This window comes from Cetorhinus maximus, chromosome 5 (genome assembly GCF_964194155.1).
Source record: "Cetorhinus maximus chromosome 5, sCetMax3.hap1.1, whole genome shotgun sequence".
Lineage (NCBI taxonomy): Eukaryota > Metazoa > Chordata > Chondrichthyes > Lamniformes > Cetorhinidae > Cetorhinus > Cetorhinus maximus.
The window spans coordinates 139,727,860-140,016,217 of NC_135883.1; the positions used below are offsets into that span (position 1 = coordinate 139,727,860).

The 288,358-nt window shown below is 42.6% G+C and overlaps 2 protein-coding genes across 4 annotated transcripts; one reads left to right on the top strand and one right to left on the bottom strand.

Annotated features, from left to right (window-relative positions):
• Positions 1-8,566: 8,566 nt before the first annotated feature.
• snx3 (sorting nexin 3) lies at positions 8,567-52,191 on the bottom strand. Its single transcript, XM_078542533.1, has 4 exons — positions 51,982-52,191; positions 19,015-19,110; positions 12,275-12,399; positions 8,567-9,480 (listed from the first exon to the last, which is right to left on the bottom strand). Exons 1-4 carry the CDS (start codon positions 52,141-52,143, stop codon positions 9,366-9,368), a joined length of 498 nt encoding a protein of 165 aa, XP_078398659.1. The 5' UTR covers positions 52,144-52,191; the 3' UTR covers positions 8,567-9,365.
• A 21,554-nt stretch (positions 52,192-73,745) lies between these two features.
• LOC144680956 (AFG1-like ATPase) lies at positions 73,746-241,781 on the top strand. Of its 3 annotated transcripts, XM_078542534.1 has the most exons (13): positions 73,746-73,896; positions 104,546-104,772; positions 114,671-114,722; positions 119,654-119,755; positions 136,595-136,725; positions 165,277-165,376; positions 168,994-169,052; positions 190,769-190,851; positions 216,794-216,864; positions 217,121-217,221; positions 234,398-234,538; positions 237,821-237,934; positions 241,155-241,781. In XM_078542534.1, exons 1-13 carry the CDS (start codon positions 73,782-73,784, stop codon positions 241,281-241,283), a joined length of 1,425 nt encoding a protein of 474 aa, XP_078398660.1. In that variant the 5' UTR covers positions 73,746-73,781; the 3' UTR covers positions 241,284-241,781. The 3 variants fall into 3 exon arrangements, with proteins under 3 accessions (XP_078398660.1, XP_078398661.1, XP_078398663.1); XM_078542535.1 differs by lacking the exon at positions 234,398-234,538; XM_078542537.1 differs by lacking the exons at positions 104,546-104,772; positions 114,671-114,722 and having other exon boundaries at positions 73,765-73,896.
• Positions 241,782-288,358: the final 46,577 nt, after the last annotated feature.

Consider the following 288,358-nt stretch of genomic DNA (forward strand, 5'->3'; position numbering starts at 1 on the left):
GTGACAACAAATAAACACAAAGGCAAATGTTAAAAAGTACCTTATGATGCAGATTAATATGTATAAATGTGGAGTTATGTGATATGATTGGATTAATTTCAAGTCAAATAGAGTAGTTAGGCTGTCTGGATTAGTGCCCAAGGATGATGGTGTTGATGGTGGTAATAACATCAAGGAAGATGTCAGACTGTGTGAAACAGTTTTTCAAATAAAAGTGGATCCAATAATGTGCCTCAACCCTAACACCACAGCGGAGCACCTCCTACTTCACTAGTTTCCCCCATTTCCTACAATAATCATCCTGTGGCTACTTTAGTACCAAAATATGGGGTAGCTCCAAGTTGAAGCTGCAGATTTGTCAAGTTTATTTGCAACAACAAACATTTCTACTACATCTTTAACAGCACAAAACGGCCCAACAAACTTCACGGACGCCAGTGTCAGAGCTAAGATGGGGAAGGTTTAGACTCATCCCTAACTAACAGTTGACATTGAATAAGTAAGGAGACGATACTGTGATGAATGTAGCAATGGATAAGTCAACTAGGTGTCATCAGCATGCAAGCTGTAGGTGATCCAGTGCCTCACAATGCCATTAGGCATAAGTGGATATAGAATAGGATGTGAAGATGGGACCTTGGGAAACTCCAGAAGTGGCTGTGTTGGGGCAGGAGAGCAAGCTGTTGCAGGACATTTGGGTAAGTACACTGCATCTACTAGTGTAAGCAATCCTAGGTAATTGAGAGACATGCTGTTTGGACAAGTTGAACTTTTGCATGAAAATAGTGCTCTTTGGTTAAATTTAAACAATGTTGTAATTACATTTTAAATCTAAAAAAGGGAAATATAAGAGATATTTGGAATTATCTGCATTCAGCTGAAACTAAACCTTCAGATTCTTCCTTCTTGCTCAGCAATCGTTTGCCCCTCCTCCTTTGGAGGCACCTATTCCCTGAAATATTTCTTCCATTCCTCTAGTTTGCAGAGGCATTTTTCCCTTGGTCATCCCTCGACCTGTCCAGCCGCTGCTCTTAACATTGTTAAAGGATCAGGTGCTGTGTTAGAGCCAGGAATTGTGATTTATCAGCTAGGTCACTGCCAGTATGATACGACAGTATCAGGTAAAAGCTGCAGCCCTATTAATTGCGAGAAATCAGTGAGAAAAGTAGCAGTGATCTCGAAACCACAACTCTTCCAGCTGCCATTTGCCACCACAGGACATAAAAAGTCCACAGATTTTCCCACAGTACTGAACTAAATCTTGCCTTCCCGAATAAAGTAAAAGTAATGTGTTTTTTTTTTCTTAAATGTGGGAGATACTTTATGTTGACTTACAGCAATAGTGAAATGTGATAAAAACAACGGATTTGTGTCCACGTTGGGCTTATAACATGTATGTCCCTTTTCTCAAAACAGGATGTGAGGAGTTCAATAAAATAGGGCTAAAAGAACCAGAAAACAACCAGGAGAGTGCATTATAACACAGAGGCAAAAGCTGCAAGACTGAGTGGTTTAAAGTCATATGTCAGCCTGATAGCAATCTCAGTCTAGCCTGACTTTGTTTATGTAAAAACAGTTAGCGGTCATAGTTGTTGAAAAAATTAGCTGTGTCTTTTATTTTACCTAAACAAATGTAAATATGTCCTGCTGGGCACTGTCTATTTCTTGGGTAAATAAACCCAAACCACAGGCAAAGTCTGTTACAACTCATTTGAAAGTTTACCTGGGTCACTGATTCTACAGAGTGGAAAATTCATATGGGGGCATAACGGATTTACACTACAATCACTGGAATCATACTATCGTCCATCTAGACATTGGATAGAAAAAGATGTACTTAAAATTGTATGGGACACAAGGGCTGCTTTCAAGAGTGATGTTGAACTTGAGAAAATAGCTAGCTATAAAAACTCAAATACTATGCCAGCAGCAATAGCATTCAGGGAGGGATAAAGCGGTTGCAGTCCATTGAAATTAAGAGGAACAGAAATGGTGTTAACCACGTGGATGTTACTAATGGGCTGAACGTTCTGGCAGGCGTCAGAAGCCTGACACCTTATTCCACATCAAAATGAAACATTCAGACCAATAATTATGATAATTCATTTAGTTCAAATTGGGATAACTTACATTTTTCAGAAGATACAAAATAAAGACTCCTGCAACACAGGCTGGCCATGTTACTTAAACAGAAAATCCCTCCCTGCAGTCTCCTTGCCTTTTCAACTTTCCTGCAGCACCTGGTTGCTTTCTTCCAAAATTTAGGCCCATTACATTGGTGTTTGATTTTAAAGACCTGGCTCAAGAGTAAGATGTTAGTCAAAATTGAATAATCCATCCTGCCCTTTTTTTTTTCCCTCTCCTTTCATGGGGTGTATGTGTCAGAAGAGTCATACGGACTCGAAACGTTAACTGTGTTCCTCTCCGCAGATGCTGTCAGACCTGCTGAGTTTTTCCAGCTATTTTTGTTATTGTTAACATTTATTTAAGTTGCATTTACATTCGCTCATATCGGCACTGAGCGCTTGATTCAGTGATCCTCAACGTGGTGTACTCAAGTAAAAAAAAACACGAAGGTTTACAGCGCACATCCCGAATCTCGCCGTTACGTAAGTAAATAATAATCGGGGCCAATGAAATTTGCAAAGGTAGAAAAAAAAGACAATAAATTATTCAGAACTACACCAACTAACGACAATTCAATCCAAATTAACTCCCAATGGGTGAGTAATTAGACTTTAAATACTTGGCCACCCTCCTGTCACCATTTAAACAATAATGTTTTATTCCGAAACGCTGTTTTTAAATGTACAACTTTGTGGTAAGGCAGCACCTTGTCACTCAGCCAATAATATACCAGCTCTGAAAACCATATCTTGTGAAGACCAAGCACGGAATATCAATTACTAACCCAGCACCTTGCTAGTTACAAAAACTTTAATGCCAAACAGAGCATCCACGAATTTCATTTCCACATGTAGCAGGAAGTCTGTAAATGTATCTCGACTACGCCAGGCCGTGTGGACCCCGGCTGTACATTAAACTAGATCTTACTTCTGCATAAAATTGCCCCAAACCAACATCGACAGCTTAACATTTTAGCCACAACAGAAGCAAAAAAATGCTGGAAAAACGCAGCAAGTCTGACAGCATCTGAAAATTTTGTTTTATTCCCAGCATCTGCAGTATTTTGCCTTTATCTTAATATTTAGTCAGTAGCCCTGGACTATTTCTAGCACTATTGCAACAGGGATTTGACTGCATACACAGACTTCCAATACCATAAGTGTATGATTTCGAAAGCATTAGTCAAAAGTAGTGTATTTGCTTCAGTTATCACTGAAAAATTAATAGGTGCAATTAATCACCTGAGTGCAAGAATGCAACTACATCCAGTGTGAAATGAGCTCGTGTGTTGCAAAGCCAGACCACTGACAGACACCAAGTTATACTGGATATGCTATGTTGAATTTGCATGCAATATAGTTCAGTTTTAACGACGTGTATCATTTCCTAACCTAATATTTAGGGTTTATTATTTGAGAGCTTGGATTGCGATCGATTATTCTTTGCTGGCTCATTCTCATCCAGCCATCGAGGGCGTGTTGAGTCAGAGGGGAAATAGTGGCAGGGTGTCAGCAAGCACTGTCTTGAAAAGCTGAGGCAAAGCTCAAGCTTTCCCAGCAAAGGATGACAGAAGGAGAAAAATTAGAGTGAGTAAACTAGCAAGAATTATAAAGCCAGACTAAGAGCTTCTACAAGTATGTAAAAAAGGGAGAGTAGCTAAAGAAAGATATGGTCCCTTAGAGGACAAGATTGGGAATTAACAGAAAACAGCAGAGATTTTGAACAAGTATTTTGTATCAAGCCACATGGTACAAGTCACTAAAAGCATCCCAATAATAGTGGAATATCAAGGGGGAAAATGAAGGGAGGAACTTAAAACTATTACCAGGAAAGCTAGTGAAACTAAAAGCAGACAAGTCCTTATGAGCTAAATCTTATGAGCTACATCCTTGGGTCTTAAGTGGTAGAAATGCTGGATGCAATCTTCCAAAATTCCCTAGATTCAGGAAGGTCCTAATCAAAAGGAAAACCACAAAAGTAATACCTCTATTCAAGGAGGGAGAAAGAAAGCAGGAAGCTACAGGTCAGTTAGTCTAATATCTGTTCTTGGGAAAGTGTGGAATCTGTTAAAAAAGTAATAGGACATTTGAATATCAAAACCATGTTTACTCTGCTTATATGAAAAGGGAAAGTGTGTTTGACAAATCAAGGATGTAACAAGTAGGGCAGAATAAAGGGAAACCATTAAATGTAGAATATTTGGATTTCCGAAAGGATTTGATAAGGTGCCACATAAAAAGTTACTACACAAGATACAAGCTTGTGTTATTGGGAGTAATAACTAACATGGATAAAGGATTGAGTAACTAACAGGACAGAGGCAGGAAACATGGGTGATTTCCAAGTTGGCAAACTAACTAGTGGGAGTGCCACAGGGATCAGTGTTAATCTATACTTATAAAAAAAACTTAGATGAAAGGACAGTATTGTGGACAAATTTGCTAACAATACAAAGATATGAAAATAAGTTGAGGGGACAGAGAATCAGTAAAGGAATATAGATAGGTTAAGTGAGTGGGCTAAAATTTGGCATTTTGGAGTATAATGAGATGAAATTATCCACGTTAGCAGCAATAGAAATGCAAAATATTAAAAAGAAAAATTAACATTGCAGTAGAGGGCTCTGGGTGTCCTCATACATGAATCACAAAAATCAGCATGCAGGGACAGCAAGTAATTAGGAAGGCAAATGAAACATTGGCCTTTATTGCAAGGGGCATGGAATATAAAAGTAGGGAAATCTTGCTACAACTGTGCAGGATGTTGGTCAGACAGTTTTGGTCTCTAAGATTGAATTGCCTCCAATGCAAGTATGAGAGGGCTCACTTTGTCGATTCTTGGGACGAAGGAGGTAAGGAAATGTTGAACAGGTTGTGTCAAGACTCATTGGAGTTAAGAGTGAAAGGTAAAGAGGCGACCTTAAATGAAAAATAAGTTTGGAGGGGGCTTGGCAGTATAAATCAGTGCTTCAGGCTTTTTCCTGTTTTAATGCCCGAGACTGAACCTAGAGTAATAATTTGGGAGATGAGTTTGTGTGGTGGGAGCAGGGAGGCTCTAATTGGAGTTTGGGTGGTGGTGGGGGAGGAGAAGAAAGAGGGAGAGAAGAGAAAGGTGGAGAAGGGATAGGGAGGAGAGAAAAAAAAAACAATGCACCTACTTGTTAACAGGTTAAAAAAAACAGCAGCTATCAGGCCACACCCACCAGTACAAAGAAATGCACAGAATTAAAAACAGGGCCTCAGAAGTCAGAGTTCCACAGTAGCCATTCCTACCTCGAGCTTGCAACCCCTGGTTTGGGAAGCCCAGGGGTGGATGCTGAGAATACTGGTGAGCATGACGATTCTTCTGGGGAATGTAGCCAGATCCAAGTTCATGATACCATGCATGGGTGGCTCAGCTATGCAGGATAGGGCAGGGCAAGAGGAAGATTGGGAAAGCTATAGCTGGGGGACAGGCATTGTTGTGGCTGCAGACACTGCCCCAGGAAGGTACATTGCTGTCCTAGTACCAAGATCAGCAATGTCACTGAGTAGCTGCACAGCATTGGAGGTGGGTGAACAGCCAGAGGTCATGATACCAATGGTCTTGCAGGTGGATTTTAGGGAGCTGAGAATGGAAACTAACAAATCCTCAAGGGAAGTGGGTCAAGTGTCAGCAGGGGAACAATTAGAGAATAGCGATCATAGCAAAAATTTAGGGTTGCTATCAAAAGGGACATGGAGCAATCCAGAGAAGGTGGAGGGGGGCAATTTCAGTGGCATGAGAACAGATTTGTCCCAGGTAAACTGGAAACATAGGCAAAACTGTAATGGAACAATGGGTTGCCTTTAAGAGATGGTTCAGGTACAGGCAGGACCAAAGCCAAAGCTCCAAATGATAAGAGCATGCAAGATGTAGCAGAAAAAAAAGATGCCAAATGTCAGGTTGATAAGGCATTCAGCCTGGTTAAAACTTGCAAGTAGAGAAGTGAAAAAAGGAACTGAGGCATGGAGAGTCATAATAGAACAGAAGACTGGCAATCAACCCATTAGATTGCTCCAGAAAGCAAGCATGGACACAGTCCCATTCCCCTGCTCTATCCCAATAGCCCAGCAAGTTTAACAAGTACCCAATTTTTTGAAATAAACTGTCTGATTCCACCACCCTCATTGGCAGCAAGGTCCACATAACCCTTGCATCTTGCCAAAAACTTAATCTGTGTCCCCTAGTACCATCAGCTAAAAGGGAACATCTTTTTTTTTCTCCTTATTAAAGCCTGTAATAATCTTGTACACCTCTCCATTTCCTGTTTCAAGGAGACCACCCTGGCTTCTTGAACCTATCTATATAGCTAAAATTCCTGGTTCCAGGAACCATTCTGGTAAATCTCCTCTGCACCCTCAAAAAGGCTGTAATATGATACCTTCTACAGTACTAACACTCCTTATTTATGCACCTCTTTACTTCTATGCTGGTACTCATCCCCCTACCAAAAGAGTATCAGCTAATAAAGAAAATCAAAAAGTTTATAAGGCACAAGTAGTGAAAAGGGTTGGGCCAATTGGGAACAGAAAGGGATCTACACATTGAGGGTGGAGGGCATGGCTGAGGGACTGAGTACTCTGCATCTGTCTTTACCATGGAAAATGCTGCCGAGGTCATAGTAAGAGGTAGTTGAGACGCTGGATGAGCTAAAAATTAATCGAGGTGGTATTAGAAAGGATGGCTGTACACGAGTTAAATAACCAGGACCAGATAGGATACATCCAGAGGCACTGGCCAGAATCTTCCAATTTTCTATAGCTGTGGGATGGTGCCAGAGGAAGAGAATTATTATTAAAAATAGGAAAGATAAACACAGCAACTAAACTAGTTTGTAATCAGTGGTGGGAAAAATTTGAAACAATTAATCCACATTTATTTGAATACTTGCTAATTTTGCCAAAGATTAAGACAGTTTAACTTGATTGTTACCCCCAAAAAACTGAGGATTGAAGAAAGTAGTGTGGTTGATGTGGTATACATGGATTTCCAAAAGGAGTTTGATTATTCTGCATGAGCTGCCAGCAAAAGTGAAACTCATGCAATAAAAAAAGTGGTAGCATGGATATGGACTGCTTTTCTTGGATGCATATTGAGGAAAACCATACTAAGTGGACAAAATATGCATCAGGACTTTAAAAGTTTAGCTTTTTGCATCCAAAAACGAACTCTTGAAGCCAATCACCATAATTCCTGGAATGACCAAACAAAGCATCTTTACTGTGTTTCAGCTGGATCAAATGGCATTAACAGGGTTTTCCCTCCATATTATCTCAATTGTTCCTTAAAATTATGCATTACTACTTGATCCAAAATAGGATATTCCTTTCCAAGCTCATTGTTTAAGCCACATGGGCATAAGCCATGTATAAAATAGTGTGGTATGGGATGATACAGATTTGGATACATTTTAAATTGATATAATTGATATATGATGTCAAATACCAGATTGGAAATGAAAGTTATTTCAAAGGTTTAATTGTTATGGGCACAAGTTTAAGAATAAAGATATTACCATAATGCAAGACAAATTGGCAGGTCAACTTTATATGCAAATTATTCAATCATTGAACTAAAGTGCTGTACTGCAAGTTGCAGTGCTGCATTACAAGAAACTAGTATGCCAATGATTCCAATCACTAATTTTAAGGCCCAAGCCACAAAATGTTCCTTCTGGGCTCAGACTACATCAAACCATAGCTTCTTCCCATACTGTTTGCTGATAAACTTGTTGGAATACAGCACTGAACTCTAATAGCTGTTATCTATTGAGAATATAGTGGTTTTCTATGTACCAGGTTTTAAAAAGTCCAAAATCATCTGCTATTTTAATGCTACTGCGCTCCAGGAGCAGTTGCATAGTTAACTAGTTCATTTCCAAACATGACATGCAAGTAACATTCAAACAGAAGCCAGTTATAAATACAAAAGATTGCATTGACCTCAAAGTGTTGATACTTCACAAACAAAAACAGCAGCTTAATTTACAAAGCAAAACCACACTAAACTGATGTAGCTCGTACATTCACAGTTGTGTGCCGCTGCTCGAGACTAAGGCACATGGACAGCTCCCTTGCTGTTCTTTCAATAATGGTGATCTTATGTCATCTGAAGTGGAGAAGTCCAATGCTGAAATTTCTACAGAAGATATTTCAGACAAATGCAGTCAACTCAGTACTACACTGAAGTGCAAGTTTAAATTATTTTTTGAAAGTGAAATTAGTTCATTTTCATTTTAATTGTTTGGCCCCTCATGTAATTGCCAATTTTTTCTCCTTGCAATCAAAAAGGGTCCTTGTTGAATTGTTATAAAGGGACAGACTGAAAGCTAATGCTATGATCAAAATAAACTAAATCTGGATTTCTTTAAACTGAAAATATTACAAAGCATTAGTAACAGTTTGCATAAAACAATTGGTGATTTGTCAACATTTTCTCATATGGACTTTATTTGAAAACATTTCAACTTCACACAGGAGGATCAGTCTTAGTGTTTGACAAACTGAAGTGTATTGAGACTCAGCTATCATGACTTCAATACAAAATTGGGAACAAACTTAGTAATTACTACAACAGCCATAGGTACAGATGCAGTATATAAATGTGAATGTGGGCTTTACTAGTTTGGAAGGAGAAAAGGGAGACTATATAGCATGTCTCAGATGAACTTGACATCAGTCTGAAGGACTATTCCAGGAACTCAAAGGAAAATGTCAAAGTGGCCTCAAATGAGGTGTTGAGTCTTACCATCTATATACCATGCACTTCTCCAAAAACAGACATCTTGCCAAATATGTTTAACCTTCAGCTAGATTTTCTTAATTTACAAAGCACATGCATTATAAAAATACTCTCAACTGATGAAGCATCAGATAAAATTGTTAGAAATGCTATACTCATGCCACAGGTTCATCTGACAGCAATTTCTGCCAAGTGTAACATCTGGGCACAAAGAACAAAGATTACATCAGCATATTTCTTTACTGAAAATGTAAGGCTTCAGAATGAATGTTAAGCAAAAAAGTGTTATATAAAGCCAAATTACAGTGGCCAGCTCTAATCCTGAATGCAGATCTTTCTTGCTTGTGATCTGCACCTGAGATGAAGTTCTGCTTTCAGAAATATCAATAAGTAGAAAGATGTATTGAGGATTAGCCAAACCAGCAATTTCAATTGGTATGGAAGGATTGTTTGGACAGATCAGTGTTTTAGTCCATTCACACTGTTTGTGCATGTTTCACTTTTGCTGGTGTGTAGTTTTTGTCTATGATTTCCTCTTGCAGGAACATATGAAGACACCGTTCATTTTGTGCCAAAGGATGTCCAGCAACTCTGAAATGTAAAAAGGATCAATTAATGATTTGAGCTAACACTGACTTCCAGTGAACAATTCAAACTTTTATTGCTGGAAATATTTGGTTTTAAAAAGGCTCTGAGAATATCAACCTTAAACAAATATAGCTGGCAATTAGGTTACTCAGGTGCATGGTTCAGTTCAAAGCAGCACACATGGAAGCTCCAGATTGAACCCTAAAACTTGGGTTCCAAAAAAACTGTGGGAAGATAAGCCATGCTAGTCTTTTATTAGTTCCTTCCAACAGTTGTCATATATCAATTGTGGGATTAAATCACAATTAGATAACAATGAGCTTTAATAGAAACAATGAGAACTGTAGCAGGACAGATACAGCAACCTTTTCTCCCTCCCATACAACCCCCCAAAGAAGTCAGAGGGAACTTATACCCAATTTCACACCAATACACCTCAACCATAAAGGACAGCATAAGAGTTAACACCTTTTCAGGTCCTTGAGGTTGCAAAAAAATGCTGAATTCTGCTACATTCAATGTCAAGGAATTAACCCCCTCACCACACATCCACACTAAAGAACACTGGGGTTTACCACCCAGCTTATGCCCAAGGTGGGTGAAAGTTTCAGGCCAAACTTGGACATCAATGGATTGAACACCTCATTCTCAATGTGGATGCTTGCAAGCTACTGAATGAATTAATTATCCCATGCCAAATCAAAAAGTCAGACATCAAATCATGCTCTAAATGTACTTCAAAGCCAATATTTAAATAGTACAAATCATCTAGCAATTTGAAGTTATAGTTCAATTCTGTTCAGCAACTGGGATTGTTGATTTTCAAATTACAATCAAGATATACCACCAACTGGCAAGATTAAATTAGACTGGAAAGCTACTTATCATCCTGAGAGAGTGGTTAGCAATGCCCAGGATTTATCACCTATCTATATAGTCAAGCAGTTGAGTTGATCATTTGTTTTTCTCCTTACATGGCAGTCTGATTTCAGGACAATGATGATCCTCTTGGTAAAAGTTATCCAATCCTCTGCTTCTTCAAAGCCTAATGCCCAGATGTTATTGAATTAGTCTTAAAATCTGACCTTGACTGAAAATTGGTATTTAAGTGACATCACTGCCTGGAACTGATTGTACAGTTGTACCAATGACTTGTATATCTTTTGTAAATATGCTTTGGCACTTGTTAAATGGACCTAGCCGCATGTTAGATAAAGATTACAACAGAAGTCAGAATGCCTAATGAGACCTGCCCAGAGGTTTTCTAAACACTCTCAAAGCTGAAGGAAATGGGGCATCTCATGTCAACCACCCATTTAAGTGCTCATTATGTTCATGAAGCATGGATATTTCAGCATGCAGAAGTATACTTCACATCTCCCAACTTCAACCCTTCAAAAAGTCAGGTCCAGGTAAGACTTGGCATTGAAATCACACCAGTTACTTCAGGGCATGCACCCTTACAGACTGCTCCATCAATTAGGATGATTTGGGGTAAATGTATAGTTTTCAATCTGATTTCCAACTCCTGATTTCATTGGTGACCTTTATTAAAAAAAGGACACCTGTAGACAATTTAACAAAGTACAAGACATTTCCCTACAGGTCTGCCTGACCCCTGGAACGTGGAAGGGCTTTTTTTTTTTTTCCAGTCTGTTGCTTCAAAAGCCCCCAGTGCTGATCTTCATTTCTCCCTCTTGCTCAGGATACTTTTGCATACTGTCCTCCAAAATTGCTTAGATCGCCCTCAAAATTAAGTTTTTAATTTTTTCCATGTTAGAATGGGACAAGGATTTTTAGTTTTTTTAATTCTAGTGTTTTAATGCTATTGAAGAAAATGCAAGTAAGAGCAAGCACCAAAGACACAAAAAAAAATCAATTACAGCTTGAGACCCAAGAACACTTCACATATACAAGTAACAGTAGACAACCAATCTCTTCAGCCTGCACTGTTCAGGCACCAGTACACAGGCAATAAAACTGACCCTCTCAAATAGCAACAATGCACATCATAGATTTTCCCTACATGAAGGCTTTTGCCCAAGACATGAACTGAGGTAACTGAATTAATGCTGAAGTAATCAGGAGTAGATAAGCTTCCAGGAAGCCTTCAATAAGAAACAAAATGCCAATGTTTTGACATTTCACCCAATGAGACTTAATCTGCACGTTGAAAGAGTGAGACCATGTAACAAACATACCCATTTTCAACTACCTTTTCCATTTCCCCAATCCTTGATCATTTGGTAAAGGTTTTAAATACATCTGTTATATGCTCAAAATGAGAATTAACACACTTCTTGTCAAGCTTCACTATTCAGAACTATAGCCATGCCACACATTTACACATGAAACAGATGGCAACTGCAATCACAAATAATTGCAGGCATAAACTTTTTATTGTTCACTTTAAACGAAGACCACCTTAGACCAAAGATAAGTACGTGAGTGGGAAAAAAAAGCACAAGACTTTAAAAAAGCAACAGAATGTTAATGGAAATTTACATAAATTATGCATGGAAAACAATAAAATTAAAAACTCAACTAGACCCCTTGTGCCCTCAGCCTCATACTGGAATCATTCTGAAAGTAAAAAAATTATCCTGCATATCAGTGTTATCTTTCATTCTTGTAGAACATGTTTCTGGACTGCTGCTTGCCATCATTTTAGTAGCAATTAAGACAAAACCCAGAGTCCTCAATTTGAAACAGCAAATGAACTTCAACATTTCCTTTGGGTATATTTACTACTATACACAAAATGCAGAAACCATAGAAAGAGGGAAGCTTTGCTCACTTGTTAATGAACTGTTCAAGTCCTTGTCTTCTTTCTTCTATAAAACTATCGTCGAAGATTCCATCATCACCTCTAAAAGGAAGCTGACGAAACAGTGCTTTGCCAGGTAATGGTGGCACCACAACCTAAGGTGAAAAAAAGCTTTGAAATCATAAAAGCATAACAAGTGTATGGCACAAACCATTTCCAGCTAGGGAAATTAATGGATCAAGCATCCAAAGCTGTGTCATGGAACAGAGTGAGGCATTGCTTGCCTAAAAAAATGATTTCTGCTTCAGCAATGCAAGATGGCACACCATTTGTGTTCACTTGTCTCAACATTCAGAAGTTCAGTCAGATCAACTACGTGGCATGGATACTCAAAGTATAACAATTGTACTGCACAAGTCCAAATGATACTGCAGAGCAAGCTAAAGCAGCTCCCCTTGATGTCAACCAGGATGAAACCAAACACTAAGTGATAGTTACACTAACTGCTAGAAAATATTGAACTGGCTTTTGATTAGTGTTGTGATATTTCATGATGTTATTCTCCAAAATTGTGGCAGAAATGGTTTAGAATACATCTACTTCCATTTCTACTCTCCTAAGCTGGATCAAAGAGTGGTTGAAGTACTGATTCCAGACAGCAGTGCTATGATGTGTATGGTATCACAGATGGGAACTACATTTTATGCATGCTAACTTGTACTTTCCCAAATGTTACACCTTGCAACAGCTGTTCAACCATTGCTCAAGTTAATCAAGGAATTAAATGAAGCCAAAATCATGTTCCACAATGCCAGGAACAAATGGATTTAGTCAGATAAGCAGAGGCCGAGTTTACAATAAGATTTAATCCTATGAAACAATTTTGGTTCTTTGCTGAAAATCTTATTCAGTTCAAAAGGCAGTGAAGGGAAATGAAACAAGTTGAAAAAACATTTAATTTCACTTGGTTCATTCAAATTTCAACATTAATGGTTTGTATTTAGTGGGAGAGGTTGAATAGAAATGCTAACCAAAATGAGGAAGTTTATAAAAAAACATGAGATCACACCACACAACTTACAGGTCACCTTGCTAAATAAAACACATTTCATCCTTCTACATTACTGCTTGCTCAATTATATGACTGTGCCCTCAACCTAAAGAGGGTATTCATAATACATGTAGACAAGTGCTTAAACAATTACTTGTCCAGTTGTAAGGATTCAATTTAGTTTGATTCTTAGCTGAATTTGAAAGGGACTGGTTAAGAATGCCCAGGAGGAAGTGGTCTCACCACTTGGTTAAGGCATGGATTTTAAATAAAAAAGTGCTAAGGCTCCATTTGATCTCCTGGAACTTCACACACATGGACAAAAGAATTGAACTAGAGGTGAGGAGTGTGAGACAGCCCTTGGCATCAAGGCAGCATTTGACCGAGTATGGCATCAAGGAGCCCTAGCAAAACTGGAGTCAATGAGGATTGGGGGGGAAAACTCTCCACTGGCTGGAGTCATAGCACAAAGGAAGGTGTTTGGAGGTCAATCATGTCAGTTCCAGGACATCATTGCAGAGTTCCTCAGGGTAGTGCCCTCAGCCCAAACATCAGCTGCATCACCACTAACCTTCCATCAATCATTGTGGGGGATGTTCAATGATTGGTGCTGCACATTGCACTTTTGTAACTCCTCAGTTACTGAAGCAGTCCACACTCATAGGTAGTGAGGCCTGGCCAACATTCAGGCTTGGGCTGATTAGCAAGTATCATTCATGCCACATAAGTGCTGGGCATTGAGCAAAGAGAGAAGAGGGAGACAAAGCAGGAAACTACAGGCCAGTTAGCTTAACGTCTGTCATAGGGAAAATGTATGCTATTATTAAAGCAGCTATAGCAGGGCTCTTGGATAAGTTCAAGGTAATCATGCAGAGTCAGAGTTTTGTTAAAGGGAAATCATGTTTAACCAACTTACTGGAGTTCTTTGAAGTAGTAATGTCTATGGATAAAGGGGGACTGGTGGATGTACTGTATCAAATGCCTTCTGGAAAACCAAAGTGCCTCAAAAGGTTATTGTGGAAAATAAAAGCACATGTATAGGGGGTAACATATTGGCATGTATAGAAGATTGTTTCCTGTTAGCCAGCCAGAGAGTAGGCATAAATGGGTCTCAGGTTGGCAAGATGTAATGAGTGGTGTGCCACAGGGATCAGTGCTGGGACCTCAACTGTTTACAATTTATATAAGTGACTTGGATGAAGTGATAGATGCCCAATTTGCTGATGACAAAGATAGGTAGGAAAGTAAACTCGAGGACAAAGGAGGCTACAAAAAGATAGATAGGTTAAGTGAGTGGGCGAAGATCTGGCAAATGGATTATGAGGAAAATGTGAAATTGTCCATTTTGGCATGAAGAATAAAAGCATATTATTGAAATGGAGAGAGATTGCAGAGCTCAGATGCAGAGGGATCTGGGTGTCTTAATGCATGAACCGCAAAAGGCTAGTATGCAAGTAATCAGGAAAGCTAGTATAATGTTATCATTTATTGCAAAGGAAATTAATACAAAAGTAGGGAGGTTATGCTTCAGCTATACAGAGCACTAGAGACACATCTGGAGTACTGTATAGTATTGGTCACCATACCAGGCTAAATGCCTGGAATGGGCAGGTTGTCCTGAGCAACAGATGGACAGGTGAGGCTTGTATCCACTGGAGTTTAGAAAAGTAAGAGGCAAGTTGATTGAAACACAAGATGCTGAGGGGACTTGACTGGGTGGATGTGGAGAGGATGTTTCCTCTATGAGAATCTAGAAGTAGGGGTCACTTTTTAAAATGGGCGACCCCTTACTTTAACAGACTAGGTGAAATTTTTTCTGAGGATCATGAGCTCTTCCTGAAGAGGAAGAAGCAGGATCTTTGAATATTTTTAAAGGCAGAGGTGGATAGATTCTTGGTAAGCAAGGGGTGACAGGTTCTGGGATAGCAGGATGCAGATTTGAGGCTATCAGCCATGATCTTATTAAATGGAGGAGCAGGCTTGAGGGGCTGAATGGCCTACTCATGTTCCTTGTTCATATGTTCATCTCCCCTTGACTTGCAATGACATTATCACTGAAGCTCCCAGTAACATCCTAGGGGTAACCATTGACCAGAAACCAAACCAGTCATTTAAATACTGTGGCTACAAGAGCAAATCAGAGGCTGAGAATTCTGCAGGCAGAAATTCACCTGACTCAAAACCCATCCATTGCCTACAAGGCATAAGTCAGGAGTGTGGTGCAATACTCTGCAATTGCCTGCATGAGTGCAGCTCCAACACCACAAAAGCTGACATCTAGGACAAAACAGCCCGCTTGATTGGCACCCCATCCACACTCACCACCACTGAGTGGCAGAAGTGTACAGCATCTACAAGATACACTGCAGGAACACCAAGCCTCCTTAGACAGCACCTTCCAAACCCATGACCAACACCATCTAGAAGGACAAGGGCAGCAGACATGGGAACACCACCTGGAAGTTCACCTCCAAGCCACTTGCCATCCCAAGTTGGAAACACATCACTGTTCCTTCATTGTTGCTGGGTCAAAATCCTGGAACTCCCTAACAGCACTGTAGGTGTACCTACACCATGTACTGCAGCAGTTCAAGGCAGCTTACCACCACCTTCAAGGTCAGTTAGGGAGTGTCAATAAATGCTGGCCTAGCCAGTGACACCACATCCCATGAACAAATTTAAAAAAGACACTCCTACCCACTTTAATTCTTTCATGGGATGATAGCACTGGCAAAAATGATTACCTATCCCTAATGACCTCAAGGTGGTGAGCTGCCTTGATGTAGGTACACCCAAAGTGCTGTGACCAAAGGAAGTTGACTAGTGATACTTACAAGTCAGGATGGTTTGTGACTTGGTGTTGCCACAGCACAATATTTATGTGGCTGGGCCAGGTCAGTTTCTGGTCAATGGTCACCCCCAGGATGTTGATGGGGAGGGATTCAGCAATGGTAATGATATTGAATGTCAAGGGAAGATTGTTACATTTAGATTCTCTTGGAGATGATCTTTGCCTGGCACTTGTGGCAAGGATGTTACTTGCCACTTGTCAGCCCAATCAACAAACATTTCCACTTGACCTTAAGGGAAGGTCATTGAAGCAGCTAAAAAATGGTCAGGTCTAGTACATTGCAGGAGTTACTTAAGACAGTTTTCCCTGGGGCAGAAATGACAAGCCTCCAAAAACCTGTTTGTGCTAGGTATGACTCCAACCAATTAGCACTGACTTCAACTTTACAAGGGCTCCTCAATGCCACACTGTCAAATGCTGTCTTGATGTCAAGGACAGTCATTCTCACCTCAAGTTCAGCTCTTTTGCCCATGTTTGGACCAAGGCTGTAATGAGGTCAGGAGCCAAGTGTCCCTGGAGGAACCCAAATGAGCATCTGTAAGCAGGTTATTGCTAAGTACCACCTGACTGCACTTGGTGACACCTTCCATCACTTTGCTGATGAGTAGACTGATGGGGCAACAATTGGCCAGATTGGCGTTGTCCTTTTTTGTAGACAGGATATACCTGGACAATTTTCCACATTATGGGTAAATGTCAGTGTTGTAGTTGTACTGAACAGCTTGACTGGGCCTCTGGCTAGCTCTGGAGCACAAGTACTAATGCTGAAATGTTGTAAGGGCCCCATCAACATTGCTATATCCAGTGCCTTCTACCATTTCCTGGTATCACGGAGTGAATCAAATTAGCTGACGACCAGCATGTGATGTTGGCACTCTCATGAGGCAGAGATAGATCATCCATTCTGTACTGCCACCTGAGGATGGCTGCAAATGCTTTAGCTTTTTCTTTTGCACTGATGTGGAACACCCTCACCCCAGGGACATTTGTGGAGTTGCCACCTCTGATTAGTTGTTTAGCTGTCCAATCATGACTGATTATGGCAAGACTGTAGAGCTTTGATCTGACTCATTGGTCATGGATCATTTAGCTCATCTATGGCAGGCAGCTTCCACTGTCAAGTATGCACATAGCTGAAATGAAGTGCCAATCTGGAAGCTACATCACAGGGCTATGTCTGATGCCTCTTCTGCTGTGCTCCCTGAACTCATGGAACCAGGGCTGATCCTGGCTTGTTGGTATCAGTAGAGGAAGGATATGCCAGGCCATTAGGTTACAGGTTGAATACAATTGTGCTGGGCATCAGGTCATCAGCAGTTAAGCTGCTCCATCCAAAGAGCTGTGCATGCATTCATTCCTGCTGAACCTAGAGAATCCCAACTGTAGCCAGGCAGTGTAAAAATACATCAATGTCTGCAGTATAACTGCACCTTCAGTTAATACTCATGAACTGAAAAAAATCACTAAAGAACACTTCAGGTTCTCTCACTACCCAAGAGTCTGGTTTAATTTGTGCACTTCTTCAAAATAGCATTTGTATAAGCACAGCAAACCTTGACTCAGATGCTTTAAATTTCACAAGTTACTGGATTACGTGGCTAGTAGCAATTCAAATCACTGTTCCATGTAAAGGAAGACTTTAAGCCTAAATATTAACATTAAAATGAATTACACCACCAGACAACCCCTATGACACTGGTCAAGACTCCCAAATTTCTGCTGTGATCTGGTTAGGGACTAGTAACTGTTAAAAGTAGACAAATTTGAAATCCAGTTACTTACAGATTCCAAGGTTTTAAATAAAAAGGAATTTTACTATTCAGTCAGAGCAAACAGTCCATACTATCTTATACTCTAACATCCAGAAATAAACAGACATGAATTAACAGTTGGTTGAATACATCACAAACTACACTAAATGACAAACACAAATTCTCAGCAACCCACCCAGATGTCTAATCACTGTGGGTCACAAAAACTCTAAAACCTTCTTCCTCAAGGGATTTTAAGCTCCTATCTGAGTATACAGCCTCTGATTTCCCTCAAAAGCAACTCCAACTCAGGCCACCCCAGTGACTGCTTGCCTCCCAATCTCAGATGGCTGCATTCCAGCATCTAATCATCAGCTCTCTAGTAGAGAACTGCTGCTTACAAGGCTCTTTGCCTCAAATGTCAGCTTCACAGAGCTATCAATTAATCACTGACACAACCCCAGCACTCTAGCTGCTCTGAAAACACCACTGTCCTGGGCCTTGGAGTCCCAACTCTCCCCAGCACAGAGCTGCTAACATCTCCCAGGGTTTTTGAGCCCCAGCCCCCTCAAAGCACAACAGCAACACTTCAGCTGCATGGAGCCAATCTCAGCTTAATCTGCTCCTGATTAACTGACCATCGAAAATGATGTCTTGTTAATATTTTGTAATAGTGACCCGTCCATCAATCTTTGGAACATTGTTATAATCTCCAATCAACTAAGGGTCATGACCCACAGGTACAAGATTACCATGCTCCACACCCAAAAACAGAAAAATCCAAAAATAGATTACAAAATGATAATTCAGCTGACTGGCAATTCAGTTCTCTGTTCAGAAGTTTCAAATGACATTTTGATAGTATTACAGCTTTAAAAACTGAGTTAGATAGGTGGTGTATCTTACATGGCAGTATGACAAAATGGGACATCCAAATAAAACAAATACTGGGGCCTCAAGTTCAGTCATTTGGGCATAAATGTATATTCCTCCTTTGGGGTGGAGACAGTGGTGGCAAGACCAAGAAGTCTGCTAGAGAACCAAATTCAGTCAAAAGCTGCTAATTTGAATATTCATCTAAACATCAAAATAGTAGAGAAAAACCAAACAGTTTTACCTTACTTTCCCTTTCAAGCTCATTTCTCAGCCACTCAAAGTCACTGTATCTTCTTCTGACAGAAGATTCCTTCAGCTTGAATATTGGGAGATTAGTCTGAAAAATAAAGATCCAAAATGTGCAATCAGGAACTTAAAATGGTGCGGTCAGTGAAAAGAAACTGAATGATATTTCCAAGGGCAGTTAAAGTACAATGAAAATAGTTGGCGGTTGGTATTTTGGAAGATACACAGCCTTTAAAAAACACTGGCATTATTTTAAAAAGTCAGGAGTGGTCACTCTTGTATCAAGACATTTAAGATTTCCCCTTCTCCCCATTCAAGATGTAGGTAGGAGAGAAATGGCATTAAAATATTAAGGGATAATCATGTGGGATTAGATAGACAAGAGGTTAAAATGAGTCAGAGCCAAGTCTTGATATCCCTTTTACACATTTTTCTGCACCTTTCAACTCAAATGCACTTCAACTTTTTGGAAGTGCAAGCAGATAACAGCAATGAGGGAAAGAGAAAAGGAGTCATTGGAGGAGAGTGAAAGTAAAATAAAATGGAGAAACAAATTCTAAATTGCAAGCCCTGCAATGGAAATAAATTTCTTGCCCTAGGATTAATCCAAATTAATGTTCAATTCAAATGGATACAAATAGGAATTTCCCCTCAAACAATATGCCCGTCACTTATGTCAGCTCCATCAAATGAGTTCCTGCAAGTACAGTAGATTCTTTAGGATAAGCAGCCATGCTATGTTGCACCTTTTCCACAGCCCTAACCCTACAGAACTGCAACCTAACCAAGGTCTTATTCAAATTTCACCACTTCCCAGAATCTTTAGGAGGCGCGTATTGGAGATTCCTGACCACTGATATTTATCCAATACCCAAGATATCTTAAAACATTTACATTCAATGAATTGCTTTTGGTGTGCATATTGTAGGCACAGTACCCAATGGTACAGAGTAAGATAGAGTAAAAAGCAGACCAGTTGATCTATTTTTAATAGGATATGGGGGAAACTTGTCCCAGACAACAGGAAAATCATTTTGTAAACAGGAGAATGGGATCTTAGGCCCACACACAAGCAGATAGGCACTGGTTTTATTATCCAACAATGGGTATCCTCCCTTGTATTTCTGATCTACATGCTGCCTTTGCAATTTAAAAATGTACATGGATTCCCCTACTTCATCACCACCTCAACTCCTATACTGTTGCAAAATTAAGATTGCTGATCTGATACAGTACTGAGCAAGAAGTTGCTTTCAAATATTGGGAAAAGTGAAGCCATTGTACTGTCCTCTCCAAACCCAATTCCCTAGTTACTGGCCCCATCCCTTTGGCTGACAGATTAAACCAACATGCTCATAACCTTGGTGCCATTTTGACCAAAGTGCTTCCAGCCACACCATCACCAAGACCATCTATTTCCACCTCCATTGCATTGCCCAATTTTATTCATGTCTCAGCTCATGGCTGCTGAAACCATCATTCATGCCTTTGTTATCTTGACTTGATTATTCCAACTCACTCCTGGTTGGACTCATTCTACCCTCAAAACTTGTTCATCCAAAACTCCACTCCCATGTTTTAACTTATATCAAGTCCCATTCCCCTACCACCTGTGCTCACTGACCTTAATGTCTATTTTTAATCCTAGTTTTCAAATCCTGCTCTGGCTTCACCCCTCCCCCACCCAATTTCATCCAGCCCACAGCCCTTCAAACTCTTTCGAGTTATCAACAGTCACAGATTGCAACTCTTTCGAGTACAATCACAGTTCTTGGTTTCCGGGAGTGGGACATGAACCCACAACCCTCTGGTTCAAAGGCGAGGGTGCTATGAACTGAGCCACAGCTGACACCTCCCCACAGCCCTTCAAGATGCACCCACCTAATCCTGGCTGCAAGCATCCTTGATTTTAATTGCTCCACCAGTGCTTTCAGTTGCCTAGGCCCTTAGCCAGGGTCTGCAACCGACATCTCATTTGCAGCTCCCAACCTTTTCCAGTTGGCTCACATTAACATGAAAACTGGCCAAAATTTAAATATGGCTTTCTTGTGGGGAGAAAAGCCTAATTATTATGGCTTCAAATGATTACGTAAAATAAATTTGAGGTGGCATAGCTATACCTCAGTTATGGTTAGAGCCTGATTTGAGGAACAGATTTCAAGAATCCATAATCGAAGAAATTCTTAATTCTACATATCTTAAATTGATGGCTTTACTCAAATTAGTAAAAATTTGAAAAACATTAGGTCCACCTTGATTTTCTCATTGATACTTATACACTAATGTATATGGTAGAGTTTTATGGGTCCAAGTTTTAGGCAAAAAGTAGGGGGTTGGCCTGTTCAATATTGAGGATAGAATAGACTTATTCCTTATGAAGTTGGTGTCAATAGACAAAAGGGGAAACAAAAAGAGAAAGGAAGGGATTAAAATGTAAAGCAGTGGGGTTTTTAAAATGAGTTAGTGGAAGGCGGAGTGCCTATCACCCTTTGAGAAAAGGAGTGGGGAGCCAGGGAGGTGGTAAGACTGCCTACTCAGACAGGCTAGAGGGGAGGGGGTGTGGACAAGTAGAGGCAACGAGCTGGGGAGGCAGATGGAGTTTGAGGCTACCTATGACATGGCAGTGGAACATGGAGAGTCAGCACCCTGCCCACTCTGCTGGCAGATTCACCTGCCCTCCAGGGTCATTAAAGGAGCCCAAAAGACTCCACCATAAAAAAATAGGGGCTACTCAGGATCTCACTGGAAGGCAGGGTGGACAGAACTCAAGAACTGTGGCAACAAGTGTTGTAGATTTCCATTAACATTTTACTGAAAATACCCTAGTTCCTTCTGCATTCAAGGATTTTGTATTTACTTCATTTGAATTCCCAAATCAGCAGTTAGTCATATTGCTATGTAATAATTAACTTCAATTCCAGTTTGTTTCCATTGAGCCCCAGTTATAATTTGTGGTCTCAACTCTCACCCTGACCACCAATTCTACTTTGATGTCATCTGACCCAATCTCTTTTGTAGCGGTCATATATTGGTTTATTACTCCTGTGAAGCTCCTTGGGATGCTTTATTTATATAGTGCAAGTTGATGATTCCCAGCATTTTGTGAACTTGAAGCCAGTGCATTAACTTTGAATGCTAAATTTGGGAAGTTAGCACAGTATCTAGGTAAACAAAAACCATACTTCAAGACAAAAATCAGTTAAAGAGTGACTTAAGACTTTAAGTCAAGGTCTGATTGAAGAAAATTGAAGCCATGATAAAACAGCCAGACAGGTTTACATTTGAGACTATAGGAAACAAGCTATAATTTAAATACAACCAATAATTGGTTATTATTGAACTTTGTTTTAATAGTTTGTATAATTATCAATTTGAGAGTTTAATCTAATTGCTTTGACAAGACTCCTAGCTTGACTCCTCCCCACAACACTCACTGGCCCACCCTGTCCTGGCTCCAAATGCTAAGTGAGTTAACAAATTAAACAAAATTTAACACATTTAACCAAATTACTCAATTGTCTGAATGTCAGTTCTGACTAGAAGGGTCCTGCTACATTCATGGATTTGTGTTGAAAACTGTCTACATAAAGTCATACATGCTCTCTTTTAAAGACAGCAAGCAGTTCATTTGCACCAATTGGACTCTGGATTAAAGTTATCTAATTTCACCCATTAGGTTTTTTATTAAAACCTAAACTTGCCCTTCCTCACCTTGACAAACCATTGGGTCTTTGAGAGAGTCTTAAACACATTGAACAAAACCTTTACAATACCGATGTAAAAATGGGACCTTGCATTTTAAATACCTTCTCTCAAATTACAAAGAGATTAGCTTCTATTTTACTTGGTGTAAAGATCAACCTAGCTAAAAAGCCTCCCCTGAGAGTTTTTACCTGTGGGCACGGAAGTCTATAATAAAAGTTAATCCCTGGAACAGATTATGGTTACAGGTACAATGTTTGACTGGAGAGGATAATCCATATTAATTTGCCTTGAAAATTTCCTTTTTGAACTTCTGACACCTCTCACTCATTCTTTATTCACCCATCGACAGGAAAAAAAAAGGCAGAAGACATCTAGTCTATTGTCAAAGTGCAATAACTTCACTTGTGCTCTAGCTTCATGGCACTAATCTTTAGCTGACCTTGCTTTAAAAAAATGCCATTTAGAAATCGAACATTCAGGGCCTGATGTTGGATAGTTGTTTAACTAAGCAACAAAGCAGACAAGAATGTCTCTGGTTCCATCCTCATGTGTTGAGCTGAACTAAAAATGATCACAGCCAGCAATTATTGTTGCTACAAGTGGCCTCAAATGCCCCTTTGGTTAGAAAGCAGACAAATCCATTCTCACTTTGCTTAGAAAATTGTGCTAGGAAAGTGTATAGGAGTCTCAATGCAGGACTGAAGCTGATGTAGTCTAGCTGGATAGTAACTTTAATAACAATGAGGGAGGTGGACATCCATGGAAATATCAAGCATGGAGTGCTAAGAATTGCAAAAAAATACAATCCAAATATAATGGCTGTCATCCCCATCGCACACAATTTTGAAGCATCTATTTTATCAGTATACTTTTGATGAAAATTGTACAGGGCTTGATGTTCCTTCCTTTTCCATTTGCTGAATTTCACATTCAGCACTTCCCAAAACTTCATAACTATTTTTGACAAAGTGGAAAAGTGGAAGGTCACCAACATTTCCAGGAACCACATTAATACATTTTTTAAAAAGTTATCAATTCTAGTTCCTAGACAGGTTATTAGAACAGAGTTAAAGGTATGATGGATTTTCAAGAGTAGAAAAGCTCTGATGCAAGTTCCAGCTCTCTCAATTAGCAGTTTACCACAATATTCAAGACTGGATATGAACAGTTCACCACCTCCTGCTCATTGGAGAAGTGATTGGCTCCCCCAAAATTTTCCATAAATCACTTAAATGAACAACTTTCCAAAGTGCTTTTTGCTCAAGATGAAATCTTCCATGAACTGTGCAACCGGGCAGAGTTTCAGCAACTTTAAAAGAGGAAATTAATGCAAATTTGATCTGGGGCTAGTTTGAGGGCTGGCTTCCAGTGCAATTATTTTTAAATTAGTGCAAAAAAATTCCTTAATCGTGTTGATTTGGCAGAGCACTGGAAATACCTGGTCATTCGAGGTAATGAAGCAATTTAGACAAAAGCAAAAACAAGCTAGCAGTACAAGAAACTAGTAGCACAACATTCAAATTTCTACATAAATTAAGTACTTAACATAGATTTTTGAAGTCTGAGGTGTGTTACACAAGTTGGTATTGCAGGGTCTTTGCTCATCTCAAATGGAGGCAGTCAATTCAGGGAAGTAGAGTTAAAAATGAGGAACTTAAAGTCCAAAGAGACCACTAAGCCTGAAGAGCTCATCTCAACCAGGACAATAAACTTCTACCATTCAGATTAACAGAAATTACTTCAGATACATTGGTTGTTTTGATCAAGTGATAGGTGCCTACAAATTTGCATCATTTCAAAAACATGGACTGGTCAAATAAAATTTGACTAGAATAGTTCCAGGCCATACTGTTAGCACAATAGCTGGCTGCCTCAGCACAAAAACAACCAGCCATCTCTACACAGCAGTATCTTATTTCCTGCCTGAGGAAGGGTTAACCATCTCAACTAGCATTAACATTGGAAAGTTTGATGCTTGTTTCAAGTCATTAAACATATTTAGCCAAATTTAGCCCTCCCCACCTCAATGACAAAGTGCCAGGCCACAACTAAGTTCTAAACTATAAAAATGGTTTAGAATTAAAATCTCAATTCCCAAATAGTAGAATCTAAACCAGAAGGGGTTATATCAACAGGCTATTCACTGTCTGCAGAAGAGTCAGCTCTGTTTGGTAGTGGGGAAGTGGAAAGCCAAACAAAAAAAGACAATGCAATAAAAGCATTGAAAGAAGCATCCTACAGTACAATTTCTGGCAAGTATTGTGTATTGTACCCCAGTGGCCAAGAAAAATGACAGCATTGCCTTAAATCACTGAACATAGCTTTCAAATGAGTCAGGTTCCAAAGGTGCAGGGTGAAAGAGTTCTTGCTCAGTTTTCTTTGGTTCAAGGTTTAGTGGAAGGTGAAGAGCTTGGTAAAGCTTCTCATGCAGTTCAAAAGGTGCAATTTACTAAAGCTTCAGAACACCTTTCAAGGACAACACTGAACAGCTACAGCTTACTTGTATTAGTGAAATGCATTTGGAGAGTGCATTGTGAGATCTAGCCTCTACACAAGTATTTCTACTGAAGAATAGTAAACGGTTGCAACTCAATCTCACGCCTTGCAGCAAAGGGGCTGTTCCAACAGGAAAAACTTGATAAAAGCAAAAAACTGCAGATGCTGGAAATTCAAAACAAAAATAAAAATACCTGGAAAAACTCAGGTCTGGCAGCATCTGCGGAGAGGAACACAGTTAACGTTTCAAGTCCGTATGACTCTTCAACAGAAGAGTTCTGCTGAGTTTTTCCAGGTATTTTTATTTTTGTTTAGGGAAAAACTTGATGTCCTCTTTAATGCCTAAACTAAGACAAATGTTTAATCACTTTAAATATTCAAGTGTAACGCAAGTTCAAAGATTTAAGAAATAGAGAAAGGCACCTGGCCAACATTCCCATGCCACCTGCCCCTCAAATATTAAAAGCGGTTTAAGCTTCAAATAAGCAAGCATCTAAAATGGTACTCAAGTGAAAGTATTCATAAAACTTGGAACAAAATTTATGCATTGTCCAGTCAATAGAATACTATTGTGTACTTCATAAGACAATTGGTTGACATCAACCTCTGCTATGGTGACATACTAGGTGAACAAATGCACAAGTGCTTCTTGCCTTATTTCCCAACTGAGCAAAAGTTTTATTTTTCCATTTTGTACAACAGCAAGGTTTGACCTGCTTTAATATTCCATTTTGGCAATGCACTTTTTTTTCCAAAGCTTCAGCTTTTTCAATAGGCACTCAAGTGCTATTTTCAATCTACAGTGTTGTCTTGGACTAAGTGGTAACCTTACAAAACATGAATCAAGTGGAATGCTTGCAGCAATATTGAAAATTCAATGCACAGGTGAACAGCTTGATTTTACTGAGATTGTTCATTACTTAGGTACAGAAAATCTCTAGAAAAGTTTTTCCATTTGACAGCCAAAAGAGCCTTTTGTTATAAAAAGCTACTGGAGAGGCTTGTGTCCATGATCAGTATCTGCATATTCTATTGAATTGCCAAAAATCAAAATTCATAATAAACCTGGCCTTTATAATTCCATTTTAGAAATGAAAATTAAAATGTCAAACACACCGTTGAGTAGAATCAAATTAATAACTAGGTGCTCTCTGCTGGGGGTGCATTTCTGTAGAAAATGCCAGTTTAACAATTAAATGTTAATATCAGGATAAGTGATTAAAACTCACCTTCCAGGAAAAGTGCTTTACAACCCAGAGTTTTTGAACCCAAATGTTTAAAACTGCAACCAATTTGGGCATGCCACATTGCTCATGGGACTTTGCTTAGTAGGTAATGTTTGAGATATTAGTTGAATTACCATTAGCAAGGAGAACTTCTCAGCTCCTTAAATTAGGAGCATGGAATCTTATTTCCATCTGAGGTGACATACAGAACCTCCATTTAACATCATATCAGAAGCACAGTTCAGCTGCGCACAACATTTGTGCTGCCTAATAGGTAATGTTTAGTTTATGTTGCTTTTGGTTTTTACAGTAGAAGTCTTAAAACTTGAAGTCTAGTCATGCTACTCCTTTAGGTTGATCACCGGGAATTCAAATATCTCAAGTTATTGGTCTCTATGGGGGTCATAATATTAGCTAGGATTTGACAGCTCAACATAGCAGGATTAATAGTTCAATACAAGAACATACACAAGGGGAAATGGCCAGTCATTGTAAAAATGTTTCAAAAGATTAAAGGCTTTAAAGACTTGCAATTGTATTTTGGCTTTTCATAATCAAACATATCAAGTGTTTTATGGCCTTTGAAATATGGGGACAAAGCAGTGGTAACCTTACTGGACTGGGGGCCCAGGCTAATGTTCTGGGGGTAAGGGTAAGAAATTCAAATTCAATCAATAAATCTGGAATTAAAAGCTAGTTCCAATAATGGCAACGGTCATAAAAATTCACCTGGTTCACAATATCCTTTGGGGAAGGAAAAATCAGTTGTCTTTATGTTGTGGGTCAGGAGGCCAGGTATCGACTGAACTGCCCTTGGAAACGGCCTAGCAAACTGACAAAGTCTGAGGAATGAAACAATGGTCCAGTGGCATCCACCTAAGCACTAGAAATGACAAAAGGTACACTGTATCCAGTCAACCCTGCAAAGTCCTCCTTACTAACAGCTGGGGACTTGTCAAAATTGGGAGGGCTTGTCCTTCAGACTGGTCAAGCAACAGCCTGACAGTCGCTCTCATTGGCTGTAGGGCAATATTCAATGTCCCAGATGCCTCAATTACCAATCCTGGTTATGTCCTGTCCCAACAGCAGGACAGACCTAGACAGAGTGGTATACAGTTGGAGGGAGTTGCCGAGTGCTCAATACTGATGCTAGACCCCATAAAGTCTCATGTCATCTTAAACCTCCTGATTACCACCCATCATTGTCCCTCAACTGATGAATCTGTACTTCAAACTGAACACCACTGAGAAGCACTGGGTAGCCAGAAAATTCTGGGTGGGACTTCAAGGCCCAAAGTGGCTTGGTAATACCATTACCTGAGCTGGCAGAGCCCTGGAGGGCACAAACTAGGCCTGTGACAGGTGGCAAAAGAACCAAGAGGGAAACCTACTTTACCTCTTCCTCAATCTGTTGCAGATGCATCAGTCCATGACAGTATAGGAGCAACTGCCACACAGCCCATGGAGAAGAGAAGTCCTATCTTCATAGGGATACGCTCCAGTGAGAAGTGACACTGCCACTGTGCTAAATGGGATGGGTGCAGAATAGATCCAGCAGCTCAAAACTGGGCATCCATGAGGCACTGGGGGCCCATCAGCCAAATGGTATTCAACCACAATCTCACCTCAGCCTGTCATATTCCCCACCTCTGCTATTATCAACCCTGGTTTAGAGAAGAGTCCAGGGGGTCATTGTCAGGAGCAGCACCAGGCATACCAAAAAAAGTGTCAAACTGGTGAAGCTACAACAGGACTATATGCATGCTAAACAGCAGACACAGCATACAATAGATAGAGCCAAAGTAACCCCACAATCAGATTAGATCAAAGCTCTGCAGTCCTGTCACATCCAGCTGTGAATGGTGATTAAACAGGAAGTGGTTCCAAAAATATCCTCATCCTCAAATGGGGAGTGGTGTCTGCCAGAAGCAGAGTGCATAACCATTGTCAACCTCCTGATGAAGTCCCCATCAGTTGCCTGGTTTCAGACAATTTGATCAAGCCACAAGAAACAGCTGAAGGCCATGGACTGTGACAACAATACTCAAGACCTGTGCTCTAGAAAAGTCTGTGGCCCTAGCAACAAAACTAGCATCTGACTGAAAAATTTCCCAGGTTATGTCCTGTCCACCTAAAAGCAGGACAACTCCAATCTGGCCAATTACAGCCCCATCAGCCTCCTGTGTTGAAGGAGTCATCCATACTATGAAGTGGCACTTCATAGCAATAACCTGGTCACCAATGCTCAGTTGATTGCACTGGGGCCACTCAGATCTTGCCCTCATTACAGCCATGGTCCAAACATGGACCAAAAAAGCTGAATGCAAGAGGTGAGGTGAGGGTGATTACCCTTGACATCAAGGCAGCATGGCATCAAGGAGCCCTAGCAAAAAACTGGAGTTAATGGGAATAAGGGGCAATGGTGGGGGGGGACCTCCCCACTTGGATTCATACCTAGCATAAAAGGAATGGTTGTGATTAGAGACACTAACCTCAGCCCCAATACATTGGCTGCAAGATTTCCTCAGGGTACTGTCCCAAGCCCAACCATCTCCAGATGCTTTAATGATCTTCCCTGCATCAGGTCAAAAGTGGGGATGTTCACCGATGACTGTACAATGTCCAGCACCATTTGACTTGTACTAAAATAGTCTGCATCTACATGCAGCAAGATGTGCAGCATTGGGCTAAGCAGCAAGCAATATTTGCACCACACAAGTGCCAGGCAATGAACCTCCAAGTAGTCCTCCCCATCCCCCTTATAATGACATTACCAACAAATTGCCCCACCATCAGCATCCGTTGACCAGAAACAGAACTAGACCAGCCATACAAACACTGACTATAAGGGCAGGTCAAAGGCTAGGAACCCTGTGACGAGTAACTCACCAAATGCCCCAAAGCCTATCCACCATCTACAAGGCACAAGTCATGAGTGTGATGGAATACTCCCCACTTACCTGGATGAGTGCAGTTCTAACACCACCATCTAGGTCAAAGTGGCCCACTTGACTGGCATCCCATCCACCTTAATCATCCACTGCCTCCACTATGGATGCAGTGGCAGTGCATACGTACAGCAACTCACCAAGCTCCATCAACACCACCTTCCAAACCTGTGATCTCTACCACCTAAGAGGACAAGGCTAGAATACGCATGGGAATACCACTTGCACTTCTCCTCCAAGCCACACACCATCTTGACTTGGAATCGTTCCTGGGTCAAAATCCTGGAACTCCCTACAAGTGCTCTAGGTGTACCCAAACAAGATGGATGGCAGTGGTTAGAGGTAGCTTATCACCACAAGTTGCAACCACGAATGAACAAGATAAAAGCAAAATATTGCAGATGCTGGAAATCTGAAACAAAAATAAAAATAGCTGGAAAAACTCAGTAGATCTGACAACATCTGCTGAGAGGAACACAGTTAATGTTTCGAGTCAGTGCTGGCCTAACTAGCAATGCGCTCATCCCATGGAAGAATAAAGTATTCACTGCTGTAATGAAGGATTGGCAGCAGCCAGGTTTACACAGAAACTCCCATTAAAGGGCAATGTGATAGCCAGATAATCTGATTTTGATGAAGATACAAGTATCAGCCAGACAATGGGGATAACTCCCCTGTTGGTCAAAATAAGTGTTTTTACATCTAGGAGTAGACATATGAGGCTTCTGTTTAACATCTTATCCAAAAGTCAGCCCCTTCAACAATGCTGCACTCCCATCAGTCCTTGACTGGAGTGTCAGCTTTGCACTTTGTGCTCAAAGTTCTAGGTTTGCCCCAGTCAAGGTTCTGGGTCGAATGCTGCCAACTGAGCCACAGCTGATGACTGGACAACCACCAAAAATCCAAGTAGGTTACCTGTGGACATTCAGTCATTGTGCAATTTGTTAAGTACATATACTGCCAGTGATGTTATCTAGAAACTGGAAAAGATCAATTGCTTAGAGCAAAAATAAAAGCTTATGTTGACAATATATTTTTAAACTTTGCTTTTCAGTGAAGGCCAAAGCACAAAGTGACTATTTTAAATAGATGTCATTTCAACAAGTCCTTCACATGCATAGATTTACCACCAATGCAAATCCACGTTTGTAATTCAGCTTAAAATTTAAGCAACAGCACAATATAGCTTCTGCCCAGCAATTAACATTGAATTTTTACTTCAAAAAAATTTCTGAAAAGGATTAGTTGGGGCACTGAAGTTGACCTGAGCATGGAAGAAATTGACAGTTTAAATTGGACATTCTCAGTCAAGACGTTTTGCCACAGAGTTCCTGCTGACTTTGCATTGTTAGATTCAATTACTAGTTCATGTTTGTCCAGAGAGCAGTTCCATTAGTTCCTGCAAGTTCCTAATGTCCAAGCAGAATGGATCCTCCGTGAACTGCAAGTTCAAATTACCACTATTCAATCTCCAAATATTTTCAGCAAATTATGGCTAACTACCATAATAGGGAGGGAAATCATGCTCCAAGTGACTGGTCAGCATTTGTGAGCAATTGAACCAGCATTGCATTCTTTCAGCAGATCAGCTGCTATCTGAATGCAAGGGTCCAATTAGAGGCCAGCAACTATACACGTCAGATCTTTCAACATTGATTAATTATTACAGATGCACCTAAGATCTGCCTAAGATCAACTCAGAACTTGGATGGCCAGTTTTGCAGTCAATGTCAGAACATGTTCCTTCAAATGCCAAATAGCAGATTTCAAACCATTTCCAGAATGTTAACTGAGTAGTGCCAGGAACGTTACAGGATTCATCTAATGCATTCTTGCAGCATCTGTCCAACAACTCAACTGCAGCTCATTTTCTGCAGATGTTTCAGTTCTCTAGCAAAATGTTTCACTGTCACCACAAACTTCCACTGCCTCACCATAAAATGGTTCCTTGTTGCAGTTTTGTTAGTGGCTGATGTTAAAGTTCCAAAAATGAGAAATTGTTTCAAGACTTTCCTGCTGATTAAGAGACAACTGCAGTTGAGACTTGGTGCACACTCATGCTAACCGGTTAGAAATTGTCAAATTCTAAAGCACAGATTTTAAATTTTCTAGTTTCCCAAGAATTCTTTGGGCAGAATTTGGTCTAATTTCCCACAGGGGCAAAATATTTCATAAACATGGAGTGTTTTACACCCACACAATGTTTTCAAATATAAATTCAGAGGGAAGGAAATGTTCAGGTATCATGATGTTAGCTTTGTTTTCAGTTTTACAAATGAAAAGAACCACCAATTGACTTTGTAGGGTGGCTTCAATTTAGTTAATTTTGCATATTAATACATTGAAGCAGTTAAATATTTCAAAACATTTCGTAATGGCAGTTGAGACTGACTTCTAACGGAGTTTGTCAGCTCAAAAGGATGCACAAATATCTGTTTCCTGCTTTGGCATACATTTCCAAATTTCACATTTTTCCAGATGTGCCAGATCCAGACACTCAGATGGTGCTCGCCCTTACTATTACATTTCCTGTTAGAACGACTGTTTGCTGTAGTTGCTTTCTACTGGCTCAAGCAGTTAATCTAACTTGGGTAAGCTAACCGACAGATGCTAAATACAATGTTGGTGTTGTTTCCACTATCAACTAGCGTTGCGAACTACTAGCAAATAACCAGTAACCAAGCAAGCCATTTCATTATCAAAAAGCATTCTTAACCTTGCTTGTCAACAACCAGAGTGTAGTAAGTTATATGAATGAGATCACTGTAGTGCCTATTCACCAAGGAACTGAATTTTTCACATCTGGATTTACAAGGCTAGTAGCTAATATACTGGACTAAATTGCCAGCAGGTGCAGGTACTTACCAAAAGAGAAGAGTTCACAAGTGTTCAGACCAATACTGTTCCAACTGATACTTCAACATGGCTAACTGGGGATCTAAATTGTACGCTACTGAATTTAAGTGAAAAAATAGCGTCAAAAAATGGATTCCTCAGCTGCATGCTAGCTGGCAATAAATCTGATGACCACATGTCTGTCTCAAATGCCATTACTAAATGTTTTGAAATATTTTCAACTGCTTCAATGTATTGTTAATACAAAAACTAAATTAAAACCACCCTACAAAGTAAATTGGTTAATCTTGCTTTAAGTTTTACAAAGCTGTTACCTGAGCATTTCCTTCCCTCCAAATTTATATTTGAAAACAGTTGTGGGTGTAAAAACTAGTTCTGATGAAATGTCAACCTGAAACTTTAATTCTTTACAAAGGATGCCAGATTTGCCAATACTGAGCATTTTCTTAGACCAAAAGCTAACCAACATCTTAGAATTTCCAAGTGAAACTGTCCAAGAACTTAACACAAGGTTGTTTATAATTCAGCATCGACAGTTACATCACCAGCCCTCCATTTTGCCATGATCATCAAAACAGCATATTCACCAACTGCAATCACTGCTGTTTAGCTAGCATTTGGCATCACTCGGCCCCAGGCTTCAAATTAAACATTATAAAGTTAAACACAAATCATGGCTTTAGTTTGTAGTAGTCATTAAAAATAACTAGCACAGCATCATGCAGCTTAAGCTCCTGTGTAGGATCAATGGGCTGAATGGCCTACTTGCACCATAAATGATTACATCATGTTAAACTGTACAATGACCACCCAGAATAATCCATTATTAATATTTGGAAATATTGTCAAGGTTGTCATCCACCCCTTCCTGCACCTAATATCCAGACCAAGGACAAATTAAAAGTATTCTACATTAATCCATGTGTCACATTTTATGCAGGCAATGACCATCTCCAACATGAGAGTCAACAATCCCACTGAATCTTCCCCACTGTCAACATCCTGGTGTTACCATTGACCAAAAACTGGACTAGCCATATAAATATGGTGGACACAAGAGCAGGTCAGAGGCTAGGAATCCTGTGACAGGTAATTCACCTCCCAACTCCCCAAAGCTTGTCCACCATCTACAAGGCAAAAAAGTCAGGAGTGAGATGGAAAACTCTCCAATTGCCTGAATGAGTGCAGCTCCAACACCACAAGAAGCTTGACACCATCCAGGACAAAGTAGCCCTCTTGATTGGCACCCCATCCACAAACATTCACTCCCTCCACCACTGACACCGTAGCAGCAGTGTACACCAACTACAAGATGCACTGCAGGAATCCACCAAGGCTCCTTAAACAACACGTTCCTAACCCATGACCACTACCATCTAGGACAAGGGCAGCAGTCGGATGGGACACCACCACCATCTGGGAGTTCTCTTCCAAGTCACTCACCATCCTGAATTGGATATATATCACATTCCTTCACTGCCATGGTCAAAATCCTGGAACTTCCTAACAGCACCTACACCACATGGACTGCAGTGGTTCAAGGCAGCAACTCACCAAGGGCAATTGGGGATGGGCAAAAAATGCTGGCCTAGCCAGCAAAGCCCACATCCCATGATTGAAAAGAAATGCTTCAAATACAGGTTTCAGCTGAAGACCTCAAACATGGGGCTTGACTTGACATTGTCTTTAGGAGCTGTGACTGAGTAGTGTCTAGGTAATGCATGATCATAAACGGTTATATTTTAGTCAACTGTACTGATCCAATATTTCCTTAATTTTCTGCATAAAGGCCTTAATTTTGAACAATTGTTAAGTCAGCATGTGACAAAACTGTTACATCTATTGATAAAGTAAACTTGTGCCAAGGCCCCATAAATGTCCTGTCTTATAAAGTTAAGAGATGTAGCAATACAGAAGGCAACATCTTGACTCCACCTTGGGTAAAGGTGAGGAAGCAGGCAATAAATAGCACAATGCCCTTAGGTGACATCAAAAAGCACTTCAGAGCTCACACATACACTGATGACATCAACACAACCTCACCACCTCCAAACTCCTCCACTGCTTATCAGACATCCAGTACTGGATAAGCACAAGTTTCCTCCAATTGTTTTCCCACTCCAAATTCCATTCTCTAACTACCGTCTCAATTCCTCTCCCTGGCAATGGTTTGAGATTAAGCCAGTCTGCTCACAACCTTGGTGCATCACATTTGATCCCATGATGAACTAATCTGATTTGTGCCATCACTGGAGCATCTATTGCCACCTCCATATCATCTCCTGACTTTGCCTGTCTCAGCTCATCTGCTCCAAAACCCTCATGCGTGTTATCTCTAGACTTGACTACCCCAATGCACTCATGGCTAGTCTCTCACATACAACCCTCTTAGTAATCCAGAACTCTGCTGCCCATGTCTTAACATCCATCCCCCATCACCCATGATCACAGATCTGCAGTGGCTCCAGGTCAAGCAACATTAAAATCTCATCCTGGTTTTTCAGATCACTCATGGCATTGCCCCACCCCATCCCCAATCTCCTCAAACCCCACAACCCTCAACTGCACTAACTCTAGCCTCTTGTGGCTCAATTAATTGCCTAGGCTCCAAGCTTTGGAATCTCCTCCCTACAACTTGCTTTCCTCCAAATTCACTACTGAAACCTGTTTGCCCACTGTCATTTGGCCCAATCACCATGGCTTGGTGTCAGTTTGTTTAGAGGGTTGTTTCCTTACATTAGATGTGCTGTACGAACTTATGAACAATTTGATAAAGGGAGCCTAATGGGTAGCAGGAATGCAAAGGGCCATTTATCTGAATGTGCTAACATTGGCTGAAAAGTCACCATGAGAAAAGATATTATAGCTCATGACTAGCTAGCATCAATACATGTGCACATTTGACTAATGATGCAAATCCAGAAAAAGTGCAGAATTAAGGACACGGTTACAAAATGAAGTATTTTGAGCTAGCAACAAGTTTATTTTACACTAATCAGATCTATATAAGCACTACACCAGTCTCCTTAACCCAAAAATCAAGACCAGTTACTAGAATGCCCTGCTTTCTATCTTCTAAGTTGATGGTGTTAGCAAATCCCAGATTTACTATTGAATGTACTTTGGGGTATAGGCAATTCAGGAATCAATGGAAAAACAGGTTGTTGACAATGATAGAGAAGCTAGTTTTCAGAAGGTACATTTAATATAATTCTACATACAAGGTTTGTAAAATTGGCAAGCTGAAAAGTAGCTTAAAATAGAAAGCAGGTGGTGATAATCAAAATGACAGCAGCTGCAATTGGAGTGAATTTTGGCACTCCATTGCAAATCAGAGCAGCATAGTTCCAAAAATGTAGTGTTTGATGCAGATGTGGTCAAGCTAAGAGATCAGGTGCTACAGAGAAACTGAATTTTAAAGAGGTAGACAATTGATGTATTTGAAATATCCATTAATGAATCTGACAAGTGCATTATGCTGCTTAGCATAGGTACAAACTTCAATTATGAGAAGACTAGAAAACAAGTCACAAATTTGGTGTTAGACATGTGCAATGTTGATGTAATTTTATACATACTTTCAAAAAAAAAGACAGCCATAGGATAATTGTCTGATATCATAGACAAAAAGCAAGAGATTTCAAAATTCCAGCATCTGTAGTCGCAGAAAATGCTGGAAATACTCAGATCAGGCAGCACGCGACTCTCTCCGCAGATGCTGCCTGATCGAGTATTTCCAATTTAAGATATCCTAGGATCTGGAATGCAGAGTTTAAGACAAAGCAGCAAAGAGAACAAGAGGACAATGGAGATCTTCTAAATGCTTATACTATGCACCCAATTCATATAAAAGCAAAATACTGCAGATGCTGGAAATCTGAAACAAAAACTGCTAGAAAAACTCAGGTCTGATAGCTTCTGTAGAGAGGGAGACAAAGTTAACGTTCCCCCCCTTTTTTTTCCAATAATTTATATCGATTTTTCTTTTCCCACCTATTTCCATTATTTTTGAATGCATTTCCATCCATTGTTTTATCTCTACCTTTTAGCCTTTTTTGATTCCTTCACCCCACCCCACCAGGGCTATCTGTACCTTGCTTGTCTTGCTTTCTACCCTTAATTAGCACATTCCTTAGATAATATCACCACCTTCAACACCTGTCCTTTTGTCTGACATCTTTTGGTTATCTCCACCTATCACTGGCCCTCTATCCAGCTCTACTTGTCCCACCGCAACCCCCCCCTCCGCTTTAAACCAGCTTATATTTCACCTCTCTTCTATTTTTACTTAGTTCTGTTGAAGGGTCATTCGGACTCGAAACTTTAACTGTGCTCCTCTCCGCAGATGCTGCCAGACCTGCTGAGTTTTTCCAGGTATTTTTGTTTTTGTTTTGCTGTCAGACCTGCTGAGTTTTTCCAGCAATGTGTGTTTTTGCACCCAATTCATAGTTCATTAAATGCCCATGCTGACCAAATGCTTTACAACATTCCCCAGAATAAAATGTTAGCTGAAAACAGTGCAAGATATTGGAGTGATTTGATTAGTTAAAAATAAAGTGAATTTTATTGCTTTCTGCTGGCTAATTCTTCATTGGGATTTTGCTACTTCCAATTTGTGCATATAGATATAGAAGTCAACTTAAGGCATTTTTTTTTGTTCTTTTGTATGTGTTGGCTGTAAACAAGAGGCTATAGTATGTTAATTTCATGGATTTCACTATTGCTCAGGATCTGTTGCAAGATCAACATCTGGATTTCTTAAAAATTTAAGACATCAACCCACATGTCAAATGGACTTCAGCTACTTGCTCATTCTTGCCAGTAAAGCAGTAATTAGTTTGCAAGTGGTTAAATGATTTTACTCAAGACTAATTGTGTCTTACCTGTGTACCATATTAGTAAAGTTGCAACTCCTTAATGTAAGAAATGGAGGAGGCCATTTGGCCCCAAGCCTGCTTTGCCATTCAATGTCATTGTTGATCAGATTGTGGCCTTAACTCTACTTAACTGCCTGCCCCATTCATTCAAACCCTCATAAGCTTGGTAGATCAAAATCTGTAACAGCCTTGAATATATTCAATAACCTAGCCTCCCCTGCATTCTGGGGAAAAGAATTACAAAGAAATTCCTCATCTGCTTTAAATTGGAGACCCCTTGTTCAGAAACTGTCCCCAGTTCTAGACTCCCCATAAGGCTAAACATGCTCATTGATCCTTTTTTTTTGGGATGTGGGTGTTGTCAGGAAGGCCACCATTTGTTGCCCACCCTTAATTGCCTTGAAGTGCAGTCCATCTAGTTCAGGCACTTCCACAGTGCCATAAGTTCCAGGATTTTGACTCTGACAGTGGAAGGGCAGTAATATAGTTCAAAGTTGGGATGGTGTATGGATTGGAGGGAAACTTGCAGGCAGAGGCATACAAGAGCATCTGCTGCCCTTATCCTTCTAGGTGGCAGAGGTTACTAGTTTGGAAGGTGCTGTTGAAGGAGCCTTGATGAGTTACAGTGCATCTTGTAGATAGTATACTGTTGGTGGTAGGAGTGAATGCTGAAAGGGGTGGATGGGATGCCAATCAAGTGGGCTGCTTTTTCCCTGGATAATGTCAAGCTTCTTGAACATTCTGAAGAGTCATACATACTCGAAACTGTTTCTCTCTCCACAGATGCTGTTAGACCTGAGTTTTTCCAGCATTGTGTTTTTGTTAGATTTCCAGCATCCGCAGTATTTTGTTTTTATCTTCTTGAAGATGGTTGGCTGCACTCATCCAGGCAAAGGAAAGTGTTCCAACACAGTCCTGCCTTGTAGATGGACAACAGGGTGTCAGGTGGTGAGTTATTCAGCAGAATTCCCAGCCTCGGACTTCTCTTGTAGAGACATTATTTATATGGCTGGTATAATTCAGTTTCTGGTCAATGGTAATTTCCCAGGATGTTTATAGTGGGGGTTTCAACAATGGGAATGCCAATGGATGTTAAGGAGATGGGTAGATGGCTAGAATGGATTCTCTGGGAGCTTCATACCAGACAATGACCATTATATGCCATTTTCAGACCAAGCCGGAATGTTGTCCAGGTCTTACTGGTTCAGTTTCCAAGTCATTGTGCAGCAAAAAAGTGGACATCCCCACTTCTAAAATAAAAAAATGTTGGAAAAACCCAGGTCTGGCAGCATCTGTAGAGAAGCAATTAATGTTTTGAGTCCAATTCCAAACTTATGATGGACGGACATTGATGAAGCAGTAGCGGATTCGTTGGGGCTAGGACACAACCCTAAGGAACTTGTACTGATGTCCTGGGACTGAGACAATTGACCAACAACCACACCCTTCCTTTGTGCTAGGCAAGATTCCAAACAACCATTCCAGCCATGTTTGGATCAAGGCTATAATGATGTCAGGAGCAGAGTAGCCCTGGCAGAATCCAAATAGGTCATTGAGCAGGTTATTGCTAAACGCAGCTGGATAGCACCGTCAATAACACCTTCCTTTGATGGTGGAGAGTAGACAGATTGAGGTGGTAACTAGCTGGACTGGATTTGCCCTTTGTGGGCAGGACATACCTGGGCAATTTTTGCCCATTGCTGGGTGGATACCAGTGTTGTAGCTGTACTGGAATAGCTTGGCTAAGGGTGCAACTAGTAATGAAGACTTGTGCTTCATAGCTATTGCTGAATTGTCATAGCCCTTGCAGTATCCAGTACCTTCAGCCTTTTGACATCATGAAAGGAATTGAATTGGTTCACAACTGACGTTGGGGACCTCCAGAGTCAGAGATGGATCATCCACTCAGCTCTTCGGGCTGAAGATAGTTACAAGTGCTTCAGCTTTGTCTTTTGCACTGATGTGCCAGGCTTCCCCCATCATTGATGAGGCCCTCTAGCCCCCTCAGAATTTTGTCACATCTCATTCTCCTAAACACCATTGGGTATAGGCCCAAGCTGCTCAACAAGACAACCCCTTCATTACCAGAATCAGCATAGCAAACCCTCTGAACCGATTCCAATTCAAGTATATCCCTCCTTAAGGAGACCAAAACTGTACAGAGGTGAAGTCTGTGTGCTGCAAAGCTGTAGCAAGAGTCCACTTTTTTAATAGTCCATTCCCCTTTGCAATAAAGGCCAATATTCCATTTGCCTTCCTAGTTACTTGCCATACCTGCATGCTAAGAGAATATGTACAAGGACACCTAGATCCCCATGTACTGCACCATTCTGCAGTCAATCCTTTTAATACTATTTGTTTGCATTCTTCCTGCCAAAGTAGACTACCACAATATCCTCCTTCTGCCACTCAACCCACGTATATCCCTTCATGGGCTATCCTGCTCAACTTGCATTCCTACCTCTATCAGCAGCAAATCTGGCTGCAAGACTATAGTCAGTCCCTTCAGCCACGACATTAATATAGGTCAAATAGTTGAGGCCCCAGCACAAATCCCTGTTGCATTCCACACTAGTTTTCCAACTTGAAAATAGCAATATACTATAGGGAGAAATGAGCTAAGACAATGTTTCCTGTGCAATACTTCAAGTTGTTCATACTTGTAGAACCAGTGACAGCTGTTTATGTTGGAGTTCAAAGTTGCCTCTGGATTCAAGTCAATCTAGTGTAGCAAGTACTTGATTTAAAAACAGTTCAGTCCATAGTACAAGTTTCATGCAATCAAAACAAGTATTTTTGCAATGTCAAAAGTGTTAGAGAATTTCAGTAACAGAGGTTTACTTTTTCCTCTAACACAAGAGAAACAATTCACTTATGATTAATCCTAACTGCTTCTGCAATCTGTCAACCTTTGTGGCTTCATATCCTATGAATCAAATGCTGAAGATTTAACTCTTGCCCTCAAAAGGCAAAAATTAAGCAGCTGAAAGTTCAGAAACACTGATGGAAGCAGACTAAAGGTAATAGCTGCAGCTTAAAGTGCAGAGTTTGCTTTGAACTGGGGAAATTCAGGAATAGATAAAAAGGTAGAGTTAAATATTTTACCATGGTTCAGATTAATAGGTCAGCTATTAAAATAATTTAGGCCTGTGCAAATTTAGCACAAATAGTTTTAAAATGGAAATACCTGTAGTTTGAAGTCTAACTAAAATCAAGATTGATGTAATACCAACTGAAAGAAACTTTTATTCATTCACAGGATGTGGGCTTCACTGGCCAAGCCAGCATTTACTGCCCATCCCCAATTGCCCTCGAGAAGGTGGTGATGAGCTGCCTTCTAGAACCACTGCAGTCCACGTGGTGTAGGGACACCCGCAGTGCTGTTAGGAAGAGTTCTAGGATTTTGACCCAGTGACAGTGAAGGACGTGATATATTTCCAATTCAGAATGGCAAGTGACTTGGAGGGGATCTTCCAGGTGGTGGTGCTCCCATCTACCTCCTGCCCTTGTCCTTCTAGATGTTGGTGGTCATGGGTTCAGAAGGTGTTAAGCAGCCCAATAGTAACAAACTCAAAAGTAGATTCTAAATAGCAGTAGCCACAAGAATGAACACTGAAAAAAAATTAGTTTACTTGCCGCACATCAGTATCATAAGTTAAACAGCTGAATGTTCAAGCTTATGACCAGAGATGCTTCAACAGCTAAGCTCACCTGACAAAGACAAGGTCCCAACACTATCCCATTTGTAGTGGTGAAAAGGTACTCCATAACACCTACAATCACTAGCCAAGCTTCTCTAGTATATTTACAGCATTGGCAAACATTTAGATTGACCTGGTACATGACTACTTCAAGGGCAATTAGGGATGGGCAATAAATGCTGGCCAAGCCAGCTATTCCCACATCCTGTAAATGAATGAAACAAACAGCCTGTCAAAGCAAGGCAAATCCAACCAGCTAATTAAAACCATTTCCAAATTATGAAAGGGATAGGCAGCAGTACCAAGTAGATTTATTCACCAATGCTTAGCTCTATTTCCACCTAGCTTCAAGCCTCATTTACAGCCTTTATCCAAACATGGACATATGCCAATTCTGAGTGCGACATTTAAGAGCCTTCGTCAAATTGAAGTAAATGGAGTTTAGGAAGGAATCTACTGACAGAGGAAGACAGCTATGTTGTTGGACAACATAGCCCCAGGAGGAGTTCATAAAAATGCAGCTCCAAGTACAATTCCCCAGACACTGAATTAGTCCATGCCATCAGAGAGAAGTAGAAAAAATGTCCAGTCTTAGACTCAGAAGTGGCTGATAACATTCATGCCAGTGCCAGGCAATGACCATCTGGGAAAATCCAACCAACTCCACTTGACATTCAACAGCATTCCTATCATCTGTGGGCCATTGACAAAAACTTCACTGGACCAGCCACATGGTAGCTACACAAGCAGGCCAGAGGCAGTTTATTCTGCAGCAAGTGACCCAACTCCTGACTCCCCAAACCCTGTCCACCATCTACAAGGCAGAGCTGGAAATATTAATTACAACTGGGTCAAATTTCTGGAATTCCATCCTTAATAGCACTAACACCACCACATGGACTGCAGCAGTTCAACCACCAACACCTTGAAGGGTGATAAATGCTGGCTTTGCAGCAATCCCATATTCCATTCACAATTATGGTAGGAGTGTGCTCAGGGGAAGTCAACCCACCTGATGTTACATTGCTCTGAGGTTTTGACTCCTAGAGGGATTATATATTTGGCATGAACAAATCTCAGTTTAGCACAGATGATGATCAGTGCAGCTGTCAATGCAATTTTTTCTATAATACTCCAATACCTACTTTGACAGCTAGATGACCCAGAAGCCCAAAACATGGAGAACCAAACCCATTGCAAGAACCAGTTCAAGTCTGAATCATTCATAGAATCTATTGTGATCAACCCAAAAGCAATACAATTTATCTAAATTTGAGAAAGTTCAATTCAAAGATCAGAAATTTATTTCTAAAAACCGATTCCTTAATTTTGTGTTCCATTGTTACCTTCACATTTTCAGGATAATCCCAAAAATACTTGACACGTAAAGTTTTCTGAAGTGTAGCCAAGGTCAAATTAAAGGTCCCACAAACAAGGTGGGAATCTATTTCAGCACATTGAGAATAGAAAGAAACTTAACTGTTCACTTTCAACACTTATTTCACTCAAACGTTGGGATGCATGATCACAACTGAGAAATAAATCCATAGCAGTTATGCAGAGACTTTATAATTCCTCAGAACAGGCTACATTTCAGTACAATGTGTAACTTTGATCATATCCTTCCAATTGGACAGGTCAAAGGGAACAAGAATCATCCCAAGTGTAAAGCAAAATGAACTGCAAAGATCAAGTTCCACAACTTGAAGCAAAAAGATTAAGAGACAATAGATAGCCTCTGGTCTTGTCTTGAGCTCAGACTTGCCCTATCAGTTCAAAACTGAAAAGTAAAGGTCTGCTTAAAGTAGTAAGTGACAAAGACAAAGTCATTCAAAATGTTGGTAAATGTTTAATTGGGCAAGTTGTAGTGGTGCAGGACATGATAGGCACTTATCTTGGATTGTGCTTTTAAATGCAGTTTGTAGTGGATACATATTCAGAACAGGAACAAGACCATTCCTCTAACTGGTAAAGATAGAATACAAAACTTCAGAGTTGAAAGTTGTACACGTCTAGATAGTGAAAATGAAAGATGCATATTAGTTTGCTTAAAGCCTTGAATATTTCAACAAATATTCAATTTTTCCCCCACTCTGGCCAGAACTACAAAGTGAAATTCAATTATTGCACTTAATCTTAATTTGTTCACTCTACATTTAAATACCACTGGCAAAAGGCTAGAGCATGCAGTTTTTAAACCATGTCCCGAGCAAACCTCTGAAAATAGCATTGCACCAAGACCCCTGCCAGTATCAAGCATAGAAAAATAAAAACCATGCTATCATTGATTTATTAGTTTACAGGAGGTTAGGGTAACACTGAAAATCTGACGACTTTTTCCAAATTGGTCCTCAATCTGAAGAATGTGAATATTACTAACAGCACAAAGTTTTAGCGATTACCTACAACATTTTTGATTTGTTAGCTTATCAGCTTGACAGGGCTCTCTTCAATCACTGCCATGTGAGCATAATAAGTCTTCCATGTAGTTGATTGTTGCACTGTCAGAGGTAGGTTTTTGTATGCAACATTACATGAACAATTAGACTTGGGCTTAAACTTGTAGCATCCTAGTCAATCATTCCCTCAGTTAACATCAAGCAAAAAGATCAACTTTTCATCTTATGATGAAAGAGATAGCTGTGCACCGTTAGCTGATGAAGGATGCAAGCAAATATTTTATTTGAAGCACTGGGGATATGAGGCACCAGATAAATTTGTATTTCTCAAATGAGGGAAACAAGGAATCTACTCCCCTCCAATGACCAGTTTACTTTCTGGAACACAAACATGTCAAGTGACAGAGCACTTGGGTCAATTATCTTATATGCACATTCCACCTGGCTTGGTCTATATTTGTTCTGTAGACTCAGTCCAAACTATGTTGCCATTTATGCTCCACACAAGCCTACTTTTTATTCATTCATGGGATATGTGCATCACTGGCTAGGCCAGCATTGGTTCCTGATCCCTAATTGCCCTTTAGGTGGTGAGCTGCCTTATTGAACTACTGCAGTCCATGTGGAGTAACTACACCCAGTGCTGTTAAGGAGGGAATTCCAGGATTTTGACAGTGACAGTGAAGGAATGGGGATATATTTCCAAATCAGGATGGTGAGTGACTTGGAGGGTAACTTCTAGGTGGTGGTGCTCCCATCTATCTGCTGCCCTTGACCTTCTAAATGGTAGAGGTTGTGGGTTTGGAAGGTGCTGTCAAAGGAGCCTTGGTGAATTCCTGCAGTGCATCTTGTATATGTTACACACTGCTGCTACTGTGCGCTGGTGGTGGAGGGAGTGAATGTTTGTGGATGGGGTGCCAATCAAGTGGGTTGCTTTGTCCTGGATGGTGTCAAGCTTCCCGAGTATTGTTGGAGCTGCACTCATCCAGGCCAGCAGGGAGTATTCCATCACTCCTGACTTGTGCCTGGTATTAGATGGTGGGCAGTCTTTGTGGAGTCAGGAGGCAAGTTACTCACCACAGGATTTCCAGCCTCTGACCAGCTCTTGTAGCCACAGTATGTATTTATCTAGTCCAGTTAAATTTCTGGTCAATGGTAACCCTCAGATGTTGATATGGGGGAATTCAGCAATGGTAATGCCACTGAATGTCAAGGGGCAATGATTAGATTCTTGCTTGTTGGAGATGGTCAATGCCTAGCACTTGTCACAAATGTTATTTGCCACTTATCAGCCTAAGCCTGGGTATTGTCCAGGTCTTGCTGCATTTGGACATGGACTGCTTCCATATCTGATGAGTTGCTAATGGCACTGTACAGCCAACATCCCCACTTCTGACCTTATGATGGAAGGAAGGTCATTGATGAAACAGCTGAAGATGGTTGGGCCAAGGACACTACCCTAAGGAACACCTGCAGTGATGTCCTGAAACTGAGATGATTGACCAACAACTACAACCATCTTGTGCTAAGGAGGACTCCAAACAGTGGAGAGTTCTCCGATTCCTATCGGCTTCAGTTTTGCTAGGGCTCCTTGATACCACACTGTCAAATGCTGCCTTGATGTCAAGAGCAGTCACTCTCACTTCACCTCGAGTTCAGCTCCTTTGTCCATGTTTGAACCAAGGCTGCAATGAAGTCAGAAGCTGAGTGATCCTGGCAGAACCCAGTCAACAAGCAGTTATTTATAAGTAAGCACCGCTTGATAGCACTGATCAGTCCATAGCACCCTCGCCTTTGAATCAGAAGGTTGTGGGTTCATGTCCCACTCCCGGAAACCAGGAACTGTGATTGTACTCAAAAGAGTTGCAATCTGTGACTGTTGATAACTCGAAAGAATTTTTTTTTTGATAGCACTGATGACCCCTTCCATTACTTTACTGATGATTGATGATAGACTGATAGGGTGGTAATTGACAAAATTGGATTTGTCCTACTTTGTGTGCACTAAATATCTGGGTAATTTTTCATGCAGCCAGGTAGATGTCAGTGTTGTAGCTGTACTGAACAGCTTGGCTAGGGGCATGGCAAGTTTTGGGGCACCTCTTCAGTACTATTGCCAGAATATTGTCAGGGCCCATAGCCTCCACAATATCTAGTGTCTTCAGCTATTACTTTATATCATGTGGAGTGAATGGAATTTGGCTGAAGACTGGCATCTGGGATATTGGGAACCTTGAGGTGGCTAAGATGGATTACCAATTGACACTTCTGGCTGAAAATTTTTGCAAATGTTTCAGCCTTATCTTTTGCACTGACATGCTGGGCTCCCCCATCATTGATGATGGGGATGTTTGTGGAGCCTCCTCCTCCAGTGAGTTGTTTAATTGTCCACCACCATTCATGACTGGATGTGGCAAGACTGCAGAGCTTAGACCTGGCCTGTTGGTTTTGGGATTGCTGAGCTTTGTCTGTTACTTGCACTGTTGGCACACAAGTAGCCATATGTTGTAGCTTCACTAGGTGGATAGCTCTAGGTATGCCTGGTGCTTCTCCTGGCATGCCCTCCAGCACTTCTCATTGAACCAGGGTTGATCCCCTGGCTTGGTGGTAATAGTAGAGTTTGGGGGGGATGTGCCAAGCCACAATATTGTGTTCGAGTACAATTCTGCTGCTGATAGCCCACAGTGCCTTGGATGCCCAGTCTCAAGTTGCTAGATCTGTCAATGTTGTCAAAATCTATCACATATAGCATGGTGGTAGTGCCACACACAACAATGGAGGGTATCCTCAATGTGAAGGGACTTCATCTCCACAAGGACTGTGGTCACCCCTACCAATGCTGTCATGGATAGATGCATCTGCAGCAAGCAGGTTGGCAAGGATGAAGTCAAGTAAGTTTTTCCCTCAATTCAGTTCCCTCACCACCTGCCACTGACCCAGTCTAGCAGCTATGTCCTTTAGGACTACCAGTTTGGTCTGTGGTGCTTCCAAGCCAATCTTGGTGATGGACATCAAAGTCCCCCAGAATACATTCTGCCACCCTCGGTGTTTCCTCCAAGTGGTGTGCAACATGGAGTACTGATTCGTCAGCTGGGAGGGGGAGGCAATACATGGCAATCAGCAGGAGGTTTCCTTGCTCATGTTTGACCTGATACCATGAGACTTCATGGGGTCCAGAGTCAATGTTGACGACTCCCAGGGCAACTCCCTCCTAACTGTACCATGACCTGTGCTGGCTGGTGATGGTGTCTGTGACATGATCTGTAAGGTATGATTCCATGAGTATGACCATGCCAGGCTGTTGCTTGTGTAGTCAAAGACAGATCTTCCAATTTTGGCATTAGCCCTCAGATGTTAAGGGAGACTTTAGTCGCTATGACTGACTTAGGCACCAGAAATGACAATGGCAAAGTCAATGTCAAGTGGTCCGTCTGGTTTCATTCCTTATAGACTTCATAGCGGTTTGACACAACCAAGTGTCTTGCTAGGCCATAAGTCTCAACCACATTGTGATGGTCTGGAGTCACATGTAGGCCAGACCAGGGAAGGGCAGTAGACTTCCTTCCTGAAAGGACAATAGTGAGCCAGGTGGGTTGTTAACAAATATTATGGTCATTAGGCTCAATTTTTTTATTGAATTCAAATTCCATCATCTGCCATGGTGGGATTCAAACTCTGTCTCTGGATTACTAGTCCAGTGACAATACCATTATGCCACCACATCCCCCTATGTACTTATTACTTTCTCCCTCACGTGATTAGCAAGGTTCCCCTTAAATAGTTTTATATTCTTTGCCTCGTCTATTCCTTGTGATAGTGTTCGCCACACTCCTTGGGTAAAGTTACTCTTGGAAATTTCTATTGGATTTATGAGCAGCCTATTAATGGCCCCTAGTTTTGAACTACCCAAGTTAAAATATTCCCTACCCTTTCATTATCTTAAATGCACCCATCAAGTCATTTCTCAATCTTTTCCAGGAAAAGGGCCCCAACCGTTGAGCCTTTCCTGGTTATATTCCCATTTCTGGTACTGAATATTTTTCACCTGTTCCAATTTCTTATATTATGGACGTAAAACCACATACAGTACTCTTAAGCATAGCCTACCAAGGTTAAATACAAAGAAAAAAAGCAAAAAACTGCAGATGCTGGAAATCCAAAACAAAAACAAAAATACCTGGAAAAAATCAGCAGGTCTGGCAGCATTTGCTGATAGGAGCACAGTTAATGTTTCGAGTCCGAATGACCCTTCAACAGAACTAAGTAAAAATAGAAGAGATGTGAAATATAATCTGGTTTAAGGGGGGGGCGGGGGTGAGACAAGAAGAGCTGGATAGAGGGCCAGTGATAGGTGGAGATAACCAAAAGATGTCACAGACAAAAGGACAGAGGTGTTGAAGGTAGTGATATTATCTGAGGAATGTGCTAATTAAGGGTAGAAAGCAGGACGAGCAAGGTACAGATAGCCCTAGTGGGGGTGGGGTGGGGGGAAGGGATCGAAATAAGCTAAAAAGGTAGAGATAAAACAATGGATGGAAATACACTTAAAAATAATGGAAGTAGGTGGGAAAAGAAAAATCCATATAAATTATTGGAAAAAAACAAAAAGGAGGGGGAAAATCGGAAAGGGGGTTGGGATGGAGGAGAGAGTTCATGATCTAAAATTGTTGAATTCAATATTCAGTCCGGAAGGCTGTAAAGTGCCTAGTCGGAAGATGAGGTGCTGATCCTCCAGTTTGCATTGAGCTTCACTGGAACAATGCAGCAAGCTTAGGATGGACATGTGGGCATGAGAGCAGGGTGGAGTGTTGAAATGGCAAGCGACAGGGAGGTCTGGGTAATACTTGCAAATAGGCCGAAGGTGTTCTGCAAAGCGGTCACCCAGTCTGCGTTTGGTCTCTCCAGTGTAGAGGAAACCGCATTGGGAGCAACGAATGCAGTAGACTAAATTGAGGGAAGTGCAAGTGAAATGCTGCTTCACTTGAAAGGAGTGTTTGGGCCCTTGGACGGTGAGGAGAGGGGAAGTAAAGGGGCAGGTGTTGCACCTTCTGCGGTTGCATGGGAAGGTGCCATGGGAGGGGGTTGAGGTGTAGGGGATGATGGAGGAGTGGACCAGGGTGTCACGGAGGGAACGATCCCTGCGGAATGCCGCCAGGGGGTGAAGGGAAGATGTGTTTGGTGGTGGCATCATGCTGGAGTTGGTGGAAATGGCAGAGGATGATCCTTTGAATGCGGAGGCTGGTGGGGTGATAAGTGAGGACAAGGGGGACCCTATCATGTTTCTGGGAGGGAGGAGAAGGTGAGGGCGGATGTGTGGGAGATGGGCCGGACACAGTTGAGGGCCCTGTCAACCACCGTGGGTGGAAAACCTTGGTTAAGGAAGAAGGAGGACATGTCAGAGGAACTGTTCTTGAAAGTGGCATCATCAGAACAGATGCGACGGAGGCGAAGGAATTGAGAGAATGGATGGAGTCCTTACAGGAAGCGGGGTGTGAGGAGCTGTAGTCAAGGTAGCTGTGGTAGTCGGTAGGCTTGTAATAGATATTGATGGACAGTCTATCACCAGAAATTGAGACAGAGATCAAGGAAGGGAAGTGTCAGAGATGGACCATGTGAAAATGATGGAGGGGTGGAAATTGGAAGCAAAATTAATAAATTTTTCCGGGTCCAGACGACAGCATGAAGCCGCACCGAAGTAATCATCGATGTACCGGAGAAGGAGTTGTGGGAGGGGGCCGGAGTAGGACTGGAACAAGGAATGTTCCACATACCCCATAAAGAGACAGGCATAGCTGGGGCCCATGCGGGTACCCATAGCCACACTTTTTATTTGGAGGAAGTGAGAGGAGTTTAAGGAGAAATTGTTCAGTGTGAGAACAAGTTCAGCCAGACAGAGAGTAGCGGTGGATGGGGATTTTTCAGGCCTCTGTTCGAGGAAGAAGCGGAGAGCCATCAGACCATCCTGGTGGGGGATGGAGGTGTAGAGGGATTAGACGTGCCTTTCCTCACCGTCCAAGGGCCCAAACACTCCTTTCAAGTGAAGCAGCATTTCACTTGCACTTCCCTCAATTTAGTCTACTGCATTTGTTGCTCCCAATGCAGTTTCCTCTACATTGGAGACACCAAATGCAGACTGGGTGACTGCTTTGCAGAACACCTTCGGTCTGTTCGCAAGTATTACCCAGACCTCCCTGTTGCTTGCCACTTCAACACTCCACCCTGCTCTCATGCCCACATGTCCGTCCTTGGCTTGCTGCATTGTTCCAGTGAAGCTCAATGCAAACTGGAGGAACAGCACCTCATCTTCCGACTAGGCACTTTACAGCCTTCCGGACTGAATATTGAGTTCAACAATTTTAGACTCTATCCTCCATCCCCATCCCCTTTCCGATTTTCCCCCTTTTGTTTTTTCCAATAATTTATATAGATTTTTCTTTTCCCACCTATTTCCATTATTTTTAAATGTATTTCCATCCATTGTTTTATCTCTACCTTTTAGCCTATTTCGATCCCTTCCCCCCCACCGGGGCTATCTGTATCTTGCTCGTCCTGCTTTCTAACCTTAATTAGCACATTCCTTTAGATATTATCACCACCTTCAACACCTCTTTGTCCTTTTGTCTGTGACATCTTTTGGTTATCTCCAACTATCACTGGCCCTCTATCCAGATCTTCTTGTCCCACCACCACCCCTTAAACCAGATTATATTTCACCTCTTTTCTATTTTTACTTAGTTCTGTTGAAGGGTCATTCGGACTCGAAACGTTAACTGTGCTCCTATCCGCAAATGCTGCCAGACCTGCTGATTTTTTTTCCAGGTATTTTTGTTTTTGTTAAGGTTAAATACAAGTTCGACAAACTTCTGCCTTTCAATTCTATCCTTCTAGAAATAACCCCGGTACACATTTTGCTTGGCGGCCTAAATTACATTAGTTACTTTCAGTAATCTTTGCCAAATCTTTACTCCCTCACCCCATTTCAGTATGTGACCTCATTCTTTCTACCTAAAGAAATCACCTCAGTTACCTACATTGAAATTAACTTGCCAATTATTGCCTGTTGCACAAGTTTTAGCACCTCCCTGCATTATAATTATATCTTTTAAGCATGACATCATAAGCATTCAATTTGACAATTAATTAACTCATTTACAACAGTAACCAAACACTATTCATAACAGTTAGCAGGAGCTAGGATAGGAGTTGAGGATAGAAACCTATTAAATATCTGAAAGACTACTGCAAAGTACAGAAATGCTGAGGGATGTTCTTCCAAATGGTAATCTGTCTTCCAACATTAAGTATGAGAAAAGACACATACCTGAAACTTTAGGTCTGTCTGTTCTACATAGAACCAATACCTAACCTGAGTTTCATCATCAGACTTGATCTGCAGTACTTGCTTTTTGAACAATTCAACTATGACCAACCACACCCAACTGCTAATACTTATTTTCAGATGATCTATCTTCAGCAAATGCCAGAGTTCTCATTTTCTCATTAACTTAACCATACATGTAACCAGAAACCATACAGCTCCTCATTTGAAACCACAATTGCTGATATCTATGCAAACAGCAAGATTCCATGACAGCAAAGCAAATGGTCCAGCAATGTCCTCAAGTAAAGGATTCCATTCTTTAAAAGTGAAATGGAGCCTTGAGCTGTAAGAACAGGGCAAATATTAGGTTAAAGGCATCAACAAAAAGGCAGCACTTATGTAGTACACAACCCATCTGCATTCAACTTCTGGAGAGCATGCCAACCATGATCACACCTTGCTGCATGCAATGATGTAGATTCACCAGCATGGTTCACTAAACTCATTTCACACTTCCAACAATCTTGTTCCTACCTTTTAGACATTATCACATTTACAATTTGTTTGACATGTCAGGACATTCCATAATTGAGGTTTCATAGAACCAGCCCAATGTGCAATGAATGGATTGAAATGAAACCACAATTTAGTTCAAATCCTGGATATCAGGAATTCCTGTTTAAAGGCAGTAAGTCAATTACAATTTCCTATACTACGATAATTTACACGTGACATTTTACGCATCATCCTACTGTGGCCTGCTTTCAGCAAAAGTACCTTGGCGTGCCCTAGTCAGAGAGCAAAAGGAGCAAAACCACTTTTTGACCAAATGCCAAGATAACCCAGAGAGATAATGAACCCAATGTTGGGGTTCTGATTAGTCAGGTCTATTAATTGCTCAGTGCAGAAATAAATACAAGTTCGATCAGAATTATTTGCAACTCTGAACGTTTTACTTAAAAAAAAACACAACGTGCACCCTATTCCGAAATTTATCATTTCAGCAGATTGTTACTTCCTCTTTTTGGGAGAAAGCTTGTGCACAGACAGCATTGGGCAACAAGTCTAATCACTCACCGCACACATTCCGAACACTTGCACAGATTTAGCTGAACGTGAGTAATGGTTGCAGCGAGTTAGCCCCTGCAGACTGTGTAGCTTCAATCGGACACGCCGTACTCAGAGATCGGGAGTCGCCTCCCTCTAAAGCTCAGACAGCTCCCCCCCCCACCACCAGTCCCTCAACGGGGGAGCAGCGAGGCCCCTAAGTGCCAACGATACCCGCGATCCGGCACCTACAGGCTGTGGGAGGGAGAAAAAGCGCTGACATTTCTCTCCCCCCTCCACCGCCAACGCCTCACCCTCCCTCCAGCCGGCCTGTCTGTCTGTCTGTCTCTGTCTGTCTGTCGAGCCCTTCCCTCCCGCCTCCTCACCTTGATCCGGACCTCATAAGTGGTGTAGCGCTGCCTGCCCACCCCCATCGTCTGCGGGGTACCCACGTCGATCTCCAGGAAGTTGCTGGGCGGCCCGTAAGCGTCGTTAAGATTCTGGGGCTTGGCCAGGAGCCGGCGGGTGTCGGGCACAGCCTCCGCCATCTTACTTCCCTCTGCCTCCTGTCGACGCCACTGACGTTTCTTGTTATCGCCGACCAGCTGACAGCGAGGCGGCTCCGCCCCACCGCGCGGGGCATCTTGGGCGTTGTCGTTCCGGCCGGCGGGAGATCGCCAACCGCGCGGCGGGGGGGCGGGTGGGGTGGGGAATGAGCGGACTACAGTTCCCAGGATGCTGCGCGGTCAGCCCGACGTCTGCCCTTCCCAAGCCAGGTGATAGACATTAAAGCCCAATTCAAGTGAATGTGGGAGGCAACGAGGACAGTTACTAAGTGTTTTATGTTTGTGTATGGAGTTTGTGTTTAAGGCTTAGCTGTTCTAAAATTTGTATTAGCATAATCAATTCAAATTAAATTCTACACCTTCAATCAGTAGCTTTGAAGAACATATAATAAACGCGATAAATACCATTTATTGTGAAATTGCTTTGAAATTTGTATAAGCCTGGCTGATCGTAAATTGCACTCCTAACCGTTTCCCATGTTGACAACTCTCCAATAAATATGATAATCGCAAAACATAACATAAAAGCAAAACACTGCATATGCTGGAAATCTGAAATAAAAACAGAAAATGCTGGAAATACTCAGCAGATCGGGCAACATCTCTGGAGAGAAACAGTCAGTGCCAGTAGAAGACTATTAGATGCCCGAAGCGCACCTTCAGCCTTGCGCACCTCCCGCCCCTGACCCGCTCAATTAAATTTCGATAATGAATATTGTGCATTAGTATGAATAAAAATTCTGCATTTATAATTACAGATTAATTTTACATGTAAAAGGAGAGTGGTATGATACTGATTGTACATTATCATTGTTCCACACTTTTCACAGGATATGTACTAGAAGGAATGCACATTAAAATGTGTAATATGGTCCAAATGATGTAATAATGTGTTACTGCAACAGTTATTAGATGATTTTATGAACAAGTTACACAATCAGTAATCATTGTGGTAGAGTGGGCTAGATTAAATAATGTTCTTTGATATTATTTACTGGTTTGCTGTTTTGGAATAATCATATAGCTGTACAAATTTGTAAACTGTTGCATAAACAGAATGAGGAATACAATGAGAAATTTTGGGAAAGATTGCGATGTAGATACATGGAAATCCATATGAATGTCTGTATATATGGATGTACGTAGATCTAGACCTTTCATTCTCACTGCTGAAGCCTATTTGTTTACTTGTGTTCTTTCATGAACAGCTCATTCAGTTTTTTGCCACTGTCCAAATTTTGCCACTCAATGTGACCCCTTAGTTTGTCTAGTGGTTGCACCAGTCCTGGACAAAGTTTAACATTTCAAGTAGATGATCCTTCATCAGAATTTATATCTCATTTGACACCAAACACATATACATTTGATAGCCTGACCCAGAAACTTGTGCCTACAGGAGAAGGAAATCTATAACAGAAAAACCTTGCTTTATATTGCTAACTGTTTGGTCCAAATAGTAAAACAGCCATACTTCATAGTTGTTAAAGTCATGGGCATTGCAGAGCCAGAAGAAGGACAGCTGGCCCATTGGTAGCTCTTCTATTATGACTATACAGTGAAGATAAAGGCAATCAAATCAAACAAGACAAAACCACTGTAATAGTACAGAGCTTGTTAACAAACTTACAGCCATAAGTATCAAGAGTATCTGGGATCAGGAAAAAGTTCCTCAAGGATGCCAACATTGTCTGTTTCTGGAAGCAGATAGGATCCAAAATGTGTGCATCAATGACCAAGAAATAAGTCTTCTCTCAAGTGCAGGAAAGATCCTTACAAAGATCCTATTCAACCATTTACTAGACTGCCTCATAGATGATGTCCTCCCGGAATCAAAATGTGGTCTTAGGGCTAACCATATGACAGCTGATATAATGTTTGCAACAAGACAATTACAAGAAAAAAGCAGAGACCAACATCAGGATCTATATATGCTGTTCATAAATCTAACTAAAGTTTTTGACAGTGTGAATCGCCCTGGCCTACAACATTTTCTCTCCAAGTTAGGATGTCCAAATAAGTTTGCCAAATTCCTGTGCCAACTGCATGAGGGCATGGCTGGATATATTTGTATCTGTGGTGAGATGTCTGATGCCTTTGTGGCAGCATGAAGCAAGGGTGTATCATAGCTCGCCAACTCCCCAAGAGACTGGTCTGCAGGCTACAATATTAGGTTCCATTCAGGAAAGCTCTTCAATCTGTCCAGACTGTCTGCCTCCACCAAAGTCACAATGGCAGTAATCAGAGAGCTTCTGCACGCAAATGACTTTGCTCTAGCTGCCCATGACATCTGGAAGATATCCAGACCAAGGCAAACAAATTCTCAAGTGTTGCCAAAAACTTTGGTCTCTGAATCAGTGTCTCCAACACAAAGTTATGTTTCAACTGGCACCAGGCATACAACATGAAACACCAGACGTAACCATTGATGACACCAGTTTCAAGGTTTTAGAAAAATTTTCATATCTTGGTAGTCCTCCAGAGGGGTGCCACTGTTGATGAAGATATCAGCGCATGCATCCAGAAAGCAAGTTCTGCCTATGGCTGACTCCATGATCGTGTCTGGAACTAGCATGACATTAGGCTGAAGACTAAAATCAAACTCTATCAGTCCACTGGCCTTGCCACATTACTGTATGGTGCTGAATCCTGGGTCTGATATAAATGCCACATCAAAGTTCTGGAATGTTTTCATCAAAGAGACCTGATGTTCATCATGAGAATTCAATCACAGGACAAAATCACAACCAATGAGGTCCTCCATTGTGCTGGGCTCAACAGCATGAAGACCACCTGGAGAAAAAGCAACTTAGATCGGCAGACCATGTCTCCTGAATGGGTGACTACAAAATCCCCAAGCAGATCTTCTATGGGGAACTGTCTTAGGGCAAACGACATCAAAGTGGTTAGGACAACTGATATAAGAACATCCTAAAAAAGAGCCTTACAAACTTCTGCATTGCAGAGTACCTCTCTTGGGAAAACAGTGCAGCTCCATGTGGAGGCAAGCGCAGAAATTCGGATTAGCATTAGCTTCGAGGACCGTCTACGCCAAACATGCACCATCCAATGCCCCCAGAGGAAGGCCAAAGGTGGCGCAGCTGCAGAAGTTCCCCCAAGAACCAACAGCGACAACATGTACTGCCAAATCCGTGCATGTCTATTCTGATCTCCCATCAGACTCTTCAGTCATGAGAGGATCCACAGAATATGAGGAAATCTTTTACAGCTTGGACATACTCGAATAATGGGGAGTGTACCATCACAGTGACTAGGCACTTGAATCCCATTTTCTTGTCCTTGTTTGATAAGTTTGATATTCTTTCTTCTCAAATACATATAAAATTCATCAATAGACACTCTATAAAATTATATTTTTGTTGTTCTTCGGATCTGACGACAATGCCAAGATCTCTTTTATTGACCATGCCTGAGTTGGTCTGAGAAGTTGTGATGGGCCTTCTTTCAGTTGAATAATTTTACACATGAATGGCTTCTTAGGCCACTTCAGAGACATAAGGACAAAGCATACAGTGTGGGATGGGAGACACACAAACAATACTGAATAGAAGTAGTTGTCTTCCCATAGGTTTATTTTTCTTCGACAATCTACCAGTTTTCATGGTCATTTTTACCAGCTTTTTAAAAAATTAGTTATGCAGCTTGCTATGTTTTGAACTCACAACCTAATTCAAAATCATAACCTGTACACTACCATACCCAATAGGGCAAAACATTCTGTATTTTAATCACCCAGTGTGTGGGAAAAAAACTTCTCCCTTCTAGTGATAATCATCCTATGCCTCCTCAACTAAGGAAAATCATTTTTCATCACTTATCCCCTGAAAATCTTTCAACATTTTGAGAACTTTTCTATTTGATTATCCCTATTAATTTTTCGGCTCCAATGAAAGAAAGACTGATTTTTAAAAAAAGATTTTTTTCATCCCTTCCCTGATGTCATTCCATTGAATTTTTGCTGTACCCTTTTCATGGCTCTACTATCCATTTCATAATGGTGCCCAAATGACATGTAATTTTTCAACTATGCCCGATCTAATGTTTTGTATGAATTTAGCATACCATTTTGCTTTTGTATTCATGCACCAGCGAGTAAAATCTAGAATTTTGCTTCCCTCTTTCTTTTTTAACATTTTCTACCCAAATTAGCATCTTTAAAAATCCATATACCTGCACCCCAAGACCTCAATAGTAACTATCACCAGACTTCACTGGGAGCACTGGTCACAAAATTGTGGACATGCAGTAACTGATTTTCTATACATTTAAATTGGATGGGATATCAGGTACAGTGTAACCATGATTTCCTGAGCAGCATTCTCTCGTAATCAATCTCCCTATTCCATCGTTCCAAGGGTTTTACTATTTAGGATACAATACTTATCACTATTCTTTTTCCTAACTTTACTGTTTCACATTTCTGTACACTAAACTGCATCTACCATTTATCTGCACACTCTGCCAGCCTGTTTGCATCTTGCACTGATCACCTGCATTCTTCCTCATTATTTGCCTGGCTTCTCATATGATATTATCATCAAAGATTTATATTATTACTCTTGTCCCTATGGCAAAATTATTTGCATAAATGAAAAATTGAAAAGTTCCCAAGAGAAATCCCTGGAGTACATCACTACCCACATCCTGCCACTCATAAAGCATCAACTTATCCTGGAACTTTGCATTCTGTCTCTTTCCATTCATGCAGTTACATCTCCATAGAACCATAGAACACTACAGCACAGAAAACAGGCCATTCGGCCCTTCTAGTCTGTGCCAAAATATTATTCCGCTAGTCCCGTTGACCTGCACCTAGTCCATAACCCTCCAGTCCTCTCCCATCCATGTATCTATCTAATTTATTCTGAAAACTTCAGAGTGAGCCCGCATTTACCACGTCAGATTGTAGCTTGTTTCACACTCTCACCACTCTCTGAGTGAAGAAGTTCCCCCTAATGTTCCCCCTAAACCTTTCCCCTTTCAACCTAAAGCCATGTCCTCTCGTGTTTATTTCTCCTAATCTAAGTGGAAAGAGCCTACTCGCATTTACTCTGTCTATACCCCTCACAATTTTGTAAACTTCTATCAAATCTCCCCTCATTCTTCTACGCTCCAAGGAATAAAGTCCTAACCTATTTAATCTTTCCCTGTAACTCAACTCCTTAAGACCCGGCAACATCCTAGTAAACCTTCTCTGCACTCTCTCAATCTTACTGATATCCTTCCTGTAGTTAGGCGACCAGAACTGCACACAATACTCCAAAGTTGGCCTCACCAATGCCTTATACAACCTCACCATAACAGCCCAACTCCTAGACTCAATACTTTGATTTATGAAGGCCAGTATGCCAAAAGCTTTCTTTACAACCTTGTCTACCTGTGACGCCACTTTCAGGGAATTATGTATCTATCTCATTTGATATTAAGTGCCTTAATTTTTGTAGCTCTGCCCATTATCTACAAGAATAAATCACCCCAGCAGTCCCATATTTGACTCGGAAACTGATTTATTGAGTTCTCTTTTCCTCAAATCTACCAAATTATTTTTAAACTCTTATTTTTAAATAAGGCTGTTGAACATAAAAACATAAAAAATAAGATCATGAAAAGACCATTTGGCCTCTCAAACCTGCTGCGCCAGTCAATAAGTTCATGGCTGATCTGATGTGGTCTCAACTTCACTTTCCTGCCTGACCTCCATAACCCTTTACTCCCTTTTTTATATTCTTTCAAGGGATGTGGGCTTTGCTGGCTAGGCCAGAATTTATTGCCCATCCCTAATTGCCCTTGAGAAGGTGGTGGTGAGCTGTCTTCTTGACAGATTGTGTCAAGCATCTTGAGTATTATTGGAGCTGCATTCATCCAGGCAAGTGGGGGGTATTCCATCACACTCCTGACTTGTAACTTGTGGATGGTGGACAGACTTTGGAGAGACAGGAAATGAGTTATTCGTCACAAGATTCCTGACCTCTGACTTGCTCTTATAGCCACAGTATTTATGTGGCTTGTCCAGTTCAGTTTCTAGTCAATGTAACACCCAGGATGTTGATAGTCGGGAATTCAGTGATGGTAATGCTATTGAGGTCAAGGGACGATGGTTAGATTCTCTCTTGTTGGAGGTGGTCATTGCCTGGTACTTGTGTGGCGCAAATGTTACTTGCCACATGTCAGCCCAAGCCTGGATATTGTTCAGGTCTTGCTGCATTTGGACATGGATTGCTTCAGTATCTGAGGGGTAGAGAAAGGTGCTGAACATTGTGCAGTCATCCCCAAGCATCCCCACTTCTGACCTTATGATGGAGGAAAGATCATTGATGAAGCAGCTGAAGATGGTTGGGCCTAGGACACTACCCTGAGGAATTCCTGCAGTGACGCCCTGGAACTGAGATGATTGACCTCCAACAACCACAACCATCTTCCTTTGTGATAGGTATGACTCCAACCAGTGGAGAGTTTTCCCCCTGATTCCCATTGACTCCAGTTTTGCTAGGGATCCTTGATGCCACACTTGGTCAAATGCTGTCTTGTTGTCAAGGGCAGTCACTCTCACCTCACCTCTTTTGTCCATGTTTGAACCAAGGATGTAATGAGGTCAGCAGCTGAGTGGCCCTGGCGGAACCCAAATTGAGAGTCAGTGAGCAGGTTATTGCTAAGCAAGTGCTGCTTGATAGCACTGTTCATGACCCCTTCCATCACTTTACTGATGATCGAGAGGAGACTGCAGGGACGGTAATTGGCTGGGTTGAATTTGACCTACTTTTTGTGGATGTGAAATACCTGGGCAATTTTCCATATTGCCTGGTAGATGCCAGTGTTGTAGCAGTACTGGAAAAGCTTGGCTAGGGGCGTGGCATGTCCTGGAACAGAAGTCTTCAGTACTACTGCCGGAATATTGTAAGGCCCCATAGCCTTTGCAGTATCTTGTGCCTTCAGCCATTTCTTGATATCACATGGAGTGAATTGAATTGGCTGAAGACTGGCATCTGTGATGCTGGGGATCTCTGGAGGAGGCCGAGGTGGATCATCCACCCGGCGCTTTTGACTGAAGATTGTTGCAAATGCGTCAGCCTTAACTTTTGCACTGATGTGCTGGGCTTCCCCCTCATTGAGGATGGAGACATTTGTGGATTCTCCTCCTACAGTGAGTTGTTTAATTGTCCACCACCATTCATGACTGGTTGTGGCAAGACTGCATAGCTTGGATCTGATCCGTAGGTTGTAGAATCGCTTAACTCTGCCTATCATTTGCTGCTTATGTTGTTTGGCATGCAAGTAGTCCTTTGTCATAGCTTCACCAGGCTGACACCTCATTTTTAGGTATGCCTGTTGCCCTCCTGCGCTCTTCATTGAACCAGGGTTTATCCCCTGGCTTGGTGGTAATGGTAGAGTGGGGGATATGCCTGGCCATGAGGTTACAGATTGTGGTTGAGTACAGTTCTTCAGCCCACAGCAACTCATGGTTGCTCAGCCTTGAGCTGCTAGGTCTGTTTGAAATCTATCCCATTTAGCATGGTGGTGGTGCCACACAACACACAACATGCTGAAGATGGGACTTCATCTCCATAAGGACTGTGCAGTGGTCACTCCTACCTGTCATGGACAGATGCATCTGCAGCAGACAGGTTGGACAGGATGTATGTTTTTCCCTCTTATTGGTTCCTTCGCCACCTGCCACAGACCCAGTTTAGTAGCTATGTCCTCTAGGACTTGGCCAGCTCAGTCTGTACTGGTGCTACTCTAGCTGATGGACATGGAAGTCCCTCACCCAGAGTACATTCTGCACCCTTGCCATCTCAGTGCTTCTTCCAAATAGTGTTCAACATGGAGAAGTATTGATCCAACAGCTGAGAGGGGGGCAGTGTGTGGTAATCAGCAGGAGGTTTCCTTGCCCATGTTTGATCTGATGCCATGAGACTTCATGGGTCCCGAGTCAATGTTGAGGACTCCCAAGGCAACTCCTTCCTGACTGCATGCCACTGTGCTGCCACTGCTGCTGGGTATGTCCTGCCTTGGGACAGGACACAGCCAGCGATGGTGATGGTCGTGTCTGGAACATTGTCTGTAAAGTATGATTTTGTGAGTATGACTATGTCAGACTGTTTGTGAGACAGCTCTCCCAATTTTGGTCCAGTTGTTAGTAAGGAGGACTTTGGAGGCTCAACATGGCTGAGTTTGCAATTGCTGTTTCTGGTGCCTAGGTTGATGCCCGGTGGTCCAACCGGTTTCATTCCTTTTCATTGGCTTTTTAGCGGCTTGATACAACTGAGTGGCTTGCTAAGCCATTTCATTGGACATTTAAGAGTCAACCACATTGCTGTGGGTCTGGAGTCACATGTAGGTCAGATCAGCTCAGACCAGGTAAAGACAGCAGATTTCCTTCCCTAAAGGGCATTGGCGAATCAGATGGTTTTTGTGACAATCGACAATGGCTTCATGGTCATCATTAAACTTTTTAATTCCAGATATTTTATTGAATTCAAATTTCACCCTCTGCCATGGTGGGATTCAAACCTGGGTATCTAGACGGCAACTTTCTAGGAGTACTGAGCATTACCCTGGGTCACTAGTCCAGTGAAAATGCCACTACACCACTTCCTCCACGTGGGTCATTCCCCCATATGTGAAGTACATACAGTCATTTTGTGACTTTAAAGACATGGTATAAGTGTAAATTTTTGTTATTGTTATCATCCTTAGTAGAATATTTGACCAGCATTTACTGTCAAGGTTCACACCAAATGATGGGCATTTGGGCTACATACCAACTTACATGCATAGAATCATGTCCCAGCGAGAAGTCCAACATCTTCAAGAGAATGTGGGAAATTGACAGGATGGTGGTGATAGTGGTGGGTGGGGTGGCAGGGAGGCGGAGAGGATCAGGAGAGAAAATTGTAAAAAATATTGAAAAAACACCAGAGGAAAAGGATATTATTCAATGTAAAAATTGTGATATAAAATGACTGGGAAGTGTAGTACTTTGGACTCTTTCTCCTAGACTGATCAAGAAAGTCTCATTTACCTATTGTCTATAAGAATCCTACATGAATGGAGCCTCATAAACAACAATAACATATAAAATCATCCTAAATCTCTTCATGGAGGTATGAGAAAATATGAATCTAGAGCTCAAGAATAACTGAGGAACAATGACTAAAAGCTTGGGCAGAGGTGGGTTTAAAGGAGGATCTTAAAGTAAATGAGGGAGGTGGAATGGCTTATGAAGGAATTCCAGAGAGTGGAGCCTGGATAACTGAAAACATGGCACCTAAGAGTGGGATAAAGCTAAGAGGTTCACAAAGATCCTGAAGTCAAATATACAGAAAGTTTTGGGAACTTTCTAGGACTACAGGAGGTTGCTGAAATAGGGAAGAGTAAGGCCATTTGAAAAAAGATGAGAATTTTAAAATTGAGGTGTTGGGGATCAGGTACAAATGCAGGTGAGTGAAGAAGGGAGTGATGAGGAGTCTAGAAGTTATGATAAAAGGTGTGAGGATTTCAACAGCAGAGGTGGAGGCAAACTGAGACTTCCTGAGCAGTTGGCAGGAGTCACTGGTGGGATGCAGTTTGTGGCGGGAATTGAAGACACTGCCATAACTCTTTCCACTGTTTAGCATGAGGAACTTACAGGTCATCCAAAACTGGATGTTGGTCCAGCAATTTGAGAGCACAAAATGCTGGTAAGATAAGTGGTGGAGAGCGAAAGCTTTGCATGGTTTTATTTTCCAACTCCCCTACTGTCCTAAATGGATACAAGGCTACATTTCTACAGGGGTCAACAATTCCCTGATACAAGTGGCCATTTTTCATGTGTAAACTTTGATGGTGAATACCAGTAGCTAATTACCATTGAGGAGGCATTATAGGTGCCCAATTCTGTTCCAATATCCATGTAATTTCCAGCATTGGTCACTGTGCAGTGGTCATGAGAAGCAGGAACTTGACCTAAATTTTCATATCCTTTGACCAAGATTTTGTGGTCAGTTGTCGAATCCCCTCCTCAGCCCAACCTGAGATAATTTAAATAGATGGAAGGACTGAACAAAGGGTTTTCCTAGTCTGTGTGGATCAGTACTATAATTTGGTGATGCATTTACAAATTGAGTTACTGGTGGAGGCTTTGCATGTTATATTTTACATGCATAGAGTATAGAGCACATCAACCACCACTTAGCTAATCATTTAATAAACTGACAATTAATAATTAAATTAATTAATAATAATTTAATTCTAACTGAGCAAGTGAGTCAGCAAGTGCTATGGTCAATGATGTTTGCAGATGATATTGAGCTATGTGATGAGAACATGACTGAGTATCTGGAGAACTGGAGGAAAGCTCTGGAAGACAGGGGTATGAAGATCAGTAGGCTAAAGATCCAGGAGATGAATTGTCAGTTTGAGCCTAGTAAGAGGGTCAGCGTGAAGGTGCAAAAATTGTGGTTGAAGACCTGGAGAAAGTAAGTAGCTTCAAGTACCTGGGGTCAGTGATAATTGGGAGAAGCTGAAAGAAGAAGAATAAGAAAAGGAAGAATACGAATAAGAAGCATGTAGAGCATAGAAATAGGCTATTTGGCCCAAATAGTTCACGCCGGTGCTTATGCTCTAGCCTCCTCAAGGCTTCTCCCTATCTTCTTTACCTAACTATCAACATAACCCTCTGTTGGTTTTTCCACATATACACTTATCCAGCCTCCCCTTAAATTCTATACCATTATATATGCTATACTGCACTATTCACCTCAACCATTCCCTGAGGTAATGAGTTCCACGTTCTCACTGGCCTCTGAGTAAAGAAATTTCCTTGGAATAGTGTCGCCCTTCCTCACAATTGTAATCACCCTCTCTGTGTCTACTCTATCAAAACTTCCCATAATGTTAAAGACCTTTATTAGATCACCACCCCAACCCCCAACTTTCTCTCTTCAAGAGGAAAGAGACCCAGTCTGTTCACCCTTTTCTGATAGGCATAACCTCACAGTTCTGAGATCATCCTTGTAATTCTTTTTTACAACCTCTTCGGAGTCCTTTTTATAATATGGCAACCAGAACTCTATACAGTATTCCAAGTTTTTGATCAGAATTCACAGTGTCTGATTTATACTTAGGCTCCATTAGGCACCCATATCACACACTGACTGGGAAGGTAGTAAGCAGGTATCCATGGCTCCTGTTATGACACTTCTTATGTGTTGACAGTGTGGTCACCAGGATCAGACAGATGAGCTATTTCTCCTATTACAGTTGTCTACAGTTGTAATTGCTATTGATTTAATACCCAAGGCATAATAAAGATGATTAATTTTTCTTTAATCTTTCTCAGGATTTGGCATTTAGGGCATGTTTTAGAGAAGGAAGTACCTGCATTCATAGTGCCTCATATGTCTCTCAGAAATATCTCTAAACTCTTGACATGAATTTCTTGAGTCACTGTTGTTATGCAGACATCAAGATCCTACAAATTGCAATGAAATAAATGATCATTCAATCTGTTTCTTAACTGTAGAAGAAATATTGACTAGAACCCCCTATTCTTTTTCAAATAGTGTCATGGAAACTTTAAAGCACACACATTGGGGTTTTATTTAATATCTTATTCAATTGACTTCAATTTTAACAGTCCAGCATATGCCAACCTATGCTGAAACTTCTAATTATAGGTAACACTGCAAATAAGTAGACCAAGCAAGTGCACAACTGCTTTATCTAATTGTCCAATTTCCATTTGGCAGAACCTCCCAATGTCTCATCCAAGAGTCAGCATTTCCAGGAGTGCAGTGTTTCCTCAGTACAGCACTCACTATTATCAATCCAGATTATGTGTTGAAACTCTTTCGAGTTATCAACAGTCACAGATTGCAACTCTTTCGAGTACAATCACAGTTCTTGGTTTCCGGGAGTGGTACATGAGCCCACAACCCTCTGATTCAAAGGCGAGGGTGCTATGAACTGAGCCACAGCTGACACCTCTAGATTATGCGTTGAAGTGGGGCTTCAATCCATAACCTTCTAATTGAGGGGTGAGAGAGTGATGAACTGAGTGAAAATGACACCCAACACCAGTCAGAGGATGCAATTTGAGTCTTACATTCAATTAGTCTACCATAACGATGATTGATATTTTCCAGGAAGGAAGCTAACTCTGATCCTGTTGAATAAATTGGAACTGTGTAATGTATAAGAAATACTGTGACTAATTGCTTTAATGTTTAAATAGAGAAAAGCTGTTTTCCCATAGATATGACTATATGTATCACAACTGCACAGTCAGGTTTTATTGGCCTGGTACAAAAACAACTGCATGCATATCACTGGGCACATCTTACATTACTGAAATGTATGGTTTATACATTGACCATCAGAAACTAAATGTTGCTTCAGATAAGTACCAGCACAATCCTAGCAGCTTCATTCTGCTTCTCCTTTCAACTTGTTTCATGGATCTATCTTTGACTGTTGTGATCTTTGGTCTTATGTCCATGCAGCACTCTTTAAACTGAACATGAGTATCAAGTCTGCACAGGAGGGAACTTATGTGCAGGGAATTTAAAAAATAACAAAGCATTGACCTAGTCAGGAATACTGGCAAATCTATGAATAAAACAAGTAAAATGAGTATTGGAGATTCAGGTATTTGACCAATAATGTTGTATGGACCTTTGATATAAAATATTTTTCCAGCTGCCAGAGGGTATTGATCATGCTGGGATGTGGTTCCATGGCCACGGAAGCCCTCCAGCTCCCAAGTGGCCATGTGCTAGTATTCATACTGAGTAACAATAGTGTATATGACCGAGGGGCTATTAAAACTCAGCTGGATTCTGTCCTGACCAGCAACAATACGTACGTACTTAATAGCAAAGGTCACCAGATAGTAAGATTGGGAACCCTGTTTAATTTTTCCCCAGCCCTGCCTGGGTTATGCTGAGGCCAGCGATAATCCTCAATGCTACTGCAGTTGAGATTCCATCTCTGTAAGATCTCAGCGATTTTGGCTTGGAGTGGATAGACTTGGAGACTTTGAAGCAGGGGGTAAAGGAAAGCTCTGTAATCCAACACATAATAAAAACATTACATTTGTGGAAACAAGCCAGGCAGTGTGTGGTGCCTATTGAAATCAAGAGGCTCATGGATTACTCAGGCTATAGAAGACAGCTTTTGAAAGTACAGAATTAATAATGAATACTCTATAGAAGCGAATGTCAGGAGCCCATAAACTGTTGCTAATGCTTGTTTTAACATTGAACTTTGAAAATTAAAACCAAACTCACTACCTAACTGAATGAAGAAAGCAATATATTTTGGAGCAATTGACATTCTTCAAACTTGCTTGAAACTGATGTAGGATGCCAGTAGTAATCTTACATTCCACGCTGAAAATATGAAAAAAAACTGCTGCTGAACATGAACAAGAAAGATGCATTATGTTTAACGAGAGGCAGCACTCCTCAGTGAGTAATCCTCCTTTATTCTGAGCAATGACCACATACTGACCCTTTCTGTGTGAAATAACCTTCAGCTATACTTTGAATAATCTGACTGCACTGATTCTGAAAATTGTAAACTTAGCAAAGGATTTTTCTTTTTTTTTTGGTTTCACTGTATATGGACATAGAAAATGTAAATCTGTCCTTCATTCCAACATAATGAAGAAAATTCCTTAATCAGATCCCAGTTTTCCTTTCCTTTGCATAAGCATGAAAAGCGCTGCAAAATTGAAAAAGGGCAAAAAGCAATCTGTCTATCCAGGGAAAAAAATTACATTAAAGAAAAATACAGAAATGAAATGTAGAAGCATTTAGTGGTTTGTAGATTTGTTGAATTTACACAATAGAAAGCAACTGTTCTGTCTATCATGTCAGTGTCAGTGCTAGTTCTTAGCTAGAGCTGTCTACTCTGCTCTCATTTCCTTGCACTTTGCTCATTGCCTTTTATATTATTCCTTTTCAAATCCCCTTTCTAACTATGTTAGAGCTTCTTCCTTAACAACCATTTACGGTAAATAACTTCATGATCTAATAACCAAACTCCCTCTATATTTTTCCAGTGAATCTATGCCCCCTTGTTACATATTTGGCAACCAGTTGAAACGATATTTCACTATTTATGCAGTGAAAAATGTTATTCTTTTGAAAATCTTTATTAGATCTCTCTTAACCTTTTTTGTTCTAATTAAAAAGGCCACCATTTTCTAGCCTATCTTTATAACTATAACTTCTCATTCCTGGTATCAGTCTGGTGAATAATTTCCATGATTGTAATACATTGCCTATAATGAAGTTCCAGCAATGCATGCAATGCTCTAACCAATGTCTTACACAAGTTTAGTATATGGTAGCAAAGGTCACTTTATCTGAGAAGCTGATTTCATGGATTCAAGTTCACAACTTGTCAGGCATGAATCTGGACTCTCGATTTCATGGTTGGTAGTTGAATACTATAACCACTAGACCAGTATCCCTTTATAATGACTCATCAGATTTATGTTAGTTTTCAAATTTAAAAAAATGTTCTTATCTTGAGTTTGAAAATTGTATGCCCTCCTTAGAAGAACCCTTGCCCTCCTTGTCCTTGCAAACTATCATGCCATATATAACCTGATTCGCTTATCAAAGTCCTTCCAGATCTGAGCTCATTTTTCCTGCTGCAATCTGCAATCTAGCCTATGTGCTCAGATTTCATCTGCTTGTGGATTTTCACCATTTCTTATGAAGAAAGGTCTTTAAAGGGGGAGTAATATGACATGTCACACTTGGAATTTGCCATTATTATCTTTTGTTATTTGTTTATTTGGCTGGTTGCATTGTTTTATTCACACATATCTGAGAGAACACAACACCAAGAGCAGGAAAAGAATTAAATTAAAAGTGGGAATATCTGATTCCAAATCATAAAAACTCCGTATAAAAAAGTTTTTCCTCATGTCGCTGTTGCTTCTTTTGCCAATCACCTTATAGCAGTGTCCTCTGGTTCTTGATCCTTCCACTAATGAAAACAAGGACTACCCGCAGAGGCTGTGGCTGATGACACCCATGTGGCAGCCTCAGACTGCAGCAGAGCGGCGGTATAATGAGGCTTATGCTGCAACTCGCAACTTGGTGGAGCAGACCATTGGGATGCTGAAGATGAGGTTCTAATTCCTGGACTAGTCTGGTGGAGCCCTGCAATACAGTCCACAGAGGGTGTCACGTGTCGACATTGCAACCTGGTGCTACAACGGGGCGACAAGCTGGCTGAGGAGGAGCTGGAGGAGCTGGAGGTCTCTTCTGATGAGGAGGGCATCAATGGGGCTGAGGGTGAGGAGGTCCTCAAAGGTGACGATGACAGGGATGAGGCCCTGGCACTGGTTAGGCGAGGCTGGCACACTTGGGAAGCCCTCATAGCTACTAGATTTGTGGAGGATGATGACGACATGCAGTGACCCCATAGATCCTCACATTGCCTCCAGATTCCTCTTCAAAGGTCTCTTCGGGGCTTGCTTGGAGGCTGTGGGTCATGGACTCCATCGGCTGTTTCCCAGATGTGCCTGCGGAAGCAAGGAGAGATAATTAATGCATGGCAGTGGCCTGTGAAAGAGGACACATTACTCACAGCATGGTTGTCTGATGGATGTTGTACTGCTGGACCTTCACTTGGTAGAGCACTGCCGACCTCACCGTCAGCACAGAACCGGGCCAGATCGTCACCAGCGAGCTGGTTGGCTCTATTTTCAAAGTCCGCGAGGACCTTGATTTCAGGTGTTCCTCCACTGGTCTACGGCCTCTCCCTGTTATTGTCTGCCAGCTTTTCCCGCATGAATAGAGATGGCTTCACGTAGATGGTGGTCATGATCTTTTCATACACACCATAGATCTGGATATCAACAGCTGTGCCAACTGCTCCTTTGCATCCCTGGTCTGTCTTTTCAACTTTTTGCTGGAACACATCCTGGCTTACTTTAAGGCCAAAAGGCAAAGGAAGGAATTTGTACGATCCAAAGGATGTTTTGGATACCTCATAACACCTCACGTTTCAGTAGCCATTTTTGGCATCAAGCTTAATGAAAACTTTTCCCCCTGCCAGCACTGGTACGGTCTCTTCCCTTGTTGGAATAGGGTAGTGATTCCTCTTTATTGCTTGATTAAGATATTTGGGATCCAGGCTGTTCTTAGTGATCCATTTGGCTTCTCTCTCACAATGATGGAACTTACCCAATCTGTAGGCTCTGCGACTCTGGCAATCATTTTCTTTTCTCCCATCTCTTGAAACTTTCTTTCAAGCTTTCCTTTTAGTTCTATTAGTAGTTTAGATGGGGGATGAACCATTGTTTTTTTCTCTGGATCAATAGTGATGTGATACTCAAAATCTTCAAAGCATCCAAATATCTCATCCAAAAACTGTGAATACATTTGGACCAGATCTTCCTTGCTTCTGATTGGGGGGTACTTTTCAATGGGTGTACTACCTTGAGCCCTCAGTGGTGCATCCCTCACCTCATGGTTTTATGTTCCCAGACAAGACCAATATTTCTTTTAAAGCAAAACAGAATCCCAGATATTTACTGAAAGAATGAACCCACAAGATCCCATGATTTAAAATACAAGAAATTTTACTCTTTTAGAATCAAGCAAAGCAAACACTGAATATTATCTTAGGTAATCTCACATACTTTAAAACCCAGAATGAACATAAGTTAAATATGAATTAACAGGCAATTATGGTCAAATATAAACTATAAATTACACATTAAATGGGAGGTACAATTAAGGCAGATCTTATGAATTGGCTCAGCACATAGGTCATCAAATCAGTCACAAAGTCCTTCAAAACTTTTGTCTTACTTACGAAGAATTCCAGCACCTCTTCTTCTAGGCTTTAGCCTGATCCCCAGGTGACAGCAGCGCACAACCAACCTGAGTTCCATGGGTATGGTCTTCACCAAAAATGGCACACGTCTACAGATTCCTCAAGTTGGTCTGAATGGTATAGATCCACCAATGTTATCTTCAACTAACAGAAACAGCTGCAGCAACTGAGTAGTTGTTTGTCCCCAGCTTCTGGTTCTTCAGCCTGCCTGTACTACACCACTGGAGTCATCATTCTCTACTACTGAGCTCTGATGGCTCTGTCTCCTTTTGTACAATTTCAGCCAGACGTTTTGGTTTCCAATCTCAGCTTCAGTCTCAGTTTCCTTAGCAATTTGGAGAGTAAGTTTCTATTTTTAGTTTTCCTTTATAGTTTCTCTTTCCCCTCCAACTCGTCATCTTCCAGGGAAAATGTTTTTGGTTTCTTTTCCATCTTAAGTGCCCTGTTTCTCTGTCTTTGGTAACTCCCATACCATCTTTATTTTTGTTCTGACATGTTTTCCCAGTAACTGAGCCTTCCACAAGCTCTGCAGTTTGATCCATATGCAGAACATTTCCTTCTGTCTGTGAACTCATGGTTGTCTGCTCCTGCACATCTTTTTCTCTGTCTGTTATGTATTCTTTTGTTGCTGTTCCACTGCACCAACCCTGCTACCTTTCTCTTGGCACAACTGAAGGCTAGTCATTTGGATAGTTAATGTCTACTCGTTGCTCACGTGCTGTGGCAGTGTCAACAGCCTTCAATGTTGCGAGCTTGTCTTTTCAATTGGATCTTTTTTCTTCAGGGGGTGTGCAGGGCCCCAAATGAGCAGATGTACCAGCCTTTCATCTGTTTCTTTGAATTTACACTTGCTGGCTACATTTCTCAGTCTCATTAAGAAATTGTCACAAGGCTGAGCTGGTTCCTGCCTCAAGCTCTGAAATTCACATTGGTGGATTGATGATTTGACTTTGGCTGGAGATAAGTGCTGAATTTCTCAAAAATCTTCTCTGGGTTTTTCTCAGCCACTAAACAGATTTAATCCTTTCCCCCCTGCCCACAAAGGACGTAGCACACCCTATCCTCTTTGCTAATGCCTCTTAGGAAGCTACTAAATGTTAATCTGCACTTTTGCCTAAACATCTCAAATACCTCCATGACATCGGTTTCCCAATTCACCATGATCTCAAGCTGCTCTTTCACTGCTGCAGCAGCAGCCATCTTATTTTTGCATGATTCATTCCATTTTTTTTTCTCTATGTCTGGCATAATTTGGGTTGATTTTTCTCAATTGAATATAGCATTAAATCTATTCAAAATGTTTCGGTTACACACACAAACATCTTTTTTTAAATTCATTCATGGGATGTGGGCTTCACTGGCTGGGCCAGCATTTATTGCCCATCCCTAGTTGCCCTTGAGAAGGTGGTGGTGAGCTACCTTCTTGAACCGCTGCAGTCCATGTGGTGTAGGTACAGCCACAGTGCTGTTCAGAAGGGAGTTCCAGGATTTTGACCCAGCGCCAGTGAAGGACTGACGATATATTTCCAAGTCAGGATGGTGAGTAGCTTGGAGGCGAACTCCCAGGTGGTGGTGTCCCATCCATCTGCTGCCCTTGTCCGAGATGGTAGTGGTCATGGGTTAGGAACGTGCTGTCTAAGGAGCCTTGGTGGATTCCTGCAGTGCATCTTGTAGTTGGTACACACTGCTGCTACTGTGTGTCAGTGGCGGAGGGAGTGAGTGTTTGTGGATGTGGTGCCAATCAAGCGGGCTGCTTTGTCCTGGATGGTGTCAAGCTTCTTGAGTGTTGTGCGAGCTGCACTCATCCAGGCAAGTGGGGAGTATTCCATCACTCTCCTGACCTGTGCTTGAAGATGGTGGACAGGCTTTGGGGAGGCAGGAGGTGGGTTACTCGTCATATGATTCCTAGCCTCTGACCTGCTCATGTAGCCACAGTATCTATATGGCTGGTCCAGCTCAGTTTCTGGTCAATGGTAACCCCCAGGACGTTAATAGTGGGGGATTCAGTGATGGTAATGCCATTGAACATCAAAGGGTGATGGTTAGACTCTCTCTTGTTGGAGATGGTCATTGCCTGGCACTTGTGTGATGCGAATGTTACTTGCCACTTGTCAGCCCAAACCTGGATATTGTCTAGGTCTTGCTGCATTTGGACATGGACTGCTTCAGTATCTGAGGAGTCGCGAATGGTGCTGAACATTGTGCAATCATCAGAGAACATCCCCACTTCTGACCTTATGATAGAAGGAAGGTCATTGATGAAGCAGCTGAAGATGGTTGGGCCGAGGACGCTACCCTGAAGAACTCCTGCAGTGATGTCCTGGAGTTGAGATTATTGACCTCCAACAACCACAACCATCTTCCTTTATGCTAGGTATGACTCCAACCAATGGAGAGTTTCCCCAGATTCCCATTGACTCCAGTTTTGCTAGGGCTCCTTGATGTCACACTTTGTCAAATGCTACCTTGATGTCAAGGACAGTCACTCTCACCTCACCTTGGGAGTTCAGCTCCTTTGTCCATGTTTGAACCAAGGCTGTAATGAGGCCAGGAGCCGAGTGGCCCTGGCGGAACCCAAACTGGGCAGTAATCAGGTTATTGCGAGCAAGTGCCGCTTGATAACACTGTTGATGACCTTTTCCATTACTTTACTGATGATCGAGAGTAGACTGATGGTGCGGTAATTGGCCGGGTTGGATTTGTCCTGTTTTTTGTGTACAGCACATACCTGGGCAATTTTCAACGTAGCCTGCAACTATGTTGTGCCTTATGGTTCCCAGAAGTTTGAAATAATTGCATTATTTAACACAGATACCAGAGCTGACATTGAATGTATTTTTCCAATCTCACCACGTGCTGCAAACTGACAGACAGTGATGAGGAGGAGTTTCTTCTCTCAGAGGGTAGTGAATCTGTGCAATCCTTTACCGCAGAGGTCTGTAGAGGCTGGGCTGTTAATTATATTCAAGGCTGAGTTAGACAGGTTTTTAATCAGTAAGGGTTATGGGGAAAAGGTACGAAAGTGGAGTTGAGGATTATTGGATCAGCCACGATCTCATTGAATGGTGCTCCTACATCTTATTACTGATACATTGTCAGTTAGGTAGGTTAATGCAGTAGTGAGTGGTGTGGCATTCTGGATATAAGTATACATGTGCATAACACAGTTCCTAACTTTTTTGAATCATCTTGCAATATAATGGTCTTCTTCCCATTTTGACTGTATTTTAAGAACCTGCTAGAACCTCTTTTAAAGGTTTTTTTTCTTTATTCTTTTATGGAATGTGGGTGTTACTGGAAAAGCCTCCAAGTCACTCACCACCCTGACTTGGAAATATATCGCTGGTTCTTCACTGTCGCTGGGTCAAAATCCTGGAAGTCCCTCCCAAACAGCACTGTGGGTATACCTACACCACAGGGACTGCAGCAGTTCAAGAAGGCAGCTCACCACCTCCTTCTCAAGGGCAATTAGGGATAGGCAATAAATGCTGGCCTAGCCAGCAACACCCACACCCCATAAAAAAGAATCTAAAAAAAACTGTTGCCCATCCTTTCTCTTGAATTGAGTGGCTTGCTAGGTCATTGCAGAAGGTCGTTAGAGTAAACCACATTGCTGTGGATCTGGAGTCACATGTAGGCCAGACCAGTTAAGTGTGGCAGATTTTCTTCCCTAAAGGACATTAGTAAATCAGATTGGTTTTTACAACAATAGATGATAATTTCATAACAAAAACAAAAATACCCGGAAAAACTCAGCAGGCCTGACAGCATCTGCGGAGAGGAATACAGTTAACGTTTCGAGTCCGAATGACTCTTCATCAGAACTAAGGAAAAATAGAAAAGAGGTGAAAATTTTATTTATTTATTTTTCTATTTTTCCTTAGTTCTGATGAAGAGTCATTCGGACTCGAAACGTTAACTGTGTTCCTCTCCGCAGATGCTGTCAGGCCTGCTGAGTTTTTCCAGGTATTTTTGTTTTGGATTTCCAGCATCCGCAGATTTTTGCTTTTAGCTTTGATGATAATTTCATGGTCACCATTTTAATGTATGGGACCCACAACAGCTTTATGGGCTAAATCAGTGATCTCAAATCTTGCTCACTTGTAAGGGGATATGCACCATATACATCAACCATAGATGGTTGGAAATCTGAAACAAAATCAGAAAATTGTGTTAACATGCAGGCAGCACCTGCAGTGAGGAGTGACAAATTTTTGTTTTGGCTGCAGGCCCTTCTTGGACCATACTTATTGATTGCAATCAAAGTCAATGGGAAAGCAAGTCGGACTAATCGTTTAAAAAATTAAAATTGTAAATTCGCCCCCCATTTTTCTTTCAACCCTCAGCTGCAAGACTTTGTGACCGAGAGTCTGGCGCTGAGATTTTTCCAATGAAGGCAATAGACAAGCAGCCTACAGCACCATCACCTTCGCATTCTCACCACGCCCACCCAGCAGCAGCACCTTCGCATTCTCACCACGCCCACCCAGCAGCAGCACCTTCGCATTCTCACCACGCCCACCCAGCAGCAGCACCTTCGCATTCTCACCACGCCCACCCAGCAGCAGCACCTTCGCATTCTCACCACGCCCACCCAGCAGCAGCACCTTCGCATTCTCACCACGCCCACCCAGCAGCAGCACCTTCGCATTCTCACCACGCCCACCCAGCAGCAGCACCTTCGCATTCTCACCACGCCCACACACACACACACACACACAAACAGCTAATAAAGTTGATGCTTGTTGAAAGGCTGGAAGATGGCGGCCTCCAGGACGCCCTTGGCTTCGTTAGGCCGTTTATCGAGCCTTTTAAATGCTGAGACCCGTTGGTTAAAGCACAAGCTGTGGCTGACAAGCCGGGGCTCCTTCAAAGGTGAGGAAGGCGGTTAAAGTTTATTAGGCGGGGTCTGATCAGGCTGGGTGACCCTGCTCCCCCTCCCCTCTCCAATCGGTTGGTGCCGGTGCCGGGTGGACAAAGCGGACGGGAAAGGCCGTGAGGCGGCGGCTTTAACTCGGGCGGGCGGGCGGGCGGGCGGGGAGAGACGGATAGACAGACAGAGGCTGCAGTGCTCATGTTGTAAACTTTTGTTTAATGTCACCAGGCTGTGAGATGGGGGAGGAGGTGTAACTTTGTTCGCACTGATTCATTCACCTTGCTTTAAGGATAATTTTCAATGGATTACGTCCTCCTTGATTCAGTAACTTTGTGTTTAAATGGGTTTGCAATAAGTGTCACAGTTAGGCCACTTGATTTTTGGGCTAGCTGCTGTCCTGTGATTTTGGTATCCGAATAGCGGAGTTCCAGATTTTTAAAAACGGTATCAACTGAGCTGGGAAACTTAATTACTGTTAAAAAGGAAGCTGTTTGGAAAGGAGATTGATGACTCAAGTTAAATCCTTGTATTTAAATCCCTCCATTCTCTGTAACTTCCTCCAGCCCTACAACACTACCATAACTCTGCACTCCTCCAATTCCAGCCTCTTGTATAGATCCGATTTTCCTTCACTCCACCGTTGGTTTTCTAAGCCCCTTCCCCACCTCTTTCTCCTCCTTTAAGATGCTTCTTAAAATTTACCTCTGACTATTACAACAATAGCTACATTTTAAAATTAAACAAAAACAGAATTACCTGGAAAAACTCAGCAAGTCTGGCAGCATCGGCGGAGAAGAAATCAGTTAACATTTCGAGCCTTCATGGCCCTTCGGCAGAACTGCAGCATAGTTTCAACAAGGGAGAAATATAAATTGGTTTAAGGTGGGGGTGTGGGGGGGGGGGGGGCGGGGGGAAGAGACACATTGAGGGTGTGGTGTGAGCAGATAATCAAAAGATGTCACAGACAAAAGGGTCAAAGAGGTGTTGAAGGTGGTGGTCTTTGTCTGAGAAAAGTGCTAATTAAGAATGGAAAACAGGATATTCAAAGTACAGCTCTAGTGGGGGTGGGGTGGAAAGACTAAAGGTTTTAGTTTTAGATTTAAAAATAATGGAAATAGGTGGGGAAAGAAGAATCTATATAAATTATTGAAAAAAAAGGCGGGTGGGGGGGGAAAAGAAACGTGGTGGGGATGGGGGGAGGGGGAGTTTAAGATCTAAAGTTGTTGAATTCAATATTCAGCCCAGAGGGCTGTAAAGTGCCTAGTCGGAAGATGAGGTGCTGTTCCTCCAGTTTGCGTTGGGCTTCACTGGAACAATGCAGCAAGCCAAGGACAGACATGTTGGCAAGAGAACAGGGTGGAGTGTTAAAATGGCAAGCGACAGGGAGGTTTGGGTCTTTCTTGCGGACAGACCGCAGGTGTTCCGCAAAACGGTCGCCCAGTTTGCGTTTGGTCTCTCCAATGTAGAGGAGACCGCATTGGGAGCAACGAATGCAGTAGACTAAGTTAGGGGAAATGCAAGTGAAATGCTTGCACTTGAAAGGAGTGTTTGGGCCCTTGGACGGTGAGGAGAGAGGAAGTGAAGGGGCAGGTGTTGCATCTTCTGCGTGGGCATGGGGAGGTGCCATAAGTGGGGGTTGAGGAGTAGGGGGTGATGGAGGAGTGGACCAGGGTGTCCCGGAGGGAACGATCCCTACGGAATGCCGTCAAGGGGGGTGAAGGGAAGATGTGTTTGGTGGTGGCATCATGCTGGAGTTGGCGGAAATGGCGGAGGATGATCCTTTGAATGCGGAGGCTGGTGGGGTGATAAGTGAGGACAAGGGGGACCCTATCATGTTTCTGGGAAGGAGGAGAAGGCGTGAGGGAGGATGCGCGGGATATGGGCCGGACACGGTTGAGGGCCCTGTCAACGACCGTGGATGGAAAACCTCGGTTAAGGAAGAAGGAGGACATGTCAGAGGAGCTGTTTTTGAAGGTAGCGTCATCAGAACAGATGCGACGGAGGCAAAGGAACTGAGAGAATGGGATGGAGTCTTTACAGGAAGCGGGGTGTGAGGAGCTGTAGTCGAGGTAGCTGTGGGAGTCGGTAGGCTTGTAATGGATATTGGTGGACAGTCTATCATCAGAAATTGAGACAGAGAGGTCAAGGAAGGGAAGAGAAGTGTCAGAGATGGACCATGTGAAGATGATGGAGGGGTGGAGATTGGAAGCAAAATTAATAAATTTTTCCAGGTCCCGACGAGAGCATGAAGCAGCACCGAAGTAATCATCGATGTACCGGAGAAAGAGTTGTGGGAGGGGGCCGGAGTAGGACTGGAACAAGGAATGTTCCACATACCCCATAAAGAGACAGGCATAGCTGGGGCCCATGCGGGTACCCATAGCCACACCTTTTATTTGGAGGAAGTGAGAGGAGTTAAAGGAGAAATTGTTCAGTGTGAGAACAAGTTCAGCCAGACGGAGGAGAGTAGTGGTGGATGGGGATTGTTGGGGCCTCTGTTCAAGGAAGAAGCTAAGGGCCCTCAGACCATCCTGGTGGGGGATGGAGGTGTAGAGGGATTGGACATCCATGGTGAAGAGGAAGCGGTTGGGGCCAGGGAACTGGAAATTGTTGATGTGACGTAAGGTGTCAGAGGAATCACGGATGTAGGTGGGAAGGGACTGGACAAGGGGAGAGAGAAGGGAGTCAAGATAACGAGAAATGAGTTCCGTGGGGCAGGAACAGGCTGACACGATCGGTCTGCCAGGACAGTTCTGTTTGTGGATTTTGGGTAGGAGGTAGAAGCGGGCCGTCCGAGGTTGGGCGACTATCAAGTTGGAAGCTGTGGGAGGAAGATCTCCAGAGGAGATGAGGTCAGTGACAGTCCTGGAAACAATGGCTTGATGTTCTGTGGTGGGGTCATGGTCCAGGGAGAGGTAGGAGGAAACGTCTGCGAGTTGACGCTCAGCCTCCGCGAGGTAGAGGTCAATGCGCCAGACAACAACAGTACCACCCTTGTCAGCGGGTTTGATGACAATGTTGGGGTTGGACCTGAGAGAACGGAGTGCAGTGAGTTCAGAGAGAGACAGATTAGAATGGGTGAGAGGAGCAGAGAAATTGAGACGGCTAATGTCACGCCGACAGTTCTCAATGAAAAGATCAAGAGAAGGTAAGAATCCAGAGGGAGGGGTCCAAGTGGAGGGAGAATATTGGAGGTGGGTAAAAGGATCCGTTGAACGGGGAGAGGACTCCTGCCCAAAGAAGTGAGCACGGAGACGAAGACGGCGGAAGAAGAGTTCAGCATCATGCCGAGCCCGAAATTCATTGAGATGAGGGCGTAAGGGTATGAAACTAAGTCCTTTGCTGAGCACTGAACGTTCAGCATCGGAGAGGGGGAGGTCAGGGGGTATAGTGAATGCGCGGCTGGGGCTGGGATTGGAAGATGGGGTGAGGACGGAGGGACAAGCAGGGGTGGAGGGTCCCAGATGGGTGTTGGAGTCGATGAGTTGTTGGAGCTTGCGTTCCTTAGCACTTGAGAGAAAGAGAAAAAGTTTCTTGTTGAGGCGACGGATGAGGCGAAGAATAAAATGAAACTGGGGGCACGCGCAGCTTTGAAAAAGGGTGCGGCGGTGCTGCTGGAGGGAGAGGTCGAGTGTGTTCATATGGCGGCGCATGGCACTGAGTGTGGATCTCAGAATGCGACGGGAACAGCAGTCCGAGAAACGTTTTATGTCCCGGAGATACCTGTAATCCTGGGTGGGTTCGAAACAAGAGGGATGGAATTTCAGTTGAAATCCACGTGGGGTGAGTCGGAGACGGAGACAGTCACTGAGAAAGGAGATATGGCTGTGAAAGCGGGTTTTAGTAAACACCTTGTCAAACACCAGGAGAGAAATGGAAAGCAATGAAGGTGAGCAGGGCAGAAGAGACAGTCGGAAATCCTGTCGGAGGACAGAACCATACTTCTTCCAAGAGGGCATTTTTTTGAAGAGAGGTGGCAGTCAATCAAACACAAAGATAAAAAGAAAAAGCTAAAAGCTACTGCAGATGCTGGAAATCCAAAACAAAACAAAAACAGAATTACCTGGAAAAACTCAGCAAGTCTGGCAGCATCGGCGGAGAAGAAATCAGTTAACGTTTCGAGCCTTCATGGCCCTTCGGCAGAACTGCAGCATAGTTTCAACAAGGGAGAAATATAAATTGGTTTAAGGTGGGTGGGGGGGGGGCGGGAAGAGACACATTGAGGGTGTGGTGTGAGCAGATAATCAAAAGATGTCACAGACAAAAGGGTCAAAGAGGTGTTGAAGGTGGTGGTCTTTGTCTGAGAAAAGTGCTAATTAAGAATGGAAAACAGGATATTCAAAGTACAGCTCTAGTGGGGGTGGGGTGGAAAGACTAAAGGTTTTAGTTTTAGATTTAAAAATAATGGAAATAGGTGGGGAAAGAAGAATCTATATAAATTATTGAAAAAAAAGGCGGGTGGGGGGGGAAAAGAAACGGGGTGGGGATGGGGGGAGGGGGAGTTTAAGATCTAAAGTTGTTGAATTCAATATTCAGCCCAGAGGGCTGTAAAGTGCCTAGTCGGAAGATGAGGTGCTGTTCCTCCAGTTTGCGTTGGGCTTCACTGGAACAATGCAGCAAGCCAAGGACAGACATGTTGGCAAGAGAACAGGGTGGAGTGTTAAAATGGCAAGCGACAGGGAGGTTTGGGTCTTTCTTGCGGACAGACCGCAGGTGTTCCGCAAAACGGTCGCCCAGTTTGCGTTTGGTCTCTCCAATGTAGAGGAGACCGCATTGGGAGCAACGAATGCAGTAGACTAAGTTAGGGGAAATGAAAGACCCAAACCTCCCTGTCGCTTGCCATTTTAACACTCCACCCTGTTCTCTTGCCAACATGTCTGTCCTTGGCTTGCTGCATTGTTCCAGTGAAGCCCAACGCAAACTGGAGGAACAGCACCTCATCTTCCGACTAGGCACTTTACAGCCTTCTGGGCTGAATATTGAATTCAACAACTTTAGATCTTAAACTCCCCCTCCCCCCATCCCCACCACGTTTCTTTTCCCCCCCCCCCACCCGCTTTTTTTTCAATAATTTATATAGATTCTTCTTTCCCCACCTATTTCCATTATTTTTAAATCTAAAACTAAAACCTTTAGTCTTTCCACCCCACCCCCACTAGAGCTGTACTTTGAATATCCTGTTTTCCATTCTTAATTAGCACTTTTCTCAGACAAAGACCACCACCTTCAACACCTCTTTGACCCTTTTGTCTGTGACATCTTTTGATTATCTGCTCACACCACACCCTCAATGTGTCTCTTCCCGCCCCCCCCCCACCCACCTTAAACCAATTTATATTTCTCCCTTGTTGAAACTATGCTGCAGTTCTGCCGAAGGGCCATGAAGGCTCGAAACGTTAACTGATTTCTTCTCCGCCGATGCTGCCAGACTTGCTGAGTTTTTCCAGGTAATTCTGTTTTTGTTTTGTTTTGGATTTCCAGCATCCGCAGTAGCTTTTAGCTTTTTGTTTTTAACATTTTAAAATTAGTTCATTGGCTGTAAAACACTTATGGATCTCTGGAGGTTGTGAGAGGTACTATAATAAATGCAAGATCTTTTCTTGTGTTAAATATAGTTTCTACAGATAGTTAAGTTATCAACGGCTGTCCCTCAATTCTAGTATGACGCCTACTCAGGGTGGCCAGGTTCTGCCGTGGGTCTTCATGTGACTGAACAGGCCAGTTCTCAACCAGCAGATCTTTGAGCATGTGGGGCAGAACGTCCCACAAGGTAGTGGGATTCGAAATACCGGATCTATTTCTTTCTTTGCTGCCGCTCTGCCTCATCGTTAAGGCGACTGGACCAAGGCATGATGCAGCTTGACAGACAAGCAAGCAGCTCCCAGTTGTTAATGTTAATGCTGCTGCACTTCAAGGAGAGCTTCAGAGTGTAAAGCAAAAAACTGCGGATGCTGGAAATCCAAAACAAAAATACCTGGAAAAACTCAGCAGGTTTGACAGCATCTGTGGAGAGGAACACAGTTAACGTTTCGAGTCCGTATGAGAGTCATACGGACTTGAAATGTTAATTGTGTTCCTCTCCACAGATGCTATCAGACCTGCTGAGTTTTTCCAGGTGTTTTTGTTTTTGTTTTAGAGCTTCAGAATGTCTTTGAAGCATTTTCTTTGTCTTTCCTTGGAGTACGGGCTATTTGAACATTGACAACACAAGAACTGGTGAGGGAGATGCTTTTTGGCCATCTGGACATAGTGTCCAGTCCAGCATAGTTGATTTTGCAGGAGTTTCGCTTGAATGCTTGTGGGAGCTGACTTCAAGACGAACACGACTAATGTTTGTTTGGCGGTCCGTCCATCTTCGCTAGTTAAGTACATGAGCAAGAAATGAATGGGAGAGCATGCTGATAGGGCTAGGTGAAGTACGGTGGGAGGAGGCTCATGAGGAATATAAACATTGGCATAAATTAGTATGACAAATGGCTTGTTTTTGTGCTGTAAATTTGAGGTATTTCTATATATTTTTTAAAAAAAAAAGAATTTTGGTTTGGTGGCAGCCCTCTGTCTTGTCAGACGATGGTTTGTGCTGCGGTGTTCAACTCTGTGTTAAGTATCGCCTGGTGTGGCTCAGGAGTCTCACTCTGGCATGGCCATCTCTTTGTTCGTGAAAAAGACAGTGGGCTGAGAAGGTGCATGATTTACCGGCATCTGTTTTCTCTGGGTCCTCTTCTTAGCCAGTGGAGCTTTTTGTTTTCTCTCATCTCTTCCAATGCCCCTCCAGACAGCCAGCCTTCAGAGGTCACAGCCATCAGTGACTGACTCCCAGTTGTCAGTGTCAATGTCTGCCATTTTCATATCGCGCTTGCGCAAGTGTCCTTGCAGCGGAGGTATGGACTCCCAGGGGATCGTGATCCAGTGGACAGTTCATCGTTCCAAAGGCCTTTGGGTATACAGCCGTCACCCATCCAATGAATGTGGCTGAGCTAGAGCAGATGTTAGCTTAGCAATGAGTGCATGCTGATAAAATTAGCATGCTCCAGGACCTCTGAGTTGATGACCTTGTCCTGCCAAGAGATGCCAAGGATGCGTCTGAGACAGCGAATGTGGAAACTGTTCATATTTTTCTCCGGGCAAGCATATGTTGTCCAGGTCTCACAACTGTAGAGGAGTGTGCTGAGGACGTAGGTTTGGTAGACTGGCAGCTTCATGTTCTCAGTCTTTGTTCCACATTCTTACTCAGCTTGGACATATAGCAGTTGCAGCTTTTGCGATGTGTGTGATGAGTTCAGCATTAAGTGATGGATTGCTGGTTATTGTGGCTCCTAGATATGTGAAACTATCAAGACCCTCCAGCATCACGTTATCAATGCTGAGAGATGGAGGTATGGCAATATCCTGAACCATGACATTTGTCTCCCTGATGCTGATGGTAAAACCAAACTCTTTACAGTTGTGAGAGAGTCTGTCCATTTGCTGCTGACAGTGTTCCTCAGTATGGAATACTAGTGCGACATCGTCAGCGCAGAGCAAATCTTCAACGAGGTCTTGGCACACCTTTGTCTTGGATCTTGGACGAACAAGGCTGAACAACTTTCCCTCAGTTCTGAATATTAAGTAGACAGCCTCTGTAGATGGCCTGAAGGCATATGACAGCAGCAAAGAGAAGAATATAGCAAAGAGAAGAATATGCCAAAGAGTGTCGGTGCCAGAGCACAACCCTGTTTAACCCCACTGCAGACCTCAAAGGGTTCCCATGTTGCACTGTCATAGATGACCTAATCCATCATGTTTTTATGGAAAGTGGAGACCACATTGAGCAACTTGGTTGGCAGCCAATTTTTCTCAAGCAGCTCAAATGGACTGCCTCTGCGACGTGATCGAATGCCATGGTAAGATTGATGAAGGGAATATACAGTGTTCCTCTTTGTTCACAGCACTTCCTTTGCAGCTGCAGGACTGAAAATATCATCAGTTGTAGACCCTCTGGTTCTGAAACCACACTGGGATCTGGGGTAAATGCGTTCAGCCAGGATCTGCAGTCTGACAGGGATGACATGGGCAAATATATCTCTGATGATGCTCAGCAGGGTGATGCCTCGATAGTTGTTGCAGTCACTGTGGTGCCCTTGTCCTTGTACAAGGTTGCAATCTTTGAATCACGCATCTCCTGGGGCATTGATTTTCCCCCTCGAGCAGAGACGGAGAAGTTTGTGCAGATGCTGCAGGAGTGCCTGCTTCCTGTGATTGATGAGTTCAGGTGGTATAGCATCAGCACCTGGAGCTTTGTGTAGGAGTCAATAGCTCTGTTAAGCTTTCCACTGTGGGTTTGATATCCAGCTCTGCTATGACAGGAAGGCTTTTTGTGCTGTCTAGAGCTTACTTGGTAACAATGTTCTTCCTAGTGTACAACTTAAGGTAGTGTTCTGCCCTTCTCTTCAACTGTTTATTGCGGTTGGTGAGGACCTCCCCTACCTATGTTTTCAGTGAAGCCCTTTTCTTTGCTGATGGACCTTTCTGATTCCTTCATGCATGAAGGACATTTCCATGCCAAAGGGCATCTGGATATTCTGGCAGAGTTGTAACCAGTAGTTTTTGGTGCACTGTTGAGCAGTCTGTTCGACTTTGGACTTTGCATTAAGAGCCACTCAAAATCTTCATGTAATTAATGAGAGTGGACCGCTTGGCTTCAATGACCGGTTCTATCACAGTGACGTTTGCCTTGAACCAGTCAGCTTTTTTCCAAAAGCAAAATATTGCAGTTGCTGAAAATCTGAAATAAGAACAAAAAATGTTGGAAAACTCAGCAGGTCAGGCAGCATCTGTGGAGAAAAACAGAGTTAGTGTTTCAGATTGATGAACTTTCATCAGAACCATTTACACTCTTGCCTGCCATATACTGAGAGTGCGGTATTGTAGATGGTGTCTAGATGTATGTTCCATTTCGTGTCTGCACTCTGTGTGGGAATGCCAGAGAGTGCATGGCAAAATAGAGTTGTGGAACTGTTGGTTTTTATCTGGCTAGGCAGTATTGCTGATGTTGATACGAGGATGGCATTTCTGCTTTCTATGAAAAAGCTCCAAGGGTTGCGTCCTCATCTAGTGCACACCAGGGAGTGATCTTTATCACAGTCAGTGCTGTGGTAGCTGTGTGTGTTAAGAATGCTGCTCAGAGAGCCACACCTGGTGATGATCGGTTCCAACTGGTAGCATTGCCCTGAGCTTGGATGTCTCCAGGGCCTCCTTGTGGCATGGTTAGTTACAAAAAGTTTGTGGTAGCATCAAAGCTCAAATAGTCTCTGTTACCATTTATCTTTCCCAGATCATGATGTCCGAGGCAGGAGGACCATGCCTCAAGGTCTGTACTCACTCTTGTATTGAAATCCTTCAGTAGTTAAAGATGTACTGACTTAAGGATTCTGCTGATAGCAGTGTCAAGCTCCTCATAGAACTGGTCTTTTGCCTCTGTATTGAAGCACAGCACTTGCAATTATATAGCTCCTTTTAGGACCCCAGGATGTCCCAAAGCACTTTATAGCCAGTTAAGTGCAATTTAAGTGGAGTCACTTATTTAAGGTAGGAAATGAAGCAGCCAGTTTATGCATAGCAGGCGCCCATGAACAGCAACATGATAATGATCAGATAATCTGTTTTTGTAATCTTTTGATTGCGGGATAAGTATTGGGCAGGATACCAGCAATAACTCGGTATTTTGGGATCTTTTACATCTACCTGAGAGAGCAGGCAGGGCCTCGGTTTATTGTTTCATCCAAAAGGCAGCACCTCTGACAATCCAGCGCTCCCTCAGTACTCCACTGGAGTGTCAGCCTTGATTTTTGTACTCAGTTCCTAAAGAGGAACTTGAACCCACAACTTGCTGACTCAAGGCGAAGGAGTTACTAGGCGGTGTGTACCACTGGTGTCTGCTCATGTGCAGGTCCTTTGCGATTAGTGAATACAAGATTACTATGTTCAATTTACCCATGTCATCTAGCCAATTTTGAGTTTGTCACCAAAGTCAACGTGACCAGTTGTTTCCAGAGACTTCACTGCATGATAGCGTCAAAAGGTTTTTCCTTGGAGACTGTGCATGAGTCTTTCTAAAGCTTTGAACATTATTCAAACCTGCTAAATGATGAAAATCATGTGATTGGTGCTTTGCTTTGTCCTGAAGCTACATTGTCCTGCTGGGAAGAGTGAGTCACTTTTTAGTGAAGACTTTCCCAGTATTGGCAACAGCCATTGGAACTTTTAGATCTTGTGAAATGCTGCCATTTCCATAGGTGATTTTGGAGTCTTCGTAGCTTGTCAGTTAGAGCCTTGTAACTACACTTGTGAATCACTTCAATGATCCCATCTAGTTTGGAGCTTTACCATTCTGGTTGGCCGGAGTGTAACACGATTACCCACTTTGATGTAATGATAGATGCCTAAGTCAGTAGTTCATCAAAATGTTTGTGCCATCTCTGTGATTTCAGCCTTGTCACTGACTATTTCAATTCTCTGAAGGCACAGTTAGTGCTGTACACTTTACTCAGTACATTGTAGAGATTTTATGTCTGGTCTGGATATGATTTGAATTTCCTTAACTTTCCTTGCCACGCTAATGATCTTTCATTTGCTATAGCTTGGCTTGAAAAAAGATTCTAATATTTGTGTGGCATGCTTCCTTTGTGTCAAGGTTAAGATATGACGCTGTTTTCTGCCCTCTATTTCTTTCCAAGCAATGTTATGATTCATTGGGTATGAATTATCACTTGGTGTTGGGGCTTGACAGTGCTGACATGTGCCAGCAGCAGCTTTACACCCAATCACAGACTATCTTTCACGAGATTTTGTTAAGATCCTTGTAGACACTGAACTTTTCAAAAGATGTTGAATCTCCAGTGACCAACTGAAAAGATCTCACCACAAGATTTCAAGATTTAAAATTTTTACTGTAACAAACCCTGTTTTCCACCCCCCCACATTCTATCTGGTAGCCCACAGAAAGGACAAACTCCTCTCTGCTGACCACACACTAACTGAAGTCTTTTGTCTCTCTGTGAGAGCGACTCCGCCCCCCCCCCCCCCCCCCCCTTTTTCTGACCGAAATCTCGGAGCTACAAAACCTACCCAGCTGCTCTTGCCTTTGCTTCAGATGTGAGAACTTTGCACCTTGCTCAGCAAATCCCAACCTGCCCCTATGGTAACCAAGCTACCTGGTCTGTTGTTGGGCAAAGTTATGCAACCTCTTTCCAACCAACTTTCCAGGGTATTCTGTTTTACCTTAAATTACAAAGACAGTTTAAAACATAACAATCTTACAACTTTTGCATTTGTCACACTCTCTGCATCATTATAGAGGATATACTGGAGTCAAGGTCTACAGCACAATTCCAGGTTGATGTTTTCGTTCATCACTGCCTTCTTAAGGTTGTTAGTGTTGTCAGAGAGGCTGTCTTTCAGTTAAAATAGTAAACCAAACCACACTCTGTCTGCTGAGGTAGATGTAAAGGATCTGGTGTCACTGTGTGAGGGAAAGTTATTTCTTTGTGTACCAATTTTCCTCCCTCAATCAACGCTAACCAAAACAGAAAGATCTGATTTATTCATTTACAATTTTGCTGTGTGCAAATTGGCTGCATTTCAAAAGTAATTCACAGCTTGTAAAGCACTGTGAAACGTCCTGAGAATGCAATAAGGCCCTATATAAATCCAAGTTCTTTCTTTTTGTACTTGTTCATTGTATTTTGTAGTAACTTATGTCTCCAGACATAGTCAATTAAAAATCTTCCCACAGCAATTGGTACAGACCTTTCAAATATATCCTTTCAATACAATTGAAGCTTTGCAGCAACAGATCTCTTTCTAAAGAGCTCTATCATCTTGAGAGAACCTGCAATCTATTTGAGGAGTGCTTTAGGATTGTGATAGTTCAGTCATTGACCTGGTTGGAATTTTGCAAAGAGTGTCATTTTCCTTTACTTAAAAACTGCATGTTTGTGCAAATGTGCTTTTACAATCAAGTACTGGAGTGTACTGTGCTTGAAACAAGTAGTGTGATGCGCTGTGGTAAAAGCTACTTTTTTTGGAATGCTCTGTTTGCTTATTAACAGTTTAGAGCTATTCTTCAGAGCAGTTGAAAATGTATTTGAAGTTGTATTCCCCACAGCCAAGGACGTTTTGTCATATTTATAATGTGGTTTCTAAATCCTCCTCTCTTTTTGGGGTATACTCAATCATGCACCCTACCTTGAACTCCATGACCCTCTTCCCAGGTTCTGGAAGTGCTTCTCTTTGGCTGATCATTAGGCAGTGTGTGAGAGAGCAGTCTGAGGTGACTCCATTTCTGATTTTTAAAAAATTTATTTTCCCTTCCATCCCTTTGGGGAAGTACATCTTTGTTTTGTTTTACTCTTGTAATTTAACTTGTGCAAACAGGCATTATTTTGTTTGATCAACCTCTGTGGCGCTTTTTAAAATTGCTAAGTTGTAATTGGACACGATTAAAGTGTGACGTTCAATTTGTTTGTTTGGTATTTTTAGTTAACCACAATTTTATTGACTGGACGGTTCAGAAGATTATCTTTTAGACAGTCACTGTCTCGAACTTGGCTCTTTTTATGCAGAATTTGAAATGCAGAGTTTGACCATTGTTTTGGAATTAGATGTGCTGACATAATTTTTTTCATACCCCACTGTTGTGATTGCCCATTGGCATTGAGTACAATTGTTATAAGATTTTCACTGTTCCTGGCAAGAGGTAGGGCATCTAGTGATCAAGTCTTGAATTTTCAAAAATCCAGAAAGCAGCCATTGAAAGCAGTGCAAATAAAGCATCTATGTTCAACTTTGTGGCCTTCTGCCACAGCCAGCATATTTGCAAGAAAAAATGTTTTGGTGGCCGGTGTACAGAAAAGGGATACCTGGGTCACTAGTTTGACTAGGAATGGTGCAGAAAAGGGTGCACTTCAGATTAAAGGGGTCATGCATTTCCCTTGTGGGTGTGACCTTGACGTGAAAGGATGTCTAGTGCCAAAACCCAAAAATTGTGACAGGTCCAGGAAAGGCATTGATAAATTGAGCAAATCGATTCGGTGTGTTTCTAGTCGTGAGATGCTCAGACCTACTTCTACATAATGAGCACTTGATCTGCAAATTAATATCGCAGAATCACAGAATTGTTACAGCACAGAAGGAGGCCATTTGGCCCATCGTGTCCACACCAGCTCTCCAAATGAGCAACTCACCTAGTATCATACCCAGCTTTCTCTCCTTTGCACATTCTTCCTTTTCAGATAACAGTCTAATTCTCTCTTGAAAGTTCAATTGAACCTGCCTCCACCACACTATCAGGAAGTGCATTCCAAACCCTAACCACGTGCTGTGTTTAAAAAAAAAAAGTTTCTCCTCATATCACATTTTTGCTTCTTTTACTAATTACTTTAAATCTGTGCTCTCTCGTTCCTGATCCTTTCACGAGTGGGAACAGTTCCCTATCTACTCTGACCAGATACCTTATGATTTTGATGCCTCTTTCAAATCTCCTCTCAGCCTTCTCCAAATTCTCCAACCTATGTTCATAACTGAAGTTACTCATCCCTGGAACAATTCTCCTGAATCTTTTCAACACTCTTTCAGTGCCTTCACATCTTTTCTAAGTAGCACCCAGAACTGGACGCAATACTGTAGGTCAGAGGCTAGGAATCCTGTGGTGAGTAACTCGCCTCCTGACTCCACAAAGACTGTCCACCAAGTACAAGACACAGGTCAGGAGTGTAATGGAATACTCTCCATTTTCCTGGATGAATATAGCTCCGACAACACTCAAGAAGCTTGACATTATCCAGGAAAAAGCAGCCCGCTTGTTTGGCACCCCATCCGCAAACATTCACTCCCTCCACCACTGACGCACGGTGGCAGCAGTGTGTACCATCTACAAGATGCATTGCAGGAATTCACCAAGGCTCCTTAGCACACGACTGCTACCATCTAGAAGGACAAGGGCAGCAGACACATGGAAGTTCCCTTCCAAGCCACTCACTATCTGACTTGGAAATATACCGCCTTTCCTTCACTGTTGCTGGGTCAAAATCCTGAAACTCCCTCCCTAACAATACAGGGTTCAAGAAGGCAGCTCACCACCACCTTCTCAAGGGCAATTAGGGATGGGCAATAAATACTGGCCTAGCCAGCTATGCCCATATCCTATGAATGAATAAAATAAAAGCTGAGGCCAAACTAGTGATTTATACAAATTCAACATAACTTTCTTGCTCTATGCCCTGATTAATAAAGCCTAGGATGCTGTTTGCTTTATTAACTGCTCTCAACCTGAGCTGCCACCTTTTAATGATTTACACACACATACACCTAGATACCTCTGCTCCTGCACCCCCTTTAGAGTTATACCATTTAGTTTATATTGTCTCTCCATGTTCTTGCCACCAAAATGAATTACCTCACACTTCTCTGCATTGAATTTCATCAGCTAGCTATCTGCCCATTCCACCAACTTGTCTGTGTCCCTTAATTTTGTCCTGATTTACTGTTTCTAGAAGTTTTCCCACCACTGAGGTTAGACTGACTAGCCTGTAGTTGCTGTGCTTATTGTTTCATCCTTTTTTGAACAAGCGTGTAACATTTGCAATTTCCCTGTCCTCTGGGACCACCCCTGAGCCTAAGAAGACTGAAAAATTGTGACCAGCACCTTTGCAATTTCCACTCTGACTTCCCTCAGAATCCTTGGATGCCTTTCCTCTGGTCCTGGTGCCTTATCAACTTTCAATATAGATAACCTATACAATATCTTCTCCTTTTCAGTTTTAAATCTGTCTAGTATCTGAATTACCTCATCTTTTACTATGGCCTGGGCAGCATGATTTTCCTTTGTAAAGATAGATTCAAAGTATTCATTCAGTGCCTCACCTATGCCCACTGCCTCCATGTGTAAATTCCCTTTTTGGCCCCTAATCGGCCCTACTCTTCCTTTTACTAGTAATGTGCCTTTAGAAGATTTTGGGATTCCCTTTTATGCTGGCTGCCAGTCTCTTTTCATACTCCCCCTTTGTTTCTCTTATTTGTTTCTTCACCTTTCCTCTGAACCTTCTGTATTCAGCTTGGTTTTCATTTGTGTTTTCTACCTGACACCTATCATAAGCACACTTTTCTTCTTTATCTTGATTTCTATTTCCTTTGTCATCCAGGGAGCTCTGGATTATTTTTGCCCTAACTTTCCCTTTCGAGAGAATCTACCTTGTGCCTATGTCACCTCTTGTTTGAAAGAAGCCCATTGATCAGCTATCGCTTTTCCTTTCAACCTTTTGAGTGGTTTATTTGGCCCAGATCGTTCTTACTCCATTGAAATTGGCTTTCCCCGGTTAATTTTTCTTACTGGGGCTGTTCCTTTTCCATAGTCAGCCTAAAACGTACGATACAATGATTGCTGTCCCTTAAATGTTCCCCTACTGGCACTTGATGATCTTGGTTCACCTCATTTCCAAGAACCAGGCCTAATAGTGCCTCCTTTCTTGTTGGACTGGAAACATACTGCTCGAGAAAATTTTCCTGAACACACTCTAGGATCTCATGCCCCTCTTTGCTGTCTACACTATTAGAATCCCAGTCTATATTTGGATAAAGACCCCCATTATAAGGTCACTGTTATAGGCCCAACATCATATTCCCATATGGAAATCTCCGCCTGTAACTCACCAGCCTTATTTATCACACTCTGTGCATTCACATATTTAGTAATCTTGATTTAGAGTCTTACTGTCTTTTTTATTCTGACCCCACCTATTAACTTATTATTCCCTACTCCAGTGCTATCTATTTCTCCAAATACTCTGTGCCCCTCGGTTTTCCTCTCTAATATTCCTGGTTCCACACCACTGCTGAATTAATTTAAACTCTCCCCAACAGCATTAGCAAAATGCCGCACAAAGAACTCTGTCCCGCTCTGTCCCTGTCTGGCTTGTACAGGTCCCGTCGCCCCCAGAGCCGATGTTCCAAGAATCTAAAGCCCTCCCTCCTGCACCATCTTTCCAGCCACACGTTCATCTGTCTTACCCTCTTATTTCTCTACTCACTGGTGTGTGGCACTGGGGGTAATCTGGAGATTATTACTTTTGAGGTCCTGCTTGTTTATTTTCTACCTAGTTCCTTAATTCAAACTTTAGGACCATGCCCTTCTTTCTACCTATATCATTGGTACCAATGTGGACCATGACTTCTGGCTGTTCACCCTTCTCCCTCAGGGTGCTCTGCAGCGATCAGTGACGTTCTTGACCCTGGCACTAGGGAGGCAACACACCGTCCTGGATTCGCATCCGTGGCCACAGAAATGCCCATCTATTCCCCCTAACTATCAAATCACCTATCACTATTACTCTTCCAGACTTCCTTGTGCCCCCCTATACAGCTGAGCCACCTGTGGTGCCATGGACTTGGCTCTGGCTGCACTCCCCAGATGAACCATCACCCTCGTCAGTATTCAGAACTGAATACTGATTAGAAAGTGGGATGCGCTCAGGACTCCTGCTCTACCTGCCTGTTCCTTTTTTGACAGTCTAGTGGTCACCCCTTCCTTCTCTCCCTGACCACATCTATAAATGTGCTAGCCACGTAACCGTCAACCTCATAGATGCTCCATAGTGATGCCGGCTGCTACTCAAGCTCCACAACCCAGAGCTCAAGCTGCTGTCACTGATGGCACTTCTTTCAAAAATGGTTACCCAGGACATGGGAAGTATCCTGGAGTCTCCATATAGCACAGGATAGGCACTCTCGAGGGTGGAGCACCCTGCCATTTCTTCATTTATTAATGGATAACCTTGTGATTGTGATTAAACCTTACCACTGGTAATGAATCTTATCAGTATTAATAAAGCTTTACTACTACTAATTAAACGTATTAATAAACCTTGGCAATATTGGTAAACCCTACCAATACGTAGTACACCTTAAGAATAAAATATATGATTTATCAGCTACTCACTTGTCACTAATAGTTAATATTATTAACATTTTTAAAATTCCCAGTGGTTTAGAATCAGTCCCTAAGCAGCAATACCCACCTTACCATTTTTTTCTGTGATGTCACTGTGATGTTCACTTTTTTTTTCCAAACTCAGGGCACACGTGGACCTCTCTTCCTCTCTCTCAAACTAAGTGATGTAGGCCTTGCTCGTCAGGTTGTATTTATCCTCTCCAAGCTGTGTACTGATAACCTTGTGACTGTGATTAAACCTTACTACTGGTAATAAACCTTAGCAGGATTAATAAAGCTTCACCAAGAGGTGGGAGGCAGTGGCATAGTGGTATTGTCACTGGACTGGTAATCTAGAGACCCAGGGTAATGCTCTGGTGATGCGTCAGTTCAGAAACTGCAGAGGTGGCAGCACAGTGGTATACAGTCGGGAGCGAGTTGCCCTGGGAGCCCTCAACAACGACTTCAGCCCCATGAAGTCTCATGGCATCAGGCCAAACATGGACAGGGGGAGGCGATGGTGTACTGGTATTGTCGCTGGACTAGTAATCCAGAGACCCAGGGGAATGCTCTGGGGGCCCGGGTTCGAATTCAATAAAAATTTGGAATTATAAGTCTAATCAAGACCACGAAACCATTGTCGATTGTTGTAAAAACCCATCTGGTTCACTAGTGTCCTTCAGGGAAGGAAATCCTTACCTGGTCTGACCTACATGTGACTCCACAGCAATGTGGTTAACTCTAAAATGCCCTCTGAAATGGCCTAGGAAGCCACTCAGTTTTAACAAACTGCTATAAAGTCACAAGAAAGGAATGAAACCAGGTGGACTGCCTGGCATCGACCTAGGCACCAGAAACGACAACGGCCATTGCAGCCCTGTTGATCCTGCAAAATCCTCCTTACTAACATCTGGGGGCTAGTGCCAACATTGGGAGAGCTGTCTCACAGACCAGTCAAGCAACAGCCTGTCATAGCCATCCTCACAGAATCATACCTTACAGATAATGTCCCAGACTCCTCCATCACCATCCCTGGGTATGTCCTGTCCCACCTGCAGGACAGATCCAGCAGAGGTGGTGGCACAGTGGTTTAGAATCAGGAAGGAGTTGCCCTGGGAGTCCTCAACATCGACTCCGGACTCCACAAAGTCTCATGGCATCAGGTCAAACATGGGCAAGGAAAGCTCCTGCTGATTACCACGTGCCGCCCTCTCTCAGCTGATGAATCAGTGCTCCTCCATGTTGAACACCACTTGGAGGAAGCACTGAGGGTGGCAAAGGCACAGAATGTACTCTGGGTGGGGTCTTCAATGCCCATCACCGAGAGTGGCTTGGTAGCACTACTACTGACTGAGCTGGCCAAGTCCTAAATGACGTAGCTGCTAGACTGGGTCTGCGGCAGGTGGTGAGGGAACCAACAAGAGGGAAAAACATACTTGACCTCATCCTCACCAACCTGCCTGCCGCAGATGCATCTGTCAATGACAGTATCAGTAGGAGTGACCACTGCACAGTCATTGTGGAGATGAAGTCCCGCCTTCACATTGAGGATACCCTCCATCGTCTTGTATGGCACAACCACTGTGCTAAATGGGATAGATTTCGAACAGATTTAGCAACTCAAGACTGGGCATCCATGGGGCACTGTGGGCTATCAGCAGCAGCAAAATTGTTCTCTAACACAGTCTGTAGCCTCATGGCCCTGGCATATCCCTCACTTTACAATTACCATCAAGCCAGGGGATCAACCCTGGTTCAATGAAGAGTGCAGGAGGGTATGCCAGGAGGAGCACCAGGAATACCTAAAAATGAGGTGTCAACCTGGTGAAGCTGTAACACAGGACTACTTGTGTGCCAAACAGCATAGGCAGCAAGTGATAGAGCTAAGCGATCCCACAACCAATGGATCAGATCTAAGCTCTGCAGTCCTGCCACATCCAGTTGTGAATGGTGGTGGACAATTAAGCAACTCACTGGAAGAGGAAGCTCCACAAATATCCTCATTCTCAATGATGGAGGAGCCCTGCACAGCAGTGCAAAAGATAAGGCTGAAGCATTCGCAACAATCTTCAGCCAAAAGTGCCGAGTGGATGATCCATCTCAGCCTCCTCTGGAGATCCCCAGCATCATAGATGCCAGTTTTCAGCCAATTCAGTTCACTCCACGTGATATCAAGAAACAGCTGACGGCACCGTATAGTGCAAAGGCCATGGGCTCTGACAATATCCTGGCAATAGTACTGAAGACTTGTGCTCCAGAACTTGCCGCATCCCATCCAAGCTGTTCCAGTACAGCTGCAACACTGGCATCTACCCAGCTATGTGGGAAATTGCCCAGGTATGTCCTGTACACAAAAAGCAGGACAAATCCAACCCGGTCAATTACCCCATCAGTCTACCCTCCATCGTCAAAGTAATGGGAGGGGTCATCAACAGTGCTATCAAGTGGCACTTGCTCAGCAATAACCTGCTCACTGACGCCCGGTTTGGGTTCCGCCAGGGCCATTCAGCTCCTGACCTCATTACAGCTAAGGTTCAAACATGGACAAAAGAGCTGAACTCCCAAGTGAGAGTGACTACCCTTGACATCAAGGCAGCATTTGACCGAGTGTGGCATCAAGGAGCCCTAGCAAAACTGGAGTCAATGGGAATCGGGGAAAACACACCGCTGGTTGGAGTCATACCTAGCACAAAGGACGATGGTTGTTGGAGGTCAGTCATCTCAGCTCCAGGACATCACTGCAGGAGTTCCTCAGGATAGTGTCCTAGGCCCAACCATCTTCAGCTGCTTCATCGATGACCTTCCTTCCATTATAAGGTCAGAAGTGGGGCTGTTCGCTGATGATTGCACAATGTTCAGCATCATTCACAACTCCTCAGTTACTTAAGCGGAGCATGCCCAAAAGCAGCAAGACCTGGAAAATAACCAGGCTTGGGTTGACCAGTAGCAAGTAACATTCGTGCCACACAAGTGTCAGGCAATTACCATCTCCACCAAGGGAGAATTTAACTATCACCCCTCGACATTCAATGGCATTACCATCGCTGAATACCCCACTGTTAGCATCCAGGGTATTACGATTGACCAGAAACTGAACTGGACTAGCCATATAAATACCTTGACTACAAGAGCAGGTCAGAGGCTCGGAACCCTGTGACGAGTAACTCGCTTCCTGACTCCCCAAAGCCTGTCCACCATCTACAAGGCACAAGTCAGGAGTCTGATGGAATACTCTCCGCTTGCCTGGATGAGTGCAGCTCCCACAACACTCAAGAAGCTTGACACCATCCAGGACAAAGCCCGTTTGATTGGCACCCCTTCCACAAACATTTACTCCCTGCACCGTTGACTAACAGTAACAGCAATGTGTACCATCTAAAAGATGCACTGCAGAAGCTCACCAAGACTCCTTATGCAGCACCTTCCAAACCCGCGACTACTACCATCTAGAAGGACAAGAGCAGCAGGTAGATGGGAACACCACCATCAGGAAGCTCCGCTCCAAGCCACTTACCATCCTGACTTGGAAATATATCTCTGTTCCTTCACTGTCGCTGGGTCAAAAGCCTGGAACTCCCTCCCTAACAGCACTGTGGGTGAACCTACACCGCATGGTCTGCAGCGGTTCAAGAAGGCAGCTCACCACCACCGCCCTGTAAAAGGGCAATTAGGGGTGGGCAATAAATGCTGGCCTAGCCAGTGATGCCCACATCCCATCAATGAATAATTAAAAAAATCCTCTGCAGGTCAGGTCCCCGCTCTGCCTCTCTCTGAAGGTAAGTGTTGTAGGCTTTGCTCCTTGGGCTGTATTTATCTACTCCTGGCTGTGTATCCCCCGCACATCTGCTCCTCTCTCTGCACCTCTTGCCTTTGGAGAGAGGCATGGACAAGTGGTACAAGTGGTATTCAGACAAGGAGAATGCATTCCTTTGGATATTTCTCTTAGAGCTACAGTATTCAAAGGCTCTTGGCCTTTCACCATGAAGATTTGAAGCTTGTTTGAGAGACTGAAGGGACATATGTGGATAATCCAATATCAAATAATGGTGCGGTGCATGGATGATTTTCACGGTGGCTTCTCTCATTATCTCCTGAAGGCAATATACAATTCCAGAGGTATTTTATCAAGCAGCCGTTCTCTATAAGCTTGATCTTGTCCTTGTTTGTTACGCATACCTGCTTGATAATAACCAGTGATTACAGGGTTGACATTTAGAGACAAAATCCCCCTCCCTGCCACCTCTCCCCTGCCCCACCCAATTCAGTGTTACCTAAAACAATCACAGCAGCCCCACAATCATCCAGGCTGAAATCCACATACCCTGGAATCAAATTGGAGACCTCGTATTCTGCAAATGCTACACCACACATTTATCTGCCATGGGGAAACTTTAAAGTGGCATTCTAACAACATTTAGTATCTGGGTGCTTTAATTCATCCAGTGACAAAATATAATCCCTTTAAAGTTTACAGTCCCTTTTAACTGCAAAGGAATGTAGTTGATGCTTTTCTTCATCACTTTCATTCTTGAGCAGGATCAAATAGATTAAGGTAATAGTGGCTCTTAAACATAATTACCTCTTGAAGAAAGAACTCTTGAAATGCCAGCAGTGTATTTTTACAGAACCAAATGGATGTTAATTTTTTTCCATTTATAAATGTCTATAGTTGCAAGCTCTTACCTCCTCCAAAGAGATACCGCTTAATGAATCCTGAATTTGCTAGTTTTACCACTATGCCTTTTGAAATGAATGGGCAACCTAACGGTTCTGTCGCTACTTCTTTCCATCCAGGGTTTCAGGTCTTTGATTAGTTGTTTTAAAAGGCCAAGTGATGAATGAGTATGTTCAGCAAAGTTTCTGTTCTTCATCTTCCAGCTATTATCTAAAGATTACCTAAATCAATTCATATATATCTGCACCTCCTGCAGGTAGTTCATACATGAAAACTTGTGGCTAGTTCAACAAGTTACAGTGGGAAAAAAAATAATTACATGTCCTTTATAACCTCTTCTCAATTTAATTTTGATCCAAAGTTACAATTTTATTCAAAGTAGCAGGAGAAAAGCTCTTAATGTGCTCCGGGTGGTGGTGGGGGAAGGGTGCTGGGCACTGTGTTTCTTTACCGAGTATTGGGAGTCCAGCTAGTTCTGACATTTTGTTTTGTAGGCCCATCCAGATAAGGCAGTCCTTCACACCACTCCTTGTTACTTCCAAAGGGGCCCTCTTGGGGAAATAAAGGTAATTTGAATGTTTTCTTGAAGGAATTGGCAGTGGAGGGCATATTAAATTAGGGGAAATCTAAAAATGAATGAGTAGAAACAAGTTTTAAAAAAAATGCAGAAAGTTAATATGAAGCTCAGCAGATGTACTATAAGGGAACAAAATAAAGAAAGAAATGTTTCAAAATAGGTGAGAAGGGATTAAAGGATTAACTCAAAAGGTCAAGGCTATTCAGATGCTAATCTATTCATGGGGCAATGGGCTCCAAATAATTTTTTTGACTTGATTAATGGAACTGCTGCAGCTACTTGAAAATTGATTAGTAGTTGATGGATTTTGATTAACAATTTTTTTCAAGACTCGTAGTTTCAGACAATTTGAGGAGTATATATTCTAAGTGGCTCAGACTACAAATTGCATCAGAGTTCAACAATTGGTGCAACAAATTGCAATGCTAACAGATCAAAAAATGACATTCAGCCCGTTGTAGCTTATCCTTCCAGTACTCCAACTTGTCCAGCCTAGTGTCTAACTACATTTTCAATTTCTCCCTCTCAACCACCCACCAAAGTATCTAACGCCAGCAGTTTACCTACTGGATTATTCCAAGTGCTTATACTCCTAAGAGCACAGTCATTTTTGATGCTTAAAAAAAATCAGATTATCCAGTGATCTGAATTCAGCAAAATGTGCAAAGTTTGTCTGAAAAATTCAAATGATCTGATAATTTAAATTGAAAGTGTGTTTGAATTCAGGTTAGGTTTTTTTTACATTTACTTTTGGTGAAGTTTAATTCTATATCTCCTGGCCACACTGACATGACTGGGCTTGAAGTAGTATTCTAGGTTAGATGATGTCTGGACTCAAATTTGTAATCCAGCCCAGTGAGAGCTTTGTGTGAAATTAGTTTGGATTCTTTGAATCCAGATTCTTATGGGTATAGCACCAAACTTTCTCCAATTTACCATAAATTCGCAATCTTACTGGAAAAGTAATGTGCTGATGCATTACAAGGTGATTTTGGGGTGTTTTGCAGGGGATGGTGTTGAGATGCATTTTTGAGTGAGAAGGTTGTGGATTCAAGATTGATCCCAGACAGCTGAACACAAAATCTAGGCTGACATGCCAGTGCAGTACTGAAGAAGTGTTGCGCTGTTGGAGGTGCTGTGATTTGGTTGATATATAAACCAAGGTACCTTTGTTTTTGTGGGTGACATGAGTGATTCCATGGATCTCGGGCGTGTTCTCACAGTGTTCTGGCCACTATTTATCATTGAATCAACTGAAATCATTCATAGATTATCTGGCCGTAGCCATTATTGTACTCTTGTTGTGGGCGTTTGCAAGTAGACTGCAGTGTTTCCTGTAGTGCAATTGTGATAACATTTCAAAAGTACTTCATTGGTTGTAAAGCACTTTAGGATTTCCTGAGGTTGTGAAAGGTGCCTTATAAATGCAAGCTTTTCTTCCTTTCGCTGTATCTAGTGGTGCTGTACATTTCCTTTCTCAGTGACTGTCTCCGTCTCCGACAATTTCCTTTCTCAGTGACTGTCTCCGTCTCCGACAATTTCCTTTCTCAGTGACTGTCTCCGTCTCCGACAATTTCCTTTCTCAGTGACTGTCTCCGTCTCCGACAATTTCCTTTCTCAGTGACTGTTTCCGTCTCTGACATTAAACCAACTTATATTTCACCCCTCTCCTAACTACACTTCAGTTCTGTTGAAGGGTCATGTGGACCCGAAACGTCAACTCTTTTCTTCTCCACCAATGCTGCCAGACCTGCTGAGTTTTTCCAGGTAATTCTGTTTTTGTGCTGTACCTTTGTTGGTTGAGGGACCCCCTTTTTAAATGGATTAGGAATCAGGGGCCCCTATCTATCATTGTGATATATTATACTCACAGTATATGGGGAAGCTTGTATTTGGTATCCTATGAGGTTAAATGGTAGCATGTAATACTTAGATATTAGACAAACTCCCCTCTCTCGAACAAGGCTAAATTCACCTGGCACCACCAACAGCCTTGGTAGCTGAGGGTCTATCTCGTCATTTTCATGTTACTCTCAGTGCTTCTCCTTGTGTGCTCCCTGGGACCATTCTCGTAAACCTCTTCTGCACTCTCTCCAATTCGTTCACATCCTTCCTATAGTGTGGCACCCAGAACTGTACACAATATTCCAGCTGAGGTCTAACCAGTGTCTTATATGAATTCATCATAACCTCTGTGCTCTTGTACACTATGCCCCTATTAATGAAGACCAGAATACTGTATGCTTTAGAAATAGTTCTCTCTACCTGTCCTGCCACCTTTAATGACTATGTACATATACATCCAGGTCTCTATGCTCCTGCACACCCTTCAGAATAGTATCCTTTTATTTTATACTGTCTCTCCATGTTCTTTGTACTAAAGTGTATCACCTCACACTTCTCTGCATTGAACTTCATCTGCCACCTATCTGCCCACTCCACCAATGCGTCAATGTCCTTTTAAAGTTCTACACTGTTCTCCTCGCAGTTTACAATTCTCCCAAGTTTTGTGTCATCCGCAAACTTTGAAATTTTCCCCTGCACACCAAGATCCGGATCATTTATATATATCAGGACAGGCAAGGATCCCAATACCGACCCCTGGGGAACTCCACTACAAACCTCCTTCCAGCTCGAAAAATACCCATTAACCATTACTCTGTTTCCTATCCCTCAGCCAATTTTGTATCCATGCTGCTACTGCCCCTTTTATTCCATGACCTATAACTTGCCTCACAAGTCTGTTGTGTGGCACTGTATCGAACTCCTTTTGGAAGTCCATATACACCACATCAGTGGCCTTGCCCTCATCAGCCATCTCTGTTTCCTCTTAAGAAAACTCCAGCAGGTTAGTTAGAATCAATTTTCCTTTAACAAATCCATGCTGACTCTTCCGAATCAATCCACATTTTTCCACGTAACTATTAATTCTATCCTGAATAATTGTTTCGAGAAGCTTCCCCACCACTGAAGTTAAACTGACTGGCCTGTAATTGCAGGGCAGATCTGTACAACCTTTTTTGAACAAGGTCTTAATGTTTGCAATTCTCCAGTCCTCCGGCACCTCCCCCGAATCCCGGGAACATTGAAAGATTATTGCCAGCGCCTCTGCAATTTCCACTCTCACTTCCTTCAACATTCTTGGATGCATCTCATTCAGTCCCGGTACCTTATCAACTTTAAGTACCGATAGCCCCTCCTTATCAATTTTATACCCTTCTAATGACTGAGTTTCCTCCTCTATCACCATGGCCTGGGCAGCATCTGCCTTGTAGATAAAGACAGATGCAAAGTATTCATTTAACACCTCAGCCATGCCTCTTGCCTCCTGTGTGTAAATCCCCTTTTTGGTCTCTGATTGGCCCTACTCTTCCTTTTACCACCCTTTTACTATTGATGTGCTTATAGATTTCCTTTGGGATTTCCTTTTATGTTAGTTGCCAGTCTTTTTTCATAATCCCTCTTTGCTTCTTGTAGTTTTTTTCACATCCCTCCTGAACCTTCTGTATTCAGCTTGATTCTCAATTATATTTGCTACCTGACACCTGTCATAAGCACACTTTTTCTTCTTTAACTTAATTTCTATCTCCTTTGTCATCCAGGGAGCTCTGGATTTGTTTGTCCTACCCTTCCCTTTTGAGGCAACATACCTTGACTGTGCCCAAACTATCCCCTCTTTGAAAGTAGCCCATTGTTCAGCTACTGTTTTTCCTGCCAACCTTTGGTTCCAGTCTATTTGGCCCAGCTCCGCTGTTGTCCCATTGAAGTCCACTCTCTGCCAGTTGATTATTCTTACTCTGGATTGACCAACGTCATTTTCCGCGGTCATCCTAAACCTTATGATACAATGATCACTTGTACTACCACTATCCTAGTCTATATGCGGGTAATTAAAGTCCCCCATTATAACCACTCTACAATGTTTACACCTCTCTGTAATTTCCTTGCTGATTTATTCCTCTATATCTTTCCCACTAGCTGGTGTCTATATATTACACCGAGCAATGTAATTGCACCCTTCTTATTCCTTAGCTCTAGCCAAGTCAATTCTGTCGTTGAGTCCTCTGACATTTTCTTTCCTCCAGTATTGCAATATTCTCCTTAACGAAAAACACCACCCCTCCTCCTTTTTTATCTTTTCTGAACACCTTGTAACCAGGAATATTTAACACCCAGATCTGCCCTTCCTTAAGTCAGGTCTCCGTTATCGCCACAACATCATAATCCCACAAGGCAATCTGTGCCCGTAACTCCCCTATTTTATTAACTATACTCCGTGCATTCACGTACATGCAGCGTAACCCTGATTTTGACTTCATTACTTGCTCCCTTACTCTGACTCCATCTATTAACTTACTATTCTCTATTTTAGTGCTATCGGCCTCCCCCAGCATTCTGTGCACCCTGGTATTACTTTCTAATATTCTCTCCTGGCTCCCACACCCCTTCTGAGTTAGCTTAAACCCTCCCCACCAGTACTAGCAAAACGGCCCAGAAGGAACTCCGTTATGGCTCTGTTCAGATACAACCTGTCCGGCTTGTATAGGCGCCATCTCCCCCAGAGCCATTCCTAGTGTCCCAGCAATCTGAAGCCCTCCTTCCTGCACCATCTTTCCAGCCGCGCATTCATCTGTCTTATTTTCCTGTTTCTGTACTCACTTGCACGTGGCACTGGGAGTAATCCGGGGATTACTACTTTAGAGGTCCTGCTTGCTAATTTTCTACCCAGCTCACTAAATTCCGATTGCAGGACCACATCCCCCTTCCTACCTATGTCGTTAGTACCAATGTGGACCACGACCTCTGGCGATTCGCCCTCTCCCACAAGAATGTCCTGCAGCCGTTCTGTGACATCCTTAACCCTAACACCAGGGAGTCAACAAACCATCCTGGAGTTACGTTTACGACCACAGAAACGCCTGTCTGCTCCCCTAACTAAAGGATCCCCTATCAGTACTACCCTTCTGCTCTTCTTCCTCCCCTGTACAGTTGGGCCACCCATGGTGCCACGGGATTGGCTCTTGCTGCTCTCCTCCAAGGATCCATCATCTTCACTGATATCCAGAATGGAAAGCCAGTTAGTGAGCGGGACCTCTGGGGACTCCTGCACTACCTGCCAGTTTCTCTTGGACTGCCTGGTGGTCACCCATTCCCTATCTGCCTGCTTGCCCCGAACTTGTGGTGGAACCACCTCTCTGAATGTGTGATCCACATAGTTCTCGGCCTCACGGATGCACCTCAGTGACAGCAGCTGCTACTCGAGCTCTGAAACGTGGAGCTCAAGCTTGTGTAGCCGGTGACACTTCCTGCACGTGGGCTCGTCTGGGTCATGAGAAGCGTCCGTGACTCCCCACATGCCACAGGACGGTCATTCTGCGTGGCTGAACTGTCCTGCCATGCCTTAAACTTAAACTTTTAAATCACTTTTTTACTTAAACTTTAGTTACTTTTACTTACTTTAACCTTACTCTTGTACTATTAACTATAAATTGGAGATTAATAGAAAATAGAAATTCTTCGCTCGTCCTCACAAATCAGTTTGCTCTCCTGTGTCTATAAATTCTTTCTTTCCTTGTGCTTGTTTTGAAATTTATGTTTCTGTACATGCTCTGTTTTCAATCTCTCACACTGTTGAGGGCCAGAATTGCCCTTTCAATATATTATCACCTCCCAAATTTGTTCCTACCTTGCCTGGAACTCCATGTTTATATCCCTCTAATTAGGTTTCCACCCCTGTCTCACTTCTGCGACTCTTGACAATGTCAAACAATATTTGGTGGCTGTGACAAAGGTAAACTATCACTCCTTGTCTTCTCTACCTTTCTGCAGCCTTTGACACTGTTAACCACACCATCCTCCTCCAATTCCTCTCCACCATTGTCCAGCTGGGTGGAACTGGACTTGCCTAATTTCATTCTTATTGATTTAATCGGTGTCAGAGAATCACCCACAACAGCTCCTCTTCCCTCTCCCATGCCATCACTTTTGGTGACCCCCAAGGATCTAGCCTTGGGGCCCTCGTATTTCTCATCTACATCTGCCCAAAGGCAATACCATCCAAAAGCGTAGTGTTAGTTTTCACATGTTTGCTGATGATGCCCTGCTTTACCTCACCATCAAGGAGCCCAATGCTGGCATCAAGGAACCCTAGCAAAACTGAAGTCAAAGGGAATCAGGGGGAAATCTCCTGGTTGGAGTCATACCTAATACAAAGGAAGATGGTTGTGGTTGTTGGAGGTCAGCCATCTCAGCCCCAGAACATTGCTACAGGAGTTCTTTACGGTAGTGTCCTAGGCCCAACCATCTTAAACTGCTTTATCAATGACCTTTCCTCCATCATAAGGTCAGAAGTGGGGATGTTTGCAGATGATTGCACAATGATCAGCATAATTCGCGATGACTCAGACACTGACGAGCAGTCCGTGTCCATATGCTGCAAGTACTGGACAATATACGGGTTTGGGCTGATAAGTGGCAAGTAATATTCGTGCCACACAAGTATCAGGCAATGACCATCTGCGACAAGAAAGAATCCAACCATCTCCCCATGACATTCAATGGCATTACCATTGCTGAATCCCCCACTATTAGCATCCAGGGCGATACCATTGACCAGAAACTGACTGAACCAGCCATATTAATACTGTGGCAACAAGAGCAGGTCAGAGGCTGGGAATTCTCAGAGAGTAACTCACCTCCTGACTCCCCAAAGCCTGTCCACCATTTAAAAGGCACAAGTCAGGATTGTGTTGGAATAACGTCCACTTGCTTGGATGAGTGCAGCTCCAACAACACTCAACGAACTCAACATCATCCAGGACAAAGCAGCCTGCTCGATTGGCAGCCCATCCATCATCTTCAACATTCACTCCCTTCACCACAGCCACACAGTAGCAACACAAGATGCACTGCAGCACCTCACCAAGGCTCCTTCAACAGCACCTTCCAAACCCTGATCGCTACCACCTAGAAGGATAAGGGCAGCAGACACATGGGAATACCACCAACTTCAACTTCCCCTCCAAGCTACACATAATCCTGACTTGGAACTATATCATCGTTCCTTCACTGTGTCAAAATCCTGGAACTTCTTTCCTAACAACACTGTGGGTGTACCTACATCACATAGACTGCAGCAGTTCATGAAGGCAGCTCACCACCACCTTTTCAAGGGCAATTAGGGATGGGCAATAAATGCTGGCCCAGCCAGCATACCCAACATCCCAGTAATGAATAATTTTTTAAAAATACCATCAACTCTCTCAACCCCTCCACTGCCTCTGAATTGTCAGTCTGCTTGTCTGGATTCTAGTTCTGGATGAACAGAAATTTCCAATTAGACCAAGGTCATTGGTCCCCACCATAAACTCCACTCCCGAGCTACCAATTCCATATCTCTCCCTGGTAACTGTCTGAGACTGAACTTGACTATTCACAATCTTGGTGTCATGTTTGACCCAGAGGTGAGGTTTCAATCACGTATCCACGCCATCACTAAGACTGCTTATTTCCACCTCATTACGTCGCTTGACTGTGCCTCTGCCTGTTCATCTGTTGCTGAACCTCTCATCCATGCCTTTGTTGCCCCCAGACTTGACTTTTACAACACTCTCCACATTCCCGGTAGCATCTCATGCTCTCATTCTCCATAAATGTAAGGTCATCCAGAATTCCATTGCTCATGTCTTAACTTGCACTAAATCCTGTTCACTCATCGCCCATATGCTTGGCTCCTGGTTCAGTAATACCTTGATTTTTAAAATACTGATCCTAGTTTTCAAATCCCTCCATGGCCGCACTCCTCTCCAGTTCTATAACCCCCTCCAGCCTCGCAACTCATGTATCTGAGCTTCTCTAATTCTGGCCTCTTGTGTATCCCTGATTTTAATCACAGTGGCCATGCCTTCAGCTGCCTGGCCCTAAACTCTGGAATCCTTGCCCTAAACAAACCTCTTTGCCTCGCTTTCTTGCTTTCATCCTTTAAGATTTTCCTTTAAAACCTACATCTTTGGCCAAACATTAGGTAATCTGACAATATCTCCTTCTGTGGCTTGGTGTCATTTTGTTTTATAATGCCTCTGTGAAGTGCCTTGGTATGTTTTATTATGTGAAATGCTAAATTCTTGGTAACAAAGGCATGGATGAGAGGAAATGCTATGAAAATACATGTTGTTTGAAAGCTTTAAAAGAAGACAAAACCTGGGATGGTTAAACAGCAGCAGAATATTGTTAAGATAATATTATGAGTCATCTGCTTTTAAAGTACTGGATATTCAGTATAGCAGGCTGGTTTGAATAACATGATTTGTGGTCTCCTTGAGACTACCTGGCCTTTCCTTTGTTTCAGAAATACAGAATAGTCAATTTATTGTTTCTGAAAATGCCATACAGTTGAAGATTCAAGTAATCAATTTGACTTGTGCATTCTTTTAGGTTACATTCTTCCAGCAACAAACAGTGCTTCACCTGATACAGGGCTTCAGCAGAAAGGCTCTGCCTTTGCACCAAGTGTTGAAGGGCCTTTGGAGCACTATGAATGGTTGGTCAGACAAGGTGACCTAAAAAATGATGACCACCAGAGAAGGGTTGTGCAGTGTTTACAGAAGCTTCATGAAGCACTTAAAGGATACAATCCTGATCAGCAAAATTTCTTTTCAAAGGTGAGATCAGAAGTTGAGATATCAGAAGTCCAGGGGTCAGCAGGTGAGCATATTAAAGAGCTGTAAGGAGCTGCAAAGAAGCAATGCAGTATGACATCAAATTGTGATATATAATATGCTTAGTTGCCTACTTGACCTTTTGGTTTCCCTTTGTTTATTTTTTTAAATCTTAGCGAGATCTGTAAAAACTCACAAATTTCTTCTATCCCATCTTGTATAATTTACATTTGGTGCTGATAACTACATAAATAATAAAATTATTGGAACCTCGTAGTGGCCTTTGCAGTGTCAGCCAAGTGGACTCTACGCTCTGGACATCCCTCCCAAAACCTCTTTGCCTTGTTGCCCTCCCCACCTTTAAAAGCTCGAAATGTAAAAACAGAAAGAGTTTCTACAAGTATTTAAAGAGGAAACGAGTAACTAAAGCTAGTGTTGGTCCTCTAGAGAATGAGTCTGGGTAATTAATAATGGAAAACAAGGAAAAGACAAGCGTTGAACAGGTATTTTGTGTCTGTTTTTACAGTAGAAGACTTAGAAAACTTTCCAAAGATACTTGAAAACCAAGAGTTAAGAAGTGAAAGGGAGGGAGGAACTTTAAAACAATCACCATCCTGCGGGAAATGGTACTGGGAAAACTATTAGATCTAAAGACTGAGAAGTTGCCAGGACCTGATGGCCTATGTCTTAGGGTCTTAAAAGAGGTGAATGCAGAGATAGTAGAGGCATTGGTTATAACCTTCCAAAATGCCTTAGATTCTGGAAGGGTCCCAGTGGATTCGAAAATAGCAAATGTAACACCTTTATTCAAGAAAGGAGGGAAATAGAACGAAGGAAACTATAGGCCAATCAGCCTAAAATCTGTCTTGGAAAATTGCTAGAATTCATTAACTAGGGAAGTTATTGCAGAATACTTAGAAAATCAGACTGGGATCCAGCAGAGTCAGTACGGTTTTGTGAAAGGGAAATCATGCTTAACTAATTTATTGGAGTTCTTGAAGAAGTAACAAGCAATGAGGACAAAGGGGAACCTGTAGATGTGGTGTACTTGGATTTCCAAAAGGTCACATCAAAGGCTGCTACACAAAATAAGAGCTCATGGTGGAGGAGTTAACATATTAGAATGGATAGGGGATTGGTTAGCAAACAGGAGGCAGAGAGTAGGGATAAATGGGTCATTTTTGGTTTGGCAAGCTGTAACTAGTGGAGTGCCATAGGGATCAGTGTTGGGGCCTCATTATTTACAATCTATATCAATGACTTGGATGAAGAGACCAAATGTATGGTTGCTAAATTTTGAGATGGCAGCAAGATAGGTAGGAAAGTAAGTTTTCAAGATGACGCAAAGAGTCTGTAAAAAGAGACAGATTAAGTGAGTGGGCAAAATTTGGCAGATGCAGTATAATGTGGTAAAATTTGAACTTATCCACTTTGGCAGGAAGAATAGAAAAGCAGTACACTATTTAAAATGGAGAGAGATTGCAGAACTTTGGTACAGAGGGTTCTGGGTGTTCTGGTACATGAATCAGGAAAAGTTAGCATGCAGGTACAGCAAGTGATTAGGAAGGCAAATGGAAGTTGGAGTTTATGGTGAGGGGAATGGAATATAAAAATAGAGAAGTTTTACTGCACCTGTGCAGGGCCTTGGTGAGACCACATCTGGAGTACTGTGTAAAGTTTGGGTCTCCTTATTTGAAAAAGATGTAATTGTGTTAGGAGCAGTTCAGAAAAGGTTCACTCAGGTCATTCCTGGGCTGAAGGGCTTATCTTATGAAGAAAGGTTGAACAAGTTGGGCCTATTCCCATTCGAAGAATGAGAGGTGATCATATTGAAACATACAAGATCCTGAGGGAACTTGACAGGGTGGATACCGGGAGGATGTTTCCGCATGTTGGGGAGACTAGAACTTGAGGACACAGTTTAAGAATAAGAGGTCTACCTTTTAAGACGGGGATGAGGATTTTTTTCTCTGCTAGCCTGTGGAATTCTCTTCCCCAGAAAACAGTGGAAACTGGGCCATTGAATTTATTCAAGACCGAGTTAGATAGATTTTTGATAGGCAAGGGAGTCGAGGGTTATGGGGGGCAGACAGGAAGGTGAAGTTGATACCTCAATCAGATCAGCCATGATCTTATCGAATGATGGAGAGGCTTGAAGGGCTGAATGGTCGCCTTCTGCTCCTAAGTCTTATGTTCAACAGTTAGTAGCCAGGGAAGTAAAGCACTCACAACTATCAGTGAAGGCTCACACTTGCATTTTGTTTTACTGTTTTCTTGCCAAAATTATTTATAAAAGTTAAGGTCACATGAACCATTTGTGGAAGAGAGTTCCAAACTTTTACCACAGTGTGTCTGTAGAAGCGTTTCTTCATTTCGCTCATGAAAGGTCTGACTCAAATTTTTAGACACTGTCCTCTAGCCCTAAATGCCTCAACTCCCCCTTAGTATCTTGAAAGCTTCGATCAAATCACCTTAACCTTCTAAGTTCCAGAGAATGCAACCCAAGTTTTTGTAATCTATCCTCGTAATGTAATCTTTGGAGTTCAGATATAATTTTGGTGAGCCTACGCTGCACTCTCTCCACGGTCAATATAAGCTGTGGGTGCCGAGAACTGCTCCAGATATGCCAGGTGTGGTCTATGGAGGGCTTTGTATAGCTGAAGCATTACTTCTGGCTGCTTGTATTCTGGTCATCTGGATATAAAGGCCTGCATTACATTAGCCGCCTTGGTCATATTCTGTACTTGGGGAACGTTCATGTTCATGACATTTTAATGATCAAAAGTGATCTAATGATTTTAAAGTTGGCATACACTGAGAATATGCCTGATAATAGTGTCTTTTTTAAAATTTACCAATTAGAAATACAATTAACCACATCTGGATTCACAATTAGCCACACGTGGCGAATGCATCGGACACTGTCCTCAAACCCTCCTTAACCCCATCTCTTCAACTAAGCTTGTGGTCTCCCCTTCTAATGTTATCTAATACTTTGAGTCAGTATCTATTTTCTTCTCCAAACACATCTTTGTGAAGTGCTTTAAGATGTCTCTGTATGTTCAAGATGCTATATAGATGTTACTATGATGTTCCTTGTTTTGTACCCTGGTTTCCAAACTTAACCTGTTGTATATTATGTCTAGTTTCTGGATTCAGACATCAAACATGGCAACTTGGCGAGCTAATAAAATACTACCAGTGCACAGGGATTGTGGATGCCCCAGTATAAACTGCTACAATTAGGAGAGGGGAGGGGGAAAAAAATTAAAACAGTTGGTGCCATGGAACTGATTATCTAGAGTGTAAGCAGCATGTGCAAATTCAAGTAGGTGGCCTTCAGGGGCTTATTAGCTCAACTACAATATCAACGAAACATTTATTATGACATTTTCACCTAAATGACAAGGAAACAACCATGACAATTAACTAGGCAGCTTTTATAATCTCTTTAATATGCAAATAGAAAATAGTTTCTTACTATGACAATATTGGCTTACTAGAAAATTAGGAGCTGTTATATATAAAATCTATAGTCCAGTTTTATGCCATTTCCAAAAATATTGGCGCAGATTTGCTGCTAATCTTGTGAATGAAAGAACTCCTACAGAATTCTGCTAGGATCAAACGTTCTAAAGTTGTGTTCGGAATAAAATGTTCTGAAGTGACAGTTGAAGTAAACATGGTGTGAAGCTTCAATTGTCGTATCAAAATTTAACTTGGACGTAATGCCAGACTCATAGATACAAAATCTCCCTCACATTAAATAAATTTAATTGTATGTCAGTTTAGCTGATTTGTTCGCACTCTTGTTTCTGAGCTGGCAGCTTAAATGTTCAAGTTTTTGAGTGAGACTTGAATACATGATAGTAAGTTGACACCACGAGTGAGGGATTGCTGGGTTTTCAAAGATGATGCCGTTCAGATGAAATATTAAACCAATGTCCATCCTGCCTGTTAATGGATGCGATAATGGATGCTTCAAAGAAGAACAGGGAATTCTCCAGGTATCCGGGCTGATATTCCTCCCACCAAAAATGTTTTAACACCAGTAACAACTTGTATTTGTATAGCACCCTTAATAGAGTAAAAAAGTCCCAAGGTGGTTCACAGGAGTTATCAGATAAAATTTCATAGTGAGCCACATGGTATGTCCAACATGCACATTCTCTGTCATATTTTAGGTTGTTGTTTTCTGGTATCATGCTTACATTATTTGATGTTGCATAATGCTCTCACTGTAAATATCCCATGCATTGATTTATTTATTTATTTATTCATCCATGGGATGTGGGTTTTGCTGGCTGGGCCAGCATTTTATTGCCCATCCCTAGTTGCCCTTGAGAAGGTGGTGGTGAGCTGCCGTCTTGAACTGCTGCAGTCCCTGTGGTGTAGGTACACCCACAGTGCTGTTAGTAAGGGAGTTCCAGGATTTTGACCCAGCGACAATGAAGGAAAGGTGATATATTTCCAAGTCAGGATGGTGAGTGACTTGGAGGGGATCTCCCAGGTGGTCTTGCCATCTATCTGCTGCCCTTGTCCTTCTAGATGGTAGTGGTCGTGGGTTTGGAAGGTGCTGTCTAAGGAGCCTTGGTAAATTCCTGCAGTGCATCTTGTAGATGGTTTACACTGCTGCTACTGTGCGTCAGTGGTGGAGGGAGTGAATGTTTGTGGATGTGGTGCCAATCAAGCGACTGTTTTGTCCTGGATGGTGTCAAGCTTCTCGAGTGTTGTGTGAGCTGCACTCATCCAGGTAAGAAGGGAGTATTCCAACACACTCCTGCCTTGTGCTTTGTAGATGGTGGACAAGCTTTGGGGAGTCAGGAGGTGGGTTACCTGTCACAGGATTCCTAGCCTCTTGACCTGCTTTTGTAGCCACAGTATTTATATGGCTAGTCCAGTTCAGTTTCTGGTCAATGGTAACCCCCAGGATGTTGATAGTGGGGGATTCAGTGATGGTAATGCCATTGAACATCAAAGGGTGATGGTTGGATTCTCTTGTTGTTGGATATCATCATTGCCTGACACTTGTGTGGCGCGAATGTTATTCGCCACTTGTCAGCCCAAGCCTGCATATTGTCTAGGTCTTACTGCGTTTGGACACAGACTGCTTCAGTATCTGAGGAGTCAGAAATGGTGCTGAACATCATGCAATCATCAGCGACCATCCCCACTTTGACTTTCCTTCCATCTTAAAGTCATTGATGAAGCAGCTGAAGATGGTTGGGCCAAGGACACTACCCTGAGGAGCTCCTGCAATGAAGTCCTGGAGCTGAGATGACTGACCTCCAACAACCACTACCATCTTCCTTTGTGCTAGATATGAATCCAACCAGTGGGGTTTTCCCATTGACTCCAGTTTTGCTAGGGCTCCTTGATGCCACACTCTGTCAAATACTGCCTTGATATCAAGGACAGTCACTTTTACCTCACCTCGGGAGTTCAACTCTTTTATCCATGTTTGAACCAAGGCTGTAATGAGGCCAGGAGCTGAGTGACTCTGGCAGAACCCAAACTGGGTGTCAGTGAGCAGGTTATTGCTAAGCAAGTGCTGCTTGATAGCACTGTTGATGACCCCTTCCATTACTTTACTGATGATGGAGACTGATGGGGCGGTAATTGACTGTGTTGAATTTGTCCTACTTTTTGTGTACAGGACACACCTGGGCAATTTTCCACATAGCCGGATAGATGCCAGTGTTGTAGCTATACTGGAACAGCTTGGCTAGAGGCGCAGCACGTTCTTAAGTCCTATTGCTGGAATATTGTCAGGGCCCATAGTCTTTGCAGTTTCTTGTGCCTTCAGCCATTTCTTGACATCATGTGGAGTGAATCAAATTGGCTGAAAACAGGCATCTGTGTGGCTGAAGATTGTAGCAAATGCTTCAGCCTTATCTTTTGCACTGCTGTGTTGGGCTCCTCCATCATTGAGAATGGGGATATTTGTGGAGCCTCCTCCTCCAGTGAATTGTTTAATTACCCACCACCATTCATGACTGGATGTGGCAGGACTGCATAGCTTAGATCTGATCCTTTGGTTGTGGGATCGCTTAGCTCTGTCTATCGCTTGCTGCTTCTGCTGTTTGGCATGCAAGTAGTCCTGTGTTATTGGCTTCAGCAGGTTGACACCTCATTTTTAGGTATGCCTGGTGCTGCTCCTGCATGCCCTTCTGCATTCTTCATTGAACCAGGGTTGATCCACTGGCTTGATGGTAATGGTAGAGTGGGAGATATGCTGGGCCATGAGGTTACAGATTGTGTTCGAGTACAATTCTGCTGCTGCCGATGGCCCACAGTGCCTCATGGATGCCCAGTCTTGAGTTGCTATATCTGTTTGCAATCTATCCCATTTAGCATGGTGGTAGTGCCATGCAACTTTGTCTCCACAATGACTGTGCGGTGATCATCCTACCGATACTGTCATGGACAGATGCATCTGTGGCAGGTAGGTTGATGAGAATGAGGTCAAGTATGTTTTTCCCTCTTGTTGGTTCCCTCGGTGCTACCGAGCCACTGTTGATGATGGGCATTGAAGACCCCACCCAGAGTACATTCTGTGCCCTTGTCACCCTGAGTGTTTCCTCCAAGTGGTGTTCAACATGGAGGAGCACTGATTCATCAGCTGAGGGAGGGCGGTATGTGGTATCAGCAGGAGGTTTCCTTGCCCACGTTTGGCCTGATGTGACGAGACTTCATGGGGTCCAGAGTCGATGTTGAGGACTCCCAGGGCAACTCCCTCCCGACTGTATAGCACTGTGCTGCCACCTCTGCTGGGTCTGTCCTGCAGGTGGGACAGGATATGGTGATGGTGGTATCTGGGACATTATCTGTAAGGTATAATTCTGTGAGGATGACTATGTCAGGCTGATGCTTGACTAGTCTGTGAGACAGTACTCCCAATGTTGGCACTGGCCCCCTGATGTTAGTAAGGAGGACTTTGCAGGGTCGACAGGGCTGAGATTGCCATTGTCGTTTCCGGCGTCTAGGTCGATGTCGGGTGCTCCGTCCGGTTTCATACCTTTTTTGTGTCTTTGTAGTGGTTTGTTACAACTGAGTGGCTTGCTGGGCCATTTCAGAGGGCATTTAAGAGTCAACCACATTGCTGTGGGTCTGGAATCACGTGTAGGCCAGACCAGGTAAGGACAACAGATTTCCTTCCCTAAAGGACATTAGTGAACCAGGTGGATTTTTACAACAATTGACCTGGTCTCATGGTCACCATCAGACTTTTTATTCCAGATTTTATGTATCAATTTTTTTTCTCTACCTACAGTGGCTAAAGGGGAAAAAAAAATTAGGAGTCAATTGGAGAAAAAACATTGACTTAATTGTCTCTGAGGAGATCTCTTACAAACTCCCTTCCAAATCTTTTTGATACATATTTGTACCCTACCCTCAAACCTGCTAATTGCAAACAGAGTTACAAGGACCAATAAGATTTACTAATATCTTCTGACCCTGAAGCCCAGTAATCTTTTTTCTGGTGTTATCGGTTAGACTGTACAAGTATTGATTGCTTAAAAAATGGAACTTTTACAATGGCTTCTTTTCCAATTCCCACACTGTTACCTCTAGCATTCCCAAGGATCTATCCTTGGCCCCTTCTATTTCTCATTTACATGCTTTTCCTCAGTGACATCATCCATAAACACTGCCAGTTTTCCCATGTACGTTATTGACATGCAACTTTATTTCACCATCGCTTTTCTTGACCTATCCACTGTCTCTAAATTGCCTGACTCCTTGTTTGACATCCAGTACTGGATTAGCAGGAATTTCCTCCAACTAAATGTTGGATGACTGAAGCCATTGTCTTTAGTCCCCACTAAAAATTTGGTTCCCTCGTCACTGACTCCATCCCTCTTGCTGGCAACTATCTGAGGCTGAACCAGGCTGTTTGCAACCTTAATGTTATATTTGAGTCAGCGACAAACTTCCAACCACGAAGACTGCCTATTTCCACCTCCAGAACATTGTTTGATCTTTCCTTGGCCTGAGCTCATTGCTGCTGAAGTCCTCACCAATGCCTTTGTTATCTCTAGACTTAACCGTCCTAATGTACTGCTCCCATGTTCTGTCCTCTGTAAATTTGAGGTGATCCAAAACTCTGCTGCCCATATCTTAACTTGCTCCAAGTTCCTTTCACCCATCACTACTGTGCCCATTGACCTACATTGGCTCCAGGTTTAGCAGCATCTCAGTTTTAAAACTTTCATCCTTGTTTTCAACTCACTCCCATGGCCTCATCCCGCCCTATCTCTTAACTTCCTCTAGCCATACAATTTTCTAAAATATCAGTGCGCCTCTAATGCTGGCCTCTTTGGATCCTAGATTTTTAAAAATCACTCTACCATAGATGGCGTTCCGTCAGCTGCCGAAGCCCCAAGCTGTGGAATACCTTCCTTAACACTATCTCACTCTTCTCCTTTAAGACATTCCATAAAACATACCTCTTTCATTGAGCTAAAAGCAAAATACTGTGGATGCTGGAAATCTGAAACAAAAACAAAAATTGTTGGAAAAGCTCAGCAGGTCTGACAGCATCTGTGGAGAGAAAGACAGAGTTAACGTTTCGACTCCAGATGACTCTTTAGAAGAGTTCTGAAGAAGAATCATATGGACTCGAAATGTTAACTCTGTCTTTCTCTCCACAGATGCTGTCAGACCTGCTGAGCTTTTCCAGCAATTTTTGTTTTCTTTCAGTGAGCTTTTGGTCATCTGCCCGATTTCTCCATATGAGGCTCAGTGTCTGATTTTATTTTATCTCCTCTGAAGCGCCTTTGAACATGTTGCCACATTAATTATGTTATATAAATATAAGTTGTTGCTATTGTTGAAACATGTTTGCTCTGTGATAAGTAATTGTTTAATCGGATTAGTTATGCACTGTTTACAGCCTTGTTTATTGCCTTAACAAATGCATGTTGAATTGACCAGTAGGATCATGCTTCACTCACAGCAAAAGTAAAAGCCATCTGACACTCAAACTGATTCATTTGAATGTTGTCAGTCTCGTTAGTTAGTATGTCTCCTGGGCAGAGAGCTTGTCATCAGAATGTGTTACAATACAAAGTCTAATCTATAATATGATTTGTGTCAATGCTGTTGGACTCAGAGTAAACACCTGCAGATTCCATTAGTCATTATTAACTTAGCCAGAGCATATTCTGTCTACAGCTTTCTGTTTTCTATTACTTTAGCATGGGGAAAATTAAGAAATGGCTCTTGTAAGTTTCCAAAGCAGGAGGATTAGTATGTTCATCTTAATCTCTCTCTCTCTCTTTGCACTCTCTCTTGCAGGCACGCTCTCTCTCTCTCCTCTCTCCTCTCTCTCTCACCTCTCCCTCTCTCCTCTCTCCTCTCTCTCTCACCTCTCCCTCTCTCCTCTCTCTCTCTCACCTCTCCCTCTCTCCTCTCTCGCTCTCCCCCCCCCCCCCTCTCTCGCTCTCCCCCCCCCCCTCTCTCTCGCTCTCCCCCCCCCCCCTCTCTCGCTCTCCCCCCCTCTCTCTCGCTCTCCCCCCCCTCCCTCTCGCACTCCCCCCCCTCCCTCTCACGCTCTCCCCCCCCCCTCCCTCTCGCTCTTCCCCCCCCCTCTCTCTCGCGCTCGCCTGTAAGGTCATCTTCCTTTTCTGTGTATGTGGATCTCCGCGTTGAGGTCTTGCTTTTTTGTGTTGTTGGCCTTGCAGTTTTGTACATATGGGTGTGTCTTTTCTCTGTAGGAGCGTTCATTACTTACTTGGTCCTCATGAGTGTTTGCACATCCTTAGCAGTTATCTCCCTTGGTCAAGTAATCAACTGAGAGCAACAAAACATTTTTTAAAAAAGTTGAAAATATGTACAGTGTATTTCATTTTGCTTAAGCACCTCTGAAAAATATCTGTTTCTTGTGTTGTGTTTGCAGTTTTTTGAAAGATCTAAACCTCCAAAAGGCCTTTATGTATATGGAGATGTTGGTAAGTCTTGATAATTGTTCTGCACCCTGGCACATTAAGCTGCCACTGCATATTTTAGCTGCTGTTGATTTGATTGATGTATATTCTTCTCATACATTATAATTATATTGGAAATGTATTAGCTGATCTTCCATTGTGCTGTATGACCAGGTGAAGTGGGATCACAGGCTGTGGATGCTTGAATACCAGATAATTAAAAACAAATGTTGGCTTAAATCAGTGGAACTAATAATATTATAATTATTCCAGTGCATTGTGAGGTATGCCACAGGAGACTTGCTAGCATTTTTAAATTGTTTTCCCAAGTTGACCCAAATGGACACTTTTTGAATGGCATCAAATTTGAATATATTCAGTCTATTGAGTGTTTGAACCTCACACCACTTCGAATGATGGTGTGGAATTAACTGAATAAAACTTTAAATCTTCATCATGGGAGGAAGAAAAAGTAAAGCTCCCTAAACGCCAAAATACTTGAACTGTAGTAATGCAGAAAAAAAGCAGCACTCTTCAAAAATGCTTATTATGAAGTTATGGGTAGGCGGTGGCATAGTGGTATTGTCACTGTACTGGTATTTCAGAGACCTGAGCTCAAATCTCACCACATCAGATGGTGAAATTTGAATTCAGTGAAAATCTGGATTAAAAAATCTGATGATCACAAAACCATTGTCGATTATTGTAAAAACCCATCTGGTTCACTAATGCTTTTGGCTCTCTTCCCTAATGTCGCCTTATGTGACTCGGTGTCAAATCTTACTTTTTAATTCCACTATGAAGCACCTTGGGACAATTTATTATGTTAAAGCTGCTATAAAAATTCAGTTTGTTTTAGTGAGTGAGTGCAGCATAGCAAGGTCAAGGGCACATTTTCAATACAATATAGGATTTACCTAGTATGGATGGAGCAGGGTGGGAATAGGCTCTCACTTTTAGCTGAATTTGGGTAAGAGGAGGAGGATGAGGGTTCCTGGCACCTGACAGCAGCAAGGGAGGGGAAATCTGGGACTTGAAATCAGGTGGGCTCTGGGTGTTTGGTGCCACGGGGTGCAGGGTGCAAAAGTGTAATGAGATCAGGCAGTCATAGTGGAGCAGGTTAGGGGTAGATGATTGGCAATTGGAGTAATGGAAAAGCAACTGAGGCACCATTACAGGCAGCTGTGGCCAGAGCTATGCCATGTGAAAGGGACTGCAGTGGTGTCATTTTTTTTAAAGATTTATTCATTCATGGGATGTTGGTGTCACTGGCAAGGCCAGTAACTATTGCACATCTTTAATTACCCTTGAAAAGGTGTTAGTCAACTGCTTTCTTGAATGACTCCACTCCATGTCACAAAGGTACTCCCATGGTGCTGTAGGGAGTTCTAGGAGTTTGACCCAGTGACGGTAAACGAGCAGTGATGTATTTCCCAATCAGGATGGCTTGCAACTTGGATGGGCACTGGGAGATCGTGGTGTTCCCATGCTTCAGTTGCACTTTTCCTTGTTGGAGGTAGAGCTTGTGGGATTGGGAAGTGCGGCAGTGCGTATTGGAAATAGTACACATTGCAGCCATATTGTGTCACTAGTGGAGAGAGTGAGTATTTCAGTTAGTGGATGGGATGCAAATCAAACAGGTTCCTCTGTCCTGGATGGCATCGGGTTGCTTGAGTGTTGCTGGAGTTGCACCTCTCAAGAATGTGGAGAATATTCCATCCTGCTCCTGACTTGTGTCCTGGAGATGGTGAAAAAGCTTCGGTGAGGAACATGGCGCAGAATACCCAGCCTCTGACCTGCTCTTGTAGTCACAGTATTTATGTGGCTAGTCCTGTTAAGTTTCTGGTCAGCTTTGACCACCAAAATGTTGATAGGGGATTCAAAGATGATAATGCTGTTGAATGTCAAGGAAGAGGTGAATATGCAGCATTGTGTATGGAATTGTGAATGGAATTCAAGACTTTGCAATCTTCAGCGAACATCCCCACTTCTGACCTTATGATGGAGGGAAGGTTGCTGATGAAGCAGCTGAAGATGGTTGGGCCGAGGACACTACCCTGAGGAATACCAGAAGTGATGTCCTGGAACTGAGATGATTGGCCTGGAACAACCACAACCATCTTCCTTTGTGTTAGGTATGACTCCAACCAGTGAAGAGTTTTCCCCAATCCTGATTGACTTCAATATTACTGAGGCTTATTGGTGCCTTACTGTTTAACTTGATATCAAGGTCAATCACACTCACCTCGCCCACTATTCAGCTCTTTTTGTCTATGTATGAACCAAGGCTGTAATGAAGTCTGGAGCTTAGTGGAACTCAAACTGGGCATCACCCACTGCCTTATTATTGGTAGCACTGTTGACGCCTTCCATCATTTCGCTGATGATTTGAGAGTAGACTGCTGAGGTGGTGATTGGCTGTTTAGGATTTGTCCTGCTTTTTGTGGATAGATGGAAATTGGTGGTTAGTTGCCAGTGTTATAGTTGTACTGGAACAGCTTGGCTAAGGGCTCGGCTAGCTTAGGACCACAAGTCTTTGGTTCTACAACTAGGATGTTGTTGGGGCACTTGGCTTTTGTTGTGCAAAGCATGCTCAGCCAAATCTTGACATCACATAGACTAAATTGGATTGGTTGATGACTGGCATTTGGGAGGAGGCTGAAATGGATCATCCATTTGGCGATGTTCCCTTTAAAATTTAGTTGCAGTGCATAGCTTTTTAAAATATCTTTGCACAGTCACACATGAGTTATTTATCCCAGAACAAGGCCTGTGTGGTCCCTTTCAGGCTGCTGCGTGGCTGCACAGCTGAGTGGAAACATTGCCAGTCAGTATTTCAGGCAGAAAATGGTTGTTAATGCTTCATCCTTGTCCTTTGCACTCATGTGCTGAGCTCTGTCATCGTGGAGACACTAATGGAGCCACCTCCTTCCGTTAGTTTTATCAACCACCAGTTACAACCAGATGAGGTTGCATGGCAGAGCTTTGATTGATGCATTGGTTGTGGGATCACTTAGCTCTGTCTAAGGCATGCTGCTTCCGTTGTTTAGCAAGTAAGTTGTGTTGTAGCTTCATCGGATTGGCATCACATTTTTAGACGCTCCCTAGCACTGCTGCTGGTATGCACTCCTCATTAAACCAGGGCTGATCCTCAGACTTGATGGCAATGGTAGAGTGAAGGATATGCTGGGCCATGAAGTTACAGGTTGCGGTGGTATTCAATCCTGCTGCTACTGATGACTCTCAGCACCTCGTGCATACCCCGTTTTGAGCTGCTAGATTGATAACAGATCTATCTCATTTAGCTCAGTGGTAGTGCCATGCAACATGGTGGAGGGTGACCCCAATTTGAAGATGGACTTCATTTCCACAAGGACTATGCAGTCAAGAGTGGCCCTGATTCCGACCAACGCAGATGGACAGATACATCTGCAACAGGTGGATTAGTGAGGGTGATGTCAAGTAGGCCTTTTCCCTGGTATTGGTTCTCTTGCCACACTGCAAGCCTATTCTAGTAGCCATGTCCTTCAGGACTCAGCCAACTCAACCAGTAGGGGTCAATTACCAGTGGGTATAAATTTAAGGTGATTGGTAGAAGGATTAGAGGGGACATGAGGAAAAACTTTTTCACCCAGAGGGTGGTGGATGTTTGGAATTCACTGTCTAAATTGGTGGTTGAGGCTGAAACGCTCAACTCATTTAAAAGGTACCTGGATCTGCACTCTGAAGCATTATAACCTGCAAGGCTACGCACCAGATGCTGGAAAGTGGGATTACGAATCAGTGGCTAGTTTTTGTTTTGGCTGGCACAGACACAATGGGCTGAATGGCCTCTTTCTGTGCCGTAACTTTTCTATGGTGTTACTAAGCCACTGTTTGTGATGAACTTTGAAGTCAACCAAGTTCTTTGCCCTGATACCCTCAGTGCATCTTCCAAGTGGAGTTCAATACGATGGAGTATCGATTCATAAGCTTAGGGGGCGCAGAAGATGGTGATCAGCATAAGTTTCACGGCCACATTTGATCTGATCCCTTGAGACCTAATTGGGTCTGTTGAGAAATCCAAGGACCACTCCCTCCTGAATGTATACCATTGTGCTGCCACCTCTGGCGAGTCTAACCAGTCTGTGGGACAGGGCATACCCAGGGATGGTAAGGAAAGAGTCTGGGACGTTGACTGATGGTTATCATTCTGTGAATACAACTGTGTCAGCACGGTTCTCCTAGTCTCCAGATGTTAGTGAGAAGAACTTTGCAGGGTCAACGGAACTGTTTGTGCCTTTATTATGTCCAAATAATGTTGGGTGGCCCATCCAGTTTTATGCTGTTTCACGATGGTTCATAGCAGTTTGTTACATGCTAGGCAGTTGAGTCAATCATGTTTTTGTGTTTCTGGAGTGGCACAGAGACCAAACCAGGTAAGGATGAAGATTTCCATACCTAAAGACCATTAGTGAACCAGACTGCAGTTTAGTTGCTGCATGGTCATCATTACTGATGCTAGCTTTTTTTAAATTCCATATTTATTTAATTAACTGAATTTAAACTATGTTGGGATTTGAACTCCTATCTCTGGATTATTATCCCAGGTCTCTGGATTACTAGCCCAGTAACATACCGCTCTGCTACTGCACTCAACTGTGCTCATTGCATAGATTAGTAAAGGAAACAAGAAAAACATCAGCTTAAAAAAATAATTTCTCCCAAGTCAATGGTTTTGTAACTGGGTGTTGCCAAATTAAAATTGTTACTGTCTTTGTATATCTATATAGTAATTGCGAAAAGACAAATTCCACAATGTTGGTTAACCTATGCATCTACAAAGCTTTCACCTTCATATGTTGATTGAAAATAAAGGTTGACACATTATGCTCCTTACTTTTTTTGTAAAAATCTAATGAAAGGAAATGTCATTACCTATTTTTGTGATGCAAAACCTCCCTTGTTCTTCACAGGGACGGGGAAGACGATGGTGATGGACCTGTTTTATTCTTACGCGGCAGTTAAAAGGAAAAATCGAGTACATTTTCATGGTTTTATGCTGGACGTCCATCAAAGTAAGATATCCTAACTAGAGCACCAGAAATGCAGAATGTCAGCAGAAATGCAATACTTTTTAATCTTGTATCATAAAGTCAATTTGCATTGTAGCTCCTATTGTCTACAACAAAGAGTGCTAACTTGTGGATTCACATCCACTAATCCTCATGCAATAAGTTCTCAGTTTCAAATCTGCTACCATCAGGAAGTAGGAAAGAATGATCAAGCATTACCTTAAAGGCAAGAAGGAAAAATAATAGAGTTGCCCTGAGTTACCCTTGCATATCTCTGAAAGCTATTTTTGGAGCAACATTGATGGAGGTTGGGAAAGAAAGGGGCTTGGTCCTTCTGTTCAGGAAACATATGGTGCTGGGTGATGATTGGAGGGGCAGTTGTGCAGAAGAATTATCAACTTCTTTTAAAAATAACATGTATTTGTTGCCAGTATGTTCTTTGACCTGAATATCTGGGCTGTGTTCAGCCTATGCTGAAGCTGTAAAGATGTCCTCTTGTAAGAATATCATTTAAAATGAGTTTGGATAGTTTCAGCCCAGTTCTGGATGTAAGCACATGATGCAAAACATCCCCGAATTTGATATAAATTGCCACTTGTAAACAGGCTAAAGGGGTTGCTACTGTGGAAGAAAGATAAGTTGTCCTGGTGCAATAGGGAATACTCTAAGACCATGTTACACCTGATCTTGGGATGCTTGATGTTGACAGATTTCCTGAAGTAGATATGCATATTTTAAATATTGCAAAGTCCCTCACCCCGATGAATACAAAATTCACCAGAAGAACTAAAGAACGTAAGAAATAGGAGCAGGAGTAGGCCATTCGGTCCATCGAGCCTGCTCTGCCATTCGGTAGGATCATGGATGACCTGATTGTGGCCTTAACTCTACGTTCCTGCCTGCTGTTAAACTTCTAAGGAGAATACCAGAAGTCAAGCTTTACTCTGTTTTAAATTATTTGCAAATAAGTGTGAATATACAAGTGTATAAATCCTCACCCTACCCACCACCCTAGTGACAATATGCGCTCAAATAATGAATGCCCTCCACCTATTTATCCTTGCCCTTAATTTATACGATTAACAGATTTTCTTCTTTTCTTTACATGAAACTTAACAGTTAATGCTCACAATAGCAAAAAACGAAGAAGAAAGAAAAAAAATGACATTCGATATTAGATGTCCCTCATCTAGCACCCCCAATAGCTTCTTGGTACAAGCACTCCTTTTCGTAAGACAAATCAGATAGTTGATGACTTAGAGGTTTCCTTTTTTTCTACGACTTGTTTCATGTTAACAAAGTCTATTAATCTTTTTTCACTTACGCTTTTTGTTGAATAAACGTTATTCTACAAGGAACAATTACCTATGTAGTGTTCAATGGGCAAACTGTTTTAAGTACACCCTTTGTATAGAATTTCCTCGAATATTTAACAAATAGAACTTTTCTTTTTCTTTATTTTCATGGGATGTGGGCGTTGCTGGCAAGGCCAGTATTTGTTGCCCGTCTCCAATTGACCTTGAACTGAGTGGTTTGCTCAGCCATTTCAGAGAGCAGCTAAGTCAACCACATTGCTGTGGGTCTGGAGTCACATGTAGGCCAGACCAGGTAAGGATGGCAGATTTCCAGATGGGTTTTTACAACAATCAATGATCGCTTCATGGTCACTGAGACTAGCTTTATAATTCCAGATTTTTATTAACTGAATTCAAATTCCACCAGCTGCCATGTTGGGATTTGAACCCATGTCCCCAGTGCATCACCGTGGATCTCTGGATTACCAGTCCAGCGACATTACCACTACGCCATCTCCCCCTAATCTCGCGTCCACTGACAGGAGCCAGTGTTTCTGCAGCTGAAGTACTTTTAACAACCCTTTTTACTTCCTTAGTTTCCCAGACTAAAGGGCAATATTCCCCATTTTCGATCACCAAAAATGTTATGAAACCTGCTGCATTTGAATACCCATCAGGAAGATTGAGATGAGAGGCATCACTAAAAATGACTAATTTCATGTTCTTTGAGTCACCCATAGATAGAAATTTAAATATGCATTTCTCCATATTTAATTTTTTAAAATGTTGTATTTGTCCTTAAAACTTCCTCGACTTTAGGGTGCTTCATTGTAGTACCTAGTTCCAATACATCAAATCTTGAATCTGGTCTTATGTTCAATTGACCAATCAAGCTTTGCAATTGTTCTAATTCTTCTTTTAGATGTGACATCATCTTTCTGTGATATTCTAGCCTGATTATTGAAACAGGAATAACACATTCTACATAAGGTTGCTGATTCAAAATTACACCAGTTACTCTAAACCAATATATTTAAAAGCCCCTGAAGCCTGATTTCCAATCTTAAATTCTATTTTAATCTTATTAGTAACACATTCCTCAAAATCCACAGTGCAACCCCATAAGAAATCATCAACATGCATCATGAAGATGCCTGAAAGTTTCCCTTTTTGATACCAATAAAACATAGCAGAATCTTCTTTTAGTTCAACACAGCCTACAGTTGTACAGATGAGACCACATCTAGAGGACTGAATACAGTTTTGGTCTCCTTATTTAAGAAAGGATATGATGCAGTAGAAGCAGTTCAGAGAAGGTTCACTTGACTAATACCTGGGATGGAGGGGATGATCTTATGAGGAAAGATTGGACAGGCTGGGCCTGTATCCATTGGAGTTTAGAAGATTGAGATGTGATCTTATTGAAGGTGATCTTGATACAAGATCCTGAGGGGACTTGACAGGGTGGATGCTGAAAGGATGTTTCCCCTTGTAGGAGAGACTAGAACTAGGGGACAGAGTTTAAAAATAAGGGGGTTCCCATTTAATGCGGAGTTGAGATTTTTTTTCTCTGTGGGTCATGAATCTTTGGAATTCTCTTCCCTAGAGAGAGGTGGAGGCAGGGTCAATGAATATTTTTAAGGCAAAGGTAGTTAAATGTTGAATAACAAGGGAGTTGAAGATTACCAGGGATAGGTGGAATGTGGAGTTGAGGCCACAGTCGGATCAGTCAAGATCTTATTGAATTGGCGGAGTAGGCTCAAGGGACTGAATGGCTTACTCCTGCTCCTAATTTGTATGTTTTGTTCATACTTTCAGCAAAACAGATCTCACTGAAAAATACCACACCCTTGCGGCATCTTTCAGACAGGAAATTCATTTGTTTTGTTTAACTCCTGCATTGTTTTCCTCTTTAGGCGGCTTCAGAAACCATTCTCTCTGAAATTTTTCACCCTGCAGAAACAGAGCTTTTTTTTCTTCTTTCACAGGATTTGGCTAGGCCAGCATTTGTTGTCCATCCCAAAATGCGCTCAAGTAGATGGCCGTGAGCTGCCTTCTTGAACCACTGCAGTTCATGTGGTGTAGGTATACTTACAGTGCTGTTAGGAAGGGAATTCCACGATTTTGACACTAATAGTGAAGGAACGGCAATATAGTTCCAAGTCAGGAAGGTGTGTGGCTTGGAGGGGAACTTGCAGGTGGTGGTGTTCTTTTGCATCTTCTGCCCTTGTCCTTCTAGGAGGTAGATGTTGTGGGTTTGGAAGGTACGGTTGAAAGAGCCTTGATGAGTTGTTGCAGTACATTTTGTATATGGTACACATTGCTGCAACAGTGCACCAGTGGTGGAGAGAGTGAATGTTTGCGGTGGTGGATGGTGTGCCAATCAGGCGAGCTGTTTTGACCTGGATAGTATTAAGCTTCTTGAGTGTGCACTCCTCATACAAGCAAGTGGAGAGTATCCCATCATACTCCTGACTTGTGTCTTGTAGAAGGTGGACAGGGGAGTCAGGAAGTGAGCTACTCACCTCAAAGTACTCAGCCTCTGACCTCTTGTAGCCACAGTATTTCTGTGACTGGTCCAGTTCAGTTTCAGGTCAGTGGTAACCCCAGGATGTCAATAATGAGGAATTCAGCGATGATAATGCCAGTTAATTGTCATGGGTAGATGGTTAGGTACTCTCTTCATGGAGATGGTCATTGCCTGGCACTTGTGTGGTACAAATGTTACTTGCCACTTTGTACCCCAAGTTTCAATCAATTGATCTCCCATGAATATGTGGCCAAAAGGGCTAAAAAGACTTTCAGGATTGCTTTCCTACTCTAACATCTGTAAGGCCCAGTTGGTCTTCAAGACCCAGAGCAACTAGCCTTGCTTTAGCCTTTAGTCCCATCTGCAGCTTTTCTGTACAAATCCATCTATTCTGTCTGGTATTTCAGAATAAACTCCCAATTCCAATTCCAATTCCTCCAGGCTATCTAATTTTTGTTTTGCCTCTTTTAATTACCGACTAGTTTATTAGAAGCCAACAAAACCTCACGGTCATGAGGACTTCTGCTCCTATCCTATCTCTAGACTGTTCTGTAGCCCTACTTTTATTGTGTAATCTATTAAAACTGCAGCTTCTACTTGTATTTTGATGCCTTTCAGGACTACTACTGTAAGATCTCTCCTTTGTGTGATTGGAGACTCTTTTTCTCAGGTACATGATAGTTTTGAAACGCGAGTCACTCTTAGACCTATTATGAGGACTTGTTTTCTTTCTTTCCATCTTTTACCCCATTCTGCCAGTCCATGGACCTCACTTCTTGGCGATCATCTTGAACATTTAACCAATATTGAAACTAGCCAATAGCTTCTTTTGCACATCCCACAATAGTTGTGTCCTTCCATTCACTAGGCCCTTCTGGAACATGTGTCACCTGAGTCCCCTCTTTAGGCACTTGGCCTTTGGATGTGATTGCCCTGTCATGTGCATGATCACTCAGTTGACCACCATCCAGCGCCTGATTTATTGTATTCTTTTCCTCAGGATGGTCATCGCATAAGATATGAATATGTGAGGTATAGGGTTTCTCATCACCTTCTACTAGCTGCTCAGATTCTGAGAGTTTGTAATCAGTCTGATTAACCTTGAGGATTGAACCTTAATAATTTGATTCATGTTAGATAACCACCTTCTTACCACCTGTTATCTTACTAGGACCTTACCAATCCATTCTTATGACCCTCTCTTTTGTAATACGCCATGTCCCTAGAATTAAACACCATCTCGGACTGTTTTATATGATGCCTTAAAGCTCTCAGAATTTCCTGAGACTTTGGCCTTGACGAAAGCCCTTCCCCCGTGGGTATAGCATTCAAATATGCAGAAAAAGTGGAACTAATCATAGTCCCCTCCAAAGCAGGGGAGCTATCGCCCAGCATAGAAAATTATGGGATTCCTCCCAGAGACCAATTGAAAGGGGCTATCCTCTCCAACTATCTGAAGTGAATTTTTTGCATGAGCTGCCCATGCAACTGCATTTGATAACTTGCAGTTTGGTTGATCTAAGATTTTATGCAGCATTTCAATCATCACTGCGTGATTCCTTTTACAGAGTTCATTCAGCTACAATATTCATAATAACCACACCGTTCATGTTTTCACACATCTCCTAAATTTGTCATTAGCAAATTCCCCTCCGTTATTAATTACTTTGCACTTAGTAACCCAAGTCCAGTCTCTATCTATTTCCCCATGACTTTATCTACAATCACCCTTTTGTCTTTGCCAGGTATTATTGTAGAAAGAAAAAATGAAAATATTTCTACCTTTGCCTCATACCTATAAACCCCCATGGCAACTATCTCATTAAAGTCATGTGCCAATAGAAGGCTTACATTGGATGTGGCAGAGTCCAATACTTGTTACTTTTTTCACATTTTGCACTAATCTCTTTGATAAGTCTTGTACGCTCCTTATTAGCTAAATCTGCATCCTTTAGCAATATTTTTAATCTTTGACAAGAAGCCTGAGCAGATTGCCTGTGCAGCTTTAAGACAATTTGCTTTTTTTTCTCTCTTATTCTTATCAGATGCTGTTAATACTTTGCTAACATTTTACTTAGGAGCAGGAGTCGGCTATTTGGCCCTTTGAGCCTGCAACACCATTCAGTAAGATCATGTCTGTACAGGAGGGAAGGAAGAGCATTAGTAATAGGGGATTCTGTAGTCAGGGGAACAGATAGGCGCTACTGTGACCATCAATGTGACTCCAGGATGGTGTGTTGCCTCCCTGGTGCCAAGGTCCGGGATGTCACTGAATGGCTGCAGGGCATCCTGAAGGGGGAGGGTGATAAGGCAGAGGTCATGGTACATGTTGGTACCAATGACATAGGTAGAAAGAGGGATGAGGTCTTGCATCAAGAATTCAGGGAGTTAGGCAGTAGACTAAAAAGCAGGACCTCTCAGGTTGTAATCTCTGGATTATTCCCAGTGCCACGTGCTAGCGAGCACAGAAATAGGAGAATAGCGCAGATGAATACGTGGTTTAAGAGTTGGTGCAGGAGGGAGGGTTTTAGATTCCTGGATCACTGGGACCGTTTCTGGGGAAGGTGGGACCTGTACAAGCAGGACAGTCTACATTTGAATCAGAGTGAGACTAACATTCTAGTGGGCGGGTTTGCTAGTGCTGTTGGGAGGAGCTTAAGCTAATTTGGCAGGGGGAGGGGACACACAATGTTAGCAGAGTAGGGACACATCATAATACAGTAAAATAATCAAGTCAGAGGGAGTACAGCTGCATTAAGTTTCAAGGGAGTAAGGCAAGGCTGGATGGCCTCTACTTTAATGCCAGGAGTATTACAGGTAAAATGGATGAGTTAAGGGTGAGGATTGACACGTGGAATTGTGATATAATAGCCATCATTGAGACGTGGTTGAGGGAAGGGCAGGATTGGCGGCTCAACATTCTGGGATATAGAATCTTCAGGCGAGACAGGGGAGGGGGTAAAAAAGGAGGAGGCATTGCATTATTAGTTAAGGAGTCCGTTACTGCAGTAAGGAGAGATGATAGCTTGGAGGTGGCATTGAATGAAGCTTTGTGGGTAGAGCTTAGGAATAAAAAAGGGGCAGTCGCATTGTTAAGTGTTTATTATAGACCCCCAGATAGTCAGCAGGAAATTGAAAAGCAAACATGTGCACAATTTGCGGAGGTGTGTAAAAGCAATAACAATAGGGTAATTATATTAGGCGATTTCAACTTTCCCAACATTAATTGGGATAGACATAGTGTTAAGGGCTTGGATGGAGTGGATTTCTTGTATTGTGTACAGGAGAACTTTTTAGGTCAATATGTAGAGGGTCCAACAAGGGACGGCGCAGTGCTGGACCTAATTCTGCGGAATGAAACCGGACAGGTGGCTGAGGTGGTGGTGGAGGAGCACATTAGTGATAGCGACCACAACATGGTACAATTTAAGTTTGTTATGGACAAAGAAATAGACAAGTTGCAAAAAAATGTTTTGGATTGGGAGATAGTGCATTTTAGTAAAATAAGGCAGGATCTGGCCAAGGTAGACTGGGAACAGCTACTTGTCGGGAAATCTACAGAAGAACAGTGGGGGGTGTTCAAAAAGGAAATGGGGAGGGTACAGGCTCAACATGTCCCTCTAGGGTGATAGGAAGGAGTAACAAGCCCAGAGAACCATGGATGACCAGAGATATTCAGGATACGATGAGAAGAAAAAGAGAGGCTTTTAGCAGGTACAAGGGGAGCAAATCAGCAGAGGCATTAGTGGAGCTTAAGAAAGCAATTTGGAGAGAAAGCTCTGGCTGGTAAAAGTAGGGAAAATCCCAAGATATTCTATAAGTATCAATGGGAAGAAGATAACCAGGGAAAGAGTAGGGCCCATTAGGGACCAAGGGGGAAATCTATGGGTGGAGCCAGAGGACATCGGTAGGGTGTTGAACGGATACTTCACATCTGTCTTCACTCAAGAGAATGAGGATGAAGGTATGGAACTCGGGGAGAGAGACTGCGAGGTTCTTGAGCAAATTGATACAGGGAGTGACAAGGCATTGGAGGTGTTGGCAGGCTTAAAAGTGGACAAATCACCAGGTCCGGATGATTTGTGTCCCAGACTGCTGAGGGAGGCAAGGGAGGAGATTGCAGGGGCTCTGAAATTTTTAATTTCTCTCTGGCCATGGGGGAGGTGCCAGAGGACTGGAAAACAGCTAATGTGCTTCCAACTATTTAAGAAGGGTTGTAGAGATAAGCCAGGGAACTACAGACCAGTGAGTCTCACATCAGTGGTAGGGAAACTATTGGAGAAAATTCTGAAGGAGAGAATCTATCTCCACTTGGTGAGGTAAGGTTTGATCAGGGATAGTCAGCATGACTTTGTCAGAGGGAGGTCATGCCTAACAAATTTGATTGAATTTTTTTTGGACGTGAACAGGTGTGTAGATGAGGGTAGTGCAGTTGATGTAGTTTATATGGATTTCAGCAAAGCCTTTGACAAGGTCCCACATGGGAGATTTATAAAGAAGGCAAATGCACATGGGATACAGGGTAATTTGATAAGGTGGATTCAAAATTGGCTTAGTTGTCGGAGACAGGGTGATGGCAGAAGGATGCTTTAGTGACTGGAAGCCCGTGTCCAGTGGCGTACCACAGGGATCTGTGCTGGGTCCCCTATTTGTCATTTATATAAACCACATAGATGACTATATTGGGGGTAGGATTAATAAGTCTGCAGATGACACAAAGATTGGCTGGGTGGTTAACAGTGAGGTTGAGTGTCTTGGGCTACAGGTAGATATAGATGTGATGGTCAAATGGGCAGATAAGTGGCAGATGGGATTTAACCGTGAAAAGGGTGAAGTGATACACTTTGGAAGGAGTAATTTGACAAGGAAGTATTCAATGAACAGCATGACACTAGGAAGTTCTGAGGAACAAAGGGACCTTGGTGTGTGTGTCCATCGATCTCTGAAGGCAGAGGGGCATGTTAGTGGGGTGGTGAAAAAGGCATATGGGAAACTTGCCTTTATCAATTGAGGCATAGATTACAAAAGTAGGGAGGTTATGTTGGAGTTGTATAGAAGCTTGGTGAGGCCATAGCTGGAGTACTGTGTGCAGTTCTGATCGCCACATTATAGGAAGGATGTGATTGCACTGGAGGGGGTGCAGAGGAGATTCACCAGAACGTTGCTTGGGATGAAATGTTTAAGTTATGAAGGGAGGTTGGATAGACTTGGGTTGTTTTTGTTGAAGCAGAGAAGACTGAGGGGTGACCTGATCGAGGTGTACAAGATTATGAGGGGCATGGACAGGGTGGATAGGGAGCAGCTGTTCCCCTTAGTTGAAGGATCAGTCACGAGGGGACACAAGTTCAAGGTGAGGGGATGTGAGGAATATCTTTTTTACCCAGAGGGTGGTGACGGTCTGGAATGCACTGCCTGGGAGGATGGTGGAGGCGGGTTGTCTCACATCCTTTAAAAAGTACCTGGATGAGCACTTGGCATGTTATAACATTCAAGGCTATGGGCCAAGGTCTGGTAAATGGGACTCGGTAGGTAGGTCAGGTGTTTCTCATGTGTTGGTGCAGACTCAATGGGCCGAAGGGTTTCTTCTGCACTGAGAGATTCTGTGATCTGGTTGTGGTCTCAGCTCCACTTTCCTGTCTGCATGCCATAACCCTTGACTCCCTGGCCTAACAAAAAACCTAACTCAGCCTTGAATAAATTTAAAGATCCAGCCTCCACTATTTCTAGGGAAGAGAATTCCACATGCTAATGACCCTCTGAGAGGGAAAAAAAAATCAGGTTTTGTTAATGGTTTACAATTATGCCCTGATTGAGTAAATTGCAGATCTACTGACTTTGCAAAACAATGGCTTTATCATGCTCCATATCCAGTTTCATTTATGCCTTATGGCTGGCTTACTTAACAGAAAACACATCTCACTGGAGATTACATCAGTACTAAAGTGGCATACTCCAGCAATTTTGCACGGAATCACCACTATTTTTAGTGACCTCCCTGTGTTAAGTAGAACTTTCATTCTCCCTGACCTTATGTTGATCCTCACTACTGAGTGAAAATGGATAACATTTTGGCCAATCTGTTCCACACACTGTTGAAGTGCAACCACTTCTAACACTGCATAGTTAAATGAATCCATGACAAGTGTATTCATCACTAGACTAAAGCTTCTTGTGGCTGGTATAATTCCTTTAGACTGATTGTCACCATTTTCAGTCTCCAAATTCTGTCATGCTTCACTTTGAAAACATTACTTTTCAGCTTTGGATAGTTAATCACATAATATTTTGTGACATATGAACAGCAATAGGCCATTCAGCCTGTTGAGCCTACTCTGCTATTCAATTAGATCATGGCTGATCACTTACCTCAATGCCACTTTCCCACAATATCTCCATAACCCTTGCTGTCATTAGTTTCCAGAAATCTATTGATATCTCTCTTGGACATGCTCAATGATTGAACTTCCGCACCTGAAGTACCCATTAACTGTCCTGGGTGTTCCTGGGGTTCATTTACCCACTGATGCTTCTCCAGTCCTGTCATCTGTCTTGGTATCCAGATCTGCTAAAATTGTTTTCATCCTCATTCCTCCTGTCTGTAACTCTTTGTACTGGCGCCTGTATCCAGGACCTGGATGATCTCAAAATACCCGAATCATTGAGCCCTCCATCCTTTGTGCCACTGTGAGATGTCCCATTTGTGCCATCAAGGCTGTTGAAAAAGGTAGGGACATAACCCATGTCTACATGTCCACTTCATCTTTCTGGCCATAAGGTTCAGACTCTGAGAACATCGGAGGGTAATCATGCCCTGACGATTTACTTTCTGCCATTCTTCAAAAAAGCTACTCTGATTGCTACCTTCTGTCTTGAAAAAATCTTAAGTTTCCAACTTTCACCTTTAGGCAACCATCCCTTGTTACCATGTTAAACTTCTAACAGCCATTTCGTAAAGGAGGAGATCAGAAGTCAATCTTAACTTATTTTTGATTTATTGACAAATGAAACATTACAAGTGTAATAGCTCCTTACCCTACTCACCACTCCAGTGTCAATAAGTGTCTCTTTGTATGTGCTCAAATAACAAATGACCTCCCCCTAATTATACCTACCTTTAATTGATACAATTAACACCCTCCCCCTATAATCCTTGACTCTCCTTGTAGATCAAAAATCTGTCTAACTCAGCCGATTCCATGACCCAACCTCCACTGCTCTCTGTGGAATATGATTCCAAAGACTAACAACTCTCAGAGAAGAAATTCCTCCTCATCTTAAATGGGGACCTTTTAGTTTTAAACTGTGCCTCCTAGAGCTAGATTCCTCCATGAGAGGAAACAACTTTTCGGCACCAACCCTATCAAGCCCCCTCAAAATCTTCTTTGTTTCAATAAGATCACCTCTCATTCTTCTAAACTCCAATGAGTATAGGCCCAAACTGCTCAACCTTTCTTCCCTGGAATCAGCCTAGTGAACTTTCTCTGAATGGATTCCAATGCAAGTAAATCCCTCTTTTAATAAAGAGACCAAAACTGTACACGTTTCTCCAGGTGTGGTCTCACCAATGCCCTATATGGTTGTAACAAGACTTCCCTACTTTTATACTCTATCCCCTTGCAATAAAGGTCAACATTCTATTTGCATTGTTTATTACTTGCTGTACCTGCATGCTAACTTTGTGATTTATGTACAAGAACACAAATCCCTTTGTACTGTGGTATTCGGTAGCCTCTCTCCATTTAAATAATATTTTTCTTTTCTATTCTTCCTACAAAATGGACAACTTCACATTTCTCACATTATACTCCATCTGCCAAATTTTTGCCCACTGACAGCCTATCTATATCCCTTTGCAGACTCTTTGTATCCTCTTCATAACTTGCTTTCCTATCTATCTTGGTATCATCAGCAAATTTGGCTGCAATACAATCAGTCCCTTCATCCAAGTCATTAATATAGATTGTAAATAGTTGAGGCCCCAACACTGATCCCTGTGGCACCAAGGCTCCTTAGACATCACCTTCCAAAAACCCATGACTGCTACCATCATGGAGGACAAGGGCAGCAGACACATGGGAACACCACTACCTGGAAGCTGCCCTCCAAGTCACTCATCCTGATTTAGAATTATATCGCCGTTCCTTCACAGTCGCTGGGTCAAAATCCTGGAACTCTCTTCCTAATAACACTGTGGGTTACCTACACCACAGGGACTGCAGCAGTTCAAGAAGGAAGCACACCACCACCTTCTCAAGGGCAACTAGGGATGGGCAATGAATGCTGACCCAGCCAGCGATGGCCACAACGCCCTATGAATGAATAGAAAAAAACTCCACTTGTTACTGTTAGCCAACTTGAGAATGATCCATTTATCTGACTCTGTTTCTCGTTAGTTAGCCATTCCTCTATCCATGTTAATGTGTCACACCCAAACACCATGAACTGTTATCTTGTGCAGTCACCTTTTATGTGGCACCCTATCAAATACTTTATGGAAATCCAAACACATAACATTTACTGGTACCCCTTTATCCACCCTACTTGTGACATCATGAAAGAATGCTAATAAATTTGTCAAAAACAATTTCCTTTTCACAAAACTATGGTAACACTGCCTGATTGTATTACAATTTTCTAAATGTCCTGCTACTACCTCCTTAATAACAGATTCTAGCATTTTCCCAAGGATAGACATTGGGTTAACTGGCCCACAGTTTCCTGCTTTCTGTCTCCCTCTTGAACGGAGGTGTTACATTTGCCGCTGGGATCCATCCAGAATCTAGTGAATTTTGGAAAATTACAATCAATGCATCCACCATGTCTGCAGCCACTTCTTTTAATACTCTAGGATGCAGGTCATCAGGTCCAGGGGACTTGTCGGCCTTTAGTCCCAATAGTTTTCCTGGTACTTTTTCTCTAGGATCAAGATTGTTTTAATTAAGTTGAACTTCATATATTTGAAGTTATAATTACCCTTCCAGCAGGTGTGCCTCATTTTGATTGTGATATTAGGATGAAGGGTGACCAAAAGCCAAGTGCTTTGCGACATGAAGGAAGGGAATTCATGGTCACTTAATTACCTCAGACTATGTTTGCATACTAATTGGCCATCTTAAGAACAACAACAATATGGATATTTGTGAGTTGCATTGAAATACATAAAAGTTAACGCACAGAAACAGACCATTTTACCCAACCAGTTCCTGTTGGTGTTTGCTCACCCCGTGAGAAAATTGTCCTGAATAGGTTTATGCACGCTGTTCCTTTATCCCTTTTTCTTCTTCGACCTATCCAATCTAATTTGCATATTGACATTATTTCTGCCTCGGCCACTAATCCTGGAAGTAAATTCTACAATCTCAGCATAGGACTGAGTCCAAAATGGTGGTAGCACCATCATGTGGTGGAACCTTGAGTAATGTTACATTTTGTAACTGTAACATACACTTTTTGTGACTCATGCTCACTTCTTGTTTTTCATTACCATTTCTAGTATCACAATTGGTTACATCTTTGTAAGTTATTTTAGAATGTTTATTTCCGTCCTTCTGATTTATCTATTTTTTTTTACTATGTGACAGTCGCACGAGCTCTTTGCACTAACTGTAACCTATTCTTTTAAAAAAAGCTACAAAAGAAATAAAACTTTTAATCTTTTTAGTATTCCTTTGTTTAATATCCTCTCAGGTGACAAATTATTCCAAACCATACAGTTCTCATCTTAAACTTTTAACATTTCTCTCTTTATGTTTTTCTTTTTGAGACCTTTTTATGTCATAGGCAACGAGCTTGTTATCATTGCTATCACACATCACCTATATTTATTTAACTAATTGCCCCTCAGCATTATCTCTGTTAGCTCTTCCCTTATTTTATCCTATTTTCCTGCTCATCTAAGGCCAATTTTGACTAATTTTGCATAATGATTGTTCTTAGGCAGGAGACACAATTTTTTGTTCATTACTGTATGTATGCTCCTCTTATTTGCTGATCTGTTAAATGCTGTTATTTATTTACTTTCCCCCAAAAGTCTGTTCTTTGAGGCTAAAGGCAGTGTTTATTTATTTTAGAGAAGCTCATTGTTTTATATTGGCTGTGGTGTTCCGATTTAATTTGGGTGTAAATCTGTCTCTACTTCCCTGTGGTTCTCTGGCTGCACTTAGCCCCTGCTCTTTCTGGTGTTTCATAAACATTCCTCCATTTAAAATTACTTTCCATTTATATTTACTTCACCTTTATCTTTGTTTTATCCTAAACTCTGCCTCCATCAACTCCCTTTCTCAAATATCCACTATTCAATGGCAGATTGGCACCACATTCACAGACATTCACTCCCTCCATCATCGACGCACAGTAGCAGCAGTGTGTTCCATCTACAAGATGCACTTCGGGAATTCACCAGGGTTCCTTAGACAGCACCTTCCAAACCCACGACCACTACCACCTAGAAGGGCAAGGGCAGCAGATAGATGGGAACACTGCCACCTGGAAGTTCCCCTCCAAGTCACTCACCATCCTGACTTGGAAATATATCATCGTTCCTTCACTGTCTCTGGGTCAAAATCCTGGAACTCCCTTCCTAACAGCACTGTGGGTGTACCTACACCATGTGGACTGCAGCGGTTCAAGAAGGCAGCTCACCACCACCTTCTCAAGGGCAACGAGGGATGGGCAATAAATGCTGGCCCAGCCAGCAAAACCCACATCCCGTGAATGAATGAAAAAAAGATACCCATTGTCTGCAGTACCCACTCCTCATTTCCAAGCTATCATACTTCAGATATCTGCTCACTTCCTATGGCCACAAAACTCATCTAAACATTTCACTTTCCCTCCCCCCCTGCAGTGTGTCTTCTCGTTTCATCAGTCTGTCTGTGTACTCTGAGGCCTACAGCTATCCTTTTCACTTTATTACTTTTCCCAAGTTTTGTCAGCTGTATTCTTTGAAATTATGCTATGCTCTGTATACCCAAGTGCAGATCATTAAAGTACATTAAAAAGAAGCAGTCCTAGTATTGACCCTTGGAGACACCATCATATAACTTTCCCCCAGTCTGACTAGCAACCATTCACCATTCATCTCTGCTTTCCATTTCTTAGCCAATTTCATATTAATGATGCCACTATACCTTTAATTCCATGGGCTTTAATTTTGCTAACAAGTCTGTTAGGTGGCAAGTTATCAAATACCTTCTGAAAGTTCATATCCACATCAGCTGCACTACCCTCATCAACCCTCTGTTATTTCATTGAAGAGTTCGGTGAGGTTTGTCATGATTTGCCTTTAACAAAGTAATTATTAATCTCTGTTCTTCCAAGTGACAGTTCATTTTGCTGTGGCTTATTGTTTCCAACCTTAGTGTTCACTATCCAAGTCCTACCCTGCCATGTCAACTACCCTTTTCCCCCAAATCCATCCCCCTCTCAGCTAAATATCAGTCTCTACCCTGCAGTACTTGCCTTGTTTTTTTAAATTCATTCATGGGTTGGGGGGGGGGCGGGGGCACCATTTATTGCCCATCCCTAATTGCCCTTTAGAACTGAGTGGCTTGCTAGACCATTTCAGAACATTGTTGTGATTCTGGAGTCACATGTAAGCCAGACCAAGTAAGGACAGCAGATTTCCTTCCCTAAAGGACATTAGTGAACCAGATGAGTTTTTATGACAATCGACAATGGTTTCATGGTCATCATTAGACCTTTAATTCCTGATTTTTTTTTTTTACATTGAATTCAAATTCCATCATCTGCTGCGGTGGGATTCGAACCTGGTGCCCCAGAGCATCAAGAGTCATACGGACTCGAAATGTTAACTCTGTTTCTCTCTCTACAGATGCTGTCAGAGCTGCTGAGTTTTTCCAGCATTTTCTGTCATTTATTTCAGATTTCCAGCATCCGCAGTATTTTGCTTTTACCCCAGAGCACTATCCTGGGTCTATGGATTACTAGTCCAGTGGCAATGCCACTACGCCACCACCTCCCTTTCCATTCTACAAAGTACTTCCCAACAACCTCCTCAGTTGTCAGTTAATTATCAAACATTGTAGGCTTCAATTTTTTTTCAGCAATGCGATAGGAAATGCACTACTTATCAAAGTTTATTATTTTTGAGCATCCCTGGTGCTTTAACAGTTTGCTTCTCACTGTTTACAAAGTGGTAGCCTGATCAAATCCTGTATTGCCACAAGTAGGTATGGACATTGTTAAAATGTATTGGAAATAGGCAGTACATTGGATCAGCTCTGGAGCAGCAGAGCAATGTTTTGCACCATGTATTGCATAGAATTTACAGCATAGAATCAGGCATTCAACCCAACTGACCTGTGCTGCTGTTTAAGCTTCTATTCCTTTTTCCCTCATGTACTTACCTAGCTTCCCCTTGAGGTAAACAGCATAGATGCATTTAAGACTTAATACTATAATGAGTTCCACATTCTCACCACTCCTGAGTAAAGAAGTTTCTCATGAATTCTTTATTCTTTGACAAAATAAAGTACAACCTCGATCATCCAGCAAATTAGGAGTCAACATGTGGAGCATAAACACCAGATGGACTGGTTGGGCTGAATGGCCTGTGTTTGTGTTGTGCTTTCTATGTAATTCAGTTGAGACCAGAAGATTTAGGGCGCAATGAGAAAAACGTTTTTCTTGTCAATTATGGAAAACTGCGTATGCAGTTAAGTTGCCGGACTGAAAACAACATAAAGTGCAAACAGGGCATTGGACAAGGGTAATCTAAATCCACCAATTTCCATTATCTTCCTTTTTTTTTGCTGAGAATTAAGCTTCTTCTGTCTTGTCCTTATTGTGACACCTCACTTTAAGGGGGGAGAAGCCCATGAACATGTACTGAATCCTTTAATTATCTTTATTGTAAAATAGATGAAATGCTTAAAAATGAAACATACCACTAACACACCATAACCATTGATATTTCCTGGTTCTAGACACTTTTTTAAGTTGTTAAAACAATAACAATAAATAACAATAACCAATTTTTCAACGCTGCTACAACAGGAATTCATCGGTTAAAGCAGACATTACCAAAAAGGAAACGTGGCTTAATGGCCAAGTCTTATGATCCAATAGCTCCTATAGCTGCAGAAATCAGCGATGAGACCTGCCTGTTGTGTTTTGATGAGTTTCAGGTAATTGGAATGTTTTTTTGTACCATGTCTTAAGTTAATGTACAAACTCAATGTATTTAAGAATGTAAAACTTCCATGTATGTTCAGGCTAATGCACATAGTAACTTTGATAGCATTAACTAAGCCCTCCTAAAGTTCCTCATGAGATTGAAGCGTTTTAATGAATAATCTTGACTTTATAGATTTATAGTATGTTAGAGGCTTGTAAGTACCTGTTTAATTAAAGCAAATGGGCAAACTTTCTCATGCTCATCTCCTGACCCCCACTGCATTCACACCATGTTTTATTAAAAGTGCAACAAGGTGGTGGAGAGAGCCAGCAGAGGAGTTGAGCATAAGATGTACTAAGATACATGTCAGCTGTTTCAGTGAACATAAACGTGGGCTAGACTCAGCAAGTCTTATGACACCGAGAATGGGAAAGAGTAGCATCAGGAGTGGGTAGGAAGGTTCGGCACCATTGAACAAGGGTCATTAAAATAACCAATAACCAAGTCAGCACAGTTAACACTGATATGAGGGAACATATCAGTGAGGGGGTTATGTCTCACTAAAGAATTGCCTCATCTCCTGGAATCAGATCTACAACAAGGATAACATCAGCCCCAAGCTGTCACTATTGGTTCTTCCATTTTTTAAAATTAAATCTTCTCCTGTCCAGGCTTCAGTCTTTGCAAATGAAGAAAGTCTTTTTTTCCTGCAATGAACAGCATCTACTTTTGACTTGGCAAGCGCAAATATTATTTCACCCCTTTGAGCCCTGAGAGAGAAGCATTCCATCATCTGTCTAGCCTAATGCTCAAGATGGATCTTTGAAAGCTGCATGTTGGACATGTTTAGAACTAAGTCGCTGCTCTAGGCAATAATATCAAGTCCAAGCCTAAACTGAGGTCTTCAAATAAAATATGTAGGAAGGTATTAAAATACAATTTGGTTATTTTTTTTTATTTGGTTTAAAATGTTTAAAACTTCTCTGGGGCATTAGACATTTTAACAACTTCAGCAATAAATAGCAGATGAATATTTTAAAAAATAATTTGTAGTGATTTGGTTCATTTACAAACCATGATTGCAAACTATTTAAATGCTGAGATATTGTTTTGCCATTATAAGTATTTACAAATATTTTTCCATTGTGTTGGCATGAGCAGTCTGTGTTGACAAAAACATGCTTCGAAATTGTGACAGAAATTTAGGGTTGTTAGGGTGCATGCCGCTTATATATGAGTGCAAGCAAAAGTATCTAGTATCGACCTTTTAAGCTTTCAGATTTCAGCATTTTTATCTGATACATTGATTTCTAAGTCCCCAATAAAACTGAGCTTTCACTTTCATGCTAGTGCTAATTAATGAAAACACATGTTCATGTTTAGCATGTATTACAAAGAACTCCACCAATCAAGGATGACTGAGTGTAAAGCACTTACTTATGTAAATGCTGTATTGGTTTTTTTCTCCTCTTTTGCTTAAGTGAGTCATAATGGAAAGCAACTGTAGGTCATAAAAATCTTTTCTCTTAAATGTTAATGAAATTTCTCTCTTCCTATTAGCTGACTTCCATTAACAGTAATTTGTATCCTTCCTTTTCTGCTTGTTTGTAATGAATACCGTGCTGCAGTTGAGGACATGCTTCTGCTATTGTCTTCTGCTTGCTTAGACTGTACAATTACTTCTCTCTCTTCTCAAGCTGTAGAAGTAATGGCATAAGATCAAAAGATTCACGCACTGGCACCCAGGTACAGTGTGGCTCCTGCTTTATCAATTACATGTATTCTAAAACTGTTCAGTTGATGGTAAACTATCAGAACCTACAATCCCAAATGCTGCCAAAATAGATCAGTTATGTACTAAATTTAAAATGTAACCTTTGTTATAGTAAAAGCATAAATCATCCATGAAACATCTTGCATAATCTGATAATTGATAATATGTCACAAGATGACAAGATAATTTATAGATGTGGAAGGACATTCACCTCATCTTAACACGCCCACGTAGAAAAGCATGACTGTTTGAACCCCAATCCTTGCCATTGCTGCATCAAATGATTCTAGGGTTTCCCACAGCACTGTCTGACAGTCCATTCCAAGTGTATATCATTCCGTGTGAAGAATTCCCTGATATCAATCCTAAATTTATCATTTACTAGTTTGAACCTATAATCTGCCTTACATTCATGATTTAATCTATAGTAGCATATATTTAATCTATCCTTTTAATGATTTGATACAGCTCTTAAGTTTGCTTCTCAGATACCCCCTTCTAAGGCTGAAATACCCAGGTTTCTCCGGTCTTCTCTCAAAACTTAAGATTCCTGATAATAGGAATCAGCCCTGTGGCTCCTGTGCATTTGCCTCCAATGGTTGAACGTTGTCTTAGTTTCTCAGTGACCAGATCTAGATGTAGGACTCAAGATATGGTCTGACCAGAGCACTGTGCAGTTTGGTCACAGCTTCATCTGACTTAAATTCTACTGTTCCAGTCATGTCATTGAACATTCAGTTGGCTTTGCTGATTGCTGCTCTGTATTTGGTTGGACATCTTTTAGGATCAAGTCTATCAAGACTCCTAGGGCAGAATTTTACGTCCCGCGGGCAGGCGCACGCCCAACCCGCTTGGGTGTAAAATCGTACGAGAAGATGTCGGACGAGCGTCCCGACGTCATCGCACACTTGAACCATATTTCGCTCGGGCGCACGCAGAAGTCGGAAGCGCCCGCTGACAATTAAGAGGGCAATTAAACCCATTAATGGTGCAATTGTCTCTGATTTTTCGTGGCCTGTCCAACCTTACGGTTGGCAGACCGGTGAATTGGCCAGGCGGTCTTTGCATTTTTCATCAAATCTCATCCAAGGGTGGGATGAAATTTCCATGATGAAATAAAATAAAAATAAATATGTGGACAGCATTTTTATCAGCTATATTTTCAGGTGATTGTTGGTGATGCATGGACACTTTTTTTTGCAGCTTTTTAAACCTTTTATTTTAACATTTTCAAGTCTCCAGCTCCCTGAGGCAACTGTCTGCCTTCAGGGAGCTTTCTCTCAGTGCTCATCCATGCCTGCGGAAACGTCGTCGCCTGCCCTCTTCCCGCCCCTACCACGGCAGCACTGAGCTTTTCAGCATGCGTTACATGCCGGCTGGCCGTTAGTTAGCCAGCCAGCATGAAATCGTGATCGGTGGCCTGTTTCCCGACCGCTCCCGGGCCCACCGATTGGGAGTGCCTGGCAAAGGTAAAATTCAGGCCCTAATTTTCTTTCAGAACATAAGCAGTGAGAACAGGAGTCGGCTAAATGGCCCCTCGAGCTTGTTGTGCTATTCAGTGAGATCATGCCTGATCTAATACCTGAACTCCATTTTCCCAGCCCTTGATTCCATTTCATCGTCATCCTTACAATTTCATTTTGGAGAGTATTTTTTCCTTCCTAACTGCAGTAGTTCTGTACACGTTTTGTAATTTCTAAACTTCCTCCTTTTGATTCCACTCACACCTAGTTTGGTATGATATGCAAAATTGACCATTTTTTGCATTGACTTTCTGAATTCAAGCCATTGATGTAAATTGATGTAGCCTTGCAACTTGTGCCAAACATTAACTTGATTCTCTCCTTTGCTATCACTGCAAGTTTATTCAGTGAGTGTAGTTCAGTCTAACAAAAGGGCAGTTGTACAAATTGTAAGCAACATCCAACATGTGCGCTGCACTCAGAAAATTCATATGAAAATGTAGAGGCAGTGTAAGAATACTTGGTGTTTATCCTGTTGACATGCATAATGCTGCACTTAGGTAGGTTAAATACCATTTGCCAGAGTTTGGCCCATTCTCCTGCTGCATCAAAATTTGTTTTCAGAAATTTGTTCTTGGACAAATTTTTGCAACAGCTGCAAACTTACCCCAACACTACTTACTATTTTTGTAAAATGATCCAAATGTAACAAAAGAAGAAAACTTTGGAGGATTACACATAACCAGCCTCTTAGCAGATCCACAGCATGAATAATAACTTTCTACCTACACGAGTACAACTAATTATAAACCCATTGAGGCAACTTTCTGCTAATTTCAGAAGATACTGTCTTGTAGGATAGGATATTGTCAGGTACCGTATCAAAGTCTTTGTCAAAGTATACAATCTGTATTGGGATACCTCATTCACTATTAACTTATATCAAAATAAATTTCAACAAATTTCAAAGTTGCAACCTTCTTTTCCAGAAAGCTGTGTTGAGTGACTCCTTTAGCCAGGTGCTCATGAAAGGAAACTTCGGGATCCCTTCTAGAAACTTACTGGTAACAGATATCAGAATAATGGATAATGGGCCGATTGTTGCAGGGATCTGACTTGTCATTTTTTTTTGTGTAAATTGCATCAGCATCTTTCCAATCTGAGAGAACAATCCCAGATTCTAATGAGGTGTTAAAGATATTGGTAAGGGGCTTTGCAAAGCACACATCCCTTCTCTTTAATTACCCACGAATGGATGTGCGGACCAGGAGCCTAATTTATTTTAAAGTTCTTTATTTGGTCTGCAATGATATCTTAAATAATGTACTTGCAATTTTCTTATCTACAATGCAACCTATAGCTGGTACTTGAGTATTATTCACAGAAGTGATGTAGAATAATCATTTAACTCTACTGCCATATTTTTGGAATCCTTATTAATCTGTCCTAAGTCATCTTTCAATGGTCCAGTACATTCTTTACGGGCATTCTAACTCCTAACATAACTTAAATAGATAACTTTTGCCATTGCTATCACAATCAGCTACTGTCATCTTCTCCAGTAATTTTTTTCACTGTTCTGTTAGCTATTTTTGTTTCCATTAATTGCGCAAGATATTAGCCACTGTTTTATTGTGAATTATATTCCTTTAAATCTCAAACATATTTTTGTTTCAAGCTGTTTGTGCTTGCACACAATTGGTTAGCCATTTTGCTTTCGTTTTGCCATTTATGCTTTTTTAACCCTTGGGACAAATATAGAATCATAGAAAAATACTGCACAGAAGGAGACCACTCAATCAGTCCCACTCCCCTGCTCTTTCCCCATAGCCCTGCAATTTTTTTTCTCTTTTAAGTAAGCATCCACCTCCCCTTTGAAAGTTGCTTTTGAACTGCCTTCTACCAGAATTGGCTTCTACCAGAATCGGCTTCTACCACTCCTTCAGATAGTATATTCCAGATCATCATAACTTGCTGAGTAAAAGCAATTCTCCTCATTGCCCCTCTCTTTTTTTCACTTTTTTGTTATCTTAACTGTCTGTCCTGTGGTTACTGACCCTCCTGCATGTGGGAACAGTGGCTTAGTTTTTTTTTTGCTTAAGAATGGTTTTAAAGAGTATCCATTTCTCCTCAGCTTTAATTTCCTAATAGGATATCCAATCAACATTTTCCCAAATCTTCAGCCATTTTGTAAAAGGAGCCCTCTTGGAATCATAAATGAGCATTGAATTGACAGTAGCTTTTGCTTGGCTAATGAGATTAAATCTAATTATATTGTGCACTGTTGCCCAGATGTTCCCCCACATGGATGTCTGATACTGCACTAGGGTGACTGCTAAAAACTAGATCAAGCATTTGATTAACCCTAGTCTCATGCTGTGTTGTAGCACGCTGTGTGGGAAAACACCTCTTAATGTTAGTTATTACGAGATAACTGCACTGACAAGTTTATAAGCAGTTCCTTTGTCTGCTACTTCAAATTGGTTATTAACCTATTTCCTTTAATGCATTAATGTGCTGATATTGCACAACACATATTCATCGAAGATTTAAAAATTACTTCAGGGTAGCAATCGATAGATATTGGCTTATCCTCTCTGCCATGGAAAGATTCCCCCAGAAGCTTTTGCTACTTCCTGGGACACTAGTAAGAGTCCTTCATAATTGCCACTGGAGAAGATTTTGTAGTCTTAAGCATAACAGTGTGTGGGAATTGACAGTAAAAGCGCTATCCAGCAGGAATTTCCTCAGTTTATTATTTTACAGTGATTTTAACTCAACCTGCTCTTTGTTCCACCCATCACGAGTAAGTAAAGCTGTAATGTTGTGCTACTTTTGATTACAATGCCCACTCCAAGGGAGCTGCAATCACTTATCTCTGACTGGGCTGGCACGATAATTATTATAAAGTGCAAATCTGCACAAGTAGTCAGGATTTGAATATTTGAAACAAAAATCCTAACTTATAAACTGAAAGGAAATGTTGAGAAGAAACTTCAATAGGGGAATAAAGATGATGAATCGGGCAAAGCTGTCAGATATAGTTTCTGTGTGGAATGGCTGAACCAAATGAACCAGCATAGTCCCAAATTTGATTCTTAGTATGTACTGAGTTATCCGATCTCAGGTTGATGTAAGGGCGTAAGACATATTTTTGTCACTGTGCGCATAAGAAAGAATCCAAAAATTGTCAGCTAAAGTTAGGTACTATAAGATGATTTCTCAAGTTGCTGAGAATACATATTACAGTCTGGTTGATAATTTCACCAAGGGACCTAGTACAGATGTGCATAGTTGAGGCAAGTCTTGGTGCAGGGTGTTTGTTGCTTTTGTAGTTTGATGTTTAGCATATTTGGACAAATCAATGGGTCACCCAAATTCCATTCAAAACATCCCAATGTAATTGACCTGGAGATATTTTTGACTTCCTAGATTTGGTTGACCGCTATAATCTGTGTTCAGAATTGGATTAGGTCTGTGAGATGAGAGGATCCATGATTCGTTATCCTTTGTCAAACAGCTCAGTGGTAGATTGATATTTGCATGTTTGTATTTGGCTCACTGGTCAGTCTGAAGCTGCCAGTGGTGTATGCTTGATCAAAAGATTGGGAACAAGCAGTCATTTAAGTAAGCAAGAATCAATCATTTGAAGATTAATGCGGGAGATGCATTTTTTGACACTTCATAGAGAGTAGTACAAGTTCATTTTACTGTAAATATATTTTTCCAGTGGTTTATATCATGAGCTTTGATCTTGTTGTCTTCCATCAACTGAAGTTCAAGAGATCCAGTGATAGCACCTGATCCATTCAATAAATTGAAATGGAATAGAGTTCTTTGCTTGACCCGTCAGTTCACCTAGAATGCTCTGCCTAGAGTGTGGTGTGGTGGAGGCAGGTTTGATGATGGTTTTCAAAAAGGGATTTGAATACCTGAACAGAGAAAATTTGTAGAGCTGTGGGAAAAGGCTTGGGAGTGGTACTAGTTGATTTGTTCTTGCAGACCGCCAGCATGGACACGATTGGCTGATTGGCATCCTTCTGTCTGTAACTATTCTGTGATTAGACAGGGGCAAGGCATACTTTACTGCATAACAATTGAGGTCTACTTCAGTAGTGGTCAAAGATGCTGAAACCAGGTAGATATCTAAAAGTAAATGCTCAGATGTAATTGGTGCTACAAATAGCTTCAGTGGTCTTTCATGCATTAGGAAGATGGAAATCAGCTAGGATTGAGCTTGGCTATGATAACTTCCACTACTGAACTTTCAATATTTGTTGCTGAGGCTTGGACACGAATAGTGAAATTGAAGGGCAGTAGAAAGAATTGTGGTCAATTAAAATAACTTTAAATCCACCACTTTTTCGAATGAAGATGATGAACATAGTTGAAAAGCAGAATACTGTGGATGTTGGAAATCTGAAATAAAAATGGAAAATGCTGGAAAAACTCAGGTTAGGCAGCTTCTGTGGAGAGAGAAACAGTTAACATTTCAAAATTAGGAGAGCAAAAAGGGGGCATGAAAAAAACATTGGCAGGTAAAATAAAGGAAAATCCAAAGTTATTTTACAAGTACATTAAGAGTAAGAGGATAACTAGGGAAAGAGTAGGGCCCATTAAGGACCATAGTGGTAATTTGTGAATTTGTGTGTGGAGCTGGAAGACTTAGGTAGGGTTCTAAATGAATACCTTGTGTTGGTGTTTGCAAGTGAGAGGGACGACGTGGATATGGAAATCAGGCAGAAGGACTGTGATATAATTAAAGAAATTAGCGTAGAAAGGGAGGAGGTTCTAAGTGGTCTGGCAGGCTTAAGAGTACATAAATCTCCAGGCCTGGATGAAATGTATCCCAGGCTGTTGAGTGAGGCAAGGGAGGAGATGGCAGGGGCGCCGGCAATAATTTTCAATACCTGTCTGGCCACAGGAGAGGTGCCAGAGGACTGGAGGACAGCCAATGTGGTACCGATATTTAGGAAGGGAGGAAGGGATAAACCAGGGAACAACAGGCCAGTCAGTCTAACCTCAGTGGTGAGGAAACTATTGGAAGCAATTCTGAGGGACAGAATTAATATACACTTGGAGAGGCAGGGATTAATCAAGGACAGTCAGCATGGTTTTGTTAAGTGGAGTCTGACCAATTTGAATTTTTTGAAGAGGTGACCAGGTGTGTAGATGAGGACTATGCATTTGACGTAGTCTACTTGGATTTCAGCAAGGCTTTTGATAAGGTCCCGCATGGGAGACTGATAACGAAGGTAAGAGCCCATGGGATCCAAGGCAATTTGGCAAATTGGATCCAGAGTTGGCTGAGTGGCAGGAAGCAGAGGGTGATGGTTGAGGGGTATTTTTGTGACTGGATGCCTGTGTCCAGTAGGGATCGATGTTGGGTCCCTTGGTGTTTGTGGTATATATAAACTATTTAGACCTGAATGTATGATCAGTAAGTTCACGGATGACACGAAAATTGGTGGGGTAGTAAATAGTGAGGAGGATAGCCTTAGATTACAGGAGGATATAGACAGGCTGATCAGTGGCAAATGGAATTTAATCCGATAAGTGTGAGGTGATGCACTTGGGCAGGACAAACAAGGCACGGGAATACACGATGAATGGTAGGACCCTGGGAGGTACCGAGGATCAGAGGGACCTTGGTGTGCATGTCCACCAGTCCTTTCAGGCAGCGGGGCAGGTAGATAAGGTGGTTAAGAAGACATATGGGATACTTGCCGTTATTAGTCGAGGTATAGAATATAAGAGCAGGGAGGTTATGCTGGAACTGTATAAAACGCTGGTTAGGCCACAGCTAGAGAATTGCCTGCAGTTCTGGAATCCGCATTATAGGAAGGATGTGATTGCACTAGAGAGAGTGCAGAGGAGATTTACCAGGATGTTGCCTGGGCTGGAGAGTTTTAGTTATGAGGAGAGATTGGATAGACTGGGGTTATTTTCACTGGAGCAGAGGAGATTGAGGTGTACAAAATTATGAGGGACATAGATGGGGTAGACAGGAAGGAACTTTTCCCCTTGGTGGAGGGATCAATAACCAGGGGGCAGAAAGTTAAGATAAGGGGCAGGAGGTTTAGAGGGGATGTGAGGAAGAATTTTTTCACCCAGAGGGTGGTGGGAATCTGGAACTCAATGCCTGAAAGGGTGGTAGAGGCAGAAACCCTCATAACATTTAAGAAGGAGCAAATATGTGCACAATTCACAGAGGTGTGTAAAAACAATAACAATAGGGTAATTATATTAGGTGATTTCAACTTTCCCAACATTAATTGGGATAGACATAGTGTTAAGGGCTTGGATGGAGTGGATTTCTTGAAATGTGTACAGGAGAACTCTTTGGGTCAATGTGTAGAGGGTCCAACAAGGGTCGGCGCAGTGCTGGACCTAATTCTGCGGAATGAAGCCGGGCAGGTGGCTGAGGTGGTGGTGGGGGAGCTTTTTAGTGATAGTGACCACAACATGGTACAGTTTAAGCTTGTTATGAACAAAGAAATAGACAAGTTGCAAAAAAATGTTTTGGATTGGGGGAGAGTGGATTTTAGTAAAATAAGGCAGTACCTGGCCAAGGTAGACTGGAAATAGCCACTTGTGGGGAAATCTACAGAGGAGCAGTGGGGGATGGATTCAAAAAGGAAATAGGAGGGTACATGCTCAACATGTTCCCTCTAGGGTGAGAGGAAGGAGTTACAAGCCCAGAGAACCATGGATGACCAGAGATATTCAGGGTACGATGAGAAGGAAAAGAGGCTTTTAGCAGGTGTGAGGGGAGCAAATCAGCGGAGGCATTAGTGGAGTACAGAAAGTGCAGGGTGGTGCTTAAGAAAGTAAAGAAAGGAAGAGCAAAGAGGGGATATGAGAAAGCTCTGGCTGGTAAAAGTAGAGAAAATCCCAAGATATTCTATAAGTATATCAATGGAAAGAGGATAACCAGGGAAAGAGTAGGGCCCATTAGGGACCAAGGGGGCAATCTAGGGGTGGAGCCAGAGGACATTGATAGAGTGTTGAATGAATACTTCACATCCGTCTTCACCCAAGAGAATGAGGATGAAGGTATGGAACTCTGGGAGAGAGACTGCGAGGTTCATGAACAAATTGATATCGGGAGTGACAAGGTATTGGAGGTGTGGAAGGCTTAAAAGTGGACAAATCTCCAAGTCCAGATGATTTGTGTCCCAGACTACTGAGGGAGGCAAGGGAGGAGATCGCAGGGGCTCTGACCCAAATTTTTAATTTCTCTCTGGCCACGGGGGAGGTGCCAGAGGACTGGAGAACTGCTAATGTGGTTCCGCTATTAAGGATTGTAGGGATAAGCCAGGGAACTACAGGCCAGTGAGTCTCACGTCAGTGGTAGGGAAACTATTGGAGAAAGTTCTGAAGAAGAGAATCTATCTCCACTTGGAGAGACAAGGTTTGATCAGGGATAGTCAGCGTGGCTTTGTCAGAGGGAGGTCATGCCTAACAAATTTGATTGAGTTTTTTGAGGAGGTGAACAGGTGTGTAGATGAGGGTAGTGCAGTTGATGAAGCTTATATGGATTTCAGCAAAGCCTTTGACAAGGCCCCACATGGGAGACTTATAAAGAAGGCAAATGCACATGGGATACAGGGTAATTTGATAAGGTGGATTCAAAATTGACTTAGTTGTAGGAGTCAGAGGGTGATGACAGAAGGCTGCTTTAGTGACTGGAAGCCAGTGGCGTACCACAGGGATCTGTGCTGGGTCCCCTATTATTCGTCATTTATATAAATGATGTAGATGACTATGTGGGGGGTAGGATTAGTAAGTTTGCGGATGACACAAAGATTGGCCGGGTGGTTAACGGTGAGGTTGAGTGTCTTGGGCTACAGGAAGATATAGATGGGATGGTCAAATGGGCAGAAAAGTGGCAGATGGAATTTAACCCCGAAAAGGGTGAAGTGATACACTTTGGAAGGAGTAATTTAACAAGGAAGTATTCAATGAACAGCATGACACTAGGAAGTTCTGAGGAACAAAGAGACCTTGGTGTGTGTGTCCATCGATCTCTGAAGGCAGAGGGGCATGTTAGTGGGGTGGTGAAAAAGGCATATAGGGCACTTGCCTTTATCAATTGAGGCATAGATTACAAAAGTAAGGAGGTCATGTTGGAGTTGTATAGAACCTTGGTGAGGTCACAGCTGGAGCACTGTGTGCAGTTCTGGTCACCACATTATAGGAAGGATGTGATTGCACTGGAGGGGGTGAAGAGGAGATTCACCAGGATGTTGCCTGGAATGAAACATTTAAGTTATGAAGAGAGGTTGGATAGACTTGGGTTGTTTTTGTTGGAGCAGAGAAGACTGAGGGGCGACCTGATCAAGGCATACAAGATTATGAGGGGCAGGGACAGGGTGGATAAGGAGCAGCTGTTCCCCTTAGTTGAAGGGTCAGTCATGAGGGGACACAAGTTCAAGGTGAGGGGCAGGAGGTTTCGGGGGGTTTTGAGGAAAAACTTTTTTACCCAGAGGGTGGTGACGGTCTGGAATGCACTGCCTGGGAGGGTGGTGGAGGCGGGTTGCCTCACATCCTTTAAAAAGTACCTGGGTGAGCACTTGGCACGTCATAATATTCAAGGTTTTGGGCCAAGTGCTGGTAAATGGGATTAGGTAGGTAGGTAATGTGTTTCTCACGTGTCGGTGCAGGCTCAATGGCTGAAGGGCCTCTTCTGCACTGTGAGATTCTATGAAGTATTTGGATGTGCACTTGTGATGCCGTGGCAAACAAGGCTATGGGCCTAGTGCTGGAAAATGGGATTAGAATAGTTAGGTACTTGTTTGACTAGCACAGACTCAATGGGCTGAAGGGCCTTTTTCTGTGCTGTAGACCTCAATGACTCTATTTCAGGTCTGTGACCTTTCACCAGAACTGATGAATATAGTTGTTTTCCTGCCTCTGTGAATGTTGTTCTAGAGCTGGCCTTGATGAGAGAACAATGGGTCAACTCGATTTTCTTATCTCATTAAATATTTTAAATTACTTCTCTCCATCCTTTCTCCCTCAACCCATGGAATGACCCCTTTGTATGATTTGCAAGTAAATGTGAGAATTTCGATGATGAATACAGAAGGAAATTTGCGTCCTTCCACCCGGTGACAAACCAAAATCTATAGTGAAGAACCCTGCCAAGTTTCTGAAGCGTGAAAGAAGATTGGATAAATTAGGAAGTTGTGATTAGACTTTGCAAAGTTTTGAGCTTTAATAGTTTGAAGGTTATACAGCAAAGCAAGGATTGAGGATTCAAAAGCACCGCAGAGCTTTTGTTGTGATGGGAAAGAATAATATGGGACAGTGTGATCTGTCTTAATTTCAACACAGTGAGAATGCCAAGAAGAGGAGTATCATCAGCTCTAAAGGAATTTAAACCAGAAAGGTGAGGTGAATATTGACAATAGTAATAAAATTAAGGAACCAGAAAAGATGAAATGGAAAGAGAAAGGCGATAGGTGTGTGAGGCAGCTAATGAAATGAGTTTCCTTCCTGCTTCCTTCAGGAATGTAAGAGCCTTTTTAGATGTAGAAACAGTGGACTTCCTCTTTAAGGACAATTTAGAGTTGCAGAAGGGAAGAATTGTGTCTGGGTGTCAGGTTTGGTGCAGGGAAGAAAACTAAGCTACAACAATGATGGAGGTATGCAAGTTCCACAGAAATCAAAGAATATAGTGGTATCCACAATGTTAATAGGTGAATAAGGAATAAAAATGTGGCAGTTGGTTGATTTTGGTAATGGAGAAAAGGCTGTGGCAAAGGAGTAGAGGGATTTGAAGGGTTAAAGAAACTGCAGTGACCACTTTCCAATGAGCATTAACCAGTGATTAGCAGAATTTATAAGCAGAGATAATTTGGCTCAGTATGTGTCAGACTGATCAAGATTCTAAGTGTCACAGGTTGTTTTTCATGAGGCAGCAGAACAGAAGGCAAGACTGAACTCAGACGCAGTCCCAGTTTTGATGGAAGCCAAAAGAGGAAGTGTTCCAAGCCAACCAAAATAACAATTTATTAATAACAATATTTTTCCCTGTGTGGAATTTGCAGTCAGAAGAGTGAAAGGCAGCATTTGAGGCAAGGGAAAGGTGCAAAAATGTTAATAACTGAATAATGGCACTAAACAAATGGAACTAGTATGTAGAATATGATTTGTTGCAGAGTATTCTGCAAAAGGCAGATATAGGACAAGGTCAGAAAAGGCCAATGTAGAGAAAAGAGAGACAATGAAAGAATTAAAATTGGTGAAGAGGATAAGGTCTAGGAAATTAGCTGAATTACAGGGCTGATGAAGGATAAGAGAAGGTTGATTGAATTTGAGATAATTAAGAATAGCCAAGGGTCTGGCATGAATGCAAATCTGATCAGTAGAACGGGAGGCACAGAGTCATTGCTGATGGTGAGTACTTAAGTCATCAAGGATGGTGGTTCAGCAGCTCAGAAGTTTAGAGTTGATTTATGTTTATATATTTAACACTTCCGTATAACAGATGGTGAAGGTTAGAACATATAAATTCAGTGAGATGGAGAAAAAATATTTTTAGTAGCAGGAGTTGTAAGTTGGGCTATATGTAGGAGATAAGATGGATATCAGATTGAAGATATGCACATGTATTTTCTTTGGATTAGAAGTTAGAGCAGAAAATCTTGGAGGAAAAGCCAGGAGTTAAAATTTGGGTTTCATTGTGAAACAATAAATGAGGATGGCTTGTCCAGAAATGAAAATGAACTCAATTGAAGCATGAGAAGATGCTATTAACGGTATACAAGCATAAAAAGAAATAGTGGATGCGGCAAGTATGGATCTTGATGTCTCAGAAGCTGCAGCAGATGTGTACACCAATGTGTTGTAGCATGTTAAAATATATCATTTTGTGTTGAAAATGGTTGCCATTTATTTGTGAACATAACAGATTTAAAAATTACAGGTAAGAAACTGGGCATGGTGGTGCTCATTTTTGGGCATTTAGAGTGCCTTCACAGCAGCAAAATGGCTTCTGTAGTGCAATTACATACTTAGCATGTGAAGTGTGTTGGATGCCACCTTGGTGCAGGTATTAGCACAGGCACACAGTGAACATATTCCTAAGTGTAAAAACAGAATTACCTGGAAAAACTCAGCAAGTCTGGCAGCATCGGCGGAGAAGAAATCAGTCAACGTTTCGAGCCCTCATGGCCCTTCGGTTCTGCCGAAGGGCCATGAGGGCTCGAAACGTTGACTGATTTCTTCTCCGCCGATGCTGCCAGACTTGCTGAGTTTTTCCAGGTAATTCTGTTTTTATTTTGTTTTGGATTTCCAGCATCCGCAGTAGCTTTTAGCTTTTTGTTTTTATATTCCTAAGTGTGCAGGTCATGATATAGATCAGCATATAACACCGATTTGATGCCAGTGCTCAACTTCGGAGCTCAATCCTCCGGCCAGCTCTTTAGCTCACGCAGTTGAATGTATGTTAAGCAGGAAAAACCCTCCCCAACTGTCAGCACTATTTAAAGCAGATTAGTAACCATTCACAGGTTAGTTGCTGGTTGATTACTCCTGGCTGTCACTACAATTCTGCACGTTTTTAGTGCTTTCCAAAAGGTGTTTCTAATTTTAAAGTCTACAAGCAGCATAAAAGGTGCTGAAGTATTCTTGCTGACTTCAAATCTTCTGCTCAAATCCATTGCACGTATACACGGAATTAAAACTAAAAATGAAAGTATGCAAAGATGCAAAATTTAGGGAAAAGATGCAAAGAGCCAAGGAAAAAACATGTGGTAAGAGCTACAAAAAGGGAGTATGGAAATAAACTTGCAAGTGATATCAAAAACAATCCAATTTTTTTAAACTGATATTAAGGAAAAGTGGAGCCAGGAGCAATGCCTGCTCCTTGACAATATCAATAAAATCAGTTGTCAATACAAAAAAAGGAAATGATGGACTGTTGATGAATTATTTTGCATCAGTATTTATAGGAGAGGAAGAGATCAGTATGCCAGAAACCCCCAGTGAGATTTAGGAATTGGGGACAGGGCATCACAAAAATTCATGTAAGCAAAATACTAGTAAATGAAGAAAATAATGACATGAAAGTGTGACAAATCGCCAGGACCAGATGGTTTCCATTCCAGTTTTAAAAATAGATGAGAACGCCACAGATTCAGTTTCATTTATTTGTGCCATGACACATATGCAAGCGCAGATGCATGTCACTGACAGGCAGCTGCCTGCATTAAAATTAACAAGGACAGTAAAGAAAACGCAACATAGTTCTGGATCCCCTAATGGCTCTTCCCCACTTCCTCACATGTCCTACTCCCTCCCACAGCCCTGCATCGCTTCCTTTGCTGCTGTCTTACTTCAACAGTTGACGGGGAATGGAAGGAGAAGCAAAGGGAGGGGAGAGGGGCAGCAGGGGATGTGTTTAAGCGTCATGTCTGAACCATGGCCAGAATTTTCTGTCCCCGTTCGTGTCAGGTGTTGTGGTGAGGAGAGCAGACAATATGGTGAGAAGGCCAAAAATCATTTTTACGCCATTGTGAAACCAGATTGTTGGCCCCACCCTTGAATGGTGGGCTGTCTTTCTTGCCGCTGGATGTTGAGAACCTAATTTCAATGCTATTGTATCTCATCATCTTGCCTGGAGGGAATCATCCCTCCATGTCAAATTAACCACCCATGTCAGCGGGAAAACATGCCGGCTCAGAACATGTAGTGACATGCAGAAGTCGAGACTTACCATTAGGGCCTAGCTCACATCATGGACATCCAAGGATCAGAAGAAGCAGGAGCCCTACAGTTGCCGGACCCCAAAGAAACACATGCATCGTGTGCTGGGTGGATTCTCATGGACGTGGCTCCACCATGAAGCAGCTAACAGAAAGTAGGAGGTCTCTGTTGATGTCTGGGGTCTGTTTAGAGACATCGTGGTCTTGGCCATGCGCTGCTACAGATGATTGTCAAGGGCAGGGAGAGGAAGGTCCAACTCTGAGTGGAAGAGGAAGGTGTAGCGGGGGTGATTTTGGGGGGGAGGGGGGGGAAAGAGAACAAAGGTGTCAGGTGGGGTGGTGACGTTAGGAGGGGACAGCGGAGGGTGTAATGTGGGAGAATGTGGCAACTAGGGAGGTGGGTATAAGGGAAGGAGTCCGGCGGGATGGGTGGGGGAAGGAGTAAGGGTGGAGTAGGGAGTAAAAGGAAGGGATGTCCAGCTGAATGTGCAAAGGAGTGGGTCTGTGGGGTCAATGGCTGCCTCCTGGGGAGCAAACTGAGGGTGGGCATGTTAGGAGGGAATGTTGAGTATGAGGGAGGATGGAGTGAGCTGGGAGGGGGAATGTGTGAAGGTAGCGGTAGAAGGGACGGCGAGGGTGGTTGTTGGGGACTCGGAGGAGGTCAATGTGGATGGGGGTGGGATTCTCGGGAAGGTAGGGAATGTGTACGTTAGCCTGGACGTTCTGGAAAGAAAGGGGTTCTGGTTGGTAGGTGACAGTGGGGAGGGGGAAGGTGATGCCGGGGGGGAGGGGGGTGGGTGTCAACAGTGATGGGGGAAAGAACATGGTTGATTGGGGGAAGGGAAAGGATGGGGCAGCTGAGAAGAAACCTTACTATGACCATGTTTTTGAAATCTAAAAATTGAGTGGACCCTCATGTTGGGTGGGCACAGGTGCTGCATGGACGTACAATCAGTGGGTGGGTGGAGATGCAGGTCAGCTCAGATGAACAACTGAAAGAGAAACCCAGCAGGCAGCATTGAAAATGTCCAGGACATTGAGATGAGTGTGATGGAGGAAGGCTCCGTATGAGAGAATGCTTGCACGAGGCTCCAAAAAGTCCTGACACACTTGTCCCTCCAGAATCACTTGTGTTCCAGCTGAACTGCTATTGGTGGAGGTGGGGGATGCAGGGGGAGGACTTGCAAAGTCTGTTAATGAAGCAGAAAGACACCATTGTCCGTTACTCAGTGAAAGTGAATATATTTTCATATGAAGTGACAAAATGTTTTCACTCGTGCAGCCACTTGTGATCAGAAATTCTTAACTTTCCTAGGCCTACCAGTTCTTCTAGGTGCCTCCCTGACATCCACAGGAGGGTTGGAGATAGCCTGAACAACGGTTGGCCCTGTTGCCTCTGACTTCAGCGTGGATCCTTGGAGAGCCAAGGTCTTGTGGGTCCCGGCTTGCTTTGACTGTTCCCCTGTGGGCCAGCTGCTCCCTCTGCGGTGACGGAGGACAAGGTTGAGGGGGGATCACAGGCAAAGGGGACTGAGGGGGAGAGGACAGCCTCAGATTCCTGAGTGGATGACCCTGGGGTGTCCAGCTGCCAATCCTCCTCCCTTCAGGTGCCAGAGGACCCCAACCTCTCTCCTTGAGGCGAAGGAGCACTTGGAGGGATGTCGAGGTGCCCGTTTCCCCCTCATGATGCCATTGCAGGAACTCACCATGGCTACCATGATGGAGTGCAGGTCTGTGCGCATCTCTGCGTTCTGCTGGACCAGGGTCTCCATGGTATCTGCCATCCTTCCCACGGAGGCCTCAATGCATGCATATGTGGGCACCACTTCATCAGAGAGCAGGCACCCAGGTTCCTTTGTACACCTATATTTTCTAATTTCTCACCATTTAAGACATACTCTGCTCATCTGTTCCCCCTCCAAAGTGGATAACCTCACATTCTTCCACAATTATATCCCTTCTGCCATATTCTTGCCCACTCATTAAGTCTCTCCAAACCCCCTTGAAACCATTTTGCGTCTTCCTCACAACATATATTCCCACCTAGCTTTGTGTAACCTGTGAACTTGGAAATATTACGTTTGGTCCCAACATCCAAATCTTTGTATATTGTGAATAGATGGGGCCCAAGTACTAATCCTTGCAGTACCTCACTAGTCACAGCCTGCCAATGTGAGAATGACCCATTTATCCCTACTTTGCATTCTGCCTGTTAACCAACCCTTAATCCATGTCAGTACATTACCTCCTATCCCATGTGCTTTAATTTTGTTAACCGCACTCCTGTGGGGGACTTTATCGAAAATCTTCTGAAAAGCCAAGTATATTACGTGCACTGACTCCCCTTTATCAATTCTGTTCATAACATCCTCAAAAAACTTCAACAGGTTCGTCAAACATTCATAAATCCATGTTGAATATTCCCAATCAGATCATTATTATCTAAATATCCATCCTTTATAATAGATTCTAGCATTTTCCCTACTACTGATTTAAGGCTAACAGGTCTTTAGTTCCCTGTTTTCTCTCTCCCTCCTTTCTTAAATAGTGGGTGACATTTACTACCTTCCATTCGGAGGAACTGTTCCAGAATCTGTAGAATTTTGTAAGATGATCACCAATGCATTCACTATTTCCATGGCTACCTCTTTCAAAACTCTGGAATGTAGAACGCAATGGAGAGAGTGCAGAACAGGTTTACAAGAATGGTTCGAGGGATGAGACACTTCAGTTATGAGGAAAGATTGGAGAAGTTGGGACTGTTTTCCTTGGAGAGGCGAAGTCTAAGAGGAGACTTGATAGAAGTTTTCAAAATCATGAGGGAGATAGATAGGGATAGATAGATACAGAGTAGATAGGGAGAAACTGTTCCCGCTGATAAACGGATTGAGAACCAGAGAATGCAGCTTTAAAGTGTTTTGCAAAAGAAGCAAATGCAAGTTGAGAAAAAACTATTTCTCATAGTAAGTAGTTAGGGTTTGGAATGCAGTGCCTGGAAGTGTGGTAGAGGCAGATTCAATTGAGGCATTGGATGATTATTTAAATAGAAATAATGTGCAGGGTTATGGGGGAAAGGCAGGAGTAAAAGTTAAAATGCTCAGAGAGCCAGTGCAGACATGATAGGCCAAATGGCCTCCTTCTACACTGTAATGATTCTGAGAGAATATCAGGTCCTGGGAACTTATCAACTTCAGACCCATTAATTTCTCTAATACAACCTTCTTACTAATAATTTCTTATTCTCCTTAGTCCCTTGGATCTCTAATTCTGGGAGACTTTTTGTATCCTCGTCAATGAAAACAGACAAAGTAATCATTTAGCTTCTCTGCCATTTCTCTATTCCCCATTATGAATTCTCCTGACTCTGCCTGTAATGGACCCACATTTGTCTTAGCTAAAGATTTCCTTTTTACATACCTATAGAAGCTTTTGCAGTCTGTTTTTGTTTTTTGCTTGTTCACATTCGTATTCTATTCTCCCTTTCTTTATCAGTTTCTTGGTCCTCCTTTGCTGTATTCTAAAATACTCCCAATCCTTAGGCCTTTTCTTTTAATCTTATACAATCCTTAACTTCCTTCGTTAGCCGCGGTTGACTGACTAATTTTTTAGGGTTTTTGTACCTTGAAGGAATGTATAATTGCTGTAAACTATGTAATAATTCTTTAAAGACTGTCCATTATCTGTGTACCATCATACCTTTTGATGTCTTTTCCCAATCCACCTCAGCCAATTTGCCCCTCCTAGCTTCATAATTTCCTTTGGCTTCAGATTGAACTATCTCACTTTCAAACTATATTATGGTCACTCATCCCTAAAGGTTATTTTACAAGAAGATTATTAATTAGCCCTTTCTCATTACATAATACTAGATCTAAAATAGCCTGTTCTCTAGTTGGTTCCTCTACATACTGTTCTAGAAAACCATCCCTAACACACTCCAGAAACTTGTCCTCCTTAGTATTAGTGCTCATTAGATTTACCCAGTCTACATGCAGGTTGAAGTCACCCATGATGACTTCATGATACCATGCTACATGCTCCTCTAATTTCCTGATTAATACCATGCACCACATCACCACTACTGTTGTTGAACAACTACTAATGTTTGTTGTTTCTTAGCTCCACCGAAACAGATTCCGTATTTTGTTGTTCCGATCTGAGATCCTCTCTTAGTAATGTTCTGATCCCATCCCTTGTTATCAGCGCATCACTACCTCCTTTTCCTTTTTGTCCGTCCTTCCCAAATGTCAAATATCCTTGAATATTCAATTCCCAGTCTTGGTCACCCTATAGCCAGGTTTCCATAATGACAATTAGATCATACCCATTTACTTCATCTACCTTGTTGTCAATGCTGCATGCATTCAGGTGGAGTGTTCTTAACTTTGGATGGAATCATCCCAGATTCGCACTAATAGCGGTAGCGGGCAGGTAAAATGGCGTTTTACCCACCGGCCGCAATGGCGGGTTTTCACGCCATATCATCTCAAACCTGACATATTATTTATGCCTTTTCCATGGCAGGCGGGCTCCAATTCACCTGCCATGCCATCACCTCGCCGCTGCTTCACTCCAGGCACCACCGTTTAAAGTACAGCTATGCTCAGTGCATCCAGCCCGTGACTGCAACTAAGAAGACTTGGCCCCAAAGGGCAGGAAGACTGCAGCCCTCTAGTGCCCTTTGGACACTGTGGAGGCCTGCTGTGATGTCTCCTGTCCTCGCTCTGGCCGCAAGAGGGGCAGCAACATTACCACTATGGCTTGGTGGGCGATGGCAGTGGTGATCAGTGCCAATGTTACACAGAAGAGGTTGGCCATCCAATGCAGACAGAGGATGAATGATCTCATCCTTGCAGCCAGGGGATGGCAACCATCTTAGCACTCTAAATTCACACACTCAAATCCATCACACATTCACTGGCATCTCACTCACTGCCATCTCATGAGACATCATCACCCATTCTCTCACACGTACCCTCACATATCCATCTTGCCTTATCTCCTCAGGCATCACCATTTTGAGGCCACATGTATGGACCAACATGTGCCCCTCATACACACCCTGGGTTACCCTCCTTCCACTGTACAGCCCTTGTCCTGCAGCCTCCTTCCACTGTACAGAGGCCACCTCTCCCACTTCGCCAAACAAGCCCTAGAAGCCATTGAAAATCCGCCCACATATGCCTGATCTGGTAGGTAGAGACCTACCATGAGCCCCCCTAAAAGTGATGTGGTGCTGTCTATGAAGCCTGGCGCTGATGACTGAGAGTGCTGTCCGAAGTAAGGTCGGCAAACAAACCTTGAAGTGCCGAGCGAAGTGCAGCCCACCATGTGCACATCGCTTATGTCGGCGTGTTTTCCCACTGACGTGAACAGACGATCCAGCAGCCTGGGGGGGTCTGGCAGGCAGGCCTAATTATGACGTGCTGATATCTTGCAATGAGGTTCCTGATGTCCAATGGCGGGGAATGCGGCCCACCATTGGCCGGCTGAGCGGACGATCACTGGTTTCACGCTGGCAGGAAACCGACCGCGCCATATTGTCCGCTCACGCTACCAAACACGCCCGACACCAGCAGGCACAGAAAATCCCGGCCTTTGCCTTTTTAACATTTATTCCCCATTCTAAGCCTAGTTGATGCTCGCCTTCGTTTTGCCTGCCTACTAATTTCACTTGCTACTTTTCTGATCCCCGTTACCAGCTTTACTTCCTTCTAATTTGAGCTACTCCTCAGGTTCTCACCCCACTGATAAGTTAGTTTACACCCTCCCCAACAGCACTAGCATGTCTCTCAGCGAGGATATTAGTCCCCGTCCTGTTAAGATGTAACCCATCCATCTTATACAGGTTTCACCTGCCCCCAGAACCGGGCCCAATGCCTCAGAACCTGATGCCCTCCCTCCTACACCAATTCTTCAGCCACGTGTTCAATCGCTCAATGCTGATGCTCACTAGCACATGATACTGGGAGTAATCCTGAGATTACTGCTTTTGAGGCCCTGTGTTTTAATTGCTTCCCAACTCCCTAAAGTCTGCTTTTGGGACCTCATCCCTCTTCCTACCTTTGTCATTAATACCAATGTGGGCCACAACCTTTGTCTGTTCACCCTCACTCAGAAGGATGTATTGAAGCCGCTCTGTTACATCCTTGACCCTGGCACCAGGGAGGCAACACACCATCCTGGAGTCACATTTACAGCTGCAGAAACACCTATCTGATTCCCTAACTATCGAATCCACTTCAATATTGTTCTTCCACTCTTCTTCCTCCCATCCTGTGAAGCTGAGCCACCTGTGTTGCCACAGAATTGACTGCTGCTGCACTCCCCAGAGGAACCATTGCCCTCACCAGTATTCAAAATGGAAAACCAATTAGCAAGGAAGATAGACTCGGGGGGTCTCCTGTACTACCTGCCTGGTTCTCTTAGACTGGCTGGCAGTCACACACTTCCTCTCTGCCTGCACAGTCCTAACCTGCAGTGTGACCACCTCCCAAAATATGCTATCTGCATAGTTCTCTGCCTTGTGGATGCACCACAGTGACGCCAGCCACTACTTGAGTTCCAAAACCTGGAGCTCAATCTTCTGCAACCAGTGACACTCCCTGCAGATGTGTTCATCTAGGACACATGGTGCATCCAGGACTTCCTACATACCATAGGGTCTGCATTCCACTCAGCTGAGCATAATTCTAAAAACTATTTATTACAATTAGAATAACTTACCAGTTACTCACCAATCAGCTTCTTCCCCTGTGCTGAAGTAAGAGCCTACTACTGGACACAAAAAAAAGGTAGAAAAAGAAAGGAATGCCTTCCTCACCAAACTCCCTCAGTCATTAAACTCTCAGCTTGATACTCTGTGCCCTCACTGTAGATCACATGGCACTGAAGAACCCCTGTTTTTATATTTTCTGAAAAACAACTAATTCAAGCTTCTGGAAACCAGTTTAAGCTAGCTACCTAATTAACTTTCTGCAGCTGCTCTGAGTTTGTATACCCTGTTTAAAAAATTCTTTCGAGTTATCAACAGTCACAGATTGCAACTCTATCGAGTACAATCACAGTTCTTGGTTTCCGGGAGTGGGACATGAACCCACAACCCTCTGATTCAAAGGCGAGGGTGCTATGAACTGAGCCACAGCTGACACCCCATACCCTGTTTAAGACTGAAATAAATGCAACTTCTCTTAACTGAAGGAGTAATTTTGAGTTGATTGCTAAATTAAAGAAAATAAACTAGACTTTAGACAGAAATTAACCCTTAAATCTCCCTCACTCACCAGATTCAGCTGCAGTTTGCAGGAGGGCACAAGTCTCTGCAAAGAATGTAGATAGGTTCAACGATTGGGCACAAACTTTGGCAGAAGGAGTATAATGTGGGAAATGTGAGGTTGTCCATTTTGGTAGGAAAAATAGAAAAGAAATATTATTTAAATGGTGAGAGACTACAGAATACTGCGGTACAGAAGGATTTGAGTGTCCTCGCACATGGAGCACAAAGTTACATGCAGGTACAACACATTAATTAGGAAGGCAAATAGAATGTTGGCGTTTATTGAGAGGAAAATGGAGTATAAAAGTAGGGAAGCCTTGTTGCAATCATGCAGGGTATTGATGAGATCACACCTAGAGAACTACTTACAATTTTGGTCTTTTTATTTAAGGATAGACATACATGATTTGGAGGTGGTTCACTACATTGATTCCTGGGGTGAAAGGGTTGCCTTGTGAGAAAAGGTTGAGCGATTTGAGCCCATGCTCATTGGAGTTTAGAGAATGGGAGGTGGTCTTATTGAAACATAAAATTCTGTGGGGGAATTGACAGGGTAGATGCTGAGAGGATGTTTCCCTTAATGGAGTAATGAACTAAGGGGCATAGTTTCAGAATAAGGGGGACGTCTACTTAAGAAGAAGACGAGGAATTTCTTCTTTCAATGGTCGTGAATGTTTGGAATTCTCTACTCCACAGATGGGTCATTGAATATATTCATTGCTGAGAGTGACAGACTTTTGAACTTTGGAGTCAAAGGTTATTGGGAACAGGCAGGAAAGTGGACTTGAGGCCAAGATCAAGTCAGCCATGATCTTACTGAATGGCAGAGCAGTCTCGTGGGCCACATGTTCTAGTCTTGCACCTATTTCATGTGTTCTTCTGATTACACCTGGAATACTGTGAGCAGTTCTCGGCACCAAAGTTGAGGGAGTCCAGTATAGATTTACCAGAATAATACCTGATCTCCAATGGTTAAATTGCAAGGAGCAATGGCACATTGGGTTGTATTCACTGAAATTTAGTAGATTAAGAGGTAATTCAAGATATGAAGGGGAATAGATAGTTTTTCTTTAATTCTACTGGTTGGAAGTCTAGGACTAGGAAGCATAGTCTTAAGGGGAGGCGGTTGCATAATGATAATGTCACTGGACTAGCGATCAAGAGTCCCAGGCTAATGCTGTGGGAACATGGGCTCAAATCACACCATGGCAGCTTGTGGACTTTGAATTCAATTAATAAATCTGGCATCAAAAGTAATGGTGATTGTCAGTTGTTGTAAAAGCCCTTCTAGTTCACTAGTTCGAGAAGGGAAATTTGGCATCCTAACCTGCTGGCCTACCTGTGACCCCAGGTCCACAGCAGTGTGGTTGACTCCTAACTGCCCTCTGAAATGGCCTAGCAAGCCACTCGGGTGTGTCAAACTGCTGCTGAAGAGTCAATAAGGAATGAAAACAGAGGGATCACTGGACATTGATCTGGGCACCGGAAATCACAACGGCTTACCCAGCCCTATTGACCCTGCAAAGTCCTCCTTGCTAACATCTGGGGGCTTGTGCTAAAATTGGGAGAGCTGTCCAACAGACTAGTCAAGCAATAGCCATACTCATGGAATCTTACCTTACAGATAATGTTCCAGACATCACTGGCAAGGCAGAAGTGGCGGCACAGTGGTATACAGTCGGGAGGGGGTTGCCCTGATAGTGCTCAACATTGACTCCTGATCCCATGAAGTCTCATGGCATCAGGTCAAGCATGAGCATGGATTACCACCCACCACCCTCAGCTGACAAATCAGTATTCCTCCATATTGAAAGAAATTGGAAGAAGCACAGAGGGTGGCAAAGGAATTGAATGTTCTCTGGTTGGGAGACTTCAATATCTATCACCAAGAGTGGCTCAGTAGCACCATTATGGACCAAGCTAGCTGAGTCCTAAAGGACATAGCTGCTAGACTGGGTCTGCGGCAGCTTGTGAGGCAACAAACAAGAGGGAAAAACTTACTTGACCTCGTCCGCACCAGTCTACATCTTGCAGATGCATCTGTCCATGACCAATTTCCACTACACATTCCTTGTGGAAATGAAGTCCCATCTTAACATGGAGGGAACACTACATTGTATTGTATGGCAATACCACCATGCTAAATGAGATATATTTCCAATAGACCTAGCAACTCAAACTGGGCATCCATGAGGTGCTATGGGCCATCAACAGCAACAATCTCCAACCACAATCTGTAACCTCATGGCCCAACACATTCCCTACTCTAGGATTACCATCAAGCTGGGGATTAACCCTGGTTCAATGAAGAATGCAGGAGGGCATACCTAAAAGTGAGGTGTCTTAAAAGCAAAACACTGTGAATGCTGGAAATCTGAAACAAAAACAAAATTGCTGGAAAAACTCAGCAGGTCTAACAGCATCTGTGGAGAGAAAAACAGAGTTAACGTTTTGAGTCCATATGATTTCTTCAGAGCAGAGGTGTCAACCTGGTGAAGCTACAGCACAGAACCACTTGCAAGCTGGACCACTTGGCTCCTGACCTCATTACAGCCTTAATCCAAACATGGACAAAAGAGCTGAACTCCAGAGGTGAGGTCAGAGTGATTGCCCTTGGCATCAAGGCAACATTTGACTGAGTGTGGCATCAAGGAGCCCTAGCAAGACTGGAGTCAATGGGAATCAGGGGGAAAACTCTCCATTGGTTGGAGTCATACCTAGCACAAAGGAAGATGGCTGTAGTTGTTCAAGGTCAATCATTTCACTCCCAGGACATCACTGCAGGAGTTCCGCAGGGTTGTGTCCTAAACGCAACTATCTTCAGCTGCTTCATCAATGACCTTCCCTCCATCATAGGGTCAGAACTGGGGATGTTCACTGATGATTGCGCAATGTTCAGCACCATTCGCAACTCCTCAGATGCTGAAGCAGTCCATGTCCAAATGCAGCAAGACCTGGACAATATTCAAGCTTTGGGCTGATAAGTGGCAAGTAACATTTGCACTACACAAGTGCCAGGCAATGACCATCTCCAACAAGAGAGAATCTAACCATCTGGGGGATAACCATTGACCAGAAACTGAACTGGACTAACCATGTAAATGCTGTGGCTACGAGAGTAAATCAGAGGCTGGGAATTCTGCGGAGAGAAACTCACCACCTGACTTCCCAAAGCCTGTCCACCATCTACAAGGTGCAAGTCAGGAGTGTAATGGAATACTCTCCACTTGCCTGGATGAGTGCAGCTCCAACAAACCTCGAGGAGCTCGACACTGTCCAGGACAAAGCACCCACTTGATTGGCACTCCAGCCGCTACCTTCAACATCCACTCCTTCCATCACCAACACATATCGGTGGCTGTGTGTATCATCTACAAGATGCACTGCAGCAACTTGCCAAAGCTCCTTCGACAGCACCTTCCAACCCCCTGAATACCACCTAGAATGACAATGGCAGCAGATGCATGGGAACACCACAACCTGCAAGTTCCCTTCCAAGCGACACACGATCCAGACATGGAACTATACCACCGTTCCTTCACTGTTGCTCGTTCAAAATCCTGGAACCCTCTCCCTAACAGCATTGTAGATGTTCTGACAACATATGGCCTGCAGTGGCTCAAGAAGGCAGTTCACCACCACCTTCCCAAGGGCAGTTAGGGATGGGTAATAAATGATGGCCCAGCCAGTGAAGCCCACCCCATGAAAGAATTAAAAAAAAAAGACCCAGATCGTTCAGGAGTGCAATTAGGAAAGACTTCTAAACATAAAGGATAATATAAGTTTGGAACTCTCTTGTGCAAATGACAATTAATGCTAGATCAGTTTTAAATTTTTAATCTGAGATTGACAGAATTTTGTTATCCAAAATTATTAAGAGAGATGGGACAAAGGCAGGTAAATGAAGGTAAAAGGTTCTGTTGAAGGGTCATGAGGACTCGAAACGTCAACTGTGCTCTTCTCCACCGATGCTGCCAGACCTGCTGAGTTTTTCCAGGTATTTCTGTTTTTGTTTTTATTTTGGATTTCCAGCATCCGCAGTTTTTTGCTTTTATCTCTGCAGGTAAATGAAGTTATGTTGCAGATCAGCCATGATGCCATTGTATGGCACAACAGGCCCAAGAGCCAAAAGCCGCCCTCCTGTTCCTATGCTCTCATTGGCTTTCCTTTTTGCAGTAGAGCATGACTGGTAGCAGTGGCCAGGCAGAACAGGGCAAGCTGCTAGAAGACGATTGAGATGGAGGTGAGGCGGGAGGGTATGAAAGGCTTTCAACAGGGGGCTGTTTCTGTTCAGGTTTCTTCTACCTGTTTCTCATTGAGATTCAATGTGTAGACATCTGTGCCTCAATAATGCAGCAGGTGGCAGATGAAAAGTCATCGACCATCTTTCTTCCTCCACTGAAACTGCAAGACCTGCTGAGGTTTTTTCAGCACTTTCTGATTTTACTTTTATTTAAAAGTGGTAGAAAGTAACAGCAGAACAAACTGATTCCCAACATGCTTCCTATTCATTTACAACTCGAACAATTTAAAATTGAAGTTCCAATGAGTTATTTGTCCTAGCAGAATTTTGGACACTTTTTCATATTATCTCAGGGTGTGTCCCTCTGTGGTGTCTCATTTTGCGGGTTGGAAAAGCTGCCTTAGTCATGGAGAAAATGAAGTATTTTAATTAAGAATCCAGCCAAATTATTTTTGTATAAATAGAATATGTGAGGACTCATGATTTTTTGAAAATATATTATTGAGCTTCAAAAGTGCAAATATTTTGCAATTTTTGTATTCAAAAAATTTGAAAAACTTTTGAGAATTTTCAATTTTCTAGCTGTTTAAGTTAATTTTAAATTCCTTTTTTAGTAACTGTGGCTAATGTGGATATTTTAATTTACTGTACGCTGTTATGTTCACGGGAACAATGAACAATTTTGCTGGCAATATACAGTCCCTCCAGTCAACTGGGTAGTTCGTAATTCAGATTCCACAGTATTGGTATTGTGATCAGCTTTACTTACTCATGATTGAACATGCATGATTTATATAGCCCATATTACTGCATTCAGTTTTGTAATACATAATTCATATTTACTGTGTTAATTACTGGTTCTCATTTTATATATGTTTCAATAGGTTTCATTTTTAATCTTTCAATTGTAGATAGCACAGAAGCTTTTGAGCATCCTTTTATGAAATAACTAATTCAGTAATGAAAAGTTAGTTTGTGCCTGAAAGACTTAAATTTGTCCTGTTACATTTGAAAATAGGATGCTTCATATCCAGTTACATATGTGAAAGTGAATCGAGATCACAAATTATAGCTTTATTTCTGTTTTGTAAGGTCACAGATATTGCTGATGCCATGATACTGAAGCAGCTTTTTGAAAATCTATTTCAAAATGGTGTTATTGTTGTTGCCACGTCCAACAGACCACCTGAAGGTAAGACCAGTATGAAATTGTTTAAATGATTATGGTAATCTTAGTATCACTGTAGTTGAGTATTAATGCACACATTAACAAATACATTAAGCGTAGATTTGATTCCATCATGCTGTTCTGTTGTAATCTTGTGATTTAATGAGGGGAGAGGGGTGCTAAACATTGGCAGGCTGCTTGTCAAAGGTGAGTTGGGGAGGGCGGGAGGGAAAATTGGAGGGTGTTTCCCAGGCAGACTTGTATCTGAATAGCATCCGAGAGCTGTTAAGACTTCCTCCCACATATAAACTTTATCCAACCTTGGTGAACAAGTTTCATAAAATTTTGGCAACATGTCTCAATTTATGGACGTAGACCTTTAAGAGTAAGTTAACTCTAGGAAGTATAATTTTGGGAATCCTTGCCTGCCTTAATTATTGGAGCACCTGCACCATTGATAGAATTGATGGTCAGCATTCCAAGAGTTGCTCCAGTGAAAGACGATCAGTTCTGGCCATAAATATTTTAATGAAGTATTTGCAGGAAATTGTTAGGACCTGGAGTCTTGGCTTTCTGTATGGTCTTAATGGCTTGTAGATGTATCAGCATAATCCAGCCCTGAAGGAAGCTGTGTATTTAAACTATGTAATCTGGTGTCCATGTATTGGCTCCGCTTAACAATGGATCTTCAAGGCACTTTTAAAAATGTACATATTTATTATCCGATTTAAAGCTGCAGTTACAAAGCCAGATCTCTTCCCAGTCTGCAGACACCCTTGTGCCAGACTTAATTCCGCTGTGCAGTCTCCATTCTCTTCTGCTCTGCATCACTGGTCATGGCCCCTCCTACTCTGCAGCTACTTCCAGCTAGCGCTCTTGTCCTCCTTTCTTGAACATGGTGACTTCATTGTTAGCATACAGTTGCACAAGTGTTGATGGTCCTTCAGTGCCTTGCCTCAAGTACCCATTAATCGTGTGAGATGGACAGCGAATCTTGGCAGGCTACTAAACAGTGTAGGCCATTGCAGCTGATCCTGTTGCCCTGACACCACAGAACCACACTTTGAGCAGGATGTACTGGGCAACAACTGGGACAGAATTTGGTTTTTTCCCTTGTGATGTAACTTAAACCATGTATTTTAAAGCATTGTAAAAATTAATGCATCATCCATTTTTAGTGAAGCTACTGGCAAATACTTATGTCCATGAAAATTTAATAGTTAGAATTTTCTTCCTTTTTCTACCTATTTTCTCTTGTCTTGTGAGGATGTTGATTCCTTGCTGGTATACAGTCCTACAAATGCTATTCTTCATATGTAAGTATTACAGGCTATTTGCCCACAGTGGATACCACAGATGAGAGCAATCCAATCCTCACCAGACATTCGCACTTTCCAGCAGGGGATGATGGATATTTTAGTAGGAACCCTGGCTAATTTTCTGCTGTTCTCTTTCTCCCAGCCATCACCACCACCACTAGCATCCCCCCACCCCCCACCCCACCTACCCCAAAAAAATATTATAGCACTAAGGCCAATCACTCTTCAGAATGAGATTAATGAAGCAGGTACTGGGCATTAAACATGAGACCAGGGTTTGAGCTTGGTTCATGCATTTCTTAAGGGAAAATTGTGTTTAACTTGCTCGAGTTTTTTGAGGAGGTAACAGAAAGGGTTGATGAGGGGAATGCTGTTGATATTGTGTATATAGGCTTTCAAAAGGCATTTGTTACAGTGACACTCAACAGACTCAGGAGCAAAGTTATAGCTCATGGAATAAAAGGGACAGTAGCAACATGGATATGAAATTGACTGAGTGACAGGAAACAGAGAGTCGTGGCTAATGGATGTTTTTTAGTTGGAGGAAGGTTTGTAGTGGGGTTGCTCTGTGTTGGAACCTTTGCTTTTCCTGATGTATGTTAATGACCTAGACCTTGGTGTACAGGGCACAATTTCAAAGTTTGCAGATATGAAACTTGGAAGCATTGTGACCTGTGAGGAGGATAGTGTCTTCAATAAGACATAGACAAGATGATGGAATGGGCAGACAGGAGGCAGATAAAGTGTGCGCAGAAATGTGAAGTGATTCATTTTGGTAGGAAGAATATGAAAAGACAATATAAGATAAAGGGTACAATTCAAAAGGGGGTGCAGGAGCAGAGGGACCTGAGTGTATATGTGCATAAGTCATTGAAGGTAGAAAAACAGGTTGAGAAAGCAGCTAATAAAGCATACCATTAATAGGAGAAAAGAGTACAGAGCAAGGAGGTTATGTTGAACTTGTATAAGACACTAGTTCAGCCTCAGCTAAGTATTGTATCCAGTTCTGGACACTGCACTTTCGGAAGGATGTGAAAGCATTAGAAAGGATACAGAAAAGATTTACGAGAATGGTTCCAAGGATGAGGAATTTCAACTATGAAGATAGATTGGAGAAGTTAGGACTTTTTTCCTTGGAGAAGAGAAGGCTGGGGGGAGGTATGATAGAGGTACTCAAAATCATGAGGCATCTGGTCAGAGCCGATAAAGAGAAACTGTTCCCACTAGTGAAAGGATCGAGAATGAGAGGGCACAGATTTAAAGTAATTGACAAAGGAAGCAAAAGCGATATGAGAGAACTTTTTCCACACAAAAACAGAATTACCTGGAAAAACTCAGCAGGTCTGGCAGCATCGGTGGAGAAGAAATCAGTTAACGTTTCGAGTCCTCATGACCCTTCGCCAGAACTGAGTATAGTTAGGAGAAAGGGACTATACTCAGTTCTGCCGAAAGGTCATGAGGACTCGAAACGTTAACTGATTTCTTCTCCACCGATGCTGCCAGACCTGCTGAGTTTTTCCAGGTAATTCTGTTTTTGTTTTGGATTTCCACCATCCGCAGTAGCTTTTAACTTTTTCCACACGGTGGTTAAGGTTTGGAATGCACTGCCTGAGACCGAGCTCTGGTTCACTTTTTTTAACCAGGTGATATTGTAGTTGGGGGTGGGGTAGCCCAGCAATTTTTATTGAAGCATTCAAATAGCATTAATGGCCTACAGTTCTGAGCTGCATTGTTATTTATATCAGAGTTACAACACTTCAGTAAAAAAGAGGATGCTCGCGATGTGTGCAGTTGAAAGCCTGGTTCTTGCCATTAAGCTTTGTTTTGTTTAAAAGAAATCCAACACTCAGAGCTGAAGAGGCAGATGTTCCAACAACCGTTCACGAATGCCTCTAAACATTTATTAACCATAAAAGTTGTCTTATATGTATAACTTGAACCTGTTTATTTTAACTTGATTTAAAGGTATTTTGTTCAAACTGTGTTTGAAAAGTGGCAGTACCAGTTGGTTAAGATCCTTTTTATAAAAGTAAAAAGGCTTTATTTCTCCATTTCAAAAATGACTCGTGACACACAGGCTCCAGCATTGATCTTTTTACTTCAGAGGGCCTGCGGACTTTCTGCTGTTGTTCACACTCTAGTTCACGTCATAACTATCACTGATCAATATAAAGAACTCTATATATTGCTTGAGCAGGAATCAATTTTGTATCTTTGGTCTTGCTATTATCTGCTATTGTTGGGGGGTATATTTGCCAAAGTGAAAGAAGAAATGCAATTATCAAGCTAAGTAGCAAAGCTAATGCCAATTTTTTCTTTCAGACCTCTATAAAAATGGGCTTCAGAGGGCTAACTTTGTGCCATTCATTGCTGTCCTGAAGGTAAAGAAAGTCATGTTTTGATGTTTTCTCTTTCTGACTGTAATATTGATAATCAGGGTTTACACAGGTTCCTTTGATCTTATCTTCAAGGAGAATGCTACTAATAATTACTCCACCAATGCTGCTAATGGAATTGCTGTTCGAAAAGGAGAATTGAACAATGACAGGCCCTTAGATTTTTGAGTGGGCACACAGCAACTCGATAGCTTGTTTTTTCTTAACTCTGTGACTGCCACGGGCAATTTTAAAAAAAAAGACGAATGGGCAAGGGCATTATGTTGAAGAATATTGCAGGTGTGATGTCAGGGAGAGAAGTAATTTACTTACTGGTGTAGAAATGCATCTGAATGGAATTTTGAATCGGTGTTTCCTTTGTGCCACTTGCTTAAGGATATTCATTCTGTTCCAACGGATGTTGGAGACAACTATTCTTTTAAGCGCAGACTGATGAGTGGGTTTGGCGTGATTATCGGAGAAATGGTTAACCCTCTTGATGGCTTAATGGATTTATGTAATAGTTCCTGTTAAGACATTATATTCAGAAGGATCTTAAATCCCAGAACGGTGAAGAGAAACAGAATTTTGTAGTTTATTTTTTGTTGAATGACCAGGACAGGCATAACTCTAAATCTAATGTGTTTTTTTGTGCTGAAAGAACATTTGTATCTGCTGAACAGTTTGACTCTTATTCATTGTGTATACAGATTGCTACATTTTATTGATTGTGGATACAAGGAGAGCAGAACCTGCAAGCTAGCACAAAAACTATAGCTGTGGGTTGGTGTCCGCAGGCTTCCTGACCCTTATTCTGGCAGAAATGTTTATAACAGGTTTTTTTGGGTCATCTTTTGGAAAAATTCATTGTTTTTTTTTCCCCCCCATCCATCCACCTCTTTCCACTCACCATTTACCTAAATAATTTAGACTTATGAATTGTAGGAATGGTGTCAAAACTTGTAGATGATATCAAATTGGTGGGTATTGCTAATAATATGGAAGACTATCAAACTGCAGGAAGACATAGTCAGGGATTATAAACATTACCAGAATGGTGGATAAATTATATAAAATTCTGTATGGCAAAGTGTGGTACGCTTTGATCGAAGAAATAAAGACCACTCTTCTTGGGAAGATCAAAATCCAAATTGGGTAGATACCTGAGAACACAGATACATGAATCACTAAAAGTAGCAACACAAGATAAGGCCATAAAGAGTGCAAACAAAGTAGCAGGGTTCATTTCTAGATATATAAACACAAAAACAAGGAGATAATGCCTAAGTCAGGTAGATAACATGGAATACTGTGAACAGTTATGCTCTCCTTTCTACAAAAGTGATATTTAAACACGAGTGTGTGTGGAATAAAGATGTGCAAGCATTTTTTCAGAATTGAAAGGATGAAATTATGGGAAAGATTGAGCTATCTGGGGTTCTGCAAAAGAGAACATTAAGAGGAGACCTGATAGAGGTATTTTTAAAATTCTAGGGGGTTCAATAGGGTGGACGTAGAGGCAATATTTCCATTTGTGTGAGTCCAGAACCAGGGAACATAAATAAAAGATTGTTACTAGCAGACAAATAATTTTGACGGATCTTTATTACAGAATGGTGAGAATGTGGAACTTGATGCCTCATGGAATGGTTGAAGCAGGTAGCACTGATGTATTTTAAGGAGAGGCTTGAAGCACACTTGAGAGCAAAGGGAATTGTGGACTTCAGTGGGAAAAGATGGGAAGAGGTAGTTTTATTGGAAAATATAAATACTGGTACAGACCAATTGGAACAATGGTCTGTTTCTGTGCTATAAATTCTACATAACAGATACTTAGGAGGGGAGGTGGTTGTGTAGTGGTAATGTCACTAGACTGGTAGTTCAGAAGTCCAACTAATCCTCTGGGGGCACGGGTACAAATCGCACCACGGCACTTGGTGGAATTTAAATTCAATTAATAAAATCTGGAATTGAAAGCTAATTTGTAAAAAAACTCATTTTATGGGATGTGGGCATCGTTGGCTAGGTCAGCATTTATTGCCCATCCCTAATTGCCCTTGAGAAGGTGGTGGTGAGCTGCCTTCTTTAACCGCTGCAGTCCATGTGGTGTAGGTACACCCACAGGTGCTGTTAAGGAGGCAATTCCAGGATTTTAACCCGGCGACAGTGAAGGAACGGCGCTATATTTCCAAGTCAGGGTGGTCCGTGGCTTGGAGGGGAAATTCCAGGTAGTTGTGTTCCCATGTGTCTGCTGCCCTTGTTCATCTAGATGGTAGGGGTCGTGTGTTTGGAAGGTGCTCTCTAAGGAGCCTTGGTGAGTTCCTGCAGTGCATCTTGTAGATGGTACACCCAGCTGCCACTGTGCATCGGTTGTGGAGGGAGTGAAATTTTATGGATGAGGTGCCAGTCAAGCGGACTGATTTGTCCTGAATAGTGTCAAGCTTCCTGAGTGTTGCTGGAGCTGCACTCATCCAGGCAAGTGGAGAGAATTCCATCACACTCCTGACTTGTGCCTTGTGGATGGTGAGCAGGCTTTGGGGAATCAGGAAATGAGTTACTTGCTGCAGGATTCCTAGCCTCTGACCTGCTCTTGTAGCCACTGTATTTATATAGCTAGTCCAGTTCAGTTTCTGGTCAATGGTAACACTCAGGATATTGATAATGGGGGATCAAGCAATGATAATACCATTGAATGCCAAGGGGCGATGGTTAGATTCTCTCTTGTTGGAAATGGTCATTGCCTGGCACTTGTGTGGCACAAATGTTACTTGCCCTTTGTCAGCCCAAATCTGGATATTGGTCAGGGCTTGCTGCATTTGGACATGGACTGCTTCAGTATCTGAGGAGTCGTGATTGATGCTGAACATTGTGCAATCATCAGCGAATATCCCCACTTCTGATCTTATGATGGAAAGAAGGTCATTGATGAAGCAGCTGATGGTTGGACTAGGACCCTACCCTGAGGAACTCCTATAGTGGAACTGAGATGATTGACCTTCAACAAACACAACCATCTTCCTTTGTGCTAGGTATGACTCCAACCAGTGAAGAGTTTTCCCCCTTGATTCCAGCTGACTCCAGTTTTGTTAGGGCTCCTTGATGCCACACTCAGCCAAATGCTTCTTTGATGTCAAGGGCAGTCACTCTCACCTCACCTTGGGAGTTCAGCTCTTTTGTCCATGTTTCAACCAAGACTGTAATGAGGTCAGCAGCTGAGTGGCCCTGGCGGAACTCAAACTGAGCACCAGTGAGCAGGTTATTGGTAAGTAAGTGCCGCTTGTTAGCACTGTTGATGACCCCTTCCATTACTTTACTGATGATCGAGAGTAGACTGATGGGGCGGTAATTGGCCGGGTTGCATTTGTCCTGCTTTTTGTGTACAGGACATACCTGGGCAATTGTCCACATTGCTGGATAGATTCCAGTGTTGTAGCTGTACTGAAACAGCTTGACTAGGGATGTGGCAAGGAGCACAAGTCTTCAGAATATTGTCAGGGCCCATAGCCTTTGCAGTATCCAGTGCCTTCAACCGTTTCTTGATGTCACTTTGAGTGAATTGAGTTGGCTGAAGACTGGCATCTGTGATGCTGGGGACCCCTGGAGGAGGCCAAGATGGATCGTCCACTCAGCACTACTTGCTGAAGATTGTTGCAAATGCTTCAGCCTTATCTTTTGCACTGATGTGCTAACTCCCCATCATTGAGGATGGGGATATTTGTGGAGCCACCTCCTCCAGTGAGTCGTTTAATTGTCCACCACCATTCACAACTGAATATGGCAGGACTGCAGAGCTTAGATCTGATCCGTTGGTTGTGGAATCGCCTAGCCCTATCTATCGCTTGCTGCTTCTGCTGTTTGGCATGCAAGTAGTCTTGTGTTGTAGCTTCACCAAGTTGACACCTCATTTTTAGGTATGCCTGGTGCTGCTCCTGGCATGCCCCCCTGCACTCTTCATTGAGCCAGGTTTGATCCCCCTGCTTGTTGGGAATGGTAGAGTGGGGGATATGCTGGGCCATGAGGTTACAGATTGTGGTTGAGTACAATTCTGCTGCTGCTGATGGCTCACAGTGCCTCGTGGATGAATGCCTAGATCTATTTGAAATCTATCCTATTTAGCACGATGGTAGTGCCACACAACATGATGGAGGACATCCTCAATGTGAAGACGGGACTTCGTCTCCACAAGGACTGTGTGGTGGTCACTCCTGCTGATACTGTCATGGACAGATGCACCTGGAACAGGCAGGTTGGTGAGCATGAGATCAAGTATGTTTTTCCCTCTTTTTGGTTCCTTCACCACCTGCCACTGATCCAGCCTAACAGCTTCGTCCTTTAGGACTCGGCCAGCTCGGTCTGTGGTGGTGCTCCCGAGCCACTTTTGGTGAAGGACATTGAAGTCCCCCCCGCCACCCAGAGTACATTTTGTGCCCTTGCCACCCTCTGTGTTTCTTCCAAGTGGTGTTCAACTTGGAGAAGCACTGATTCATCAGCAGAGGGGGACTGTGCATGGTAATGAGGAGTTTTCTTTGCCCATGTTGTCCTGATGCATTGAGACTTCATGGTGGCCACAGTCAATGTTGAGGATTCCTAGGGCAACTCCCTCCTGACTGTATACCACTGTGCCACCACCTCTTCTGAGCCTGACATTCCGGTGGGACAGGATATACCCAGGGATGGTGATGGTGGTGTCTGGGGACATAGTCGTACTCATGGAATCATACCTTACAGACGATGTCAGGCTGTTGCTTGACTCTGTGAGACAGCTCTCCCAATTTTGGCACAAGCCCCCAGATGTTAGTAAGGAGAACTTGACAGGGTTGGCAGGGCTGAGTTTTGCTTTGTAGAATACCTTCGCTCAGTCTGCAAAAATGACCCAGACCTTCCTGTCGCTTGCCATTTCAACACACCACCCTGCTCTCATGCCCACATGTCTGTCCTTGGCCTACTGCAATGTTCTAATGAGGCCCAACGCAAACCGGAGGAACAGCAACTCATCTTCAGATTAGGCACTTTATGCCCTTCTGGCCTTAACATTTGAGTTCAACTTCAGACCATGAACAGTCCTCCATCTTGACCCCCTTTATTAATCCAATTTTTTTCTGCAACTACCCCCCCTCCCCCGGAACAGGGCCATCTGTCACTTGTTCTTATGTTTTGCTTTCACAGAGTGCTGACCTTGTTCTGCTGTTAACACCTTCTGCTATCTTACCTTTCTGCCACTGTCAGCACCTTCTTTAGTCTTTAGCACTATCATTAACACTCCCTTTGTCTTCTGTCCATGACATCTTTTGTCAAATCTCTCCTGAGCTCCCACCGATCCCTGCCCTTCTATTTTGCTCCACCTGCTCCACCCCTCTTAATCGGTATAAAATCCATCATCTTTCTATCCCTCTTTAGCTCTGAAGAAGTGTCATGTGGACTCGAAATGTTAACTTTGTTTCTCTCTCCACAGATGCTGTGGAAAGAACGGCTGAGTTTTTCAAGCATTTTCTGTTTTTTACTTCCCAGAGCATTACCATGGGTCTCTGGATTACCAGTCCAGTGACAACACCATTACGCCACCGCCTTCCTTTAGTTGGTGACCATGAAGCTGTCATCAATTGTTGTAAAAAACCACCTGGTTCACTAATGTCCTTCAGGGAATGAAATCTGCCGTCCTTACCTGGTCTGGCCTGTATGTGACTCCAGACCCACAGCAATGTGGTTGACGATTAATTGCTGTCTGAAATGGTCGAGCAAGCCACTCGGTTCAAGGGATGGGTATCACCTTGAAAGTGACGCCCACACATTCCATGAAAGAATTAAAAAAAATACAGTTGTGCTGTGTATGCCAAAAATAGATAGAGTTGGTACACGTTGACTTCAGTTTCCACTTGTCAGAACAGATTGATACATTTCTTTATATATGTAATTGGGGACAGGGAACAGAAGAAACATACTTGCTTTTACTGTGTTGTAGCTTCAAAATCATCATGGATTTCTCAAGCTTGACTACTTCCTTGGACAAGTTTTGTCTTTCCTTTCATGAAACTGAGTGAAAGGTGTGCAGGAATAAAATGCCACAATTCTGGATGAAAGGGGAAAACTGGGTTAATTTGTCTCCACCCTTTGGGAGTTTACTCCTGGCAATCCATTGCAGAGAATGCTTGCAGGCTGTATCTCATAACTTGCTCAGTGCTTCCCATCAAGATGCCTTTTCATGACAAGTGTGGGAAAAACTCGCCTTTGTGTTCCTATATTCTGTTAAACTGTGTTCCTTTGGTGTGCAATGCCACCATGATGTTGCGCAGTTCCTCATAATGTCACCTCCATTTCTTTACCAGCATCTGTTTTTGGAAACCAGCGACTCTAAACTGAATTGCTTTCTCCTTACAATTTACTTAATACTTTTCATTCCAGATGATTTTTTAAAAAATTACATTAATTTTGAATCACTCACATTTGGGTTCAAACTCGGATGAAAAGGCCCTGCTTCACACTTGACTACTCAACCCCAAGGACCAAGGTTTTCAAATGAGACAAATGGAGCTAACCTAGCAACAGAATAAAATCAAGAACCTTAAATTTTCCTGTCTTTCAGTTGGTCCTTTTTATTAATAAGTAAAGCCAAATGCTCAAATAAAACTAAATTTGAATGTTTCTTCAACAAAAATACCTGGAAAAACTCAGCAGGTCTGGCAGCATCGGTGGAGAGGAGCACATTTGACGTTTTGAGTCCTCATGACCCTTCAACAGAACTAAGTAAAAATAGAAAAGGGGTGAAATATATTTTTGTTTTTGTTTTGGATTTCCAACATCCGCAGTTCTTTGCTTTTATATATTATATATTTGAATGTTTCTTCTTTTGACTTCAGTTTGGTAACGCGCTGTGTTGCCAAAACAATCAACTATGTTGAAAGCGCAAGGTAACTTCAGAAGTCACAAAGTAGTGGTCTTATTGTGGACAGTTAGAATTGAGAGTCTTATGATGTGACAGCTGTGAAGCCTTTACCATCATGAACAAATATAGCAGTTGCTTTGTATAGCAGAACAATGACCTCTGTTGTCACTGTTGAGCTTTTAAAACATTTAATTTTGTATAAGGTCATTTCTAATAGATACTATGAGGTGTTCTGATCACATAGTACATAGCTAATGGATACTGAGATGTTAAACAACTTTTCTTCTAAGCTGCTTTTTTATTTTATTCTCCCGCATCTGACAGATTGATGCTGCTTAGTATTTTTTAACTTGGACACCTCTGTTCCATTAACAGGCATCTTTCCAATAGCGAATGGCATGAGCAATTAACCATCCTCTTCGAGTCATCTGCCTGGAAGCTTAAATTGAGTTGTCAGATTGCAGCCTTATAAGACTTTGACACTACAACAGCCTTTTATAGGCTACAATGACCCAAAGACCAACCTGTGAGGTCAGTACTGTGACCCCTGTGCGGCTGTCACCTGAGCTGAGTACTAGGGTTAATCCGCTGCCGATGTATTTGCTTATCAATTGACTTTGCAGTGCAGAGTCTGCCCACTGACGTCAATTTAATTCTTGGCTGTTCATGCAAAACCCTGAATCTTTGCCACCTATTTTTGCCTCAATTTTTTTAAGAATATGCCTTTTCTCCTCACTTCAAAAGTATGTGAGGCTTATTTGGCATCACACAATTAGGCCCATGTCAATTGTCTATTGTTTAAATTTCTAATGAAAGTCTAACTATTACCATGCCTTGCCCACTAGCTCCCACTCTAGTTGAAAGGATCAGGGCCCATAATGAAACCAATAAATTTCCTCTGTTTTTGGTGTACTGATGTAATGCCGAATCAAGTTTTCTGTTTTTAATCCCAGGGCAATTAGTATAGTCATTGGGATTTTTAAGTTCTTTGTTACAGGCCACCTCGGAGGTCTGCAGAGAAGAACCCTAATCCAATAAACGTCTCATTTAGATCATGAAAAGAAAGCATGAGGAGAAGCCCCACAGGAGAGGTCGTTTCCACTGCCTCTAAGCAGCAACACTATGGGGAACTGTCAAATTAACCAGGAGGTCCCCATATTTAACATGCATTTTCTGTTGAAACTAATAATAGAATAATTATTTAATGCAGGTAGAACCTTTATAACAGACCATAAAAGAAATAATAATTGTCCGCCAAAGAACTTGCCATTATGTTAGCTGTCTTGCAAAAGGCATGGGGGAGGGTGTGAGAAATGCAAGTAATAAATAGCTCTGGCTGAAGTTGGTCACAGAAAAAAGAATTGATAATTAGATGTAATTAGGGTGTATGAATCGTTGTCTTCTGTTTTGGGAATGAATAAATTTGGAAGAAAAAACCCTTGTGGTGAAAATGCTTTGATGTAAGAAGAGTAGTTGTGGCTTGGCAGCATAAAGGCAGTGTTTTATACTTTTTGCATAATAGCTGTAACACAGAAATGGTGAAAGGACTACAGCCCCCTATTTGCTTTAGACCAAGTGCTTTGAGGTTGGTTGATTCTTTTCAAACAAAAAGCATCAAAAGTTTTCAGCTGTTGGTAATGAGGAGTAGACCTCAACACAGCTGAAGGAGTTAGTTATCTCTAATTTCTCCCTCTGGATCGAACAATAACAGATCAAAAAATTGAACTCTCGTCTTAAAAGTGATTCAGGCGCAAGGTAGAGTTTGTAGGTGGAAGAAGTGTTTTAGCTTGACTTTTTACAAGCTGTGTCTTGCATGTAGTAATATAGCATGCAAATATGACTTTTAAAAGAAAGTACAAGCACTGTCCACAGATGTAAACCTGTTCCTTTTTTGTAGCACGGGTGGGTTAGAGATTCTCACTGTGCAAATGGTGATTTTATTACAAAAAAAATAAATGCACATCACGCTGCCATTTTGGCTTCTTCCTGTGTGATCACTGCATATAAAGGGAAAATAAGTATGGAAGGTTGTTCCAGCACTGATTAGAATTAGTTCCTTGTGCAAACATAGCAACTGAGAACTATTAATTCTTCTCCTGGTTTTACTAATTTGCTGCTGTTTCTGTTCATGTTTTGCCTTGCAAGTACAGAGGAATAAACGTTTGTTACAAGAGCTCTAAAAGGAACTGTTTCAAATTTAGATAGATATTAAAATTTAAAAAGCTTCTGGGATGACGTACCAGAATATTACAGTTTAATTATCTTGTTAATCTTGAAAAGGTTTCTTCAGTGTTGCTCTATAACAGTCTGTTATTTTGTTTTACTATTGAATCGTCTGCTCTATAATTAACATTCTTCTAATATTCAAATAAATAGTTATAGACTGAGACCGAAAAGCATCTGAGGAAAAGACATTCAGTTAAGCAGAAATGAGATGAAATGTTTGGTACTGGATTAAGCTGATTTTGTCAGTCCCTTCTGTGTAGGTTGTGATGTTGGTTTATGATTTCACTACACCGATCAATCAGAGGAAATGTTTTCCTAATGGGGTTTAATTTCCTCCGATAACACACTGGTTAACATACTTGTGTTCCCATGAGTAGAGATTTAAGGAGTAACCTATTTGAGGTGTTTAAGATGGTTAAATAATTGATAGGAAACTTGAGTATTGCTGAAAAAAGACATATCTAAGCTTTTCACTTTGCACTCATAAGGACATTCACAAGAATACCAATATAAGGGGAAGACAACAATTTATACTGTATGTGAAGAGAGTGCTGATTGGTTGGCAAGTGGCGTGACCATAAGACGTAGGAGCAGAAGTAGGCCATTCGGCTCTTTGAGTCTGCTCTGCCAATCAATGAGATCATGGCTGATCTGATAACCCTCAACTCCACTTTCCTGCCTTTTCCCCATAACCCTTGATTCCCTTACTGATTAAAAATCTGTCTATCTCAGATAAAACTATAAGACAGAGGAGCAGACGTAAAGAATGCACCACTGATGGTGACTGACAGTTAACTGCCAAGAATTGTTTTAAACCAGGCAACTTAACCCTGATTGGTCAAGGCATTGCCCTGAGGAATGAGTCAGCGAATGGCTGTCACTTATTTTGTTTAACTGAAACAGGCACAATGTATGCGTATTCCTCAGGGCAATGCCTTGACCAATCAGGGTCAAGCTGCCAAATTTAAATTTAAAACAATGCTTGACAGTTAACTGTCAGCCACCATCAGTCGTGCATTCTTCATGGCAACACCACTTGCCAACCAATCAGCACTCTCTTCACGTAAAGTATAAATTATATGTAAATGTAAATTGTATTGGTATTCTTGCGAGTGTCCTGATAACTGCAAGATGAAAAGCTCTTTGTTCAGCAATACCCAAGTTCTGTACTACCAGATGACTATTTGATAGAAAACTATTTCCTCTGGTGTGGGAGTCAGGGGCATAACCTTATAGAGCTAGGCTATTCATTGGTGATGTCGGGTGTACTTCTTCACACAAAAGGTAGTTGAAATCTGGAACTCTGTTCCCCCAAAAAGCTGTGGCTGGGTGTTAATTGAAAATCTCAAAATTGAGATTGATAATACGCTTGCCTGATAAAAATGTAATTGGCTTAATGTGTAGATCAGCTCATGATCTAAATGGATGGAGGAACATGGACTGAATGGTCTACTCCTGATACGTTCCCAAACATATGAAAATAGAAAATATTTGCAAAACAAGCTACTGCATCCATGTTTGAAAAATAAATTAAGTTATTTGAAATGTCTTTTAAGATATAGTAAAAGCTGCCTCCAGCAGAAAGGTCTTGTATCGTATCATTTCATTCATACCAACCCTGATGGAGTCACTGTATCTCCTCATAATCTTCCCTCCCACAATCACCTGAGTTGTATTTGTGTTTCAACCTTGGACTCTCAGCCATTGGCTCAGATTTTATTGTAGTGGGGCTTTTAACATTTGCCATAAGTTAAGACTTACCCTTGCACATAGGAGTTTTTGTATTTTTGTGTGGCAGGTTGTGAAAGTGAGCTGATAATGTCACAACGAGTACAAAGAGCATGCACTTTTGCATTTATGGAACATTCTTGGCTTTATGCCCTTTTTCTTCCCTACTAATGCAAAACCCAATTCTCTGCATATATTGCTTTCAGGTTGATTTCTTTGAGGATTTCCTACCCGGCATCCATTTCCCTATTCTTCACAAACTTCAACTAATCCTGAACTTTATCACACACAAGTCCTGCAAATCTATCATTGGCATCCTTGACAAGTTGCACTAGTTCCCTGTGCTGTAGTAAATTAAGTTCAAGATCCTCTTCTCATCTTCAAATCCGTTTTAAGCTTCACCTTGATACTTGATCAGTCTTCAACCTCCACCACTTGCGGGGAGGCGACGGTGTAGTGTTATTTTGTTGCTGGACTAATAATCCAGAGACCCAGGGCAATGCTCTGGGGGACCTGGGTTCGAATCCTGCCACAGCAGTTGGTGAAATTTGGATTCAATAAAAATCTGTATTTAAAATCTAATGATGGCCATGACACCATTGTCGATTGTTGTAAAAACCCATCTGGTTCACTAATGTCCTTTAGAGAAGGAAATCTGCTGTCCTTACATGCGACTCCAGACCTACAGCAATGTGGTTGACTCTTATTTCCACTTGTTCAGAGGGCATTTATATCGTGAGCATCAGTGGAATATGTTTATAGTAACCTTCCATTTTACAAAGTGTAGCATAACTATGTTTTGAAGTGACGAAATCTGGAATATAGTTTCTCCATTGTTTGCAAGTGTTAAAACAAAAGTGAGTAATAATTTGAAGACAACATTGTTTTTAACAGATTAACCTTTAACTTTGCTTTGGTCACTAATGAAAATCGAATAGAGAAGATTTAATGAGAGATGTTCAGAATTGAGTTTTGATGACATAAACATGGAAAAACTGGTCAGTGAACCATTTACCAAAAGGTATAACTTCAAGATCATATAAGGGAAAAGTTTTGAGATTTTTATTTTAATTCAGAAGTTATTTGGATGTGGAATGCTTCTTCACAAAACAGGTTGGAAATTGATTTTCCAATAGCTTAAAATGGGTAAATTTTGAAAGTAAGAATTTTAAATGTTTAAAAGAGGAAATGATGAGAATGGGCAGTTTCAGCATGATGGGCCGAATAGCTTCCCTTGGTTATTTTGAGGACCTTAGTAGAATATTGCAGTATACCTTTTAAAAAAAACTAAACTGCACAACCTACGTATTAAAGTGAAACCATCTCAAACTCATCATATTATGTCTTTCTGGAACTTGTAGCTTGTCTGTGGGGAGATTTTGTATCCCAAAACAAAGAGAGTGCGGGGGTACTGACAAAGCATTGCAGTGCCTCACTTAAATGGGATTATATGTATTCATGTCTCATGCAGGGTTCCAGTAGTTGACTTGGCAATCTTCATTTATGCATTTTGAGCACTTCACTATGCAATTATGAATGATTCAAAGAATCAGTTCTTAACAACCTAAATTTTAAAGGCTGATTAGGACAAGGATTGATATTATAGTAGGGTGGAACTTGTTGCAGCATTATTTCTGGAATCATTATTAATCATTGCTGGTCAGAAACGTTTCTGTATATTGCTGACTATCATCAGCTGTGATAGTTAACCCTTAGGCTGCCAGTCACCGCATTTTGAAACACTTAATCTCCAAATACCCAACTGGGATACAAGACTTCTGGTAGTTTGGATAACCTATCCTCATTAGGAAGGCTACTAATGCAGGTAGCTTGAAAATGACTCTCCATGTATAAATGGGTCCCCTTCCTGCTACCCTGAAAATCAAACTAATAAATGCTTTCCTGTGAGAGGCCGAGTTTTCTTCGTGCATAATTTTCTCACCTTTGCATTAAAATAACTGAGCTTTCTCTACAATCACTTTGAGTGCTGGACACTTGCTTTGCCTGAGTCTTTGCTACGATGAAAGGAGCTGCCTGTTGGAGACCTAAGCATGTCGCAGTAGTCATGGCGGTCCACAAGCTGAAGTAAAATGAAGCCCAAGATGGGCCTGATTTCTATTGATGGTGGCTACAATTGGACCAATAACAAAAAAAAAGCTCAAGTTTTCTTGGTTATGGAGGAGTCTGATGAGAATTCTATCTAATGCACTAACCTGGGAAGCTGTAAGTGGTCAGCAAGGTGCAAAGGTTTTGTTATACATGCCAGAAGTTTTCAGAACTTGCTTTATCTTGCTCATAACATCACCAGAAAGTTCCTCATTCATGTCATGCAAACTGCAGCTTTGTTCTCTTTATTGCCTTTGCACGTATGCCTAATCTTTTGTCCTTTCGCAGCACAGAAACTTCCATGATCTAGAGTCTCAATGGGTTGCAAAGATACATCAGAGATGAAAGATTGCATCATTGAAAATCACTATAATGCCTGTCAAGAACCCTGACAGCGTGAATAAAAGTAATTCAGGACAATTATTTCCAATTATAGAGAGTAAATGAAAGACGGGAATCAAGCCACAGTATCTTAAAAATCCTTAACACTGCAGTACAGCAGATCAACTTGAGAAATCTATAAATATGATTTAACCTTAATACCTGTGTACCACAGAGCTTGATTTTTTTTCTTTGTCCATCTCTCCCTCATTTATTAATTGTTTGTCATGTGACTTACTTAGGAAATCTTTGCAAACTTTTAAAATAAACTTCGTAAACAACTTCCTGCCATGAGGCATTGGATTCCTTTTGCACGTGGTAGTTCTGGGAGTTGGATGTAAAGGTGGTAGCAATAGATATGAACAGTGATCTACCACTTTTTTTTAATCTGAGAAACATTTTTTTGTATTTCAATCACGTCCACAAACATCCACTCCCTCCACCACCGATGCACAGTGGCAGCAGTGTGTACCATCTACAAGATGCACTGCAGGAATTCGCCAAGGCTCCTTAGACAGCACCTTCCAAACCCACAACTGTTACCACCTAAAAGGACAAGTACAGCAGACACATGGGAACACCACCACCCGCCAAGCCACTCACCATCCTGACTTGGAAATATATCGCTGTTCCTTCACTGTTGCTGGGTCAAAATCCTGGAGCTCTGTCCCTAACAGCACTGCGGGTGTACCTACAGCACATGCACTGCAGCGGTTCAAGAAGGCGACTCACCACCACTTTCTCAAGGGCAAATCGGGATGGGCAATAAATGCTGGCCTAGCCAGTGATGCCCACATCCCATAAATAAAATTTAAAAAAAGTTAAACTCCCAAAGGAAAAAATACTTTTTGCAAGTTACCCCCTTCCTCTTCATTCCACCCCTCACCCCAGCCACCCTCCCCCCAAAACCTGGAATTGTCCCGAGGAAGAAGATTAATCAATCATTAAGAATATTGCTCCCTGGAGGAAATAGATTCTGTTTGCGTCAGTAAAAATGTACCATGGGGAGACCCATTATGTCACGTCTCTTGGCTGGTAAAGACCCAGAATGTTGGTACATCTGGTAGATGTGCTCATATTTGGTTACCATTGTATTGAGCAGGAATTGGTATTCTTCAACATGCATGACAAACTTTGTACTTGGATGGAGCCAAATACTTAAATGCTCTCAGTAGCATCCTGTAAGCATGCTGATCCTTGCTCAGCTTATTGGTGGTATAGGGGAACATATTTTCTTTGCAACAATAGAAAATATTGGCCAAGATGCTTCCATGCACTCCCAAATATCGTTCCTATTGATAATTCCCCATATGAAGAAATGACAAACTCAGTTAAAAAGTTTACCTTTGAAATTATTCTTCACATTTGATGATGATGACTTGATACTACAACAACAACAACCCTGATCAGACCAATAATAGGTCACTAAAATCGGTAGCCTATTTTATGTACAACCTCATGTGCACTTGAGTAAAGACATTTCTTTCTCTCTTTGTGGAAAAAAGTTAATGTTTTAATTAAAATTCTGTGTTAAGAAATTTTCATTGTTCACGTTTTGTTTCTTTTCCTACTTGACGTTTAATGATGAAGTTCACATGGTGAAACTGGGGTAAAAGCTTTCATGATTTATTTACTCCTTTTACCTAACTATTTTTGGCTCCTGTGTTTCATCCGAGTTTTGTAAGTAAATCCTTGCTCTCTATGCCCAGGGAAAGTAGTTTCACTTGCCCAGATATCTAGGTGATTTAATAGTGTGCCCAAGGATTGAACAGACAATCCATTTTGGTTTTATCACCTGCCCTCAATGTAAGTACCAAGTCCTCAGAAAGAGGGAGGATTGCATTTTGATTTGAGGTTTAATTGCTAATCTCAGTTGTTGAGCAGTTTAAAAAAAATGAATAGTAACAGTGATGCAACATATATTTTTGCATTAGTTGTTAAGCTTAGCTAAGTCCCTTGTGTAGCAGAAAATAAATAATTTACAACTGCTGTGCTAAATTATATTTGAACTAATATTCTAATTCTTATGCTTTTGTCAGTGTTTATGGAAGCTATCTGGCATGACTACCTCTCTTTAAAGGCACAGGCAGACTTCAAGATTTTGAACTTGGAAGGTTGTTAAATCACTTTTTAGAGAAAAGTGACTAGAGCCCGTTTAGCTTAATTAACAGCCTGTTCATCTTGTTTGAAATTGCCAATCAAACACACAGCAACATAGAAGGATTTTAAATGTGATAAGGATTCCTGCCTCTATCACCCTTTCAGACAGCGATTTCCAGATCCCACCGCCCTCTGGGTGAAAATAATTATTTGTTAACTCCCTTTTAATCCTTTCACCAATCACTTTAAATCTGTGTCCCCTTGGTTATTGATCTCTCTGCTAAAGGAACTAAGTCCTTCCTCATCACTCTATTTCAGCAGTCATAACTATATATACCTCAATTAAATCTTTCTCCAGTCTCCTCGGTTCCAATGAAAACAGACCCAGTTTATCCAATCTTTCTTCCTAGCTTATCCAATCTTTCTTCCTAGCTAAAATTTTCTATTCCTGACATCCTTGTAAATCTCTTCTATACCCTTTCTACTGTGATCATACCCTTCCTGTAATGTCGTGTCTAGAACAGTATGCAGTTCTAGCATAACCTCCCTCCTCTTATATGAGGCCTCAGCCAATAAAGGAAAGTATCCCATATGCCTTCTTGTATACCTTATCCACTTGTCCTGCTACCTTCAGAGTCCTGTAGATACAAACTCCAAAGTCCCATTGTATATCCCCTTGCCTTGTTTCTCCTCCCCGTGCACTTCTCCAGATTGAATTCTATTTGTCCCTTTTCTGCCCATCATTGATATCTTCCTGAAGTCTACAGCTTTCTTTATCACCATTGATCACATGGCCAATTTTCATATCATCTGCCAGCTTCTTAATCAGTGCCCCTTTGTTTAAGTTTAAATCATGGTTTTATGACAAACAGCAGGGGAGCCAATACTGAGCCTTGTGGAACGCTACTGGAAACGACCTTCTGGTCATAAAAACATTATAAATTGACCCTTGGCTTTCTTACCTGACTCTGATTGGATGAGGCATTGACATGGAGAAAGCAATGGGGATCTGAAGGCTCTCCAAGCTTCTGGGTAATTCGAAATAGCACAAGGCTTCAACAGATTCCTTTTGTTTACAGAGAATGGGTCCCTGCATATGAGTGTGTGTCACTTCTAGCAAGCATAAATGAGCCACGTTACAAGCTCAGCTATTATCTTAAATTGGTTGCTAGAGTAGCTATTAGTGCACTTACGATCGTCCAATCGCAGAATCCTATCTAACAGACACACTGGGATTCCGACAGCTCCAAGTATCAATGATCTCAAATAGGGCTAGAAACATTTGCTCACCATGCAATATTGAGGTGAAATGGGGCACATCAAAGCTATCCTATGGGATAATGGCTACCTCGATCAGATCATTGCTCGCTGTGTATCACGCACAGTCACAAATGGGCCCAAGGCCACCACTTTTGGACCTGGAAAGTGCCCAGTATACTTCAAATTATCCTGAAAAGGTAAGGTATCCCAAAACATTTGAGCAACAGGTGAAGCCAGCTGTCCCACGTTGCTACTAAGCAGTAGCAGCACAAGAGGGTATTTTTCATTAGCTGAATGCTGCCATCAATCAAAAAAGACGTTCTGCCTACCACACAAGTGAGTAATGTACTCTATGAATTTCAGTATTGGTACGATGCCAGGTACATAGGCTGTACATCCCAATGACTGGCAGATCATATCGAACAGCACATCCCTTCAGCTATTTGCAATTGGCAGAGTGCTACCATACTCAACCAGCCTGTGCTTGCAGAACTCTGAACATTAATGTCTAATGTTAGATGTGATTCTGTGATTGGACAGCACTTGCTGAACAATCCTGAGTGTGCTAAGAATTGCATTAACAATCTATTTAAGATGATCAGTCGGGGTCATAATGTGGCTTCTCACATAACCCTTGCGAGAAATTACATATATTCATACCCAGGGACCTTTTCTCTTCAGGCAAAAGGAACATGTCCGGGCATTGCTTCTCTTTTGAATTAAACAGAAGTGCAAGAGAGGATAGTTCCCTGGTGCATTCTCCATGCCAACACCTTTACCAATCTGTCCACTTGCCAACTAATCAGCTTCCTATACTTATGCAGTATAAATAATTGCTGCCTTTGAAATTTGGAATTCTTGCAATTGTTTTGATGAGTACAAGACAAATAACTTCAACAGCGTGTCCCTTTTTCAGCAATAACACTAGACAATTTTGTTTTGGGTTTTGCAAGCGCAGGCTGATTGAGCACAGTCTGTATTCTGCCTATTATGAACAGCTGGAGGAACATGCTGTTTGATTCGATCAGCCAATCATTGGGACGTATGGCCCACCTACCCAGCAACGCACCGGCACTGAAATTCATACATGACGCTGTTCAATTGTGTGGTGGGCAGAATGTTTGTTTGGACTGACGGCAGTTTCCTATTAGTGGAAAATACCACTCGCATTGCCACTGCATAGTAGCAGTGTGAAACGGCTTGCTTAACCTGTTGTTCAAATTTTTGAGTTACTTTGCTTTACCATGGTAATTTGAGGTAGACCAGGCACTATTCAAATCTGAAATGGGCCTTTGGCCCATTTGCGTGTTTGTGCGATATGATGATCTGATCAGGATAGTCATTGTCCTGCAGGATAACTTTAATGCAGTCTATTTCTGCGTCGAACTTCCAAGGGATACGAACATACGAACAAGGAGCATGAGTAGGCCATTCGGCCCCTCAAGCCTGCTCCGCCATTTAATAAAATCATGGCTGATCTGATAGCAACCTCAGATATGCAGCCCGCCTACCCCTGATAACCTATCACCCCCTTGCTTACCAAGAATCTACCCACCTCTGCTTAAAAAGTATTGTTAACCTTTACTGGTCAATTGTATGCATTGGGATTCATTTAGCTCCACATGCTATTAGATTGGCCTTATCAGCAATCTTGTAAATAGGGCCCTTCAGCACGTTAACTCTGTTTCTCTCTCCAAAGACCTGCTGAGTATTTCCAGCATTTTCAGTTTTTATTTTATATGCATCATACATGCTCTTTGTTTTGTTTCATCACATTGTCTATCTCCTTCATCATCCAAGGAGTCTTTGGTTCCCTTACCTTTTGCCCTTGTTGAAATATACCCAGCTTGTACTCAACACCACCTCCATAAAGATCAGGCATTGTTCCTTTTACAGTTTTTCCTATCAATCTTTAGTTCCATTTTTCCCTGCTGGATCCTGTCTCATCCCATTGAAGTTAGCCCTCTTCCAATTTAGAAGTTCTACTTCAGATTGTTCCTTGCTCTTTTGCTTTGTTAACCTAAACCTTATTGTGTCTAATATTTCACACTCCTCCTCTTTAACTAGAATGTCTGCATCATCCCTCTCAGTGAAGACAGAGACCGAGTACTCATTGAGAACCTTGCTGACATCTTCTGCATCAACCCACATGTTACCATGTACATCTCTGAAAGGCCCTACCTTTTCCTTAGTTATTCTCTTGATCTTAATGCACTAGTAAAACACCTTAGGATTTTCTTTGATTTTACCTGCCAATATTTTTTTGTACCCTCTCTTTGCTTTTCGAATTTCCATCTTTACTTCGCCCCTGTACTTTCTATACTCCTCTAGGCTTTCTACAGTATTAAGTCTTTTGTTACTGTCTTAAGTGCTCTTTTTCTGCTTTATCTTGGCCTGTATGCTTCTAGATAACCAGGGGGCTCTAGATTTGGCAGTGTCACCCTTTTTATTTGTGGGGACATGTCTACACTGTGCCTGTAGATTCTTTACCTTTGAATGCCTCCTTCTGATTTGACACAGTTTTTCCTTCTAAGAGCTGAATAAATAAGGTATATAAATGGACTTGAGTGAGAGAAAAATCACTTTAGACTGGAAAGAGCTTTGTGAGGTGGATCAATGCTGGCCACAGCCTAATGATTTGGCTAGCTCAAAAAGACTGAAGAAAACAGTCTGAAGAGATGCCACAGATCAGCTTCATCTTGCCCTTTGTCCAACCTGGACCCAGTAAATCATCCTGAGGAGACCGCCACTGCCAACTATGAAGATCAGCATTGCCTTGCTTCCCCCACTTATCCAATATGAGACCATTAAACCATTCTCACCTGTTACAGAGCGTTTGTCTTTTCTGCCTATATAGCTTATGTATCATATCTAAACTGTTGCTTCTTAATAAACTGCCTAACAATGACTTCAACCTCTTGTATTGAGTAATCTCTGACTCAAGAACTAAAATCTTACAATATTAAGCACCAAATGCTCATCATTTTAAGCCACATTTCCCTTAGTGCCACTACCTCATATTCCCAAATGGGAATTGCACTTGTAACTTACCAACTTTATTCACCACATGTTGTGTTTACACACAATTACACCAAATTTGCAGTGGGTCATAGTAACTCTGTTGCTAATGCAGTTCAAATATCTCAGCATTTTCATTGTGTTAACTTTCTTTCTCCTGTAAAAAAAAAAATGAATATTTTTTGGTGCTTGCACCCACAGAGATAGATTATAGTTGGCCCACTCTATGACTTGGTGAAGCAATGTGCCATTTCCACTTTTATCGTGACTGTATGAGTTGTCTTAGCACATTGACAAAAGCAATAAGTTGGTGATATAAATGATGGGCGGGATTATCCAGCCCCGCTCGCTGCCAGGATCGTTCGCTCCCACCGAAAGTCAATGGACTTTTGGCTGGGCTGCCGCATCGCCTGCGACGGGGCCGGAAAATCCCAATCGGTGGTTGTTTATCACGTCATCACAGAATTTTAATGGCACAGAAGGAGGCCATTGGGCCCATCGTGTCTGCACCGGCTCTCCAAATGAGCATTATGACCTAGTGCCATTGCCCTGCCTTTTCCTTATACCCCTGCGCATCGTTTCTATTCAAATAATCATCGAACACCCTCTTGAATACCTCGATTGAACCTGCCTCCATCACACTTCCAGGCAGTCAGGGCGTTCCAGACCCGAACCACTCGTTGTGTGAAAAAGTTTTTTCTCCCGTCACATTTGCTTCTTTTGCAAATCACTTTAAATCTGTGCCCTCTCGTTCTTGATCCTTTTACGAGTGGGAATAGCTTCCCCGTATCTACTCTGTCCAGCCCCCTCATGATTTTGAACATCTCTATCAAATCTCCTCTTAGCTGCCTTTTCTCCAAGGAGAACAATCCCAACCTCTCCAATCTATCCTCATAGCTGAAGTTTCTCATCCCTGGAACCATTCTTGTAAACTTCTTCTGCACTCTTTCCAATGTGTTCACATCCTTCCTTTAATGTGGCATCCAGAACTGTACACAATACACCAGCTGAGGTCTAGCGTGTGCCTTATATAAATTCAGCATAACTCCCCTGCTCTTGTACTCTATGCTCCTATTTATAAAGCTCAGGATACTAAATGCTTTATTAACTGCTCTCTCCACCTGTCCTGCCAACTTCAATGATCTATGCACATATACAGCCATGTCTTTCTGCTCCTGCACCCCTTTCAAAATTTCACTCCTTATTTTATATTGTCTGTCCATGTTCTTTCTACCAAAATGCATCACCTCACACTTTGAACTTCATCTGCCATCTATCTGCCCACTCCACCAACTTGCCTATGTTCTCTTGAAGTTCCACACCATCCTCCTTGCAGTTTACAACACTCCCAAGCTTTGTATCATCCGCAAATTTTGAAATTGTCTCCTGCACACCAAGATCTAGATAATCAATATATATCAAGAAAAGCAAGGGTCCCATTACTGACCCCTGGGGAACTCCACTACAAACCTTCCTCCATTGCCCATTACTCTCTGCTTCCTATTTTTCAGCTAATTTAGAACCCATGTTGCTACTGCCCCTTTTATTCCATGAACAATAACTTTTCTCAAGTCTGTTGTGTGCCACTGTATCAAACGCCTTTTGAAAGTCCATGTACACCACATCAACAGCATTACCCTCATCGACCTTTTCTGTTACCTCTTCAAAAAACTCCAGCAAGTTTGTTAAACATGATTTGCCCTTTAGTAATCCATGCTGGCTTTTCCTTATCAACCCATATTTTTCCATGTGACTACTAATCCTGTCCCGAATAATTGTTTCTAGAATCTTTCCCACCACTGAAGTTAAATTGACTGGTCTGTAATTGCTAGGCTTATCCTTATAACCTTTTTTTAACAGGACTGTTTTGAACATACTAGAGAATGTATCCTGTACAATTAATATTGTTCTGATATGTAGAAAAGGTTAATACTACATCTGAAATTTGTATCAATTATTTTTCCTTGGCTGACAGAAGTTCAACTCAATCCTCATTTTTATTTTGTTGTGTTTTTTTTTGCAGAATTATTGTGAAGCCATCCAGCTGAATTCTGAAATTGACTACAGGAAAAGATACCTTCCTGGAGCAGGGAAGCTTTATTATCTGTAAGCTTAAAAAGAAAAGTTAAGATAGTCTATTGCATGGAGATGTGGTAATAGAGTGAACTGTGATTATCCACCAGAATGTCAAAAGACCCTTCCACCTCTTTCTTGAAGTTAATAATGAAAATTGGCAAAAACCCAAAAGTTTTCAACTTCAGGTATAGTACAGCAATATCTTGGAGCAGGAATGGAGCTAACCACAATACAACTAACAGACAAAACTTGTCATTTTATTTGCCTCAAAATGTGAAAAGAAATACAATAAAGAGAAGCATCATGGAGTGTCAAAATGTGGTGCAAGACTTATCCCTATGAAAATGATGGTGGATAATCTGAAAAGGGTTATTTTTCTGAAGCTGGTTATATTATTCCCACTTGTCTCTTAAGCAGAGCTATAGTGATCCAAATAATAACTTTGTGAACATGTAATAATCTTATAAGTTTGAGTGCAGAGCTGTTGCACTTCCAACAGATTCAAAGCAGTTTCAGCAAGTGGATTTGTCCTCTCCCATTCATAAGCTGCATATTTTCTGTAACCTTCACTGAATTACATGACCTGAGCATCTAAAATAATGCTACTTGTCCAACAAATGCAGCAGTGGTGTCTGGAATGACACTCGGCCGTATACGAAATGTTCCTGGGTGTCATGAAGGCCTTGACACAGCATAGGAACATAGAAAACATGAGGAGGTCATTTATCCCCTCGAGCCTGTTTCACTATTCAATGAGATCATCCTGATCTGTGACCTACCTTCTAAACCCGTGACCTCTACCGCCTGGAAGGACAAGGGCATAGGAACACCACTACCTGCACGTCCCCATCCAAGTCACACACCACCCTGACTTGGAACTATATTGCCGCTCCTTCACCGTTGCTGGGTCAAAATCCAGGAACTGCTTCCTTAAAAGCACTGTCTGTGTACCTGCAACACACGGATTGTAGCTGTTCAAGAAGGTAGCTCACACCATCTTCTCAAGGGCAATAAATGCTGATCTTGCCAGCGACGCTCACATCCCATGAATAAATAAACGAAAACACTGCTTGCAATGTCACCTATCATTGCTGCTTACCAGAAAAGTACTGAGCAAATTTGCCATTCCTATGCAAGGCAATTCCAATGATAGCTTGACAAGTGCAGCAATTGCTGATGGTAATTGATCCAAAAGGAAACTGGATTAAAAGGATTACTGAGACTACAAGTATAACAGTGTCCAGGCATAACTGATATACATATGAGAGAGGGTAGAATGGAGAAACCAACCATAATCTTTCAAATTTTGTTTTGAAATGGTATAGTGGTAAAGGACTGGAGGGTGGCAAATGTTTTAAGTCACTCTTCAGTGAAGAGTAAAATGATAAGTGAGGGAATATTAGACCAGTTTTACTTTCTTGTGGGAAAACTGCTAGAGCCCATTTGGGAAACATGAAAATTTATAAAGCCACAGTCTTATTGAGGATTTATATATGGCTAGTCATGCTTGACTAATTTCATTGTTTCTTTCTGTTTGAGGAAAGCTCAGTTTCTGGGTAAAGAACACTTGCATTTCATATCCTCAGGGTTGTGCAACTTTGGAACCCTCTGCCTCAGAAGGCGGTGAAGGTGGGGTCATTGAATATTTTTAAAGCGGAGGTAGATAGATTCTTGTTAGGCAAGGGAACCAAAGGTTATCAGGGGTAGATGGGAATGTGGAATTTGAAATAGAATTTGAATTTGAAATCAACCATGATTTTATTGAATGGTGGTGCAGCCTCGAGGGGCTGAATGGCCTACTTCTGCTCCTATTTCGTATGTTCATATACCAAAGCTCTTCACAGACAGTGAATTACCAAATTTGAAGTGCAGCCACTGTGTTGCAGTAAGCTCTGCAGCCAATATGCACACAGCAAAATCTTCCAACTAGACATGAGACCAATTTAACTGTTTTTGTGTTGTTGATTGGGGCAGAATGGTCACCTGGACACCAGGAGCATCCCATGTTTCTCCTTGGGGGGAAAAAATGTTGCATCTACCTGAATAGGCAGAAAGGCTATGTTTAATGTCTCAGCGAAATAGGGCAACTTCTGACAGCAGAGCTCTCCTTAGTACTGCAATGAAGTGTAAGCCTAGATTAGATGCTCAGGTCCTGGAGTGGTCTTGAACCCACCATCTTCAGACTTAGAAAAGAGAGTACTAGCTCTTGAGTCAAGCTGATGCAGGTAAAAGGAATACAGTGATTGTATATGTGGATTTTCAGAAGATGTTTGATCAGGTGGCATAGGAGACGAAGAAGGGTGGTATTGAAGAGAATGGAGATGAATGGATAAAGAGATGGCTATGGAAGGGGGAAGCAAATAGTATGGATTTTCTTTATCTTTTGGTAGAACACAGATTGTGATGTACCCTAGGAATCTATGTTGGAAAGCTTCATGTTGTAAGTTGGGTTGGGCATAGGCTCAAAAAGAGTGATGAAGTTTTCTGATGTCATTTGAGGAGCATAACAAAGTGATAATATTGTTATGAGATGGCAGGTGATAATTGCTGGGCTGACCAAATCCCAAAGGGAAACTTGGCCAAGCTATCATAACAATTTGAAATTTGGATTTTATTATGAGAAGGCGTGTGCACTGAAGTTAGAAGTAAAGGGTCCACTATCACTTTTGGAGATTTTAAATATTAACACCTCTTTAGGAACAAAACTACGAGCTTTTCCCTCTTTTCCACACCTGTCTTCATCACCTGCTATGATACCTTTAAAAGCTCCTTAACTAACTCACATGCTCTGTTCAATCTTTCTCTGAATTTTGTCACATAATCCAGGAGAATAGTTTCCGAACTTTGACTCGCTAATTTCTCCTAAGTCAACTTAGTGGTCCCCTTACTTCATGCCCATAGTCTAATTCAAAAGGACTAAACCCTGTTGATTCGTTAAGGGCATCGCTAATAGCTATTAACAAGAATAGAATCCCCCAACCCCAGTCCTGTGGGTAGTCTTGGCTATATGCCCTCATCATAGTTTTTAAAGTTTGCTGCCATCTCTCCAAAAGTGTTTCGGGGTAATAAGCTGATAGCTAAAACTGCTTTATCTCTAGGCTGTTCTTTATTTCCTTAAACAGCTGTGACACGAAATGTGAACCTTGATCCGACTGTATTTCTTTTGGTAACCCATACCTTGTAAAGAATTTGGTCAACTCCTCTACGACCCTCTCTGCTGTAATATTCCGTAAAGGCATCGCTTCCGAAAATTTGGTGGACATGATTGTCAGCAAGTTCTGATTTCCACTTTTGGCCTTAGGAAGGGGTAAAAGGTTCCTCAAATGCTGGAATTGGAATTAAAGGTGCAGGTTTAATCACTGCTTGAGCTTTTCCTGTCACCTGACATGTGTGACATGATCGACAGAATTTGACTACATCTTTATGCAATCCAGGCCAAAGGAAATGTTTTTGTATTTTAGCCTATGTTTCCCTAATTCCTAAATGTCTAACTATTGGAATTTCATGAGCTATTCTTAATATTCCATTTCTGTATCCACATGGTATTATTTGATGTACTACTGCCCACTTTTCATCTGTCAGAACATGAGACGGTCTCCATTTCCGCATTAACACATTTTCAAGGTAATAACACTCTGGAATACATTCTGCTTCTGTTTCAGAATAAGCTGTCTGGTATAACTACTTTATTCGTGGATATTTCGGCTGTAACTCTACCAACTTCACTGAGCTAAACACTTCAGTCTCACTCTCTCCCTCCTTCACTTCCTGAACAATCTTTTCAAAGACAGATCCAGTTAACTGGATGTCAGCATCCTCCCCCTACCTTTTAGATTCTTCCTCTTCCTGTTTCAACCTGAGAGTTTGTGATCTCGTTACTGCACAATCTGGAAACAATCCAGGATGCTCTTTCTGCAACAGCTCTGTTGATTGTGTCTCCACAGGCTGCTCAACTACAGTATGGCATCACCAACATTTGTGACCCAGCTATATCATTATCTAGGATAAACTGAGCCTCTGCAATGGGCAATTTTTCCACTACCCCAACAATCATCTCGCTTGTTTTCAACCTACTTTTTAACTTTACTTACACAATGGAATATGTTTAGCATCTCCATGAATTTCATTTATTAGTACTCTTTCCTGAAACATCCCCTCTGGACAACAAATAGTACTACCCCATAACATTCAGGACTGACTAGCCCCTGTATCGCTTAAAATTTTGATATCTTTGCCTGCTCCATCCTGTACACATTATAGACTTTCCCTTCACATATAAAATCTTTAAACATTTCTGCAACCTGCCCTTCTGTAACTCCCTTGGGTAAATTGTGAACACTTTTCCATTTCTTTAGCTACCACTGATTCTTCCTGCTTCACCGGTACACAAACCATTGTTTTTACTTGCCTATGGATCTCCAAACCCACAGTACTCTTATTTCCAGAACTTTTCTGAGTTCCAATTACTGCAATAGGTTTTCCCTGTAACCTCCAACACATTGACTTAGTGTGCCGAATCTTATTACAATGGAGACATTTAAGTCTTCAAGTGTTACTTCTACCCTCAGCACCTTCCTTTCTGGTCTGAGGAGAAATTTCCTGGAATTCTCAGCTGTCCCTTCTCTTTCTTGACTACCTGCCTTCCTTTCACTTTCTCACTTCCTATCCTTCTCAGATTTAAAAGGGTGATGAAAGAAAGATTTTGATCTATGGACTAGCTCATAATCATCAGCTATCTCTGCTGCTTGCCTAGCCGTTTTAACCCTCTGTTCTTCCTCTGAGTCCTAACTACCAAAGGAAGTAAATCTTTAAATTCTTCCAAAAGAATTACTTCTCTAAGAGCTGCATATGTTGTCTTTATCTTTAATGCCCGTATCCAACGGTCAAAATTATCTTGTTTTACTCTCTCAAACTCGGTATAAGTCTATCCAGGCTGCTTCCTTACATTCCGAAATTTCTGCCTGTATGGTTCAGGAACTAACTCATATGCACTCGAAATAGCATTTGTCGCTGCATCATAATCCACAGATACTTTTTCTGACAGCGATGCATATACCTCATGAGCTCTACCTACCAACCTAGACTGTAAAAGCAATGTCCAGATTTCTTGTGGCCATTTGATTTGCTTAGTTATCTTCTGAAACAAAATAACGAATGCCTCTTCATCCCTTTCCTCAAATTTTGGAACAGCCTGTACCAATTTAAACATCTGCACACTAGGTTTTTGGTCGAAGATGGTTGTTTCGCCATCAGAATCTTTCTCAGCACCTGAAGTCTCTTTTTTTTAAGGACCTGACTTTGAAGCCAGTATTCCCTTTCTCTTCTCTCTTTCTTCCATTGCTAACTTATCTCTCTGGAGGTCGAGTTTTCGCATTTCCATTTCTCTTTGAAATGCTCTCTCTTTTTCGTTTACTCTGTCTTTTGCCTCCAATTCAAGATTTTTCATTTGCAACTGAAGTATCACTATCTCCAGCTGTGTCTCACTAGTTTCAGCTATTCCTTCCAATTTCAAATGCTGCATTATTACTTCAATCATGTCTGCTTTCTTTGCCCTGTGGTTAATCCTAACTGCAACTTATCCGCCAATTCTGTTAACTGAACCTTAGTTACTTTTTGTAAACCTATCAGGGTTACATCTTCTACTCCCAGAAAAGTCTTAGCAATTGCTAAAGCCATGTTCGTAGTATAACCACTTTAAAATCCCTCAACACCAACCCCTGAGTTCAATGTTCTTCTCACACTCGTAGTCTTGAGATTCACCAACTCCAAGCCATTCAAGGAATTTTAAAAATTCCTCAAAAAGCCCCCAGTTTTGTTATGATGTGGCAGTTGGTAATTGCTGAGTCGACCAAACCCAAAGGGAAACTTGGCCAAGCTATCACAACGATTTGCAATTTGTATTTTATTATGAGAAGGTATGTGCACTGAAGTCAGAAGTAAAGAGTCCACTACCACTTTTGGAGATTTTAGCTATTAAATTAAAACATTTATTAATAAAAGAAAAGAAAACTTAAACACACAAGATTGCAGTTACACAAGTAAATTTAGTCTTACAACATTTCCCAAAAATCTACTTAGCTAGATTCCCAAATAAACACTCCAAACAACAGTCCAAATAGGTTCTTAATCTATAAATATCCAGTAAATATTGCCGCAAGGCATCCACTGTTGCTATAAAGGAGGTATTTCACAGATTCTCTCTCCTCCTCACTTGACAATGGAAATCCAAGGCTTTTAACAAAACCTTGCATTCTGGAACAAACAAGCACTTCTCTGGAGTGGCTAGAGGCTGCTTTTCACAAATCTGTCTTCGCACAGCCCACCTTTCAAGATCTCACATGGCCACTCACCTCATACAGCTTTCAATCTTTCCTTAAATATATTTTCTCCCTTTTGACCTTTAAATCCATTGTTCTAAATTTTCTTTGAAAGTTACCTTTCCCAAAATATAAAAATCTTTCATGATGTCATTATGGCCAGCACTTTTCGGAAAAATAAACTTAATAATTATTTACAATTTTTGCCAGTTGTAAAACAAAACAGCTAACAATTCACTCTTCACTTATTTCATAATGCAAATTCCCATTCATTCTGTATCTACTGGGATCTCATTTTAGTTTGTCCATCTCCATTTCAAAATGCCTGCTTTTACACCAAACCCCTTTGATGATTTAAACCTTGCAATCTGACTGTCTTCAGTTTAATTAAATTAGTCACACACACACACACACACACACACACATAACACACAAACACAGCTTCCGCCAGCCTGCTTCAGTATCCCACAGTGATATTAGGAAAAATGATATTCTCTTTACAATATAGATAGGCTTATGGAACAGGCAGATAAATGACAATACAGTTCAATGCGTAGAAATGTGAAGTAGTAAATTTGAGAAAAAGGACAGTGAAAGGAAATATACCTTAAAGAGTAACATTTTTAAAAGAAGCGGAACAGAGAGGAACTATGTGTACAGTTACGTAGATCTTTAAAGTTGGGATGGCATTTGGAAAAAGACATATGAGATTCTGGCTGTTATTACAAAGGAGCATTGAATGTAAAATCAAATAAATTATATTAAATTTATATAAGCACTGACTAAGCTACAGTTGAAATATTGCATGTATCCAATTATAGGACATTATATCACAGAAGGGTATACTTTAAATCATTAGCGCATTATCAGCAGAGTTGTTATAGGTATGTTGAAAGGTTCAAAAAATATTTTTTCCCACTGAACACAGAAGTTAAAGGGGAAATCTAATGGAAGGTGTCAAGATTTTGAGAGGATAAATAGTGGAAGATTATTTCAACTGATTGGTGACCTGGTAATAAGGGGACAGATTAAGCATCATCACTGGAAGAATGAAGGGGGAGGTTGGAAGAATTTTTTTCAACAGTTATTAGAAAATAGAATAGTTTACTCTTAAGACAGGCACTAAATCAACTCTTAGAAGGGAATTGCATGAGTATTTGCAAAGCAAAGATGTACATGAATATGGGGAAAGGGCAAGAAAATTAAATTTGAGTAGGTAGCTCCAGTTGAGGGTGCTCCAGTTTCCTCCCACCGTACAGAGACGTGCTGGTTAGGTGGATTGATTACGGTAAATTGTGCCCTATTGTGTGTGTCTGTGTGAGTGTGCGCCCTGCGATAGACTGGCATCCCATCCTGGGTGTACACCGCCTAATGCCCATTGCCTGTCGGGTTAGGCTCCGACTCCCCACCACCCTGAATTGGATGAAGCGGCTCAGGAAAAGTGAGTGAGCGAGCTCCAGTTCAAGAGCTGAAGCTAACACCAACACAAGTTTATTAGAACAAGTGGGTTTATCCTAAATTTTAATTTATATGCTTTTATGCTGTAGTGCATTCAACAAAACAAATGATGTAAAGCAAGACCCCCAGGCCATTTTAGGATTTCTGTTCGCTGTCATGCTTGCCTGTGTTAAAACACATTTGAACAGATTTGACATCTATTTACAGCAGATGGTAACATTGGCAAACTAAGGAGCATACTTGCAATCTGTGAATGTTTATTTGCTAATCATTTAACTATACTCACTCATCCTGAAGAAGATAGGAACATAGGAACAAAGGGCTTAGGAGCAGGAGTAGGCCATTTGGCCCTTCAAGCCTGCTCCACCATGCGATAAGATCACAGCTGATCTGATTATATTATGTTTTCACCATTAGCTTGAAAAAGATCCAAACTCATGTACTCACCTGTAAAGTTGACCAAGCACAATGAGCCAAATGTCATAATGAAAGCACAAATCTAAATGCCTGGATAGTTTTAGGTGCTTATGCATTTTAGAATCCTTAAATTATTATTTGCAATTTGCAGTCCTATCAGGAACTGAAAGAGACATGCCCATCTATATAATTGTATATAACTAACAGCTCACGTACAATGCATTTGTGTTCATTATTCTTTCATATAGCTATGACTCTGCATTCTTAACTATTGTTATCTGAAGCTGGAAAAATTAGATCAAAGATATAGGTGATATTTTAACCAAATTATGTGCAGGATAGAATGATGAGCATCTCAAACTGCTACAACACAACAACATTAGAAAGGACCAAAATCACTATTGTACAGGTGTAGTTGTACTGAGCCAGGCATGTCTACATGTCTATACAAATGCTTCTCAAAGCTGTATTCTAATTGCACAATGACGAAGAAAAAATAAATCGGGGGTCAGTGGAAATATTTCAAGGATTAACTTAAGATTTAAAGATTGTGGCATTCATCCAGAAACTGGAAAATATAGCCAAATATCAGCTACTGTTGATGTTGGCATATAAGTCGACCTTTGAAGCCTCAAAAAGTCCCCCCAAAATCGGGAGTCGACTTATTAGCCAAGTATCAAAGTGAGCCGCTGGTGTGGGTGTTTGCCATTTTGAATTGTGGGAAAAAAACATAACAGCTGGAATTCATATTAAATTAATGTGACACGGATTATTGAATAAATAAGCTGTATGAAGATAATTTTTACCACAGTCAAAGCATTTTAAACCCAGTCAAATTCATTGGGCAGAATTTTTCCATCGGTGAGCTGGGGGCGGGGCCCGCTCGCCGACGAGAAAATGACGCGGGATGCCCCATTTAAATATTCAGGAAGGCGGGCGGGCAGCACAATCAGCTGTCTGCCCGCCGACCTGTCTATGGCCAATTGAGGCCATTGACAGGGCAGTTAAACCAATTAAAGGCCCTGTCCGTCCAACCTTAAGGCTGGCGGGCAGGCCAGGAGCCCCAGCGGGCTTCTGAAAAAACATGAAACCTCATCCACCGGCAGGATGAGGTTTCATGTCAGTTTTTAAAAACTTTAATAAAGTTTTTGTGATATTTATTAACATGTCCCATCTCGTGTGACATTGTCACATGAGGGGGACATGTTAATGATTTTTAAATTTTTCTATTAAAGTTTTAAAAACTTTCAGCGCTCTCCCTGAGGCAGCACTTAGCCTCAGGGAGATGTGCCCTGTTTCACATGCATGCGCGAAAGAACGCACTCTCGCATTTGGGAAATCCCCCCCCCCCCCCCCCAGCCCACACAGGAAGTGCATAGTGCTTCCCGCTGGACATCACGCTGGGTGGGCCTTAATTGGCCCGCCCACTTAAAATAGTGACAGGGCCCGTTTCGGCGGCCGGGACTGGCTGCTCGCTCGCCCGTCAAGGGCAAAATTTTGCCTGTTATCTTTGGCATCCGACACAATGATTTCATCAATTGAGTCACTTTGGCAATGGCAGCATTGGAAGGATCCCACTCTGCATCAGATTTGGAGTTTTTGGTTACAGAATCATCCCTCCACAACCATACCTGCTGATATGACGTAATGTGGACTCGTGTTTTTGCCCCTCTCTGATGATGGATCATTGGAAACTGATAATTTTGGTATTGAGGTCTCTTGGTAATCTCTGAGCAACCTTGCTCCTCTGTCGCAATACTAGACTTTTTTGTTCCATAAAGCAGCTGCACCAACTTATGTTGCTCTGAAAATCTTTGCTGAACTCGGGGTTTGATTTGGCTCACTTAAGTGCCCATATGCCAATTGCATTCCTGATGACGATGTAACCATTCCAACGATTTTCGAGGACCCATTCTGATACATGCTACTCAAGTTCAGGCCAGTGAATGGTCCCTGTTCTCATGGCGCATTTGGTTTGGGACATCTTCTTCAGGATGGACTCCATTCCCTCACCAGTTTTTCACTAACACCAAATTCCCTGAGTGCAGCACAGTTATTTGACAAGTTAGCAAATGTTATGACTTTTAGCTTGAAGCCAGTTTCATACTTCATTTGTTTTGTGGGAAGACTCATTTCTCTTCGTTGTTTGCCACGCTGGGTCCACTCTGCATGGGTGTGTTTTAAACTCCCGTGCATCTTTGCAGTGTAGCTTGCATCTCTTGCTTGATCCCTTGCACCCAGTTATGAGGTACTATTAACTAAAACGTGCATTTCTGGGGTGAAAAATTGGAACTGACTACTAATGCAAGTGTAGTATGTTGTGACTGAAAAAGGGGGTTGACTTGTATGCCAAGCATATGGCAAAATTGTGGCCAGAAAAATGGGATTGTCTTATACGTGGCGTCGACTTATATGCTGTGATCTACGGTAGCCCAGAAATTTGAGAAGTTTAGCACCACATACTTGAGAACCAAAACTGGCAACAGTAGAAGAAAAACAGTGGACAACAGGTATGTTGCACGTTACTGTTAGTATGAGTCATATTGGGGTGAGGAGCTGCTCCAGTTAAAGCTGCTGACTGACTCTTTCCTATGCTTGCCTCTTCTGACCAGGTTTCAGAGTAGCTTTTCTTGTTACCTATTTACTGACTTTTACATGGTTTTGTGCTACAGTGTCAAATGATTTTGGAGTAACTGGTATGAAACATGGATCCAATGTTAGTGGTTGAAACACCCAATATTTATTTGCTGCTAAAAATGAAATATGAAGCCAAAAGATTTGCTGAATATAGTATGATCAAAAAATAAAAATACAAATATCGAGAAATGTTCATAATCCTTTGTAAGTTCTTTTTCTGTGGGAATATAATAGTCATTTTGAAAAATAGATTTTTGGTCGCTTTGTTTTAGGGTGAATTTTTTTTCAGTGTTGTTTACTCGTAAAATGAACTCTATAATTAAATGGATACCAAAAGCAGTAAAATAGGACAAAGACTAATACATGGTCTTTCTTTGTGATTTGATAGTGAGCTTTCTTTTTGCTAAAGCATCAGAAATCAGCAGAAGTGAGGCAAAAGTATCCTTTAATCCTTCAATGTTTTTCTCAAAACTGTTTTCAAGAGTAACTTAATGAAGTTGCATTTCCAATATGCAATGAACAAGTGTTGCATAATAAGATATGAATAATATCTATTATTCAAATGTGAAGCTCAACACAATTCTCACAATCCAGTCGGCAGGAAAATAACATGTTGTAACTGTGAATATTCAAACACCGTGAACAATTTCCTATCAGTCACTCTGTTGTTGAAATGAGCTACTTTAAACATGGGATCAAAAGTCACCGTCTGCTTCTTTGATTACAAAGGAAATAAAGCAATTTAAAATTCATGACAGTTTACGAAAAAGAGTCTGTAATTTTGACATCTGTTCCAAAGAAAAATGGTATGCAAGCTACCCTACTTACAAATGTTTCATTATTTTCTTTAGGACTGATTGCTAAACAGAAAGGAACTATTCCTCTAAAAAAATCACGTTTGCTTTTGTCAATTCCAATGCACAATGTAACAAGTAACAATAGCGTGATTCTCCCGTCCATCCATTTAGTGGATGTTGCTGTAACTTTTTAAAACTGTACTATGTTCATCTGTTCAACAATGCTTTCAAATCACGAAAAATATTCTGCACACCTCACTTATTTGTTTCCCCATCTTCCTGCTGTGATTATGAAAGAACTTATATTAATACAACACCTTTCATAAACTTGGAATGTCCCAATACTTTCACTTTTGTAATGTAGGAGAACTACATAATATGAAGCAAGAACTAACTGGCCTAAGAAGCCAGAAAGCCCTTGGATTCACCAGCAGTCAAAGAATTAAATTGTGTTTTTCTCTCCTTCCTTAGAGGGGCTTTATGCTATGAAAACACTTCAACTATTTTAAACACACTAATAATTAATTAAAATAAATTTAATGAAGGAATACATTCCTTTGGAATATTAAAAACACATTTTGTCCCCGGCTGTTTCTGTTGGATAGATTAAAAGGTCTTAAACATCTTGTGTTTAAAGTTGAAGAATAATTATTCTACTGAACTGTTATTGTAAACCAACCACCATTTAGTATAATTTTTCTTTAATTTCACACTTGGAAGAAATAGGTTTATGCAAAGTTACTGTACAAAGTTTTAATTTGAATAACGTTAGAGAATAATGAACACTCAGAAGAATCCTGGGATGTAAATACAGCCTTGTAATCACTCCCAAGAAAGCTGTATTTTTTTAAATGGGTGGTTTTATTTGTTTTTGGATGAAGTTTTTTTCAGCGTTGATGATGGCAATTGACAGATGTCATTGCACCCTAGTGAGCTCTGAACGCAGGAAGAATTCCACAAATCGTACTTGTTTACTGTGCAATATTTATGGTTTATTATAGTGACAATAATACAGATCTGACTAAAAGAGTGGGAGGATGGTGAATTTAGTATTTCTGCCCACAAAGTATTCAAGAAAGATAGGCCAGAATTTTACGCTCTCAGTGCGGACGCATGGCGGCCCCGACTATTCGTCAATTGGGGCGCAATGATGTTGGGAGGGTGTCCCGACGTCACTGCGCCACCTTGCGATATTTTGGTCGGCGGGCACACTTTGGACTCCTGCGCACACCCGCCGACAGTTAAGGTCTAATTAAGCTGATTTAAATAGCAATTGATTGGGATTTTACGTGGCCCATGCACTTTTATGCTCGGCGCACGGGCCACTCGGCCATGCAGCCTTCATGTTTTTCACGGATTCTACATCCAGGGCAGATAAAAGGCCAACAGGCAGATGCAAAGGTGAGTAGTTGGGAGTTTGGCTGTGAGTGGTTTGGAGGCGGTTTATTGATATGTGTTGTTCTGGAGAACTCACTGCTTTGTTAGCAGTTTCAGAGGTCTTAAGCCAATAAGCCCCTTCAGTGCATAAACCTGTGGAAACATCATCACAGAAATGGGGACAGTACGTACTCTGCTGGAGGGACCTCCTCAGAAGAGAGAGGGCCAGAAGGGAGTGGAAGCCATTTACCCGCAGGGAGCGCACCAGATTGGGTCTTGTGGATCGAGAGGCTCAGCCACAAGGAGTGCAGGGCCAGCAGAATGAGCAAGGCAAAAGGGTCCAGAGAAGGTGCCATTATCCAGCAGGCAGAGTCTACAGGCAGCTCTCCTGCTACCTGGACATATCTGGGGTTCAGTGCCAAAGAAGGCTCCATCTCTCCAGGGACTCTGTCAACTCTATATGCCAGATGATTGGTCCAGAGATTGCCTCCAACTGTATAGGTGGCCTCCTTATGCCAGTGGCAAAGGCCCTGAACTTTTATGCCTCAGGTTTTTTCCACGGATCAGTGGGAGATCCATGTGGTGTCACCTAATCGGCTGCTCACAGCTGCATCAAGCTGGTCACTGACGCACTGTTCCGAAGCGTCAATGCCTTCATCCACTTCTGGACTGACAGAGCCAGCCAGGCTGAGCGAGCTAGAGGTTTTGCTGCAATTGCAGGATTACCCCTCATCTAGGGAGCCATTGACTGCATGCATGTGGCCATAAAGGTGCCAACGTCGGTGCCAGGTGCCTTCAGCAATAGAAATGGCTTCCACTCCTTTAACATGCAGCTTGCGCATGACCACAAGAGTCAGATATTGCAGGTTTGCGCAAGGCATCCAGGAAGCTGTCATGATGCCCACATCCTGTGTCACTCCCAGGTGCCAAGGCTTTTTGTGGCATTTGATAAAGTGCCACATCAAAGGTTATTGCAGAAAATAAAAGCTCATGGTGTAGGGGGTAACATATTGGCATGATGGAAGATTGGCTAGTTAACAGGAAGCAGAGTTGGCATAAATGGGTCTTTTTCTGGTTGGCAGGATGTGACGAGTGGTGTGCCACAGGGATCAGTGCTGGGGATTCAGCTGTTTACAATTTATATAAATGACTTAGATGAAGGGACCGAAGGAATGGTGGCTAAATTTGCTGACGACACAAAGATAGGTAGGAAAGTAAATTGTGAAGAGGACATAAGGAGGCTACAAAGTGACATAGAAAGGTTAAGTGAGTCAGCAAAGATCTGGCAAATGGAGTATAATGTAGGCAAATGTGAAATTGTTCATTTTGGCAGGAAGAATAAAAAAGAAGCTTATTATCTAAATGGTGAGAGATTGCAGAGCTCTGAGATTCTGAGGGAATTGGGCATCCTAGTGCATGAATCACAAAAGTATGCAGGCACAGCAAGTAATTAGGAAAGCTAATAGAATGTTATCATTTATTATGAGGGGAATTGATTACAAAATTAGGGAGATAATGCTTCAGTTGTGCAGGGCATTGCTGAGACCACATCTGGAGTACTGTGTACAGCATTGGTCACTTTATTTAAAGTAAGATGTAAATGTGTTAGAAGCAGTTCAGAGAAGGTTTACTGAACTAATACCTGGAATGAGCAGGTTGTCATATGAGGAAAGGCTGGACAGGTTAGGCTTGTAGCAACTGGAATTTAGAAGAGTAGGAGGTGACTTAATTGAAACCTTTAAGATCCTGAGAGGCCTTGCCAGGGTGGATGTGGAGATGATGTTTTCTCTTGTGGGAGAACCTAGAACTAGGGGTCACTGTTTAAAAATAAGGGGTCGCTCATTTAAGACAGAGATGAGGAGAAATTTTTTCTCTGAGGGTTGTGAGCCTTTGGAACTCTCTTTCACAAAAGGTGGTGGAAGCAGAGCTGTGGTATATTGTTAAGGCAGAGCTAGATAGATCCTTGATTAACAAGGGAGTGAAAGGTTTTCAGGGGTAGGCAGGAATGTGAGGTTGAGGTTACATTCAGGTCAGCCATGATCTTTTGAATAGTGAGCTGGCTTGATGGGCCGAGTGCTGACTCTGATGCCCTATTGGCCTTGATGACTTTGGTGGCCATCCTCTGGTTGCTGGAGCCTGTGCAGGGCCCGTCTGGGCGGGAGAGTCCAGCGCCATGGCTGGGCACTGCTCAGTTGTCATGGTCTCAACAGATGTGACGGCCACTGGCAGAGGGGCGGAGGAGCTGCTGCCATCATTCAGAGGGCCTTGAGAAGAGCTTACAGATGCGAGCTGCAGCTTGCCCACCAACATGAGGTTAGTTTGAACTTCCCTGCTCACCATAGATGGACAGGTAACTAGCAGAGTTACTAGGTGGCAAACCCATCTCTCACACTGGCAGTGACCTGCTGAGGGCTTACAGGTCTGAACGCAACCCCAGAAACCTTGATTGAGTTCCTTAAGTTGCCTGTCCATGAGAGTTGCCACTCTCTACGGGGGAGGCTGTGCTTTCTGAGCTATGGGTCAATGCAATGCTCACATTCTGCATGGACTCCTCCAGGACAAATGCCATGGCATGCTGATCCTTGGGGACCTCTGGCAGATCATCCTGCGCACCCACTGCACATCGAGCATGCGCCGCCTAATGGAAGGCTCCAGAGACTAATTACCTGCCTCGGACTCAGCATTGTCCCGGGCTCCAGCAATCCTCCGACAGCCAGCACCCTGTGGACTCTCTGCCTCCACCAGCACTTCAAGCGCGTGTGATGTGCCTTCACCAATGTGCACCACCATCGAATCTGAGATGCTTATGCCCACCACGCCTGCCAAGGGATCCGGGCATTGATGCGATCTTGCACACTGGAGTAGCACTTCAATCGGTAAGGAAGTACAAATGCTGCAAACAAACTCCCTGAGACTCTAAACACAGACTTCCAGCCTGCAGGGAGCTACATTTAAATCTCCCGCCTGCACCCTTCCTGTTCCCGGTGCCCGCCCTCTTCCCGCCCCCTTCCCGCCCCCACCAGCAGCGTTTCACGTTGGTCAGCCAGCATGAAATTGCAGTTGACTGCTGATTGTGGGCAGAAACGGATTCCACATCCGCTTCTGTGCCCGCCGATTGCGCTCACACACCATGCTAAAAATTTAGCGCATAGAGAAGGAAGAAAAGGAGAAGAAAGGACCTGGTGGTCTTGATCAAAGAAATTATTAATAGCATTGTAAAGGGATGACGTAGTTGAGGAGCAAATTTGCAATCAAATTATAAAAAGATGCAAGAAATATAGAGTACTGATAATGGGTGATTTCAATTTATTCTAATAAAAGTTGGGATAATAACAGTATAAATTGCAAAGCAGGGGAGGAATTCTGAAATCTCCAAGAAAACTTTCTTAATCAGTATGTTTCCAGCCCAATGAAGAAGGAAACAGTGCTGGATCTAGTTCTGAGTGATGAATTGGGCCAAATGGAACATGTTTCAGTCAGGGAGCATTTGGGAACATTGACCATAACTATTCTAAATATTTATCTTTGAGTTGTGTCAGCCATGAGCAATATAACTGTATAAAAGAATACGAGTTTCCCATTGTCTTCCTCATGTATGCTTGAAAGAAACGCAAGTCCAAACTATTCTGAACCTGGTAATATGAAAAAGGACAGGATATTAATCTATCATATAAATGCTTAACTGGAGGAACGTTAATTTCAGTGAATTGAAAAGGGATCTTGTCCCGGTGGATTTGAATCAAAAATTGCAAGGCAAAACAGTAATGGAGCAATGGGAGGCCTTCAAAGGGGAAATGATTCAGGTACAGAGTTGGCAAATTCCCAAAAGGTAGAAAGGAAGAGCAACCAAAGCTAGAGCTCCCTGGATGATTACGGATATAGACATTAAAATGAAACAGAAAAAAAGAGGCTTATGATAAATGTAATACAGTAGAGAACCAACGCTGAATACAGGAAGCACAGCGGAGATCTAAATTAGTGAATAAGAGAGCAAGAGGGAGTAGAAGAGAAGACTGGCAGCTAGCATAAAGATGAATCCTAAAATTTTTACAAGCACAGATATAGAAAAAGAGAAAAAGAAAGGGTGGAGCTAATTAGGGACCAAAAAGTGAATCTTCTTTTTGTTTTTATTCTTTCATGGGATGTAAGCATTGCTGGCACGGCCAGCTAACTGCCCTTGAGGTGGTGGTGGTGAGCCGCCTTCTTCAACTGCTGCAATCTCATCTGATGCAGGTACACCCACAGTGTTGTGGAGGCAGAGGAACATCAGAAACATAGGAGGGCATGGCTGAGGTATTAAATTAGTACTTTGAATCTGATTTCGTTAGAGAGGAGAATGCTGCCAATGTTGAAGTAAAGGACGATGTAGCAGCGATATCAGGGGTCACAGTCTCAGAGTAAGGGATCAGTTACTTTTGGGCTGGGATGTGAAATTTCTTCACTCGTGTGATTCTTTGGAACTCACTTTGCCAGAGAACTGTGAATGCTCAGTTGTTGAGCATGTTCAAGACAGAGCTCAATAGACTTCTACATACTAAGAGAACTAAGGAATATGAGGTTGGTCTGGCAAGGTGCAGTTGAGGTGGAAGGTCAGCTATGATCTTTTTCAATAGCAGAGCAAGTTTGAAGGACCGAATAGCCTGTTTTTTATGTTTCTATGTACATATATATATTAGATAGGATAACAATAGCTGAAGAGAGGTACTTTAAAGGTTGGCAATATTGGGGTGCATCCTAGGTTACTCAGGGAAATATGGATGGAAATTGGAGAGGGTCTGTGTAGTGTATTGAAAATTGCATTGTGTCTGCTTCAGGCTATCATACGCACTTGTGCCAGCAGAGGGAATCAGCTGGAAAGGAATAATAAAGGAATCCATGGCTGCTTATGCAGTTCGAATCCTGGATAACTCTGGCTGAATATATAAATGTTTCTGTCCCAAGAACTTCACAGTCTGGTCATAATCTTCCAATCCTTCTTAGATATGGGGGAGGTGACTGGATGATTGCAAATGTTACAATTCTGCTCATAAAAGTAGAGATAAATAATTCTGGTTACTATTGACTACTGCTGGTGGCAAGGGTAACTTATAGAGGTAATAATCTAGGACAAATATGAGCTAATAAGTGAGAGAACAGATTTGTTTAAACAAAATGGTATTAGTGTAACTTGATTGATTTCTTTAATGAAATAACAGAGATGGTTGAACAGGGAAGTGTGGTTGATGTGTATATGGACTTTCAAAAAGCGTTTGCTAACGTACCATGTAATAGACTTGTGGGTGCTGTAACTTAGTGATTATGTGACCTCGACTGATAATCCAGAGGTGTGAGTTCAATTCCCACCAATGCAACTTGTGAATTTGAATTCAGCTAATTAAATAAATCTGGAATGAAAAACTAGTATCTGTAAACGCGGCCATGAAGAGATTAGTTCTTTTTATTATTATTATTCTTTCACAGGAAGTGGGCATCGCTGGCTAAGCCAGCATTTATTGCCATCCCTAATTGCCCTTGAGAAGGTGGTGGTGAGCTGCCTTCTTGAATCGCTGCAGCCCATCTGTTGTAGACACATCCACAGTGTTGTTAGGAAGGGAGTTCCAAGATTTTGAACCAGTGACAGTGAAGGAACGGCGATATAGTTCCAAGTCAGGATCGTGTGTGGATTGGAGGGGAATTTGCAGGCGGTGGTGTTTCCATGCCGTTGTTGCCCTAGTCCTTCTAGGTGGTAGAGGTTGCAGGTTTGGAAGGTGCTCTTGAAGGAGCTTTGCTGAGTTGCTGTAGTGCATCTTGTAGATTCTATACACTGTTGCTACTCTGCATCAATGGTGTAGGGAGTAAATTTTGAAGATGGTGGATGGGGTGCCAACCAAGCAGGCTGCTTTGTCCTGGATGGTGTCGAGCTTCTTGAGTTTTGTTGGAACTGCACTCATCTAAGCAAGTGAAAGAGTATTCCATCACACCCCTGACTTGTGCCTTGTAGATAGTGGATAGGCTTTGGGCAGTCAGGAGGTGAATTACTCACTGCAGAGTTCCCAACATCTGACCTTCTGTTGTAGTCACAGTATTTATATGGCTAATCTAGTTCAGGTTCTGGTCAAACGTAACCCCCCAGGATGTTAATAGTGGGGGATTTAGTGATGGTGATGCCATTGAACCATTGAACGTCAAGGGGAGATGGCTGGATTCTCTCTTTTGGGAGATGGTCATTGCCTGGCAGTTGTGTAGCATGAATGTTACTTACCACTTAGCAGCACAAACCTGGATGTTGACCAGGTCTTGTTGCATATGGACACGGGCTGCTTCAGTATCTATGAATTCACAAATGTTGCTGAACATTGTGCAGTCATCAGCGAACATCCCCACTTCTGACCTTAGGATAGAAGGAGGGTAATTGATGAAACAACTGAAGATGGTTGGGCTGAGGACACTACCCTGAGGAACTCCTGCAGTGATGACCTAGGAGAGAGCTGATTGACTTTCAACAATCACAACCACTTTCCTTTGTGCTAGGTATGACTTCAGCCAGTGGAGAGACCCCTGATTCCCCATGACTTCAGTTTTGCATAGGCTTCTTGATGCCACAGTTGGCCAAATGCTGCCTTAATGTCAGGAGCAGTCATCTTCACCTCACCTCTTGAGTTCAGCTCTTTTGTCCATGTTTGGACCAAGGCTGTAAAGAGGTCAGGAGCTGAGTGACCCTGGCGGAACCCAAACTGAATGTCAGTGAGCAGGTTATTGCTAAGCAAGTGCCACGTGATAGCACTGTTAAGCCCCCTTCCATCACTTAGCTGATGATCGAGAGAAGACTGATAACTGACTAGTAATTGGCCGGGTTGGATTTGTCCTGCTTTTTGTATACAGGACATACCTGGGCAATTTTCCAGACCGTCAGATAGATGCCAGTGTCAAGGCTGCTCTGAAACAGCTTGGCTGGGGGCGCAGCTAGTTTTGGAACACAAGTCTTCAGTACAACTGGAACGTTGTCAGGGTCCATAGCCTTTGCAATATCCAGTGCCTTCATTTCTTGATATCACATGCGGTGAAGTAAATTGTCTGGAGACTGGCATTTGTGATGCTGGGGACCTCAGGAGGAGGCCAAGATGGCTCATCCACTCGGCACTTCTGGCTAAAGATGGTTGCGAATGTTTCAGCCTTGTCTTTTGCACTGATGTGCTGGACCCCACCCCCAACATTGAGGATGGGAATATTTGTGGAGCCTCCTTCTCCAGTTAGTTGTTCATTTGTCCACCACCATTCCCCACTAAGTGTGGCAGGATTGCAGGACTTGGGTCTAATTCATTGGTTGTTGGATTACGTAATTCTGTGTATCACATGCTGCTTTCGCTGTATCACATACAAGTAGTTCTCTGTTGTAGCTTCGCCAGGTTGACCCTCATTTTTAGCTATGCCTGGTGCTGCTCCTGCACTCTTCATTGAACCAGCGTTGATCCTGCAGCTTGATAGAGGTGGTGGATATCCTGGGACATGAGATTACAGATTGTGATTGAAGATAATTCTGCTGTTGATGGTCCATAGCATCTCATAGATGCCTAGTTTTGAGTTGCTAGATTTGTTCGAAATCTATTTCATTTAGCACAGTGGTAGTGCCACATGCAACACAATGGAGGGTACCCTCAATGTGAAGAAAGGTCTTCATTTCCACAAGGACTGTTCAGTGGTCACTACCACCAATACTGTCATGGACGGATGCATCTGCGACTGGTAGATTGGTGAGGTCAAGGCCAAGTAGGTTTTCCCACTTGTTGGCTCTCTCACCACCTATGTCCTTTAGGACTTGGCCAGCTCAGTCAGTACTGGTGCTACCGAGCCACTCTTGGTGATGGACACTGAAGTCCTGTACCCAGAGTACGTTCTGTGCCCTTGCCACCCTCATTGCTTCTTCCAAGTGGTGCTCAACATGGAGGAGAATGGATTCGTCAGCTGAGGGGGGGGGAGTAGGGGGTAATCAACAGGAGGTTTCCTTGTCCATGTTTGACCTGATGCCATGAGACTTCATGGGGTCCAGAGTCAATGTTGAGGACTCTCAGGGAAACTCCCTCCCAACTGTATACCACTGTGCCGCCATTTCTGCTGGTTCTGTCCTGCTGGTGGGACAGGACATACCCAGAGATGGTGATGGTGGTGTCTGGGGCATTATCTGTAAGGTATGATTCTGTGAGTATGTCTATGTCAGACTGTTGCTTGACTAGTCTGCAGGTTAGCTCTCCCAATTTTGGCACAAGCCCCCAGATATTAGTAAGGAGGACTTTGCAGGGTTGAAGGGGCTGGATTTGCTGTTGTTGTTTCAGGTGCCTAGGGCAATGCCAAGTGGTCCGTACGCTTCGATTCCTTTTTTTCTTTGTAGCGGTTTGATACAACTGAGTAGCTTGCTAGGCCGCTTCAGAGGACATTTAAGAGTTAAGCACATTGTGGACCTGGAGTCACATGTAGGCCAGACCAGGTAAGGATGGCAGATTTCCTTCTCTAAAGGGCATTAGTGAACCAGATGGGTTTTTATGATAATTGACAATGGTTTCATGGTCATTATAAGTGAGACTTGGTTATTAATTTAATTTAAATTCCACCAGCTGCCGTGGTGGGATTTGAACCCGTGTCTTCAGTCTATTAGCCCGGGCCTCTGGATTACTGGTCTAATGATATCACCGCCACGCCATCGCCTCCCCTTAGACTATCATAAAAGCCCAACTGATTTACTTAGTACCCTTTGAAATGTCACTTAATTGAATCAAACAGCTGCATTAAAAAAAACAAAGATAATACGAGATGGACAATCTGGCATTGACCTCAGCATTGACTTTGGGCATGTCAAAGGCACATTAGCTCAGTCATCCCTGCAAGATTCTACTCACTAACATACCCCCAAGCTGGGAGGGCCTTCTCACGGATGCACATAGCCATAGACTCAAAATCATACCTGTCAGCCAACATGCCAGACTCTTCCATCACACTGGCAGGACAGATCCACTACAGGTGGCAGCAAAGTGGTATACAGTGGGGAGGGAGTGGTCTTAAGATTTCTAAGCATTGATTCTGGATCCCATCAACCCTAATTGCATGAGGTCAAACATGGGCTTTGAAATGTCCTATTCATTCTCACCTACCATCCTCCCTCAGCTGATGAATCTGTACTCCTTCAAGTTGAACAGCACTTGGGCGAAGCAGTGAGGATTGCAAGGCCACAGTACGTACTTTGGATGGGGGATCATTAAAACTATTTTGACAATTTGAAGAATCAATTTTACTTGGCATGGGTGATCTTCAAAGCACTGTTATTTTTAATGGTTTTGTTAACATTTGAGGACTCTCAAACATTTCTATACAGTTTTCCATAGTGTTACTCTGCTCTTCATCACGTATTCTAACCATTGACTGGGAAAAATGTAATTGAGAGTGCCTCACTAACTGAATTGTTATAATGTTTCTTTTAAAGTTGTGTGCAAAATTAATTTTTAATATATTGTGCAGGCTACTCATGCTTGTAGTAACTTTAAGATCTATTTCTTTAATAATATCTCATGAAAAATGCTTTCACAATTTTCAGTGTCTTGTTTTTCATTTTTCATCCACAACAGTGGAAATGTTTTCCTGCCAGTTACAGTCAGTCATGGTGTGACAGAGCCCTCTGCATGATTAGAATTGTTAATGATGAGTTGGAATTCATGGTATTGTGTGTTTCTTTAAGAATACACAGCAGGAGACCTGTAGATGGTCACAATGCTTATAAAGTAGAAAATGTGAATAATTTTCAAATACAGTAACTGATGTTAAGAGGTTTCTTTATGTGTAGCTGATTTCTTTAGTTCTCTGTGCTGGAAACCCACTGTCTAGTGGCCAACCCTAAATGGGAAGGGTTGGCAAGGTTAAAGCACAATGCAGAAAAGCACAGTAGAACATTGGAAAACAAGAACAGTGCAGCACTGCAGAACATGAGCAACACAAGTCTTTTAGCACATTTCTGAAATTGTACATTGCAAAAGTTGTATATAGCAAACTTCCAAAGAAATTATTCTGATTTTTAGAACAAAACCATTTATTTAAAATACACAATTATTTTCACCAATCTACCCTTTTAAAAATGATGCAAAAATATACTTTGTAACAAAGCACAAAAACTGAGATGCACACCTAGTGTGTACATGTGAAACCCAAGAAAGAAAGAAAACTTTTCAAAATTTATTCCAAAATTTTTATTTTTGTTTTCAAACGTTAAAAACAGTGCCTACTTTACAGGACAATCCTGAAGCATATTTTTCTTTGCAAACACTTTGTACGAAAACAGTGGTGAGGTATGTTTTCTGGTCATAAACATGTATCAAAACTATAGAGGAAGAATTAAAAATATAGTTTTTGGAGTTAAGTGGCACAGGCTATTAAAATAAAACCCTGCACACTGCCTCTAACTAAGGATTGCAGTATAATTCTGGCAAGGCTTGGGAATAATGGTGCTATAAAAAGATGAGGCAGTATAGTCTAACATTTGTGTGTGTTTTTTGTCTGAGACTATTATGTGACATTGGGGTTAATTTTACATTGTCAGCAGACATGAATTAAATGAATAAAACCTCGTCAAAACAGAGGAATATCAGCTTCATTTTTTTGGATGCAAATTCTGTCACTAGTTCCAGTTATTTAAACATTGAATCCTCAGTTATGTTGAACTGAGCCGATTATAATTCAGCCGATTTTAATAATGATATTGAAAATATATTTTGGTACTATGTGGAAATTTCAGTGCCATAGAAGATGATAATTATTTGTACTAATCCACGAAAGTGCAGTACTGCAGGTTGATACTCAAAGTTCATGGGTCAAAGCGAGAAGACAGAGGCTGGAATGTACAATATCCTACCTCTGCATTCCTGATGATCGTCATTGGATGAAATAAATGTAGTGTTTCCCCACTAAAAGTGGTGTAATAGACAAAGAAGGACAAGGGGATGTACAAGGTGCCCAGGATTAGTACAGTTTTGCCCAACAAAGAAGATGGCAATGCCAGGTCTGGTTCTAGGAAATTAAGTATGGCAAGTAGGCAGAGCAAGCGCCAGGGAACATCCAGAAAATAATAACCATAATATAATTAGGCTCGATATGGAAACTTAAAAGGAAAGGAAACTGAAAAAGTTAAAGGTCCTTGACCGGAAAAAAGCCAATTTAATGAGAAGCAAAAGAAACTAGCCAAATAAATTGGAAAGGAAATGTTAAACAAGGCAATGAACAAACCATGGGAAACTTTTGAAGAAAACTGATTAAGGTGCAGACCAGCCATATTCCCACAAGAAGTAATGAGGGTGCAACAAAAACAGAAGTTCTTTGGATGAATAGAGAAATTTAAGTGAGACTTTAAAAAGAGGTATATGATAAATTTGGGCTGATAATACAAAAGAAAATCAAGCCGACTACAGATTAAGAAGGGAAGCCAAGAAGATTAGAAAGTCTAAGAGGGAGACTGGCATCAAACATAAAGTGAAATTGTGAAGGATTTTACAAACATGGTGTGTGTCACGAGAGAACCTAAAGTATGAAAAAAAACGATAAATTTCAAATTAAAAATGTATTTGCTGTAGTGTGACCATCAATGGCATCTAATAGTATCCAGTAGATCAATAGATCCCAACTTTAGATTAAATTGTAGGCTATCTCAGATGGAGTTGCATTACTTTGGTATAGTTTCACTGACACCCACACCAATGCACTGAGACTGTGACCACCTGTTTTGTCCTCAGATCAGTTTCTATTCATTGGCTCACTTTGTCAGATTCTATTTGTTACTCAAACAGGTATGTTTCTTTTGTTAACGTTCCAATATGTCTCTTGAGTGACATAGAATAGTATGTGCTTCAAGATTGTAATGCATAAAGGATTTTATATAAAATACATAAGTAACTCCAATGAAGTTTGTGCAGTTTATGAACTAATTTGATGCCCTCTCTATATTACTGTTTTGTAACCCATCTGAGTATTCATTGTGGCAGTTAAAACAGAAATTACACTAAGAAAATGGTAAGCAATTTTGGAACAAAATTATCCTGAAATTGTTTAAATATTTCATCTAGCAACTCATTCGCAACAGTTAATACCTTTGCCCTGTCTTGCTTAACTGAAGTCAAAATAGAACAATAACTTCCACTCATCCAGCACCTTTAACGTAGGAAAAACGTCCCAAGGCATTCCAGATGCATAATACTAAGTCCTGGTCTTTATTTTAAATAGCTTGATTAAAAAAAAAATCAATTTGAAGAGTTTTCAGGTACAAGTTGCTCTTTTGTATTTTGTTCATTTTAAATGTTCTATAATGATTTTTATGAACTAAAACCTAGATCGATTTCCATTTATCATTTCCTTTGATTATTACCAAACTCTTGACAGTTATTTTACACTGCACTGTTTTGTAAATAATAATGCAGCTCCGAAGAGCTTGAGCAGTTACTTGATTTCTGATTTGAAATCTGTATGCATTCACTCATAATATTTTATAAGCTTAACTGTAACATGCTCTCTCAACACACTGCTTTAATTTGACTTTTATAACAAGCTACTTAGCCATATTTAGTCTGAATGATGTACCATCTCAGTACATTTTCAAAAGCTGTTTCTTCAGAAGAATGACTGATCTGTTCCCTTGCTCTTGTTTTGCATGCAAGAGAAACCCATGGTCCTTTCTTCTCATTGTATACACATAGCATTAATGGATTTGGTTCGCTTGTATTGCCTCATTACTGGCTTAGGTTTCAATCACAGAAGTCTTTCAGTGTATGCAAATAAGATAGAATCATCTACCTGAGAGTTAATATTCCAAGCTTTAAAGTGTATTATAAATCTAATGTTTGTATTTAGAGCATAACATCCTGTTCTTTTTTGATGGGCAAAAAGCTAAGCGAGCCTGGGCAGCTGTTTGATGTTGGCTTCAAGTGTTATTAATTTCATATTCCATTATTCTTTTCACTGTAGCACAAGTGAAGCTGATGTGGAGGCTGTCATGGATAAGCTATTTGATGAGCTGGCTCAGAAACAAAATGATAGTACGTAAGTTAATTTCTCTTGAAAGAGAATACATTTAGAACACAATGCCCAATCTCCACTGACCAATTAGTAAGTTCCATTGCTGTATATGGGTTGATGCCACACTCAAGTGGTTGTCATTGTATCAGTATTTTGTCTAATTTCTGTGTTGAATCATGTGCTATTATTCATCAAACCGTGCATTTCCAAGGTATAAGAGATGAATTTTATAGTAATTATCCAGACAAGGCTGATTCTTTGTTCATGTTTCCATAGTAACAAGACCAAGGATTTTGAAAGTGCAAGGCAGAGAACTGAGACTGAGCAAAGCTTGTGGAACCATAGCAGACTGCACATTTGAAGAGCTGTGTGACAAAGTGAGTACAGTCACTTCAGCCAAGGAGATGTGCTGCCTTTCAGCTTTCCCTTACCATATATGCAAAATATGTTTTCTGAGACAGGTGTGGCTTCATCCATAAGATAAAACATAGTTGACATCTTGAGCACAAATTGCTTATTGTGCATTTTTATAAGTTATTCATTTATTTTATTTGGGGAAGTTGAAAGAGATACCTGTTTTGTTGCAGTGAAAGGAAATAATGTACACTGGTAGGGTAGTTGGACTGAACTTCAGTTAGAGAATTAAATTTAGCCATAATGGAAAACAGAACCAGATACCTCTTATGGTTTTGCATATCAAGAAATTCTAATAAGATGTAGTTCTTAGCTTTTTCTTCATTCCTATCTTCCCTTTCCTGTCTGTTCAACTTGATGAAATTTAAACTTGCTTCTGGTTGAGAACTGAGATAACTTTCACAACTGAATAAGAAACTTCAAGTGATACAAACACTCGGCCTTAAATGTGCACTCATTTAGTTGTGAGCAGAAGATGCTAAAGGTCATTGTTTACTTACTTCAGTGTTCTTTAAACATGTTTGTATAATCATAAAGCTTTAGATCTAATGATGGAAATATTATACTGAGGAGTAGTATTGCAATTGCTGCAAACTAGGAGAATAGCTGGAGGAAAATTGAAACTATACTTCTAATTTGACAACCGTGAACCTATCTTACTATCTTTGTGTTTTCTGATTATATTTTACTGACCTCAATGGAGCAATGCACTTTCTTTATTTCCCTTCTGTTAATAGCTTATATTTGTATGGAGTCCTTAATGTTAGAAAACTTTAAAACATGTTTTACTAGTAGTTGTAAGGAGAATGGACATCAAGCTGGTAGGGAGTGATCAGGGGACTGACCAAAAGGTTGATCAAAGAAATGAGTCTTGATAAGGTTTTTAAAGGTTGAGAAACCAAGAGGCTTATGCAGGGAATTCCAATTCTATTGATTTAATCCCTTCCCACTCTGACCCTGTAGACTCTGCCAGGGGCTCAGTTCTCACTTTCTCTCTACACATCTCCCTCCAGAATACCCGTTCACTTGTGAACAAGGCCCTTGCCATCCATGAGTTTATTGTGGATGATTGCATCACCATCATGGCCTTAATAGAGACCTGGCTGAGGGGTGACAACACTTTCCCCTTTAATGAAGCCCTCTCCCCCCCGCCTGCCCAATCTGGCTGCACCTTCCACCACTTGCACCACCAAGAAGACTGTGGCAGTTACAGTGTTGCACTTATCACCAGATTGCACTTTGGCCTGAGCCCCTACTCCACTGACACTTTCTCCTCCTTTGAGCATCTCACCTTGTTGCACCTTCTCACCTGTCTTTCAAAGTCATCGTTCTGTACCACCCTCCCAAGTATGATAAAAATTCTATCACCAAGATGTATTCACTGCTTTCCACTTTATGTTGGCACCAAACATGTTTAAATGGTCTCTAAATGCTACAATTAACTGACTTTCAGTAGCCACTGCTTTGCCACAAAGGATCATTGATAATTCAATTATACTATTCATTATAAGAGATAGTGAATAATAATGCCATGAGGCTGATCTGGAAAGAGAAAACCATCAATCTGGTGCCCAAATATGCCTCTGTCACCAGTATACTCTCCTGCTTGCATACACTGTGTTTTGGTAGAAGAGTAAATAACCATTTTGCTGAAATATAATTACTGATCTAAAAGCATCTTCAGAGTCAGAGCACTTTGTATGTTTCACTTCTTGAAAATCCACAGCATTTTTCTGCCTAGAATAACTAATGTAGCCAGACAAAAGACTCAACATCCTACTGAACAGTGCAGAATCTGTCCAGGTGAAGAGAATAAATAATAATCCTGGAGTTGAAATGATGCTGATGGAGCATGCATTAAATCATTCCATTTTCGTAAAAAAGTACTATGGGAGAAGAACAAAAGATAGGATGTGAACAACTCTGATGCGCTAACTGAAGTGGGCTGCTGATGAAAAGCCGAAGCTCATTGCGTTGCATGTTTCTACTTTGACACATCAGCCTCATAAAGGAAGTAAGCTTTTAGCCATAATGAGAATTGCACTTAAAGCTTTGTATGATTTTTTTCCCCCCTCTTCTTTATGGTAAAACTATATTGGTACTTTTGACTCTAAATTATTCATTGCAGGAAAAGATTTAAGTCCACCTGATAAGTAAAAATCAATCTTTGTTGTTTGTGATACCACTCAACAAAGCCACGCATTTCATGGGCATTGGTTTTGGATTTTTGTAGCATGCTTCAGTAGCCCAATCCTTATCTCTGAGATAGTATCTATTAAATAAAGAAAGACTTGCATTTACTGAACCAGCCATATAAATACTGTAGCTACAAGAGCAGGTCAGGGGTTGAAAATTCTGCAGTGAGTAACTCACCTCCTGTCTCCCCAAGACCTGTCCATCAGCTACAAGACAGAAGTCAGGAGTGTGATGGAATAATCTCTGCTTACCTGGATGAGTGCAACTCCAACAACATTCAAGAAGCTGAACACCGTCCAGGACAAAACAACCTGCTTGATTGGCACCCCAGCACCACCTTAAACATTCACTCTCTTCACCACCAACGTACAGTGGCAGCAGTGTGCAGCATCTACAAGATGCACTGCAGAAATTCACCAAGGCTCCTTCGACATCACCTTCCAAACCGTCGACCTCTATCACCTAGAAGGACAAGGACAGTAGATGGATGCAAACACCACAACCCACAAGTTCCCCTCCAAGCCACACACCATCCTGACTTGGAACTATGTTGCCGTTCCTTCATCGTCACTGGGTCAAAATCCTGGAACTCCCTCCTTAACAGCACTGTGAGTATAACTACATCACATGGACTCCAGCAGTTCAAGAAGACACCACATGTTTCCTGGCTTCTTCTAGCGATAGACTGTAAAAAGATGTTAGGAGACACTCGAGCAGGGTTAGATATCCTCTGCATTTTTCTCCTCCTGCTTTTCAAATAGGGAACCAATTGATACCTTACTGTGACAGCATAGCTGAGACTAAGAACTTGTCCTGTAAGGTCCAAACGGCCAATTTGTGGCAATCCAGACCCTTGACATTGCACTAACCACTGCTATACAACTAAGGTTGTATTTTTGTTTGTTTAAGTAGTTTTGATATTCTGTGTACTTAAGCAATAAGTGAAATTAGAAAACATTCTTGTAGATAATCTACGAAGTAAAGGTAATGAAAAGCTGGTCAGGAAACAGTCACTACTGACTTGAAAGTAATTAATGTAACAAAGTAATATTGATATCTGCTCTACTGTCAACTGCCAGCTCAAAGTCAAAGTAGACAGCAAGCTAGATGGACAATTAGAAGAAACTGGAGTGTTTCATATGGTAACCATGCAACTGATTCTAAGTACAAACAATTGCTTAGAGAATATGGTCACTTATTACCTCGAGCATATGAAGCAGGAGATTTGGGACAAGATTTTCCCTCCAGAGTTGGAAACAGAGGTTGGGACTTTTTCTGGGTGCAAGCGTACCTCAGGTCGCTCATTGTGATTTTCACAGGGGTGCCCCTTAATTGGGCTGGAGACGAGCTCTCCGACCTCAATCAGAGGTCTTCCAATTTGAAAGATGCCATAGACTGCAATAGTAGGTAAGTAAGGGAGAGGGCACTTCAAGATAGAGCGGCCCTCTTTCCAACTTTTTTTAATTATTAAATAAAAAACGAACTTGTGCCAGGCCACCAATCTGAGGAGGTAGAGGGGAGCTCCTCTACAGAGCGGTCTGTGGCCTTTCATGCACCCAGGGATGCAGAGAGGACTTCTAGGCCTGCCTGGAATGCTGGGCCCCTTCTGGAAAATCCCAGTCGGCCTCCTTTATCAAGTCGACCTTGATAAACTCTTAATGAGCCATGATGGCTATCCACCACATCTCTCCGTGAAAAAGGCCGGCAGGTGAATGGAGTCTCCGTCCCCAGCTCCGGTGGGGGCTGATATTTTGGCCCTTGGTATTTAGCAATTCACCAGATTTGATGTGAACTTAGGATGAGGTAAATACTTCAGTTCAAAATCAAGGATGAGAAAGTGCTCTTCAGCTCAGTGAAGGTTATTGCTGTTAATACCCTAGATCTCCTGATTTAGCATCCAAATACATTTTTGAGTATCCCAATGCTTTTGTCTCTGTCTTTCTTCCTGATGCATTATATCTTCTTGAGGAACCTTCCTCTATAGTAAACTGTTTTAAACTTAACTTTCACTAATTTAAATGCATCTCCTCTGATCCTACTTTCCTGCTCACTTTGGAGTAATACCTTTGATCTGCCACATCTATTATTATCTATAATAAATCCAAAATTTTGCATATCATGTCAGCTTTTGCTGTCGGTTTCAAGCTACTTCTGGTCATAATTTTGTATCATGTCTACTTTCAACATGCTTGCATGTCATAGCTTTTTGTTGCATTTCAAACATTTGTTTGGAGAGCTTTTATTAGTTGGCTCATAACTGTTTTCATATGCTCAACCCTGCTTGACCTAACCTGCCCGCGTGACCAAGCCTCTCCTTTGTCGGAGAATTTTACAGCACAGAAGGAGTTTATTGTGCTTGTATTAGCTCTCTGAAAAAGCTCTCCACTTAGTCCCCATGTTCTTTAAAATAATTGAACTATTTATTCACTTCCCTTTTAAAAACTATTGTGGATTCTGCTTCTACTACAGCTTCTAGTAGGACATTCCATTTCTCCCATTCCATTTCAAAAATTTCTTTCCAACCTTTCCCTTTGGTCTAATGCTTACAGTATTTAATTTAAGGCTTCTAATGAGAGTCACAAGCCAATGGGAAGTAGATTTTTCCTGATTTACACTCATAATTTTCCACACTAATATCAGAACTCCTTTTTACTTTTTTTCTAAAAGAGGCCAGGTTTCCAAAGGAGGTCAGGTTTCTCTCCTAATAACTAAAACTTCTCGTTTATGACATCACTTAAATGAATATCTTAAACACCTTATCCCTAGCCTTGACACCCTTCCTAAAGTTAAGTTGCCCTTAGTTTCCAACTCCGTCTCCCAGCTCTGAACGCACCCAGCTCTCCTGTCACCATCTAAGCAATTTTGTCATCCTTCACAGCTTGAAACCTTTGGTTATTTCTTTTCCCAATGCTCATTTATCTAATTAATTCATTAACCTAGCTTTGAATTTTTAATTTACTTGTTGTTTCTTCTGTCTGAACCCCCTTTTTAAAAATAATTAATTCGCCACAAGCCCTTTCGCGCTCACAAAGAAGACTGCTTTTTAAAAAATAATTTGGGGAAAGCCCGTATTCTGAGGCTGAATTTAACTCATTTATTCAGGAGATGCCCATTGGCTTAATGTGGCAGGAACCTGTTCTTTTAAATTACCACTAGCCCACAGAGGGCTGATTCATTTCATTTGTGCAAGTTGTGCTAACCCCCCACCACAATCCACCCACCCCCCACCCCCCAAAATGGTCAATTTGGTTTAATTGTGGAGGAAGTTTGTTCTCATTAGGCAATTTTTAAAAATTGATTTGCCTGTCTGTCAGGTTTATGGCTGATTTACTTATTTAAATTTAACTTCCAATAGCTCTTACTTTTAAATTGACACCCTGTCAAAGATAGTATTTCATAATTTTGGTAAAGCCCGCTTTGAGGTTTTGGTTGTAAATTGCTGACCACTTCCTATTAAATGCTTCCACATCACAGGACCACCTCCCTCCCTGCTGTCAAGACAAGCACCCCACTGCCCACTCACCCATGGGTCGAAGCCCTAGCAACCTATCCCATTCATTCCATTCCCCCTCAACACTGACTCAAAGCTCCAAGAACCCAACATTCTGTCTGCTATTGCAAGTCCTATCAGCCACCTCCAATTCTCCTAGACAGCTGACCCAAATAATTCACGTTATAATCACACCCTACAATTGGGGAAATTTTTTTTTATTCATTCATGGGATGTGTTGCTGGCTAGGCCAGCATTTATTGCCGATGCCTAATTACCCTTAAGAAGATGGTGGTGAGCTGGCTTCTTGAACTGCTGCAGTTCCTGTGGTGTACGTACACCCACAGTGCTTTTAGGGAGGGAGTTCCAGGATTTTGACCCAGCAATAGTGAAGGAACAGGAATATATTTCCAACTCAAGATGGTGAGTGACTTGGAGGGGAACTTGGAGGGGTGACGGTGTTCCATTGTGACTGTTGTCCTTATCCTTCTGGATGGTAGCGGTCATGGGCTTGGAAAGTGCTGTCTAAGGAGCTTTGGTGAGTTCCTGCAGTGCATCTTGTAGATGGTACACACTGCTGCCGCTGTGTGCCGGTGGTGGAGGGAGTGAGTATTTGTGGATGTGGTGCCAATCAAGCGGGCTGCTTTGTCCTAGATGGTGTCAAGCTTCTTGAGTGTTGTTGAAGCTGCACCCATCCAGGCAAAAGGAGAGTATTCCATCACACTCCTGACTTGTGCCTTGTAGATGATGGAAAGGCTTTGGAGAGTTAGGAGGTGAGTTACCCGCTACAGGATTCCTAGCCCCTGAGCTGCTCTTGTATGGCTGGTCCAGTTCAGTTTCTGGTCAATGGTAACCTCCAAGATGTTTCTAGTTTGGGATTCATCAGCAGTAATACCATTGAATGTCAAGGGGCGATGGTTAGATTCAAAACAAAAATACCTGGAAAAACTCAGCAGGTCTGGCAGCATCTGCGGAGAGGAACACAGTTAACGTTTCGAGTCCAAATGGCCCTTCAACAGAACTAAGTAAAAAAGAGGTGAAATATAAGCTGGTTTAAGGAGGGGTGGGACAAGTAGAGATGGATAGAGGGCCAGTGATAGGTGGAGATAACCAAAAGATGTCACAGACAAGAGGACAAAGAGGTGTTGAAGGTGGTGATATTATCTAAGGAATATGCTAATTAAGGGTAGAAAGCAGGACGAGCAAGGTACAGATAGTCCTGGTGGGGTGGGGTGAAGGAATCGAAAAAGGCTAAAAGGTAGAGACAAAACAATGGATGGAAATACATTTAAAAATAATGGAAATAGGTGGGAAAAGAAAAATCTATATAAATTATTGGGAAAAAAAGGGGGGGGGATCGGAAAGGGGGTGGGGTTGGAGGAGAGAGTTCATGATCTAAAATTGTTGAACTCAATATTCAGTCCGGAAGGCTGTAAAGTGCCTAGTTGGAAGATGAGGTGCTGTTCCTCCAGTTTGCGTTGAGCTTCACTGGAACAATGCAGCAGGCCAAGGACGGACATGTGGGCATGAGAGCAGGGTGGAGTGTTGAAATGGCAAGTGACGGAGGTCTGGGTAATGCTTGCGGACAGACCGAAGGTGTTCTGCAAAGTGGTCACCCAGTCTGCGTTTGGTCTCTCCAATGTAGAGGAAACCGCATTGGGAGCAACGAATGCAGTAGACTAAATTGAGGGAAGTGCAAGTGAAATGCTGCTTCACTTGAAAGGAGTGTTTGGGCCCTTGGACGATGAGGAGAGGTGTAAAGGTGTTGCACCTTCTGCGGTTGCATGGGAAGGTGCCGTGGGAGGGGGTTGAGGTGTAGGGGGTGATGGAGGAGCGGACCAGGGTGTCCCGGAGGGAACAATCCCTGTGGAATGCCGCCACGGGGGGTGAAGGGAAGATGTGTTTGGTGGTGGCATCATGCTGGAGTTGGCGGAAATGGCGGAGGATGATCCTTTGAATACGGAGGCTGGTGGCGTGATAAGTGAGGACAAAGGGGACCCTATCATGTTTCTGGGAGGGAGAGGAAGGTGTGAGGGCGGATGCGCGGGAGATGGTTAGATTCACTCTTGTTGGTGATGGTAATTGCCTGGCATTTGTGTGGTGCGAATGTTACTTGCCACTTGTCAGTGGTGGTGGTGTAGTGGTAACGTCACTGGACCAGTAACCCAGAGGTCTGGGCTAATGCTCTCAGGACATGGGTTCAAATCCCACCATGGCAGCTGGTGAAATTTAAATTCAATTAAATAGATCTGGAGTTGAAAACTACTTTTAGTAATGGTGACCATGCAACTATCATTGATTGTTGTAAAAGCCCATCTGATTTACTAATGTCCTTCAGGGAAGGAAATCTGCTGTCCTTACCTGGTCTGGCTTATTTGTGACATCAGACTCATAGCACTGTGGTTGATGCTTAATTGCCCTCTGCAATGGCCAGCAAGCCACTCAGTTCAAGGGCAGTAAGGGATGGTCAACAAATACTCGCTTTGCCAGCGAGGCCAACATCCTGTGAAAGAATAAATTTTAAAAAAATTCTCCCTGCTTCAAAACCATGCAGCCATTCCTCCAACACCATAAAATGGCATGATCCTGCTCCTCCCCCAAGTACTACTACCACTGACTTACTGTTGATAAGACCGAGAGAGATTTTCTATGGCCTGAATTTGTCGGATGGCGGCCCGCCATCCGACAATTGGGGCAAGGGCTAACTTCCCGAGGCCTTGCCTGCCCCAATGTAAAATCACTGTGTGGTTGGGGTGGGCAGGAACCCGGAGGGAAGCCCATCCCTTCATTTTCACGCTCTGCGCCCACCTAAAAACCTGCAGGTGGGGGAGCGTAAAATTCTGGCCTATATTTTCTTACATGCAGTACTGGGGCATTCCACTGCAGATACCACACTTGAAAATATCACAGAAGCAAAAGACGGTTGGGGCCATACTTAGCACAAAGGAAGATGGTTGTGCTTGTTGGAGGTCAATCATCTCAGTTCCAGGACATCGCTGCTGGAGTTCCTCAGGGCCCAAACATCTTCAGCTGCTTCATCAATGACCTTCCCTCCATGATAAGGTCAGAAGTGGGGATATTTTCTGATGATTTCACAATGTTCAGCACTATTCATGACTCCTCAGATACTGATGCAGCCCTTGTCTTTGTGCAGGAAGACCTGGACAATATTCAGGCTTGGGCTAATAAATGGCAAGTAACATTCGTGCTAATGAAGTGTCAGGCAATGACCATCTCCAACAAGAGAGAATTTAACCAACTTCCCTTGACATTCAATTGTGTTACCATCGCTGAATCCACCACTGTCAAATTGCTGGGTGTTACCATTGACCAGAAGCTGACCTGGACCAGCCATATAAATTCTGTGTTACAAGAGCAAGTCAGATACTTGGAATTCTGTGGAGAGTAACTCACCTTCTGACTCCCCAAAGCCTGTCCACCATCTACAAGGCACAAGGCAGGAGTGTGATGGAATATTCTCCACTTGTCTGGATGCATGCAACTCCAACAGCACCCTAGGAGCTCGACACCATCCAAGACAAAGCAGCCTACTTGATTGGCACCCCATTCACCACCTTAAACATTCACTCTCTCCACAACCAATGCACAGTAGCAGCAGTGTGTACCATCTACAAGATGCACTGCAGCGACTCACCAAGATTCCTTAGACAGCACCTTTAAAACCCGTGATCTCTACCACCGAAAAGGACTAGGGCAGCAGATACATGGAAACACCGGCAACTGCAAGTTCTCCTCCAAGCCACAAAACACCCTGACTTGGAACAATATCACTGTTCCTTCACTGTCATTAAATCAAAACCCTGGGACTCCCTCCCTAACAGCGCTATAGGTGTACCTACACTACATGGACTGCTGTGTTTCAAGAAGGTGGCTTACCACCACCTTCTCAAGAGCAATTAGGGATGAGCAATCAACGCCCACTTCCCATGAACAAATAAATATAAGTCTTGTTTAACAAAACACAGCTTCTCCACTCCTGGAGTCAAAAACTTACAATTGATCTCTTACTGACCTCCAGAGTTTACAGTAGCATATCAGCTGCTATACTGGTTAGCAAATCCAGAGGTTGTATTCAGATAACAACAGCAACTAATTGCCTTTAACAAAGCACTTTACACGAGTGTTATGAAACAAAATGTAACACTGAGCCACATAATGATATATTATGACTGATGATAAAAAGCTTGGTGAAAAGGTAGGTTTTAAAGAGCATCTTAAGAAAGAGGAAAGAGAGAGGTGGACAGGGAAGAGATGTAGGGTGGAAATCCAAGAGCTTGGGGCCTAGGCAACTGAGGGCACGGCTGCCAGTGTTAATGTGATTAAAATTGGAAATGCTCAAGTGGCCAGAATTGATGGACCTCAGTGATGTGGGGTTGGTGGTAGGGCTGAAGGAGATTATAGAAATGTGTATGGGGCAATTTTTTTTATTCATTTACAGGATGTGGGTGTCACTGGCTACACCAGCGTTTATTGTCCCTCCCTAATTGCCCTTGAGAAAGTGGTGGTGAGCTACTTTCTTGAACCACAGCAGTCCCTGTGGTGTAGGTGCACCCATAGTGGTGTTAGAGAGGGAATTCCAGGATTTTGACCCAGCGATATTGAAGGAACGGTGATATATTTCCAAGTCAGGTTGGTGGGTGGCTTCGAGGGGAACTTCCAAGTTGTGGCAGTCTCACGTGGCCTCGTCCTTCTTGATGGTAGTGTTCGTGGGTTTGAAAGGTGCTGCCTAAAGAGCCTTGGTGAGTTTCTGCTGTGTGTCTTGCAGATGGTACACACTGCTGCTACTGTTCGTTGGTGGTGGAGGGAATAAATGTTTGTGGAAGGGGTGCCAATCGAATGGCTGCTTTGTCCTGTATGGTGTCAAGCTTCTTGAGTGTTGTTGGAGCTGCATCCAGGCAAGTGGGGAGTATTCCATCACACTCCTGACTTGTGCCTTGTAGATGGTGGACAGGCTTTGGGGGGAAATCAGGAGGTAAGTTATTTGCCACAAGATTCCTAGCCTCTGACCTGCTCTTGTAGTCACAGTATTTATATGGCTAGTCCAAGTCAGTTTCTGGTCATTGGTAACCCCCAGAATGTTGTTGGTAGGGAATTAAGCGATGGTAATTCCATTAAATGTCAAGGGGCGATGGTTAGATTCTCTCTTGTTGGAGATGATCATTGCCTGGCACTTGTGTGACGCGAACGTTACTTGCCACTTGTCAGCACAAGCCTGGATATTGTCCAGGTCTTGGTGCATTTGGACATGGACTACTTCAGTATCTGAAGAGTGGCGAATGGTGCTAAACATTGTGCAATTGTCTGTGAACATCCCCACTTCCGACCTTATGATGGAAGGAAGGTCATTGATAAAGCAGCTGAAGATGGTTGGGCCTAGGACACTAACCTGAGGAATTCCTGTAGTGATGCCCTGGAACTGAGATGATTGACCGCCGACAACCACAATCATCTTCCTTTGTGCTAGGTATAACCCCAACCAGCAGAGAGTTTGCCTCCTGATTCTCATTGACTCCAGTTTTGCTAGGGCTCCTTGATGCCATAATCAGTCAAATGCTGCCTTGATGTCAAGGGTAGTCACTCTCACCTCACCTCTGGAGTTCAACTCTTTTGTCCATGCTTGAACCAAGGCTGTAATGAGGTCAGGAGCTGAGTGACCCTGGCGGAACCCAAACGGAGCATCAGTGAGCAGGTTATTGCTAAGTTAGTGCCACTTGATCACACTGTTGATGACGCCTTCCATCACTTTACTGATGATCAAGTCCAGTGAAGAATTTGAAACGGGAATGAGAATTTCAAAATGAAGGCGTTGCTTGACTGGGAACCAATGTAGGTCAACAAACACTGGGGAGATAACTCAGCACGACCTAGGATGAGTTAGGACATGGGCAGCAGAGTATTGAAAGACGTTAAGTTTGCGGAGGGTAGAATGTGGGAGGCTGGCCAAGAGTGCACTGGAATAATAAAGTCTAGTGGTAATAAAGATATGGGTGAAGGCTTCAGAAGCAGATGAACTGAGCCGAGGGCAGAGTCTGACAATATTACATAGGTGAGAAAAGGCAGTCTTACTGATGGTGCAGATGTGTGGTGGAAAGCTCATCCTCAGGGTCAAAAAGAACACCAAGATTGCGAACAGTGTGGTTTAACTTCAGACGGTTGCCAGGGAAAGAGATGAAGTCAGTAGCTAGAGAACGCAATGTAGCAATGGCTTCAGTCTTCCCAATAGATAATTGAAGAAAATTTATGCTCATCCAATACTGGATGTCAGACAAGCGTTCAGACATTAGACAAAGGAGGAGTCAAAAAAGGTGGAGGTGAGGTAAAGCTAGGTGTCTTCAGCATACGTATGGAAATTGATGCCTTGTTTTCAGATGATGTCACCGAGGTGTAGCATGTAGATGGGAAATAGGAGGGCCCAAGGATAGATCCTTGGGAGACACCAGAGGTATTAGTGAAACCAGGCAAATGCAGTCCCATTCAACCAGATGATGGTGAGGAGATAATGAAGAGAATTTTGTGGTCAGTCAGTCATGTCAAAGGCTTTGGACAAGACAAGGAGGGATAGTTTATCCTTGTCTCAGTCACACAGGATGTCATTTGTAACTTTGGTAAGAGTCAGTACTTTGAAGGGGGCAGAAGCCTGATTGGAGGGATTCAAACAAGTTCTAAAAAGGATGGGAGGTGAAACACCTTCAAGGACTTTGAAAAGGAAAGGCTGGAAATGGTGTGGAAGATTGTAAGGACGGAGGGGGTCAAGTGATTTTTAGGAGGTGGTGACAGCAAATTTTAAGTAGAAGGGCAGAACCTGAGGAGAGAGTTAACACAGGTGTCAGGAAAGGAATTTAAGTGTCAAACATTTAGTCAGTGTAGGGTCTAGAGAGCAAGAGGTGAGTCTCATTGATGAGATGAGCTCAGAGATGGTATGAGGGGAGATGGGAGAGAAACTAGAGAAAGATGCAAATTCAACAGTAGGGCAAGGAGAATCTTAAAGGAAGTTAGGCCTGGTGAGCCAGGGAAAGGGAAGGTAGCAGCAGAAGCAGCTAAACGGATTGCCTTAACCTTTGTAGCTTAAATGTCCATGAGCTCATTGCAGTTATTGTTGTAGGTGAGGGTGGAGGAGACTGGGGAGAGGGATTTAAGAAGATAGTGGTGGAGAAGAGAAGCTGAGATTATCTTTGCCTTCCTGGATGATAGTTGAATAGTGGGCATACAAACTAGGCGCAGGAGTGGTTTTAGCGATCGGGAGCATTGCCCAATATTGTTTTAAGTGGTCTAGCCAGATCTGGTTCCGAAGAAGAGTCATATTGGACTTGAAACGTTAACTCTGTTTCTCCCTCCACAGGTGTTGCCAGACCTGCTGAGTTTTCCAATGTTTTCTGTTTTTATTAGCCAGACCTGGTGATGAATTCACAGAAACTGTGGAATTGAATTCAATAAATTAAGTTAAATAAATTGAATAATTTGTGAGTTAGCACCAGAAAATAACAATGAAAGCTGCTGGATAATCACACACATCCAAATGGCTCAGGGAAGGAAACCTGCCAACTTACTCAGTCCTCCTGTGTATTAATCAGGCATGGACAATAAATACTGCCTGACCAGTGTTACCCACATCATAAGAATTTTTTTAAACAGTTCCTAGATTAGCTTCTAATTGGACCATTACCAGGATCATTTGAACAGTAGCCTTAAAGGGATAGGCCAGATTAAGTACAACTGCATCTCAGCAGCAGAATATAACAGTATACTACAGCAGATCATTAGGAACACCATGGAAGTTTGGCTAGGACCATTACATACTTGATATATTTTGAAATTATTGATCAGTTTAGAGTTTAACAATTATGTGGTGTGTTGTGAGCTTACTGAAATTCAAATACTCTTAGATCTCATCTGAAGTAAAATATATCAAATTGTCATTGATTTATTTTTTGCCCGATACCCCAATGCCAATTTAAGATAGTAGTCGGACAGTAACAGCTAATTCTGTGAAGAACTCAGCAAGTCTGTGGAGAGAAAGACAAGAGTTAACGTTTCGAGCCCTTATGACTCTTCTTCAGAACTAAAGAGAAGTAGAAATGTGGTGAAATATATATTGTGTAAGGAGGGGTGGGACAGGTGAAGCTGGATAGCAAGAGGTCTTGTTGTCTTAAGCAAGAGGTCAAAGGAGTGTTGATGGTGATGATACTGGCTAAAGGAGGAGCTATTGGTGACATTAAGAGTAGAAAGCAGGATGACTGGTGGCCCTGGTGGGGGTGGGGGTGGGAGGAGGGGACGGTGGGGAAAAAAGATCGAAATAGGCTAAAAGGTGGAGATAAAACAATGAATGGAAATAAATTTAAAAATAATAATAGAAATAGGTGGGGAAAAAGTATATAAAAATTTAAAAATAAATATTGAATAAAGGGGATCAAAAAGGGGTGAGGATGGAGGAGAGAGTTCATGATCTGAAGTTGTTGAACTCAGTGTTAAGTCCAGAAGGCTGTAACGTGCCTAATCGGAAGATGAGGTGCTGTTCCACAGTTGCGTTGAGCTTCACTGGAACATTGCAGCAGGCCAAGGATGGACATGTGAGCATGAGAGCAGGGTGGTGTGTTGAAATGGCAAGCGACAGGGAGGTCTGGGTCATGCTTGTGGACAGACTGAAGGTGTTCCGCAAAGCGGTCACCCAGTTTGCGTTTGGTCTCTCCAATGTAGAGGAGACCGCATTTGGAGCAGCGAATGCAGTAGACCAAATTGAGGGAATTGCAAGTGAAGCATTGCTTCACTTGAAAGGAGTGTTTGGGCTCTTGGAAGGTGAGGAGAGGGGAAGTAAAGGGGCAGGTGTTGCACCTTCTGCGATTGCATGGGAAGGTGTCGTGGGAGGGGGTTGAGATGTAGGAGGTGATGGAGGAGTGGACGAGGGTGTCCCGGAGGGAACGGTCCCTATGGAATGCCGACGGGGGGTGGGTGGGGGGGGGGGGGGGGGGGGGGGGGGGGGGTGGGATCAAAGGGAAGATGTATTTGTTGGTGGCATCATGCTGGAGTTGGCGGAGGATGATCCTTTGAATGCGGAGGCTGGTGGGGTGATAAGTGAGGACAAGGGGGACCCTATCATGGTTCTGGCAGGGAGAGGAAGGCGTGAGGGCAGAGGCATGGGACTTGGGGGTCGGACACGGTTGAGGGCCCTGTCAACCTCCGTGGGTGAGAAACCTTGGTTAAGGAAGAAGGAAGACATGTCAGAAGCACTGTTTTGAAAAGTGGCATCGTCGGAACAGATGCGACGGAGGCGAAGGAACTGAGAGAATGGGATGGAGTCCTTACAGGAAGCAGGGTGTGAGGAGTTGTAGTCGATGTAGCTGTGGGAGTCGGTGGGCTTGTAATGAATATTGGTGGACAGTCTATCACCAGAAATTGAGACAGAGAGGTCAAGGAAGGGAAGTGTCAGTGATGGACCATGTGAAAGTGATGGAGGAGTGGAAATTGGAAGCAAAATTAATAAATTTTTCCAGGTCCAGACAAGAGCATGAAGCGGCACCAAAACAGTCATTGATGTACCAGAGAAAGAGTTGAGGGAGGGGGCCTGAATCGGACTGGAACAAGGAATGTTCCACATACCCCATAAAGAGACAGGCATAACAACTTCAGATCATGAAGCCTCTCCTCTATCCTCACCCCTTTTTGATCCCCTTTTTTCAATAGTTATTTTTAAATTTTTTTATATATATATATTTTCTTCCCACCTATTTCTATTATTATTTTAAAAATTTATTTCCATTCATTGTTTTATCCCTACGTTTTAGCCTATTTCGATCTTTTTTCCCACACCGTCCCCTCACCCCACCCCCACTCCCACTAGGACCATCTTTCACTTGCTCATCCTGCTTTCTATTCTTAATGTCACCAGTAGCACCTCCTTTAGCCAGTACCACCACCATCAACACCCCTTCAACCTTTTGTTTATGACGTCTTTTGCAATCTCTCCTTTACCTCCACCTATCACTGGCCTTCTATCCAGCTTCACCTGTCCCACCCCCCCCACCTCTTAAACAGTATATATTTCACCACATTTCTACCTCTCTTTAGTTCTGAAGAAGTCATATGGACTTGAAACGTTAACTTTGTCTTCCTCTCCACAGATGCTGTCAGAGCTGCTGAGTTTTTCCAACAATTTTTGTTTTTGTTTCAGATTTCCAGCATCCGCAGTATTTTGCTTTTATCAGCTAACTCTGGTGTGTTTTCAACCACTATGACACAGAGTATTGTGGGTTGACTTGCTTCATGCACATCCCCACTCCATTTAGGTAGTTTAACTATCCACACATTCTGGGTCTAGTATATTTATTTTATTTCTCTCATTCTGTTTCCTTTTGCCTTGCTCTATCACTCAATCTATCTTTCAACATCTGTAGTATTTCACTCTCTGTCCTCCTGAGGAAGTTTCTTGTCTCTGTTGAGATGCAGAATTCAAAATTGGATTGGACACTCCAATAGGGTCTCAACCCTGGGACTTGCTTATGAGTCTGGCTCGGATTGATGAGGCCAAAGTCTGTTTTATCTGCTGCCTACAACGGCCGCAATTCATTAAGTTTGTGGAGTTTTAATCTAGTTCCCAATCAGTTTGGATTGCTAACTCTGATTGGATGTATTCTTAGAGAGTTCATCAAATGAGGGCCTACTTCCAATCACCCCACCCAGTTAAATAGCTTTTGCCAGTCTATACAATATTTTTATAACTAATAAATGTGTTCAAAGAAAATGAACAAAACCTTTTTTTAATGTGGCTGTGATTTTTCTTCAGGGTTGCTCACAGCAATGCCCAAGAGACTAATTTTTAATTCCTGAACACCCCAGGACAAGTATGGGAGTGTAGACTAAAAACAAAATATGCTGGAAAAACTCAGCAGGTCTGGCAGCATCTGCGGGAGAGAAGAGTTAACGTTTCAAGTCCGCATGAAGAAGAGTCATACGGACTCGAAACGTCAGCTCTGTTTCTCTCTCCACAGATGCTGCCAGACCTGGTTGAGTTTTTCCAGCATTTTTTTGTTTTGATTTCAGATTTCCAGCATCTGCAGTATTTTGCTTTCATCATGGGAGTGTTGACTATTGGGTCTAAAGTGAAAACTGTTGTGAAATCAACACAAATTGATATTCAGTTGAAAACCTCACTTAGTGAGATCACAGGGGGTGGGACATAGAGAAATATAGGTTGGTGTAATTACACTGAGGTTAAGGCAGAATAGACACATCAAGACCCTCCCAGATCAGGTGTAGGACTGAGCAGATTGGAGGTATTGTAGTGTTCCATTCCTCATCTTTATTTGCACAATTTTTAAAAAAAGAACCATTCATGTAGTGGGAATGAAGCTGAAAATAAAATCACTAAATTAAAGCTGTAGGCAACAAGCATCAGGGTGAAAGTCTGTATCATAACCTAGTTCTGCTTTAAATTGCAGCCCCTTGGAGCAAGTGACTACCTGGAAATGGCTAAATATTTTGACACTGTATTTATCCGGAACATACCAATGCTGACTTTGGCAAAGAAGACACAAGCACGACGCTTCATCACTCTTATTGATGCCTTTTATGATCGCAAGGTTGGATTTAATTAGATCAACACTGGAAATTATTTTGATGCAACATCATAATTAACTAGACCTTTGCTCCTAAAGCCACGCTCAAAATTTTGTTTCAAAGTTAAGATTCTTAAAATTATTCCTAGTGTTTCATAGAAGCATCGAACAGTACAACACTGAAAAAGGCCATTCGGTTGATCGAGTCTGCAGCTGCTCTTTTGGAAAGCAATCCAGACAGTTTCACTCCTTGGCTCTTTCCTACTTACAGGTGCTAAGCCCAAAACTCTGACTTTCTTAGCATTTCCCTGCATAGTACCCCTCAGAACTACACAACTTGCAGCAACACTCATTTCTCTCTCCAGACACCACCTCACGTCTGAGCAGCCAACACTCACCCTGATCCTAATGCTCCCTCGCAACCATACCTCACAGTCACCCTTCACAAATGTTTTTCTTACCTCCTCCTTACCACAGAAGCTATTACAAACCGTCACACCTCACTACTGTCTTTCCTCACAGAAGCAGAGACTGCACAACTTGGCAAGAGGCAAAGGCCCATGTGGGATGATGAGGGGGTGGGGGAGGGGGGCGATGGAGGAGATGGTCAGGTCGGGGGGTGGTGGTGGTGACCCTCCAGTGACTAGCGCTTTATCGATCACTGGCAATGTGTTCCCAATTGGCCCAATGGGAAAGGAATCTTATTCAGGAAGCTGCAGATGTTAGCAACAGCTTGCTATGAAAACTTGAGCTTGAGGCACTGGTGCTCAGACATATCAAGGGAGCCAATCCTCTGCCTAGAAACCAATAGATTAGGGTCTCACCTCCTTCCAATTGGATCTCTGTGTCCACCGCCTTTTCCCTGGGGAGGGACATGTGGCTGAGGAGAAGGCTGCTGGTGGTATTGCTTGTGTTCTTGCCTTTTACCAGAGGTGCAATGTGCAAATGCCATGTTGAAGGCTGGCAGTAGGGAAGTACAGCTGAAAGTGGGTGACATGCTAGACGGACGAAATGCCTTTCCACGAAGTTGGCAATCACCTGTCAAGAAGTGATAGTGCTCTCTGAGAGAAGTGCTTTGAGAAAAGCCTTTCACGTGGCTATGTCTGGAAATCTTTGATATAACTGATCAAAGTCTTCCCATCTTGTCAGTTTCACTGAGGAAGCTTTTCCTGCTTTACACTCGCCTTGGTGACACTGGGGGGGAGGGGGGTGCGTGGGGGTCGGCGGGGGGGGGGGAAATGGAGTTGAACCCAAGATCAGCCATGATATTTTCTTTATTCATTCACGGGGTTGTGGACGTCATTGGCTAGGCCAGCATTTATTGCCCATCCCTAATTGCCCTTGAGAAGCTGGTGGTGAGCTATCTTCTTGAACCGCTGCAGTCCATGTGGTGTAGCACCCACAGTGCTGTTAGGGAGGGAGAAGGGCCATATGGTGTTCTCCTCCTGCTATTTCTTGTGTATAGCTGACAACAGGTCAGGAAACAGGTGGAAAATCCATAATTGAGGGTACAAACAGTTCTTAATTGGCTTTTTAATTACCTGAAAAACTTACCCAATGGATCAAAGGATGGTGCCCTGCTTGCCTTCAGCCCCACCTGCAAAACCCAGAAGAAGGCAAAATGATGTCAGGATCCCAAGGTCAGTTTCAGGGGTTTTAACTCTCTGCAAGCAAACACGTCTCCCCTTGCCTGGGAAACACCCTTGGTCAGGGTGTGGACACTTACTTGGATAAGAGTTCTGTAAAGAAATACATTCAGCATAGGAAGTAAAACAAGCATATTAGAAGCACAATTTCAACTTGCAGGGTTTGATATAATATCCAGAGACCTTCTACATCTTGAGCATGAATGGGAGCTAAATACTCCAGTGAAGAGGAAGGACAGGGAAATTGGGAAAGGATGGGGAGTAGTGTTATTGATATAAGACACAATTACTGCAATAGAAAGAAAGTGTTTCAGTGAGGGTAATTGGGTTGAGTGAAGGATGCAAGGCGCTGGTAGGAGTTGTCCTTCATAAAACTATCTTTTTCATCTAAGAATCTAGATAATGAGGCTGTTTAACATTGGGGGCATCACTAGCCTAGCTTGATCTTGACTTCATGCATCATCCATACTCATGTTATTTTGAGCCTGGTTCATTGGATAGCAGGTTTTCCCCTGTATATGTATAAATTATATTTATATATTCTCCACTATTGCTGAGAGCCTCTAACTTAGCCCAGAGCAAGATCAACTCGATTGAATGGGTAACCCCCCCTGGCCTTGTACTTGCCCAATGAGCCTTTTTGATCAGGACAATGCTATTTTAATGCATGAAATTACAGTAAGTTGAAATTAATATAAAACAAACTAAATATTATAAAATCTTTCATTACAGTTAAATGGCCTTACACAAGCCACATAGATGTGGAAGGCCCCAGGCTTGACCTCTACACTGAGTTTGGCCAGCATCTCTGGACTCAGAAAATTAATTTTCAACCTTTGTCCCTGCATCTAATCATGACCCAGTGGTGCCTGTAAAGAGTGCCTGAGAGTGGGAGTTGAGTGTGGATGGGATTAGGCCTGGTCAGTTACAATTCTTAACACTTGCTAAAGGCAAAGAACTAACACCAAAGGCAAAATTTGGACAGGACAGCTCACTAACAGCTGGAAGTGTATGCAAGGATGTGCGACACCTTCCAAGTTTCATGTTTAATTATTCAAGTTATTGCTCTTGCACTTTATGATTTTAATTCAAACCCCTTGAGTGCAGTCCAGCCTTCCAACATATTTTTAGGTGATGATTGTATAAAGTAACTGATTGTAAAAACTCCAACTATTGTTATGTGCTCCCTGAAAAAACATTTCTTTTGCCATTAACCTCATGGTCAATAGCTTGCTGACACTGACAGTTTTGCTTCACACACAAAGAATGGCTACATTTACAAGATTTCAGAGAACCACAGGTGCTCGTGGGACTATATATTACATATATGGGTATATATAATTCTGTAGGTATATATAATTCTGTAGGTGTATATATAATACTATCTTCCAATATGAGTCACTGCTTTTAGAAGCCAAGAAATAAGAGACCATATTAAATTCAAAAATTTGCAACACCAACGTTTTTATGAATGTTTCACAATGAACTACTGATGAGAAATAAGACTTTAGTCTTATTTGTGGAGAACAAGCCATTGCTTGTCATAATCAATCAGGCACTGTTTACATTTTTAAAATATTTGTAAGGTCTGTGTTGAAATCTAATGAAAAGCTTTCCAGTTTATTGCATCATAAACCATGCTTTTTTTACATTCTTAAAGGTGAGAGTTATCTGCTTAGCTGCAATGCCATTGGAGAGTATGTTTGTTCAAAAGGATGATGACAGTCAGGAGGATGATGCCAGAGTGTTCATAGATGACCTAGGATTGAATCACGTGAGTGTTGTTTTCATTTTTCCCTCTCTTGGCTCTCTGTGCACCATTGCTCAGGTGCTGTAGTGGACAGGCACACTGGCCTCCATTGGTATCCATTCTCTTCGCACAACATTGGGGAGGTCAGAATCCCACCCTATGGGCTGCATTTTACATGCCCTCGCCAGGCATGTTTCCAGCGACAGGGCTGGTGGGGGGGGGTGCAGAGAGGGCACATTAAATAGGGCGAGTGCCCACCTGACCACCTTTCCACCCACCCCTGAGCTCACCCCCATAATACAGAGGGGTGGTCAGGCGTCGAAATCGACAGCCCGCCTGCCATATTCACATAGGTAATCAGGGGTCAATTAGGCTTGTTACCAAGCCAGTCGACCCTGATAATACACTGCCCACGGCATGAAATGTTTGGTGTGGGCCGCCCGATATTTTAACACCATTCTTCAAAGGGCGGGAAGGAAGGGGAGGTGTTCAATCTTTGGGGGCTGCCCTATGCGGACCGGGGGGCGGTCCCCCCAAGATGGAACCCCTCCTTTCTTTCTAACCCCTCAGAGCCTTAAACCCAACACCCACCCCCTCCCTGACCTGTGAAAACCCTCCCTGCCCAAGACCCCAGGCAGACTGGCTTCGGAGATCCCTTGGCCTTCTTACTCCTTGTGGACCTGGCAGCAGCCACCAATGCGCTCTTGGTGCTTCCGGGACTGATGGAGCTGCCAGCCAATCAGATCAGCCAGCAGCTCCAGAGGGTGGGGCTTCCTCCCCAGCGAGGGGCGAAAATCCCACCTTGCCCTTGTTAAGCCTGCCCACAGCACACTATGGCTGTGGAGCAGGCTGACATGGAGCGGGTCAGCTCCACACCAACTTTACTTCAATATCATTCAGTGGAAACCGCACTGTGTTTCTGCTCCATCGAGTTTTATAGAGAAGGCAAATCCACTTACTAACCATAACTGGGTTGGTTAGTAAATAGAGAATGGTGGCTGTCAAGTCACAAAATAGACTTTTTGATATCGATTATGTTTAATTTTAAAATAACTGTTCCATTATTTTCAATCATGGTTCAAAATTGAACTAGAAATGCACCAGATTAATTGCCAAACTTTGCAGCCAGAACATGATGAATACTAGCTACATACCTAAGATTATTTAATTATGGTGTATAAGTTTTGTAATCTAGCAAGATCTATCTATTGATCATCTACTTTAAGAGACATGGGGCTGGCTTTTATGCTCCCCCACTGGCAGATTTGAAGGGGCGGGTAGGCACATAAAATCCAGTGGGTGACCTTCCTGCTGCCTACCAGATTGCCGTCAACCCTGTCTGAAATTTTACATGGGGTGGGGGAGGCATCAGGTGGTCCTTTTGAGTCCCTTAAGTGGCTAATTAATAGGCACTTGAGGGCCTCATCCTGCCGCTGCCAGTATTTCACCCGTAGCAGGGGGAGGCCCACACCATGCGGGAAGCCCAGCAGCTTTAGCTGCACAGGCTGGTGTCAGGCAAGCGGTGGGTGGGGTGAAGGAACCTCCTTTGCAGGTCCCTTGGGCCCATCGGAGGTACACACCCCACCACCACCGTGCCCCCCGACCCCCCTCCGCCAAGGCCTCTCCCTTTAGCTCAGCCCCCCTAAGCTATTGAACCTAGCCCCATATCCTCCCATTCATCTCCCTCGCTCCCACTCATTCCCCTCTCCGTACCACCCAACCTCAGAGTTACCTGTCAGTTCAGGCTCCTCATTGGGGACCGCCTGTAGTCCCAGAAGTGGCTCCCAATGGCTGGCAGCTCTCTAAGCTGCAACTTCCTCCCAGTGTTAAATTGTTGCAGGGCAGCTGTCAGGATCGTGGGTGGGTTGGCCTCCCCAAACCCCCCTACTCCAACTTTTAGCCGGGGGCGGAGACCACTGAGCCCCATAAAATCCAGCCCACGATTTCTGCACTCATTCTCAGTCCTTCACAACTTTAGCTGACGAGTTTCTATAAAAGTTTGATTGGTGTTGTTTGAACTCACCTAGTTGATTGTATAATAGACTTTGCAGCATCAGGACCCACACAGGAAAACACTGAAGTAGCAGAATAAACAGCGTCCTCAAAATGTGATCGTACAGTGCCCATTTTCAGGTGAAAACTGAACACTTAAGGAGCCAATAATTTTGCACTAGAAAGAATGACATACATTATATTGGTTAGGGTGACCTGTAGTCTTTCAGAGGTCTGCCTAAAAATGGCACTAGTCCCTTTGCTAATGTACGTTGAGGCCTAACACCTGTTCCAGACCACTTTGTAAAATTTGTTTATGATTGACTGTAGCATATGCCATGCTTTGGGGGTCAGTGAGGAGGTCAAATGAAAACCTTTCAGTATCTGAAGTCGTCCTTGCTGCAAAAAGAAGATGGTTATGGTTGTCGCAGTTCTGGAAGTTCCTCAAGGAAGCAAACTTGGTCCACCATCTTCAGCTGATTCACCAATGATCTTGCCTCCATCACAAGACAACATATGGGGCTGTTTGCTGATATTCGTTGTTTTCAGCTCTATTCACAATTCCTTTGATGAAGCAGCCCATTTAACCTACTGCAGGAATGGTGTCTGTTCAACTCTTCCTGGGCTATTAGTTAGATTTAGTCTTCTCTTCTCATGGAAGTCCTGATGATATTTCAGTGCCCACATTAAGTGTTGCCCTGGTGCCAGTTGTGAAAGTAATATTATGTCCTCCAAGTAAATATTACATTTTTCATTCATTCGTTCATGGCTCATTGTCTGCCGATGCTTCATCCTGAGCCATTTTCTTGGCAGTTTTTGTCAGTGGTAGTTTGCCATTGCCTTCCACTTTGAGGGGAAGGGTAAGGAGGCAGGTCCCAAATCTACCTCAGCTGGAATGGGAATTGAACCTAAACTGAGATCACATGTACCAGTTCAGGTACATATATAATGTAAAAATCATTATATAATCATATATAAATCATATATAATGTAAAAATCAAACATGACATTTTGTTCAATAAAGACATTTTTGAAAGAGGAGTGGAGTTCTCCTGGTGTCCGGGACAACATTGTCTTAATTGCTGCTGTTAACCCATTGACAATAACATGTTATCAACTAGTTAAATTCACTCCTGTGAAATGGTAATCTGTATTACAACTGCCTAATTACATTTGATGCCTGTGTAGATGCCTCCATGGCACAAAAATTGCTGTCAGATTTTGACCCCCATTTATTTTTATTTTTCCACAGACTAAGGCAGAAGACATTTCAATTTTTTCTGGAGCAGAAGAGATATTTGCATTTCAGCGCACAGTCTCACGGCTCACGGAAATGCAAACTGAACAGTACTGGAATGAAGGCGACAGGAGAAAGAAGTGACCCTGCTGAGTGAAAAGCAAACTTAATTGTAAACCTACCAAACACGTTCAACAACAGATCGAGTTTTAGTTTAATATAAGAGCTGAGGTGAACTCATACATTATTTGTTAGCACTTTGTTCATAGGACCATTGACTTTCTTCCATACAAAGTTCTCAAAGATTTACTGGGCCCAAACACATTGGTATTGACATTATGAGTAACACAAGTTTGAAATCATCTAACCACTGCTTCCTGATTCATTCCCTCTTCTGTGCTGCAGTTCTTCAACTTGGTGTTGTTTCCATGTCATGAAGTTTGACCCTTCATCTAGGCTGCTCCAAAAACAACTGTAAGAAATCACAGAACAAGAAAAAGCCATTTGTTCGGTCAAATGCACTCCTTCCATAGATGTGTACAACCTTCCATTGTGGACTGTGTTCCATCAAGTTAACACCCTCAGGGTGTTAACATAAATATTTGTATATTTAAACTCCGCAAATAAAACGTTTTAATGCAATCTTCAAGGAACATTTTTTTCCCCTTTTTGCTGGGGGCGATAGTAAATTAATGATTTAATCCCCATAGGTTACACCTTTGAATGGCATTTTGACTTTCAAAGATCTGGGAGCTTGGACATGCCCAAAGGGGCACAGGGAGCAATCCCTGCCCTTAAACGTTGAGGCCTTGTCATCATCAGCATCGGGCTGGTGAGCTACGGGCAGGAACAAGCAGATCACTGGTGAAGTAAGATTGAAGATTGATTCCCTGCAATGCCCGCAGTGTTGATTAGATAAACGATGAAGGGGGCACCCAGGAGGTAAGGTGAAGGATCAGAAAGGAAGCGGTGGAGGAAGGGGTAGGTAGCTGTGGCAACTTGCTTGGGAGAAGAGGTGGCCATCATTACTCTGCATTCTTTGAATGTGGGCTCCAGATTCAGATGGGCATACTTTAAAATCTTACCTTGTTGCTTGTGGCCACAGGTTGTGACCTGTTAGGCCAAATGTAGGCCTGCCCTTCTTGAGTGCTTCTCCAGTGAAAACCAATCTGGCAGTGGAGGCTATAAACAGGTATTAGGTGCCTTATTTATGCATGCAAAGTGTCTAATGCCTGTTTCAGGCTTGGGCATTGCATGCTGATTTTTTTTGACTTTTACCAATATTTTGGGCAGTGCACTTCCAGCTGTTAGTAGGCATGCGCCCCCTGCCTGCCATCGTGGCAGCCTGGGAGGCTGTGTAGCCTCTGAAATATGGGGACTGCATGACTGAATTTCTAAAACAAACGCTCCTTTGGCACATATCACCAATTCTGAAACCATAAAGATTAATTGCACTCATATTATCACTCCACTATTGACCAATTGAAGAATGGCATTGAGAAATGCCATGGAAAATCTCATTGAAGGAAGAACTATACAGAAGGAAGTGGAGTTAAACATGAAAAGATTTGTAGGAGGAATACTTCATGCCTTCATAATAAAGAATTCATATGTAAACTACTTATTATTTATATTTCAGGTAAGTTTTATGCAAATTGAAATGGTCAGCGGTGGTACATAACTTGATTATTGCTGAGAAAAGACACTTTGTCGAAGCTTTTCGTCTTGCACTCAGGACAATCGCAAGAATACCAATGTCAGGGGAAGCAACAGCTTTATACTATATGAGGGGAGAGTGCTGATTGGTTGGCAAGTGGACTCTGATTGGTCAAAGCATTGTCCTGAGGCATGAACTAGTGAATGGCGATCACTTATTTTGTTTAACTGAAACAGGTGCAATGTGTGTACATGTTCTTTCTGGCTGCAAAGAACAGGGCCCTATGTATTAATATATGTAGCTTCCAGTACACGCAAATACGCCACACTGCGAATCCGACTGACAATCTTAAATTGGTTGTCAGTGTAATTTTTAGCACACTGAGAATTATTTAGCAAATGTTGTTCAATTGCAGAATCGCATCTAATGTTGGACATTGTGTTTTGAGTTTTGCAATCACAGGCTGGTTGGGTATGGTCTTTACCTTGCTCGTTGTGAACAGCGCAAGGGACATGCTGTTTGATACCATCTCCCTGTCTTTGTGATGTACGGCCTACATGCCTAGCATCACACTGGCACTGAAATTCATATGCCACATTACTCATTTGTGTGATAGGCAGAACATTTTTTTGGCTTGATGGCAGCATCCTGTTAGTGGTGAATACCACTCATGTTGCTGCTGCATAGTAGCAGTGTGCAACAGCTAGCTTCACCTGTTGCTCATATTTTGGAGATACCTTGTCCTTCCAGGGTAATCTGAGATAGACTGGGCACTTTTGAGGGCTCGAAGTGGCAGCCTTAGGCCCATTCATGTGATTGCGAAATATACACTGTGAAATGGTCTGATTAGGGCAGCATTATCCTGCAGAATGCCTTTGATGCCCCCTATTTCAGCATCAAATTTGCATGGTGTACAAATAGCTTGGGCCCTATTTACGAGGTTGCTGATTGTGCTATAAAATGGGCCTTATCAGCAACCTCGTAAAAAGGGCCCAAGTCATTTGCTCACCATGCAAGCTTGATGCTGAAATAGAGCACACCAAAGACATCCTGGAGAATGGCTACCCTGATCAGATCATTTCGTGCTGCATATCGCGCAAACTCATGAACGGGCCTAAAGGCTTTCACTTTCAGCGCTGAAAAGTGCCCAGTCTACCTCAGTTTACCCTGGGAGGGCAAGGTATCTCAAAAATTTGAGCAACAGGTGAAACTAGCTGTTTCACACTGTTACTATGCAGTAGCAGCACAAGTGGTATTCGCCACTAACAGGATGCTGCCATCAAGCCAAAAGGACGTTCTGCCTATCACACAAATGAGTAATGTGGTGTATGAATTTCAGTGCCAGTGTGATGCTAGGTATGTAGGCCATACATCCAAAAGACTGGTGGATCGTATCGAACAGCAACAGGCAATGCACAGGACATACCCAACCAGCCTATGCTTGCAAAACTCAAAACACAGTGTCCAACATTAGATGTGATTCCACAATTGGACAACATTTGTTGAATAATCCTCAATGTGCTAAAAATTACGCTGACAACCAATTTAAGATTGTCAGTCAGGCTTGCAGTGTGGCACATTTGCGTGTGCTAGAAGCTACACATATTAATACACAGGGCACTGTACTTTGCAGACACAGAGAATATGTACACACATTGCACCTGTTCAGCTAAAGAAAATATGTGACAGCCATTTGCTGGTACATTCCTCAGGGCAATGCCTTGCCAATCAGAGTCAAGCTGCCTGATTTAAAATTTCAAATAATGCTTGGCAGTTAACTGTCAGTCACCATTAACTGATGCATTCTCCACGGCAACACCTCTACCAATCAGAGTCCACTTGTCAACCAATCAGCACTCTTCTCATACAGTATAAAGTTGTTGCTTCCTCTGACAATGCTATTCTTGCGATTGTCCTGATGAGTGCAAGATGAAAAACTTTGATAAAGTGTCTTTTTTCAGCCATATGCAAATTTAAATGTTAATTTTAATAGTTATAGTTAACTATGGATTCACAAATCATTAAACCTGGGATTTTCTCTCCTCTATGTTTGACTAGTTTATTACTTATGTCGCCTTCTATGTCCATCTTGTCAGTCTCCCTGCTAAATACTGAATGTTACGGATTGGATCAGGAGAGAACTGAAACCCTGCCACCCTTTCCCTTACTGTCTGCAATCAGTGTGGTTTTGTGAGGAAGGTGTGTTTTTTTCTTAGCCCCTAGAGTGTGTGGTCAATTTAAATAACAGCAGCCAGCTTTTGTGGGTTTAAATAGAGGATTATTTATTCATGCATTCACCCTGAAAGTCTAAATGCTATGTCAATCCCTTAGTGTAACACGCACACTCACACTAAAGAAAAATACAGTTATAGAGAAGAGGACACTTTTACAAGGTGTAAACAAAAGAATATTTCATAGTTCATTTGTCTGGTTCATTGTAAGAGAACAGTCATTGTGGGCGTGGCAAGGAGTCTTTTCCATTCTTGAATTGTAGTTTAGATGAGTTCAATAGCTGGAGTCAGATATAAGGAGTACTGCAGGATTTCCTTAGAGAGATGAAAGTTCAGTAGGTCATGAATTTAGAAACTTGTGGTTTATGTATGAGGAGGTCAAATTTCTTTACTGCCGGCCTTGGATTTAGGAATCAGGCTGGGAGGCTTTTTAAGAAGTAACAGCCTCCAGGTTTAGAAAGGCTTTGGTGTTGTTGCCTTGTTCTGCAGCTGATATTCTGCAGTGGTGTTTGCTGACTGCCCACGTCTTTTTGGGTTTTAGGATAATAAAGAATTTTTGCTATCAGGAAGCCAGTTTTGGTTATATGATCAACTGCTGTTGTCCATCCCGAATGGCTTAAAGCTGAAAGCCATTGATATACAATGGAGATAGATGAAGGTTCTTCACACACCTTGTGAATAACAGGTTTTCTGCAGTTCTCCTTTTGTTGAATTGCACTCTTGGGAGACATGGGTCAGAATTCTCCTGTTGGCCCCGACGCGTAAAGTGATGCACAGTGACTTCAGGCGAGCATCCCGACGTTACCGCGTGCCATCGCGATATTTAGGTGGGCGGGCACGCGATGTTCTTGGATGTGCGCCTGCCATTAATTATTCATGTACTTAAGGCTCTTGAGGCAGCAATTGACTGTAATTTTTCAGGGCCCGTGCGACCTTCAGGAAGTCGCACGGGCGCAACGGGCAAGCGGGCAAGAGACATTTGTATAAACCTCATCCACGGGCGAGATGAGAGGGGTGAGTGTGGTCGCGAATGTTATCTGTAGGGTATTTAAATGTGAAAGTTACTGATACTTGCCTGTGTGAGCTTCAAAACTCGTACCAGCTGTTTGGACAGGAGTAAAAGCCTTCAGGTCAGGACTCGACAGTAAAGATCAGTTTTGGGGCCTACAGCTTTCAGGAAGCCTTCCCTTAGCCTGGGTATGGGAGTTGTGCTCTCCACTGGAGGCACCTCCTCTGAGGAGGAAGGGAGGGCCAGAAGGGGGAGGAGGCCAGGAGTCCACATTCAGCCTCCAGGGGAACCACCTCTGGGAGGAGAGGTGCAGGCACAAGGGGCGCAGGGCCAACAGGATGTCCAAGGCAGAAGGGGCCCCAGAAGACGCCACTATCCTGCTGCCAGTGTTTACAGGCAGCGATGCAGCTACCTCAATATGTCTGAGGTGCAGCGCCAAAGGAGGCTCCGTCTCTCAAGGGAGACAATCACCTCCATTTGTCAGATGATAGGCCCTGAGATCTCCACAAACTGTGTGGATGGGCACCCCATGCCAGTGGTGCAAAAGGTCACAGCTGCCCTCAACTTCTATGCTTCTGGCTCTTTCCAGAGGTCGGTGGGTGATCTTTGCGGAGTTTCCCAATCAGCTGTCCACACTTGTGTCAAGCAGGTGATAGACACTCTGTTCAGGCGTGCATTGACTTTCATCCACTATCGCTGGGACGATGCCAGCCAGACATAGCGAGCCGGAGGCTTCGTGGCCAATGCTGGCTTCCCCCGCATCCAGGGTGCTATAGACTGTACACATGTGGCCATCAAGGCGCCAGCAGGTGAGCCCAGTGCCTTCGTCACCTTGAAGGGCTTCCACTCCATGAACGTGCAGATAGTGTGTGATCACAAACTGCAGATTCTGCAAGCCTGTGCAAGGTACCCAGACAGCTCCCATGACGCTTACATGCTCAGACTCTCCCAGGCGCTGGGGCTCTTCAGTGCTCCAGCCCGGCTTGATGGGTGGCTGCTGGGTGACAAGGGCTATCCCCTCAGAAGGTGGCTCATGACGCCTCTCCGCCATCCAAGAACAGAAGCTGAGCAGCGATACAATAGGATCCACGCCTCCACAAGGGCTGTGGTGGAGAGAACCATTGGTCTTCTCAAGATGCACTTCCGATGCCTGGACAACTCAGGGCACGCCCTCCAGTACCCCCAGATCGTGTGTTACTGATAGTAGTTGCATGCTGCGCTCTCCACAACCTGGCGCTGGAAAGGGGCGAAGCAGTGGATGAAGAAGATGTAGACGCAGTTGCTCCAGATGCACACGATGAGTCCAGCAGTGAGTCCGAGGATGAGCGCACACAGGAGAATGCTGAGGGGGTAGACACTGACCCGGGCATACTCCAGGGAGGCAGGGACACCCGGGAGGCTTTAATCCAACGAACCTTCAGCTAGCCCACCACAGATGGACCTTCAACACATGCCAGGGCTGCAGGCTCCATACTCGATAGCTGAGTGCTAAATCTGCCTGGATAGTAACATTAACTAAGGCCCTTGTCAATGAAGCTCAATGTCAAACAACTCACTCGTAACATCATGGCTTCCCGTCCACTTGCAGAAATAAGGAATCACCCTGAGGCATGGCAACATGTCAAAATTTATTGAGAGAACAAATGTACCTTCATAAACCAAAAAAAAGGTGTTGCACATCACACCAAGTCGTCAATAAACTACTATGGGCCAACATAAAAGCACCAGTGAGAAACCCGTGGTGTGCCAAAGGTGCCTTAAATTTACACTTACGGGTGCTACGTCTAGGTGCTGTCCCCTCACTGGCACTGGCATCTGAGACAGCCTGCTCACTGTGCTGTCCTGTTGGCCTCGATGACCTTGGCGAACATCCTCTGGCCTGTGGAGCCTGTGCTGGCCCCGCCTGGGAGGGTGTGGCCAGTTCCAGAATTGGCACCTCCCCAGTTGTCGCAGCCCCAACAGATACAAAGGTCACTGGCAGAGGAGCGGAGGAGCTGCTGCCCTCACCCGGAGCGCCCTGAGAGGAGCTCGCAGAGATGACAGGCAGCTGCTGCACCGACGTGAGGTCGCTTTGGACCTCTCTGCTCACCGTAGATGGATGGGCACCGAGTTGGGATACTTGGTGCCCAAACCATCTCCCACATGGTCAATGCCGCTGTGAGGGCTTGATGGTCCGCACGCATCCCCAGGAGGCTCTGATTGTTCTCCTGGAGGACCATCTCCATAAGAGTCGCCACTCTCTCCATGGAGGAAGCATTGCGTTCAGCTATGAGGCTCAATGCATCAGTGATGCTCCACATGGACTCCTCAAGCACAGGCACCATGCCACGCATAGCCTCATGTATCTCTGCCAGATCCTCCTGCATACCCTGCTGCACTTCCAGTGTTTGCTGCCTCACGGACGACTCTAGAGGCACATCATCAGCCACCGATCGAGCATATGCCTGGTCCCCAGCAGTCCTCCAACTACCGGTGCCCTGGGCACTCTCTGTCTCTGCCCACACCCTCAAGCGAGTGTGAAGTGCCCTCACCGCTGTGACCCAGGGCACTAGCCAAAGATCTAATTCCCACTGAGGTGCTAATATCTGCCCTGGTGCCTGCCTGGCAGAGATGGTGTGACGCTGGTCTGTGGATTTCCTCTGGGCCCTCAGGGGTGAGATGTGGCCCCTTTGCCTCCTCCTCCCGGCCCTGCTCCGATGATGCTGAAAGGAAGAACAAGGGCATTTGATTAGTCATAGTGCAGACAATGCCAGTTTCCCGGATCATTATGCGCTCATCCTTCCATAATCAATGGTCAACCCATGTTGCAAACTTCAATCACTGAGCATTCAGCAGTGCCATGGCTTTTGGAACACGCACAGTGATCTGAGTGCTCGCCAAACATACCTCCCTGTGGTACCCCAGCCTCACCGCTGCCGGTGGACCTGGGCGCATGGCACCCCTCCAGATCCATGGCCTGCTGCTCAAAAGGTGTCAGGATCGCCAATGGCTTGATCTCCACCAGTCCGCATCCGCTCTAAGGAATTGTGTGCCGTCTTCTCCTGAAAAGGAGAGATGAGCATTGATTAGTCCAGCCTGTACCTGGATTCCCATCGCATCCCTGCCACCCCAACCAGAGTGGGACATTGCAGGAATCCAGTTCTTTGTTACCCCGGAGCTGCCGCAACAACACATGCAAACAAGCCAGGGCTGACCCCCCCCATTGCCCAAATGCTGCTTCACATGTGGCACCACAAGGTGTCACTTTGCTAAGCAAGGAGGCACAAGCATGTGGAGTGCAAAGACCAGCAGATAGATTGGTGCCCCGCTACATGGAAGCTCCCCTCCCAGCATGTTAGCACCCTGACTTTGACATGCTTCCCAGTTCCAGCACTCTGCCTAGGTGTAGATCCATGAGTTTCACCCCCATTCCATGACACTGACACACATGCTGCGGGTGCAGAACCCAAATCAGCTCAACCCTCTCAGGGTGAACTGGTCATGGGTAATATCTGCTGGCCTACCCAGCAAGGGATACATGCCATGAAGGATCCAAGTTACTGTGTTCAGAGTTGGGGGAGGGGGCGGTGGGATGAAAGGGTGACAGCTGCAAGTGACTTGAGGCAACATGGTACTCACCCTCCCTGAGCGCAGGAGATCGTTGAATCTTTTACGGCATTGGACACATGTGTGTGCTGCACCACATCATAGGAACTCACACTCTCGGCAACCTCTTCCCATGCACGTTTGGTCAGGTGGGGAGACCTCTGCTTCCCATCCCTCAGAACTAGGACCTCCCACCGCACTGCCACCTCCTCCAGGATGGCAGCTAGGCACTCATCCAAGAAACAAGGGGCACATTGCCCTGCTGGCCTACCCTCTGGCCTGGCCTGCCCTGCTGGCCTACCCTCTGGACTTGCGTAATGCACAGTAGCCCTCTGCTGTGTTCTTCTGCTGGCCATTGTGAGCAGCCTTGCAAAGGCTGCCAGGCCTTCGTTTAATTAGGCTGCCGGGTTGCCATTGGACCTGGCGATCTGTGCACGCCCGCTGCCGCCCACCCACTCCCTCTATCCTCGGGAGTCAAGAAATACGGTGGGTGGGCCTTAATTGGCCCACCCATGTAAAATGGCGGCACGGACCTGATCGAGGGCAGCGATCGGGCCTGCTCCCGCTCAGCCTGCCCAACATGGGGAAAGTTCTCCCCATGGAGTCTAGAAGCCCATTGATTCTGAGCCTGGGGTAAACCACAAACAATGGCAGGCGTGAATTCCACAGACGGGTGCTGTCTGGGCATTTCCATTCAGGGGGGCGCCCCCCACCCCCCCCCGGACTCCGATCCAGGGTGGTTCAATACGGAACTTTCTGGAAGCTTGATGTATTCTGGGTTGAATTTGCAAAAATCACCTGACCCTGGCAACCATCTTAGTTACTTGGTTAGTGTCCATTTAAAAAAAAAAGACAGTTCCAGAAGCTTCCATATGAACACAGTTCATGTTCATCTTTATTCTTTAACAGGATGTGGAATTTGCTGGCTATGCCAGCATTTATTACCAATCCCTAATTGCCTTTGAGAAGGGGGTGGTGAGCTGCCTCCTTGAACAGCTACAGTCCATGTGGTGTTCCAGTGCTGCTGGAAAGAGAGTTCCAGGATTTTGGCCAAGCGATAGTGAAGGAACGATGATATAGTCAGGACGGTGTGTGGCTTGGCGAGAAACTTGTGGGTGGTGATATTCCCATGTGCCTGCTGCCCTTGTCGTTCTTGGTGATAGAGGTAGTGGGTTTGGAAGGTGCTGTCGAAGGAGCGTTGGTGAGTTGCTGCAGTGCATATTGTAGATTCTACACACTTTTGCCATTGTGCATCGGTGGGGCTGTTTGCTTGACCTCCAATTTTAACCCTTGGAGAGTTTTCCCCTGATTCCGATTGACTCCAGTTTTGCTAGGGCTCCTTGATTCCACACTCGGTCAAATTCTGCCTTGATATCAAGGGCAGTCACTCTCACCTCACCTCTCCAGCTCTTTTGTCCGTGTTTGGTCCAAGGCTGTAATGAAGGCCTGTTTGAAGTTGTGAATATGCATGCCTTCGCTGGGCATGACACGACAAAAAGTAATTATTCAATGTTTCTGCCATTTCACTGTCATTACCTGTCAATTTGCTTAAGCAAGCCATAATGGCCCTATCTTTATCCCTTTTTCTGTCGTTTGTGTCTGTAGAATATCTTGTTCAGTTTATAATCCTTGATAAGTTAATTTTGCAGTTCCTCTTCGCTTTTCTTGTGTTTTTCCTTCTTTCCTAACCACTTTATATTTCATTTTGTGATCCTCTCCTTTATTATGTATGTATGTAACTAGTGTGTGCATAGGAACATAGTTTCAATTTGCCTTATCTCTTTATTCATCCATGGTATTTCACTTTATATGTTCTTGTTGTTAGTGGAATATATTTCAGCTGAACTCTATTGATCACCCTTTTAAATATTTCCCACAGCTCTTCTGTTTCCATGTTCGTCAATATTTTTTCCACTGTAATTTCCCCGATTCTATTGTCAGGCCCTTGGAATTAGCTTTTTTCTAATCCATTACTTTTGCCTTTGTCTTACATGTGTCAAAGATAGATCCTTGGGGGTTACCAAGGTAATGGTGCAGGAGTGGGAAGAGAACCCACTGCAGATCATTCTCTGGCTATGACTGTGCGTAGATAGATAAGAATGGATAAAAGCAAAATACTGCAGATGCTGGAAATCTACACCTCAACCCCCTCCCATGGCACCTTTCTATGCAACCGCAGAAGGTGCAACACCTGCCCTTTTACTTCCCCCCTCCTCACCATCCAAGGGCCCAAATACTCCTTTCAAGTGAAGCAGCGCTTCACTTGCACTTCCCTCAATTTAGTCTACTGCATTCACTGCTCCCAATGTGGTCTCCTCTACATTGGAGAGACCAAACGCAGACCTGGTGACCGTTTTGCGGAACACCTTCAGTCTGTCCTCAAGCATTACCCAGACCTCCCTGTCACTTGCCATTTCAACACTCTACCCTGCTCTCATGCCCACATGTCTGTCCTTGGCCTGCTGCAATGTTCCAGTGAAGCTCAATGCAAACTGGAGGAACAGCACCTCATCTTCCGACTAGGCACTTTACAGTCTTCCGGACTTAATATTGAGTTCAACAATTTCAAATCATGAACTCTCTCCTCCATCCCCACCCCCTTTCCGATCCCCCCCTTTTCCAATAATTTATAATTTTTAACCAAATATATTTTTCTTTTTCCACCTATTTTTAAATTTATTTCGATCTATTGTTTTAGCTCCACCTTTTAGCCCATTTCGATCTCTTCCCCCCCCACCCCACCCTGACTAGGGCCATCTTCCACTAGCTTGTCCTCCTTTATGTCCTCATTAACACATTCCTTAGATAATATCACCACCGTCAACACCCCTTTGTCCTTTTGTCTATGACATCTTTGGCAATCTCTTCTTGGCCTCTACCTATCACTGGCCACCTATCTAGCTCTACCTGTCCCACCCCCCTCTACCAGCCTATATTTCACCTCATTTCTCTATTTCCTTAGTTCTGATGAAGAATCATACGGACTCAAAACGTCAACTGTATTCCTCTCCGCAGATGCTGTCAGACCTGCTGAGGTTTTCTAGATAAGAATGGAACTAGGCGAATGCAGTCCCATCCAGCTGGACGCCAGTGGAAATGCTGTGGCCAGTTATATCAAGTACTGCAGGCAGGTCAAGAAAGATGAGGGATTGTCTACTTTTGTCACAGGCTATCATTTGTGATCAGTGATGGCAGCATGTTGGCAGTGTTAGTGGGCTAGTAATCCAGAGGCCTGGCCTAATGGTCTAGTTTTTAAAAATTCATTCATGGGGTGTGGGCTTCAGTGGTTGGGCCAGCATTTATTGCCCATCTCTCTAGTTGCCCTTGAGAAGGTGGTGGTGAGCTGCTTTCTTGAACCGCTGCAGTCCATGTGGTGTAGATACAACCACAGTGCTGTTAGGGAGGGGGTTCCAGGATTTTGACCCAGTGACAGTGAAGGAATAGCGATATATTTCCAAGTCAGAATGACTTGGAGGGGAACTTCCAGGTGGTGGTGTTGCCATCTATCTGCTGCCCTTGTCCTAGATGGTAGTGGCCATGGGTTTGGAAGGTGACGTGAGTTAAAATCCCAACAAGGCAACTGGAATATAATTTTAATTAGGTTATGGTACGGTGGATGGTAAATGCCAAGCTGCTCAAGTCCCAGAGGGAGACTTGAAACAGCTGCCAAAACAGTTTTTGCAATTTGTATAGTATGGGAATCAGTTCTGAAATCAGGAAATGATGTCCCCAACTACTTGTGATGATTTTATAGTAAAATAAACATTTATTAAAAGAATAAAGAAAAAAACAAATAAAACACAATTACACTTAAACACATGAACAGCTTCACACAGTAAACAGTACTTTAAAACAGTTCCACAAATATTAACTACCCTCAGAGCTAACCTTCTCCTTTTCTGTTCAGCAACTATCCTTATAAATTTTAGAATCTATAGAAGTCCAGTAATTTTTACCACACAGTGCTTTTTCCTTGGGGTGTCCTCTGAGGCTGGCAGCAACTGCTTCTTTCAGTCTGGCCTTGTTCACACTGTCTTCTAGGAGCTCTGACTGGCTACCCTGCTGTATTCTGGGAGATCAGCTACCCCCCCACCCCCTCACATAGGCTTCAGTATTTCCTTAAATGCATTCCTTCCCTCTGGTGCCACGGTTATTACCAGAAGAAAGATATTACAATTTCTTGGTTTCTTGACAATTAATAAACCTGGAATAAAATGCTAATCTCATTAATAATGATAATGAAATTATCAGGTTAGCATAAAAATCTGTCTGGTTCACTAATATTCTTCAGGAGAGGAAATCTGCTGTCCTTACCTGGTCTGGGCTCGATGTGACTTCAGACTTACAGCATTGTAGGATTCATATATAGCACAAAGGAAGATGGTTGTGGTATTTGGAGGTCAGTCACCTCAGTACCAGGACATCACTGCAGGAGTTCTTCAAGGTAGTGTCCTAGGCCCAACATTCTTCAGCTGTTTCATCAATGACCAGCCATCTATCATAAGGTCAGATGTGGAGATGTTCGTGGATGATTGCACAATGTTCCAGCACCATTCATGACTCCTCACATACTGAACCAGTCTGTGACCATATGCAGCAACGCCTGAACAATATTCAGCCTAGGGCTGATAAGTGGCAAATAATATTTACGCCACACAAGTGCCAGACAATGACCATCTCCAACAAGAGAGAATCTAACCATCTCCCCTTGACATTCAATGGCATTACTATTGCTGAACCTCCCTCTATCAACATCCTGGGGGTTAACATTGACCAGAAACTGAACTGGACTAGCCATATAAATACTGTGGCTGCAAGGTCAGGTCAGAGGCTGGGAATTCTACGGAGAGTAACTCACCTTCTGACTCCCCAAAGCCTGTTCACCATCTACAAGGCACATGTCAGGAGTGTGATGGAATACTCTTCACTTGCCTGGATGAGTGCATCTCAAACAACACTTAAGTAGCTTGACACCATCCAGGACAATGCAGCCCACTTGATTGGCACCTCATCCACCACCTTAAACATTCACTCCCTCCAGCACCGACACACAGTGGCAGCAGTGTGTCCAAACTTGTTGCACTGCAGCAACTCACCAAGGCTCCTTTGACAGCAGCTTCCAAACCTGTGACTTTTACCATCTAGAAGGACAAGGGCTCAGATGCATGGGAACACCAGCACCTGCAAGTTCCCTCCAAGTCATTCATCATCCTGACTTTGAATTATATCCCCATTCCAGTCACTGGGTCAAAATCCTGGAATTCCCTAACAGCACTGTGGATGTACCTATACCTCATGGACTGCAGCGGTTCAAGGAGGCAGTTCACCACCACCTTCCCAAGGGCAATTAGGGATGGGCAATAAAGGCTAGCCTCACCAGTGATGCCCAAATCCCATTAACGCATAAAAAAAACTCAGTTGACTCTTAATTGCCTTCTGAAATTGCCTTCTGCTTAGGAAGGCACTCAGTCGTATCAAATAGCTACAGAAACTGTGGCTGTGTCTATGCCACACAGACTGCAATGGTTCAAGAAGGTGGCTCAACTCAAGGCCAATTAGACATGGGCAATAAATACTGGCCTTGCCAGTGACCTGCCCATCCCAAGGATGAATATTAAAAAAATTATATGATTTGTTTTGGTACTGCATTAGAGACAGAAATTTGATTGGAGGTATTCAAACATAGAGTTCCAGGAAATTTGGCCACAGATTTTGGAGGCTACAGCATGTTGAAGAACCTGGGAGTAGAAAGGGAGGTTGGAGATGGGTGGAAGTTTGCAAGGAGGAGTTCTCAAGCAGGAGAGGATTGAGGATGGCAGATTGCCTTTACTACATCTGGTTCTTTGCTACACATTAACTTCAGTTGCTGTGATTTGTTTTGAATCATGAGTACTTGGCTGCACAGACAATTTAATTCATTTTTATTAATCATTCCTTTCATTTTTTAACATACATTTTATAATTTGATTTGATTTTTATCACTCTAACTGTTGCCTGTTTGTTACCTTCATTCCTTACCTTGATCTTCATCTTGACCTTTATTCCTTGATCTTCATTCTTTACCTTTTCTCTCATCTTCCATTTCTTCTGTTTTCAGGTTTATATTATTTTCATCAGACACACCCCCACCCCCCCCCAACCTTGTCATTCTAATTTAAAGTAGTCTCCATAGCCTTATTCATCCTTTCCAGGAGGGCTCTGGTCCCATTGGGTTTAGGAGGAGCCTATCCCAGAGGCACAACATATCTCCTTCCTGACCTTGTATTTTGTCAATGTCCTATAAAATAGAACCTCTCCTGCCCACAGCATTCCTTCAGCCATGCATTCACCTTTCAAATCTGCTTATCCCTATGCCATTTAGCATCTGACTCGTGTAGTGATCCCAAGATTACCAGCCATGGTATCCTTTTTAAATCTATTCCTATCTTCTTAATTTCCTCCAGAACACAGTCACTCCCCAGAGGAAAGTACAGGAAATATCAGCAGGGTAGAAAAACCAAGTGGAGGTAGGAGACAAATAAACCACATTCTCCTTAGCAAGACCTTCTTGCTCTGCCACAACAGCTCTTACCCCTCACTTTCCAAGTATCTCCTCTGGTTTCTGAATTATTCTTTGCCATTGTATGAGGCAACATACCCTCCTGAACTCTTAGCTGTAACTACAGAAGTATCTATCTGCACCATCGTTAGTACTGGCCAACCTCCCTGCCCCCTTCTTCCTTATACTTAAAGCTATCAAGTACCTCATATCTATTTTATAGGACCAGTGTCTACAGCACCTCCTTTGCTACCACCTTTGGTTCTCCTCACCTTACTAACAGACAGCAATACACACCCTGTTGCTCCTGTTCTTTTCTTTGAGGGTGATTGTATTCTGGAGAAAACATTCAGATATTCCCCCACTTATGTGCCTTAGCGGCTCTAACTCGCACTCCAGCTTAATGAATTTGAGCCAGAGTGTCTCAAGGCAGAAGCATTCCCTGCAGATGTGGCAATCTGGGACTGCCAAGCTGTTTCAAAACTCCCAAAAACTGCAGTTCTGACACAATATCAACTCTAGTATTTATTTACTGTTAACAGTAATTCATTTCCAGAGCTAATAGAATCACATGAAGTCTAGTACTAATTAGTTGATGGATTAGTGTGATATCAAATTAATTACTCTGATTATTTATTTATGTATATCAGATAATTAATGCGTTTTGGATCCCTTTAATGTTGGTACACTCAACTTAGTTTATTTTATCCACTCAGATCTAATTAATTACTCTGATTATTTATTATTTATTTATGTGTACTGGATATTTATTTCATGCAATTTGGATCCCTTTAATGTTGGTCCCCTTGACTTAGTTTATTTTATCCATTTAGATATAATTAATTAATCTGATTATTTATATATTTACTTATTTAACTATTTATTTAGGCTTGATAGTTATAATTAAAAGGTGTATAATAAATTAAATACTTAGTTGAAATTCCTACAGCTCTGCTGCTCCTCCCTCTGTGTTAACTGTGTGTCACCTTTTCACATCTTTCCTTGCGGTTGTTCTGGTCTCTGTTACTGCTGGTTGTCCCTTGTTCTTTTTAAAACCACTCTTCTGTGATACCGAAGTAGAATCATATGTAACATTTTATATATTGCATAATGTTTGTTATAAACAAAATGCTGATTTTATTGCTCACTGACTGTCTTGTATTTCACATGCAAATTAGATATTCAATTTAAAGAAGACAAGCATAGATCAGTTTGGTTCAATACATCTTTGGAATAAACAACTAAGACTGTTTTGAAGCTTTGTGTTGCATACATTTATTGAAGTACTTTGTACAATCTTGGCATTTAATGCAATTATCAGGCAATTGTAATTTGATAATTGATTCATAAAGCTTTCTCACAAGTGAAACATAGGCCCAGATCTTCTGGTCACTGGATGGTTGAACCCCGGATGGACCCCAGAAAACCTCGGAGGCCCCAATGCAAGGACTTCGCAGGAATTGCCTGGGAAGTTTCAACTTCCAATGGGCAAATCCCCTGCTCCCTGGGACCCACCAAAAAATTTCCAACTCTGAGACGGAGACTTTGGAGTATTCCAACTCTCTTATCTGGATAATTACCCAGGAAATGTTAGACTGAAGGAAAAACAGTTCTAACTCCTGGGTAATTATACAACTGCTACCCCACGCCCCCCAACCCTGACTCCCCACTTCCCCCTTGACCCCCAACCCCCTGACACTTCAAACCCCTCCCTTGACTCCTGAACCCCTCAACCCTCCAACCCCTGACTCTCCAACCCGCCCCGATCCTCTGACTTCCCGACCTGCCCCTGCCCACCCTGCCACATACCACCCAACCCATCCTGCCATCTTATCCACCCTACCACTGTACCCACTCTGCCATCTACCATCCTACCCACCTACCTCACTCACACTCATTCACTAGCACACTGAAAAGCTATTTAATTGTCCCATTCACTGTGTTAGTGAATGAAGACTTATCAAAATGCAGCAACCAGTGCGGCAAAAGGGGGCTTGGCTTGGCTTTCCCCAAAGATCCTGGACTGTGAAAGAGGACTCTGAGAATAGGCACACTCCATGTTTCTGAAGAGGCCCAGTTCAGAAAGTTCGGGCCAGAATGCGGAACTCTATATTAGTGTAAAAAAATAGGAGTGGAGTGGCAATCCAACAGTGATTACCACTTCTTGGAACATTTGGTCGAAAGTTGTAATAGATCACTGCTTTTTTAAAATTTATTCTTTCATGGGATGTGGGCTTTGCTGGCAAGGCCAGCATTTGTTGCCCATCTCTAATTGCCCTAAAGGACATGAGTGAACCAGATGGGTTTTTTTTTATTCATTCATGGGATGTGGGCTTCACTGGCTGGGCCAGCATTTATTGCCCACCCCTAATTGCCCTTGAGAAGGTGGTGGTGAGCTGCCTTCCTGAACCGCTGCAGTCCATGTTGTGTAGATATCCCCACAGTGCTGTTAGGGAGGGAGTTCCAGGATTTTGTCCCAGCAACAGTGAAGGAACGGCGATATATTTCCAAGTCAGGATGATGAGTGACTTGGAGGGGAACTTCCAGGTGATTGTGTTCCGATGTATCTGCTGCCCTTGTCCTTCTAGATGGTAGCGGTCGTGGGTTTGGAAGGTGCTGTCGAAGAAGCCTTGGTGAATTCCTGCAGTGCATCTTGTAGATGGTACACACTGCTGCCACTGTGCGTCTGTGGTGGAGGGAGGGAGTGAATGTTTGTGGATGGGTTGCCAATCAAGAGCAGATTTTCCCTGGATGGTGTCAAGCTTCTTGAGTATTGTGGGAGCTGCACGCATCCAGGCAAGTGGGCAGCATCCCATCACACTCCACACTTGTGCCTTGTAGATGGTGGACAGGCTTTGGGGAGTCAGGAGGTGAATTACTTACCACAGGATTCCTAGTCCTGACCTGTTCTTGTAGCCACAGTATTTACATAGCTAGTTCAGTTCAGTTTCTGGTCAATGATAAGCCCCAGGATGTTGATAGTGGGGGATTCAGTGATGGTAATTCCATTGAACATCAAGAAGCGATGGTTGGATTCTCTCTTGTTGGAGATGGTCATTGCCTGACACTTATGTGGCGCAAATGTTACTTGCCACTTGTCAGCCCAAGCCTGGATATTGTCCAGGTCTTGCTGCATTTGGACATGGACTGCTTCAGTATCTGAGGAGTTGTGAATGGTGTTGAACATTGGGTCAGCAATGATCAGCGAACATCCCAACTTCTGACCTTATGATGGAAGTTAGGTCAATGATGAAGCAGCTGGAGATGGTTGGGCCTAGGACTCTACCATGAAGAACTCCTGCAGTGATGCCCTGGAGCTGAGATGACTGACCTCCAACAACCACAACCATCTTTCTTTGTGCTAGGTCAGACCCCAACCAGTGGACAGTTTTCCCTGTGATTCCCATTGATCCCAGTTTTGCTAGGGCCCCTTGATGCCCAACTCGGTCAAATGTTGCCTTGAGGCAAAGGGCAGTCACCCTCACCTCACCTTGGGAGTTCAGCTCCTTTCTCCATGTTTGAACCAAGGCTGTAATGAGGTCAGGAACCGAGTGGCCCTGGCAAAACCCAAACTGGGTGTCAGTGAGCAGGTTATTGCTAAGCAGGTGCTGCTTGATGGCACTGTTGATGACCCATTCCATTATTTTACTGATGATGGACAGTAGACAGATGGGGTGGTAATTGCCTGGGTTGGATTTCTCCTGCTTTTGGTGTACAGGACATACCTGAGCAATCATCCACATAGCCAGGTAGGTGCCAATGTCATAGCTGTTCTGGAACAGCTTGGCTAGGGGGCACTGCAATTTCTGGAGCACATCTTCAGCACTATTGCTGGAATATTGTCAGGGCCCATAGCCTTTGCAGTATGTTCTGCCATTTCTTGATATCACATGGAGTGAGTGAATCGATTTGGCTGAAAACTGGCATCTGTGATGCTGGGGACCTCCAGAGGAGGCTGAGATGGATCATCCACTCCACCCATCTGGCTGAAGGTTATAGCAAATTCTTCAGCCTTATCTTTTGTACTGCGCTTCCCCATCATTGAGGATGGGGATATTTGTGGAGCCTCCTCCTCCAGAGAGTTGTTTAATTGTCTACCACTGTTCATGACTGGATGTGGCAGGTCTGCAGAGCTTAGATCTGATCTGTTGGTTGTGGGATCACTTAGCTCTGTCTATCACTTGCTGCTTATGCTGTTTGGTATGCAAGTAGTCCTATGTCATCACTTCACTAGTTTGGCAACTCCTCTAGTTTACAGCAATCAATGATGGTTTCATGGTTACTATTACTAAGCCTAGCTTTCCACTCCAAATTATTTTAATTAAATTCCAGCAGCTACAGTGGCTGGGTTTGAACCCATTTCCCCAGAGCATTAGCCTGGGCTTCTGGACTGCTGTCCCAGTGACATTACCACTACACCACCATCTCCCCCTGCTTCAAGCTTCCTAATTTGTGCACTTGTAAATATCCTAGTGAAGATTAACACAAACACTTGTTTACTTTTCATTGAATTAAATGTAACATTTATAACAAGGAAGCCAAATGTAGAGCAATAGGACATTAATGATCCTTGGTGCTTTTTTAATACTTTGTGTTAAAGGACAGTTGAGACGATACGTGCACATAATGTTTATATTTAAGTCAAATGAGGTGCTCAGCCTGTGTCAATAAGGAATGTAGTCAGGATGATAACTGAATGGGAAATGTAAATTAACTGGCAGCTGCTGCTTGTTGCATACTACATATAGGTTCGCCCATATATTCACAAAATGGACAATATCAGTATTCTCGTGGATAATTTTAAACGTCTCTACGATTCTACTTGCATGTAGACATAAAACTACAATTTGTGCATTTTATGTGAGAATATTTCATGTATCCCATGCATGCTTTTTTAACTCAGTAATATCATTTTTTTAATGTGAAGATACCAAATGCATTTTTACTGCGAACAATTTTTCCTGAATTTCAAATTGCACATCCTTTTAATTTCACATAACTTGCATTGGAACTTATTTTTAAAACCTCACATTCATTAAAAGTATAACTGGTTTCCTTTTAGCTGAGACTTGTTAATGGCAAAGTCTATGTTGCTAGCTGGACTGTAGTAATGTCTTCTTCCACCTAATTCTGCTGTAGGATGAGTGACAGTATTGTGCTCTCAACTGTCTGACCTTTCCATATACTATGTGCTGTATATTAAATCTGCATTGTTACTATCTTCACTATACATTGTTTATTGTCTAATTCTGAACTATTTCCTACATTTTCTTACAGCTCGTCTTGAATCTCTCACATTCTGGAACACAGTGGATGAACCTGCTTCCAGGCTTAAGTATTCCTACGGTAATGTAAACAAGAGCAGGATGCAATATAATAATATTTTCAGGCAGAGACCACCTTCAGTATGTCTAACCAAACTGATCATATTTCCTGGGCGGAGTCCGACACTGCACTCCTGACTGACCTCCCACATTCTACCTCCAGAAACTTGAGGTCATCCAAAATTCTGCTGCCCGAGACTTAACTTGGACCATTGGCTTCTGCCAATGCCTTGATTAAAATTCTCATATTTGTTTTCCAAGCCCTCCATGGCCTCACCTCTTTCTATCTCTGTAATCTCTTCCAGCCCAACAATGCTGCAAGATCTCCACACTCCTCCAATTCTTACCTATCCCTGATTTTAATCGTTCCATCATTGCTGGCCATAATTTTAGTTGCCTAGGCTGTAAGTGAAATTCCTTCCATGAACCTCTTTGTCTCTCCTCCACCCTCTAAGATTCTCCTGAAAACCTTCCTCTTTGACCAAGTTTTTGGTCATCTCTCCTAATATCTCCTTCTGTGGCTCTGTTAAATTATGTTTGATAATGTTCCTGTGAAGAACCTTGGGCCAATCTAGTATGTTAAAGGTGCTATACAAATATAATATGTTGTTCTATTTCTAATAACCCTGATGTCAACAGTTCCTCTCTTCTCCCTCTGCTGTTGCACCTGTTTTCTGTTCAGCATCTCCTTGCAGTTGCATGACTGAAATTGGGAGTTCATTGGAGTTGGGTACAGAGGAGTTTGCACTACAGCACAGCACTGCATTACAGAGCCACCTGCATGACATTTAATTTTAGCCCTCTTGATATTCAAACAAAATCTCGCATCTGGCCAACAGATGGATTAAAAAAATTGCTGAAAACTTGAAATAAAAACAAAAAATGCTGGAAATACATAACCATTTTATCAGAATCTAAAACAGGAAAAGAGAAAGGAATTTTGATGCCTTGTCAGAACTGAGTTCTGATGAAGGGTCTTTATTCAAACATTCATTTCTTTTTTTCAAACATTATATGCTGCCGACATTTAATGTTTTTGCATCTGGAGAACAATATCTATTATCAATTAGTATATTGGGATAAATCCATATAAATTGGCTGTAGCTATTTTAAATCTTGTTTGTCCTTCAAGACGAAGATGACCATGTTCGTCATCTAGGGTGTTTGGTCGTGTTCCGGTGAGTATGTAGGTGACTGGTAAGGCCAGTCTGCGCCCAGAAGGTTCTGCTGCAAAAAGACAGGATACCACAGCCAATTGAGGTTTGGACAAGTTTCTGGCTTGGTATTTCCTCTTCTTGTGTATTCTTTCTGCCTCTGATATGCTCTTGCTTTTGGAGGAGGCTGCACCCTTTTTTATTTGGTTGCACCAGGGTGCAGTGATCCTGGGTGAGCTTCTCCCAGGTCTCAACATTGATATCAGAACTCCTAAGTGAAGCCTTCAGAATGTCCTTGTAGTGCTTCCTTTGACCATCATGAAAGTGCACCCCAGACTCAAGCTCTTCATAGAAGATTCACTTTGGTCATTAAGCAAGTGTCAAACATTCTGGCTACATGACCAGCCCAACTCAGTTGTGACTGCCTCTATATGTTGTGAATGCTTGCCATGCCAGTTCGGGTGAGCACCTCAGTGTCTGGTATTTTGTCCTGACACCTGATCTTCAGCAGCTTCTGAAGGGAGCTCAAGAGAAAATGGGTGAACGTCTTGGCATGATGCTGGTACACAGTCCAATTCTTGCAGGCGTAGAGCAGAGTGGGCAAGAATATTGCTCTATAGACTTTCAGTTTGGCAGTCAGACTTAGCCCTCATTATTCCCAAATGGATATTCGAAGTCTGCAAAAGGCAATACTTGCTTTGACAATCCATGCATATGTCTCGTTGTCAATATAGACAGCTGGAGAGAGTGTGCTGCCGAGATAAGTGAACTTATCCACTGCTGACAGGTTCTGGTCATGGTCTGAAACCTTGGGCTTGAGATAGGGCTTTCCTGGAGCAGGCTGGGACATCATGGAAGGCATCAGGGAGCATGGTGGAGAAAAAAATAATTAATTTATAATTCTGTAATAAAATTGTACAAATTATTTTATTGTAAATATTTAATAACAGTCGCTTGGTAGTACAGAACTTGAATATTGCTGAAAAACATAGAAACATAGAAAATAGGAGCAGGAGTAGGTCATTAGGCCCTTCGAGCCTGCTCTGCCATTCAATATGACCATGGCTGATCCTCTATCTCAACGCCGTACTCCCACTGTCTCCCCATGCCCCTTGATGCTTTTAGAGTCCAGAAATCCATCTATTTCCTTCTTCAATAAATTCAGTGACTTGGCCTCCTCAGCCTCTGTGGTAGAGAATTCCACAGGTTCACCATCCTCTGAGTGACGAAGTTTCTCCTCATCTCAGCCCTAAATGGTCTACCCTGTATCTTCAGATTGTGATCCTTTGTTCTAGACCCCCCAGCCAGAGGAAACATCATCCCTGCATCCAGTCTGTCCATCCCTGTCAGAATTTTATACGTTTCATTCTTCTGAACTCCAGTGAATACATGCCTAGTCGGCCCAGTCTCTCCTCATACGACAACCCTGCCTTCCCAGGAATTAGTCTGGTGAACCTTGGCTGCACTTTTTCTATGGCAAGTATATCCTTTCTTAGGTAAGGAGACCAAAACTTCACACAATACTCCAGGTGTGGTCTCACCAAGGCCCTGTACAGCTGTGGTAAGACATCCTTGCACCTGTACTCAAGTCCTCTCGCAACGACGACCCACATAGCATTTACCTTCTTAACTGCTCGCTGCATCTGATGCTTGCTTTCAATGATTGGTGTACAAGGGGCAGTGATGGCATAGTGTTATTGTCATGTTATCCATTGACCCAGTGTAATGTTCTAGGTACCTGGGTTCAAATCCCACCATGACAGATGAATTTGAATCCAATAAAAACCTGGAATTAAAAGTATGAATGATGACCATGAAGCGATTGTTGTAAAAACCCATCAGGTTCACTAATGCCCTTTCGGGACTCCAGACCCACAGTGATGTGAATGATTCTGAAATGGCATTTAAGCAAGACACTCAGTTGTATCAAACTGCTAAAAAGCCTCAAGAAAGGGATGAAACCGGTTGGACCAACTGGCATCAACCTGGCACTGGAAACAACAATGGCAAACTTAACCCTGCAAAGTCCTCCTTACCTAACAGGTGGGGGCTAGTGCCAAATTTAGGAGAGCTTTCTCACAGACTGGTCAAGCAACAGCCTGACATAGTCATACTCACAGAATCATACCATACAGATAATGTCCCAGGCACCACCATCACCATGCCTGGATATGTCCTGTCCTACCAGCAAGACAGACCCAGCAGTGGTGGCAACACTGTGGTGTACTGTCAGAAGGGAGTTGTCCTGGGAGTCCTCAACATTGGCACTGCATCCCATGAAGTCTCATGGCATCAGGTCAAACATGGGCAAAGAAGCATCCTGCTGATGAATCAGTTGGAGGAAGCACTGAAGGTGGCAAAGGTGCAGAAAGTACTCTGGGTAGGGGACTTCAAGGCCCATCACCAAGAGTGGCTCGATAGCACTACTACTGCCTGAGACCTAAAGGACATAGCTGCTAGATTGGGTCTGCAGCAGGTGGTGAGGGAAAACATACTTGACCTCATCCTCACCAACCTGCCTGCCACAGATGCATCTGTCCATGACAATATCGGTAGGAATGACCACCGCACAGTCGTTGTGGAGATGAAGTGCCGCTTTCACATTGTGGATACCTTTCATCATGTAGTGTGGCACTACCACTGTGCTAAATGGGATAGATTTCAAACAGATCTAGCAACTCAAGACTGGGCATCCATGAGGCGCTGTGAGCCATCAGCAGCAGCAGAATTGTACTCGAACACAATCTGTAACCTCATAGCCCAGCATATCCCCCACTCTACCATTGCCATGAAGCCAGGGGAACAGCCCTGGTTCAATGAAGAGTGCAGACGGGCATGCCAGGAGTCATACTTAAAAATGAGGTGTCAGCCTGGTGAAGCTATAACACACGACTACTTGTGTGCCAAAAAACATAAGCAGCAAGTGATGGACAGAGCTAAGAAATCCAACAACCAACGAATCAGATCTAAGCTCTGCAATCCTGCTACAGACCAGTCATGAATGGTGGTGGACAATTAAACAACTCACTGGAGGAGGAGGCTCCACAAATATCCCCATCCTCAATGATGGAGGAGCCCAGCACATCAGTGCAAAAGACAAGGCTGAAGCATTTGCAACCTTCTTCAGCCAGAAGTGCCGAGTGGATGATCCATCTTGGCCTCCTTTGGAGATCCCCAGCATTAGAGATGCCAATCTTCAGCCAATCCAATTTACTCCATATGATATCCTGAAATGGCTGAAGACACTGGATACTGCAGAGGCTAGGGGCCCTGACAATATTCCAGCAATAATACTGAAGACTTGTGCTCCAGAACTAGCTGCGCCCCTAGCCAAGCTGTTCCAGTACAGCTACAACACTGGCATCTACCTGGCAAATGGAAAATTGCCCAGGTATGTCCTGTAACAAAAAGCAGGACAAATCCAAGCCAGGCAATTATCGCCCCATCAGTCTACTCTTGATCATCAGTAAAGTGATGGAAGGGATCATCAACAGAGCTATCAAGCGGCACTTGCTTAGCAATAGCCTGTTCACTGATGTTTAGTTTGGGCTTCGCCAGGGCCACTCAGCACCTGACCTCATTGCAGTCTTGGTTCAAACATAGACAAAAGAGCTGCACTCCCAAGGTGGGGTGAGAGTGACTGCCTTGACATCAAGGCAGCATTTGACCGAGTGTGGCATTGAGGAGCCCTAGCAAAATTGGAGTTAATGGGAATCAGGGGAGACATATCTAGCACAAAGGAAGATGGTTGTGGTTGTTGGAGGTCAGCCATCTCAGTTCCAGGACATCACTGCAGGAATTCCTCAGGGTAATGTCCTAGGCCCAAACTGCTTCAGCTGCTTCATCAATGACCTTCCGTCCATCATAAGGTAAGAAGTGAGGTTGTTCGCTGATGATTGCACAATGTTCAGCACCATTCGCAACTCCTCAGATACTGAAGCAGTCCATGTCCAAACGCAGCAAGACCTGGACAACTTCCAAGCTTGGGCTAATAAATGGAAAGTAACATTCATGCCACATAAGTGTCAGGCAATGACCAGCTCCAACAAGAGGGAATCTAACCATCCCCTTCTGACATTCAATGGCATTACCATTGCTGAATCCCCCCCCACTATCAACTTCTTGGGGTTACCATTGACCAGAAACTGAACTGGACCAGCCATATATATACTGTGGCTACAAGAGCAGGTCAGAGGCTAGGAATCCTGCGGCAAGTAACTCAATTCCTGACTCCCTAAAGCCTGTCCACCATCCACAAGACACAAGTTAGGAGTGTGATGGAATACCCTCCACTTGACTGGATGAGTGCAGCTCCAACAACACTCAAGAAGCTTGACACCATCCAGGACAAAGCTTGATTGGCACCCCTCCACAAACATTCATTCCCCCCAGCACCAACATGCAGTGAGAGCAGTGTATACCATCTACAACATGCACTGCAGGAATTCACCAAGGCTCCTTTGACAACTCCTTCCAAACCCATGACCTCTACCACCTGGAAGGGCAAGGGCAGCAGATGCATGGAAACACCACCACCTGGAAGTTCCCCTCCAAGCCACTCACCATCCTGACTTGGAAATATATCGCCATTCCTTCACTGTCGCTGGGTCAAAATCCTGGAACTCCCTCCCTAGCAGCACTGTGGGTGTACCTACACCACATGGACATGCAGTGGTTCAAGAAGGCAGCTCACCACCACCTTTTCAAGGGCAATTAGGGATGAGCAATAAATGCTGGCCTAACCAGCGAAGCGCACATCCCCTGAAAGAATCAATAAAAAAAATAAGCGCTCCTTCCAGTGATGTTGATCTTCCACTGACATGGACTCCCACTGCTAAATTCTAGGTGCATCATGTTTCAGCACAGTCTATAATGCAGGGCAATATGAGTAATATCTGCAGGGTTACAATCTCTATTGGCCTGAGTTAAGGTGTCATTAACATCTTAATCAAACCTATCACCGAGGCCAGTTTTGAAACTTTTGTTATGTCAGACAAAATCGTTTCTAATTTCCTAGAGATTTTTTTAAACTTCTGCACCATTTTTCTTGCACGGAAGATTATTTGATCCCAATATGAAAGTTTTGCAAATGTTCAAAAGAAAAAAAATCGGCTGGAACTCAACACCAAAAACATTTCTCAAAAATGAAATGTAACCAGAAAGTACAAAACCCACCATCAGATCAATTGTTTGTTTTTAATGCAATTTATGCGTACTATTTAAGATCCCTGCAGGTCTTCTAACTATCAATAGCATGCGATAATCCTTAAACAATGACCGCAATTAAATGTACGGAAAAGATACTCCCCCTACAAGTGTCAGACGGTGATCCCTGAACTGACAAGAAAATAACTACTTACATGAGAATGTTGTGTTAAAAAGATGACAATAGGCTTGATTTGATGACAAATAGGCTGCATTATCAGTTGCAGATAAATAGAGCTCTATTGAAAATAGGACTTTCAGCAGATTTGCTTTTAGCAGTTTTGACACTGTCTACTAGGCCAACAAAAGAAATGCCATCTCAGGTTTTTTACATATTTATACGTAAAGATTTTTAAAATGGATTTCATCTTAATGAATTGTAGTTTATTCAATTCAGAGTATAATAAGTGGGTGAGGTTATTTCAAGTTTTTGGTAAATTGATTTTCTGTTAATTTCGGAGGCAATAATGTAACCTGATTGCCTTCCGGTTTACATAGCCAATGATGCTTCTCTGCATTGCTCAGTTAAATAAATCCCACTATTGCTCTGTGTCAAATAGTGTTTGGCAAAACCTGGAATTATCAGTGCAGTGAGGGCAACCATTTTTTTCCGCTTATTGAATCAGGTCAATTCAGGACATTTGAGAGATACAGGAATGTGCAGGGCCAGAAACAAGCATCACACCACACTCAACTGGCCACAGTGTATCATATCCAACCATATTTGCCATACCCCTCTATCAATTTTTCTCCACTTACTTGTGTGGCTTGCTTGGAAACTATGTCCCATATATGAAAGGGCCAGTATGTTAAACTACTGTATACCCCAGTTTCCCCAATTTGATTTAAAATAAACATATAAAAGCATTAATCTTCTGTTAAAATTCTGCAGGCTTTAATTCTTATTCTGGAACTTGATGTGCCAAGGAAGAAACTTTTTAGGAGTGTCTGAAAGTGTGTTTTAAATATTCCTACATGACCCTACAACACAAACATTAGATTCATCATTACAAGTGTGCATGCTTCTTTTTAATTCAATTCAATTTCACTTTATTGTCTACATGGAAATTCATTTGGGGTACATTGCTCGTTTGTTAAAAAATTACATATAACTGAATAATAACAATAAAGGAAAATTACCCTATCACAGACATCCAACTTTAATTAATATATGCATTAAAAACAATTCCAATTAATTAAAATAATCAGTGCGTCCCACCCTGACTGCATATCCTCGTCCATACATCAAACTCTTGTTAAAAGTTCTGATAGAGAAGGGCACAAATGAGTTCAGGAACTGACTTGTCATGCATCTGAGGGATTATGAATCATCTTGATTACAAATGTCTCGTTACAAGAGACCAGTTGTCTTAATTGGCAATGGAACAGCTTTTTTCTTCTTATCTGTTAATAAAGTTGTAGCAGTCAAATTCTGCTTGAATTGCAAATTTTTATCAAAAGGTAAAAAAATGTCAACAGAATTATATTCTTGTGGCGAGGAGGAAAAAGGAATGTTTGGATGAAGTGGATACTGCCACGTCTTATTTATTGGGTTTTCGCCTCTGGGGTCTGCCTTCACATCCAACCCAGATTGGCGTGTTGAAAGACTCCCTCTGCTGGCTGTATAGATCCTACATGAAATGAATTTGACCAGTCGCTGTACAGTTATATATGGGTATGGACGCACATAAGAACATAAGAAGTAGGAGTAGGAGTAGGCCATACGGCCTCTTGAGCATGTTCTGCCATTCAGTGTTGACCTGACCTTGGCCTCAATTCCACTTTCCTGCTTGGTCTGCATACCCTTGATCCCCTATAGTTCAAAGGTCTGTCTATCTCAGCCTTAAATAAATCCAACGACTCAGCCTCCACTGCTGCCTGGGGTAGAGAATTCCAAAGATTCATAACCTCCTGAGAGAAGAAATTCCTCTTCATCTCTGCCTTAAATGGGTGACCCTTAATCTGAAGCTATGGCCCAGATTTTCTCTCCCAAGGCCGGGCACACAGAGTCGCGAAATGTCCCGGCTCACTGCACCTGCCTTGGGAAAAAGTGCCCTGAATAACGGGATCTTTGTTCAGGGAGATGGGTGCGTGCTGGAGTCCAGCAGGCCATCCCCTGGAACAGTTTGGAGGCTGGAACAGCGACTGTCAAGGGCTGAGACAGGCTGGTTGAAAGGCCCGCTTTGATGGGCTGGGACTTTGTCCTAGTTGTGTGGTTGAATATTAGGCCCTTTAGCCCTCCTTCCTCACATCCCCTCAGCCACCACCCACTCCCCATGCATGCCAATTCATGCCAACTCATGCCCCACCCATGCTCAATGGGCCCCTCATACCCTCCATGCTAACATATACCCCCACTCATTCCCATGGCCTCTTATGGCCCCTATGCCAACAGTGCCAACTCAAGTCAACACATGACCTCCCATTCATCCCCATGGACCCATATAGCCCCAATGCAAATTTAGTGCCAATCCAAGCTAACAAATGACCCCCACCCACCACCCTTTGCCCTTGCACCCTCAATGTCAACTCATCCCGTATCCACCATGGGAAGACCTCTGGAGCCATGCTTAGAGGAAATAAAATAATATTCTAAGCTTCCGTTATAGACTTCAATATATTAAAAAAACACTCTCATTGATAAAAGCCTATTCAATACATTTAAATTATCCAAGTACTTAATCCCTTTTAAAAACAAACATTTGCATTCATAGTCCCACATCAAAGACAACTAATCCCTTAATAATCTCTTGGAGCTGTCAAACTGTGAATATACCTCCCCCACTGTAATGATAGGTTGTAGAAGCAGTCAAGGAGTAATAATACTATAATGAAAGCACTTAAGGTTATAACAATGAACAGCTATTGAAACTGCAAACTGATTTTTTTCCAACTCAGAGACACAGCAGACCGCTTTTTTGTCAAAAGTTAAAGGGCAGGGGATTTAAATAACTTGGCAGCATGACAGTTCCATAGACCTTATTTACCTTTTATGAGCATTTATGTCTACTTTTAAAAATCATAAGACACAAACAATGGGAAACAGACCTTGCTCCCATGTGTGAATCACATTCCTTTCCGCTACTGGTGAAAGTAGGATCTGTTGGAAATGGGGGCAGGATGTCCAGATCCTGCATCCCACCACTGTTTAGGATAAGGCATGGAGTCTCCATGATTCTGTGAAAATCTGGGCCCATGTCCCCTGTTTCTATATTCCCCCAACAGGGGGGAAAAAAACTACCCCATTATTTGATATTAAATTGGTTAATTCCACTCAGAAGCCAAAAGGATGTTTGGTGTAGGAAATAGAAAAGGATGGTGCTGATGGAATGTCGGTGCTCCACTGAATTTGGGGCTGACACAATATGCAGGCTTTGCTCTGCAGGGAGCCATGCTATAGTTTCCTACATTACAACAGTGACTACTCTTCAAAAGCACGTTGTTGACTGTAAAACACTTTGGGATATTCTGAGGTTGTGAAAGGGGCTATAGAACGCACGTTCTTTCTTTACTTGATCTAGAAATATGTAACCACTGCATAGAATCGTGGATGGAAAATAATATAGAGAATTGTGAGGTAATGCATTTTGGCAGAGAGGCAGAGGCAATACAGACTAATGGCACAGTTCTAAAGAGTCTGGAGGGACAGAGACCTGGGGTTTCATGTGCATAGATCTTAGGTATATTGAGAGGGTAATTAGTAAAGCATAAGGAATCTTGGGCTTCATAAATAGAGGTATTGAGTATAAAAGCTGGGAAATTATGCTGAACCTTTATAAAGCTCTGGATATGTGACACCTTGAGTATTGCATCTAGTTCTGATCTTCACACTTTAGGAAGAATGTGCAGAAGAGATTTATCAGAATGGTTATACCCTAATATCAAAGATTTTTAAAAATGTAAAGAAAGAATTTGGAAGGACCTTTTCACAGTGTATTTCAGTCTAGATGCAATGGTTAGATTGTTACACCTTTCTATTAACACTTGAATTCATCTTTACTGCTGCAGGCCCAGTTTCTTCCAGGACATGCCATAATGAATTAGGGTTGCTATGTTGAGTGAAAGGACAATGGCATCCCCTAGAGGCCATGAAACAAAAGACAGCTAAAATACCCAGTGGCAACACAGTAGAAATTACACTTATTGAATAGAGGAGTCAGTTGACAGAAACAGTCAATTGCATACATACTAATGCTAGGCTTTTCCTCAATGGCATTTTCTTTTAAGTCCTCATGAGAGGTTAAAATTATGCTCCCCCATGCACTTAGGGCTGACTAAGTGTAGCAAATCTAATGATTTTGTTCAGTTTGTTTGATAGTTTCTTGTATATCTCAATTTCACATCCTATTTGCATCCTGGGGAGACAGAAGCTGTTTGCTAAAGCAAAGAATTCACCGTGATTCCTCCAAGTCAGCTTTGTGTAAAGGCAAAAAATGAAAACGTCATGTAGCCTTGAGGGGTACTAAGATTCCCTTTTGCCATATTAACTGAAGCCAGAAATAAAAGTGAATACACACAAGGGAGGGAAGTTCTCTTGAGTGATCTTTGTACAGCAGAACCTCAAAAATGTATACATCCTAGAAATGGAACATATTCATAAACTTAAAGATTTAACTTTGGAACTCGCTTTGTACACACTATAATCCAACAGGATTGAGCACAAAAGTTTTAAAGATAATGGCTGGGAAATGTATTAAGTAATGTGTGTAAAACCACATGATGTTAATGCACTTACTCTGTTACATAAACAGGTTGCTTTAAAGTTTTAAAGTTCACTTGCTTACTTTCCCCCATCCCATTACTTGGCAATATTAGAGTAATGGGGTGGGCTTAAGGTCAAAGCTCAGCACAGTATTCTATTAATGTTGACTTTTGGCTGCAATAGTGCTGTACTGAAGTGTCTGTAGGCCACACTTGCACGTAGTTCATAGCCCAACCCTCACCCTCCTCTATGAAAAAGAAAGTATCAACCCTGAAATAGACTGCATCTGTGACTTAAACTGAGTTTTCTGCTTTTTAAAAAAGTACCTTAAGAAAAAATAAGTTTGATGACTAGATGTTTTCAGAATAAAAGAGACTTTAACCTAACTTTCATGTATGTCATATATCTTCAAAAATAACACTGGACATTAGAAAAAATAAATGTATTTGTTGATTGCTGCACTTTCCTGCCAGCAATATAAGGGCAGCGAGCGTTGGAAGAATATATTCATTCTCTTCCCTAATTCTGGCCAGTCAAACCTCTTTTGTTTGTTGGAAATTCTAGCATTTAGATTTTGTACTATGGAAAAAATAGCCCCATGTTCATAATCTTTCTCATTCTTGTTGGTCATGTGTTTATTTCACTGATGTGATTGCAAAGTTTAAACTAAGATTGCGTTTTTTAATGTCCTGTGGATTGGCTCAGGCTGGGTGGTAGTTAATGGAATCTGCGGAATTATTGCTTACTTTTTTTTTCCTGCCAACCTTTATGCCATTAAAAATATTTATACGCTTGTCCAGAAAGGCCATTTGAAAAGGAATTAATTCCGAGGCTGAATTGAAGTGGTGATGGTATGAAAATAATCTATCTGGATCTAACCCTATTTATAGTTATATAATTTGCCAAAGGTTACGTGTTATTCAGATCTGGGAATTTATTTCCATCCATGTGAAATGCTTCCTGGCTTAGCTTCTGTGGTTCCCACACTAGCTGCTGTGCTTCCTGGCTCAGCTTTAAACTTTCCTTGCCACCTTCATGGGCACAATAAAAGAGACCCTTGCAGTCTGTGAGAAACATAATATGAAAATAAAGCAACACAGGAATAAAAGCATATGGAATGAGAGAAAAGGTCGCTTAGCCCATTGAGCCCGAAGCTTCCAACAGCCCGCATACATTTTAAATTAATTACTTTTTGTGAGTCAATTCCGTGTGATTATTACTCTTCGGAGAGAGAAAAGATGCTCACGTCTCGAACCTTGCTAGGGGCTTACTAATATTGTACTTTCCCTCTGGTTCTTTGATCACAGTTTGTTGCATAATCTCAGATTCATCTCAGCACTACTCTGCCCCGCATGCCCCCCCCAACTCCAAAAATGGATTCATAAGTTGAGAGAGCCAATTTCTTTCTAACTTAATAAGGTCATCAATGGGAGCTGGTTAGCTCAGTTGGTAAGGCGGCTGGCATGTGGATCAGATTTGTGCCCAAAGGCACAGGGTCCGATTCCAGTTCCAGCTGAGGTAGACTTGGGTCTTGCCTCTACTGATAATAAAAAAAATCATGGCGCTTCACCACGGTTTGCTGAATAATCACCAAGGGCAGAATTTAAGTCCCATGGCCAGGCACGCACCTGACCCAATCGGGTGTAAAATAGCGCCTGATGACGTCGGGTGAGCGTCCCGACGCCATCAGTGTGATATTTCGTTCGGCGGGCGCGCACAAGAGTCGGCAGCGCGCCCGTTGACAATTAAGAGGCCTATTAAGGCCATTAAAGTATCAATTAACAGGTAATTTTCACTGCCCGTCAAACCTTATGATTGGTGGGCGGGCGAATCGGCCAGGCGGCCTTTGCATTTTTCAGGAAACCTCATCCAAGGGCGGGATGAGGTTTCCATAATTAAATTTAAAAAATGAAAATCTATGCACTGAATTTTTATAACGCCCTCGCCCAAGTGACTCATTCTGATGCGTGGACATTTTTGCTGGATTTTGAATTCTGCCTTTATTGATTTTAAATTTGTTAGCTCTCTGAGGCTGCTCTCTGCCCTCAGGGACCTTTCCTTCCATGCTCCCCCGCGCTGACTTCAGCGCTTGCCCTCTTCCTGCCCCCTGCCCCCCACCCCGGCAGCGCTGAGCCTTTCACGCTGGTGGTCGCCGATTGCGGCCGCCCGCCAACCCAAAAATCCTACCCCGAGGACCTGCCTTCAGACAGAGAACTGAAGAAGCAGAAGGTCATCAACTTGTGTCGAATTTTGCAACTTCACTATCAAATTGAGTATTTCATCTATGTGTCATAAACTAAGATTAGAAATAGGAATTTCTCCTGTTTCTTTTGCAAACAAGGAAAGCTTAGCCCTTAATCACTTCTACAATTGAGATTCTGAGGGACAAATAAGTAAATCCATAGAACATCAGATGTAAGATCCCCCAAACTGGAACCAGCCTGGTTGAGAGGAGGAGGCATGTCGGGCAAAAGCTTAAACTGGACAACCTCTTATAAAGACACATGGCGTCTGAACAAAGGGATCAGATACTGGAACCTCAAGTCATTCACGCTGCATCCAAAGGCTGGAAATGTGTTAAAGGCAGTCAGACTCCATCTATGTTATACAAGCTGTGCAATTATGTTCATGTACGGTGTTTGTGGCAGCAACTGAAGCCAATGGTTTGATCTTCCCAATATTCAGTTGGAGGAAATTTCTGCTTATCCAGTACTGGAGGTTGGACAGGCATTCTGATAATTTAGCAACAATGGAAGGTTGAGAAGGCACATTGGGTAGGAAATACTGTCATCCTAATGTTCTTGGGGATACTGGATGCAAGGGGCCCTATCACAGCTGATACCATGATGCTGAGGACTATCTCCTCCATAGGCCTCAGGAGATTCAAGCACCCTTGTCCCCAACTGGTCCAGCTCTGCTCCCTTCTATTGTGTGCCAGCTTGTCTGCAAGACAGTCTTACGGAACAACTCCCAAAAAACATGCTTGGTCAAAAGTACACAATTAAACTACCTTTCTGGCAACAACCCTTATAAATTTTTAAGCATAAAAATCCAGTAAATATTACCCAAGTCAAGGAATTGTTGTCAATTCACTAAAGGCACACCTCACGACTTCTCAGACATTTCCACTCTGATGTGGAATTCCAAAAGGAGGTTCAGAAACAAACTGTTTCCTGAAACAAAGACTTTCCTGGCTTAGCACCGCGCGGCTGCTTCCAATTCAAAACTTTCACAGCTTCTCAGCAACTCACAAGAAGCTGCCTTCGGTGGGTTTCCCCCACAGCAACTCTCAACAGTTAAATGCCCCTTTCCTTAAATATCTTTTCTCCCCTTTCATCTCAGGTTTCATTGCCCTTGAACACCCCTTTGAAACTCCAAATATAAAAATCTTTCATGTTTTCTATTTTGCCTCTACTTTCAGGTCAATAAATTTTAACATACCTTCCCCTGTTTACTTATGGAACCCCTGTTAGATGCAATTGTTCATTTTCACCTCTGAACTCCCTTTTGAAATTCAACAGCTGAAAAAATTTCCCAACTTATCTCAAAATGCAAATTTCAGATCCAACCTATTTACTTGTAACTTAAACCCACCATAACCTCTCATTACAAATGCACAAACCTAACAACTTTAACCTTTCATCTCTTAGACCTCACAGGCAACCTGTCTCTGGTAACCTGTGGGACTGTTCTATTTCCATTTTGAAATGGAAATAGATCAAACCTTTACTTGTATACAACAATAATCAAAGGTCTGAAAGAACAATGGGATGTACAATACTGCAGATATTATAGTGCTCAGGTACTAAGTAGAAAAACAAACTTTTTTTCCCATCACTACAGAAATGGGGTCCATTTTCAATATTTTACCAAAACCTGGCGGAGGTTTCCTGGTCAGCTTGAATACACCTCAAATTAAAAGCAGGGATAATTTTATATTTGTATCCACTCTTCATGCACTTTCAATTAAAAACAAGTTGAATCAAGGTTCCTCAGCAGGTCTGGCAGCATCCCTTTGGTTTTGGACCATCAAAGCTTTTCCAGTTCGTCTCTCCTGCCTTCACCCTTATCATGAACCTTCCCTTTTGTTCCTTATTTTACCATTTTCACTTGCTTAAAGACTGTTAACATCTCTCACTTTTCCCGGTTCTGATGAAAGGACCTGAAACATTAGGCAGACTCTTCCTGGTCCCACGGAGGCGGACTTGAAGGCGGGATCAGGAGGAAATTTAGATAGGGGAGCATCGGATCAGAGGCCTGAGGCCTTCCCACCTCCAAGCAATCCTGCCATCCAAGACAGTGGCCACCCACCTGGCAGCAGCCAGGCGCCAATTTGAACAATTAAGTGCTCCATTGTGGACAGATTAGGGATGCCGCAGAGACCAACCCACTGGTAGATTGTCCTCCCCACCAAGGCCAAAGCTGGGCTGGTGCCTGGAAGTGGCTTTCCAGCTGCTGGCCAGGGTCCTACAGGGTCACTTTCAACTCCTCACCCCGCAACCGGAGGTGTAGGGATCAGTGGGTCACAGCTGCGGCTGCAGGCTATCCTATGGAGTGGGTTTCCCCTCCCATGGGGCTGGTGTGGCAACTGCAGCCAAGGTTTAATTGTAAAAAAGTGAATACCTCTTTCTTCCGAAGGCACCTCAAGATGGGGGCACCCTTGCAGCAGCAGTCTGGCGGGGCTGCATTGTTCTAAGGTTGCTGCACCTCTGATTGGGTTTGAAACTTCAGGAACCTGCCCGCCCTCCTTAATTAGGTGGTTGTCTCCTGGAAGATTGCATCTGTGGTCGCATTGCTGGCAAGTGTGGAGTTGGGACCCAGAAATTGCCCCACCGCACGATTATTCTTATAGAGCATAAAATTCTGCCCATTTACTCTATTTCTCTTTTCACAGATACTGCCAGACCTGCTGAGTCTTTCTGGCATTTTCTGTTTTTATTCAGATTTCCAGTATCTCCTGTGTTTTGCTTTTGAATTAAGGCTAATTTTGCTGATAAAATTTTAAAATTGGGGAGACTTTCTTCATCAATTACTTTAACTGATAGTTTTCCAATGAATCGTGTTCCTGAGCAAAATAAAAGTAACAAGATACAAATTAATCATGTATATATGCTAATATAGTCAAACAACAATTTTCTGTATTGATGAAATTGAAATTATGTAGTTATGTAAAGATTTCAATGGTTATAAAGTACACACTCATGCATAAAAGCTAATGAGTTCATTAAGAAATTGTGCATTTGGGTGTTTGGTGCAGTTATATCATATGCAATTATAAGTTGAACATAAAGTTCCTTACCAAATTAATATTGCATTTATCTTTCATTTAATTTGCCCATTGTTTCTGTGTGTGTGTGTGTGTGGACTCAAGGAGAGGAAAACTCACATTTCTTATGAGGTATCTGGCATATGTCTTACTATCTATACCAGGCAAACTCTCAATGTCAGAGTAAGTATGTTTGAAGGAACATATGTTCAGCAAGTGGGATAAATAGTCTGTAAGCAACTCCCAATTGTGTACAAACCTACATTACCAGTGAAGAGTGATGAAAAAGCACGTCTGTCTTCAGCAATTAAGATTACATTGGTGACTCTTTTGCTGTTAGCAGATACTCTTATTAATTTGAGAAGCACCTATTTGAATCATCTCCATTGCAGCAGGAACAAAGCATGGCTCAGACTTTCTGCACATGTTTAAAAGAGCAGCTTAATCAACAGCCAACACAAAACACCTCACTGAGTTATTGAATCTCAGCAATGCTCAGCAATCCATTTTGGTGGATAAATTCTGTTTTATCTTTTGTTGCTAGTAAGTCCATTTTTAGGTGTAAAGAGGGTAAGTTACTTTACATTTTCTCCCTCTCTTTTGGCAGGCATCCCAGTGCCACGCACCAAGTTGGCAAGAAGGTGACCTACTCCTGTCATTGGCAATGTTGGCCTGTAACTGACCTGTAACTTTCCCTGCTTCTGTTCTAAGAGAATGTCTGGAACTCCATGCAATACCTCCTCCTGACAGCACAGTGTAAAATTACAAATGTATCATAACCATGTGATAAATAATGGGGATGCTAACACTCTGTGGTACTTGTGTAACAATTCTAGCTATAAACACTGCAATCAAAGCAGTTCAAATGAGCAGCTATCCACTCCCTAACAGAAACTTAATGCTCTACTGACTAAAACACTTTCAGATTGAAAAAAATGAGGTCTTCACTCAATTTTAAGTTCAAACCCTGGTAAAATATAAAAGAAACCCTCAGTGGGTCAATTCTTGCCTATCCAGTCATTGCCCACCCTTAACCCATCTGAATTTCCCAATTTTTATTTCCCTTTCTGTACAACATTTAAATCTTATATTATCTGTTTTATGCTTCCTGCTTTGAACTCTGTGTGGATTCTTCAATTTGGTTGGTTGAAGAAACTTGCTGTTTCTTGCCCTGCTTACAGATAGAGGGTGGCCCACCGGAAAGCACACCAGGGCAGAGGAAATCTGTAGGCAGCAGTCGGTGAAGTGAATGGCAAGCACTGCTCCATTATCACTAATCCAAAATCCTCGTCATTGTTAGGCCCCACATATATGCTGACAACACTAAGCTCTAACTCACCAACACTTCTCTCAAACACTGCACTATCTCTCATTTGTCACACAGCCTGTCTGAAGACCAGTATTGTATGAGCATAAATTTCATTCAACTAAATATTGGGAAGAAAGAAGCCATTGCCTTTGGTCTGCACCACAAATTGTACATCCGAAACACCCACTTCATCACTCTCCCTGGCAAATTCAGGGCTGATCAAGGGGCTAGGCTTAGTGGGCAAATATCTCGGAGGGAGCCCTCTGACATACTGCATGAGAAAAGGGTGCTGATTGGCAAGTTGACGCTGGTTGGAGCGTTGCCATGAAGAATGAACCAGGGAACTATTGTCGCCCCACGCTTTTATTTAGTTCAAAAAGGCACAATGCTTGAAAATGTTCCTTTTGCCTAAGAAGGACAGGTCCCTGCTTATGAATATATTTAGCTTCTAGCAAGCCTAAGTATCGACATTGCCATCCTGACTGATAATCATAAATTGGTTGTTAATAATTCTTAGTACACTCAGGATTGTTCAGCAAGTGCTGTCCAATCATAGAATCACATCTAACATTCGACATTATAATCTGAGTTTTGCAAGCTCGGGTGGTTGGGTATGGTCAATATTCTGCCTACTGTGAACAGCTGAAGGGATTTGCTGTTTGATATGATCTACCAGTTGTTGGGATGAACGGTACTGAAAATCCTAAATGTTATTAGAATTCCTCCAATAACACATAGCAGACTACTACCGCTAATGTTGCACAAGCAAAAGTAAGTCAAAAGCACTTCATCTGAAAGTTGGATCATTAGCCGTTTAAAATAGCTCTACTGGGGGAGTGGGGGGACCAGTGACTCATGCAGCTGAAATCATATTCAGCTGGGAATGTTTAAGACAGGGTGTTAACTGGATCTGAGCAGCCCCAAATAGCAGATCGTGTACAAAATCAACTTCCAAAGCACCAGTACCTGCAGCCATGAAGTGCACCTAAGGTGTCTCACACCTGTGAGGTTGAGCATTTTTTTTTATTCATTCACAGGATGTGGGTGTTACTGGCTAGGCCAGCATTTATTGCCCTTATTTAGTCAGCCACATTGCTGTGGGTTTGGAGTCACATGTAGGTGAGACCAGGTAATTATAGTAAATTAGTGAACCAGATGGGTTTTTACAGCAACCAATTCATGGTTATCATTAGACTTTTAATTCCAGACAGTGAGATTTGAACCCAGGTCCCCAGAACATTACCCTTGGTCTCTGGATTACCAGTCCAGTGACAATACCACTAAGCCACCTATGTGTTTTTCCCCCACCTGTATGGCCTGAGGAAACTGCAGCTATAGATGTTTCCCTGGCTAGTTCTTCCACCTAAGAAATAAGAAGAAATCAGGGCCTGTTGACTGTTATGAATATGAATGGCTCAAATCTTCCTCGGGGGAACAGGTGGCGAAGCGGGAGGGTTTAAAAAATAAATGATCTTACTTGCCTGGACGATCTTTAAGCTACAAACTACACCTCCATCTCCAACCTCCCTTTACTTTCCAAAGTCTTTGAACATGTTATCAACTCCCAAATCTGCACTTATTTTTCCTGTTCTCCATGCTCCAGTCCCATTGGTTCTGCCATGGTACCAAAACGGCTCTGATCAAATGCACAAATGACATCCTAAATGACTGTGATGATGGTAAACTATATCTCTTTGTCCTTCTCAGCCTGTCTGCAGCCTCTGAGATGGCTGACCACACTATCCTCCTCCAACGCCTCTCCACCTTTGTCCAGAACTGCTCGCACCTGGTTCTATTCTTATCTATCTAATCATAGCCAGAGAATAACCTGAAATGGCTTCTATGTTCACTCCTGCATCATTACCTCTGGTGTCCCCCAAGTATTTATCCTTGGATCCCTATTTCTCATCTGCATGGTGTCCCACGACGACATCATCTGAAAGCATAGAGTTAGTTTTCACATGAATGCTGACAACTCCCAGCTGTACCTCACCACCACTTCTCTCGACTCTATTGTTGCTAAACTATCAGACTGCTTATCTGACATTTAGCACTGGATGAGCAGAAATTTCCTCCAATTAAATATTGGGAAAACTGAAGCCATTGTTTCCAGTCCCAGCTCCAAGCTCTGTTCCCTAGACACTAACTCCATCCCTCATTCTGGCAACTGCCTGAGACTAAACCAGAATGTTTGCAACCTGTGTGTCATATCTGACCCTGAGATGAGCTTCTGACTACATATCACACCATCACTAAGATGGCCTATTCTACTTCTACAACATAGCCCAACTTCACCCTTGCCTCAGCTGCTGTAACCATCATTCATGCCTTTACTTTCTCTAGACTTGACTATTCTAACATACTTTTGGTTCCCCACATGCTACCCTCCCTAATCTTGAGAGGATCCAGAACTCTGCTACTCTTGTCCTTTATCGCACCAAGTCCTGTTCACCTATCACCCCTGTGCTCGCAGACTTACATTGGCTCCTGGTAAAGCAACACCTTGATTTGAAAGTTCTCACCCTCATTTTTAGATGCCCCCTTGGCCTCGCCTATCCCTACCTCTGGCTTCTTGAGCATCCCGGATCTTAATTTGGGAGTGGCAATGGCGTAGTGGTATTGCTGCTGGACTAGTAATCCAGAGACCCAGGGTAATGCTCTGGGGATCTGGGTTCAAATCCCACCATGGTAGATGGTGGAATTTGAATTCAATAAAAATCTGGAATTAAAAGTCTAATGATGGCCATGAATTGATCGTTGTAAAAATACATCTGGTTCACTAATGCCCCTTTAGGGGAAGGAAATCTGCTGTCCTTGTCTGGTCTGGCCTACATGTGGCAAGTAACATTTGTGCCACACAAATGTCAGGCAATGACCATCTCCAACAAGAGAGAATCTAACCATCACACATTTAATGGCATTACCATCACTGAATCCCCTACTATCAACATCTGGGGGGGGGTTACCATTGATCAGAAACTGAACTGGACCAGCCATATAAATACTGTGGCTACAAGAGAAGGCTAGGAATCCTGTGGCAAGTAACTCACCACCTGACTCCCTAAAGCCTGTTCACCATCTTCAAGGCACAAGTTAGGAGTGTGATGGAATATTCTCCACTTGCTTGGATAGTGTGCACCTCCTACAACACTCAAGGAGCTTGACACCTTCCAGGACAAAGCAGCCCGTTTGATTGACACCACATCCACAAACATTCACTCGCTCCACCACTGATGCACAGTGCACAGTGGCAGCAATGTTTACCATCTACAAGATGCACTGCTGGAATTCAACAAGGCTCCTTCAACAGCACCTTCCAACCCACTACCTCTAGCAGGACAGGGGCAGCAGATACATGGGACACCACCACCTGGGAGTTCCCCCTCCAAGTCACACCATCCTGACTTGGAAATATATCACCACCATTCCTTCACTGTCTTGGGGACAAAATCCTGGAACTCCCTTCCTAACAGCACTGTGGGTGCACCTACACCATGTGGACTGCGGCAGTTCAAGAAAGCAGCTCACCACCACCTTCTCAAGGGCAACTAGGGATAGGCAACAAATGCTGGCCCAGCCAGCAAAGCCCACATCCCGTGAATGAATAAAAAAAAATTGTTCCACCACTGGTGGTTTTGCCTTCAGATGTTGAGGTCTGAAAGTCCCTCCCCAGCATTATACCTCTCTTTCTTCCTCTAAAATGCTCTTTAAAACCTAGCTTTTTGATCAAGTCTTTAACCATCTCATCTAAAATCGCCTTATGTGGCTCGGTGTCTAATTTAGCTTTATAATGCCCCTATAAAGCCCCATGATGTTTTATTGCATTAAAGGCACTGTATAAATATAATTTGTTGTAGTTGCCCCAGGATCTGTACCATCAGCAGGAGTCCAGTGCAGGCCATTGTGCACATGCCTAGACCGCAGCACCCAACAAGCGGGATCTCAGGAAAATTAGAAAGGCAGCACTGGACTTGTGACCGTGACATATGTTTGCACAGTCACACCAATACAGAGAGCCCCAGAAGATTCTTGAGCAGTACAGTTGGTGAGGTACTAGAATATGGCCCTTTTTTCTCAGTACAACACCTGGGGAATCCCAGGGTGAGAAAAATCTATTTTATACCATGTTCTTCAAACATTTTGTAGCTGTTTGTCGCAAACAAGTCACACATGTTTATGGCACAGGAGGCTATTTGACCCATTATGCCTATCCCAATCCAAAACTATATCCACTGCTTTGCTTTCTCCAAATTGCCACGCATCTTCTTCAGCTTCAAGTGTTCATCCAATTATGCTTTAAGAGATACAATGGTTTCTGCCTCAAATACTCATAACAATTATCAATCTTAATTACAGGCACAATTATACCAATGTTTTATATATTTAAATTAGTACCAGTAGCAGCTTCACTGAGCAAAGATCACTCAGTCAAAAGTCTCTTAGGGATCCTGAACCCTGGTACCATGTATAAACAGATGACTTGTGACACTACAACCGTTTGTCCTTCGAAAAACTAAAACCCCCCATAGCCCACTCTTAATACGCCAAGCCTCAAATACTGTGTATTGTTTAGTTATAAACATTTAAAAAACACACACTAAACACCCTCTCACACTCCAAGCTAAGGCAGGAATTCTACAATGACCTTCCTTCCATCATAAGGTCAGGAGTGGGGATGTTCGCTGATGATTGCACAATGTTCAGCACCATTCGCGACTCCTCAGATACTGAAGCAGTCCATGTCCAAATGCAGCAAGATCTGGTCAATATACAGGCTTGGGCCAACAAGTGGCAAGTAACATTCACGCTACAGAAATGTCAGGCAATGACCATCTCCAACAAGAGAGAATCCAATCATCGCCCCTTGATGTTCAACGGCATTACCATCACTGGACCCCCATTATCAACACCTTGGGGGTTACCACTGACCAGAAACTGAACTGGACTAGCCAGATCAATACTGTGGCTACAAGAGCAGGTCAGAGGCTAGGAATCCTGCGACGAGTAATCCACCTCCTGACTCCCCAAAGCCTGTTTGCCATCTACAAGGCACAAATCAACAGTTTGATGGAATACTCCCCATTTGCCTGGATGAGTGCAGCTCCCACAACACTCAAGGAGCTTGACACCATCCAGGTCAAAGCAGTCCGCTTGATTGGCACTACATCCACAAACATTCACCCTCTCCACCACCGACGCACAGTGGCAGCAGTGTGTAACATCTACAAGATGCACTGCAGGAATTCAACAAGGCTCCTTCGACAGCACCTTCCAAACCCATGACCACTACCATCCAGAAGGACAAGGGCAGCAGATAGATGGGAACACCACCAGCTGGAAGTTCCGTCCAAGTCCCTCACCATCCTGACTTGGAAATATATCGCCGTTCCTTCACTGTCGCTGGGTCAAAATCATGGAACTCCCTTCCTAACAGCACTGTGGATGTACCTACACCACATGGACTGCAGCGGTTCAATAAGGCAGCTCAACACCACCTTCTCAATTGCAACTTTGGATGGGCAGTAAATGTTGGCCCAGTCAGTGAAGCCCACATCCCATGAATGAATAAAAAAAATAAAACAGCACATTTGAGTCAGATAGAAGGACTACAGTCATTGGGCATGTAATCTCGATACTCTTGTCGCAATATATAAGCAAGTGTATTTTAACCAAATTTTATGCGTTTATTAGTAAAATGGGAGAGTGATAAGCAGAGTGTGAGTATGCGAGTGTTTTGATCATTGTGGGCGTTATTTAATGTAGGCAACAGGAATCTCCCCATGTTACCTACTTTTGGGAAAGCCCATCACTTTCCCAGGTGATGGTGTAGAGGTATTGTTGCTGGACTAGTAATAGTCCCCAGGATAATGATAACCATGAAACCATTGTCGATTGTTGTAAAAACCCAACTGGTTCACTAATGTCCTTTAGGGAAGGAAATCTGTTGACCTTACCTGATCTGGCCTACATGTGACTCCAGACCCACAGCAATGTAGTTGACTCTTAAATGCCCTCTGAATGAGGGCAATTACGAATGGGCAATAAATGCTGGCCTAGCCAGTGATGCCCACATCCCATGAACGAATATTAAAAAAAACTGAGCACCAACGGGCCTTCCCCAGGATCAAGGAAGCCGGGAGCAGAAATCCCAGCCTGCCCGAGAGCCTCCAGCTAATTAGAGGCTGGCAGCTGTGCATTGCTCAGGAGAGCTGCCTGGGAGGGATGCTGCTGCTGGTGGTAATGTATCCACTCGAGGCCCAGGATCATCCATGGACCCAGCCACAGGTGAGTGATGGTGGGAAGGGGAAGTTGTAGGAGTGGGGTCTGCAGCAAGGGGAAGAGTGTGGTTCAGAGCGCCCCCCCCCCCCCCACCCCCACCGCCCCACTTCTCCCCCCTGCCCCAATTCCAATGCTAGGTCCCTCATTGACTGCCTTCGAACAAGACATCCCCTGACAGGGTTTGCCTTTTGTGCTCCCTGTAACTGCAAGTCCTCTGCCACTGCTGAGTAAATGCCAGCAGCAGCAGGATAAGGCCCTTAAGTGGCCTTCCCAACCAGGTACCAGGTGTAAGGTCCCTTGACCTTAACTGAGTTCTTGGAACAAAACAAAAAGGCAACAAAGAAGGATTTCAGTACAACAAGATAACTGAATTTTTTAAGTAAATGAGTGAACAATACTACTTCATAACAGGCGATGGTAGACAAGCTGTTTTCGCTCCTTGGTCCTCAATGCTGCCTGGACACAGGTGTTGTTGGCTTTGGTTCTCTTCGATGTCTTCTCTCCTCTGGCTCCTGCTCCTCTTGTGATGCTGCGTGCTTCAGGGTCCTGACTTTAATGCACTCCCAGGGGCTGTCTCCTCCCTATGTGTGACCTGGCTACCTGGCCCCTTGCCCACATGTGGCCTGGCCATCTAACTCCAAACTCGCTGGCAACATCTCTGCGTCATTTGTCAACCAGGTGACACTGAGGTCCGCTTTTGGCGCCAACCTGGCAACAGCAGCTCTCTGTGGAAACTACGATTATTTTCAATACTTAACCCTTTAGCACCCTTGTAGCTGTAAACAGTACAATCAGATGCCATGAAAGCTAACATGCAGGTAAAGCAGGCTATTAGGAAGGCTAATGGAACGTTAGCTTTTATCGCAAGAGGATTTGAGTATAGGAATAGTGAAATCTTACTTCAATTATATAGAAGCTTGGTTAGACCGTACCTGGAGTACTCTGTGCAGTTTTGGTCCCCTTACCTCAGAAAGGGTATTATTGTCATAGAGGGAGTGCAGTGAAGGATCACCAAGGGATGGCATGACTGTCTTATGAAGAGAGATTGGGGAAACTGGGCCTGTATTCTCTACAGTTTCGAAGAATGAAAGATGATCTCATTGAAACCTACAAAATACTTAAAGGAATAGACAGGGTAGATGCAGGTAAGATGTTTCCCCTGGTTGGAGTCTAGAACCAGGGGCCGCAATTTCAAAATAAGGGGGAAGCCACTTAGGACCAAGGTGGACAGAAATTTATTTACTCAGGTGGTTGTGAATCTTTGGAATTCTCTAACTCAGAGGGCCATGGAAGTTCAGTCAGTGAGTATGTTTAATGTAGAGATTGATAGATTTCTGATTAACAATACGTAATGGGTTATGGGGATAGTGTGGGTAAAAGGCATTGAAGTGTTTGATCAGCCATGATCGTATTGGATGGTGGAGCAGGCTCGACAGGCTGAATGGCCTTCTCCTGTTGCTATGCTCCAATGACAATTTAGAACTTCTCCACAAATAATGCAAACAACATATTAAACAGAACACCTTCATAAATGAGTTAAACCACATAACTACAATTTCCAACACCGGACATAATCAAGGCAGAGACAGGAAGGTAGTGAGGTTCCCGCCCATCACCTGGTTCAATGTCCCCTGCCACCAAACCCACCCCAGGAGAGGGCATTAAATTCCACCCCACTAGTGCTTTACTTCCTGGTTCCTGATGTTTAAGTGAATATGCACTTGTGAAGTAAATTCACTTGCATTGTGAGTGTTTGGAAGATATTTTCTACTAGAATTAATGAATGTGGCTAAAACAATGTCACTGTAAGCACACCTGCGGCTAGTTAGGAATTTCTATTGAACAACATGACAGTTAGGAGATGAAAATCCTGGTATCATTATAATTGGTTGGATGCTGCGATGGGGAAGGGACTGTAAGACTTTTCTGGATGGATGCTCCATGGCAGGTCAAATGGCATTCTGATCTGTATCTATCGTGTGTGATCTATTTGCTGATACACCGTGAAACATAAATAAAATTCACTCTCCTGGTATGAGATAATGGGACTGTCAATGTTATTAAATGCTCACAAGGTGGCATATGTGAGCCATATTTGGAATTTTTTCCAAGGTTGTGCCTTAAGAGGTAAAGGTGAGGTGAAAACATGTACTTAGGTGTGTTTCCTAACTGTTTTTATTGCAATACTGTTTACCAATTGAAGCTGTTGAAGATCTATACTTTCTTTCAATCTTAATAGCCAAATAATTCTGGAACTCATTTGAAAACATGGCCCCCCCATCCTGACTGGGGTGGATTTAGTTTGGGATTTTACAGCGCGCTGTGGCATTTTGACTCCGTAGTGTGTATCTTTTTTTCCTTAAGCAGGTCCCTTATCCAGGAGCCAGCCTGTTTGACAGGCATAGCTTCCTGTCACATGGGGAACACTCCAGAGAAGGCCATATTGGCCTGGAGCAGGTACAGAGAGCTTGCAGCGTGCGGACGTGGAAGGTATGGCGTGTGGTTGCTGATCCCTGGGGTTCTTGAATCAAAGTTAATCTCCGATTCCAGGAGGCAGGTGGTTTGATACAGGTGGGGTGGGGAGGGCTATTTGCCAATCCCTGGGGGACACCTGATACTGGGGTAGGTGTGGTCACTGATCCTTGTGGGAGGTCCAGTATTGGGGGTGAGGAGGTCTGGTTGCTGATTCTTGGGGGATGTGGGAGGGGTGATTCGATGCAGGGAATGGGGAGGCCAGTGATTGTTGATTCTGGCCTCCTTATAATATTTAACACACTCCCAGTTGATTATCCACCCCTCCATTCCATCTCCGTGAGGATTACCCCCAGTGATGCAGCTTTTTTTCTATTCTTTCATGGGATGTGAGCATCACTGGCAAGGCCAGTGTTTGTTGCCCAACCCTAATTACCCTTGAACTGAGTGACTAACTAGGCCATTTAATAGCCAACCACATTGCTGTG

Bases quoted from the DNA above. Each gene is read 5' to 3' on its own strand.
- LOC144680956 (XM_078542534.1), top strand. From the start codon at position 73,782: ATGGCGGCCTCCAGGACGCCCTTGGCTTCGTTAGGCCGTTTATCGAGC. The intron at 169,053-190,768 runs GTAAAGAAAGTC...TTTTTTTTGCAG, and splicing joins CATTCATTGCTGTCCTGAAG to AATTATTGTGAAGCCATCCA. The intron at 190,852-216,793 runs GTAAGCTTAAAA...TTTTCACTGTAG, and splicing joins GCAGGGAAGCTTTATTATCT to CACAAGTGAAGCTGATGTGG.
- snx3 (XM_078542533.1), bottom strand. From the start codon at position 52,143: ATGGCGGAGGCTGTGCCCGACACCCGCCGGCTCCTGGCCAAGCCCCAG. The intron at 19,111-51,981 runs GTGAGGAGGCGG...TTTATTTTTCAG, and splicing joins CTTATGAGGTCCGGATCAAG to ACTAATCTCCCAATATTCAA. The intron at 12,400-19,014 runs GTAAAACTGTTT...TTTTCACCTTAG, and splicing joins AGCTTGAAAGGGAAAGTAAG to GTTGTGGTGCCACCATTACC.